We start from the raw sequence: 288,358 nt of genomic DNA on the forward strand, positions 1-288,358 counted from the left end.
GCCACCACCAGACCAAAGCCCTGGCTTAGTTTTTTTATTTTTTTTTTATTGTTAAATTCCAACATACATACACCAATTGTTGTTGAAAAATAAGACACGTAACCTAAAGCAACAAATACAAATTTCTCCATAACATTTTTAGTGTAAATAAAACAACAAAAACAATAAACCTTAACAAAAACAAAGTGACAACAACACACACAGAGTGGTTTGAGTTGTGTACATACTTTGAAGGAATCAGTTACTATATACAGTATCAGTCAAAAGTTTGTACACACCTACTCATTCAAGGGTTTCTCTTCATTGTTTTACTATTTTCTACACTGTAAAATAATAGTGAAGACATCACAACTATGAAACAACACATATGGAATCATGTAGTAACCAAAAAAGTGTTAGATTCTTCAAATTAGCCAACCTTTGCCTTGATGACAGCTTTGCACACTCTTGGCATTCTCACAACCAGCTTCATGAGGTAGTCACCTGGAATGCATTTCAATTAACAGGTGTGCCTTGTTAAAAGGTAATTTGTGGAATTTCTTTCCATCTTCATGCATTTGAGAAGATGGTCCTATTTGGTAAAACACCAAGTCCGTATTATGGCAAGAACAGCTCATATAAGCAAAGAGAAACGTCCATCATTACTTTAAGACATGAAGGTCAATGCGGAACATTTCAAGAACTTTGAAAGTTTCTTCAAGTGCAGTCGTAAAACCATCAAGCGCTATGATGAAACTGACTCTCATGAGGACCGCCACAGGAAAGGAAGACCCAGAGTTACCTCTGCTGCAGAGGATAAGTTCATTTAGAGTTAACTGCACCTCGTCACCGGCCTACTAGCCGCCACCGATCCCTTTTCCCTGTACTGTTAGCTTAGTCTTATGAGTTGCACCTGTTCTTATTTTGTGTTCACGTTTTGGATCGGAGGTGTTATTGTGCTCCGGACCGTGTTACCCTGTGTTTTGGGTTGGTCAGTGTTTTCAGCCCTGTGTTTTGGGTATGACCATTTTGTGCCGGAATAAAGTGTATTTTTCCGTGAACCCTCTGCTCTCTGCACCTGATTCCTACCTTCCACTCCTAGTCATCCGTGACAGTTGGAGGTTCTTTCTGGAGCAATCTTAATGTTATAGCTTTTTTAGCTGCATTGAAAAGTATTTGTAACAAATAATATTTTTTCCTTTCTAACACCATGTCCAACTTAGATCCAAAAATGGCTAACATTGGATCTCTGAGCATTTGAAAATCAAACACCTTATCAATCATATTGAAAACTGACACTCAAAAGCTATCTGATTTTTGACATTTCCCATGAATATGTAGATGGGTAGCCACCTCCTCTCCATACTCTCCCCAGCAACAACTTGATTGATTTGAACTCATTTTAGCTTAGAGTTCTGGAAAAAAAAAAAAATTCCACTGAAATTCCTTCCATTAATTTGCATTGTTAACTTTATGAACTTCAGAGAATATATCTAACCAGGTCTCTTCACTTATCTTGATTAACACCTCTGTCTAAGAATTAATGTGTTATCTTGTTTAATGGCTGATAAAGCCCTGAATAGGTTATTTGTTGGTTTCTCAGCGTATTGATTCCCCTGAGCTCTAGCTAAATATTGTTCTATGGCCGAGGGGATGCCTCGTGCACAAGATGATAAGGCAGTTTTGCCCAATACTGTAAATGTCCTGGGGACTTTAAGTAGCACCCACCTAGCAGACCGGGTATGGTAACTGCTGGTGGTGAAGGAGACCAGACTACAGAGGGAGTTTACCCAAAATGGCTTTGTAGATGAAGACATACAAATGTAGCTTTCTGCGCATATAAAGTGAGTTCCAACCCACCATTTGGTACAAGGTGCAATGGTGGGTGAGTGACTTGGCATTTGTAATAAAGCGCAATGATGCATGATAAACAGAGTCCAGTCTCTGTAAGACATAGGAGGCTGCATGCATATACAACAAGCCACCATAATAAATTACAGAGAGAGAAGTGGCCTGAACAAGCTTCTTTCTAGCCATAAGCGGGAAGCAAGCCTTATTACGAAAATAAAAACCCAATTTCAATTTAAGCTTCCTCACAAGATTATCCATATGAACAATTTGTGGATGGATAATCTACCAGATGTGACAATGCTAATGTTCTCTGGTCAGAGTTCTAGCTCTGGTAAAGGTCATGTATTTAGTTTTTGTACATTCTAGAACCGTTTGAGAACATAAAGGGAGACCTGCAGTGACTGAAAAGCAGTCTGGAGCTCTTCAACAGCCTGAACCAGAGAAGGAGTACATTAATATTTGACTGTATCATCTGCATATAGATGGAACTTTGCTGGTTGCATCCCATTTCCCAAATCATTAATACAATTTGAGAACAACACAGGAGGTAAAATGGAACCCTGGGGCACACCTCTATTAATCTCTAGAAAGCTAGACTTGTGATTGTCAGTATATACACATTGTGTTCTGTCAGAAAGATTGGTTTAGGAACTATGTACTGCTCCTTCACTGAGACCAATGTTACTGAGTCTCGCTAGCAACAATTCATGGTCAACTGAATCAAATGCCTTTGATAAATCGACAAACAGAGCAGCACAATGTTGCTATTTATCAAGTGCATTTATGATGTGATTTGCCACTGCTACAGCTGCAGTTATGGTGCTGTGCCTCGATCTAAAGCCAGACTTAACCCCGCTCAGTATGATATTTTGAATTAAGAGTTTTTTTTAACTGTGAGTTCACTAAGGATTCATAGACTTTGGCCAGGATATGGAGTTTAGAGATAGGACGATAGTTATTAGCATCAGAGGGATCTCCACCTTATAGCAGTGGGAGGACATAAGCTGATTTCCAAATTCTGGGTAAGTAGACTCAAGTTGAAAATGTGAGCCACAGGTTCAGTAATAACACCAGCTGCTATCTTTAAGAGGTTGTCTGGACCAGCAGACATTTTAGTGTCTATTGCCTCAGTGCTTTGTAGACATCAGCATAAGAAACAGGCTCAAAGTTCAAATGGTTCACATGAGGGCCGATATCATAGTTTACTCTAAAAGAGCTTACATTAGAGGCCTGGGCCCCACCATTATCTAAAACTGAACCAGCAGATATGAAGTGCTTGTTAAAAACCCTTACAATATCGGCTTTATCTTTCACTTCATTAGAATCCATCATTAATGGTCAGGAAGGCCAGGGGATACATTAGAACCTGACACTGATTTGATTAGCTTCCAGAACTTGGTAGGGTTGTTTAGGTTCTCTGTGACTGCATTTAAATAGTAATCTGATTTGGACTTCCTGATCAATCCTGTGCATTTGTTTCTTAGCACTCTGAAGGAGGCCCAGTCAACAGGAGCATTTGTATGTCTAGCTTGAGTCCAAGAGACATTTCTCTTTCCAATTAATTCTGTCAAGTTATCAGAAAACCAAGGATTGTCCCTTCCTCTGATTCTACATTTCTTCAAAAGGGGCATGCTTATCACAAATGGACACCAATTTCATACAAAAATAGTCACTGTCAACATCGGGAATCAAACTTACTCTGTCAATATTATGGTACAGATCATGTAAGAACGCTTGCTCATCAAACTGTCTAAAATGTATTTTAAAAATATAACGTGGTTTGGCTTTGATCATTTTTGTATTTCTAACACAAGCAATTGCACAGTGATCACTGACATCATTACAGAATATCCCAGTCGATGTGTATTTGTGAGGGGTATTCGTTCGAAGAACGCCCAATAGAGTTGATTTGTTAGGTGCTCTGGGATTCGGTCTTGTAGGCGCATGAATTAATTGTGCGAGATTCAGAGAGTCACACAGTTCTTTAAAAGAGTCCAATACAGATGTAAGCATCTCCCAGTTCAAATCTCCTAAAATAATACATTCAGAGTAATTTAGCTTGTGCAGGACATCAGAAAGAGAGTGAAGTGCATCTGTAGCAGCCGAGGGAAGTCTGTAGCAGCCGAGGGCGGTCTGTAGCAGCCGAGGGCGGTCTGTAGCAGCCGAGGGCGGTCTGTAGCAGCCGAGGGCGGTCTGTAGCAGCCGAGGGCGGTTCACTTTAACCGCAAGCAATTCAAAATGTTTGGCTTTGGTAATGGAGAGAATTGCAGAGGTGTTAAACTTGGATTTCACATACATTGCAACCCCTTCTCCTTTACTCATCTGATCTGTTCTAAAAACCGTGTACCCATCAATAGAAATCAAGTTATTTGACACATTTCTTTAGCCAAGTTTCTGAAAAAACCATTATGTCTTCATTTGTCGTATTGGCCCATATTCTCATCATGTCTATTTTTGGAAATAGACTTCTGACATTAACATGCAAAAGAGGCCAAAACCTGCTCTGTTTTTAAAATCATAGGGAGTCGGTAGAGATCGCATGGTATCTACCGGCCCAGGGCTTGGTCGCACATGACCAGAGATGAACAATAAAAGCATAACAATATATCTGTTGTCCAATGCGTGAGGACTTGGCGGAGCCAGCAACATTGTCAATGAAACGAGCTGAGTCTTTCGACACAGAAATAAAGTAATTCAAGAGTTTGAGATTTTGTAAGTATGCCGTAAAATGTACTGTAGGTCCACTTGCGTTTCAGAGTGGTACAAATGTACTGTAGGTCCACTTGCGTTTCAGAGTGGTACAAATGTACTGTAGGTCCACTTGCGTTTCAGAGTGGTACAAATGTACTGTAGGTCCACTTGCGTTTCAGAGTGGTACAAATGTACTGTAGGTCCACTTGCGTTTCAGAGTGGTACAAATGTACTGTAGGTCCACTTGCGTTTCAGAGTGGTACAAATGTACTGTAGGTCCACTTGCGTTTCAGAGTGGTACAAATGTACTGCAGGTCCACTTGCGTTTCAGAGTGGTACAAATGTACTGTAGGTCCACTTGCGTTTCAGAGTGGTACAAATGTACTGTAGGTCCACTTGCGTTTCAGAGTGGTACAAATGTACTGTAGGTCCACTTGCGTTTCAGAGTGGTACAAATGTACTATAGGTCCACTTGCGTTTCAGAGTGGTACAAATGTACTATAGGTCCACTTGCGTTTCAGAGTGGTACAAATGTACTGTAGGTCCACTTGCGTTTCAGAGTGGTACAAATGCAACTGCAGAGAGACCAAGTTCCTGGTGGTATTGACATGATGGTCTCGTCGGAATGATTGCAAATTGTAGGGCATTAAGGTTAAAATAATGTATTCACCGATTGAGCATTCAGCCTGTTTAATCCAGGATGGCATTGAGCAAGGACGCCACTAAAGAATCATGGATAAGGGGGCTAAGCCTCTTTTAGGTGGGTTTGGGCATTTAAAAAAAATCATCATGTAATTTTTGAGTAACAAAGGGTGTAAAATCTATCAAAATAAGGTCATTTTTGGAGAAGGTTGGCTAAAAGTATACCTGTCTCATAGTTTGTGGTAAGACACTGATCTAATATGACGGACTTAAATTCTATCCAAATAAAGAAGTCCACCCTGTCCCCATCCATCCAACACCAACAAAAGGCACAAAAATGGCTGTACTATGTAGCCAAAATTCTTTTGGGATTTTTATTTTGAGAGAGAAATGAGAATACATGCTGGTCATATACCATTAAAGTTTCACCCTTTTGTTAATTGTTGCTAAAAATTAACCCAATAATTCAGACACATGGAACAGTATAATCCACAATGGGGCAAAACTAAATTCAACTAATGAGCTAAATAAAAAAGGAAAAACAGAAAAATATTAGGAATAAAATCTGATAAAGTAAGATCCCAAACAAATATTACAGCCTATGTTACAGAACTGCTCCTCCTGCTTCTCTCTTGATGCTTAGTTTGTGGATGGACACATTAAAGTGTACCTCCTATTTTTGTTTGAACTGGTAAAATCTTAATTTTTCAGAGCTGCTGGCACTGCCTCTCTTGAAGAATTTCCATATATCCATCTAACGTTAGTCATTAGCTAGCCTACAGTTGTGGCCAAAAGTTTTGAGAACGACACAAATATTAATTTACCCAAAGTTTGCTGCTTTGGTGTCTTTAGATATTTTTGTCAGAAGTTACTATGGAATACTGAAGTATAATTACAAGCATTTCATAAGTGTCAAAGGCTTTTATTGACAACTACATGAAGTTGATGCAAAGAGTCAATATTTTCAGTGTTGACCCTTCTTTTTCAAGACCTCTGCAATCCGCCCTGGCATGCTGTCAATTAACTTCTGGGCCATTCTTGCTTAATAAATGCAGAATGTCAGAATTTGTGGGGTTTTGTTTGTCCACCCACCCCTCGAGGATTGACCACAAGTTCTCAATGGGATTAAGGTCTGGGGAGTTTCCTGGCCATCGACCCAAAATATCAATGTTTTATTCCCTGAGCCACTTAGTTATCACTCTTGCCTTATGGCAAGGTGATCCATCATGCTGGAAAAGGCATTGTTCGTCACCATACTGTTCCTGGATGGTTGGGAGAAGTTACTCTCGGAGGATGTGTTGGTACCATTCTTTATTCATGGCTGTGTTCTTAGACCAAAATTGTGAGTGAGCCCACTCCCTTAACTGAGTAACAACTCCACACATGAATGGCCTCAGGATGCTTTACTGTTGGCATGACACAGGACTGATGGTAGCACTCACCTTGTCTTCTCCGGACAAGCTTTTTTCTGGATGCCCCAAACAATTGGAAAGGGGATTTATCAGAGAAAATGACTTTACCCCAGTCCTCAGCAGTCCAATCCCTGTACCATTTGCAGAATATCAGTCTGTCCCTGATGTTTTTCCTGGAGAGAAGTGGCTTCTTTGCTGCCCTTCTTGACACCAAGCCATCTTCCAAAAGTCTTTGCCTCACTGTGCGTGCAGATGCACTCACACCTGCCTGCTGCCATTCCTGAGCAAGCTCTGTACTGGTGGTGCCCCAGTCCCGCAGCTGAATCAACTTAAGGAGACGGTCCTGGTGCTTGCTGGACTTTCTTGGGCGCCCTAAAGCCTTCTTCACAACAATTGAACCTCTCTCCTTGAAGTTCTTGATGGTCTGATAAATTGTTGATTTAGGTGCAATCTTACTGGCAGCAATATCCTTGCCTGTGACGCCCTTTTTGTCCAACACAATGATGACGGCACGTGTTTCCTTGCAGGTAACCATGTTTGACAGAGGAAGAACAATGATTCCAAGCACCACCCTCCTTTTGAAGGTTCCAGTCTGTTATTCAAACTCAATCAGCATGACAGAGTGATCTCCAGCCTTGTCCTCGTCAACACTCACACCTGTGTTAACGAGAGAATCACTGACATGATGTCAGCTGGTCCTTTTGTGGCAGGGCTGAAATGCAGTGTAAATGTTTTTGGGGGATTCAGTTAATTTGCATGGCAAAGAGGGACTTTGGGGGAATTAATTGCAATTCATCATACAAACTGAGGCATCAGACTTTGTGAAAATTAATATTTGTGTCATTCTCAAAACTTTTGGCCACGACTGTACAGTTGAGAAATTGAGGATAATACAATGACATTGTGATCAACACTATGTCCCCTTTTCTACAAATGACCTATGTGATTATTGTTTTGCAGGGACCTACTGAATGAAAGCATTTGAGTATGAAAAGATATGTGCATGATGTTACATCATCTGTCTCATTTATAGCCTGGCACAGATCGCAAAGCTACATTAAATACAATGTTAATTAGATATCATCGCCACATAACTTATGTCAAATTTAAAAGACGTTACGTTAGCTAGCTTGCAACGTCTGTTACACTGTAACTTTACAGGCAACCTCACATAAAAATGTATTGGTTAACAAAGCTTTGATTATGACCAAAGTCCATAGTAGTGAATATTCTCTCTCTGTTCTAACTTACCACAAATTCACATCGTAGCCTATCTGCATGAATCCGTCCTGTCAGAGCCTTTTCCTGTCTGTTTACTGTTAGCTAGCAGTCTCAAGCCACCGCAGTAGCTAACGTTAACCAAAATGTTAGCTACAGGTAGGCCTAATGGTCACTAGCGCATGCAGCAGCCTCCCCCAGGTTCTAGTGCCTGTCTGGTAAGAAGTTTAAGATGCGATGGAACGGTTGAGAGCAGAAGGTTGAGGGAAGAAATCACAGAGAAAATATATTGACTGATATATTGATTTATTTAGGGGGGGGGGGGGGCTAAGCGACGTCCCTGCTAACTGCTCCGCCCACAACCGTAAGGCTCTCCAGAGGGTAGTGAGGTCTGCACAACGCATCGCCGGGGGCAAACTACCTGCCCTCCAGGACACCCACACCACCCGATGTCACAGGAAGGCTTAAAATATCATCAAGAACAACAACCGAGCCAGTGCCTGTTCACCCTGCTATCATCCAGAAGGCAAGGTCAGTACAGGTGCATCAAAGCTGGGACCGAGAGACTGAAAAACATCTTCTATCTCAAGGCCATCAGACTGTTAAACAGCCATCACTAACATTGAGAGGCTGCTGCCAACATACTGACTCAAATCTCTTGCCACATTAATAATAAAAAATTGGATGTCATAAATGTATCACTAGTTACTTTAAACAATGCCACTTTATATAATGTTTACATACCCTAAATTACTCATCTCATATGTATATACTATACTCTATACCATCTGCTGCATCTTGCCTATGCCGTTCGGCCATCACTCATCCATATACTTATATGTACATATTCTTATTCATTCCTTTGTTGTTGTGAAATTGTTAGATTACTTGTTAGATATTACTGCTTGCATTTCGCTACACTTGCATTAACATATGCTAACCATCTGTATGTGACCAATACATTTTATTTTATTATATTTTGGGCATTGGGTAAAGAGCAGGCACAGTAACAGACACATAATGCTGATTTTTAGAGGTCTTTCAGCACAAGTGTGCAACGATCAGTAGATGTTGTGTAGAACGACTTAGATTTTCCCACGGCCCACTGTGCATCAGGTCTTCCAATCTGGCAACGGCTTCTCTGCTCCTAGCATTCAGTACTCAAAAATGATTGACATTTTTCTCTCTAAACAAGTGGATTATTTATTTATCCACCATATTTAAATTGGATTATATCTACACATTTTCAAGAATTTCAAAAAATGTGAATAACTTATCACAAAATCGTTTAGTTGAAATATTTCCAAAAGTTGTAATGACACAGAGGACATGTTTTTTGAGCAATAGCAGTGGCAGCCAGGGAAAGTGTTGGGGAAATAATTTGCTGACATCTTGTGGTCTTAATGTGAATTACGGGGGGTCCTCAGTGAATGTTAATACAGATTGAGGGACCGATGACAGTCGGACTTTTATATTTCCAGACACCTTGAACCTACAGCTTTAGACATCCATACTGTCATGGCCCTAAATTGCGATCCAAACCAGTAATGTCTCAGATTAGGTAGTCCCCACCCTCCGTGTTGTTTTGACATTTGTAGAACTTTATATCTGACCCTGGGACGTCTTCCATGCCAGATAAATCTGTAGATAAGTTTGTCTAATAGCACAAACATATTTTTATGGTGACATTGGAAGTGTTTGAAAGGGCAACAGGAATCTAGGTAATACGTTCATTCTTGTTGATTATACCCTTCCCGATAGGGTGAGTAGCAACACAGACCAGCAGTCCAGATCTCTTTTGATTCTATTTTTCAGCTTGGTGTAGTTGGCTTTGTATAAGTTATCCAGATCCGCAGGTATAGTATTTCCTAGATATGTGATACCTTCATTCGGCCACTTTTAGGAGAGCAATGTTTTTATATAGGGGGTGATATGTGCATTTCAAAATTGTTTGAGCTTTGGGACAGAATTCACAGGGTCAGACATGTGTACCACAACATCATCAGTGTACAATTATATTTTATGCGTATCAGACCCAACCGTTATCCTTTTGATATCAGTATTGTTCCTTATTATTTAAGCTAAGGGTTCAAAGCGTATGACAAACAGTAGTGGCAATAGAGGGCAACCTTGTCTACATCCTCGTTCCAGTTGGAAGGACCTAGAGAAGCGGCCATTTTCTCGGACTTTGCTTTGTGGGGCAGAGTATAATGACTGATTTAATTTAATGAAATTCAGACCAAATCCAAATTTTTCCAATGTTCTTAAGAGAAAAGGCCATGACACTCATTCGATTGCCTTTTCAGCATCCAGTGCCAATGCCATGCATGGCACTGGTTGGGGAATGGAGTGGGACATAATGTAAAGGAATTTACGTATGATGTCAGGTAGGTGACGACCAATAAATAAAACCTGTTTGATCTGGATGTATTATTGTTGTAATCACTGCCTCCAACTGTTTAGCCAATATGGAGGTCAGGAGTTTACAGTCCGTATTTAGAAGTACAGTTGACCTTTATGAGGCACATTTTGTGGGATCTTTATAGTCTTTGTAGAGGACAGATATAATCTCCTTCTTCCAGAATAGCGGGAGCTCCTCCTTCTGGACATTCTGGGCCTCCCGGGTGGCGCAGTGGTTAAGGGCGCTGTACTGCAGTGCCAGCTGTGCCACCAGAGACTCTGGGTTCGCACCCAGGCTCTGTCGTAACCGGCCGCGACCGGGAGGTTCCGTGGGGCTAGCCTAGCGTCGTCCAGGTTAGGGAGGTTTTGGCCGGTAGGGATATCCTTGTCTCATCGTGCACCAGCAACTCCTGTGGTGGGCCTGGCGCAGTGCGCGCTAACCAAGGTTGCCAGGTGCACGGTGTTTCCTCCGACACATTGGTGCGGCTGGCTTCCGGGATGGATGCGCGCTGTGTTAAAAAGCAGTGCTGGGTTGTGTATCGGAGGACGCATGACTTTCAACCTTCGTCTCTCCCGAGCCCGAACGGGAGTTGTAGCGATGAGACTAACAATTGGATACCACAAAATTGGGGAAAAAAAGGGGGTAAAATTCAACAAAAAAAAGAGCCATCTGATCCAGGACTCCTATTATTCCTCAATGGTTTTTGAGGCAGCTTGATCTATTTTGGGTAAATTTATGGAATCCAAAAAGGGATCCATTCTGTTGACATCCCCATGTCTGTGTTAGAGTGCAATGTCTTTGTGTTTTAGATATTTAGATAGTTCGTCTAAATGATTGCTTTTCATTTTCTGGGCAATTGTCAACCCAGACTGTTTCCTGAGTTGATATGCCAGAAGTCGACTGTCCCTACGCCCATTCTCATAGTATCTTTGTTTTAAAAATCGTAGGTTTCTTTCTACCTTCTCTGTCAGCAATCCATCTAGTGCTCGCTTCGCCTCCTTTAACTGTGTTAGATTTTCAGCTGTCGCCCTCTGTTTATGTTGATGTTCAATCCCTGGGTTATAACATCTGTCATGTTCTCCTGCTGCTAGCCATTCATCAATATACTAATCGAGGGGAGCGTGGGGTATCTTGAGCCATTTTTTACATTCACAAAGATATCTACATATATCGCAGGAGGTTGTGTATCCCTGGAAATAATCACAATTCATGTAAACATAACAACTTTGAAAACATAACTTGTCAAATAAAAAGTGGCCTCTTGGCGCAATTTACCCTGGGTATGGGATAATTTGAGCATAGGGACAAGGTAAATTGAGCCGCCTTGGGGATAGTGGGTGATGGTGTCCTGTGACAGTGGATGATGGTGCTGGTAGGTCAAAGTTTAATTCATGGAATGGGGGTGTGGTATATTATATATCTTAAATGTATGCCTGCATTCAGATTTAGATCTCTGTTCAATATCACATACCCTTCCATTTCTGACCAGTTGTCTGGGAGAGGGATGTTATTTCCATGTGCCATTTTGTAGGCAAGTTCTCTGCATTTGAGGCTACCAAGCCCATGAAACTGGTCCGTGAGATTCTTTATATTGTTTAGCAAGTTCAGACTCTGTCATCAGATTAAGAGAGTGTGTGCCTCTGCTACTATCATAGCCTCCATTTTGCGCAGGTACTGCACATATTCATTTTCTTTGAGTTCATATGTATGACACATTGCAAAGACACTATGAAAATGATCTATAAAACTGACAAAATATAATCATTTTTGTTGGGGTATGGTGGCCATTGGTTTAACTTACGCCATGGCCATTGGCTCCTAGAAACAACTCAATGTCAATTGGGCACAGGTGTCAATTCACCGTCCATCCCACGTTGGGTCAACGAAATGAGGTGGAAACAACGTTGATTGTGTGCCCAATGTGTGCCCAGTGGGAAGGGGTGGCTCTACTAACCCTTTGTGCTCAACTTACCCCGCTCTCCTCTAAAGGCCCCACTCTTCTCTAAAGGCCCCACTCTCCTCTAAAGGCCCCACTCTCCTCTAAAGGCCCCACTCTCCTCTAAAGTCTCCACTCTCCTCTAAAGTCTCCACTCTCCTCTAAAGGCCCCACTCTCCTCTAAAGTCTCCACTCTCCTCTAAAGTCTCCACTCTCCTCTAAAGGCCCCACTCTCCTCTAAAGGCCCCACTCTCCTCTAAAGTCTCCACTCTCCTCTAAAGTCTCCACTCTCCTCTAAAGGCCCCACTCTCCTCTAAAGGCCCCACTCTCCTCTAAAGTCTCCACTCTCCTCTAAAGTCTCCACTCTCCTCTAAAGGCCCCACTCTCCTCTAAAGGCCCCACTCTCCTCTAAAGTCTCCACTCTCCTCTAAAGTCTCCACTCTCCTCTAAAGTCTCCACTCTCCTCTAAAGTCCCCACTCTCCTCTAAAGGTCCCACTCTCCTCTAAAGGTCCCACTCTCCTCTAAAGTCTCCACTCTCCTCTAAAGGCCCCACTCTCCTCTAAAGGCCCCACTCTCCTCTAAAGTCCCCACTCTCCTCTAAAGTCTCCACTCTCCTCTAAAGTCTCCACTCTCCTCTAAAGGTCCCACTCTCCTCTAAAGGACCCACTCTCCTCTAAAGGTCCCACTCTCCTCTAAAGGCCCCACTCTCCTCTAAAGGCCCCACTCTCCTCTAAAGGCCCCACTCACCTCTAAAAGGCCCTACTCTCCTCTAAAGGAGGAGACTTCAACTCTTCTCACTTCTAATTCCTGGACAAGAAAATACTCCTACCCTTTTCACCTGGCAATGCTGCCCTTTAGTTATGCTAAATTTTTAGAACATTACTTTTATTTGGGGAACTGATAATATTTTTCCCTTTCACTTTAATGTCAGGAAGCTACTTGCTGGGCAATCCAGAAGTGACATACATCCCCAAGCCAAGCTGGAGGGTGGTGTTACAGCAGCACACATGCTGGAATTTATACTCCAAGAATAAAGGTGTAAAAGAGTTCGACATTCTCTGACAGCTGTTGCCTCACAACCTCACCAGTCTCACTGTCACTCTCTGTAACTAACTGCCCTCTGCCTCACCCTCACTCTCTGTAACTGCCATCTACCTCACCCTCACTTTCTTTAACTGAATACCTCACCCTCACTCTCTGTAACTGAACTCTACCTCACCCTCACTCTCTGTAACTGAACTCTACCTCACCCTCACTCTCTTTAACTGAACTCTACCTCACCCTCACTCTCTGTAACTGAACTCTACCTCACCCTCACTCTCTGTAACTGCTTAACCTCTACCTCACCCTCACTCTCTGTAACTGAACTCTACCTCACCCTCACTCTCTTTAACTGAACTCTACCTCACCCTCACTCTCTGTAACTGCCCACTATCATAACCTCACTCTCTTTAACTGAACTCTACCTCACCCTCACTCTCTGTAACTGAACTCTACCTCACCCTCACTCTCTGTAACTGCCCTCTACCTCACCCTCACTCTCTGTAACTGCCCTCTACCTCACCCTCACTCTCTGTAACTGCCCTCTACCTCACCCTCACTCTCTGTAACTGCCCTCTACCTCACCCTCACTCTCTGTAACTGAACTCTACCTCACCCTCACTCTCTGTAACTGCCCTCTACCTCACCCTCACTCTCTGTAACTGAACTCTATCTCACCCTCACTCTCTTTAACTGAACTCTACCTCACCCTCACTCTCTGTAACTGAACTCTACCTCACCCTCACTCTCTGTAACTGCTTAACCTCTACCTCACCCTCACTCTCTGTAACTGAACTCTACCTCACCCTCACTCTCTTTAACTGAACTCTACCTCACCCTCACTCTCTGTAACTGCCCACTATCTCACCCTCACTCTCTTTAACTGAACTCTACCTCACCCTCACTCTCTTTAACTGCCCTCTACCTCACCCTCACTCTCTGTAATTGCCCTCTACCTCACCCTCACTCTCTTTAACTGCCCTCTACCTCACCCTCACTCTCTTTAACTGCCCTCTACCTCACCCTCACTCTCTGTAACTGCCCTCTACCTCACCCTCACTCTCTGTAACTGCCCTCTACCTCACCCTCACTCTCTGTAACTGCCCTCTACCTCACCCTCACTCTCTGTAACTGCCCTCTACCTCACCCTCACTCTCTGTAACTGCCCTCTACCTCATCCTCACTCTCTTTAACTGATCTCTACCTCACCCTCACTCTCTGTAACTGCTTGCCCTCTACCTCACCCTCACTCTCTGTAACTGCCCTCTACCTCACCCTCACTCTCTGAAACTGCCCTCTACCTCACCCTCACTCTCTGAAACTGCCCTCTACCTCACCCTCACTCTCTGTAACTGCCACCCTTAAGCCTTATTATCACCATGCAGTCCCAGCCCCTCCATCTGAGATCCCAGCCTGTGTGTGTGGCATTACTACATTAACCATCATTCAGAGTGACTGGAGAATGTTGGTCCAGCACACACACAGGACCTCTGGAACAATTGTGGCAGAAGTCCATGGCTCAGACTGCACTGTATCACCCGTTTACTCTTTCCTGCCTCTCTGTCTGTGCATTGTGTAGCCTTTCCAATGGCCGGAAGAGCTCAGCTAGAGCTGATAACATCAGGGGTGATGACGGAAGAGAGTGCAGGATAGGGCTGTGGAAGAGCTTTATATGTGGGGGAAATAACCTATCGGGCATGATCACAATCATTATATAATGATTAAAACATGTGAGAATAAACACTAGTTTCAATACTCAGAGCAATACAAAACCTGTCTCCCTCTCTGGTTATACCCTAGCCTGTTGTAAGTAATGGTCAGAGAGCTGGAGAGAAGTGAGTGGAGGGGTGCCACACCCCATAGCTCCAGTGTACCAATCTGCAAACTTTGCTTCAGGGCCTGGAAAGAATGTGCTCCCTCTGTAAGCAATGTCAGTGCTATGCCATCATTAGGGTTTCATTGAGCTCATTCCCTCTAAAGTTGTACTATTAATTAAAGTTGCCAATGGCTATTTCCTTCCTCTCTGGTCTTCACATGCTGGGGGAACTGAGAGTTATATAGATGCAGGATCTTAATTTGAGCCAGTTTGCTACAGGACATTTTTTGTAAGGGTTGATACAGTTTTCGTTAGGTTAAATCAAGACTGACATTTTAAAGTGGAAATTACAAACTTTAGAAGCCTTTTTAAACCTCAAACACTACAAGTTTGCATTTCCTGCTGTGTCAGCCTGGTCTCATAGAAGACTTAACATACTAAATGTAAATATGGGACATTCAAAATAGTATGATATGTTATATTTGGTATGGTTACATAAGACAGATGGTTACTTAGGGTGGTTGGTCAGGGTGGATGGGTGGGCACACAACGTGAATGTCTAGCAACCCAAAGGTTGCAAGTTTGAGCCTCATCACAGACAACTTTACCTAATTAGCAACATTTCAACTACTTACTACTTTTTAGCTACTTTGCAACTACTTAGCATGTTAGCTAACCCTTTCCCTAACACTAACCTTAAACCCTTTAGCTAACCCTTTCCCTGACCCTAACCTTAACCTTTTAACCTAATTCCTAAACTTAACCTTAACCCTAACCCCTAGCCTAGCTAACCTTTGCCAGCTAGCTAACGTTAGCCACTTAGCTACAATTCGTAACATATCATACGTTTTGCAAATTCATAAGATATTGTATGTTTTGCAAATCGTAACATATTGTACGCTTTGCAAATTGTAATTCGTAACATATAATACAAAATGGGTGATGGCTACCCAAACTACAGCACCTGAAAAAACGAAGCACTGTAGAGAAAACATGCTTTATGTGTGTGTGTGTGTGTGTGTGTGTTGATGTTGGACACCATTCCATTTGTATGACAGCTGCTATTTCCTCTATGCCAAAAGGGAGTGAGCCAAAAGGCATAGACATACCATTCCATAAGTCCCTCAACCATACTCAAAAGAGAAAAATGTTCTGACTGGGCCCTAAATTTCACAATACAGTCCACTTTCAGTGATAGTCTGACTCAGAGTGCCATAAGTACATTATCTTGGGGACCAGTTTAATAGCACACACTTAACTTCAACTGAGGAGAACCCATTTTCCATAGCACACAAACTCTATTGAACAATAGCATTAAACTGTACGTGTGTGTGTGTATGCACGCACACACGCACACACACAAACACACAAATACACACACACTTATGTTTCACCACTCTTTCAGTTCATCTGAGTAATTTTTCCCCCAATCAAGGACCTTACAATTATAATCTGTGCATCTGAGATGACTGCTGTTCCATCCATAGCTCTTCTGTGACAGTTATCGGCTGCTATATGGGTACGACTGCGCTAAAACCAGATGATTTCGATTTTTAGCCCAGGGGCAAGGAACGATGATGCCAAAGCAAGCAAAAAGAAGGGAACTAAAGAAAGGCAAAAAGATGACCGCATTGCCAAGCTATGCCCTTGGGAGCAGGAAAAACAGCTGTGTCGGCTAAAAAATGGTTGGCAAACATTCCCTGTTCTGTCTCTACGGAGAACTTGGTCAACTTTTACTTCCAACTGCTCTAACAATGGGCTGCAGTCGCCATGCAGTCTGTGTCTGATACATACACAATTTAGAAAAACAGCTTGAACAGCAAATTTACTGTAGTTTTTTTATGTAATGTTTAATCATACACGTTGTTACTACTCAGTTCTTGTTTCTATCAAGTAAGTGGCTGCTGCTGCAATACAAGCATCCAGGCCATTAACAAGCAGTTGGCCCTGTTCCCAGCTCTCCCTAAGAGAGGCGGATGTTTGAATGTCTATAGGCTTACATAGTTTCTTTACAATAATCAGGGGACCACGTCATCTGAATACCTTATATCTTACACAAGACAAGTGACTTTACCACATATGTCTGGACAAAGTGGGAATGTGGCAATGGTCTATACTTTGGCTAGTCTTGGAAATCCCAGACCCAGGGCAACATCACTGGAACACGCTGGAGCATTTGTAATGTGGGAGGCAATCCGTCTGCCTAGGCTGAGTGTTTGGTCTAAAGTCATTCTGTGATTATGCATTTGATGCAAATAAGTACAATTTCACCTCTAATTGTCTGTGTATTAGATTTGGTTAAAATCAATCTGCAACTTTCTCTTTGGTGTGAAATTGCTTTAACAGTGTCTTTCCGGTGATTGGACACAGTGGAGTCAAGAACAGGGTTCCCCTGAGGGTCAAAGGTCTGAGATCAATTGTAGAGGATAATGTTAACTTAATCAGGGTCGTGGGGATGGTGGATACAGCACTGATGCTGACGAATGGCTAGGGAAATCATCTTATGTAATTGCATTATAATGATAATGAATCATGACCTCCTGACCTCATGACCTCAATCTTGATAATCATATCCAGCATTCAGGCATGAAATGGAAAGAACCCACAGTGAATTTGAGATGTACATGAAAAGCTCTTTAGATATCAAATGTATTATTACTGTATTTTCATAGTATGACTGAGAGTGATCTCCCACTCATTCAGCTTGTCTTTCTTCTTCTGTAGCTGAGGGGTGTGAATCCAGATGAGAAACAGACTCAAAACCAAAGAAGAAGTAGACTAATTCACATTTTAACAAACTTGCGCTCTCTCTCTCTCTCTCGAGTCAGTCACACTCATCAGATTAAGCAAAACCTTGAACTGGGGAACTGGTGAGAGAGAGACATGACTCATTGTGTAATAGGTTCTGTATCTCTGGGATGCACCCCTGCCTTCAGAAAGGACTGCTGTGATGCATGGAGGAGTTATCCCACTTTGCTATCTACCTGTTTTCTTTGGCCAGTTTCCATTGTGGTGAGTTCATCTTGAATAGCACATTCTTAGGAAGCCAGCTAATGAGAGGATATGAGAGGATGTTTCTCTTTCTGTCTCTCTCTCTGTGAGTGAGTGTGTGTGCGTGTGCGTGCGTGCTAGCATGTGTGTGCTTTCATGGGAAAGCTACCTCAGCTGGACTCCCTGGATGCAACGCAACAGCTTCTGAGTCCATCTGTCTGTCCATCGGCTCTGTTCAGGATGCTGTGGCTTGCTGCATCTCCTGTTGTGATGATTGCTGCTGGACACCACTGTGCTTTCCTTACTGCTTTACACTACCCTGTCTGATGCTCTTTTCTACCTTTGCATTTTGTGGCCACTTCTATTTGATAAAGCCATGACTGTTACTTGATGCTGTCGGTCCTCTTTTGAATCTGGCCAGTTGTATTCTGCCACTTTATCTCACAGCATTCCATACCCTGTGCTGCTGTTTCTCCCACTTCATATTGCTGCTGACCCTGCTCTGACCCTTGACCCTGGAGAGTCAAGTGACTCTTGAGAGCATGAGTGAGGAGGAGGTATAGGTTTACATTTAATCAAACAGTGGTGGGAATCAGAGGAGACATATGTGATTGTAAAGCTGAGAAAGGGTGGATGAACACTCTTATTCCATCAGATGAAAAAGTCCCTATTTATGGCTAATCTCAACGTTTGCAATGGCAGACCAGTTCACCTCACAAGTTAATTGAAACCATATACTGTTGCTAATGACTTTCTTTCTATTTCTGTCTTGCACGTTGGAAAGAAGTAATGCGACTCGTTCCCAGCAGGGGACCAACTGGACTGCTGTTTATGGAGGTTTAAGTTTCAGTAGAAGGCACATTTATTAATCCATGTTTTTAACTTTATAATGACCTGATTTCCTGTGACACAGTAGCACAAGAGAGACTACCTGTGAAAACAAAGCTTTGCCCTGTATGTCTCCTCCACTGGTAAGAGTTTCCACACACTGTGCTTGGCTTGGCTTTTTTCTCTGTTGGTGTCATGGAAATGTATATCTCGATGCAGGCCTTATGGCGTAGGAGGGTGGGTTCTTTCCACTAGTGGAATGATCTGGGAAGTGTAGAAGATGTTTGGAATTGATGAGATAATATAGACCAATGTTTCCCAACTCCAGGCCTCCGGGACCCCCAACATTACACATTTATATTTTAACCCTGGACAAACACACCTAATTCAACTTTTAAGCTAATCGTCAATATCTGGTTGAGTTTAATCAGGTGAGTTTGTCAACACTTGGACCAACATGCGTGGACCTTCTTTTGTTGTATTTTCAGTGGTATTGTTAACAAACAAGCCCCAATAAAGAAAATGAGAATTAAAAACAGGTTCAGCCGCTGGTTCGATCGTGATCTTGCAGAGTTACTCCACCTCAAGAATTGCATTTGGCGAAAGGCTCAGCACACGCATACTCAGGCTGACTGGGGATCCTTCAGGAAAATGAGAATTAAGCGCACTCAGGCTATCTGGAAGGCCAAAGTTAGCTACTTTAAGGAGAAGTTCTCTCTCTGTGGGTCTAACCCCACCAAGAAGTTCTGGAAAACGGTTAAAAACCTGGAGAATAAACCCTTATCCTCACAGCTGCCCATGTCCCTCAATTTTGATGATGTGGTTATTACAGACAAGAAGCACATGGCTGAACTCTTTAATCACCACTTCATTAAAGTCAGGATTCCTATTTGACTCAGCCATGCCTCCATGCCCATCCAACATTTCCTCATCTCCCACCCCTTCCAATGTGCCTATCCCTGATGCTTCTCCCTCTTTTTCCCCTGACCCTCTACAAAGTTTCTCCCTGCAGGCAGTCACTGAGTCTGAGGTGCCAAAGGAGCTCCTGAAACTTGACCCCCCAAAAACAACTGGGTCAGATGGTTTAGACTCTTTCCTCTTTAAGGTTGCTGCCCCTATCATCGCCAAGCCTATCTCCGACCTTTTTAACCTGTCATTCCTCTCCGGTAAGGTTCCCAGTGCTTGGAAGGCAGCCACGGTTTGTCATTTGTTTAAAGGGGAGATCAAGCTGATCCTAACTGTTATATTTTGCCCTGTTTATCAAAAGTGTTGGAAAAACTTGTCAATAATCATCTGACTGGCTTTCTTGATGTCGATAGTATTCTTGCGGGTATGCAATCTGGTTTCCACTCAGGTTATGGATGTGTCACTGCAACCTTAAAGGTCCTCAATGATGTCACCATTGCCCTTGATTCTAAGCAATATTGCGGTGCTATTTTTATTGACTTGGCCAAAGCTTTTGATACAGTAGACCATTCCATTCTTGTGGGCCAAGGAGTATTGGTGTCTCTGAGGGGTCATTGGGCTGGTATGCTAACTACCTCTCTCAAAGAGTGCAGTGTATAAAGTCAGAAAATCTGCTGTCTCAGCCACTGCCTGTCTCCCTTGTACCTCAAGGCTCGATCCTAAGGACCACGCGCTTCTCAATTTACATCAACAACCCCTTCCCGGATTTTGTGTTAGATGCTCTACAACAAAGCTTTCTTAGTGTCCAACAAGCTTTCTATACCCTTAATCTTGTTCTGAACATCTCCAAAACAAAGGTCATGTGGTTTGGTAAGAAGAATGCCCCTCTTCTCACATGTGTTATTACTACCTCTGAGGGTTTAGAGCTTGAGGTAGTCACCTCATACAAGTAGTTGGGAGTATGGCTAGACGGTACACTGCCCTTCTCTCAGCACATATCAAAGCTGAAGGCTAAAGTTAAATCTAGGCTTGGTTTCCTCTATTGTAATCACTCCTCTTTCACCCCAGCTGATAAACTACCCTGATTCAGATGACCATCCTACCCATGCCTGGTTATGGAGACATAATTTATAGATCAGCAGGTAAGGGTGCTCTCGAGCGGCTAGACGTTCTTTACCATTCAGCCATCAGATTTGCCACTGCACTCTATACTCCTCTGTAAACTGGTCATCTCTGTATACCCTCCGCAATACCCACTTGTTGATGCTTATTTATAAAACCCTCTTAGGTCTCACTACCCCTTATCTGAGATATCTACTGCAGCCCTCATCTTCCACATACAACACCCATTCTGCCAGTCACATTCTGTTAATGTTGCCCAAAGCATTCACATCCCTGGGTCTCTCCTCTTTTCAGTTCTCTGCACCTAGCGACTGGAACGAGCTGCAACAAACACTCAAACTGGACAGTTTTATCTCAATCTCTTCATTCAAAGACTCAATCATGGACACTCTTACTGACAGTTGTGGCTGCTTTGTGTGATATATCGTTGTCTCTACCTTCTTGCCCTTTGTACCATGTTTTGTGCTGCTACCATGTTGTGTTGCCACCATGCTGTGTTGTCGTCTTAGGTATCTCTTTAAGTACATCTAGAAGAAAAAGAAACGCACACCTATTAAGACGAGGTGCTGGCTAGCGGAGTAGAAAACTTGAAAATAAGAGAGGCTGCCTGGATCTTTAATTTAAAGACCCTTGCGCCCTTCGGTCTCAACGTAGACTTTGACCTGAAGCCATTATTGTGATTATTGTGACTTTGCCATTGTAATTGTTTGTAAGCTTGTGTAGTCAAATTAATCTATGATCGTATGCTATACATTTGTTGTTTGTATGCTGTTCTTTGTATGACATTTTAATATTTGATTATTAACCGATGATATTAGGCCACTCTTGGCCATGACTACAGACACCTGTGTCTTTCGACACTATATAAACGAGTCATCCCGCAGTGTTTGTGATTATACCCTGATGAAGACAGCTTGGCTGTCGAAACGTTGGTAATTACATTTTTGCATCTGAGCTCCTAGAGTGTGCGGCTCTCTTTTATTTTCAAGATCTCTTTATGTACAGTTGTGGACAAAAGTTTTGAGAATGACACAAATATTAATTTTCACGAAGTGTGCTGCCTCAGTTTGTATGATGGTAATTTGCATATACTCCAGAATGTTATGAAGAGTCCCTCTTTGCCATGCAAATGAACTGAATCCCCCAAAAACATTTCCACTGCATTTCAGCCCTGCCACAAAAGGACCAGCTGACATCATGTCAGTGATTCTCTCGTTAACACAGGTGTGAGTGTTGACAAGGACAAGGCTGGAGATCACTGTGTCATGCTGATTGAGTTTGAATAACAGACTGGAAGCTTTCAAAGGAGGGTGGTGCTTGGAATCATTGTTCTTCCTCTGTCAATCATGGTTACCTGCAAGGAAACACGTGCCGTCATCATTGCTTTGCACAAAAAGGGCTTCACAGGCAAGGATATTGCTGCCAGTAAGATTGCACCTAAATCAACCTAAATCATCTAAATCAACCAACTTTAGAACCGACTCCTAAAGTTGATTCAGCTGTGGGATCGGGGCACTACCAGTAGTACAGAGCTTGCTCAGAAATGGCAGCAGGCAGGTGTGAGTGCATCTGCACGCACAGTGAGGCGAAGAGTTTTGGAGGATGGCCTGGTGTCAAAAAGGGAAGCAAAGAAGCCACTTCTCTCCAGGAAAAACATCAGGGACAGACTGATATTCTGCAAAAGGTACAGGGATTGGACTGCTGAGGACTGAAGTAAAGTCATTTTCTCTGATGAATCCCCTTACCAATTGTTTGGGGGATCCGGAAAAAAGCTTGTCTGGAGAAGACAAGGTAAGCGCTACCATCAGTCCTGTGTCATGCCAACAGTAAAGGATCCTGAGACCATTCATGTGTGGGGTTACTTCTCAGCCAAGGGAGTGGGCTCACTCACAATTTTGCCCTAGAACACAGCCATGAATAAAGAATGGTACCAACACATCCTCGGAGAGCAACTTCTCCCAACCATCCAGGAACAGTATGGTGACGAACAATGCCTTTTCCAGCATGATGGATCACCTTGCCATAAGGCAAGAGTGATAACTAAGTGGCTTGGGGAACAAAATATTGATATTTTGGGTCCATTGCCGGGAAACTCCCCAGACCTTAATCCCATTGAGAGCTTGTGGTCAATCCTCAAGAGGCGGGTGGACAAACAAAACCCCACAAATTCTGACAAACTCCAAGCATTGATTACCATCAGGCCCATGTGGCCCAGAAGTTAATTGACAGCATGCCAGGGCGGATTGCAGAGGTCTTGAAAAATCGAGGGTCAAAAATGCAAATATTGACAATGTTATTGTCAATAAAAGCCTTTGACACTGTCACGATCGTCATAATAAGTGGCATGGTTCCATCCTCTTTATTTTGAAGTGAAACTCAAAGAAAACAATAAATGCACAAAACGAAACATGATGCTGCTTTAGTGCTCACAGGCAACTACTGTATACAAAGTCAAGATCCCACAAAACACAAAGGGGAAATGTCTGCCTAAATATGATCCCCAATCAGAGACAACGATAAACAACTACCTCTGATTGGGAACCATACCAGGCCAACATAGAAAAATAATTACCTAGATGACCCACCCTAGTCACACCCCGACCTAACCAACATAGAAAATAAAAAGCTCTCTATGGTCAGGGCGTGACAGACACTCATGAAATGCTTGTAATTATACTTCAGTATTCCATAGCATCTGATAAAAAAAATATGTAAAGACAACTGAAGCAGCAAACTTAACATTTGGCCACGACTGTAGTGGTGTCTCTCTTGTTGTGATGTGTGTTTTGTCCTATATTTATATTGTATTTATTTATTTATTTTATTTTTAATCCCAGGCCCCTGTCCCTGGTAGGTCATCATTGTAAATAAGAATTTGTTCTTAACTGACTTGCCTAATTAAATAAAGGTTAAATTAAAACATAAAAAAATGTTTGCTGTTTCGGTTTCACAAGGATTGAAGTTGGGAAACACTGATATACACTGAGTATACAAAACATTTCCATGACATAGCTTTCACCTAGATTCAGCCAGTCAGTCTATGATTCCTTATTGACGTCATTTGTTAAATCCACTTCAATCAGTGTAGATGAAGGCGAGGAGAGAGGTTAAAGAAGGATTTTTAAGCCTTGAGACAATTGAGACATGGATTGTATATGTGTACCATTCAGAGTGTGAATGAGCAAAATGAAAGATTGATGTGCCTTTTGAACAGGGTATGGTAGTAGGTGCCAGGCACACCGGTTTATGTCATGCACTGCAACGCTGTTGGGTTTTTCACACTCATCATTTTCCAGTGTGTATAAAGAATGATCCAACACCCAAAAGACATCCAGCCAACTTGACACAACTGTGGGAAGCATTAGAGTCAACATGGGCCAGCATCCCTGTGGAACCCTTTCGATTCCTTCTAGTCCATGCCCGACGAATTAAGGCTGTTCAGAGGGCAAAAGGGGGGGGGGGGGGGGGGGGGGGGGCAACTCAATATTAGGAATGTGTTCCTAATGTTTGGTATTCACAGTCTAGACTAATGTATATTATTGAGAAATATCATGTTGTTGTGTTTTGGTTATTCATTGGAAAGGTTCCACTAAATAACGCTCTAATGTACTATTTTAGGGGGGAGAGAGAGTTCCCCATGTCGTTGTTTTCTTGTGTAATTTCTCCCACTGTGAGCTCATACATATAGGATGTAAACAGTTTCAGAATGATCTGCCTTTATGGTGTCACCACAGGGGTCCGGTGTCACAAAGTTTGGTTCCTGTTTTGGAGTGATCTGCTTGGGTGGCGATATAGTTAATGATTTCTTTCCAAGGAACTTTGGCATAAAACAGGCATGTTAGAAGTGAATGAAAGTAAGACACCAGGAGAGAATAGAGAGAAGCCCGTGGAAGAGGTCCGGGATGCCTATTTCTTTTACTCTTCGATACACAGTTTTTTTCTGGAATCTCTCTTATTCCTAGCCACGCACACGACTCCCCTAAAATCCTATCTCAGATTGCTGTTGTGGAAACAGAACTAGCAAGAATCAAACAGGTGACAGACGGATGGAAGGAGAGTGCTGTCATAATGGGTGGCTGGCTGTCATAATACCCCAGGCTCCTCTTCACCAGGGAACTGTACTTACATTAATAACCATTTGTGATGACCTCACTGTGATATTTATAGGTCCTGCCAGGGTTCCAGGGGCTTTAAGAGGGAAAGGGATCTCAGTGAGAATTGAAGTATCCAGAACTGTCCTCCACTAAGAATGAACTGAGTAACAGTTCTGCTCCTAAACTGATATTCTGCTGCAAAGGGATATTGCTTCCTCTTGTGTGTCAGTGTGTGGGTCTACGTTTCAGAGTTGTTTTCCTTTATTATCACAAGAGGTCAATCCAGCCAATAAAAATAGAGATACTTTGGAATGTAGAATTGTAGAAGAATGCAGAGAATGTAGAATAAAACAAATCAGTCATAAAGATAAAAAGAAAACAACGATTTTTCACATAAGGAAACTATTACGGCTGTAAATAATATTTCTGGTGCCCAGTGGTTTGGGACTGAGTCTGGGGTTTGGGTGATTTACTGCTGTATTCTGGTGGAGATTTAGGGTGTCACGGTGCCCTATCTCCTTCTTCTTGACCTTCTTCTCTTCTTCTTTTAAAGGGCCAATCTGCAGTTTCTGCATCCATCGTTAAAACTATGATGTCATGTATTGTCAGTTCTTACATCCATTGCTCTGTCTATGAATTTGAGAGTGTTTACAATTCTCCAGCCCCATCCCTCAGCTTTTTACCCGAAACAGTGGCGGGGAGAACGCTTTGTTATTGCTTCTACTGCTGATTGCCCCTTTAACTGCATTCTAGAGCATTCCGGCTCAGCACTTCCCCTCCCGTGAGTTGCCGTGGTGCCCTGGGTTCCCAGCAAGACTCAAAGAGGGGAGAGGAGATCACATAGCACGGGGGCTACCAGGGTCTTCATTTATCTGGATTTTTTAAACTACATCTGACAAGGAAATTCAGAGAGGACAGAGCTCAAATCTCACTCGTTCTACATGAGTCCCTTGTTGGATTATTTCCAGGGCAGCTCCTGTCTCTGGGATCCAGCTCGGTGGGGGATCCAAAGTGCCATAAATTCTTGGGCAGTAATATAAACTAGAGGGCCAGCTAGGTTGGTTAATGATTATGACCTGCTCTGGATCAGTGTGTCCTCTTGTTCATAAAACCTTTCTCTCTCTTTCTCCCTCTCTTTCTCTCTCTCTGCTTCTCTCTCTCTCTCGCGCCTTTTTTTTTCTCTCCCACACCACGTCTGTTATGAAGTCCACACTGTAAACAAAACCTGATTCCCAGAGGCTGTACAAACTCAGTGATGAAAGCTATTGTTTCTTGTTGAGGTGCATGGGTTTAAAATGTATTGAATTAGCCGTCAGCATTGTCTTTGGTGCCTCCTGTTTCTATTTAGTGATGGGGGAATTTAGGAATTAAGACCTTTTAGGAGGAGTTAGGCAGCACAGACCTCTAGAGGATGTTTTGGCTATGAGAACGGATGCACTCTCGCCCCACTTCCACCCATTTCTCTCAAGAGTTGGGATGGCAGAAGGCCCAGTTAGTTGATGGGTAATCCTTGTATCCCCCATACCTCAGGTCTCTAATGGCCAGACACTTTTTCCATTATACCAGGCTTCAGTTGCCTCGCAATCCAAATTATGACATCATTCATGTGTGGTTTAAAAGGTCCCTCTAATAATCGCTTTGAAATAAGGCGGGTAAGAGCATGCTAGTAAGTTAATTGTAGTAGGATAAATCATGCTCTGTTATTAAAAGGAGAAGCATTCAGAAAGTGCGAACTGAAGCCTTCTGGTCTGAGAATCTCAAAGCGCATTCGTCTCAGATGGTATTTTTGCGCCACACCTGACTATATAAGGTCCCACAGTTGACAGTGCATGTCAGAGCAAAATAAATTGTCTGTAGAGCTCCGAGGCAGGATGGTATCGAGGCACAGACCTGGGAAAGGGTACCAAAAAATGTCTGCAGCATTGAAGATCCCCAAGAACACAGTGGCCTCCATCCTTCTTAAATGGAAGCAGGCCAAACTGAACAATCGGGGGAGAATGGTCTTAGTCAGGGAGGTGACCAAGAACCCGATGGTCACTCTGACAAAGCTCCAGAGTTCCTTTATGAAAATATGCGAGAACCTTCCAGAAAGACAATCATCTCTGCAGCACTCCACCAATCAGGCCTTTGTTGTACAGTGGCCAGACTTGGGCAAAGGTTCACCTTCCAACAGGACAAAGCCCATAAGCACACAGCCAAGACAACGCAGGAGTGGCTTCGGGACAAGTCTCTGAAGTCATTGAGTGGCCCAGCTAGAGCCTGGACTTGAACCCAATCAAACATCAAACATAACAAGAGCTTACTGGTGCTCTTCCATGCCGTCCCTTGAGTGGTTTGAGTTGCTGACGTGGTCTTCCTGTCTGGGTTGGCGCCGCCTTTTGGTTGTGCTGCGGCGGAGATCTTTGTGGGCTATACTCAGCCTTGTCTCAGGATGGTAAGTTGGTGGTTGAAGATATCCCTCCAGTGGTGTGGGGGCTGTGCTTTGGCAAAGTGGGTGGGGTTATATCCTGCCTGTTTGGCCCTGTCCGGGGGTATCATCGGATGGGGCCACAGTGTCTCCTGATCCCTCCTTACTCAGCCTCCAGTATTTATGCTGCAGTAGTTTATGTGTTGGGGGTTAGGGTCAGTCTGTTATATCTGAAGTATTTCTCCTGTCTTATCCGGTGTCCCGTGTGAAATAAGTATGCTCTCTCTAATTCTCTCTTTCTCTCTTTCGGAGGACCTGAGCCCTAGGACCATGCCTCAGGACTACCTGGTATGATGACTCCTTGCTGTCCCCAGTCCACCTGGCCATGCTGCTGCTCCAGTTTCAACTGTTCTACCTGCGGCTATGGAACCCTGACCTGTTCACCGGACGTGCTACCTGTCCCAGACACGCTGTTTTCAACTCTCTAGAGACAGCAGGAGCGGTAGAGATCCTCTCAATGATCGGCTATGTAAAGCCAACTGACATTTACTCCTGCGGTGCTGACTTGTTGCACCCTCGACCACTACTGTGATTATTATTATTTGACCATGCTGGTCATTTATGAACATTTGAACATCTTGGCCATGTTCTGTTATAATCTCCACCCAGCACAGCCAGAAGAGGACTGGCCACCCCTCATAGCCTGGTTCCTCTCTAGGTTTCTTCCTAGGTTTTGGCCTTTCTAGGGAGTTTTTCCTAGCCACCGTGCTTCTACACCTGCATTGCTTGCTGTTTGGGGTGTTAGGCTGGGTTTCTGTACAGCACTTTGAGATATCAGCTGATGTAAGAAGGGCTATATAAATACATTTGATTAATGATTCATCCCTGGAGAAACCTGAAAATAGCTGTGCGACGACGCTCCCCATCCAACCTGGCAGAGCTTGAGAGGATCTGCAGAAAAGAATGGGAGAAACTCCCCAAATACAAGTGTGCCAAGCTTCTAGCGTCACACCCAATAAGATTCGAAGCTGTAATCGCTGACAAAGGTGCTTCAACAAAGTACTGAGTAAAGAGCTGAATAATTATGTAAATGTTATATTTCCATAAAATGTTTACATTTTTTTTTCCTTTTCGCTTTGTCATTATGGGATATTGTGTGTAGATTGATGAGGTAATTTAAAAAATATAGATATTTTAGGATAAGACTGTAACGTAACAAAATTTGGAAAAGTCAAGGTGTTATATTAGTGTGTTAGTATCGTAGTGGTTGAAGTTTGGAGAGTTAGCGAAGTGTACAGGATTAATTTCATTTTTATAATTTTTGGAGACAATATTAATGCCTTACTTGTACATTTTCAGTGTGAAATCCCTAGAACCCGGCTTTGTGCTTTAGCTGTCATACATTGGTTGCAGTAGTAAAGTAGTGTAGTTAACTAGCATCCTCTCTGGCACCACTCAACATCCTGTCTCAGCTTGCATGTCTCAAAGTATCTGTGTCCTGAGGAGGTATATACTGGAGCCAGAACATATTGACCATATTGATTAATAGGGTGAAGAGGAAGTGTGTTGCATCTGTCTACTTTTTCAGATAATACACGTGTCCAGGCCCAGTGCACCTTGTGTAGGGTGTCACCGGATCACCAGATTAGAGGGCTCTTAGATACTTACATACTGATGTCTTTCCCTGAGGGTGTTGGGTGTTCTCCTTCTCCCGTGTGTCTGTTCCCTCATTAGGCCCGTGCTGAGCGTGCCCACTCACACAGGGAGGAGAGGTCATCTCCCTCCCTCCCTCTCTACCACCCTCCCCGCCCCACCTAACTAACCACCACAGGCAGGTGAATCAAAGCACTCTTTGTTGAGACACCTGAAAGTCTTTTCCCCCTGGATTCCTCATTTACTGATTAGTGGCTTGCTTTCTCAGTGGAGAGAGCAGGGAGTCAGAGTTGCTCTTTGTCGGGGTGGCAGACTGGAGGTAGCAGCTGCCTCTCATTCATTACCTCCCTGTTTTCTTTGTCATCATGAAGAGAAAACTATTTTTGATATGTGTTATTATGGTGGTTGGAGTGGCCGTGTGTGTGTGTGCTTGCGTGCGTGCGTGTTAAAGTAGTCACATATTGTAAGAACACTGAAAACACTTTGCCTTTTTGCTTGAGTCTATTACCTGGTTGTCTATAAGGACCAAAAATAATTTAAAAGTTAGCAAAAAGGAGGAATTAAGAGATCACATAGTGGTGAGGGAGTGGTGGCGGCGGTGGTGAAGGGCCCATGCTGTGTTAATGAGAGGGGCATATACAGTCTCTCCCAGTATGGGAGATGATAACAATGTACACATGATGCAGTTAGAGGTCACTCTTTTATTTCTTCTCAGCTCTGAGAGTCTGTGGTAGACGTGTCTATGTGTGTTTAGCATCAATCGCTGAAGTTCGGTTCTTTCTTTCATTTCTTACGTTTACAGAGAAGGGGACTCCATTCATCCAGAGGAGCCCATAACTCCTTATCGTAGTCTTTCTGCTTTCTCACAGCCCCCCTAACAAGATAAACATTGTCATAATGATAAGATAACAAAGATAAGATGTCAAGAGATCAACTGAGGTGTTTTACAGTTTAACCCAAACATGTTACTGTCTGAATAGGAGTCATTCATGCATAGTGGTGAACTTTTATCAAAACAACCATTGAAAATAGTGAGTGCTATGAACAATGCTTTTTTGGTTACTACCGTACATCCTCAAATGTTGTGGGGTTGCATCATTTTAGGAAAGGTGCTAGGACTAGCTTGTTCCTCAAAAATGTTTTTGTGTGTGAAAGTTTTGCAATTCAGTTTCTCTCTAGGCAACTCCAGCATGGCCTTTCCTGTCTTGTCTCACTACAGTGCTGTGTACGTAGAGTCTCTCCGCTTCCACGAGTCACTGCAGCTGGGCAGCTGTGAGGGGTGTAAATATGGTTTATCTGGCTGCTGATTACTGTGGACTCTTAAACATTCTCACTCACACTGGCAAGCACATGAAGACTACTACACGTTTATGTTTGTTTGGTCACTGTGTGTCCTCAAGGAGAGTTAAACAAGCAGCCATCACTCCCTTTCTGTCTGTTGACCTCAGCCCCTCTTCACACACATACCTACACACAGTCAGCTGTGAGTGGAGCTCGTATCACTGTCTGCTGTCTGGATGTACTCATGTGTGTGCTGGTCACTGGACAGCCCCATCAATATGCATCTGTTTCTTGTGACTGCAGCTACAGTATCTAACCTGACTGCAGCCTTTGCCTCTGGTCTCCGACAACTCCTGATTCTCTAGATACTCTCTATGAGTCAGTCAACCCTTTTGCAGTAACAATGAAACCAACACTTTTATTCATGATGGAATTCATGTGGTCTGCTTGCAAACAAAGACTTAGCTAAGAAATACTGTAAACCAGAGACCTCACCCGGCAGTACTTGTGTTCTCGGAGGTAGGCTTACCTCAGCTCCGTCGGCGATCAAACCCAGTCAACGAGGGCATTATAACTTTTGGGTTAAAGACTATGTAAATGATACAGGCTGTCAGTAGGTTTCGTTTCAAAAACTTTGCTTTTCAAAAACAAATTCTCCTCATGGTTTCCTTCTCCATGGACGTCCTTGTGTCACCTCTTCTCTGCCATATCAAAAAGAGGCAGGAACACCAGGCAGGAACACCAGGCAGGAACACCAGGCAGGAACACCAGGCAGGAACACCAGGCAGGCAGGAACACCAGGCAGGCAGGAACACCAGGCAGGAACACCAGGAAGGCAGGAACACCAGGCAAGAACACCAGGCAGGAACACCAGGCAGGAACACCAGGCAGGAACACCAGGCAGGCAGGAACACCAGGCAGGAACACCAGGAAGGCAGGAACACCAGGCAAGAACACCAGGCAGGAACACCAGGCAGGAACACCAGGCAGGAACACCAGGCAGGAACACCTGGTAGGAACACCAGGCAGGCAGGAACACCAGGCAGGCAGGAACACCAGGCAGGCAGGAACACCAGGCAGGAACACCAGGCAGGAACACCAGGCAGGAACACCAGGCAGGAACACCAGGCAGGCACACCAGGCAGGCACATCAGGCAGGAACACCAGGCAGGAACACCAGACAGGAACACCAGGCAGGCACACCAGGCAGGAACACCAGGCAGGAACACCAGAATGCAAACTTGTAGTGTACTCAAGGTTTTAAAATGATTCTAAAGTTTGTAATTTCCACTTTAAAATGTCAGACTTGATTTGCCCTAATGAAACATGTATCAACCTCTACAAAAAATGTCCATTAATAATAATCCACATAATAATTCACATTTCCTGTTGGCACAGGATTATTTTCATGCTGTAGCAAACTAGGTCAAATTAAGATCTGTCCTCTCTTTCTCGCTCTCCATGTCTGTCTGTCTGTCTGTCTGTCTGTCTGTCTGTCTGTCTGTCTGTCTGTCTGTCTGTCTGTCTGTCTGTCTGTCTGTCTGTCTGTCTGTCTGTCTGTCTGTCTGTCTGTCTGTCTCCGCTCCTTGCCATAGTTCTGACTTCTCATCATTTCATTACATCTAAGGCTTCAGCACTTACAAGTGTTAAAGAAGGAGTGCAAAATAAAATAAAATGTTCACAATTGGCACCGCAAAGTTTCACAGAATAATTCTGCAGATCAAAATACAGCAGAACCCCCGTTCCCATTTTATCGCTGAGAGCATGATTTACTAAATCCCCTGCAATATGTTTTGAATCAAATGCTCTTCCTTTCACATCTAAAGGCCTCTTATAGCAAATCAGAGGACTTGTCTTGCTTCTCTTCTCGCACATTTCATTTACTTCGTATATATATATTTTTTGCCAACCTCAGTATTTGGTGGTGGATTTCACTGCATTTAAAAAGGTTGTGGTATATACAGTCCTTGGGACATCCCTCAACTGCTGGTGTAGCCATGGAAATAGAGAAGAGTATTTCCTAAAGGGAAGGGAAAGCCTTACTCATTCTCACAGGCAGAGAGAGGGTGTGTTCTGTTCACGGCAAGAGGTCTCCTGCTACAGCAGTCTCATCCATGTGCTGTGTGAGACTCAGCTGAGAGAGAGAGGTATCCACAAAAAAGAGACAAGCAATCCCACCCTCTCCTCTCCTCTACTTACCCAGCCCTCTTTCTAAGTCTTCCCACTTTTCTCATTCCGACAAAGTCAGCGTGGCCTGCACCACAACTGAGAGAGATGGAAGTAATTACATTTGAGGCAAGAGAAGCACGGGAACGTTTAAGGAGACTAAAGTCAAATCAGAGCAGACCACGGGTTTCAAAGCTCTCTCTGTTTCTCTCTCTGCTCCCTCAGCCTGAATGCCAGGACATTGATCAGTGTTTTATTTGATCTGTGATTTAGGATTTATTCTCGAACATTGAGAGCAGGGGGATTTCTGTGGGTTAGGTAGGTAGCAATCCGTGAAAGTATCATGATGGAAGAAAACTGTTCTTGACTATATTTGGTGCTAGCTAGCAGAGGGGGAACTTTCAGACATGACAATGAGCATATAGCTATTGTACTTGGATGTGAGCCCACCATCTAAATCTAAGTCCATCTTCATTTCTCCATCCAGACAATTAGTTTTCTCATGACTCCTCACCTTCACTTTTCATCTTCCCAGATCTCTCTCTCTCTCTCTTACTCCCTCTCGCTGATCTTCCCTGGGCGGCCGCAGTCACATCATACAGTACATAGATCCCTCCATCTGGCCCTGGACTCAGCCAGGCTGAAGGAGACTCAGCAATGACAGCTCCTGTGGCCAGGCGAAACGCACGCAGAGGCCCGTGCCAAATTGCTAATAGAAGCCAGACGTGTAGCACATGAGGAGTGAGGTTTTCACAGCACAACCCAATTCCAGGGGGGATAGTTGGTGGAGAATATAGGAGGAGAAAGAGAAAAATTGTGGGGGACACAGGGAGAGAAAGGAGAGGAAAGAGAAAAAATATATCTTCTTCACAGGACGTTTCATGTGGCAGGGCCTCTCTCCCCAGCTCTATCAGATGTCACAGGCTCAGGGGTCAAGCAACCTTTAACTGCTTTTTGTTACTTTGCCTTATTCAGAGAGGCTGGATCACATCGCTCAGAACAGTTGTTGCCTCCCATAGAGGTGTCAGAGGAGAAAGACCTCTCCCCTGCCAAGATGAGTGGAAGCAGATCGGTAGAACGTCAGCCAACATAACACTTCAGTCAGGTATCTCTTTGGAAGTGGGCCCACTGTCTATGGTCCCACTGTTAGATGGTGTTAGATGGTGCTCTGTGAATATACAGATTGAGCTCTATTTATACCTTAATTTATCATGGGCTCATAAACAAACACGCACACACATGCACACACACAAACACACATAGACACACACTCCATAGTGACTATTAGGAAGGCAACATAAGGGATGTAAAAGGGAAAACAGGAGAAAAGTGAGCCAGAATGCTTGAGAGAGAGAGAGAGAGAGAGAGAGAGAGAGAGAGAGAGAGAGAGAGAGAATAGTTGGAGTCAGAGTATAACTTTGATCAGATGATTCATAATCATAATTATGTGACTCATGATGTCTCCAAGAGAACTCGGGGCTGTTCTTCCCATCCTCCTCTCCTCCCCCTCCTCCTCCCATCCTTCTCTACTCCTCCCCTCTTCTCTCCATCCTCCTCCCCTCCCCTCTTCTCCTGGATGAGTTGCATGGTGGTCATAAGTGAGGCATCCAGAGTGGGAACTGAGCGTCCTCTTTAGGCTCTGCATGCCCTTGTGCCAGAGTTCAGAGCATGCGATAGCAGCAGGAACAGTGAGTGCTACTGAGACTGAAAAACCCTTACAGAGAACCACAGACAGAAAAGAGAACATCAAATCAAATGTATTTATATAGCCCTTCGTACATCAGCTGATATCTCAAAGTGTTGTACAGAAACCCAGCCTAAAACCCCAAACAGCAAGCAATGCAGGTGTAGAAGCACGGTGGCTAGGAAAAACTCCCTAGAAAGGCCAAAACCTAGGAAGAAACCTAGAGAGGAACCAGGCTATGTGGGGTGGCCAGTCCTCTTCTGGCTGTGCCGGGTGGAGATTATAACAGAACATGGCCAAGATGTTCAAATGTTCATAAATGACCAGCATGGTCCAATAATAATAAGGCAGAACAGTTGAAACTGGAGCAGCAGCACGGCCAGGTGGACTGGGGACAGCAAGGAGTCATCATGTCAGGTAGTCCTGAGGCATGGTCGTAGGGCTCAGGTCCTCCGAGAGAGAGAAAGAAAGAGAGAAAGAGAGAATTAGAGAGAGCACACTTAAATTCACACAGGACACCTAATAGGACAGGAGAAGTACTCCAGATATAACAAACTGACCCCAGCCCCCCGACACATAAACTACTGCAGCATAAATACTGGAGGCTGAGACAGGAGGGGTCAGGAGACACTGGTGAGTCATACTGTAAGTCATCACTAAGACTCCATGTCTCTCTTAAGAGAAGGTTAATAGTAGTATGAATCAAGAGTTTAGTCCAAACAGTCTAATATTACTGTTTATCCTTGGGGACTTGTCATGATAGGCATCACCTTGAATGGTCAGTTGTGTTGATTTGGAGTGAAGATATTAAGATGATGGTAGACAGAGGTATAGTTCAGCCCTTACATGGAGAGCTGCATCACTCCCTGAAGGTCCACTCACCAACGCATGAGTCTGAGGAATAGTAATCAAGGTAGTAATAATTTACAACATTTGTCAAAACAAAAATGTATCTCATTTGAAAGAGCATTTGGAAAAACATTGTATTTCTAATTTAAACCACTAACCTCTGAATCATTGGCAAGCTGTACACAATCAAAATACATCTCAATTGTAAATCTACAAAGGAATGAGAGAACACCACCCTCTGGGCAGTGGGCACTGATTTCCAGATGTTCCATCTATCTTTACAGGGGATAAACTACAAAGGGATTTGGCCATTAGGATTCAGGATAAGGACAGGTGAACACACACAGCTCTTGGCTTCAGACATGAGAGGACCAACCTGTGTTCTTGTCTCCTTCACCATCTGTGGTGGTTTATGATGAGCTATTACAATTTTTCATCCTGGGTGTTCCACTATCACAAAATCATTAGAAGAAGAACAGATGCAGGATGGGTCCAACGTGTATATTTAGAACACCTGCTGGACAAACAGCTTCCTCTCTTTGGACAAACAAGGTCACTCTCCTTTCCCTGCTGTACCAGCGTACAGGTGGTCCTTCCTCAGCCCAGTTTGTACCCCCTATACTGGTGACGTGCACAAAGATTGGGGATAGGGTATAGCGTTCTGCTTTAGACTCTATCGCTGCATGTGATTGCCAAAATAAGTCATATCGTCATTCACAGATGTTTGATGCATTTGATTTCATCACAAATGGCATCAGTCACCCTGAAGCGACCTGAGAGGCTAAGTTAGCAAAGAGAAAAAAATATATAAATCTTGCTGGTATGACAAAGAACCAGAATGTGAGTATTGGGTGATAAAACCCCTTTTAGCCCACAAAGAGCAGCATGATGATTCTCTCTCTCTCTCTCGCTCTTTCGCTCTCTCGCTCTCTCTCTGAAGGCTGGGGATGCTTAAGCAGTAACACATGAACCAAAACACAACGGGACAAAGGCAGGAAAACTGGGATTGTTTGCCTGTCTCACGTGTTAACTTATAGTGTTTTGGCAGAGAAGACATGGCACACTCCCATTGATATTCTGTGTCAATCTACCCCTTTATCACATTCCATCTGTACAGAATGTTTTGATTCTGTGTTCTTCCTGTTCATAATAGAGAGTGTGATTGTTGTTTCCAATAAACTGGGATGTCATGTTCTTAAAGGCGACCACAACTGGGCTATCTGGTAATAATGGTGGTTTATGTATTTACTGTAGATGTTTGCAATATCACGTTTGTATTTTCTATGTGCGTGCGTCTGTCTATACAACATGCGTCTGTTCATATTTAAATCCACTTGCTTTTTGCATAATGTGTTTGTCACTTGAGAGTTGATACGTGAACCTGCCATTCCTGAGAAAAATGGACAGTTTAATAAAAAAAGAGTGAAAGAATATTTTTAGTTTGGAACAGGCTGTTTGAATTATGGCTTACTGAAAGCCAGCAGAGAAGCCTTACAAGCTGTCTCTGTTACAGCATTAAGTATTGTCCAAAAGCTACCAGGCCTAGCGAAACATTTTCCATAGACGTGTCTCAGAGCTGGTCCCAGAGCAAGTCAAAGCTCTTGTAAAAAGGCCCGACTGACATCTTTCTTTCTTTCTTTCTAACCATTGGCTGTTTGATTCTCACACAGGGCCAGTTGGAGTTGAATGAGCCCAGAAGTACTCCTCACCTCAGTCACATGTCCTCTTCTCCCCCGCTTCAACCTCTCTCTCGGTCTTCCCTTCCTTCTCTCAAATCTCCAAAACTGTGATTATATTGTAATCTCACGCCATTCTGACCAGAAGGCCCTGAGACTGAGAGCAGGTGGAGGTCTCTTTGTGGGCCTGGGATATGGGAGGCTGGATACCCTTTATAAGGACCAGGATGTGTCAGGTTTCAAATGGAGAGAGAAAAAAGAGAGAAAAAAAATTTGAAACATAATAGATCTGTCGACCCTTGCCCTCTTCATTAGAACAGACTCTCATCCTCTCCTCTGCTTGCTTGTGAAACAACACTCAGGTTTGTTTGAGATGTAACTCAACCCTTGGACAGGACATGGTGTGTAAAGTCTCCTGTCCTTTACCCTTGCACCAAACAAACTGATATTACAACTCCAATCATTCAGGCCCCCCTGTCGTGGCTCTATGGGAATTGAAAGACACTCACATTAAAGGATATCAGTTTTTAAACTTCTCAGACCCACTATGAGATATATCCCTCCAGTGACTCCAGCATTAGTCCCAGCCACTCTCTATATAAGCTCATGCAGCGAGCTAGCCTGTACCTCCTCAACGTTAGTGTTGGTTACCCTAATGCACTGATCACAGAGTTAGCATTTAATATGGCTTCTATATAAGGCTGTGTGGCTCGATGTGACACCTTGGTGGTCTGTACAGCATGAGCACCAACATGAGCTTATAAGGAGGAGCCTGTTGCTGGGATTAGATGGGGTGCATATAACCTTGTTTTAATGGGAAGTATCGTGACTCACCATCCTAAACATTGTTTTTCCACTTAGAGGGCTGGGACATAGTCATTGTGACGCGCGTGGACTCAGATGATGGAATACAGGCAGAACAAACCCCTGCATTCTTCATTCTGGGGCATTCTTCTAGCCACGCTGTCATCCACCAGCCAGGGCTAAACACAGTCTGGACAGGATGTAGAAAAACAATGCAGCAGGAAATGGTTAGGTGTGCGATAGGAGAGAAGTTCGAAAACAAGCAGAAAGGCTCAAACACATGGGGGGTCGTGTTCTGGTCATGAAACTAAAACTACAGTTTACAAAGGAGGACAGTCATTTGTATTTATGTATTGTAACAGTGTAAAAATGTCAGCAATTGTATATACAACCACTGTTCATCATTAACAGACAACCTTATAATACTTTAAACGTTTCAATACTTACTTCTTATACCTAAATCTAACTGTGTAAATCTGTGTTTGAAATCACACATTCAGTTGAACAGATAGATTTTGTTACTTTTATCTATTCAGGGGAGCCCAATTGAGACCGTGGTCTCATTCTCAATGGTGCCCTGAGAACAAACAATTCACAAATCAACATGATAATTCAATAGAACAGCGACAAAAAAAGAAACTGAAAGATACCTCCAGTCACATATACATTACATTTCGACTAAACAAATAAATTATTGCAATCAACCAAAGCACTCGCAAACCTCAGTGAATGTATTCCTCATCAGTGTTCTAAACTGCCCTATTGGCACCAAGGATTCAAGATGTAATTAGGATTGTAAATTATTCCAAACATTGGGGGCATTAATAAAACTAGACTGATTTGCCTAGGTTTGTAGAGACACGAGGGACCTACTTCTATAAAAGAAGCCTACTTTAAATCTCAGCTTCAGCTTCTAGCTCGTCTGTATGCTTTTTAAACACACATTTTTTGTCAATCCAGAAGACCAGTTATTTATAGGCGGGAACCTGCTCGATGAGAGAACCATCCAATGCATAAATGTGTAAACCATCTGAAATATTTCTAAGAGAATTAGAAAACAACATATTTCCTGTAGGTAACGCACTTAACACTCTGAATGATAAATTTAGCCCCAGAGCTGATGGAACAGCTTGATAAACAAACAGATGGCCTCATGAGCAGGAAGGAAGCACTAAGAGGCTTCAAACCTCTGTTAGAACCAAGTATGGCTGGATGCTGCAAGCTGATAAGATATGTCTAAAGTCCCCCATAAAATATTTACACTTCTCAGCACCACCAGTTTCTAATATGTGTCCCATTGTGAGGATGAGGTTAAGAGTTTTAATGTGAAGGCCTGTGCTTTTTTCCCCCTATTGATCTGAGGTGGGAGATCTTGTGAGATCATGTTGCTAAGATATTGTTCTTTCCCCATCTTTGTCTTGAAGGTTCACTGTCAGAGTAGGAAATATATGTAGCGGGTGTTGAGGAGGATATGTAGCGGGTGTTGAGGAGGATATGTAGCGGGCGTTGAGGGGGATATGTAGCGGGTGTTGAGGAGGATATGTAGCGGGTGTTGAGGAGGATATGTAGTGGGTGCTGAGGAAGATATGTAGCGGGTGTTGAGGAGGATATGCAGCGGGTGTTGAGGGGGATATGTAGTGGGTGCTGGGGAGGATATGTAGCGGGTGTTGAGGAGGATACGTAGCGGGTGTTGAGGAGGATATGTAGCGGGTGTTGAGGGATATATGTAGCGGGTGTTGAGGAAGATATGTAGCGGATGTTGAGGATGATATGTAGCGGGTGTTGAGGAGGATATGTAGCGGGTGTTGAGGAAGATATGTAGCGGGTGTTGAGGAAGATATGTAGCGGGTGTTGAGGGATATATGTAGCGGGTGTTGAGGAAGATATGTAGCGGGTGTTGAGGAAGATATGTAGCGGGTGTTGAGGGATATATGTAGCGGGTGTTGAGGGATATATGTAGCGGATGTTGAGGATGATATGTAGCTGGTGTTGAGGAGGATATGTAGCGGGTGTTGAGGAGGATATGTAGCGGGTTTTGAGGAGGTGATGATTGTCCAACTCCTCCCAACAATGTTTACTTACTGATATCATTAGCCATTTGTTAGAGGGAGACATGGCAATTAGCCTACACTGGAAAGAGGGCTAAACGATTTGTCAGGTTAGAAGAATAACAAACACATTTTAGTTTGATTGTGTGACTTAAACACCTTTCCATGTATTTTGTCATCTATAAACAGTAATGTTTCTATATTATTGTGTGAACCTTGTTTCAATGAAAAAAGTTTTTGTTGTGATGCCTCGTGTGACTGTGTGTTTTAGGTATGTTAGACCATGGGAGTGGGTGTGGGAAAACCAGCCATATCCTGTATGTATGTATGTGTGTGTGTGTGTGTGTGTGTGTGTGCTCGCGTTTGTGTCTCTATGTGTGTGTGTGTGTGTGTGTGTGTGTGTGTGTGTGTGTGTGTGTGTGTGTGTGTGTGTGTGTGTGTGTGTGTGTGTGTGTGTGTGTGTGTGTGTGTGTACGTGCAGGCATGCGTGCGTGTGTGCGTGTGCATGCCTTTGTGTGAGAAAGAAACAGTCCCCTCTGCTCTGCTCTCTCCCTGTACCCCACCACTCCCAGATCCATCCACTACTTTACAGCCACATTCCTACACTGCAGGCATGGCCTCATGCCAGCCCGGTCCCACAGCACGCCCGTCCCACAGCACGCCCGGCCCAATAAGATAACACAGGAGGGGGTCACAGGGCGTACATTGTTCTGAGATACAAATAGGCCAGGCAAATAAACATGACACCCAGAACAGAGTAACATAGGTTCTGAATGCTGCAGGAGGAGAACGGTGGTAGACAGGGCAGACTGTTGCTTCAGCGTCTTTTCTTTACTATCAATTTAAACATTCTACAAACATTCCTGCACATCAAATCAAATTGTATTAGTCACATGTGCCAAATACAACAGGTACCTTACAGTGAAATGCTTACTTACAAGCCCTTAACCAACATTGCAGTTTCAAAAATATACGGATAAGAATAAGAGATAAAAGTAACAAGTAATTAAAGAGCAGCAGTAAAATAACAATATTGAGACTATATACAGGGGGGTACCGATACAGAGTCAATGTGCGGGGGCACCGGTTAGTTGAGGTAGTATGTACATGTAGGTAGAGTTATTAAAGCGACTATGCATAGAGAGTAGCAGTGGTGTAACAGAGAGTAGCAGTGATGTAAAGCGGGGGCACTGCAAATAGTCTGGGGAACCATTTGACTAGATGTTCAGGAGTCTTATGGCTTGGGGGTAGAAGCTGTTTAAAAGCCTCTTGGACATAGACTCGGCACTCCGGTACCGCTTTCCATGCGGTAGAAGAGAGTCCTGGATGGCAGGAAGCTTGGCCCCAGTGATGTACTGGGCCGTTCGCACAACCCTCTGTAGTGCCTTGCGGTCGGAGGCCGAGCAGTTGTAACACGAGGCAGTGATGCAACCAGTCAAGATGCTCTCGATGGTGCAGCTGTAGAAACTTTTGAGGATCTGAGGACCCATGCAAAATCTTTTCAGTCTCCTGAGGGGGAATAGGTTTTGTCCTGGCCTCGTCACGACTGTCTTGGTGTGCTTGGACCATGAGAGTTTGTTGGTGATGTGGACACTAATAAACTTGAAGCTCTCAACCTGCTTCACTGCAGCTCGTAGATGAGAATTGGGGTGTGCTCGGTCCACTTTTTCCTGTAGTCCACAATCATCTCCTTTGTCTCGATCACATTGAGAGAGAGGTTGTTGTCCTGGCACCACATGGCCAGGTCTCTGACCTCCTCCCTATAGGCTGTCTCGTCGTTGTTGGTGATCAGGCCTAGCACTGTTGTGTCGTCGGCAAATTTAATGATGGTGTTGGAATCGTGCTTGGCCGTGCAGTCATGAGTGAACAGGGAGTGGACTGAGCACGCACCCCTGAGGGGACCCTGTGATCAGCATGGGGGAGGCCCGTCAGGAAGTCCAGGATCCAGTTGCAGAGGGAGGTGTTTAGTCACAGGGTCCTTAGCTTATTGATGAGCTTTGAGGGCACTATCGTGTTAGGGCTTTCTCCATTCTTATGGAATGGTCTGCCTATGCATGTGAGAGACGCAGACTCGGTCTCAACCTTTAAGTCTTCATTGAAGACTCATCTCTTCAGTAAGTCCTATGATTGAGTGTAGTCTGGCCCAGGAGTGTGAAGGTGAGGTGCACTGGAGCAATGAACCTCCCTTGCTGTCTCTGCTTGGCCGGTTCCCATCTCTCCACTGGGAAGCCTATTACAGGGGCTGAGTCACTGGTGCTCTTCCATGCTGTCTCTAGGAGTGGTGCGTCACCGACGTGATCTTCCTCTCCGGATTGGCGCCCCCACAACCCAACCAAGCCGCACTGCTTCTTAACACAGCGCGCATCCAACCCGGAAGCCAGCCGCACCAATGTGTCAGAGGAAACACCGTGCACCTGGCTACCACTGCGCCCGTCCTGCCACAGGAGTCGCTGGTGCGTGATGAGACAAGGACATCCCTACCGGCCAAGCCCTCCCTAACCCGGACGATGCTAGGCCAATTGTGCGTCGCCCCACGGCCCTCCCGGTCGCGGCCGGTTACGACATAGCCTGGGCGCGAACCCAGAGTCTCTGATGGCACAGCTGGCGCAGCAGTACAGCGTCCTTAACCACTGCGCCACCCGGGAGGCCCGGTTCCAGCCTTTCTAGGGAGTTTTTCATAGCCACTGTGCTTCTACACATGCATTTATTTTTTTTACCTGGTAAGTTGACTGAGAATACATCCTCATTTACAGCAACAACCTGGGGAATAGTTACAGGGGAGAGGGATGAATGAGCCAATTGTAAGCTACTCTTATGATAAGTGCCATGGAATCTTTAGTGACCACAGAGAGTCAGGACACCTGTTTAACATCCCATCCGAAAGACAGCACCCTACAAAGGGCATTGTCCCCAATCCCTGCCCTGGGGCATTTTTTTTAGACCTAAGGAAAGAGTGCCTCCTACTGGCCCTCCAACACCACTTCCAGCAGCATCTGGTCTACCTTCTCGGGACTGACCAGGACCAACCCTGTTTAGCTTCAGAAGCAAGCCAGCAGTGGGATGCAGGGTGGTATGCTGCTGGCTTGTTTACATTGCTTGCTTTTTGGGGTTTTAGGCTGGGTTTCTGTACAGCACTTTGTGACATCAGCTGATGTAAGAAGGGCTTTATAAATACATTTGATTGATTGATTGAACGCTGAGCTGTAGTCAATGAATAGCATTCTCACATCGGTCTTAATCACATCGGCTTACTCACATCGGCTGCGGAGAGCGTGCTCCTCTTTAGTCAAAGAGGGGGTCAGAGTTATATTTATCACAATTAGACCCATCTCGACCGGCAGATAAATTCTTTACCTCTATAATTTGGACACATACTCAGGAAATGAACATGATAGTTTGGGTAGAAACACAACTACTGGTACACAGTATTTTCCTAACCTGACTCCTTGCTAGTCTTTCAGTCTCACAGGTTTACACACAGTCTATGTCAACATGTTCACTGTACCACTAAGACCCCATCAAATTACATCATTCCTATAATGCAACCTTTGTGTTTTTACAGGCAAACATGCGTAACGTGAGGTAACAGAGGCTAAACTCTGTGTGAAGCAGCATTATGCTGATGAGAGCTTGTACATGGGCTGTAAATGGTAGCAGCACAGCGGGATCTGCTGGTGCAACGGGACACTTATGTGCATCATAGAGTGATCTCGCTGCCGGCAGGCAGGGCCACAGAGGCCTGGTGTCCTTAGTCATTACATGTGGCGCTGCTTTACTGCTTCTGTAACTGAGGCTGATTAGCGGATGTACATAAAAACACAAGTGCCCATTTTCAGACATTTTGTGGCTGTTTTAACTAGGTAAGCAAACAGTGCATGGACACTTTTGGATGGTCTTACCCCCACCACACATGTTGTCTCAGTTGGCATGGGCCCACAGTAAAAAACACACGCAGAGAAGAAGGTCAAAATAAAATAAGTCCAGGGCCTGTTGGAAGAAGAGGGGTAATGAGAATGACTGGAACTGTTTTGCAATGAGAACTACCCAGATGATCCCTTGTCTAAATCAATACTATGATTCACTGTTGCTAGGAGTCAGCGTGTACAACAATGGACAATTCCTTCCGACAACCCTGTCTGTCCAGCCAAGTTCCACTCCTTCATTACGAATCTGTCGACCAGTTGACAGTGTTAGACTGGCCTGGAGTAATCAGCAACACCTCCTCACCCTTCCTCTCCTCTAAATGGAAAGGTTGAAAGGAAAGAGAGGAGGAGTTCAAGTGTGTGTGTGTTTCTAGGTAGAACTATTTTGGATTCCATGTAGAACCCGTACCAGAGAGGGTTCTACATGGAACCTAAAACTTTTCTACCTGGAACCAAAAAGGGTTTTACTAGGAACCAAAAAGGGTTTCTTTAAAGGCTTCTCCTATTGGGAGACCCCAATAATCATTTTGGACCCCTTTTTTATATGAGTGTAGTAGAAACAGGAAGTGCAGGCAGGCCTTCACATAGGAAGAATTTAGATGTGTATTACTACAGTAGAGGAGAGAGAGAGGGGGTAAGGGGGAATACAGAGGAAGGGTTGAGCTGTGTGTGTGTGTGCGTGTGTGCGTGTGTGCGTGTGTGTGTGTGTGTGTGTGTGTGTGTGTGTGTGTGTGTGTGTGTGTGTGTGTGTGTGTGTTAAAGGTATTGTGAAACAGGTTAAAGGCTTACGGTATAGAAGGCCAGTGCTTTAGCATTTGGAGACTACAGTCTAACTCAGGAGTCGCTAAGTGCGAGCTCTCTTTTCCATTTGCAAATCAAGCCTTTATAAATACTGATTAACAATCAAATCTGTCACTATTGCCTCCAATTTTCTTCTTTGACAAGACAATTAAACTTAATTTAAACACACACAAAACAAGATGTCAAATAAAGAGCTTTGCCAACAAGCAAAGCAACAAACAGGTTACAGCTCCTGCTAGCTCTTGCTTGCGTTGGCTTTACTTACTGCATGCATGTATACATCCCATGTAGTCTGTTGTGTCCTTGTTTGCTCTCTGTTGCTGTGTGGTAAAGTGGCATTTGCATTGGGACTTAAAAGGGTCCGGGTTGCCTTATAACTACCATTGGAGTGGCACTCAACCCCAACCCCCACTGTGTCAGTGTTTGTCAAATGACTGTTTGTCTTGCAAAGAGAAATTAGGGTATGGAGGAAGGGGTGCCGGCCAGGGCAGGGTCTCAGTGAATAGTGGGGGATTGAATATCAGATGCACATGCAATTAGTTGCTGCATCAGCAGCGTTCATCTCTGAATGTAGGAGTTTTCTGGCATTTGGAGGGAAATAAAGTGTAAAATATTCAATACTGGTTTTAGTCTTGGTGAGTATTATTCTGGGTATGAAACAGAGAGTTGAATATTAACTGATATTTGGAGACCAAATAATTCATAGTATTGAGCTTGTTTCCCGCTCTGGCCCATTCCACTGTGCAGCATATCCAGTCTGTTTAACAGTCTAAAAGAATCACGTTACCAGTTCAGAGACAGTTGTAAGGCAGAGCAGAGTCTAACCTCAAAATTGTGTCAGGATCAAAAAGTTGACTGGCCTTGTGGTGTTGCTATTAAAACTTTTCCCTACTGTATGGAAAGACACGTGTCCAATTGCTTGTAATTGAAAGTGTGTGTTGTGCGTGTGTGCATGCCTGTGTGTGTGTCTGTGTGTGAGGTCTATATTTATAAGAGTGGCCAAGCTGTTTGGAGTACTGTGAGGTATTTTGTTGTGTTCCTAATCTGTTGCCACAACAACATGGTGATGATGTTACAGCTGAGGCATGGGGATAGCCGCACCCCTTTTTTGTGAGAAATCTCTTATGACCGGAGAATTCGAGGGTAAATAAATTGAGAAAAATATGGAAAACAAAACACTGTTCAGTTGCATACTCTCAAGTTGGCATGGAAAATAACAGAACAGGGCATTTTCAGTTCCATCTGGATGCGCTGACTCCCTCAGAGAGTCAGAATATAGATAAAGTATAGTGAATGGTCAATTCTCTCTCCCCTTTAAAAGATGTAGCATATTGAACATGACCCTTTAGTTGAAATGACAGCACTCCTGGAAAGTGACATGTGAGACAAAAAACCATGACCTAAATCCAACTGCATTACCTAATCTTGTTTTAGTTGTTTAGCTTCATATTAGCTATACAGTACCAAAGTTACATTCCCTCCCTGTTTGGAGAGATTTTGAAGTAGTACATGTATTTAAAAGATAAGAATCCCTGTACTAAAATGGCTGAGTTCTAAAATGAACTGCAAAATGTCAATAAAGTTGCGCTTATGCCTGTGTAGTAACACTGTAATTACTACAGGAATTATATAGGACCTGCTATACAATTACATGGTGTTAGCGTTGAGTGTTGTTTTTTTGTTATTACTTAATTAATAACATAATGAACAGTCTATATTCCAACATGTTAATACAATGTTTTTAATAGTGTAATTACAGAATTACTTCACAGGTTTTTGAGCAACTTAACGTTAGCCCAAACAGCCACCAGATGGCACTATTATGTATTTTACGTCATTTGTCATCTGCATCCGACTTTAATGTGCCCAGCCGGCTATACACTCGTGTCCCTTGGTGACCGGGTCTTACATAAAACATCTTTCATTCAAGCTGCAAAGGCATCTATTTCCCCCATAACTCAATTTAATGGCCCGCCGGCTAAAAAAAACTGAGAAAATATGCAAACTATCTTAATAAAACACAATTTCCCACCACCACGAGTGGCTAATGCTACTTCCTGATGTTGTGCGCCCCGTTCATCCAGACTGCTGCAACCTGATTGGCTGAAAGTGGTATACAACATCCGGAAAATTGTGTTTAATTAAGACAGTAAGCATTTTTTCCCAGGTCAGTGAGATATGCAACCAACGTGGTCCAAGAGCATTTCGTATTATTCTGTACGTAAATCCAAGACACTCCATTTAGTATGATATGTTAAATTTCACATGGTATGCATTAACTTGTGGAGGTCCATCATCGATTTCGTATGTATGTTACAAATTACAAAGAATTTGCAAAAAGTATGATCTGTTACAAATTCCAATTTGTTGTAGCAAATGTTAACGTTAGCTAGCTCTAGGGGTTAGGGGCTAAGGTTAGGGTTAAGATTTGGCGTTAGGTTAATGGGTTAAGGTTAGGGGAAGGGTTAACTAAAAGGGTTAAGGTTAGGGTTATGGGAAGGGTTATCTAACATGCCAAGTAGTTGAAAAGTAGCTAAAAAGTAGTAAGTAGTTTGCAAAGTTGCTAATTAGCGAAAATGCTAAAGTTGTCCATGATGAGATTTAAACACACAACCTTTGGGTTGCTAGACGATTGCGTTATACGCCCGCCCATCCACCCCGACCAACCATTCTCCTTTAGTTTTTGCTTTAAGTAACCTATCTTATTTAACCATACCAAACATGTAAACATATCATACTAATTTGAGTGTCCCGGATTTTCTTTTACTATGTTACATCTAGTCTATGAGACCAGCTGATGCAACCGGTCAACAATTCAGAGTGCTAGGTGGAACAATCAGCCATAATAATAACTGACTAGGAGCACACAGCTCTCTTATCAGTCCCTTACGTATTCCTTTACCTCTCTCGTCTGTCTGACCTCAAACTTTTGACCCTGCTTTGTCAGGGAGATAAGACTGGGTCTGTGCCTGCCTGTCTGTCTACCACAATAATCACAAATCAAGTCATCATGATGATGTGGCAAGTAACACTTTGTTTCTTGAAAGTCCAATATCTGCTGACATGCAAAACATTTTGGGACTGTATCAACCGTGGACTTATTTGTATTTATCGTTTAAGGCCTGTCCATACAAGCATATTGAGGTCACAAGACCCATCAGTGTTAACATGTCAGAAGATAATTTGCAATGGTTTAAAAATCAACAGACATACATATGAAGATGGGCAAAAACTGGTTGAATCAACATTGTTTCCTATCACGTTTCAGGAGAAGACCCAGATGCAGACAGTGTCGAAGTAACAAATATTTATTACTAGAACAGGGGGCAGACAAAATGACAGGTCAAGGGCAGGCAGAGTTCAGTAATCCAGATCAGAGTCCAAAAGGTACAGAACGGCAGGCAGAGGTCAATAATCCAGGCTGGTGTGACAAGGTACAGAATGCCAGGCAGGTTCAGGGGCAGGCAGAATGGTAAAAAATGGAAAAACTAGAAAACAGGAACTAGAAAAAGACAGGAGCAAGGGGAAAAACGCTAGTAGGCTTGACGAACAAAATGAACTGGCAACAGACAAACAGAGAACACAGGTATAAATACACAGGGGATAACGGGGAAGATAGGCAACACCTGGAGGGGGGGGGGGGGGGGGGGGGGGGGGGGGTGGAGACAAGCACAAAGACAGGGGAAACAGATCAGGGTGTGACAGTTTCCAAGTATTTTCAACCAAAGAATTCAATGTTATGATGTTGAATCAACATAGAATAGTGATTGGATTTTCAAAAATCTAAATCCAATGACAGTGTGAAATGTTTGGTTTATTTCACATTTGGTTGAGTTGTCAACGTTAGGGGGGTCAGAAGTGTATGGAAAATTGCTGTACCATTGGAAATTATACAATCTTGCGATCGGAAATAGAATTGCTAATCGTTAGATGGTGATATGATCTGGGTAGAAACTATAAACCCTTGTCATAAACAGACGGTTTCACTTTCATCCATCTGCAAGCTCATCATGTGGGTCTAAAAAGGGAGCGAGAGAGAGTGATGAATGGGAGCACTAGCTCCAGGATTATGACTGTGAACCGGCATGTTGCCCCCAACAGCTGTGAATCGCCCGCAGATGATCCCCATTATTATCCCAGCAGCTCTACGACTCTACGACCCCCCCCCCCCCCCCCCCCCCCCCCCTCGGCATGAAGACTATACTATAGAACTAAAAGTAAGGGTGCTTTGTGGTTCTATATTGAACCTTTTTGATGTTCAATATGAAGCCAGCCATTGAACCCATTTTGATTCTAAAGAGTTAGAATATTAAAACCATTACTTCTGGAAGTGTAGTTCTAAACATGAGTGAGCCTTGAGTGGACAGTCTTTAGTGCCACCCAGCTAAATGTGCCCCCTCAGTCCCAATCCCCTTTAGCTGTGTGAAACAGCTAAACCAACGGACACAATTCCAGCCAGGCGAGTGGCTTTATTGAACATCTCATTTCAGTGAGGTGGTTGCTTCTGACTTGCAACGTAACCACTTTCCAACTGTGTGGGTCTCTATTAGTGTGACTCAGAAACAGAAATAGGAAATGTTCTCAGTTAGTTCCCACACCCTGGGAGAAATAACCTCATGCTGTGAGAGATGAAGGACAGAATGCATCATCTACCTGAATCAGATCTTATGTTGCATTATTCCTCTAATAGTGAACACATACGCAGCCCAGACTTGTGTGATACTCATGCATACTGTAGCATATGGCTGCATATGGGCAAGATGGAGACAGTTGTTAAAATTCACAACATACATTGTATTTTCCAGAATGTCTGATTAATTATAATCGTTTGACCACTATATCACCCCAACCCTCTAAATCTACTGATTTTTATATTTTACCTTTATTTAACCAGGCAAGTCAGTTAAGAACAAATTCTTATTTTCAATGACGGCCTGGGAACAGTGGGTTAACTGCCTGTTCAGAGGCAGAACGACAGATTTGTACCTTGTCAGCTCGGGGGTTTGAACTCACAACCTTCCGGTTACTAGTCCAACGCTCTAACCACTAGGCTACCCTGCCGCCCCCGGCAAATTCAAATTCCTGTGTGACCATCTTCAAGAAAATAATGTTGGTAAATAACCACCCTCCTCACTCCATTCCAACCAGGAGGAATACTTAGTAACAACTCGAGGTAGAAAAGGTCATTGAGAGTATTTAACTGATAAATACCGATGATGTTACTCTGTATCAATTGACCAACAAGTTAATAATATACTGTATCTGGTTATCTTTGTTAAATCTCTGTTGGTCAGCATCACCCAGGTAGAAAAGGTTACAGAGAGACAACCATGTGATCTTTATTAGGCAGATAGACCAAAATCCCCTCCACATTCTAAAGGGTTGAACGCAAATGGTGGCTGCGCGCCAAGGAGAGAATAAAATGATCAGAATACCCAGATCGGGAAGATTTCTCCAGACAGTTCGGGAAGATTTCAGTGTCATACAGATGACTCCGTTCTGAGTGTAGCCCACTCTAGATTGACGATACACGTTGGTCTTCTGTCTGTCTTTTTCTGAATTAAGAGCTCCACCTCTTCAAAAGTTTGTCACGAGTCGAGGAACTCCCTCCTTTCAATATCCTTTCAATTAGGACAGAGGAGCGAGCGTAGTGAGGGAGAGCGAGTCGAGGGAAGAAGCTGACTGAGCATTTAGGAGAGATACAGCGAGTTTGAGTTTCAAGGCATGCAGTTTAGAGAAATAGAACAACCTCTCCACAAGCTCTACTGATCTAAAAACATAAGAGCAACGCAGGTGTTGATTAAAACAAATACAATTTTAGTGGATTAATTGAGAAATAGAATGGGTTCCAAAAGATACCATTCGAAGACACCGGGAAAACTGAACTACTCATTATTCTGCATTGGGGTTTGTCTAATAATTCTGCTACCGTTGTGTGATACATTCAACTTGGACGTGGAGAACCCTTCTGTCTACAGCGGACCTAATGGGAGCTACTTTGGATATTCCGTGGAATTTTACTTGACCAATTCTTCAAGGTGAGTATTTTTTCCATCCTGGAAGTCATTTAGAAAGTTACTGTGAACACGGTGGGGAATATGAGGTAATTGACAGTCATTTTCATTGTATGGTAAGTGGTAAACATCTCAGGAGGTTAGAGGGTTTATTCCCGAGTATCAACTGAATCTTTTGGTATAGCCTACATTTAATAAATCAGTTATTACATCAGGTAAATGCACATATGGAATTAGATTTTCTCTTTTGGTTTTGGTTACAAATCCATCCATCCGTGCACGTGCACGATGCACTGGAAAAAGGTTACCCTCATATGATGACGACCAGTGACCGCCCTATGGTACGATTGGGAATAAAAACGTAATCTTTCCTATTGGAAAACGTGTGGGAATGTGACCTCTGAGTCACAAACAAGCTGTGACTTTTATCTCAGCATCCTGGCATGCAGTGGCTCCATCACATCAGTCCTGTCATGTCATTTCCATGTAAAAGGGACGTGAAGTTCACAGAAGCGTGTCAAAGTGGGTGTAAAATGAAAACTAAGAGTCTATATTTGAGAAATTAAGGCATATATACATTTTTCAAACATTTTCCATCCTAAAAATGTGGAATTAACAAAGGCTTTGATTTCTGGTCAGACAGATGGAAAAGGGGTCTTAGAAAACATCTACCAGAAAAAGTCTTAAAACGTGTTAGAAATACATTAAAACACGATGTTGAAGTAAAGACCCCTGCCAACTAATTTCAGAGAAAATGTTCTGTCTTCTAAGTTTAAGAAATATTGCCTTGTGCCTTGAAATGCCCATATCCTCAAGATATCTTCTAAATTCTTTCCCTCATGAGGAAGGAGGATAATGAAAGTTCACAGAAGTAACAAGTAAAGGTAGACTTATCGCTTAGTTAGTTTTGACTGATCTTTAAAAAATATATCTATAAATTATTAAGTGATTGAAACACGAATTTCAGAAAAATCGGTAACAGAATTTCTGCAATTGAGTTGGCTACAATGGGAAATCATAGTAGTCACAAACCACAGTTGGGTTCCCAAGTTTGGAAAGCACAGTACTGCACAGTAGAGTAGAGTAAAGAAAAGTAGATTATAGTTCAGTACAGTAGAGTTCAGTGGAGCTCAGTACAGTAAAGAAACGTTGAGTTTAGTACAATAGAGCACACTACAGTCGAGTACACTATAATGCACTCTAGTGTACCGAACTACGCTTTACTGTACTGATCTCTAATGTCCAAACTTGTGAAGCATAGACGTCTATGGTTGGTTCAGACCAACCAAATGTGGTCTTGTTTGGCGGCAGAACTCATTAAAATAATAGCCAGTGTGTAGAATAATACCCAAATATGCAAAGGAGAATTTTGCATATGTATACCTTTGTATGCCCATTTAGGATACATCACTATCAGGAAAATGACATTGATATCCATAATTATTATGCATTTCTGTGTAGTACAGATCAGGGACCCATGTTGAAATTCCGTTCCCGCAATTCCGTTACCGGGTGTCAATGTGTCATGTCATAGTTAACACCCCATTCTTTCTGCAGACATCGTTGAATCTTAATTCGGAGCAGGTATTTTTGAGTTTTTAGAAAACTCTGTGTAAATTGTTGAAAGTAGTCCTTCTGCATAGAGTTGACTGCTTTGTTAAACGTTGAAATCAAAAATATGAATCTCAGCGTAATTCTGTTACTGTGAATTGCCAGTCTATAGTTCTGCTGAGATCATTCATCAAAGACATTCTCCGGAACTTTGGCGACTGCTAAGTATTTGTAAACCTCCCGCGTTGGACTGGATGTGTCAATGTGTAGTTCATACATATATCATCTATGAGCAGAATTACTGTCTTACCTCCATTTGCCCCGAAATCCCTAGTTTGAAAGCAACTGTTTTTCTGGAAGCTGTGCTTGCGCCATTTTCCCTACATTTCCCCCCATGTGGGCCAACCCTAAACAATTTGAGTTCTAACCAATGAGCTTCAGCCCCTCAAGATGCACACACAGCAGAGCGAGATAGCGAGCAATGACGTGGTACACATATCTGCACATATGTGATGTAGTACACAGTTTTCGGGGACCATATTTGACTCGTGAGTGCTACTCTCAGAACTACTGGCTAGAAAGTAAGTACCGGAGAAAGTACCGGAGAAACTCTTTAAGAAGGGTTTAAAACAGTCCATGTCACACTTATTACAGGTACTTACAGACTACTTGAGCAGCACAGCCAAAATGTGGTCAGGGTAGAACCCGGACTATTTGCATTGTGTGCCCACCCCAACCCCTCTTTTACGCTGCTGCTACTCTCTGTTTATCATATATGCATAGTCACTTTAACTATACATTCATGTACATACTACCTCAAATGGCCCCGACCAACCATGTACAGTAGACCTTTTTTTTCCCGCACTATTGGTTAGAGCCTGTAAGTAAGCATTTCACTGTAAGGTCTACCTACACCTGTTGTATTTGGAGCACGTGACAAATAAACTTTGATTTGATTTGATAGATAGTCTGAAGACAGACGTAGTTGATGATGGAAGGCACCCAGACGGTCACTGCTGTCCATGAGCTGTTTGCTGTGTGTGTCGACCACCACTCATCAGTAGGCCGTGTCAGCGACTCAGCCTGGACCTAGCTATCTGCCCTGTAATTTTAATAATTCATCATTAACCAAAGTGAAGCTTCGCTGGGGTGTCGGCGTCAGACGCAGTCAGATGTCCTGGCTGACCGTGTTTGTGTCTGTCTGGCCATAACGGTCTCACCTGCCAGAGCGTTCTAGGGGTTTAGGAGAGGGGCTTTGTGCAGAGTGGGTCGCCAGTGACTCCAGTTTCCCACTGTTTCTCCTCTCTAGTTCTCTTGACTACAGTTCAGACACAGGCAGGTCTAGCAAAGCTGTATGATTTAGGATGTGATGCTAGCAGACACTGAGTCAGAGGAGAGTCCGTTAAAGCCCATCTACCTCCTCTACCTCCCTTCTCCTCACCCCTTCCTCCCCCTCTGCTGGTCTGATGTCAATCTGCACGGTCTTTAACCCCCCTCCCCCTCTGTCTGCCCAGGCCCCGTCTGTCTCATATATGTAGTGTGAAGTCACAGCAACAGCATGAACAGCAGTCATCTCTCCCGCCGATGACTTCATCTTAACTTTTAACAACTGAGACATCGTGGTAAGGGGAGGAGAGAAGAGACAATGGGTTTAAGATTCAAGAACATGTGTACTGTGTTCTAGAAGATGGATACTGCATTTAGCATCTGCCACACACTTGATTTTGTACTTGTGTATATAGCCAAGTTATCGTTATTCATTGTGCATTTATTCCTTGCTATCTTTACATTTTTCAATTATTTAAAGGACCAGTCAAAAGTTTGGACACACCTACTCATTCCAGGGTTTTCTTAAGTTTTAAAAACTATTTTCTACATTTTCTACCAAAAATGTGTTAAACAAATCAAAATATATTTGAGATTTTAGATTCTTCAAAGTAGCCACCCTTTGCCTTGATAACGGTGTTGTGGCTTTACTTTCATGAATCTGATGACTGTTATTTATCGAGTCAACTAACTATGTTTAATTGTTACCCAATTAAATTAATATTGTAACAATGAACTCATTAGGAATTTGGGACACCACGAGAGCTGTTGTCTATCTATCACATCCATAAAACAGTCAACGTATTAATCATAACCTCATATCATATCATCATTCTGAACAGTCGTAACCTCCTGCATCTGCAAAAACTCCAGTCGTACTTATGATTCAGTACTGCACAAATTGGTTTTATTATTTATTTACTAGCTAACTAAATGATAAGACAGGATAACATATACACTTAATACATTAGGAAAAGGTCCCTAGCGGACTGACGTAACAAATGGCGGCTTGTTACACAGGGAGAGAGAGAGAAAAAGACACTTATCGTTGATACATTTTAGAAACTATTCTCACAGTAATCATATCCTTTGCACATGAACCGCCACCCATTTGGAGTAAGAAATCATGAGCGTATTTATGTTTAAATGCCTTCGTTCACCGTGGATCTCTGTCGGAACCCTCACTCCTTAGGAAGGGTGTTGGGCCTTTCAGCGGCACGCTTGTGAGGCTCTGATTGTCCAAAAGGGTTCTCCCCTCCCCCGTCTTCTACTGTTGTTCTCTCTGGAAGATGCTCCTTGGAAGATAGGCTAGCCAGCTGTTTTGACAGTTCCCGTTGGTGATGAAAGGTGTAGAATACGGTGATTTGAGAAGAGTAGTAGAATAGAATGGTTTGAAGAGTAGTAGAATGGTCTCTCCTAAAATCAAATTCCCATCTTAACAAAAATACTTTCATTGCTCATATTTCATGCACAATGTAAAGGATTGAGACTTCATACATGTAGTGCATATACTTTTCAAGTTACAGTATTTCCTTTATAACACTTTTTATGACATCACAAATAACATCCTATATGACATTATTATTTTTTAGATCACCTCTGACCATTTCCCACATTCTTATGTTAGAAATATCGTTCCAGTATTCGCTTTAGAATATGTTAGAGTTTTGTCGGGAAAAGTCTCTGAAGACAAAGGAACATTCCTAATTTACGACAGGGTGTGAGCTGTCAACCCCCCAACAGCTCTCTCCTCCCCCTTCTGTGAATGAGAGAGAGGGTCTGGTTACTGTCATCCATTGCCAAGCTGACCTGACACATTCGGACCCACATAGGACAGTCATGACAACAGTTTTGCACACTCTTGGCATTCTATCAACCAGCTTCAACTGGAATGTTTTTCCAATAGTCTTGAAGGAGTTCCCACATATGCTGAGCACTTGTTGGCTGCTTTTCCTTCACTCTGCGGTCCAACTCATCCCAAACCATCTGAATTGGATTGAGGTCGGGTGATTGTGGAGGACACGTCATCTGATAAAGCACTCATCACTCTCCTTCTTGGTCAAATAGCCCTTACACAGCCTGGAGGTGTGTTGGGTCATTGTCCTGTTGAAAAACAAATTATAGTCCCACTAAGTGAAAACCAGATGGGATGGGGTATCGCTGTAGAATGCTGTGGTAGCCATGCTGTTTAAGTGTGCCTTGAATTCTAAATGAATCACAGACAGTCACTAGCAAAGCACCCCCTCACCATCACACCTCCTCTTCCATGCTTCACGGTGGGAACCACACATGCAGAGATCATCCGTTCACCTACACTGCATCTCACAAAGACATGGCGGTTGGAACCAAAAATCTCCAATTTGGACGCATCAGACCAAAGGACAGATTTCCACCAGTCTAATGTCCAATGCTCGTGTTTCTTGGCCCAAGCAAGTCTCTTCTTCTTATTGGTGTCCTTTAGTAGTGGTTTCTTTGCAGCAATTCGACCATGAAGGCCTGATTCACGCAGTCTCCTCTGAACAGTTGATGTTCAGATGTGTCTGTTACCTGAACTCTGTGAGGTGTAGTTAATTGACCATTTCTGAGGCTGGTAACTCTAATGAACTTATTCTCTGCAACAGAGTTAACTCTGGGTCATAGTGCTGGATGGTTTTCCAGATTGACTGACCTTCATGTCGTTTCTCTGCTTATTTGAGCTGTGCTTGCCAAAATATGGACTTGGTCTTTTACCAAATAGGGCCATCTTCTGTAACTTTTCACAAGGCACATCTGTTAATTGAAATGCGTTCCAGGTGACTACCTCATGAATTTGGTTGAGAGAATACTAAGCATGTGCAAAGCTGTCATCAAGGCAACGGCTGGCTACTTTGAAGAATCTCAAATATAAAATATATTCTGATTTGTTTAACACTTTTTTTAGGTTACTAAATGATTCCATATGTGTTATTACAGGGTTCCTGAGTGGCACAGCAGTCTAAGGCAATGCATCTTAGTGCCAGAGTGGTCACTACAGACACCCTGGTTTGAATCCAGGCTGTATCACAACTAGCTGTGATTGGGAGTCCCAATTGGCTCAGCGTCATCCAGGTTTGGCTGCTGTAGGCCATCATTGTAAATAATAATTTGTTCTTAACTGACTTGCCTGGTTAAATAAAAAATAAATTCATAGTTTTGATGTCTTCACTATTATTCTATAATTTAGAAAATAGTAAAATGAAAGAAAAACCCTTGAGTGAGTAGGTGTGTTCAAACTTTTGACTGGTATTGTATATATTTTTCTCTGCATTGTTGGGAAGGGCCTGTAAGGAAGCATACACTTGTTGTTTATGAAGCATGTGACAAATACAATTTGATTTGAATGTGTATGCTAATGCTACTACCAAATGTGTAGCCAAACCAAACACAGAATGAGAGCCGAGTCAAATTTAGCAACCAGTGGTCCAAATCAGTCTAATACGTCCACATTTCACACTCGTTGTTTGTGACAGCTTCACAAGTCAATAACATAAACCAACAGGAAACGGACACATCAGAAACAGAAAAGTTTCCAGTTGTCACTCGTTTTCTTCTCAGTTATCAGACTATCGCCCACATTGTGGCGACACGGGGGAGTAGGGGAGTAGCTGGAATACAGGGGTGAGGTCAGTCTGGCCGGGATGGGGAGGGTGTTCTCTCTGTCTGTCTGTGTGTGTGTGTGTGTGTGTGTGTGTGTGTTTTATTTCCGAGCCTTAACAGCAGCATAGGCCCACAGAGACACACAAAAATGAGAAAAAGCAAGCTTGAACCTTCTCACACATTCATCTCCCTCACCCTACTTACTACACACTGACAGACTTTCACCCTCACTGATAGCATGTCTCCATGAGGGTGTACGTGTGTCTGATTCCTGTCAGGCCCCTGGCCTGGTCTAGGAGAGTGATGTTAGCTAGTAGACAGAGAGGACACTAGCCATGCGCTGACACCACCGTGGTAGACTGCCTGAAGGTCTATGAACTGTGTGTGTGTGTGTGTGTGTGTGTGGACTAGGGAGAAGTAGCATGTGTGTGTGTGTGTTAGTAGTCTAGAGAGGGAGAGGCAGCACAGTGTGGGGCCTTGTAAGGATAGGTCTGCTCCTCAACCTGATATATGAATCTCAGCGAGGCCCTGGTGCCGGCCAGATCCACCATGTTGAGAAGAAGACTGCCTAATACCTCTCCATCCATCCAGCAGCAGCATCACATTCCTCCTTCCCTGTCTCTGGTGCCAGACAGGGATCAGGGGATGGACTGCTAAGATGGCTGAGGTCAGAGGTCAGACTATAGATGACAGGCTGTCCGCGAGGGTCTTGTCTGTCTTGACTGATCGATGTCTGCTTCATAGATTTATCAAAGGGTCTTGTCTGTCTTGACTGATCGATGTCTGCTTCATAGATTTATCAAAGAAGTTTCCATGCTCCTGTCCCAATAACAGCAGGCTTTCCTATCTGTCTGTCAGAGGAAGAGAATAGAGGATATATCAAGAGACCTTTTGAACTATGATGAAGTTATATACTCAAGGAGTCTGTCAGATACTCAGTGCATCACAAATCCGGTGGGCTGACCTGAATTACTGAGGATAGTCTCTGTCTGTCTTTCGATGTGGTGTAGTTCTGTACAGATTACATTACAAGACAGTCATAAGGAGATGTTTGGTCATGGATGCCTCTGCTGCTGCTGATAATGTTTCCCAGCCTATCCCTGCCACATGTGGTCTAGATGGGGTGGTGTTCTGGATTAGATCATGGATGGTTTGGCTGTGACGTACCCAGATTGAGGTCACCGTGTTCATGTTGGTCACTTTCCTGGAGTTTACCCCCTTAAATAGAGTTTCTGCAAATACAATATTGACACTGGACCCACTGGGGGCTCTGTTAGCTACTAAAACATATGTTTTTCCTCTGTGTCTATACTGTCTCCCTCTCCATATATGATCAAACAGGTTTCTGGTATTGTTTTCATTGTTGGTATTCTTTTATTTTGTGAGATTCTTATAAATCAGTTTGTGTGTGGGGTAGTTGTTTAAATTGGGCATGTGTATTTGGGCTGCCAAGCTATTCTTCACCCAGGTTCTCTGCTCTGCGATTAGCTGCTTTTCATGGCCCTGTGTGTTGGACAATGGGGCTCTTTGTGGGATGTCAGAAAAGGTTTGCTGTTTTCCGTCTGAGAAGCTTTCCATGTGACTCCATTTTCTTTCTTTCTTCACTTTTTAAAAGGCCTTTGAGTCTTTTTCTATTCATGCTTCAGGCCTGTGAGGTTGGTCTGGTCTCTCTGTAACATTAGTGTGTTGTTTGAAAGGTTAATGGGGACATGCTTAGCCTGGTGACCGAGGTCATGAAACAACCCTGTCTCAAACATTGAAGGCCTGTCTAGATTTTACTGCCCTGTTCGGTAATAGGAGGCTTATATAAAGAAGTGTGTGTGTGTGTGTAGGTCAGTCAGTGGAAAAAGGTACGTGTGTTTTGTCATGATAAGCCTAATTGGCCCTGTGGACCCCTGTGTTAGGTCTGCTGTGCCTGTGTGGTGGGAAATGCCCTCAGGACGTCACATACTCAGCAGCTGACTCGTCGATTGAGTCGCCCTGACGACACACACTTAGGTAGATTTAATATTTACTGCCAGAAGTCCTAGCTTGTTTAACCCTATTAGGGTCAAAAAGGGACTCTATTCATTGTGCAGATTTGGTAACGGCATTCTTCTTTTAGGGAAAATGGACCTAGCCAGACCAAACATTGGAATCAAAATAGACTAGCTCTTTCCAGTTCAGATTCACATTTTCAATTAAATGGAATTGACCACATTTCTGCTACTCTGGCAGTCAGTTTGCACAAGAGGGTGCTTGGGAGATAACAGAGACCGTTTGTTTCCAGACAGCTGTGGTGAATGGGAGGTGATCAGAGGGATGGCTGAGTGACTCTTCTCCCATCGGCTTCACTGTTTTTCCGTATAGAGGTGGGAAGGACCCCCCTCTGTGGTCACTGTGGAAAGGTGTGAACGGCCTGTAGTTAAAACATCCCTCATGTTTATGAGGTCCATGGGGGTGTGTAAATTAGGGGTTTGGGGATTTTTCAGAGCTGGGGGTGGATTGCAATTTGGCATCAGAAATATATAGCGTCTGTAACGGCTCTCGTCGGTGGAAGGAAGAGTGGACCAAGAGGGAAAGTGTTCATAATATTTATTTTCAAGAAACACTCAAACAAAAATAACAAATCCCAAAAAAATGAAAGCGAACAGTTCCGTCAGGCACAGACACTAAACAGAAAGAACACCCCACATAACCCAAACGGAAAATCACAACTTATATATGATCCCCAATCAGAAACAACGATAGACAGCTGCCTCTGATTTGGAACCACACTCGGAAAAACAACAAAGAAATAGAAAACATAGATTTTCCCACCTGAGTCACACCCTGACCTAATCAAACATAGAGAATAAATAAGGGTCTCTAAGGTCAGGGCTTGACAGTACACCCCCAAATGTGTGGACTCCGGCCACTAACCTGAACCTATAGGGGAGGGTCCGGGTGGGCATCTACTCTCGGTGGGGGCTCCAGTGTGGGACGCAGACCCCGCTCCGCTTTAGGCTCCCCCCACTTCGGTGGCGCCTCCGGTGCAGGGATCGTCGCCGGGACTTCTGGACCGTAGATCGTTGCTGCAAGCTCTTAACTGGGGTCCGTCGCTGGAGGCTCCGGACTGGGGACCGTCGCTGGAGGCTTCGTACGTGGAGCTGGAACAGGTCTCACCGGACTGAGGAAACGTACTGGAAGCCTGATACGTGGAGCTGCCACAACGTGTCCTGGCTGGATACCCACATTAGCACGGTGAGTGTGGAGAACTGGCACAGGACGCACTGGGGTATGAAGGCGCACTGGAGGCGCAGGATATACTGAGCCGTGGAAGCGCACTGGAGGTCTGGAGCGTAGAGCTGGCACAACGCGTCCTGGCTGAATACCCCCTGTAGCACGGCACGTGCGGGGAGCAGGCACAGGCCGCACTGGGTTGTGCTGGCGAACTAGGGATACCGTGTGTAGAGCTGGCACAGGATATCCTGGGCCAAAGAGACGCACCGGAGACCAGGAGCGCTGAGCCGGCACAATCCGTCCTGGCTAAATGCCTACTCTAGCACAGCAACTGCGGGGAGCTTGCACAGAGCGTATCGGGCTGTGGATGCGCACTGAAGGCACGGTGCGCAGAACCGTAAAACGTGGCACAACTCATTGTATTTACAGGGAGTTGGTTCTCGTTCACCCCTTAGTTCCGCTCGCTCCGCTCGCCAACCCGTATGCCCCCCCTAAAAATTTGGGGGGCTGCCTCTCGTGCTTCGGTCGTTGAGCTAACCCTTCATATAGTCGCCGTTCTGCTCTCGCTGCCTCTCGTGCTTCCGTCGTTGAGCTAACCCTTCGTATAGTCGCCGTGCTGCTCTCGCTGCCTCCATCTGCTCCCTTGGAAGGCGATACTCCCCGACCGTGTCCAGGGTCCTTCCCCCTCCAGGGTTTCCTCCCATGTCCAGTCCTCCTGGCTACGCTGCTTGGTCCTTTTTTTGGTGGGGTGTTCTGTAACGGCTCTCGTCGGTGGAAGGAGGAGTGGACCAAAACGCAGCGTGGAAAGTGTTCATGATATTTATTTTCAAGAAACACTCAAACAAAAATAACCAATCAAAAAAATGAAAGCGAACAGTTCCGTCAGGCACAGACACTAAACAGAAAAAACACCCCACAAAACCCAAACGGAAAATCACAACTTATATATGATCCCCAATCAGAAACAACGATAGACAGCTGCCTCTGATTTGGAACCACACTCGGAAAAACAACAAAGAAATAGAAAACATAGATTTTCCCACCCGAGTCACACCCTGACCTAACCAAACATAGAGAATAAATAAGGATCTCTAAGGTCAGGGCGTGACAGCATCTCTAACCTCAGCTCCATGTTTATGAAGAAAGAGTATGGGGTTTTAAATGACCAACTTGCCACTTATGAAACCCTTGTTGCAGTGAAATGACACAGTTAGTGGGTTTGCTGAATGAAACACTCGTTGCAGTGAAATTACACGGTTGGTGGGTTTGCTGAATGAAACCCGTGTTGCAGTGAAATGACACAGTTTGTGGGTTTGCTGAATAAAACACTTGTTGCAGTGAAATGACACGGTTTGTGGGTTTGCTGAATGAAACCCATGTTGCAGTGAAATGACACGCTTGGTGGGTTTGCTGAATGAAACCCATGTTGCAGTGAAATTACACGGTTTGTGGGTTTGCTGAATGAAACACTTGTTGCAGTGAAATGACACGGTTGGTGAGTTTGCTGAATGAAACCCATGTTGCAGTGAAATGACACGGTTGGTGGGTTTGCTGAATGAAACCCGTGTTGCAGTGAAATGACACGGTTGGTGGGTTTGCTGAATGAAACCCATGTTGCAGTGAAATGACACGGTTGGTGGGTTTGCTGAATTGAAACCCATGTTGCAGTGAAATGACACGGTTGGTGGGTTTGCTGAATGAAACCCATGTTGCAGTGAAATGACACGGTTGGTGGGTTTGCTGAATGAAACCCATGTTGCAGTGAAATTACATGGTTGGTGGGTTTGCTGAATGAAACCCATGTTGCAGTGAAATGACACGGTTGGTGGGTTTGCTGAATGAAACCCATGTTGCAGTGAAATGACACGGTTGGTGGGTTTGCTGAATGAAACCCATGTTGCAGTGAAATTACATGGTTGGTGGGTTTGCTGAATGAAACCCATGTTGCAGTGAAATGACACGGTTGGTGGGTTTGCTGAATGAAACCCATGTTGCAGTGAAATGACACGGTTGGTGGGTTTGCTGAATGAAACCCATGTTGCAGTGAAATTACATGGTTGGTGGGTTTGCTGAATGAAACCCATGTTGCAGTGAAATGACACGGTTGGTGGGTTTGCTGAATGAGCTAAAGTACTTCTGTGCTTCTCATTTCACTCCATCACCATAGAAAGATGGCAAGATAAATGGCAAGATAAATTAAAACATTCAACTAGTATTCCCCCACATATTTGAATTGGGATTATTTGATTTAATTTTGAGCCCATAATCACAAATCAAGTAAAGTAAAACAAACCACAGATGTATTTATGTTTCACAGAGGAACTGAGGGTATCTGGAATGATGTTCATCATTCACTACTCTAGATTATAACCATGAAATACGTTAAAATGAATGGGAAACCCCATCACATAATATATCTCCCAAATCAAAACGTGCAATGTTAGAGTAGCGGTACTGTAGCCCATAGAAATAGAATTACTAGAAGTGACGTCCCCATTCAAGTCGATGAGGCCATAATGGAATGCAATTCTATTTCAATGCTGTAACCTGCACAGTAACCAGTGCTGCTTTATCCCTGTCCTGTTTAGCATTTGTGGCACAAATACAATGCAAGTCAATGGTTCCTATTTTAGCATTTTCACGCTTCATATCCAAATCATGTATACTTTAGGATGGTTTGGACATGACGTGTGAAAATACTAATATAGGTACCATTGACTTGCATTGGATTTGTGACACAAATTATAAAAAGTTAGCATTTGAAACAGTGGCCAGGTAAACAAAACCAAAGCATGGGTTGCTGTCATACCTGCTCTATAGACTATTTTTTTAAAGCAGTCTCCTAATAACAGGAACAGCACCATCTAGTGGTCAGAACTAGCCAGGGAGCCTAGTGGTTAGAGTGTTGGGCTAGTAACCGAAAGGTTGCTGGATCGAATCGCTCAGCTGACAAGGTAAAAATCTGTAATTCTGCCCCTGAACAAAGCAGTTAAACCACTTTTCCCCGGTAAGCTGTCATTGTAAATAAGAATTTGTTATTAACTGACTTGCCTAGTTAAATAAAGGTTAAATACATCCAATAAAAATATATAATAATATCAGGATGTATTCAATGACTAATTTCTCTTAATTGGGGGTGGGGGACGAAACATCTCCAAATTCACTGAGAATACATTACATGGGATAAATGAACAATAATCCGAGGCGCAGCTCCTTACTACTTGTTAAACATAGAGAACTGATACTAAACTAAGCAAAAAAAGAAATGTCCTCTCACTGTCAACTGTGTTTATTTTCAGCAAACTTAACATCTGTAAATGTTTGTATGAACATAAGATTCAACAACTGAGACAATCTGAACAAGTTCCACAGACGTGTGACTAACATAAGTGGAATAATGTGTCCCTGAACAAAGGGGGGGTCAAAATCAAAAGTATCAGTCAGTATCTGGTGTGGTCACCAGCTACATGAAGTACTGCAGTGCATCTGCTCCTCGTGGACTGCACCAGATTTGCCAGTTCTTGATGTGAGATGTTTCCCCACTCTTCCACCAAGGCACCTGCAAGTTCCCGGACATTTCTAGGGGGGAAGGGCCCTAGCCCTCAGCCTCCAGACGTGCTCAATAGGATTGAAATCTGGGCTCTTCGCTGGCCATGGCAGAACACTGACTTCCCTGTCTTGCAGGAAATCACGCACAGAATGAGCAGTATGGCTGGTGACATTGTCATGCTGGAGGGTCATGTCAGGATGAGCCTGCAGGAAGGGTACCACATGAGGGAGCATGATGTCTTCCCTGTCACGCACAGTGTTGAGATTACCTGCAATGACAACAAGCTCAGTCCGATGATGCTGTGACACACCGCCCCAGACCATGACGGACCCTCCACCTACAAATCGATCCCGCTCCAGAGTACAGGCCTCGGTGTACCGCTCATTCCTTCGAAGATAAACGTGAATCCGACCATCACCCCTGGCGAGACAAAACCTTGACCTGTCAGTGAAGAGCACTTTTTGCCAGTCAACGTTATCTGGTGACTTACAACAGACCTACAAGCCCTCAGTCCAGCCTCTCTCAGCCTATTGCGGACAGTCTGAGCACTGATGGAGGGATTGTGCATTCCTGGTGTAACTCGGGCAGTTGTTGTTGCCATCCTGTACCTGTCCCGCATTTGTGATGTTCGGATGTACCAATCCTGTGCAGGTGTTGTTACACGTGGTCTACCACTGCGAGGACGATCATTAAACAAAGGCACCAAAAGTGTAAACACTTTTTCTGCTTTGCACATTGTTTGCAGTTCTGCAACACACTACAGACTGTTTCTTACATTAGACACTTCGTTCAAGAATGATATCTCTTGCAATCATATGGAAAATTATTCAAAAAGAAAAACATACCTGAAATTGGCATCACCCACACACACACATGAAAACATTCTACAGTAATTGAACCCCAATTAGTCTGAGCTTCACCACTACAAATAGACCTCAGATAAGCTCCCCACTTTTGTGAGAACTTTGCAAACATGGAGGCAGTGAGAGCCAGAGGAAGAGGTAGAGGAAGAGAGAGAGGAGTAGGATGAGGACGAGGACAAGAACGAAGAAAGGGACCAGGCAATAGACGGAGACATATTTCCGACGGCATTAGGGCCACTTTGGTGGACCATGTCATAAGTCATGGCCTGACGATGAGGGAGGCTGGGCAGAGTCCAGCCCAACCTGACTCGCTACATGGTAGCATCCATAATATGGACATTTAGACTGGAGAACAGGTATGTTGTCAACTTTCTACACAAGACTGTACCTATGTAATTTTTGCACATCATTCTGCATCACAGTACAATACAATGTAGTCCTACAATATTAAGTCTATGCTCCTCAGTGAACAAAAAAATAGGCATAGTGCTGTGAAGTACATGTAATACTGTTTTGATGTTACTGTGAAAAGTATGTAAAAAAATAATAACCTAACCAATGATGACATTCTTGCATTTTCTACAGAACTTCCAGACGACCTCCTGAGGGTTGAAGGCAATGTCTGTTCACCATGAACAGGAACTGGCCATTGTCAATCTAGTGTTTACAAACAACACCATCCGCCTACATAAACTACGAGAGCAAATCATCGCAGATCACACAACATTCCATAATATCAACCGTGTCAGTATGTCGACACTCTGCCGCATCTTGCGTCAACACCAACTTACGCTGAAGCAGCTGTACAGGGTTCCATTTGAGAGAAACAGCGTTAGTCAAAGACCTCCTTGTCTGTGGGGGCACCTGCCTTGCCTGTAGCTTGTAGTTTTTGACTGAATGTGTCTGACCCAACCCACCCCCATCCTTGTGAAAATGTAAACATTGTAGTTCTGTATTTTTATTAAACACCATATTCACGGTACAGTGTATGCATTTTCTGTTAGAGAGTCCTGGACTTTGAAATATCACCTTGTGTGCCGCCATTAGTCTGCAAGGAGTTCTCCATCACCATGCCACCCTCGGTCCCTACAATACTGCACACATAATCATATTTCTGGATGCATTACATAATGCAGTTGTACAGGACGGACCAGAGCAGCCCAGGTTTGTTCTCATCTGGGATAATGTTAGTTTCCACCAGGCTGCTCTGGTCAGGGACTGGTTCACCAACCACAATAACTTCACAGTTGTATACTTACCCCCTTACTCCCCATTTCTCAAACCGATTGAGGAATTATTGTCGGCTTGGCATTGGAAAGTGTATGACCACCAACCACATGACTGCCTGCCTCTAATGCAAGCAATGGAAGAGGCATGTGGAGACATTGAGGTGGGCTCAGTCCAGGGTTGCATACAACAGTCAAGGCGATATTTTCCCTGTTGCTTAGCCAGGGATGACATTGTTTGTGATGTGGATGAGTGATGTGGCCAGACCCTAACAGAAGGCGGGATCCATAAACCATCCACCCCATCCCTTTTATTATTATTTTTTTTTAAATTTCACCTTTATTTAACCAGGTAGGCCAGTTGAGAACAAGTTCTCATTTACAACAGCGACCTGGCCAAGACAAAGCAAAGCAGTGTGACAAAAACAACACAGAGTTACACATAAACAAACGTACAGTCAATAACACAATAGAAAACAATAGAAAAATCTATGTACAGTGTGTGCAATCCCTTACAATACTATTATTTGTTTACCATCGCACTGCAATTTTACTAATTATTTTTGTTTACGTGAGTTTACAGTAACATATTGTATTGATTACTGTACTGTAATTCTACTTTTCTTTGTGTTTTTGTTGTTGTAAAAGCCTGCAATGTCAAAAAATAAGCCATTTATATTTTTTGCTGAAGCCTTTCTATTTGTGTGTTCATTGGAATGTGAGTAGATGTAAGTCTTTATGAGAAAATGTACTACAAAGTACTAAAGACATCAGTGTGTTGCTGCTTTGAAAGAGTAATTAAAATGGTGCATGTGTGTATAATTTTGTTGCAAATTTACAATTTTGAAAAAGGATTTTTAGGTTTTGATTGCAGAGTTTCATTTTGCCATAGAAGTGAGATGTTTATCTCTAAGCGTTGTCTTATTTGGCTTGTGTGTAGAGTTTTGACACAATGAGTCAAATTCCGCAACAAGTTTGTAAGCAATCGCAAAAAAATATCATTTCTCAAGAGATTCAATTATATATCAACAAAAGCAGAAATGCCAATCTTATTTCTTTCTAGCAACAGAAATGATTCCAGAACAATCAGAAATGGTGGGTGTCAATCCTCTTGTGCTGTTTGAGGTGGAACGACCCTGAAACGAAACAGCAGTGTAGTGTATGTGTGGCTCTCTGCACCTGGGCCAGTTCTGTTGATTTGCAAGCCTCCTGCTCCACTGCACAGGACCAATGTCCTTTGGGAGGACATTTTTTTGCAGTGACATTAAGATCCGGTTCTGGAGATGGGATAATGTTTATCAGATCAACATTGGTGGGTGTGTAGTTTTTGTTCTAACTCCTGCTTTTGAAGAACAGTACTCAAGATGGGAGTTTGACAAAGAATGTTTTAACCTGGATGCTGGGTAGTTTTGGTAAATTGTTAGGAAACCCTAATGAGATGGGAACTGTTCCATAATTCTCAAAATAATACTTTCCAGTGCAGGTTCCTACCTCATTTAGTCATTGGATACAGCCTACTGTAGCAGCTTACTGGTTGTATGAGTGAGCGTTCTGCACAGTGCTCTCTCTCATTCAGCTCTAACTGTCCCAGCAGGCCCTGGTACTCTCATCATCCTCTGCCTGTCCCATAAGAGTAAGGAGATCCTGGACAGCAGAACTACACAAATGCTGTGTTTGTGTGAGTGCGTGTGTCTGTGCACGTGTGCCTGTGTGTAGTGCTGAGTGGATGACCAGACAAAATAGCAGTTGGGAGTCAGACAGTCTGTTTCCCGGTTTGGCGTTGGCTCTGATCGAACCGTAGGCCGTGTGTCTGACTGAAGGCCGTGTGTCTGACTGAAGGCCGTGTGTGTGACTGAAGGCCGTGTGTCTGACTGAAGGCTGTGTGTCTGACTGAAGGCCGTGTGTCTGACTGAAGGCCATGTGTCATGGCTCCATGTGGTGCAAAATAAGTTGTTACATTACAGTACTATTCAACTGGCATTCCCCTCCACAGTGGAATAGTTAGTCTGAAATAGCTCCAGTGATTCAGTCCAGTAATAATGTGACGATGCCATACTTGGTGACGGTCCCATTTGACAGTTTGTTGGCTTTGCTGACTGAAGACCGTCCTCTTCTACAGCCATGCATTTTCTTTAGTTTATTGGCGTCAGTTCGTCAAGGCAGTGCGGCAGTCAGTTTCTCAAAGTGGAAGAGAGACCGTTGCTGCTGTAGCTGTTTACTCATTGGGTTTTGGGCTCAGGATAGATCTCAATATCTGCTAGGGAGAGGTAGGAAGGGAGGTCAAGAGTGCCACGGGCTCAGTCTGGGTCACTACACTTGAGCTAATTCAGTTTCTCCTTATGTGAGGATTTGATTTAGAAGTGTAAACTCTGTGGAGAGTTAGTTGAGTGACTGTTGTTCAGGCAGTCCCATCCCTAGCTGAGGTTTGGACCAACGTTTTTGAAGGCTCCTTTACTTTATTATTTTGAACTGTTTGTGGAGCGGAGGTCCTCACCAGTGCATTTTCAGCAAACTCTTCCCTTGGCAGTTTTCTGGACTTAATTCCAGGTGATTCCTGCCTTGTTCATTTAAAGGCTCCAGTCCTGCTGCCCTTTCTCAGGTCTTTCCCTCATACGTAGACCTACCAGTTCCCTGGGAATCTGTCTGTGCCATACCATTCCCATTGCAGCCAGGGTTTACGACTGCAGATGGTGACTGCAGCCGCCTGCAGTCACCATCTGGTAGTCCAACAAAATGTGATTGTGATTTCTTGCTATTTAGTCAAAGCTGCATCTGTTTTTTCCCTGGCTGGCTTAAAACAATTATAATAGTGTTCAAGTGCCATAAGCTTTGCAGCTGGGAGGAAGACCATTAACTGTGGAATGGGTAAAAAGCTGTGTTTGGGTGGGAAGGGGACGAGAGGAATTTGGCTTCTGACTGCCTCTCTCTCGAACGTCATCATAAACTCTATTGGGTTAAGCCTGGGAAAATCAGAGGTAGACCAACAGTTTCCACCATTATACAATGCCCCTTCATTTAAAAAAAAAACTTATAAATAGTGGCTGCAACCAGCGGCTTATATATTGCTGATTTCAGAAGCCTCAAATTAGACAACCCTCACCAGCAACAGTCATTATACTGAGGAGTCTGTGATTATACTGAGGAGGCTGTGATTGTACTCAGGAGTCTGTGATTGTACTGAGGAGTCTGTGTTTGTACTGAGGAGTCTGTGTTTGTACTAAGGAGTCTGTGTTTGTACTGAGGAGTGTGTGTTTGTACTAAGGAGTCTGTGTTTGTACTGAGGAGTTTCTGTGTTGTGTGCTTGACACTAGCAGCCTAAATCAATTAGTTTAATTACTGCTGAAACCATCAGACTGGGGTTGGTTGGGATCGTTAGTGGGCTGCTGATTGGGGAGGTGGGTCTCGCTTCGGGAGACGCAGGAAAGCCACTAATGTTTTTCTTCCACCCACACTGCCATTCCCAGCAGCAGATTGCTCAAAGTCTCCGTACTAAACTTTATGCTGTTACATTTCAACATGAAAATATGATGCCAAAATGAACACAATACATTTTTTGGGAAACTATGTCGAAATTAGGTCGTAATGAAAATAACCCTTCCTATGATTGCACCAGTGCAGGATTGTGGGTTTCTTGGCTTTGGTTTAGCTGACCCTAAACCAAACCTCTACCAGCATGTTTCTGAAGTATTGTGGCTGTCACCTCGATGCAGGCTATGACTACATAAGAGTTGTGGTGAATCTGCTGGCCAGTCTAGAACCACAGTGACCTCATTGCATCAGCCAATTGCTGCATGCCACGTCATCAACTGTGTCATTGACTGACAAATTGCTAAAACATATGATGTGGTTAGCTGATACGTAAAATACTTATCCAGGCGTTGTAAGATCTTACATGCATCCGCAACGCCTGGGCAGAGGATCGCGCCTTGTGACTTCACTAGTGAAAGTGGCCTATGTTGACCTTCTATAATTAGGACCTCCCTCTTCTGACTGACTCTCTCTGTGTCTGATGTAGATATTGCAGTGTTGACTTTCCCTTGAGTTCCTCATACACTCAATAACATTCTCTGTAGATTTGAAGAGCCTGGTGTTTACATTAAGCAACTGAAATGACTCCCTGTCCTCTATAGTATACCTCTCCTCTGTTCTGTCCTTATCCTCAGAGGGCCAGACGGTGTCCTCTATAGTATACCTCCCCTCTGCTCTGTCCTTATCCTCAGAGGCCCAGACGGTGTCCTCTATAGTAAAGTCCATGGAGAATAAGAGCAGCTCCTCCCAGCTGCTCACTGCACTGAGGCTAGGAAACACTGTCACCACCGATAAGTCTACGATAATCGCAAATTTCAATAAGCATTTTTCTACGGCTGGCCATGCTTTCCACCTGGCTACCGCTACCCCGGTCAATAGCTCTGCACCCCCCACAGCAACTTACCCAAGCTTCCCCAATTTCTCCTTCACCCAAATCCAGATAGCTGGGCTAGACAATCTGGACCCTCTCTTTCTAAAATTATCTGCCGCAATTGTTGCAACCCCTATTACTAGCCTGTTCAACCTCTCGTCTGAGATCCCTGCTGTGGTCATCCCCCTCTTCAAAGGGGGAGACACTCTAGACCCAAACTGTTACAGACCTATGTCTATCCTACCCTGCCTTTCTAAAGTCTTCGAAAGCCAAGTTAACAAATGGATCACCGATCATTTCAAATCCCACCGTGCCTCCTCCGCTATGCAATCTGGTTTCCGAGCGGGTCATGGCTGCACCTCAGCCACGCTCAAGGTCCTAAACAATATCATAACCGCCATTGATAAAAGACAATACTGTTCAGCCGTATTCATCAACCTGGCCAAGGCTTTCAACTCTGTTGAAAATTCAACAGCCTTGGTTTCTCAAATAACTGCCTTGCCTGGTTCACCACCTACTTCTCAGATAGAGTTCAGTGTGTCAAATTGAAGGGCCTGTTGTCCGGACCTTTGGCAGTCTCTATGGGGGTGCCGCAGGGTTCAATTCTCGGGCCGACTCTTTTCTCTGTATACATCAATGATGTCGCTCTTGCTGCTGGTGATTCTCTGATCCATCTCTACGCAGACGACACCATTCTGTATACTTCTGGCCCTTTGGACACGGTGTTAACAAACCTCCAGACGAGCTTCAATGCCGTACAACACTCCTTCCGTGGCCTCTAACTGCTCTTAAATGCAAGTAAAACTAAATTCATGCTCTTCAATCGCTGCCCGCACCTGCCCGCCCGTCTAGCATCACTACTCTGGATGGTTCTGACTACTCTGGATGGTTCTGAATATGTGGACAACTATAAATACATAGGTGTTTGGTTAGACTGTAAACTCTCCTTCCAGACTCACATTAAGCATCTTCCATCCAAAGTTAAATCTAGAATCAGCTTCCTATTTCGCAACAAAGCATCCTTCACTCATGCTGCCAAACATACCCTCGTAAAACTAACTCCCCTACCGATCCTTGACTTCGGCGATGTCATTTACGAAGTAGCCTCCAACACTCTACTCAACAAATTGGATGCAGTCTATCACAGTGCCATCCGTTTTGTCACCAAAGCCCCATATACTACCCACCACTGCGACCTGTATGCTCTCGTTGGCTGGCCCTCGCTTCATATTCGTTGACAAACACACTGGCTCCTGGTCATCTATAAGTCTTTGCTAGGTGAAGCCCAGCCTTATCTCAGCTCACTGGTCACCATAGCAGCACCCGCCCATAGCACGCTCTCCAGTAGTTATATTTCACTGGTCATCCCCAAAGCCAACTCCTCCTTTGGCCACCTTTCCTTCCAGTTCTCTGCTGCCAGTGACTGGAACGAATTACAAAAATCACTGAAGCTGGAGTCTTATATCTCCCTCACTAACTTGGACCTCTTTGGGCTAGGATGTTTGTTGACGTCTGGATGAGAAGCGTGCCCAAAGTAAACTGCCTGTTACACAGGCCCAGAAGCTAGGATATGCATATAATTGGTAGATGTCGATAGAAAACACTCTAAAGTTTCTAAAACTGCTAAAAATAATGACTGTGAGTATAACAGAACTGATATGGCAGGCGAAAACCCGAGGACAAACCATCCAGAAAAGAAAAAAGATTCAGCCCACCACTTATTCCAATGGCTGTCATTTTTTATATGAAGGGAAAACGTACCAGATTGCAGTTCCTAGGGCTTCCACTAGATGTCAACAGTATTTAGAAAGAGTGTCAGGAAAAATTAGCTAGAATTTGTAGTTTTTCTAAGTGGCTCCCATTTTGGCTGTAGTGTTTTCATGCATGTGGATGAGAGCGTGTACTTGGTTGTTTATCTCTGGTAAAGACAATAACGATTCTCCATCTTAAATTTGATAGTTTATTTACGTATTAGGGTACCTGAGGTTTGATTCTAAACGTTATTTGACTTGTTTGGAGAAGTTTGGTAGCATTTGAGATTCATTTTGTATGCATTTTGAAGGAGGGAAACCAGGGGATTATTGAATGAAGCGCGCCAGCTAAACTAAGTTTTTGGGGATATAAAGAAGGACTTTATCGAACAAAAGGACCATTTGTGATGTAGCTGGGACCTTTTGGAGTGCCAACAGAAGAAGATCTTCAAAGGTAAGGCATTTATTTTATCGCTATTTCTGACTTTCTTGGTGCACCTGCCTGGTTGGAAAATGTTTTTAATGCTTTTGTGTACTGGGCGCTGTCCTCAGATAATCACATGGTGTGCTTTCGCCGTAAAGCCTTTTTGAAATCTGAGACAGCGGCTAGATTAACAAGAAGTTAAGCTTTTTTCTGATGTATGACACTTGTATTTTCATGAATGTTAAATATGACTATTTCTGTCATTTGAATTTTGCGCTCTGCAATTTCACCGGAAGTTGTCGAAATGGGACACTAGCGTCCCACTGATCCGCAATAAGTTTTAAGCATCAGCTGTCAAAGCAGCTTACCAATCATTGCACCTGTACACAGGCCATCTGTAAATAGCCCACCCAACTACCTCATCCCCATATATTTTTTTCTCCTTTGCACCCCAGTGTCTATACTTGCACATTCATGTTCTGCACATCTATCACTCCAGTGTTTAATTTCTAAATTGTAATTATTTCACCACTATGGCCTATTTATTGCCTTACCTCCCTAATCTTACTACATTTGCACACACTGAATATAGATTTTCTATTCTGTTATTGACTGTACGTTTGTTTATCCCATGTGTAACTCTGTGTTGTTTGTGTCACACTGCTTTGCTTTGTCTTGGCCAGGCCGCAGTTGTAAATGAGAACTTGTTCTCAACTGGCCTACCTGGTTAAATAAAGGTGAAATATAAAAAATAGTATACCTCTCCTCTGCTCTGTCCTTATCCTCAGAGGGCCAGACAGTGTCCTCAGTCTCTGTATGCAAAGCCGTTTCTAAATCACAATTCAAACTCTAGCTAGACTGATCCCCTGCCAGATAAAGGCCCATTAAATACTAATTATTCCTTATTTAGAATACTTTCAGATCACTATCAATGTGTTATTGTGTGTGTGTGGGTGTGTGTGTGTGTGTGTGAGAGAGAGAGGTGAAAAAACACACCCCTGTTTCCAGTTTGCTGATTAAAGCACCTCCCCCTTGTTGACTTTTTTCCCTTTGAAATGATGCCACCACAGAATACTTTTAGCATGTATTCAGATCAGATTCGCAATAGATGTAGTAAGCCTACTTTCTTTGGCATTTGGGCTATTAAAGGGATAATCCACCCCTATAAATAAAAATCATAAAACTCCTGTCAATTTGGTGACAGTCTATGTTCTGTCAGTGGGTAAAAAAATGAAATCCCTATGATTTAACTTCTAAGTGGTCTGACTGTGAAAATCAGGAAATCGTGTAGGAACAGCGTCATAGCTACATCATTCTCGTCACTGGAGATGGGGGTATAACACACGATCACATTTCATGATGCTTTTAAAACAATGACATGCTCTTCAGATCACCACATCAGCCAATAGATGGTATGGGCATACTAGAACACATCCATCCACCTATATCGTCATGACAATGTATATATTTCGCTTAGATGTGCTCAATCTAAACAGTGTACCAAATTATTCAACTGTTTCTCCTTCAAGTACCATCTTGCAATGCGCCCTGTGTATCTGTGGGAGACAGAGATATTACAGAAAGGAGGAGATCGGTATCCCATTGGGCAATGAATGGAGAAATGTCCCACCCAACTGACTGACCCATCGCATTCACGTTGTAATGCTGCGTCACGTGGTTACTAAGCTAATCGTCACGTAATCCCATCTCAGTGTCAGGGTAGGAGTCGAGAAACCTGCCTATTTTCCTCAAGGTAGTCAGCCAGCACAGAAAGCGAGCGCATTGCATTGTAGTAGGCTTGAGCTGCAACAGATTTCCCAAAACAATGTCCACATGTTTCTACCAACCTTGTTATAATGACAAAATGAAACATTTGTTCATAACATTTGTTTTCACATATTAGTGTTATTTATAGGAATTAGTGGTTTGGGCTGGATTATCCCTTCAATGAACAAGTGATGAACCATAGAATATGCTATGAAGTGAACACTCTAGTGTCTAACTTCATATCTGCGTGAGTGTGAAGAGAGAGAGAGAGCCTGTCAGCTTTCTCATCTTGGGAATCCATGATGGCAAAGGTTCTCTGTGATCTACATTATTCTACAGCCAGAGCTCCATTGTCTACTCTTCTGGGAGCTACCCTCCTCAGTCTAAACCCAGGGCCAGAGCACTTGGACTCTCTCGCTCTCTCTCCCCCAAATTTTATTTTCCCTCTTCCAAAACAAACCAAGGATTTCTGCCAAAGCTTTGACTTGGGTTTGGCCTGCACTTTATCTCTTCTATACCCTCAGCTTTATGACCTGGCCCCCTGTTTGGCCTCAGTTTTGAACACCATAAGGCCTGGCTGACTCCAACTTCTTCTCTGTACTCCAATAGTCTCTTCTACCAAACCTTATTTCTATGTAAAAAGACCCATCTATAATTCCTAACCAAGATGGGAACGTGTCGTGGCTCTACCAAAGCAGTGCAGTCTGACTAGGATGAAAGTATGGTTTCACCAAGGCTGGTTTCTGAAATGACGGTGGATCGTCTTGAGTCTGGACTGGAAATTGTTGAGTAGTTGTCCCCCGAGGGAAGATATTTAAATTTAGCGATAACGTAAACTACCATGCATCATTGGGTGACTGACCTGGAGCAGGAAAGGGTGTGCTCTTCCTGTGTTTAGGAAGACCCCTCTAGGCTCTACTCTACACTCACTGCCCTCATCTCTTCTGTTTTCTGCCCACTTCACTGTCCAGCACCATACCAGTGATGATGATGGGATAATTGGAGCCTCGATGAGGTAATGACTACACTGTGCTGGTTCAGCCAGACTGTCTACTGGAAAAAATGTCTGTCAGTTGAGCCATGGCAATATGTCCTGGTTCAGTGGATTGTCTAAAAGTTCTCATTACCTGGCTGTTTTGGGTTTCCTCTGTCATTGAATATTCTGTCCCAGTGATTTTTAACCTGGTTAGCTGTTCCTCACACTCCCCTGTAAGACCACTCGTTGCTGGTAGATCTGCTGAAGGGGTTTCCGTGTTACAGCAGCTATATGTCTGTAACAGTCCTGGTTTTGCATTTAGCTCACTTCAGGGTTATAGCAGCTAGATATCTGTACCAGTCCTGGCTTTGCTATTAGTTTACTGCAGGGTTAAGTGGTTTAGCTAGATGTCTGTCTAAAGGGCCATACAGCTGTGGAAACAACAGAGTGACCCCACTTAGGCCTTCTGCTTTCTTGTTATCCCATCGAATTTGCCCCACAGAGATCGCATGTGTGTGTGTGACCGAGAGAGGGAGAGAATGTCTTGTGCACACATTACAGCAACAATTGCACATGGTTACAATGTTATGTGATATAGTACTGTACTAGAACCTGTTAGAATGTTGGAAGTAGGGGTATAGCTTTGTGAGCAGTGAGTTGTATATACAGTGCATTCGGAAAGTATTCAGACCCCTTGACTTTTTCCACATTTTGTTACATTACAACCTTATTCTAAATTGATTCAATTGTTCCCCCCCTCATCCATCTACACACAATACCCAAAAGTACAAGGCCAAAATAGTTTTTTAGAAATGTTTGCAAATGTATAAAAAAAATTAAACGGAAATATCACATTTACGTAAGTATTCAGACACTTTACTTAGTACTTTGTTGAAGCACTATTGGCAGCAATTACGGCCTTGAGTCTTCTTGCGCGTGACGCTACAAGCTTGGCACCCCTGTATTTTGGAAATTTCTCCCATTCTTCTCTGCAGATCCTCTCAAGCTCTGTCCGGTTGGATTGGGAGTGTCGCTGCACAGCTAATTTCAGGTCTCTTGAGAGATATTTGATCGGGTTCAAGTCCGGGATCTGGCTGGGCCACACAAGGACTTTTACATTCTTGTCCTGAAGCCACTCCTGCGTTTTCTTGGCTGTGTACTTGGGGTTGTTGTCCTCTTGATAGGTAAAACCTTAGCCCCAGTCTGAGGTACTGAGTACTCTGGAGCAGTTTTTCATCAAGGATCTCCTCTGTATTTTTCTTCATTCATCTTTCCCTCGATGCTGACTAGTCTTCCATGCGCTGTCGCTGAAAAACATTGCCACATAATGATGCTTCACAGTAGGAATGGTGCCAGGTTCCCTCCAGACGTGACACTTGGCATTCAGGCCAAATAGTTCAATCTTGGTTCCATCAGACCAGAGAATCTTGTTTCTCATGGTCTGAGAGTCTTTAGGTGCCTTTTGGCAAATTCCAAGCGGGCTGTCATGTGCCTTTTACTGAGGAGTGACTTCCGTCTGGCCACTCTACCATAAAGGCCTGATTTGGGTAGTGCTGCAGAGATGATTGTACTTCTGGAAGTTTCTCCCATCTCCACAGAGAAACTCTGGAGCTCTGTCAGAGTGACCATCGGGTTCTCGGTCACCTCCCTGACCAAGGCCCTTCTCCCCCGATTTCTCAGTTTGGCCAGGCAGCCAGCTCTAGGAAGAGTCTTGGTGGTTCCAAACTTCTTCCATTTAAGAATGATTGAGGCCACTGTGTTCTTGCGGACTTTCAATGCTGCAGAATTTTTTTTGGTACCCTTCTCCAGATCTGTGTCTCAACACAATCCTGCCTCGGAGCTCTACGGACAATTACTTCGACCTCATGACTTGGTTTTTGCTCTGACGTGCTCTGTCAACTGTGGGACCTTATATAGACAGGTGTTTGCCTTTACAAATCATGTCCAATCAATTGAATTTACCACAGGTGGACTCCAATCAAGTTGTAGAAACATCTCATGGATGATCAATGGAAACAGGATGCACCTGAGCTCAATTTCGAGTCTCATAGTAAAGGGTCTGAATACTTACAGTAACAATCAAAAGTTTGCACACACCTACTCATTCAAGGGTTTTTCTTTATTTGTACTATTTTCTAAATTGTAGGATAATAGTGAAGACATCAATACTATGAAATAACACATATGGAATCATGTAGTAACCATAAAGTGTTTATCAAATCTAAATATTTTATATTTATATTTCTCTTGGCATCCTCTCAACCAGCTTCATGAGGTGGACACTTGGAATGCATTTCAATTAACAGGTGTGTTTTGTTAAAAATTAATTTGTGGAATTTATTTCCTTAATGCATTTGAGCCGATCAGTTGTGTTTTGACAAGGTAAGGGTCGATTACAGAAGATAGCCCTATTTGGTAAAATACCAAGTCCATATTATGGCAAGAACAACTCATGTAAGCAAAGAGAAACGACAGTCCATAATTTCTTTAATACATGAAGGTCAGTCAATCTGGAAAATGCCAAGAACTTTGAAAGTTTCTTCAAGTGCAGTCGCAAAACCCATCAAGCGCTATGATGAAACTGGCTCACATGAGGACCGCCACAGGAAAGGAAGACCCAGAGTTACCTCTGCTGCAGAGGATAAGTTCATTAGAGTTAACTGCACCTCAGATTGCAGCCCAAATAAATGCTTCACTGAGTTCAATTAACAGACACATCTCAACATCACCTGTTCAAAGGAGACTGCGTGAATCAGGCCTTCATGGTCGAATCGCTGCAAAGAAAGCACTACTAAAGGACACCAATAAGAAGAAGAGACTTGCTTGGGCCAAGAACATGAGCAATGGACATTAAAAAGGTGGAAATCTGTCCTTTGGTCTGATGAGTCCAATTTTTAGATGTTTTATTTTTTTTGGTTCCAATGTCTTTGTGAGACACAGAGTAGGTGAACAGATGAAGTCCGCATGTGTGGTTCCCACCGTGAAGCATGGAGGAGGAGGTGTGATGGTGCTTTGCTAGTGACACTGTCAATGATTTATTTCGAATTCAAGGCACGCTTAACCAGCATGGCTACCACAGCATTCTGCAGCGATACACCATCCCATCTGGTTTGTGCTTAGTGGGACAATCCTTTGTTTTTCAACAGGACACTGACCCAACACACCTCCAAGATGTGTAAGGGCTATTTGGCCAAGAAGGAGAGTGATGGAGTGCTGCATCAGATGACCTGACCTCCACAATCACCTGACCTCAACCCAATTGAGATGGTTTGGGATGAGTTGAACCACAGAGTGAAGGAAAAGCAGCAAGCAAGTGCTCAGCATATGTGGGAATTCCTTCAAGACTGTAGGAAAAGCATTCCTCATGAAGTTGTTTGAGAGAATGCCAAGAGTGTGCAAAGCTGTCATCAATGCAAAGGGTGACTACTTTGAAGATTCTAAAATCGAAAATACTGTATATTTGGATTTGTTTAACACTTTTTTTAGTTACTACATGATTCCATATGTGTTATTTCATAGTTTTGATGTCTTCACTATTATTCTTCAATGTAGAAAATAGTAAAAATTAATAAATGCGTCGGTGTCTAAACTTTTGACTGGTACTGTATATAAAAAAGTTATTTCAGTTATTTTGTTATAAATTAGCAAACATGTCTAAAAACGTGTTTTGGCTTTGTCGTTATGGGGTACTATGTGTAGATTGATGAGGAAAAGAAACAAAATGAAATGAAATGAGGCTGTAACGTAACAAAATGTGAAAAAATGTAAGGGGTCTGAAGGCACTTTACCAGCTCTGCATCATGCTTAAACTTTTGAATAGAAGGAATGTATTTTCATTTGATACCAGACGAAGAGCAGATATTAACAAACTATAATGACAGAAAATAATACCAAACTCATTCAGTGGATCTAAGTTGCTATACTTCTACTGTTATGTTGCTGGGGGAGGAAGCATGTTAGGTAGAGGTGACATAATGACATTTGAATGACTGCATGTTTCTTCTCTCTTCTTACAGCGTCAGTGTAGTGATTGGCGCTCCCAAGGCCAATACCAGTCAGTTCAACATCACAGAGGGCGGGTCTGTGTACTTCTGCCCATGGAGTCTCGGCCAATCTGAGTGCCACAGCATTGAATTTGACAATCAAGGTAAGACCCAATATGACCTCATTGCTTTAGGTCTTGATCACGCCTTCTCGCTCTTGCAGTCTGAACATGTTCTGAATTACATTGACTTATCGACTCACAAGTGGTTTAAGCACTAACGTTTGAGTCAAACATCACAGCAGAATACCAGCTGTCCTTGTCGCTCCGTCCCGGCTCTCTGCTTCCTATAACATAAACCTCTCATCCACTCCTCTCTTTTTATTGTCTTGACTGGTGACTGGAGCGTGAGACTCTTGAGAACTAGAGATTGTAGAGGATGGTTAGCAACCGTTAAGCTGGTCAAGCCGTGGTCCTGTTCTAAGCAATTCTTAAAACCACTGGTCCATGGCCTCCAAGCTCCTGTGGCCGGCAGGTGATCATGTGTCTCTGTTCTACTTCACTGATCCTTTGTTTGACACGTTGGTTCCTGGAAACTCGATGCGCACACACAAACCCACACACTACATATACGCACACACACACGCACACGTGCACACCGACAACACAAACACATGCACGCACACGCACACACACCGATACAACACAAACACATGCGCACACATATACTTTTACTCTCATCATATGCTGCTGCATATATTATTATCTATCCTGATGCCTAGTCACTTTACCCTGCCTTCATGTACATATCTACCTCAAATACGTCTGCACATTGATCTGGTACTCCCTGTATATAGCCTCACATTGATCTGGTACTGGTACTCCCTGTAAAAAGCCTCACATTGATCTGGTACTGGTACTCCCTGTATATAGCCTCACATTGATCTGGTACTGGTACTTCATGTATATAGCCTCACATTGATCTAGTACTGGTACTTCCTGTATATAGCCTCACATTGATCTGGTACTGGTACTTCCTGTATATAGCCTCACATTGATCTGGTACTGGTACTCCCTGTATATAGCCTCACATTGATCTGGCACTGGTACTTCCTGTATATATCTCCACATTGATCTGGTACTGGTACTTCCTGAATATAGCCTCACATTGATCTGGCACTGGTACTTCCTGTATATAGCTCCACATTGATCTGGTACTGGTACTCCCTGTATATAGCTCCACATTGATCTGGCACTGGTACTTCCTGTATATAGCTCCACATTGATCTGGCACTGGTACTCCCTGTAAAAAGCCTCACATTGATCTGGTACTGGTACTCCCTGTATATAGCTCCACATTGATATGGTACTGGTACTCCCTGTATATAGCCTCACATTGATCTGGTACTGGTACTCCCTGTATATAGCCTCACATTGATCTGGTACTGGTACTCCCTGTATATAGCCTCACATTGATCTGGTACTGGTACTCCCTGTATATAGCCTCACATTGATCTGGTACTGGTACTCCCTGTATATAGCCTCACATTGATCTGGCACTGGTACTTCCTGTATATAGCTCCACATTGATCTGGCACTGGTACTTCCTGTATATAGCTCCACATTGATCTGGCACTGGTACTTCCTGTATATAGCTCCACATTGATCTGGTACTGGTACTTCCTGTATATAGCTCCACATTGATCTGGTACTGGTACTTCCTGAAATAGCCTCACATTGATCTGGTACTGGTACTCCCTGTATATAGCCTCACATTGATCTGGTACTGGTACTCCCTGTATATAGCCTCACATTGATCTGGTACTGGTACTTCCTGAAATAGCCTCACATTGATCTGGTACTGGTACTCCCTGTATATAGCCTCACATTGATCTGGTTATGGTACTTCCTGAATATAGCCTCACATTGATCTGGCACTGGTACTTCCTGTATATAGCTCCACATTGATCTGGCACTGGTACTTCCTGTATATAGCTCCACATTGATCTGGTACTGGTACTTCCTGTATATAGCTCCACATTGATCTGGTACTGGTACTCCCTGTATATAGCTCCACATTGATCTGGTACTGGTACTTCCTGAAATAGCCTCACATTGATCTGGCACTGGTACTTCCTGTATATAGCCTCACATTGATCTGGTACTGGTACTTCATGTATATAGCTCCACATTGATCTGATACTGGTACTCCCTGTATATAGCCTCACATTGATCTGGTACTGGTACTCCCTGTATATAGCCTCACATTGATCTGGCACTGGTACTTCCTGTATATAGCCTCACATTGATCTGGTACTGGTACTTCATGTATATAGCTCCACATTGATCTGATACTGGTACTCCCTGTATATAGCCTCACATTGATCTGGTACTGGTACTTCCTGTATATAGCTCCACATTGATCTGGTACTGGTACTTCCTGTATATAGCTCCACATTGATCTGGTACTGGTACTTCCTGTATATAGCCAGACATTGATCTGGTACTGGTACTTCCTGTATATAGCCTCACATTGATCTGGTACTGGTACTTCCTGTATATAGCTCCACATTGATCTGGTACTGGTACTCCCTGTATATAGCCTCACATTGATATGGTACTGGTACTTCCTGTATATAGCCTCACATTGATATGGTACTGGTACTTCCTGTATATAGCCAGACATTGATCTGGTACTGGTACTTCCTGTATATAGCCTCACATTGATATGGTACTGGTACTTCCTGTATATAGCCAGACATTGATCTGGTACTGGTACTTCCTGTATATAGCTCCACATTGATCTGGTACTGGTACTTCCTGTATATAGCTCCACATTGATCTGGTACTGGTACTTCCTGTATATAGCTCCACATTGATCTGGTACTGGTACTTCATGTATATAGCTCCAAATTGATCTGGTACTGGTACTTCCTGTATATAGCCTCACATTGATATGGTACTGGTACTTCCTGTATATAGCTCCACATTGATCTGATACTGGTACTTCCTGTATATAGCTCCACATTGATCTGGTACTGGTACTTCCTGTATATAGCCTCACATTGATATGGTACTGGTACTTCCTGTATATAGCTCCATTCTTGGGTATTTTATTCCTCTTGTGTTACTATTTTAATTTTGTAATAATATTTTTTAACTATTTGGGAAGGGCTCGTAAGCAAGTGTTTCACTGTTAAGTCTACGCCTGTTCTATTCGGAAAATGTGCTAATAGTTTTTATTTGATTTGATCCCTTTGAGCATGTCATTAGTGCCTTTCTTTTTGGGACAAAAACGTGTTTTTGGAGTGTTTTAGACAAGGGTATCTTCCCTTTAGGCTAGATACAGTATGTGTTCTGTCCAGGGCATATAGGGAGAACAAATATACAGTCAAAAGAAACGGCCACTACATACAATGACAATAAATACAATTATATATTTGTTCTCGACAAAGAGCTTCATTTGAACCTGAATGTAAAGGGTAGACATACAGTAAACCTTCCCGGGTTTATGGCTCACTATTGTGAGCTCTTCAGAGAAGTGGAGCAGTGTTCCAGTGACTGGACAGCTGAAGGCCCCATCAACCTTTACAGGAATGATGAAAGAGTAAGTTAAGGAGTGACAGAGTTGTAGGAGAGAAGAATTTGCTGTGTATTGTGTATATTAGATTGTTCTCTCCCTCTGGCACACACACACGCACGCACGCACGCACGCACACACACACACACACACACACACACACACACACACACACACACACACACACACACACACACAGTGGAGCCCCATTTTACAGCAGATCTCAAGGAATCAAATTGCTGGTTGCTCCTTTCTTCTGTTTTCATTCCCCTTCTCTTCCAACAGATTCATAAAATGTGTTGCACATCCTTGGATGCTGGCTGAGGGCCATGTTCGTCACAGTGATGTAATGTGCAGCAGGCAGCAGGGCGTTGGGGTGAAGGATAGTCTTTTGGGGATTTGGACAGTGGGCTTTGAAGGCGAACATTTGATTTGTGAGGAAGAGCCAATTCTGCCATCTGGGCCAGCATACAAGAGCCTAGCACCCCTGTCTGTAGGACAAAGGAAATATGTTTTCCTTATTTGCTTATGACATGACTAGAGCTCGGTAATATATTAGTGTTGACCCTTTATATGAGAGGTGTGTCTGTTTTTGTGACATTATTCAGGGTCTCCCCTGAATGTGGGTGAGGTCTCCCCTGAGTGTGGGTGAGGTCTCCCCTGACTGTGGGTGAGGTCTCCCCTGAGTGTGGGTGAGGTCTCCCCTGAGTGTGGGTGAAGTCTCCCCTGAGTGTGGGTGAGGTCTCCCCTGAGTGTTGGTGAGGTCTTCCCTGAGCCTGACCAAGAGGCCTCCCTCTCCACTTCCCCTTCCAATGAGATAAGACGAGACAGCCCAGTGATCTGAGGGAAGGAGAGAGGGACAGGGGGAAATCAGAGCCCTGTTTCCATCTATGAACCATCTTCCCCTACCACCAGTAACTCCCCCAGGGCCAGCTAATGTGATGAGTGAATTTGGCCACTTGTCTCTGACCGCATCCGCCCTGTACTCTAACCCAGGATACTCCTCTAATGGGTCTCCTCTCGCAAAGTTCAAAGGGGAGAGTCTGTGGACACACGCCAGACCCCACCCTACTCTGTGCTGTCCTGTCTCAGGAGAGAGAAGGGTCGAGGGGCACTAGTCACGTCAGCACAAAGTCTACCCAAGTTCACTGAAAGGACGTTACATGACCACATTGCCACAAGCGTCTACTGGATTTTTCTCTCTCGTATCAAAGCCGTGTTTGTCTGGCTTGTCCTGCCTCTTAACCTACTGATCTTTTCATCATTCCATCCATCACACTGTATGAACGCCAATATAGCACCTCTGACATGGATAATAAGAGCAGTGACAGACACGGAGCTCAGAGCACAGCAGCTCATTGAGAAGTGAAGTTAGAGAACACCCCAACGCCAGTTCTGTATGGAGTTGATAGTCTTGGGCTCTGAACGTAGCGATTATGTCATTGACATGACTGTAGAGATGTCATATTGAATATCATTTTCTGTTTCACCGTGACCAGGTGGTCAAGAAGAAACCCTCTACTACAGTTCTGAAACATGAATAATAGATTCATTTCCCTGCTGATACTCATGGTTGCCGGGGTAGTGTGTCCTATTTTGCTTGCATGTCTCCTCAGTGTCACCCTCTCACTTTATCAAAACAAAGGCCCCTGAGTTATGAAAATAGTAGTGCAGATTATTGCTGTGCAGTTAAAGGAACAAGCCTCTGAGATATTTTTAATGTTAGGCATGTTATTTGTGGTATCGCTAAAGTGTGTCTTTCCACACATGATGGAGGTGACCACATGTATTATGGTAGGGAACAGGGTGCTGTGAGCCCATGAGTAATGCTGAAGGGGAAGCCTGGTGACGTTATATCTACTGTGACGTTATTAAAGGACCCTAATCCCCACTGCTTTCCTTCCAGGCCAGGGGGAGACCAAACTCCCTGAGAGAAGGAGGAAGTAAAGCAGGAGAGGGGAAGAAAAAGGAACAGAGAGAACAAGAGAGAGAGTGATGTACAAAGGGATGGACAGAAAGTGGAGAGGGAGAGGGAACACTTGCGAGAGAGAGATGCATGCCTAAGAGGTTGCTAGGAAGAAGCAGAGCCAGAGCGTTTGTTTTCCTTGGACACAGTCCCCCCCTCTTTCTTTCTTTCCTTCCACCAAGACATGGAGCAGAGCAGGCCCTCACCCAGAGCTGACACACAGCCTGCAGAGGAGGCTGAAACACAGCCTGCTTTCCTCACATCCACAGGTCACAACCTCTGGCTCACACCACCAGGCCCCCTTCCCCGACAGATAGATATGGCTCTGTTGCAACACTTGTGGTTTAGCACTGGAGAATATTAGTGGGAAAAAAAGAAGTGGGCTGGGGTGCGGTTGCTGGGTACAAGTTCCACTGGATACGTCTTGTCCGAATTCCAAGCGTTTAGAATACTTGTTACAGGATGTTTCACGGTATGTACACTGTATAAACTGATTTGTTTGGATTTTGTTTCTCACCATGGCAACACAGATGTTGCATCAGTCTTGCCAATAAAACGTCCTGTTTGAACCTGTTTGAACCTGACTCCTGCAGCCATGTCTTGTCCTGTCACAGAGGCTGAATCCTAAATGGCACCCTATTCCCTACATAGTGCATGTCTCTGGTCAAGAGTAGTGCACTATATAGGGAGTATGGTGCCATTTGGGTCTCAGACAGCGATGGAGTAGAGCTCTGGGTTACAGGCCAGGTGGCCAAACAGAGTCAGGGTCAGTGTGGTCACCCAGTGCTGGACCAGTCAGAGAACTCAGGTTGACATCTGAACAGTGAGGACCAGAGCCATAATGAGGAATATAAGGATCTGGTGAGCACCAAATACATTCTAGTTTTCCTCTGTTTCTCCCTGGGAAGTTCTTCATGAGAAACTTGATGTGTGTTTGTGTTTAATGATGCAGTAAGTAAGTCCTGTAGTAGCAGATGTCTGGATGACGTTGTCTGGAGCCTCCAAGAGAAGATCTACAATGTTTCATTAGGGGCTTTTTTCAGTCATCACTCATACACTCAGTTTAGTTGTTGTTTTGTCTTCTTCCCAGGGGACCGCATAGTCACTGTCAGTGGCACAGACTACCAGGCTGAAGTCAAGTCCCACCAGTGGTTCGGCGCCACCATCCGTTCCCACGGAGACACCATTCTGGTAAGACGACACTCAGAGACTGAGACCAGGTTGAGAAAGTCAGTTTACTTTCAACGTTGGTCTCTATAGCCCAGAGTCCCTCAACTGTTATGATGTCTGGCGTTCATGTCAAGGGGTTGTATATATTCATTGTTCCAACTTCTTAAAGGTCTTTGTCTATCATGTTGTTGTGACTCTATTACAATTTTCACCTCCACTGGTCTCTCAGAGGAGAAGTGTTTTGTGCTCCTGTGACATTGAACTTGAGATGACTGTTGTTTTTCTTTTGATGATTGTGAGGGACGTGACCTGGATTTGGTTACATTTGTGACTTTTCTCCAGATGTAACATTAACCTCTCTCTGGGTCTCCATCGAGTTACACAGGGTGTTGTTGTACCTGAAAAAACAACTCCCTCCTCTGCCCCCCCCCCATATAGGCCTGTGCCCCCCTCTACTCCTGGAGAACCAAAGCAGAAAAGCCCCAGTCAGATACCACGGGAACCTGCTACCTCTCTGTCAAGAACTTCACCAAGTTTGTGGAATATGCTCCCTGTCGCACAGGTAATCCTTCTTGGTTTTTCACAAAGACGTCATCCATTTTCTAATGCTCTTCTCTGCCGACCGAATACCCCACTACCCAACTACAGGTTACTCCTGTGGCCTACCTCTGACACAGCAGCTGTCCACACAGCAGGCTATTAGACAGGGGTTAAGTGCTGCGCCTGAAGGCCACAACAAAAGGGATGTATATAGTCTCAAGTACCCCTACTGAGTAAACACTTCCAGCGACATCACACACTGGCTGTGGGGAAAGAATGTACCTTTATCAGATGCAGTCAACTGTTATCCCGTATTGACCAAGTGTATCCCTACTGCCGGTAATGGCTGGCTGGCTTGGTTCTGTTCAAAATACCCAGTTGAGTCATCACGTCAAGGTTAAAAATATTTCCAAAATATCTACATTCTGAAGTATTGGTTTAAAATGAAGCAATTTATGGATCTTTACATTTGCTTTTTCAAATCAGAAACATTCATGTATAAAACTGATTTATCAACCTTTGCCTCTGTTTATTTCAGAATTCATTAACCAGGGTGGTCAGGGCTACTGTCAGGGGGGATTCAGTGCTGATTTCACGAAGGTAACACTCCGAAACACTTCCTCTCAGTTCAGTACCAGAGGTTTATCAAATACTATGGATTGCAAACACATGATCTCTCTCATGATTCTGTCTCTCTCTATGTTGCTCTCGCTCTCTCGCTTTCAGGATGGGAAAGTGGTGCTTGGAGGACCAGGCAGCTTCTTCTGGCAAGGTACAGGGTCTGACAACCCCCCTGGACCACAAGCAAATAAGTTGTAGCAGTATTCTGAAGTTATTTGTGTGAAACCTGAGAGAAACTTTCCATTCACTCCCTGTTTCCTGCTTCATGTGTCTCCTCAGGTCAGGTGATCTCAGCAGCCAAAGAGGAGATAATCAAGGCCTACTATCCAGGGTACTTCATGCAGTCTGTGGAGGGACAGACCCAGACCAGACAGGCTCAGATCAAATATGACGACAGCTACCACGGTAAGACTTTCCTCTCTCGTAATTCTATCACTCTCGTGATCCCCTTGCTGGTTTCCTGTGTAGGCTACTCGAGTCTGAGAACTATGATTTGGAAACGTCACCACATTCCCTCTAACCCTCTGACCTCTGATAAAAGGCGAATAGATGCAAAGTTGGACAAAGTACATGTCTTTATCCATAGATTACACGTCAGGAGTAGTGGAGGTGTATAGGTTCTGAATGCTTGATATCATATGACTAATGTCTGCTCTCTCTTGCGGCCTTGCAGGTTACTCTGTTGCAGTTGGGGAATTCAGTGGAGATGACGTGGAAGGTAAAGACATCTGTACCGCAGACTTCCACAGGCCTGGCTGCACATCAGACAGCCATTAAAGGGTTCAGATTGTTTACTATACCTGAAGTGAACTCAAACTGAACTCACCTACACAATTCTGTCCCGCTACTAAGCTGGAAAGACTGCGATCGCTGGAATTCTCAGAGTTCCAGACGGCTGTGACCTTTGTGATATTTCCCCTCCTAAATCTTCAATTTTTTCTCTGTTTTCCCCCTGTCTGTGCACTTCTCAGATGTTGTGGCTGGGGTCCCAAAAGGGGTCATGCTCTATGGTTTGGTAAGAAAACCTCATCACCGCTCTCATTTTGAGTGGAATATCGTAACACAGGCCTAATACACTATACATATGTTGGACCTCAGAGATTTTGACCATGTGTTCTGTGTGTGTGTCTGCTCTCTGCAGGTGTCTGTTTTAAATGGCACTGATCTGAAGTCCATGCTCAACTACACTGGCGAACAGGTAAGCCACAAACCTCATCTCAAACTCAAAACAGTTTTTTTCAGACAGACTCTGTGGTTCCATAACTAGCTGTTTCTCGTGGCAACTCTTAATTTCCTGAGTCAGTATGTACTGGAACACTGATGATATAAGCAAAATAATTTCCTTTACAAGTCTCTGCTAACTGGATTTCAAGCCATCTGTGGTTTGCTGTGAAGCATAATTATTGAAGTTAAAGTGCAGAAGCAATTTTCTCCAAATGAGCAGCATGATCCTTTCTGCAAATGGAATGGAAATAGCGTGAGCCCCTTTTAATGGTGCTGATTGGTTCAGCTGAATAAATAAAATTATACATGTATTTGCTTACCCTGGGAGTCTGGGAATTAAGCGTTTTCTGTGTCTTTGCTACTTCAGATAAAAATGTATTATACAGACATGTCAAAAAATACTAACTTAACAGCTTAGACCAAGCAAGCACCATCATTTTCATTGACCATCTTGTCTCTGTTAGTAGTATCTTCTACAGGATCTCTCTTAATTCAAGTAGATTTACTTTAATTTATGTTAGAAGCCCCTTTGCTTAAAAGCAGCATTTCTATTTTGAGCCATTTTGACCCCAGATAGATAGTGATGTTGTAGGTATGTGACATGATGTCTTGATGTTTTCTCAGATGGGCTCCTATTTTGGGTATACTGTGTCCACAGCCGACATCAATAACGACGGGTGAGTTCTCGAGGAGTCGAACATCACATTCTAATGAAACATTGTCGAACAGTATATTCTTGCCCATGAGCAAGATTTAATTTATCCAATAATGTTATAGGAAAACTCAGTCAACATCAATAATGACGAATGAGTAGGAGTCGGTTCTCAGACAGCTGACATAGTGGCGTTCTCACCCTTTTTAATGATATGGGTGGTGGTGAGACTGGTTTTCTGAGCCAATGACTACTTTCATGGGAAATGTGTCTTTTGTGTCAGTACTAGGGTTGAGAAATTGTAAAAAAGAATCCAGAAATTCCCAGATTTCTCGAAAACCTGGGAATTTTAGGAAAGCTTCCTGAATTTGACACATTAGTCTGTACAATATATATGTCTGTGACCGTGTGTTTCTCTCTCCTCCCCTCAGCATGTCTGACCTGTTGGTGGGAGCTCCCATGTACATGACCCGAGGGTCAGACGGCCGTCTGGAGGAGGTGGGTCGTGTGTACCTCTATCTGCAGCGTGGACCACTGGACCTGGAGCCAACTCTCAACCTGACCGGGACCCAGGTGTTTGGGAGGTTTGGCAGCACCATCGCACCTCTGGGAGACCTCAACCTGGACGGATACAATGGTGAGAGGTGTGGTGGTAATACTGGGGCTTTAACCTCTAGCGTCGAGCAATCCCGTATCCGGGAGCGTAATCATAGCCTCAAGCTCATTAGCATAACGCAACGTTAACTATTCATGAAAATCGCAAATTAAATGAAATAAATATATTGGCTCACAAGCTTAGCTTTTTGTTAACAACACTGTCGTCTCAGATTTTCAAAATATGCTTTTCAACCATAGCTACACAAGCATTTGTGTAAGAGTATTGATAGCTAGCATAGCATTAAGCCTAGCATTCAGCAGGCAACATTTTCACAAAAACAAGAAAAGCATTCAAATAAAATAATTTACCTTTGAAGAACTTCGGATGTTTTCAATGAGGAGACTCTCAGTTAGATAGCAAATGTTCAGTTTTTCCAAAAATATTATTTGTGTAGGAGAAATCGCTCCGTTTTGTTCATCACGTTTGGCTAAGAAAAAAAAAATCTGTCATTACAACGCCAAACTTTTTTCCAAATTAACTCCATAATATCGACAGAAACATGGCACACGTTGTTTAGAATCAATCCTCAAGGTGTTTTTCACATATCTATTCGATGATAAGTCATTCGTGGCAGTTGGGTTTCTCCTCTGAAGCAAATGGAAAAATGCACGCAGCTGGAGATTACGCAATAATTGCAACGGAGGACACCAAGCGGGCACCTGGTAAATGTAGTATGGTGTTATGGTCAATCTTCCAATGATATGCCTACAAATACGTCACAATGCTGCAGACACCTTGGGGAAACGACAGAAAGGGTAGGCTCATTCCTTGCGCATTCACAGCCATATAAGGAGACATTGGAACACAGCGCCTTCAAAATCTGGGGCATTTCCTGTTTGAAATGTCATCTTGGTTTCGCCTGTAGCATTAGTTCTGTGGCACTCACAGATAATATCTTTGCAGTTTTGAAAACGTCAGAGTGTTTTCTTTCCAAAGCTGTCAATTATATGCATAGTCGAGCATCTTTTCGTGACAAAATATCTTGTTTAAAACGGGAACGTTTTTTTATCCAAAAATTAAAAGAGCGCCCCCTATATCGAAGAAGTTAAGGGACAGAAGCATTATTTGATTGAAAAGTGAAACCTTCCCTCTTATGGACCGTTTGTGTGTCAGGTTATTGCTTTTGAGACTACTACATGTCGCTTTTGTTGGTCTCATGTAGTTCATTCAAAGTCCTAGTAGTCTGGAAAGTTCTGAGTGATCTCACGGTCTTCTCCTGTTCTCTGATTGGTAGACTTGGCCATCAGCTGTCCTTTCGGTGGAGAGGACCAGCAGGGATTGGTTCTCATCTACAACGGATTCGCCGGTGGGCTCAGGAACACACCCTCTCAGGTCATAGCTGGCCAATGGGCTTCAGGCACAGTGCCGGCCAGCTTTGGATTCTCACTCCGAGGTGCTAAGGATCAGGACATGAATGGCTACCCAGGTGAGTGACAAGACCAGTGAATTAAAAAAAAACATCTCTCATAGTTCTGAGTGTGCTTATACTGTGTACTTATTGTTTACTTGTAGTCTATGAACTAGAAATGTATTTTCACAACAGATCTTATTGTTGGTGCTTTCGGAGTTGACAAGGCGATTTTGTACAGGTAATTTAATTTTACTCATAACCTTCTATCTGTCAAACTATTGAGGGATTGTTTTTTTTTAAATAAAGTGTTGAGTTAAGAGGTTTACCCAAAGTTTTGCCTCAATCATATGTAACTTCAGCCCAAAGTTCTGCCTCTATCATATGTAACTTTATCCCAAAGGTCTACCTCTATCATATGTAACTTTAGCCCAAAGGTCTGCCTCTATCATATGTAACTTCAGCCCAAAGGTCTGCCTCTATCATATGTAACTTCTGCCTCTGCTCCCATCTAATGTACCACAGGTCCCGGCCCATCGTCAACACCAGTGCCTCCCTGACCGTCTATCCCACAATGATCAACCCCGAGGAGAAGAGTTGTTCAGTCAACAACGGCAACACCACCATACCTGTCTCCTGGTAAGCACTACATCATACCTGTCTCCTGGTAAGAACTGCATCATACCTGTCTCCTGGTAAGCACTGCATCATACCTGTCTCCTGGTAAACACTACATCATACCTGTCTCCTGGTAAGCACTGCATCATACCTGTCTCCTGGTAAGCACTGCATCATACCTGTCTCCTGGTAAGAACTGCATCATACCTGTCTCCTGGTAAGAACTTAATCATACCTGTCTCCTGGTAAACACTGCATCATACCTGTCTCCTGGTAAGCACTGCATCATACCTGTCTCCTGGTAAGAACTGCATCATACCTGTCTCCTGGTAAGTTCTGCATCATACCTGTCTCCTGGTAAACACTACATCATACCTGTCTCCTGGTAAGAACTGCATCATACCTGTCTCCTGGTATGAACTGCATCATACCTGTCTCCTGGTAAGTTCTGCATCATACCTGTGTCATGTTGAGTACTGCATCATACCTGTCTCCTGGTAAGTACTGTATCATACCAGTCTCCTGGTAAGTTCTGCATCATACCTGTCTCCTGGTAAGAACTGCATCATACCTGTGTCATGTTGAGTACTTGTCTCCAGGTCCTGAGTGCTGATCAAGGATCAGGTCTCCCTGACCATGTTATCTTTTTCAGTATGTCTTAAAAGTGTGAATTGATCCTAGATCAGCAACCCCTACTCTAAGACAGTTTTTGAATACAGGTGCAGACTCCATTATCTAAGGGTGTTGTTGTCTAACTGCTGCTTGGTTGACATTTGGCACAACAGGAAGGAGTTCCTCAAAACTAGCTCTCATTTGTAATTGGACAGGAAGTCCCTTTGAGGACATACTGTATCACTCCACAAGACTAATCATGTTATTTATTTGGGAGACAGTCAGGCTTATCTGGTGGTGGTGACCTGTTGTTATAGCAACTTCATAACAGATTCTGTTTCTTCGAGAGGAGCAGTGAATGTGCAGCATGGTACTCATTACCATCCAATGGGAGCCGAAACAGAACAGAACAGCGTTTCTCTGATCTCTGGCTGTGCTGTCCAACATGCTTGACACTGTGTTGGTGTGTCTGCTGCTTCCCCCCCTGCATTGCCAGGTGATGGTGGGATGCAGGTGGGGGTGGAGGGAAGGAGGGATAGAGGGGGAGATGGAGGGAGGGAGGGAGGGGTCGGGAAGTTTGCCAGCTGCTTTTGAATGAGTTATTGTTTGGTGTTGGAACACAGCTGGGAAGCATCAGGATGTGGAGATGCTCCTGTGCAGGCACACACTCCTACACAGACACAAGCACAGGCACAGGCACAGGCACAGGCACAGGCACAGGCACACTCCTACACAGACACAGGCACACTCCTACACAGACACAGGCACAGGCACAGGCACAGGCACACACTCCTACACAGACACAGGCACAGGCACACACTCCTACACAGACACAGGCACAGGCACACACTCCTACACAGACACAGGCACAGGCACAGGCACAGGCACAGGCACAGGCACAGGCACACACTCCTACACAGACACAGGCACAGGCACAGGCACAGGCACAGGCACACACTCCTACACAAACACGGACACAGGCACAGGCACACACTCCTACACAGACACAGGCACAGGCACACACTCCTACACAAACACGGACACAGGCACAGGCACACACTCCTACACAGACACAGGCACAGGCACACACTCCTACACAAACACGGACACAGGCACAGGCACACACTCCTACACAGACACAGGCACAGGCACACACTCCTACACAGACACAGGCACAGGCACAGGCACAGGCACAGGCACAGGCACAGGCACACACTCCTACACAGACACAGGCACAGGCACAGGCACAGGCACACACTCCTACACAAACACGGACACAGGCACAGACACAGGCACAGGCACACACTCCTACACAGACACAGGCACAGGCACAGGCACAGGCACAGGCACAGGCACACACTCCTACACAAACACGGACACAGGCACAGGCACACACTCCTACACAAACACAGACACAGGCACAGGCACAGGCACACACTCCTACACAAACACAGACACAGACACAGGCACAGGCACACACTCCTACACAAACACGGACACAGGCACAGACACAGGCACAGGCACACATTCCTACACAAACACAGACACAGGCACAGGCACACACTCCTACACAAACACAGACACAGGCACAGGCACAGGCACAGGCACAGGCACAGGCACAGGCACACACTCCTACACAGACACAGGCACAGGCACAGGCACACACTCCTACACAGACACAGGCACAGGCACAGGCACAGGCACACACTCCTACACAGACACAGGCACAGGCACAGGCACAGGCACAGGCACAGGCACAGGCACAGGCACACAATCCTACACAGACACAGGCACAGGCACAGGCACAGGCACAGGCACACACTCCTACACAAACACGGACACAGGCACAGACACAGGCACAGGCACACACTCCTACACAAACACAGACACAGACACAGGCACAGGCACACACTCCTACACAAACACAGACACAGGCACAGGCACACACTCCTACACAAACACAGACACAAACACAGACACACACTCCTACACAAACACAGACACAGGAGCACAACAGAGGGGTTTCTCCTAGATAGATACAGAAAGAGGGTGTCTATTTCATTCTCCTTTATTTCTTCCTTCCCTTGTATTCTATCAACACTAACTCTGTTTCGCTCCCTTTTTTCCCTCATCGCCGCCTCGCTCTTTCTTTCCAGTCAGTGAGGGTTTGGTTGTAAAGGGCTTGGGTTTGCGTTGAGGACTGTTGGAATCTGTGACTGATGTCATGGGAGAGAGAGAGAGCTCTGAGCCTGTACACATGCAGACACTGACTGACTGTCCTGTCTGTGGGGATACATGAGATGATGTTCAATTTCACCCTCTTTAACTCAGCCATTCCAGGCTGGAGAGCTGAGGATGGGGGGACACGCCACGTTATTAACTTGGCTGGCTACACCATAGAGATGCCTTTCCTAACATTACCCATATGACTAGCCATTCCTTCATATCATACAGTGTTACCCATTATACCACTTGGCTTGTCTTGTTTGATATCTGAAGACGGATTTGAGAGGAAGAGAAAGTATGGGAGGAAGAGAATGAATGAGTGAGATGTCTGTGCGTTTCCATGTATGCTGTTTGCATGTTTGTGCCATGAATGCTTCCCTTATCGTGTCTCTGTTATGTCTCTCCTCTGTTCTAAACAGTGTCAACCTGAGTTTCTGCCTCTCTGCCAATGGGAAGTACCTACCAGACAACCTAGGTGAGCCGACTGTCCACATCTGGTCCAGATGACATGCAATACCATATTACAAACTCTCAATTGCACACGAATATCAGATGTGCACACAACGTTGTGTATGTTGAATGACTTTGCTGATGCTTTGTATTGTATTGTGACAAAGATGTGAGGAGCAGTGTCAGGCTTCCAGAATCCCCATATCTGCTCTGATCCTTTTAATGATTTCAAATCAAAGCACTAAGCTCCTCTTTGTTCACACACAACCCCAGCTATTATTCCACTAATCAGACCTCTATGCATATAGTTACTGTGCTAGGTGCCATATGGTAAACAAACTACATAGTCTGGATTCTCTATTCGCTTGAGATTATGCAAGTTAGTTTTAATGTGATGGTGTGTAAAACAATAGCACATTCATGGTTGTGTGTATGTGTGTGTGTTCCAGGCTTCCTGGTAGAGGTGCAGTTGGACCATCTGAAACACATGCAGAAGGGAGGGGTGAAGAGGGCTCTGTTTGTAGACTCCCAGCAGCCAATGCTTCAGAGGAGTGTAAGAGTGCGGAGCGGAGAGCGTGTGTGTCACGAGACCAAGATCTACCTGAGGGTAAGTGCTCTACCCAAAATTACAACCAAGTAATTGCACCATTACCACAAAAATGGAAGAGGAAAGTGGAAGGGGAAAAGGTAAGAACTGGTCTGTCAGCCCGGCATTAAAGACCATCATTGGTTAAAGAAAATTGTGATCAATACCACTTTCATTTAAGGACCAAATAATTGACAGCCGTGCCATATAGATTGCAAAATAGTTGGGAAGAGATTTTGACGTACTGATTCCATGGCACATGGGCTCCCGTGTGGTGCAGCGGTCTAAGACACTGCATCTCAGTGCTTGAGGTGTCACTACAGACCCCCTGGTTCGAATCAAGGCTGTATCACAATCGGCTGTGATTGGGAGTCCCGTAGGGCCGCGCACAATTGGCCCAGCGTCGTCCGGGTTTGGCCGGTGTAGGCCGCCATTGGCCCAGCGTCGTCCGGGTTTGGCCGGTGTAGGCCGTCATTGGCCCAGCGTCGTCCGGGTTTGGCCGGTGTAGGCCGTCATTGTAAATAAGAATGTGTTTTTACCGGACTTGCCTGGTTAAATAAAGGTTCAATAAAAAATACAAATAAACATGTTTTTTGAACTGATATGCAAAACGATGCTAGATTCAAAACTTTTTCAAAAATTCAAAAAAATGTTCAATGTAAATTATTATACAGAATTCTTGCAACCATGGAGAGATGGTTCCCAGACCTTCCCAGCTCTGTAGATTTGCTGCGAAGAGGCAGAATCATTAGATCACTTTTTTTGGTACTGTCCATATGTAGCTTGTTTTTGGTCACAGATAACACTACTGGGCGAACTGAAAAGTCATAGTCAATCGATCAATAATATAATAATACTTTTAGCAAAAATGTTTATTTTCAACATACAATCTGTAGAAACAATGAGAATAGGAAGGTTCAGAACTTTTGTGAAGCAAAAGTTGTGTTTACTTGATAGCTACCTACACAAATAGCTAGCTAGAACAAGGTGTTAATAAGATAAATTCATAAAAAATATTTGAATGCACCATTGAAAAATATATGGCAAATAGAAATCCAATATGGATGGTGTTAAGAGATAGATGGGAGGGGTTGAATGGAGGTGACGGTTGGGACTAATAACAACAAGATAACTCATGTAAAACATACTGTGTCCGCAAAACCTATATATGTAGGTTAAGAACATTTTGGAAAGAGCACAGTTTGAAATATATGGCAAATAGAAATCAAACTGGATGGACATCAGAAATATATGGTAAATAGAAATCAAACTGGATGGACATCAGAAATATATGGCAAATAGAAATCAAACTGGATGGACATCAGAAATATATGGCAAATAGAAATCAAACTGGTTGGACATCAGAAATATATGGCAAATAGAAATCAAACTGGTTGGACATCAGAAATATATGGGAGAGGTTGAGGGTAGAGGAAGGACAAGAGTTAAAAACAAACTAAATCAAACTATTGTAAAATAGACTGTGTCCATAAAATATATGTAGTATGTATGTAGTATGTATAAACTGGAAATACAGGCCTAAGCGTTGTTGTTCACTAGTTTGCTCCAATTGGGTGAGGGGTGGTAGGGTTAGAGGGTAATAAAGAAAATAAAAATAAAAGAAAATATGTATTTATATGTATGTATATGTATATACATATATATTTGCAAAAAGATATATGTGGGATTGGAAGTGATGCAGACAATTACATTGATGGAAGCTACAATCTATCTGCAATATTAAAGCTGATCTAACCCCTAAAAAACACACAGAAAATACAAAATAATAATAACAATGATTTAAAAAATGTTTTAAATAAAGTCTCAGCCCCACGGACACACACACAGACACACACACTCGCTCGCTCACTCGCTCACTCACTCACTCACTCACTCACTCACTCACTCACTCTGATAAACCCTCTCAATCTCTCTGTCTCTTTCTCTCTCTGTCTCTTTCTCTATCTGTCTCTCTGTCTCTGTCTTTCTGTCTCTCTCTCTCTCTCTCTATATATATATATATATGTCTTTCTCTCTGTCTCTGTACCTCTCTCTATCTCTCTCTGTCTCTCTCTCTGTCTCTCTCTCTATATGTCTATCTATCTGTCTCTGTCTCTCTCTCTCTGTCTCTGTCTCTCTCTCTGTGTCTCTCTCTTTCTTTCTCTCTCTCTGTCTCTATCCCTATCTGTCTCTATCCCTCTCTCTATCTGTCTCTCTCTCTCCCTGTCGCTCTCTCTGTCTATCTATCTATCTCTCTCTCTCTCTGTCTATCTCTCTATCTGTCTCTCTGTCTGTCTCTCTGTCTGTCTCTCTGTCATTCTCTCTCTCTATCTATCTGTCTCTATATCTGTCTCTCTGTCTCTGTATCTGTCTCTATCTGTCTCTCTATCTGTCTCTGTCTCTGTCTGTCTCTCTGTCTGTCTCTGTCTCTGTCTGTCTCTCTGTCTGTCTCTCTCTCTGTCTATCACTCTCTCTCTCTATCTGTCTCTCTCGATCTGTCTCTCTGTATCTGTCTCTCTGTATCTGTCTCTGTATCTGTCTGTCTCTCTCTGTCTATCTATCGCTCTCTCTCTCTGTCTATCTATCTATCGCTCTCTCTCTATCTGTCTATCTATCTATCTATCTGCCTCTGTCTCTCTATCTGACTGCAGGATGACAAGGAGTTCAGAGATAAGCTCTCCTCCATCTACATCTCCCTCAACTTCAGTTTGGATCCTCAGGCAGCGTTTGACTCCCACGGCCTCAGACCCATCCTTAACTACAAGACCACCGAGCTCATCGAGCAGAAGGTACTCCCCCCCCCCCCTCTGTCTAACTATGACTGCCCCAGCCCTTAGCACCCCCACAGCACTGCTGACTCCCCAGCACCACTGACCACCCAGCACAGCAACCCACAGCACCACTGACCCCCCCAGCACAACAACCCCACAGCATTACTGACCCCCCAGCACAACAACCCCACAGCACCACTGACCCCCCAACACAACAACCCCACAGCACTGCTGACCCCCCAGCACAACTGACCACCCAGCACAACAACCCCACAGCACCACTGACCCCCCAGCACAACAACCCCACAGCACCACTGACCCCCCAGCACAACAACCCCCCAGCACAACAACCCCGCAGCACCACTGACCCCCCAGCACAACAACCCCACAGCACTACTGACCCCCCAGCACAACAACCCCACGGCACCACTGACCCCCCCAGCACAACAACCCCACAGCACCACTGACCCCACAGCACAACAACCCCACAGCACCACTGACCCCCCAGCACAACAACCCACAGCACCACTGACCCCCCAGCACAACAACCCCACAGCACCACTGACCCCCCAGCACAACAACCCACAGCACCACTGACCCCCCAGCACAACAACCCCACAGCACCACTGACCCCCCCAGCACAACAACCCCACAGCACCACTGACCCCCCCAGCCATCACCCCCGCAGCACACCCTCCCGCCCTTCTGTCCGACCCCCAGCGCAGCACTCCAACCCTGGAGGACTCCTCTGAGTAAACAGCCCCTGTATCTCTGGTGGTGGAGCACTGCACATGTTTTAATGAACAAGACTTGGTGAAGACGTGGCTGGAAATCCATTCACTCACTCAGAGGTGATGGTAATGTTTTCACCTTGACCAGACCTCCCCCTTCCTTCCCTCTCCCCCACACACACCCTCAGAACGACTCAGGCTGCTCTCCTTGTTGATTTCCAAACCGCTCTGCTGGGAAGGGCTCCAGAGGGTCTGGAAAGCAGTTTTCAACAGAAGAAATTTGAGGCATGTGCACACTATGGTGGAGAGAGAGTTAGAGTTTGACTTCCCCTCCAGGAATAGCAGCTTTCAGCCCAGCTAGGCGGTGTAACGGTTGATACAGTAAGTCATGTTCCGACTGAGGGGTGCAGTCAGACACACAGGGTTAATAGATATAGATAATAGATAATAGATTCTGGGTAGGGCCAATGCAGTGCTTCGCTCGCAGCACACAGGCCATGTGCCATCTGGTGTAGATTTGTCTGAATTTTTCCAGTCTTCTCCTGGCAGGCAGAGAGAGGGAGAAAGACGTGAGCAGGGCTCAACGTGTGGGCTGCCTGCCTTCAGCTGTGGCATGCTGGACCATATGGCACAAATGTGGACACTGACTCAAGTAACACATTTGATGACTTGAGTCTCAGCTCAATATAAAATAAAATAACTTGAGACTTGAGAATGATGACTTGAAATGATCTGTCCGGGTTTTGAACGTTTTGTGGCACAGAGTCTCCGTTGAGATGACTTTCCACGCAGCCAGACACAGTAACCGCAGCCTCTCTCTCTCCCTCTGAGCAGGGCAGGACTGAGCCCTGTCATTGGTGTCTCCTTGTTGTATCAAAGCTGCCCGGGCCTCATCAGATCTGCTGTGTTGTACTTACACTACATCTAAATACTCAACTCTAAAAATTCTGTTGTAGTACTGAAACTGAACTTCAGAGTGGGGCTCGAATAACCCATGTGTGTCTATGATGTATGGGGGGGGTAGTAGTGTAAAGCTCCTGACATATTTCATTAATCATGGATACCCATTGTGAATGTAACACCATGTAGGGGGGTGATTACTGACTACCGTCTGGATTTAATCACATGCACCATACTTTATTATGGATTTCACTATATGGCATCGTATGTACTGGGCTGGCTGTTGTGGTTTACCCCGGTTCTCACACCCTCTGGTTGCCGAGTGAGAGCTCACTGATGCCTCTGTGTAGTTTCAGAGTTTCTCTGTAATGTGCTCCACATGTTGCCGTGATGCCGGGGCACTGTCAGTTGATATTTCTTAGCTTCAGCGAGGATAGGAATCTGTAACTTTTTCTCCGACTGTGGGCCATGCAGAACTCACTGAGGGAGGGGGCAGAGTGAGCTGGAGGTTACTATGGTTACCCTGCTTTCCCTTAATTCGAACCCCTGGCTGTGTAATGACAGGGGAGGCGCTGAGCTCTTTCTAATCTCCCTCAACTTATATTTATTATCCTCATTGTCAACTAAAGCATCATGATCATCACACAGGGAGACCATTACCTACGCTAAGCCTGCCACACACACACACACACACACACGTTCAGTGGTTATTGTACCCTTTCCTGCTTAGTTCATGTCTTTCTGGTCATTCTACCGTAGCGTCTAGGCCTCAAGATCACCCTGGCCTAAAGGCGTCGGCATGATTCCCAGCTGAAACAGTTCGGAAGAGTTTGTGCACATTTTATGTCAACGTTTTGTGACGTTTTGGACCTCAGTGAGTGTTTTTTCGGCTGTCGAGAACACAAACATTTTTCTAGAGGCAAGCCGAAGTTTGGAGCCGAATCAGACACGCACTGCAAACAAGGAAGAGGATAGACTACTGGACGTGTTGTGGTGAATAGTGTACAGTTGCTTTATTGTCAAAGATGCACTAATACTTCTTGGGAATGTCTAGAGGCAGGATTGTCCATGTAGAAGGTACAGAAATGAGTTGAGGTGGTGCAGAGTTCTTCTGACCTGTCTCTGCACCGCTGTGTCACAGACTTAAGCACAGACTGTGTTGGTGGTTTGAGATCCCCACCAGGTACAGCCTGTGACTGGCTGTCCAGGTCATATGACTCTAGCCAGGGGAGAGTGTTCTGGAAGGGCCCAACGTAGTAGCCAGGACCAGAGGTGTGAAACTGGGGGATGGTAGTCACTGCTGAGCTGGAGGGTTTCCCTCCAAATATTGTGCCTCTGTGTCCCAGGCCAGAGAGAGGGTTTAAAAGAGGGGTTTTGATCACACAGTCAGACGTGATCTTGAGCTTCTCCTGCCTCTTATTGAGCCATTTCCCTCAAAAGGGAAGTGAAGTCAGACATGGGGCTGAATTAGTGTTATTTGTGTCAACACACACAGTCATACAGTCTATAACCTTCCCCGGGAGAGAGGACTGTTAACAGGATTATTACAGGTGTCGGGTCTTTAGTGATGACTCTCTACTCGTGGGCGGTTGAGGGTTGGACTGGAATATATTCCTCCATTTTTGAATATATTCCTCCATGTCCCGTCCAGCTACAGTCACTCTATTGTATGTTTACCATCAAAGCAAAGTGTGGCTAATTCTCTGTGTGAATTCTAATTGAAAGAAGTGTAGGTTTAATTTTAAAGGGGCCTGTGTGATCATGTATCAGCTCTGTCACTGTTTAATGTGTTCGTCTCATCTTCTTCCCTCCTCTAGGCCCAGATTCTGCTGGACTGTGGAGAAGACAACATCTGTGTTCCCGACTTAAAGCTGGCGGTGCAGGGGTGAGTTAGTCCCTTCATTTCCTTCTCTATAAGTCCTAGACCATACACGGCCCAGGACATCCACTGGATCAGGAGAATATAGCTATGTATGGTCAACTGTGAGCCAGGTTGTAGTAAGTGAACTCTTCACCCCACTATGCAGATGAGTCGGCCTTGTTGTTGTTTTGATCTGATGGGTAAGTAAAGCTGTGTCGTGCTCCACCCGTTTCTTTAGTTTAGCCAGTCTGTTAATAGCCCTACAATGCTCCACTAGCAGAGGATACTACTTTGCTTTGAAAACAGGAAGGAGTGCTGGTCTACAGGGACAGGGATTGGCTGTCAAGCTGGTGGGGGGAAAAAGACAGGTGGGATGGAACAGATTTGTTGGAACGTATGGGGACTGGGGAGAGAGTTGTAGGTGTGCCAACCAGTACCAGCCTCCCTCTCGAATCGTTTGAAGTAGTATTCAGAGCATCAACACACTTTGATCTGTGGGCATTTTGCCCCCCCTCTCTCTCTTGCTCTCTTTCTGACCTATCATTTTTGTAACGGTTGTCTTCCTCTTCTGATGAGGAACAGGAAGGATCGGACCAATATGCAGCGTGGTAAGTGTTCGTAATTTTAATCAATAGCACTGAACACTAAAAATACAAAGAAACAAAAGAACAACCGAAACAGTTCCGTCTGGTAAACTACATACAAAGACACAAAACAACTACCCACCAATCATAGTGGGAAAACAGGCTGCCTAAGTATGGTTCTCAATCAGCGACAACGATTGACAGGTGCCTCTGATTGGGAACCATACCAGGCCAAAAGCAGAAATACAAAACATAGAACAAAAACATAGAATGCCCACCCCAACTCACGCCCTGACCAAACTTAAACAAAGACCTCGGTCCCAGCTTTGATGCACCTGTACTGACCTTGCCTTCTGGATGATAGCAGGGTGAACAGGCAATGGCTCGGGTGGTTGATGTCCTGTGACATCAGGTGATGTAGGTGTCCTGGAGGGCAGGCAGTGTGCCTCCGGTGATGTGTTGGGCAGATGACACCACCCACTGGAGAGCCCTGTGTTGGGCAGACGACACCACCCACTGGAGAGCCCTGTGTTGGTCAGATGACACCACCCACTGGAGAGCCCTGTGTTGGGCAGACGACACCACCCACTGGAGAGCCCTGCGTTGGGCAGACGACACCACCTACTGGAGAGCCCTGCGGTTGGGCAGATGACACCACCCACTGGAGAGCCCTGTGTTGGGCAGACGACACCACCCACTGGAGAGCCCTGCGGTTGCGGCAGTGCAGTTGCCGTACCAGGCGGTGATACAGCCCGACAGGATGCTCTCAATTGTGCATCTATAAAGGTTTGTGAGGGTTTTAGGGGCCAAGCCAAATTTCTTCAGCCTCCTGAGGTTGAAGAGGTGCTGTTGCACCTTCTTCACCACACTGTCTGTGTGGGGGGACCATTTCAGATCGTCAGTGATGTGTACGCAGAGGACCTTGAAGCTTTTCACCTTCTCCACTGCGGTCCCGCCAATGTGGATAGGGGCATGCTCCCTCTGGTGTTTCCTGAAGTCCATGATCAGCTCCGTTTTGTTGACGTTGATGGAGAGGTTATTTTCCTAGCACCAGTCCGCCAGGGCCCTCACCTCCTCCCTGTAGGCTGTCTTATCATTGTTGGTAATCAGGCCTACTGCTGTTGTGTCGTCTGCAAACTTGATGATTGAGTTGGAGACATGCATGGCCACGCAGTCATGGGTGAACAGGGAGTACAAGAGGGGGCTGAGCACACACCCTTGTGGGGCCCCTGTGTTGAGGATCAGTGAAGTGGAGGTGTTGTTTCCCACCTTCACCACCTGGGGGCAGCCTGTCAGGAAGTTGCATAGGGCGGGGTTCAGACCCAGAGCCCTGAGTTTGATGATGAGCTTGGAGGCCACTATGGTGTTGAAGGCTGAGCTATAGTCAATGAACAGCATTCTTACGTAGATATTCCCCTTGTCCAGATGGGATAGGGCAGTGTGCAGTCCAATGGCGATTGCATCGTCTGTGGTTCTATTGGGGCGGTAAGTAAATTGAAGTGGGTCTAGAGTGTCATGTAAGGTAGGGGTGATATGATCCTTAACTAGCCTCTCATTGCACTTCATGATGACAGAAGTGAGTGCTACAGGGCGATAGTGAGTTCAGTTGAGGAAAATCATAATGCATTAACTGTCTTTGGCAGTTAGATGATGATAGTGCTGCATTCATTTCAATACTTTGTATAATAGTAGCTTGGGGCAAAGGGTCAATTATGAAATTCCCAGCAATGTATCCGAGACATATCCTTCATTCCTGTAGTTGATATTTCTACTGTTTTCCTGCCAAGGCACACAACCTGTTCCACAAATGCCCCAGGGGAAAGGTTTTTGTTTTTTATGGGTTCTTTCAATGTTAGCCCTTTGTTTTCTTTAAAGGGAAAATCCACTCAAACTATTTCGGAATTTTTTTCATTAGTCCACTTGATACAGTCCCAAACTGTTTTGTATGTCAGCAGTCAAGTTTTCAAGATATTGGACTTTCAAGAAGTGTCCCTGGCTGTTGGAGTCTGACTAGGCTGGCTGGCTGTTTTAGTCTGACTTGGCTGGCTGTAGGAGGCTGGCTGTAGGAGGCTGGCTGGCTGGCTGTAGGAGGCTGTCTGGCTGTAGGAGGCTGGTTGGCTGGCAGTAGGAGGCTGACTAGGCTGGCTGTAGGAGGCTGACTAGGCTGGCTGTAGGAGGCTGACTAGGCTGGCTGTAGGAGGCTGACTAGGCTGGCTGACTGTAGGATCAAATCAAATTTATTTATATAGCCCTTCGTACATCAGCTGATATCTCAAAGTGCTGTACAGAAACCCAGCCTAAAACCCCAAACAGCAAGCAATGCAGGTGTAGAAGCACGGTGGCTAGGAAAAACTCCCTAGAAAGGCCAGAACCTAGGAAACCTAGAGAGGAACCAGGCTATGAGGGGTGGCCAGTCCTCTTCTGGCTGTGCTGGGTGGAGATTATAACAGAACATGGCCAATATGTTCAAATGTTCATAAATGACCAGCATGGTCAAATAATAATAATCACAGTAGTTGTCGAGGGTGCAACAGGTCAGCACCTCAGGAGTAAATGTCAGTTGGCTTTTCATAGCCGATCATTAAGAGTATCTCTACCGCTCCTGCTGTCTCTAGGGAGTTGAAAACAGCCGGTCTGGGACAGGTAGCACGTCCGGTGAACAGGTCAGGATTCCATAGCCGCAGGCAGAGCAGTTGAAACTGGAGCAGCAGCACGGAGTAGGAGGCTGACTAGGCTGGCTGTAGGAGGCTGACTAGGCTGTCTGGCTGTAGGAGGCTGACTAGGCTGGCTGTAGGAGGCTGACTATGCTGTCTGGCTATAGGAGGCTGACTAGGCTGTCTGGCTGTAGGAGGCTGACTAGGCTGTCTGGCTGTAGGAGGCTGACTAGGCTGTCTGGCTGTAGGAGGCTGACTAGGCTGTCTGGCTGTAGGAGGCTGACTAGGCTGGCTGTAGGAGGCTGACTAGGCTGGCTGGCTGTAGGAGGCTGACTAGACTGGCTGTAGGAGGCTGACTAGGCTGGCTGGCTGTAGGAGGCTGACTAGACTGGCTGTAGGAGGCTTACTAGGCTGTCTGGCTGTAGGATGCTGACTATGCTGTCTGGCTGTAGGAGGCTTACTCGGCTGTCTGGCTGTAGGAGGCTGACTAGACTGGCTGTAGGAGGCTGACTAGGCTGTCTGACTGTAGGAGGCTGACTAGGCTGTCTGACTGTAGGAGGCTGACTAGGCTGTCTGGCTGTAGGAGGCTGACTAGGCTGGCTGACTGTAGGAGGCTGACTAGGCTGTCTGGCTGTAGGAGGCTGACTAGGCTGGCTGACTGTAGGAGGCTGACTAGACTGGCTGTAGGAGGCTGACTAGGCTGTCTGACTGTAGGAGGCTGACTAGGCTGTCTGGCTGTAGGATGCTGACTAGGCTGGCTGGCTGTAGGAGGCTTACTAGGCTGTCTGGCTGTAGGAGGCTGACTATGCTGTCTGGCTGTAGGAGGCTGACTAGGCTGTCTGGCTGTAGGAGGCTGACTAGGCTGTCTGGCTGTAGGAGGCTGACTAGGCTGTCTGACTGTAGGAGGCTGACTAGGCTGTCTGGCTGTAGGAGGCTGACTAGGCTGGCTGACTGTAGGAGGCTGACTAGACTGGCTGTAGGAGGCTGACTAGGCTGTCTGGCTGTAGGAGGCTGACTATGCTGTCTGGCTGTAGGAGGCTGACTAGGCTGTCTGGCTGTAGGAGGCTGACTAGGCTGGCTGACTGTAGGTGGCTGACTAGGCTGTCTGGCTGTAGGAGGCTGACTAGACTGGCTGTAGGAGGCTTACTAGGCTGTCTGGTTGTAGGAGGCTGGCTATGCTGTCTGGCTGTAGGAGGCTTACTAGGCTGTCTGGCTGTAGGAGGCTGACTATGCTGTCTGGCTGTAGGAGGCTGACTATGCTGGCTGGCTGTAGGAGGCTGACTATGCTGTCTGGCTGTAGGAGGCTGACTAGGCTGTCTGGCTGTAGGAGGCTGACTAGGCTGTCTGGCTGTAGGAGGCTGACTAGGCTGTCTGGCTGTAGGAGGCTGACTAGGCTGTCTGGCTGTAGGAGGCTGACTAGGCTGTCGGAGGCTGACTAGGCTGGCTGACTGTAGGAGGCTGACTAGACTGGCTATAGGAGGCTGACTAGGCTGGCTGACTGTAGGAGGCTGACTAGACTGGCTATAGGAGGCTGACTAGGCTGGCTGACTGTAGGAGGCTGACTAGGCTGGCTGACTGTAGGAGGCTGACTAGGCTGGCTGACTGTAGGAGGCTGACTAGGCTGGCTGACTGTAGGAGGCTGACTAGACTGGCTGACTGTAGGAGGCTGACTAGACTGGCTATAGGAGGCTGACTAGGCTGGCTGGCTGACTGGCCAGCAGAAGATCAGTGTTTGAAATATGGTCCATGTTGCTTCCTCTCTGCCTGGTTTTATGAGTTCAGCTGTAATTAGAAGCGTCTGTGTGGCCCTTGTATGGTATTCCTCTCTCATTGTGTTCAGAGAGGGAGAGAGCTGGAGGGAGAGATCGAGGGGAAGGGGGAGATGTTTTAAAGTCCTAGTCTGTGCTCTATCGCATGTATGACTTTACTGCTACATTGGAAACGTTTTGTGTGAGGGGGATGCAAGGGGGGAGGAAAGAGGGGGAGGGGGAGGGAATTTCCTGAGATGAATCTATGTGCTTTGGGCTGTGTCCCGTTCTGAATCCCAGCTCTAAATCAGCCTGATATGTAGAGCAGAAAGCCTGAACAGGGAAGAGGAAGAGACAAAGCACAAAGTATCAGGCTGTAGCAACAAAACATGTTAGTGGCCAGACTGCTATTGCCAACTACTATCTGAACTGTACACAAAGCTTTAACAGTTCTCTCTCCCACCTCTCTGTGCTTATTTACCCTCAGAGACCTGACACCTCTTGACCTGACCTCTGACCCTATTAGTAATCCATTTCTGGTTTTGTTGGTCCATCAGGGACAGGAAGGAAGTGTACCTAGGTGATGACAACTTGCTGACCTTGACTTTCAACGCGCGGAACGAGGGTGAAGGTGGGGCCTATGAGGCTGAATTGTATGTGGTGTTACCTCCTGAAGCAGACTACAGCGGTATAGCTCGCAATAACGAGGTGAGAGCAAATACTAAACATTCAGCTCACCCCAGCATTTCTATTAGATATGGAGGCTCCCAGTCTATTGGCTTATAAGACTTACAATGATAGATTTATTGGGAGGACTGTTATGGAAGTTATGAAAACTTTAAGTGGAACCAAATGTTCTTGAGTTGTGAAACGTTTTATAATGTTGCTGACTGTTGCCATCTTTAACACGCCATCTTGCAAAATAGATTTGAGCTAATTGAGAGTAGCCTATTTACATAAGGATGAAATTATAAAATGAGTCTATAGATTGTAAATATATTTCTTCTCTATTGTGTTCTAATTTCAAAATATTTTCTCTTCTTTCTCACCCAGAGCCTGACCCAGCTGACCTGTAGCTACGAGGCTGAGAACCAGACCCGCTACCTCAGCTGTGACCTGGGCAATCCCATGAAGTCTGGCACCAGCGTAAGTCAAGGATTTAGGTTCTGCTCGCCCTTTCTGAAAGTGTTGTTTATGAGTAGGGTCAGGAGTATTTTTTGGTTAGGTCACATGGGTGGAAAACAGGAGCAGTTCTGGCTCTTGAAGTGAAAACATTGTTGACGTTTCAGCCATCTTGGTCTCAATCAGAATGAGGTCACATGGACCTAAAAAGAAACTCCCGCTCTGGTCCTACTCAAGACCTTTCTGAAGCGCATTGATTATGAATAGGGCGACCAGGTTTTCCTGATTATGTCACATGGTCCTGGCCCTACTCATAAGCAATATCCTTCATTGGTTCTGATGAGTGGTGATGACCAGTGGAATAGTGCGCTAGCCCTCTGAGATTTGTTTAGGGCGGAAAACAGTCATCGGAGCTATGCAGAGAATCCCTTTTTTCTCCTGTGTGAAGGAAGGGATTGTGTTATGCTATCGAGGGGTTGGTAGAGAACTGGACAGGAAAGACCTTGTCATGTTACATCAGTATTCAGAGAGGAAGTCCCTGTCCGGTTAGCAGGAAGCTGGTCTACTTCCCTGCTGAGCAGAGGTTCCCTCCTAATGACCTGCTGGTCGTGGGCAGGTTGTTGCTGTGGGTTTGTAGTGTGTCTGACTCCAGAGGAAGACTAAAGTGGACGTTGGTGGAGAGGTTTTTCTGATAAAATGGTTTTATTTCAAGTGTAAACTAAAGTTGAAAAACTTTAGTATGCAACAAATACATAGTGTATATATAGATCCTGCCATTGTAATACTCATTGTGTGCGCTGATTATACCTGGGCTAGTTTGTCCCTGGAGTGGATTAGTGATAATTCATAACAGATGATATGGATTAATATATTCATTGAGCCAGGGAGAAACCAGCCTTTTTATGAGCAGTATTTTCATTGCACACACACACACACACACACACACACACACACACACACACACACACACACACACACACACACACTTACTTAAATAGTAAAAGCTTTAACCTTGCTGGTCTCCTGATTGCAATTACTGTGCTGTATGTGCGTGTGGTTTGGATGGAAGATAAAAGTGGCATGACATTCCAATAGAGAGAAGGGCAGCAGAACAGAATGCTGTAACCAGGAACTCCCAGACCTGCAGGCCCAGGTGTATTACAGCTGTATACCACCCAGACAGACAGGCAGACAGACAGATAGACAGAGAGTACTGATTGATTGACATCTGAACAGAACAGAGAGGAGCGAAGAGGAGAGCCCTGTTAGCCTGATGGGAACTCTGCCCCCCCAGGATTTGCTGTAGTCTGCTCACTGTCTCTGCACTGTATGTGTAAAAAATAGTAACCAAACAGTGCACAGGTTCCCTCACAAGGTTGGCTTTGTTCTGTTGGTTGCAATATCCCTTAGCCATTAGTACCTGTCTCTCTTACATCATGTTGGGGCTGTAGTCCTTGACCACGTTGCTTCTCATCTGCAGCTGTGGGCAGGCCTGCGTTTCACTGTGCCACGACTGAAGGACACACACAAGACGGTTCAGTTTGAGCTGCAGATCCGCAGGTATGACTCACAGTTACCTCTCCTCTCTAAGCATATGTTTGAACTGGGACTATAACTGGACATGTGTTTGAACTGGGACTATAACTGGACATGTGTTTGTGTCATTGACAAAATAATTGAAGGCTAAACTTTCCAAGCCGCTCTTACCAGACAGTTGCTGATAGGTGTGTGTATTCTGTACTTCACCACCCTCTCTCTCTCCCTCTTTCCACAGTAAAAATGAGAATAATTCCCACAGTGAGGTGGTGCCCTACAAACTGGAGGTGGTTGTCCAGGCCAATGTTATTTTACAGGGGTGAGTTCAGAGGGAAGTCTGGCGGTTGGAAGAAACTCTGTCAGTGTTAGAAAACCTTTTGGAACTCCATAGAAGTGCTATTCTTTAACCCCCCAAACACACACACACGCAGTCACTCACTCTCTCGCTGCCATCTCCTTCTCTCTGCTCTCTCTCTTTTTGAAGTGTCTCCCGGCCAGACAAGGTCTTCTTCCCTCCCCTCAACTGGAAGGTCTCCAAGACCCCCCAGGAGGAGCAGGACATTGGGCCTGTAATCCAACACGTCTATGAAGTAAGGAGCCAGAGGGTTGGGGTTGGGGTCGGGCAGGTTAGGATTAGGATTATGGTGGGAAGATCCAATGGAACATTCAATGCATAGAAAAAGGGAAGTGCATCATGGACATTCTCTTTTTTCAATGTAAGCAGCCAGAGGCCCTCCAGGAGGCTAGCTGCTAGCCAGCTGGACAGGCAGAGTCATCGGGATGTAGCACAGGGTTCTATACAGAAGACACTGACCTTTAGCAGGTCTGTAGTAGCAGGTAGTACTTCCCAGACAGTGGCCTTTGTGTAGAAGCACACCAGACAGACACTACTTCCTGAAAAAACAGAGAAGCAAACCAGACTGACACTACTTCCTGGAGAAGCTGAGAAGCACACCAGACGGACACTACTTCCTGGGGAAGCAGAGAAGCACACCAGATGGACACTACTTCAAATGAAATTGTATTAGTCACATTCACCGTACAGTGAAATGCTTACTTACGAGCCCCTAACCAACAATGCAGTTTAAAAAAATACAGATAAGAATAAGAAATAAAAGTAACTAAATAAAAGTAATAAAATAAAAAAGTAACAATAAAAGTAATTAAAGAGCAGCAGTAAAACAACAATAGCGAGACTATATACAGGGGGTACCTGTACAAGAGTCAATGTGCGGGGGCACCAGTTAGTTGAGGTAGTATGTATATCTAGGTAGGATTATTAAAGTGACTATGCATAGATGACAACAACAGAGAGTAGCAGCTGTGTAAAAGAGGGGTGGGGGGGAGACTATGCAAATAGTCTATGTAGCCATTTGATTAGGTGTTGAGGCGTGGATTGGGGGTAGAAGATGGATTGGGGGTAGAATATGTTTAGAAGCCTCTTGGACCTAGACTTGGCGTTCAGGTACCGCTTGCCGTGCGGTAGCAGAGAGAACAGTCCGACTAGGGTGGCTGGAGTCTTTGACAATTTTTAGGGCCTTCCTCTGACACCGCCTAGTATAAAGGTCCTGGATGGCAGGAAGCTTGGCCCCAGTGATGTACTGGGTCATTCACACTACCCTCTGTAGTGCCTTGCTGTCGGAGGCTGAGCAGTTGCCATACAAGGTGGTGATGCAACCAGTCAGAGGTGGTGATGCAACCAGCTCTCGATGGTGCAGCTGTAGAACCTTTTGAGGATCTGAGGACCAATGCCAAGGGGGAATAGGTTTTGTCCTGGCCTCTTCACGACTGTCTTGGTGTGCTTGGACCATGTTAGTTTGTTGGTGATGTGGACACCAAGGAACTTGAAGCTCTCAACCTGCTCCACAACAGCCCGTCGATGAGAATGGGGGTGTGCTCGGTCCTCTTTTTCCTGTAGTCCACAATCATCTCCTTTGTCTTGATCACGTTGAGGGAGAGGTTGTTGCCCTGGCACCACATGGCCAGGTCTCTGACCTCCTCCCTATAGGCTGTCTCGTCATTGTCGGTGATCAAGCCTACCATTGTTGTGTCATTGGCAAGCTTAATGATGGTGTTGGAGTTGTGCCTGGCCATGCAGTCATGACTGAACAGGGAGTACAGGAGGGGACTGAGCACGCACCCCTGAGGGGCCCCTGTGTTGAGGAACAGCGTGGCGGATGTGTTGGTACCAACCCGTACCACTTGGGGGCGGCCCGTCAGGAAGTCCAGGATCCAGTTGCAGAGGGAGGTGTTTAGTCCCAGGGTCCTTAGCTTATTGATGAGACTAGAGTGCACTATGGTGTTGAACGCTGAGCTGTAGTCAATGAATAGCATTCTCACATAGGTGTTATTTTGTCAAGGTGGGAAAGGGCAGTGTGGAGTGCAATGGAGATTGCATCATCTGTGGATCTGTTGGGACGGTTTGTAAATTGGAGTGGGTCTAGGATTTTGGGGATAATGGTGTTGTGAGCCATGACCAGACTTTCAAAGCACTTCATGGCTACAGACGTGAGTGCTACGGGTCAGTAGTTGCCTTAGTGTTCTTGGGCACAGGTACTATGGTGGTCTGCTTACAACAGGTTTGTATTACAGACTCGGACAGGGAGAGGTTGAAAATGTCAGTGAAGACACTTGCCAGTTGGTCAGCTCATGCTCGCAGTACACATTCTGGTAACCCCTGCGGCCTTGTGAATGTTGTGAAAGAGAAAGAAGAAGAAATAAAGACATTCCAGGACGCACAGGGGTTTGTTTTGAGCCTTACATCATCACAAGTCTAACTCAATTTGTAAGGACAACCTAGACTTATGTTGTCAGACATCCCACCGGACAACCTTTCTTAGAACAGGAAGAAAAACAGTGCACAAGTTTAGATGACATCACATCAACATTACATTTCCTGGAGGTCTGGGTCAGCCTGAACAGATTCATTTTTTGAGAAGAAAGACTAGGTGGGGGATTATATTCTTGTAATATTCTACTTACTTTCTCTCTTCCTCCTCGTTCTCTCCCCTGTCCCTGTCAGCTGGTGAACAAAGGTCCCAGTGGGATCAGCCACACAGTGCTGCAGCTCAGCTGTCCTCTCAGTGTTCAGGGCCAGGGTCTCCTCTACCCTCTGGAGATGTCTACTGAGGGACCCCTCAACTGCACCACCAACCACTCCATCAACTACCTGCAGCTCAAGGTGAGCAGTCAATTACTGGCATGTCTTTGGATGTATGACAAGGAATGTAACACTTTTGTAAAGGTGGAGCAGGTCTCAAACACATCTTCTCTCACGGTCAACATATTCACACACACACACACACACACACACACGCACACATGCACACACGCACACATGCACACACACACACCCTTCTCAGGGTCACATGAGGCTCATCTGTGAGTCTAGAACACTTCAGAGAGACAGGCACTGTGAAGATATCCCAAAGGTTATAATTCAGTGTGTGATTAACAGTCTCAGCTCTCCACACCCAACTCCCTCCCAGCCTAACCAGCCCCACCCAGGACACCAGCCTTACGGTCACTTTGATCTCTCTGGTCTTCCCTCAGCCCAATACAGCTTGATGAACCACTTCTGTACCGATACTCACTCATCTTCTCCATTTAATGTTTGGCTAAAACCCAGCAGAAAGGGACCTCAGGGTTCACATGGGCTCGCTTGTTTGTGTCTAGAACTTCTAAAACAGATGCTGAGATGGGCCCGACGTGGTTGTCCATTTAGCGGTGATCTGTACAAAGCCATGTGGATAAGACCCCACATGCACTAGATTAATGATGAGGATAAGACCCCACATGCACTAGATTAATGATGAGGATAAGACCCCACATGCACTAGATTAATGATGAGGATAAGACCCCACATTAACTAGATTAATGATGAGGATAAGACCCCACATGCACTAGATTAATGATGAGGATAAGACCCCACATGCACTAGATTAATGATGAGGATAAGACCCCACATGCACTAGATTAATGATGAGGATAAGACCCCACATGCACTAGATTAATGATGAGGATAAGACCCCACATGCACTAGATTAATGATGAGGATAAGACCCCACATGCACTAGATTAATGATGAGGATAAGACCCAACATGCACTAGATTAATGATGAGGATAAGACCCCACATGCACTAGATTAATGATGAGGATGAGACCCAACATGCACTAGATTAATGATGAGGATAAGGATGGGTCACTAACGATCATTCAGGCGAGAAAAAACATCACCCAGATAGGCCAGTCGTGTGAGAAACTCGTCATCATGCAAGCAGCCAGACAAGTGAAAATGATGGTCAGTAAAGAAAACTTTAAGCTCGTCTCTCAATTTAAAAAAGTGTCAATACTTTGCCCCTTGATAACCAGCGCACTTCTTTCTGTATGTTGTAAAGCGTTACATGGTCACTGCCCATATCATTGCATAGTGCAGAAAGTAGGGGCCTTGCTTTAACAAAGTTAACCTTTTTCACTGTAGGTTCCAAAATGTATTTCAAGCTGTCAGGCATTCACTTGGCAGCAAGAGCCTCTCGTGGATGCTGCAGTGTCCCCAAGTGGCATCGGAAGAAACTGCTGGCACACCCGTGATCACTCCACTATGTCTCCCTGTCATGGCTTTTGCGCCATCAGTACAGATACCAATATGAGCAGAAGCTACGTTTGGCTACATACAGACCGTTAGTGGAATTCCCACGAGAGAGTAGCGGTTAATGTGATTGGATGTTAATTATTTGACTAGGCTACCTGTATTTGACATTGTGTTGTTATTTCGCTGAACACTAGATGGTTTAATTTTATTTTTGGCAGTGAAACGAGTCTACCCAAAACTCACCCAAATCTTTGCAAATCACATTTTTATTTTGCTTACCCCTGATAAGACCGCATATGCACTAGATTAATGATGAGGATGAGACCCACATGCACTAGATTAATGATGAAACCCCACATGCACTAAATTAATGATGAGACCCCACATGCACTAGATTAATGATGAGGATGAGACCCCACATGCAGTAGATTAATGATGAGGATGAGACCCCACATGCAGTAGATTAATGATGAGGATGAGACCCAACATGCACTAGATTAATGATGAGGATAAGGATGGGTGGTGTACTCTTCTGTCATGGGTGAGGTCAGTGTCTGTAATGTATTGACCTAATGGATGGTGTACTCTTCGGTCATGGGTGAGGTCAGTGTCTGTAATGCATTGACCTAATGGGTGGTGTACTCTTCTGTCATGGGTGAGGTCAGTGTCTGTAATGTATTGACCTAATGGATGGTGTACTCTTCGGTCATGGGTGAGGTCAGTGTCTGTAATGCATTGACCTAATGGGTGGTGTACTCTTCTGTCATGGGTGAGGTCAGTGTCTGTAATGCATTGACCTAATGGGTGGTGTACTCTTCTCTCATGGGTGAGGTCAGTGTCCGTAATGTGTTGACCTAATGGGTCAGAATCTTCTTTCCCTCTGTCTCCTCAGCTCCAGCAGACTTCCACAGAGCAGCCGCCCCTACTTGTGCCTGGTCAGGATCACCACATCGAGAGGAGAGAAGTCCAGAGAGACCAGCTGGCAGAGCACACTAACCTGGTGAGGTCATACACAATGCCAGACTGATGGACAGAGCGATGGAGAAAGCTAATGCTGAAATTAGTTATTAGGGCAATGACCCTAATTCAACAGGCTTTTAGAGTGATAAGCAGGGCTTGTTTTTAACCTCTGATTGTTAAGGACTGTTTCCTGTTGTCAAATAGTTACAATTAACAGCACAAGTGGATGGTAGAGACCAGGGGCATTTCTTTGGATATAGATCTGAGCTGGAGAGTTGAACCTTCTATGTTCCTCTGATTCACTTGGAGCCATGGCATGTTGTTAATCTGGGACGGTGGCTCTGGCCTGGTCCTGCTCTTAGATAAACCCCCTGGGATTGGCTAATGAGGTATGATGTAATTAAGGGGGAGGGGTCAGAGGGCGTGGGGTGGTGGTGCTCCCCGCTTTGGGGATTAACATTAAAGGGCTGCAGGGAGACGGGGTGGAGCTTGGGCAGTAAGGGCATGAGAGTAGGGGGATCTGTGGAACTAGGTGAACCACCTGGGCATGATGATCTGGTTACATGCTGACCACACCGCTCGCGTCGCGTGTGCGAGCATTGCAAAATAAATGTACACATACATGTCTGACCTGTCCCCAAATTAATATAATTGGTTTTGATAGTTTTGTATTTCAACCTGTGTGTCGTGATCACGTTTGTGGTGGGGGGACAAAATCCATTTGCGCACGTTGGGACTCACGCGTCCGGTTTGGTCATGGTGTTAGTTGACAGACCGTGGTGTTGTTAGTGCAGGCACCCTGCCCTGGCACACACTGGCCCAACTGATATAGCCTCACTGTTGTTATTTTACTACTGCTCTTTAATGATTTGTTATTTATTTATTTTTTACTCATCTATTTTTTACTTAAAACTTATTTTTTGTTTAAACTGCATTGTTGGTTAAGGGCTTGTAAGTAAGCATTTCACTGTAAGGTCTACCTACACCTGTTGTATTCAGCGCATGTGTCAAAAAAGATTTGATTTGATTTTGATTTGATCCAACCAGTTGCAGTACCAGCTATCTCTCCCTCTGTTTTCCCTCTCCCTCTGTCTGTCACTACCTGCAGCACTGAAAGAGATCTTTGTCCCCCCCATCTGTTGCTCTTTCCGACCCCTCGTTTATCAAGCCTGCCCGATGACACGTTTCTAGAAAGTCTTCCATTCTTTGTTTCACTCTTAGCGCTTTAGTTGTCATGCTAACTTGGAACGAAGGACAGACGTCTTTGTTGAAAAGGTCTTTGAATAGAAATACAAAGTGTGTTAGTTTTGTTCAGCCCCTTGATTGAATCTGGTTTCAGTAGGTTGTCTGATAAATGAGGGAGACCTTGCTGTATGGCTGGCCTCGTCCTAGAAGACCTGTAAATAGACACACTGTCAGCTGAGCTTGGTCTCTAAACTGCTATTGGTACAATCCAGAAAAATGAAGGTGTAATTATTATTTACATTCATATCACACAGTGGCTGTCATTGTACACTAAAACACAAACACACACACCTGCATTATATAGCCAGTCGCTGCTATTCTACTCATTGTGGGAACAGCAGCTATCCTCCCAGCCCCCATCTCCTGCCCTTGACCTAGGCCGCCCCATTAGGGAGGATAGGGGGACTAATGGCTGAAGCATCTTTGGCACTGGACCATATCCATATGGACCATTTCCCCAGGCCCACCAGGCTCCCTCAGCCCCCCCCCAGGCCCACCAGGCTCCCTCAGCCTCCCCCAGACCCCAGGCCCACCAGGCTCCCTCAGCCTCCCCCAGACCCCAGGCCCACCAGGCTCCCTCAGCCTCCCCCAGACCCCAGGCCCACCAGGCTCCCTCAGCCCCCCCCAGACCCACCAGGCTCCCTCAGCCTCCCCAGACCCCAGGCCCACCAGGCTCCCTCAGCCTCCCCCAGACCCCAGGCCCACCAGGCTCCCTCAGCCCCCCCCCAGACCCACCAGGCTCCCTCAGCCTCCCCAGACCCCAGGCCCACCAGGCTCCCTCAGCCCCCCCCAGACCCCAGGCCCACGAGGCTCCCTCAGCTTCGCCCAGGCCCGGGGGGTGGGTCCTGTCTACCACGAAAGCACTAAAAGTCCGTTTTTGGAGGTTTACAACGAAGGCACCCAGCTCCCATGATGAGGATTTCATTAAGATTGTGTATTCTAAAAAGTGGGCTGGTTTCAGTGGTTGGGCAATAATGTTGGATGGCGGTGAGCGTTGACTGCGTGCTGCATTTTTTGTTTCATGACATTCCCTCAATCTCTTTCTAATTGGAAGCAGCCCTGGATGGGGATCATAACATTGAGCTCTTTGTTATATTTGTTTGGCCTGCAGTATGGCCTGCAGAGTTAACGTTGCCTTTACTTATTTTACTTTTTGGGGTATTGAAAATCATACACTCTGCATTTCAAGATACCCCAGTATACCGCCCAAGCCTACTATCCACCTCCTCCCTCTCTACTGACCTCTGCACCAGTTTTTAAATCATGCATTTAGCTAACAATTGTTAAATTATGCCTGATAGAATGACAAATTACCTTTGTTTTGTAGCTGTTTGGTTTTTCTTGGTGAGGACAGCAATAATAGATTGAGCATGGCATATCTCAAATCATGGCAAATCTTATGTCATCTGTTTAGCATTAATACTCTCCCTCTCTTCCCTCCTCTTTCTCCCTCGCCCTATCTAGTCCTGCTCTAACGTGGAGTGCTGGACACTACAGTGTGACGTGGGTCTTCTGGAGAAGGGGACCAGCGCCATCCTCAAATTGCGCTCCCGCATCTGGGCTGAGACCTTCATCGAGGTACAGTATGTGTGGACTGGAGATCAAACCAACCACTCTGCATAGTCAAACACACATCACTTGTCTGAGTTACTGGGCCGAAGAAAACTATACAGATGATCTAGGACCTACACACACAATTGCTCCACAACACACCTTTAAAGTGGAACTGGCAACGTTTTAGCAACAGGGTTGCGTTCAGTACGTTTTTACGTTCTGGAATGTTCAATTGAATGGAAACGGTGCTGTTCTGAATGGCCAGTTGAAAAACGGGGAGGTTGTGGGTTGGGAAACTCTGTCAGCGTGGCCACTGCCCTTTAAAAACGTCACTCATTGCTTCAAGCCACACCCAACAATCGCACCTCAGTCTGTTCAAGAACGTACAATAATGTTTTTGGGAAACGTGCTGTTCAGTACAAACCGTTTCGCAACGTAGCAAACGTACAAGGGAATTGAACACACATCAGGACGGGACTCTACACAGACCGGTGCGCCATAGCCAATCAGAGCAGTTGGCCTATATGCAAATAAGCCATTTTCCACACGGGCCTGCCATCATTCACTTTGTACTGGATTATGTATTTACAGGTAGTAGCAACAGCGCTACTTTAGATCAGGAAGCATTTGCCAAAAGCCACCTGAATGGATTTCTGAAAATTACTACGGGAGTCCTCTTACATTTAGAAACTCTTATTGATCAAACAACCATGAACAGGTAGTCTCTCTCTCCCTCAGACAGTTGCCAATGATCAACAACTGTTAGCCAGAGTGAGATGCGTTAAAATCTAACAAGGGAACAGTAGATAAACCCTCAAACTTTTTTAGCTTGTAGAATAGTAGCCTGCTCGCCCTTCAGCAGCTTGCCTGCCAAAGCATGCCCGTCCCCACCAATGGCGTATAATAAACCCTGGGTTGCCGATACTATGTATTGGCCATTGAGAGGCTTTGAAGGCACTGGTCGGCCATATTGGCACTCCCTAGTCCTCCATATGGATTTTTTATTTATTTAACTAGGCAAGTCAGTTAAGAACAAATTCTTATTTACAATGACAGCCTACCAAAGGCAAAAGGCCTCCTGTGTGGAATGGGGCCTGGGATTAAAAATAAATACAACATAAATATAGGACAAAATACACATCACAACAAGAGAGACAACACAACACTACATAAAGAGAGACCTAAGACATCAACATAGAAAGGCATCAACACATGACAACATAGCATAGTAGCAGCACAAAACATGGTACAAACATTATTGGGCACAGACAACAGCACAACGGGCAAGAAGGTAGACAACAATACATCACACAAACAGCCACAACTGTCAGTAAGAGAGTCCATGATTGAGTCTTTGAATGAAAAGATTGAGATAAAACTGTCCAGTTTGAGTGTGTTGTTCCAGCTCGTTCCAGTCGCTAGCTGCAGTGCACTGAAAAGAGGAGCGACCCAGGGATGTATGTGCTTTGGGGACCTTTAACAGATTGTGACTGGCAGAACGGGTGTGGTACAGTGGGGCAAAAAAGTATTTAGTCAGCCACCAATTGTGCAAGTTCTCCCACTTAAAAAGATGAGAGAGGCCTGTAATTTTCATCATAGGTACACTTCAACTATGACAGACAAAATGAGAAACAAAAATCCAGAAAATCACATTGTATGATTTTTAATGAATTTATTTGCAAATTATGGTGGAAAATAAGTATTTTGTCAATAACAAAAGTTTATCTCAATACTTTTGTTGGCAATGACAGAGGTCAAACGTTTTCTGTAAGTCTTCACAAGTTTTTCACACACTGTTGCTGGTATTTTGGACCATTCCTCCATGCAGATCTCCTCTAGAGCAGTGATGTTTTGGGGCTGTTGCTGAGCAACACGGACTTTCAACTCCCTCCAAAGATTTTCTATGGGGTTGAGATCTGGAGACTGGCTAGGCCACTCCAGGACCTTGAAATGCTTCTTACGAAGCCACTCCTTCGTTGCACGGGTGGTGTGTTTGGGATCATTGTCATGCTGAAAGACCCAGCCACGTTTCATCTTCAATGCCCTTGCTGATGGAAGGAGGTTTTCACTCAAAATCTCACGGATACCTGGCCCCATTCATTCTTTCCTTTACAAGGATCAGTCGTCCTGGTCCCTTTGCAGAAAAACAGCCCCAAAGCATGATGTTTCCACCCCCATGCTTCACAGTAGGTATGCTGTTCTTTGGATGCAACTCAGCATTCTCACCCCACGGGTGAGATCTTGTGTGGAGCCCCAGATCGAGGGAGATTATCAGTGGTCTTGTATGTCTTCCATTTCCTAACAATTGCTCCCACAGTTGATTTCTTCAAACCAAGCTGCTTACCTATTGCAGATTCAGTCTTCCCAGCCTGGTGCAGGTCTACAATTTTGTTTCTGGTGTCCTTTGACAGCTCTTTGGTCTTGGCCATAGTGGAGTTTGGAGTGTGACTGTTTGAGGTTGTGGACAGGTGTCTTTTATACTGATAACAAGTTCAAACAGGTGCCATTAATACAAGTAACGAGTGGAGGACAGAGGAGCCTCTTAAAGAAGAAGTTACAGGTCTGTGAGAGCCAGAAGTCTTGCTTGTTTGTAGGTGACCAAATACTTATTTTCCACCATAATTTGCAAATAAATTAATTAAAAATCCTACAATGCGATTTTTGGGATTTTTTTCTCATTTTGTCTGTCATAGTACCTATGATGAAAATTACAGGCCTCTCATCTTTTTAAGTGGGAGAACTTGCACAATTGGTGGCTGACTAAATACTTTTTTGCCCCACTGTATGTGGAAGATGAGGGCTGCAGTAGATATCTGAGATAGGGGGTAGTGAGGCCTAAGAGGGTTTTCTAAATAAGCATCAACCAGTTTTGCGACAGGTATACAGAGATGACCAGTTTACAGAGGAGTATAGAGTGCAGTGATGTGTCCTATAAGGAGCATTGGTGGCAAATCTGATGGCCGAATGGTAAAGAACATCTAGCTGCTCGAGAGCACCCTTACCTGCTGATCTAGAAATGATGTCTCTGTAATCTAGCATGGGTAGGATGGTCATCTGAATCAAGGTTAGTTTGGCAGCTGGAGTGAAAGAGGATTGATTACAATAGAGGAAACCAAGTCTAGATTTAACTTTAGCCTGCAGCTTTAATATGTGCTGAGAGAAGGACAGTGTACCGCCTAGCTATACTCTCAAGTACTTGTATGAGGTGACTACCTCAATCTCTAAACCCTCAGAGGTAGTAATCACACCAGTGGGGAGAGGGGCATTCTTCTTACCAAACCACATGACCTTTGATTTGGAGGTGTTCAGAACAAGGTTAAGGGAAGGATGAATAGAATTCTACAGTATTTCAACAACAAATTACTTTGTTTTTATTTATTTAACTAAGTCAGTTAAGAACAAATTCTCAATGAAATGTTTCAAGGACAAAATGACATGTATTTAAGTATTGTCTGGTTGTAGTGGGGACAGTAACAGAACTCTAAAAAAAACTTTAACCTGTTGCGACGAGCAATCCCGTATCCGGGAGCGTAATTATAGCCTCAAGCTCATTACCATAACGCAACGTTAACTATTCATGAAAATCGCAAATGAAATGAAATAAATATATTGGCTCACAAGCTTAGCCTTTTGTTAACAACACTGTCATCTCAGATTTTCAAAAAATGCTTTTCAACCATAGCTACACAAGCATTTGTGTAAGAGTATTGATAGCTAGCATAGCATTAAGCCTAGCATTCAGCAGGCAACATTTTCACAAAAACAAGAAAAGCATTCAAATAAAATTATTTACCTTTGAAGAACTTTGGATGTTTTCAATGAGGAGACTCTCAGTTAGATAGCAAATGTTCAGTTTTTCCAAAAATATTATTTGTGTAGGAGAAATTGCTCTGTTTTGTTCATCACGTTTGGCTAAGAAAAAAACCTGAAAATTCAGTCATTACAATGCCAAACTTTTTTCCAAATTAACTCCATAATATCGACAGAAACATGGCAAACGTTGTTTAGAATCAATCCTCAAGGTGTTTTTCACATATCTATTCGATGATAAATCACTCGTGGCAGTTTGGTTTCTCCTCTGAACCAAATGGAAAAATGCACGCACCTGGAGATTACGCAATAGTTTCGACGGAAGACACCGAGCGGACACCTGGTAAATGTAGTCTCTTATGGTAAATTTTCCAATGATATGCCTACAAATACGTCACAATGCTGCAGACACCTTGGGGAAACGACAGAAAGTGTAGGCTCATTCCTGGCACATTCACAGCCATATAAGGAGACATTGGAACACAGCGCATTCAAAATCTGGCGCACTTCCTGTATGAAATGTCATCTTGGTTTCGCCTGTAGCATTAGTTCTGTGGCACTCACAGACAATATCTTTTCAGTTGTGGAAACGTCAGAGTGTTTTCTTTCCAAAGCTGTCAATTATATGCATAGTCGAGCATCTTTTCGTGACAAAATATCTTGTTTAAAACGGGAACGTTTTTCATCCAAAAATGAAATACTGCCCCCAGAGTTTCAAGAGATATTTTTTTTAACCTCTCTGATCTACCCATCCCGGATCCGGTATCGTGAATACAGACTCAAGCTCATTACCATTACGCAACGTTAACTATTCATGAAAATCGCAAATGAAATGAAATAAATATGCTAGCTCTCAAGCTTAGCCTTTTGTTAACAACACTGTCATCTCAGATTTTCAAAATATGCTTCTCAACCATAGGAAAACAATAATTTGTGTAACAGTAGCTAGCTAGCGTAGCATTTAGCGTTAGCATTATCGTTAGCATTTAGCATGCAACACTTTCACAAAAACCAGAAAAGCATTAAAATAAAATAATTTACCTTTGAAGAACTTCAGATGTTTTCAATGAGGAGACTCTGTTAGATAGCAAATGTTCAGTTTTTCCTGAAAGATTATTTGTTTAGGAGAAATCGCTCCGTTTGGTGCGTCACGTTTGGCTACCAAAAAAATCTGTATCCAGGAGTGTATTTATCCCGGCAAGCTCATTAGCATAACGCAATGTTAACTATTCATGAAAATCGCAAATGAAATGAAATAAATATGCTAGCTCTCAAGCTTAGCCTTTTGTTAACAACACTGTCATCTCAGATTTTCAAAATATGCTTCTCAACCATAGGAACACAATCATTTGTGTAACAGTAGCTAGCTAGCATAGCATTTAGCGTTAGCATTATCGTTAGCATTTAGCAGGCAACACTTTCACAAAAACCAGAAAAGCATTCAAATAATAATTTACCTTTGAAGAACTTCAGATGTTTTCAATGAGGAGACTGTTAGATAGCAAATGTTCAGTTTTTCCTGAAAGATTATTTGTTTAGGAGAAATCGCTCCGTTTGGTGTGTCACGTTTGGCTACCAAAAAAACCCGAAAATCCAGTCATCAATTACGCCGAACTTTTTTCCAAATTAACTCCATAATATCGACTGAAACATGGCAAACGTTGTTTAGAACCAATCCTCAAGGTGTTTTTCACATATCTCTTCGATGATATATCCTTTGTGGAAGTGTGCGTTTCGTTCTGAATCCCAGGACAAAATGACCGCAACTGGAGATTACGCACAAATTTAGATAAAGGCCACCGGGCGGACCCCTGGAAAATGTAGTCTCTTATGGCCAATCTTCCAATGATATGACTACAAATACGTCACAATGCTGCAGACATCTTGAAGAAACCACAGAAAGCCCATGGTCGTTCCTGCTGCATTCACAGCCATATAAGGAGACATTTGAAAACAGAGCTTCAGAGATTCTGCTCATTTCCTGTTAGACGTTTCATCTTGGTTTCGCCTGTAGAATGAGTTCTGTGGCACTCACAGATAACATCTTTGCAGTTTTGGAAACGTTAGACTGTGTTCTTTCCAAAGCTGTCAATTCTATGCATAGTCGAGCATCTTTTCGTGACAAAATATTGCGCTTAAAACGGGCCCATTTTTTTATCCAATAATGAAATAGCGCCCCTATAGGCTTAACAGGTTAATGTTTAGCTCACAATATAATTTCAAAGTATGCATTAAGGTGTCTAATACAATAAACGTGTCAAACTAATGTAGAGATTAATACATGCATTTCTATAGTTTCTAAAATATTCCAAGGGTTCCAAGATGGCTGGGCGGTGGCTTCAATACAGCGCCCCCTGTCAATCATCCAGGGTAATCCAACCCACGTTTTGACAACTGAATGGGAACTTGCCTGCCTGCCCTCCCATTCGATTGATGATGCCAAATACATTTGATTGACAACAAAGAGAGATGCCAACTGTGGATAACAGTCGTTCAAGTTCAGCATAGCTAGCTAGCAAAGTGATTAACAGTTCTTGCTAGCTAACCAAATGACACCTGCATCTCTAGTTGTAGCCACCCAAAAAAATTATATGGTAGGAAAAAGTTGGCCACTCACTGACTCGTCCAATGACATGATATCCTCCCAGAAGCTAGCTAGCTAACATTAGGTACCGTGCTTTTAGCTTGCTAAATAAATAGCTATTGTACATAAACAGACAAGCTAGCCTATTAGCCACGCTATGACTGACTTGTGGTCATTGCCCTTTTATAGTTTGATTGTGCTGACATTCCCAGCCTAAGTTACATTTGTGTTTTTTGTAAAAAATATTGAGTCAATGAAACTGATACAGTGCATCCTGAAGGGCTGGAGGCAGCAAACAATGTACCAGGCCAGCTGTGATTTACAACATGATAGCAATATTTGTTGGACTACCAAGAAATGTATTGGTGAATTAGTTATATTAATCATGCATTGAACTGCATCCCATCTATTCTGCCAACATATTTGTATTTTTATTTGACCTTTATTTAACTAGGCAAGTCAGTTAAGAACAATTTCTTATTTTCAATGACGGCCTAGGAACAGTGGGTTAACTGCCTGTTCAGGGGCAGAACGACAGATTTGTACCTTGTCAGCTTGGGGATTTGAACTTGCAACCTTTCAGTCCAATGCTCTAACCATTAGGCTACCCTGCCGCCCCAATGCTTTACTTGACATCATTACATTTTTTGTCAAATAGAAGCCATTATTAAAAGCTCTTTATAAAGTTGGTTTTGTAGCATAAAGTGATAATTTGATATTTGTGACTGATATTATGATTGTCTGTTTGTTTCATATCTGCAAAGTAGCTAAAACACTGTCAGTTCCACTTTAATTAGGTCATCAAAGAGTGGATCTTAGTCAGGTTCAGATGCGGAGATGAAAGCAACCGCCAGAACTACTGGTTTTGTCTCCTCTCAAACTCACTACACATGCAGACACATTTCTACCAGATGACAATGGCACTGACTGCATGAAACGGACTGTCTCAGTTTGTGTTCTGTCTGTAGGCCTATCTGTCTATTCACATTGCTGTCTGTGTATTTTCTCATGTCAAGATTTGGCGGAGTATAAGCAGAAATATTCCTTTAAGTAGCTATACAAAGAAAACACCAATACTTAAATCCTCAAATTAGACTGTAAAATATGAATGACCAGTCAGACTCACACATGTGATTGTATTGACTGTATTAATGCTAGCTCAGAGCTAAACTCTGCCAATGTGAACAGACTCAGATATTTGATGAAAATAAATGGAAAACAGTAGCTTACAGAGTGAATAATTAAATTCTAATTTCAATAGTTCTGTGAGCGGATCGTTTGTGTGTTGGTCTATAGTGTATTAGGTATAGAGGTATAGAGGGAGGGTATCAGTCCACAGAAGCCGTTGTGAGAACGACCTTACACCAAGGCTTATGTGTAAGTGCATTGGAAATTCATTAGTTGGCGGTCACGCCTTCTCATAGGATTGGAATGTCAGAGGGGTTTTGTGAGAAGAACCAGCCGGTCTGATGAGGTTCATCAGTCTCTGTAGCACATTACTGCCTCCTACTGGACATGAGTCAAACAGGACCCATCACTAGTCCACACATGGCCAGCACCCGTACAAGTTGCAGTTTGCCTTTCAAATACTCCTACAAAAATTATTTGAAAAATCACAATGGATATCCAATCTGATCCTGTTGTTTTGTTTCCGTTCTCAGAGGGCATACAAGGGGTACGTGCTGGAGTGCCTGGCAAGGTTCAGTGTGGTCAAGATGCCCTATGCCATCTTGCCCAAGGAGGTACCGAGTGGATCTAAAAAGGTATGGGTATGTGCAGTGCACTAATGTCAACAAACCTCTCTATTTTATATTGTATTGTTAGTCTTGCATTACCATACAGTTAGTAGTTAAATTGGGATTTGGGAGGTGGGGCTTCTAGTTTGGGGGCGTGCCCTGGAGGATTTAATATAGTAGCCTATAATCTATACTGACAAAAGCACATTACAGCATACTACAGGTCGTGGAGGGACCTTGTGAGGGGGATATTATTTTCGTGCACAGAATGTGATGATCTGAACAATTGAATAGATAGACAACCCTATAGTAAAATAGTTTAACTTTGCTGTTGCTTACTTGTGTTGGTAAAAAAAAAAAAGTCATTAGATCATTTGAAATTCGCATAACCAAAGTTACAGGGTCTCAGCTCTGCCTGGATCTCATAGGTGTTGGGTCTCGGACTCGGTTGGATCTGGCCTAACTTAACCCCTGTATATAGTGTGCCCATGTTTCGTTCAGCACTCAGCTGTTGGGAAAATGCAGGAAGCCTGGAATCGAGGCTATTATACAGTGCCTTCGGAAAGTGTTCAGACCCCTTGACCTTTTCCATGTTTTGTTATGTTACAGCTTTATTCTAAAATTGTATTAAATTGTTTTTTTCCTCAATCTACACACCACCCTATAATGACAAAGCAAAACTATAATATTTTATTTTATCTTTATTTTTGCTATTTTATTCACAATAAAATACTTATTTATATATTGTAAGTACTCAGACCCTTTACTCAGTACTTTGTTGAAGCACCTTTGGCAGTGATTACAGTCTTGATTCTTCCTGGGTATGACGCTAAAAGCTTGTCACACCTGTATTTTAGGAGTTTCTCCGATTCTTCTCTGCAGATCGTCTCAAGCTCTGTCAGGTTGGATGGGGAGCGTCGATGCACAGTTATTTTCAGGTCTCTCCAGAGATGTTAGATCGGGTTCAAGTCCGGGCTCTGGCTGGGCTACTCAAGGACATTCAGAGACTTATCCCGAAGCCACGCCTGCGTTGTCTTAGCTGTGTGCTTATGGTCATTGTCCTGTTTGAAGGTGAACTTTCGCCCCAGTCTGAGGTCCTAAGCTCTCTGGAGCAGGTTTTCATCATGGATCTCTCTGTACTTTGCTCCGTTCATCTTTCCCTCGATCCTGACTAGTCTCCCAGTCCATGTTGCTGAAAAACACCCCCACAACATGATGCTGTAACCACCATGCTTCACTGTAGGAATGGTGCCCGGTTTCCTGCAGACGTGACGCTTGGCATTCAGGCCAAAGAGTTCAATCTTGGTTTCATCAGACCAGAGAATCTTGTTTCTCATGGTCTGAGAGTCTTTAGGTGCCTTTTGGCAAACCCCAAGTGGGTTGTCATGTGCCTTTTATTGAAGACTGGCTTTCGTCTGGCCAATCTACCATAATGGCCTGATTGGTGGAGTGCTGCAGAGATGGTTGTAGTTCTGGAAGGTTCTCCCATCTCCACAGAGGAACTCTAGATCTCTGTCAAAGTGACCATTGAATTCTTGGTCACCTCCCTCACCAAGGCCCTTCTCCCCCGATTGCTCAGTTTGGCCGGGCGGCCAGCGCTAGGAAGAGTTGGTGGTTCCAAACGTCTTCCATTTTTAAGAATTATGGAGGCCACTGTTTTCTTGGGGCTTTCAATACTGAAGAAATCTTTTTGTACCCTTCCCCAGATCTTTGCCTTGACACAATCCTGTCTCGGACCTCTACGGACAATTCCTTCGACCTCATGGCTTAGTTTTTGCTCAACTGTGTGCCTTTCCAAATCATGTCCAATCAGATTGATTTGCCACAGGTGGACTCCAATCAAGTTATAGAAACTGCTCAAGGATGATCAATGGAAACAGAAGTCACCTGAGCTCAATTTCGAGTCTCATAGCAAAGGGTCTGAATACTTATGTAAATAAGGTATTTCTGTTTGACTTGTAATAAATTAGCAAAAATATATAACCTGTTTTTCTTTGTCATTATGGGGTATTGTGTGTAGATTGATGCAGATTTTTTATTTATTGAATCCATTTTAGAATAAGGCTGTAATGTGGAAAAATTTGGAAAAAGTCAATGGGTCTGAATACATTCAGACCCATTGAGTCACTGTAAGTGGAGGTCATGACTAAATGTGTTCCCCCTCTTCAGGTGGTGACCCCGTTGGTGTGGAACAAACAAGACAGCCAATACTCTGTGCCCTTGTGGATCATCATTCTGGCCATACTGGCTGGGCTTCTGCTGCTGGCACTGCTCATCTACGTCCTGTACAAAGTGAGTGGTCGGGATAGCGGTGATGTTAATGTCCGGCAGAGTGGGAAATTCCCATCTCTTAACTTCCCATATTTTCCTTTAGAACTTTATTTTTAGAATGTGAAATGTCAGAATAATAGTAGAGACAATAATATATTTCAGATTTTAATTCTTTCATCACATCCAGTGGGTCAGATGTTTACATACACTCAAGTATTTGGTAGCATTGCCTTTAAATTGTTTAACTTGGGTCAAATGTTTTGGGTAGCCTTCCACAAGCTTCCCACAATAAATTGGGTGAATTTTGGCCCATTCCCCCTGACAGAGCTGGTGTAACTGAGTCAGGTGTGTAGGCCTCCTTGCTCGCACACGCTTTTTCAGTTCTGCCCACACATTTTCTATAGGATTGAAGGCAGGGCTTTGTGATGGTCACTCCAATATCTTTACTTTGTCGTCCTTAAGCCATTTTGCCACAACTTAGGAAGTATGCTATGGGTCATTGTCCATTTGGATGACCCATTTGCGACCAAGCTTTAACCTTTCTAGGGCAGGCGTTCCACTAGCGGAACCCCTCCACAACATTCCGCTAGCGGAACCCCTCCACAACATTCCACTGAAAAGGCAGCGCGTGAAATTCAAAAATATTTTTTAGAAACAAGTAACTTTCACACATTAACAAGTCCAATACAGCAAATGAAAGATAAACATCTTGTTAATCTACCCATCATGTCCGATTTCAAATATTCTTTACAGCGAAAGCACAACATATGATTGATTATGTTAGGTCAGAGCCAAGTAAAAAAAACACAGCCATTTTTCCAGCCAAAGAGAGGAGTCACAAAAAGCTGAAATATAGATTAAATTAATCACTAACCTTTGATGATCTTCATCAGATGACACTCATAGGACATCATGTTACACAATACATGTATGTTTTGTTCGTTAATGTGCATATTTATATCCAAAAATATCAGTTTACATTGGCACGTTACGTGCAGTAATGTTTTGATTCGAAAACATCCGGTGATTTTGCAGAAATACTCATAATAAAACATTGATAAAAGATACAACTGTTATTCACAGAATTAAAGATAGACTGCTCCTTAATGCAACCTCTGTGTCAGATTTTTTTACCTTACGGAAAAAGCATAATCTGAGAAAGGTGCTCAGATCCCAAAACAGCCAGAGGAATATCCGCCATTTTGGAGTCAACAGAAGTTAGAAATAAATATTCACTTACCTTTGATGATCTTCATCAGAAGGCACTCCCAGGAATCCCAGTTCGACAATAAATGACTGATTTGTTCCATAAAGTCTATAATTTCTGTCCAAATAGCCACTTGTTGTTAGTGTGTTCAGCCCAGTAATCCATCTTCATGAGGCGCAGGCACTTCGACCAGACAAAAACTCGAAAGGTTCCGTTACAGTCCTTTAGAAACATGTCAAATGATGTATGGAATCAATCTTTAGGATGTTTTTAACATAAAACATCAATAATGTTCCAACCGGAGAATTCCTTTGTCTGAAGAAAAGCACTGGAACGAGAGGTAACTCTGTCGGGGGCGCGCGTCATGAGACCAAGGCACTCTGCCAGACCACTGACTCAAAGAGGTCTCATGAGCCCCTCCTTTATAGTAGAATCCTCATTCAAGTTTCTAAAGATGGTTGACATCTAGTGGAAGCCGTAGGAAGTGCAACTTTATCCATATCTCATTGTGTATTCGGTAGCCAAGCTTTGAAAAACTACAAACCTCAGATGTCCCACTTGCTGGTTGGATTTTTCTCAGATTTTGTTCTGTTATACGCAAAGACATAATTCAAACAGTTTTAGACACTTCAGAGTGTTTTCTATCTAATAACAATATGCATATATTAGCATCTGGGACAGAGTAGGAGGCAGTTCACTCTGGGAACGCTATTTATCCAAAAGTGAAAATGCTGCCCCCTATCCCAAAATAGTTAACTTCCTGATTGATGTCTTGAGATGTTGCTTCAATATATCCACATAATTATCCATCCTCATGATGCCATATATTTTGTGAAGCACCCCCACAACATGATGCTGCCAATCCCGTGCTTCACGGTTGCAAGCCTCCCCCCTTTTCCGCCAAATGGTCATTATGGCTGGTCATTATGGCCAAACAGTTCTATTTTTGTTTCATCAGACCAGAGGACATTTCTCCAAAAAGTATGATCTTTGTCCCCATGTGCAGTTGTAAACTGTAGTCTGGCTTTTTTTATGGCGGTTTTGGATCATTGGCTTCTTCCTTGCTGAGCAGCCTTTCAGGTTATGCCGATATAGGCCTTGTTTTACTGTGGATATAGATACTTTTGTACCTGTTTCCTCCAGCATCTTCACAAGGTCCTTTGCTGTTGTTCTGGGATTGATTTTCACTTTTCGCACCAAAGTACATTAATCTCTAGGAGACAGAATGAGTCTCCTTCCTGAGCGGTATGATGGCTCCGTGGTCCCATGGTGTTTATACTTGCGTACTATTGTTTGTACAGATGAATGTGGTACCTTCAGGCATTTGGAAATTGCTCCCAAGGATGAACCAGACTTGTGGAGGTCTCCAATGTTTTTTTCTGAGGTCTTGGCTGATTTCTTTTGATTTCCCCGTGAAGTCAAGTAAAGAGGCACTGAGTTTGAAGGTAGGCCTTGAAATACATCCACAGGTACACCTCCAATTGACTCAAATGATGTCAATTAGCCTATCAGAAGCTTCTAAAACCATGACATCATTGTCTGGAATTTTCTAAGCTGTTTAAAGGCACAGTCAATTTAGTGCATGTACACTTCTCACCCACTGGAATTGTGATACAGTGAATTATAAGTGAAATAATCTGTCCATTAACAATTGTTGGAAAAATGATGTGTCATGCACAAAGTAGATGTCCTAACCGACTTGCCCAAACTATAGTTTATTAACAAGAAATGTGTGGAGTGGTTGAAAAACAAGTTTTAATTACTTCTACCTAAGTGTATGTAAACTTCCAACTTTAACTGTACATCTGGCTGGAGAGACATATGAAGATTTGAGGTGTTGAAATATGATATTTTTAGTTCTAACTTTGATAACGTCGTCTTTCTTCCTCCCAGCTTGGCTTCTTCAAAAGGTCGCTACCCTACGGCACGGCTATGGAGAAGGCCCAACTCAAGCCCCAGGCTGCGTCTGAGGCCTAAACACCACATAGAAAGGATTAAAACAAACTATTTTGTTGTCACAGAACCAAAGAAACCTAGAAACCCACATGATTGCAATGGAGAAATGTGGTTAATTTAAACATCCAGAGAGGATTAGACTGCAGTTGAAGAGGGAGGAGGAGGAGGAGGAGGAAAGACCACTGGAACTCCACTGTACTGCACTAGAGGAAGAAATACCCAAAGAACTCCAAACCAAATGAATGTTTTTAATTTAATATATGTTTATGTTTGTTGTTGTTGGGTTGGGGTTGATCACCAAGCTGAACTTCAGTGTCACAGTCAGAAAAACTGGCTTTAGACTTACTGATCCTATTTGAGTTGAAGTCCAAGACTAGTGACTACAGAAGAAGAGGAGTAGCCTATGGAAAGCCTTGATACGATCAAGGAAGAAGCTTGGTTTCTCCCTGCACATCTTTTTAAACAGCTTTGTATTCCCTTGTGGATCCTTGTGAAAGATAATTGTTTTACTCTTTTTCAACTGCCTTCATTTTGGTGCTAAAAAAGTGTGATCACTGCTTTTAAAAGGTATATGATGGTGTTGAGGGGGACTGAATGCATCTCCCTTCCTTTTTGTAGCCATTAAAGAAATCTGATCTGATACTTTCCCAACCGAAGTTAGAAACATGCTTCCTGTTCAGGGCACCAGAAGAGCATGTTCACCAGAGGTGCATGTTCACCAGAGGAGCATGTTCACCAGAGGAGCATGTTCACCAGAGGAGCACAGACAGAGGATGTCTGTCTCATGTCTCCATAATCTACACCTGAGCTGTTTACCCATCCACATTTCTACCAAACATGTTTTTACAGCCAATCTTTTGTTTAATGTAAGTTCAGTTTGGCTCCAGTAATGTTCGGCACGTACAAACTCCTGTACTGCCAAAATAGCTTCTTCAGCCTCAGAATGGTGGACATACAGTGCTTGTTCCAGTTGTTTTGCACTCAAAAGAAATCTACTGATGTCTAACAAGATGCCAAAAACAGACAGGATACTGACGGACTGATCTTCCTTTGGGTTTGACTTGACCATTACTGATCACTTTGTTGATCCTGCATGTTTGTGTTCGTTGTGACAGATCAAAGCATTGCCTCAAAGTTGACTGGGACTTGACTGGATCCATCCACCATGGGCCTGTGAGATAGATCCTACTGAAAGCTTGATACACTCTGGTGCCAGTACTCTGTCTGGTGACTTGTAAACAAGTTTGTCCAGACTTTGCTTGTGCTGCAAGAGGCAGTATGGAAATTGAGTTGAAGCAAAGACCATCCAGGTGTATCCACAGCCTTGGTGTGTAATGATGTCTTGAAGTCAGTACATTACTATGTTGCCAACAGAGATCAAGGAAGCTGTAGTACATACAATCTGGGTGGGTTGCTTGCAGGTAAGGGCTCACTCCGGTGAGTGTCAGGGAAACGGCCAAATATCCAGTCCCTACACATTTCACCTTGATCTTGTAGTGTGCTAGGAGCATCTTTGCTCTGGTTTGTTTTAATTTTATTTTGATGTCCTTATGATAACAAAAACTGACTGAGTACCAGAAGCTCTCACACCACGATGCTGCAGCTTCATCCATGGACTGAATATGTGGGGCTCTTTTATTTGTCATGTAAATACGTTTTGTGTGTGTGTCAGACTGCCTGTGTCTTCATGTGTTGATGTTCCTGTCTGTTTTTTTGTGTGAATCGGAGATCAATCCCAATGCTAAGTCCTCTCTTTTCTCTCTTGCATCACGAGGGAAAGGTAGACTTGTCCAGCAGTAATGCTGATCATCGCATCACTTCAATCTGTACTCAGGATGGGTTGAGACTGCCTGATTAGAGTTTAGGACAGCTAGGACCAGAGTAGCTATTCATTTAGGGCCCAATTCAGACTTGAGATAAAGGGATAGCAACTGGGCATTGGGGGGGGGGGGGGGGGGGGGGGGTATGGTTTGTACGTGCAATATTATTATTCACTCTGGTTGATATTGGTTTTAGTTTTTGCAGTAGTTTTTGGATTTTCTTTCATTTTGTTCCGGAGGGGTTGTGTTAAACCAGGTGTGTCTAACATCTAATGATGAGTCTGTGTTAAAAACCATACCAAGTCTGCTCCCTATGGTCGGATGGGGGTATTGTCAAAAACAATTGGTCTGTTTTTTCCCCCCCTAGATTTTTCCACTGCACGTATTCACCACTTTTACATTTTGCTCCACTGCTATAACTAACCAATGTTTAGTATCACTATTTCAGATATCAGTGGTAAAAAAATACATCCATCCATCCACCTCCTGAGTTGAACTCGAGTGGGCATGTGTGATAATGTATGTTCAGTTCAATTGTATCACCTATCCAAACGCAGCCATAATGCTACACATCTGTTTTCACTATTTGTTTTGAATGCCCCCTAGCTCATATTGGTGATTTAATCCACAAGCTTTATCAACACTCATGGTGCAAAGACTGCTAACGCCACTCAGTGGATTCATTTAACATGTATCATATTATTTTTAACAGTATTTGTATGATATTGTTTTGAAAAGTATATGTCTGATCGTAGTGTCCAGACTGAAAATGTCAACCTAGTATTATTTATATTGAAAGAGGATGTTTTAAACAGAATCCTCTGTGGTTACAGTAGAAGACTACACTGGGTTTATCCTTGTTTTCTCAATGCTTTCTTGGCCCCCCTTTTAAAAATCTCCTTTTTTACAAAGTTGTAAATATTTCTGACGAGAATATTTTTTAGATCCAATTGGGAAAAAAAACATTTGTGAAATTTACTCTCCCCATATTGGGGAGACTTTCTGGGAAGAGGATTTAGTCTTTTAGTGATCATTTGTGTCTTATTATATGGTTTGCATTTCAATTAAAAAAATGACATGCTTTGATTGAATACACAGTTCTGAAAATAATTTATTTAAAAAAATAAACTTGCCCATGGCATGAAATGTTTTACATATTTGTTTATGCGGTTTGGCAACAACTGATTGCTCAACAATTTATTGTTCATTATAGTTGTATTACAAAGTGGAGAAAAATACCAAAACACCATAACTAGGAGCCATAGCATAGAACTATTGCATGTGCTTTTAGGGCACTCACTTGTAAAACCATAAGCTTATCTTACAAATAGTATACTACACAAATTATCGTATAAATAACAGATAATGCCAAATGTATATACTTCTTCCTCAGGTTGCAGTGCCGCACTGTCATATCAGTAACAGTGGTCGGTGAGGACAAACAACTTATCTGGTAAGACGTTAGAGGTCACTAAATACTGCCAGTCAGATCCCTCCTCAGGTCCTATTGATGAGTAGTCCAACGAGCTGCTTCTCTTCAATGCTCTCTGTGTGATATTGACCATCCCAGAAACATCCCCACAGTCCTCCATTCCTGACACCAGACATGTACATGAGTCTATAGAAGATCTTGAATGTGGATTAGTATGACAGTGGAGGTGTGTATTCCCCTGCCAACCTCTGATTCACGGGCTGTAATAAAACAGTCTTAATACACTGGTTTGGTTCAGCGCTCCATTGCTCTGGACAGTTGTGTCAGTTTGTGCTGGTTGTCGATCACTTCAAAGTTCTGAACATAGTGGCGGATGTTGCTAGGATTCCTGAGAGGGGGGGATTGCTCGGAATCTGGACACGAGACAGAAGACAAGATATGTGTTTTTTTTTTTTAAATGGAAGCGCTACATTTACTTAATATCATTTAAAGATCTCAGAATGGAAAATGAGTGTTGATTTTTGTAGATAAGGCATAGCTTACATGTGGACAGCCGAATGGAAGGCGCCTCCAGAAACATTCTGTCTGCAAGTCCCTTCTGAGGTGATGAGGGCACTGTAGGACAAAGAACCATAGAGAGTGAACACCCTGGCACAACATTGTCCTTCTTATCCCGTCCTTTTCTATAACTTTGTTGTATTTTGTTTTCTTACCGTAAGGCGTGCTTCTGCACCCTCGAACTATCTTCACTGTCTTAGCAATCAAGCGCTGCAACGGTGAAACAAGGTAGCTTATATAGCCAATAGTTTACAGACACAAAGAGAAGACAACTTAGGTAAGGGCTGAGGGATGGTAATCTCCAGCACATCTACAGGATGTGAAAGTATAAAAGTTAGGCTAGACAACTCACCATTTTCTCAAAATTGACCAGTTTGTCCGTGTAGTTATTGTTTCCCTCATGGATGAATGTCATGTCTAGAGGTAGGTACAGTTGGTGAACGGAATGACGTACTGGTTCAGTACAGGGTCATGTTGAATTAACTCAGGTATTGAATGTTACGTCTGTCACGAGGCTAAGAAAGCATTATTACCTTTGAGTAGCAGGGGCATGAAGGGGATGTAGGGAGGACTGAGCTTTGCCACAGCCAGTCTGTACGCTCTGTGATTACGTGATGGATCCTGACACATTTAACAGAAATAAAAACAATTTGCCATTAGTTGTAGATTAATATAATTTTATTGGTCAATTGCACACAAGGTCCATCCAAAATTAGCTTTAAACCCAACCCCTTCGTAAGACACACATGCATCTTTTGATGGGAGAGGTGCGGGGGGGCTGCCACACTGGTTGCTGGCTTGCCTCGCTAACCGCTAGGCTACCTGCCACTTATATGCAAGTTTACATTTATTGGGATAAATCTTGTCCTGGAGGCAGACCTGAGCGATTTCCACAAGATGGGCCAGCTGAAAAGTCAAAATTGGCTATACACAGAGTATACAAAATATTAAGAACACCATGACCGACTGATCAGGTGAAAGCTATGATCCCTTATCGATGCCACTTGTTAAATCCACTTCAATTAGTGTAGATGAACGAGAGGAGACAGGTTAAAGGATTTTGTTTGCCTTGAGACAGTTGAGACATGGATTGTATATGGCAAGACAAAATATTTAAGTGCCTTTGAACGGGGTATGGTAGTAGGTGCCAGGCACACTGGTTTGTGTCAGGAACTGCAACGCTGCTGGGTTTTTCACACTCAACAGTTTCCTGTGTATATCAAGAATGGTCCACCATCCAAAGGGCATCCAGACAACTTTGGGAAGCATTGGAGTTAACATGGGCCAGCATCAATGTTCCCTCTAAGCTGCGCACCACTCCCCCGGGACTGCTGCGCAGAAGAAATATCAGCCCGTGCAGAGAAGCACGAGATTTAACTTCACTCAACTTTCTAGAGTTTTCCCCGTTAGTTAACACTATCAACGTTTCCCTTCACTGGGAATTGTGATCAAATCAACGCAATATTAGCCACTTTCAATGTAACTTACCAAAACAAAATGAACTATGCTAGAATTAGTATGCAAAACTAACTATGCAAGCGATTTTGTTGTAGGCAGAACACATTGGAGTAGGATTCTATTGCATTGACAGGTACGACTCAGGCCCGTACTCTACACAGACCGGTGCGTCATAACCAATCAGAGCTGCCTGTAGGCCTATATGCAAATAGACCATTGCCGTATATGGATCTGTGTCATTCACTTTGAACTGGACTGTTTTTACAGCATTAGCAGTCGTAAATAGATGCACTTGTTTTGAGATACATGTAGTAACGTTGTACATTTTGTTCATATCCTTTGCTTGTTAGTGAGTTATTAGCCCATAGATCATTTGTAGTGAGCAATAGGGGAGTGATTGCTTCCTACAAGAGCACAAAATGTGCTCTTTTTTTTAAGGTTAGGGTTAGGCATAAGGTTAGCAGTGTGGTTAGGCTTAGGTTTAAAATCAGATTTTTGGACTTTGTGGCTGTGCCAGATAGTGACAACTCTGCAGAGCTGCCTCCAGTACATGAGTCAATAAATGCCAACCTGCTAATTATATAGGAAATATATCTATTGAAAACATGTTTACATATTACAATAGGAGGAAAACATGATTCATACACACAATGGAAATGAAGTGGAGGGATTGTCAAGTGGCCTGTGATGTCACCGGTCATTATCAATGATATACAATGGAACACTGCTATATAGCTAGCTTGCAAGTGCGCACACATTAACTCACTCACCATTAACCTCTCGTATGCACAATAGACCCTTTTCGTCTTACTCGGCACTCTCTGTCAACAACAACAACTGTTACAACGTCTCCTCTGATATCCATTTCACATCTGTTATAATCAAACCAATTGTTATAAGCGATAACCAAAATGTAGGTCATTGTCCCTAGCAGACCTCACCTCCCAGGTCTTGTAAAGTCTCTGTACAGCACTATTACTCAGACCAAACATCACCGCAAAGAACGAGTTTAGGTTCTTCTGCTCCTTCAATCTGAAACAGGAAACACAGTCAGTAACAGCTGTGGGCAGACTAAACATGTGCATTATCTAAGTGATTATTTTATCACTTACTGGCAAAATATCTGATCTGATTGGTCAAAAGACCAATTAATAGCAAAAGGTCAGAATAAGGCTGCCTGTGTAAACGAAGGCTTGGTGCATCAGTGACCACAGACAGAGTGACATCCTTTACCAATATTTTATAAATCAGTTTAGCTGGATATGAAAACATGATTTCTGCTGGTATGTTACATTTTTTGAATATAGTCTGTTATTGTACAAAATTATACTGAGTATACCAAACATTAGGTACACTTCCTAGTATTAAGTTGCGTACCCCCTACAGGGATGCTGGCCCATGTTAACCACAATGCTTCCCACAGTTGTGTCAAGTTGGCTGGGTGTCCTTTGGGTGGTGGACCACTCTTGATACACACAGGAAACTGTTAAGTGTCAGAACCCAGCAGTGTTTCAGCAGTAGTGTTATTGTCACAAACCAATGCACCTTGCACCTACTAACACACCCTTTTCAAAGGCACTTAAATCTTTTGTCTTTCAAATCGAAGTTTATTTGTCACGTGGCCAAATACAACAGGTATTTTACAGTGAAATGCTTAATTACAGGCTCTAACTAATGGTGTTGCAAAAATAAAAAAGGTTTGTGTGTGTGTGTAGGTAAGTAAAGAAATAAAACAACAGTTAAAAGACATTTGAAAAAAGAGTAGCAAGGCTATATACAGACACCTGTTATTCAGGCTTATTGAGGTAGTATGTACATGTAGGTATCGTTAAAGTGACTGTGCACAGAGAACAGAGAGTAGCAGAAGTGTAAAAAAAGGGGTTGGCGGGTGGTGGGACACATTGCAGATAACCCGGTTAGCCAATGTGCGGGAGCACTGGTTGATCGGGCCAATTTAGGTAGTATGTACATGAATGTATAGTTAAAGTGACTATGCATATAAGATAAACAGAGAGTCGCAGCAGCGTAAAAGAGGGGTTGGGGGGGCACACAATGCAAATAGTCCGGGTAACCATTTGGTTACCTGTTCAGGGGTCTTATGGCTTGGGGATAAAAACTGTTGAGAAGCCTTTTTGTCCTAGACTTGGTACTCCGGTACCGCTTTCCATGTGGTAGTAGAGAGAACAGTCTATGACTGGGGTGGCTGGGGTCTTTGACAATTTTTAGGGCCTTCCTCTGACATCACCTGGTGTAGAGTTCCTGGATGGCAGGCAGCTTTGCCCCAGTGATGTACTGGGCCGTATGCACTACCCTCTGAAGTGCCTTGCGGTCGGAGGCCGAGCAATTGCCGTAGCAGGCAGTGATGCAACCGGTCAGGATGCTCTCGATGTTGCAGCTGTAGAACCTTTTGAGGATCTCAGGACCCATGCCAAATCTTTTTAGTTTCCTGAGGGGGAAAAGGCTTTGTTGTGCCTTCTTCACGACTGCCTTGGTGTGTTTGGACCAATCTAGTTTGTTGTTGATGTGGACACCAAGGAACTTGAAGCTCTCAACCTGCTCCACTACAGCCCCGTCGATGAGAATGGGGATGTGCTCGGTGCTCCTTTTCCTGTAGTCCACAATCATCTTCTTAGTCTTGGAGAGATTGTTATTCTGGCACCACATGGCCAGGTCTCTGACCTCCTCCCTATAGGCTGTCTCGTTGTTGTCGTAGATCAGGTCTACCACTGTTGTGTCGTCAGCAAACTTAATGATGGTGTTGGAGTCGTGCCTGGCCATGCAGTCGTGGGTGTACACGAGGGGACTGAGCACGCACCCCTGGGGAGCTCCAGTGTTGAGGATCAGCATGGCAGATGTGTTGCTACCTACCCTCAACACCTGGGGCGGCCTGTCAGGTAGTCCAGGATTCAGTTGCAGAGGGAGGTGTTTAGTCCCAGGATCCTTAGCTTGGTGATAACCTTTGAGTGTACTATGGTGTTGAACGCTGAGCTGTAGTCAATGAACAGCATTCTCACATAGGTGTTCCTTTTGTCCAGGTGGGAAAGGGCAGTGTGGAGTGCAATAGAGATGGCATCATCTGTGGATCTGTTCCCATTCACCCTCTGAATGGCACACATACACAATCCATGTCTCAATTGTCTCAAGGCTTAAAAATCATTCTTTAACCTGCCTCCTCCCCTTCATCTACAGTCGTGGCCAAAAGTTTTGAGAATGACACAAATATACATTTTCACAAAGTCTGCTGCCTCAGTTTGAATGATGGCAATTTGCATATACTCCAGAATGTTATGAAGAGTGATCAGATTAATTACAATTAATTGCAAAGTCCCTCTTTGCCATGCAAAATGAACTGAATCCCAAAAAACATTTCCACTGCATTTCAGCCCTGCCACAAAAGGACCAGCTGTCATCATGTCAGTGATTCTCTTGTTAACACAGGTGTGAGTGTTGACGAGGACAAGGCTGGAGATCACTCTGTCATGCTGATTGAGTTTGAATAACAGACTGTAAGCTTCAAAAGGAGAGTGACGCTTGGAATCGTTCTTCTTCCTCTGTCAACCATGGTTACCTGCAAGGAAACACGTGCCGTCATCATTGCTTTGCACAAAAAGGGCTTCACAGGCAAGGATATTGCTGCCAGTAAGATTGCACCTAAATCAACCATTTATCAGATAATCAAGAACTTCAAGGAAAGTGGTTCAATTGTTGTGAAGAATGCTTCAAGGGCGCCCAAGAAAGTCCAGCAAGCGTCAGGACCGTCTCCTAAAGTTGATTCAGCTGCGGGATCGGGGCACCACCAGTACAGCGCTTGCTCAGGAATGGCAGCAGGCAGGTGTGAGTGCATCTGCACGCACAGTGAGGCGAAGAGTTTTGCAGGATGGCCTGGTGTCAAGAAGGGCAGCAAAAGGAGCCACTTCTCCCCAGTAAAAACATCAGGAACAGACTGATATTCTGCAAAAGGTACAGGAATTGGACTGCTGAGGACTGGGGTAAAGTCATTTTCTCTGATGAATCCCCTTTCCGATTGTTTGGGGCATCTGGAAAAAAGTTTTTCCGGAGAAGACAAGGTAAGCGCTACCATCAGTCCTGTGTCATGCCAACAGTAAAGCATCCTGAGACCATTCATGTGTGGGCTCACTTCTCAGCCAAGGGAGTGGGCTCACTCACAATTATGCCTACGAACACAGGCATGAATAAATAATGGTACCAACACATCCTCCGAGAGCAACTTCTCCCAACCATCCAGGAACAGTTTGGTGACGAACAATGCCTTTTCCAGCATGATGGAGCACCTTGCCATAAGGCAAAAGTGATAACTAAGTGGCTCGGGGAACAAAACATCTATATTTTGGGTCCATGGCCAGGAAACTCCCCAGACCTTAATCCCATTGAGAATTTGTGGTCAATCCTCAAGAGGCGGATGGACAAACAAAACCCCACAAATTCTAACGAACTCCAAGCATTGATTATGCAAGAATGGGCTGCCATCACCCTTCTTGAAAAAGAAGGGTCAATACTGCAAATATTGACTCTTTGCATCAACTTCATGTAGTTGTCAATAAAAGTCTTTGACACTTATGAAATGCATGTAATTATACTTCAGTATTCCATAGTAACATCTGACAAAAAATATCTAAAGACACTGAGGCACCAGACTGTGAAAATTGATATTTGTGTAATTCTAAAAACCTTTGGCCACGACTGTACGCTAATGGATGTGGATTTAACTAGTGACATCAATAAGGGATCAAAGCTTTCACCTGGATTCAGCCCATCAGTCTATCATAGAAAGACCAGGTGTTCTTAATGTTTTGTATACTCAGTGTAGTATACTGTTCTATGTAGATAGTTACCCCTAAGATAACCTAATAATGAATCTACAATTTACAAGGTAAGCTGTGTTTTAATTTGTCACTCACACGGCGGCTATCTTGATGAACTTCTTGAGCAGCATGGCTCTCTTGACCAGGTCAGTACACAGACACACCTCTGTCACCACCCAGTACTGCACCTCGTTGAAGCGATGCACGAAACGCTCCAGGTTAGCTGTGGTGGCACCCGGGAATTTATGTCGCCCAAATATATAGTAGACTAATTCCACCTGATGGGAGAGAGACATTTATTTACCATCCACATGTACTGTAGCGGACAAATCGAAAGCTACTTATATGGACCTGAATACTGTATATGAAGCAAACATCCAATGGACTAAGGGCTTGATTCAATACGTAGCACTGAATCGCTGCGCTACAGCGCGATAGAAATGTAAACTCAAGACTGCATTCACTTTAAACGCTGTATAGGTTGGCCCAATTGGAAATTACTTTCACATTTAAATAGTGCTATAGCGCTGAACTTCAGCAATACAGATTGAATCGAGCCCTAAACCTTCAATTTTGCATAACATTTGAACCGGACTTGAACTTGATTTCCTTGGCAAACAGCCCACTGGGCCCAGACGACAATTAAGCATCTATTCCATTTTGGGTGAACGTAATTTTATTGAAATTATGTGCAAACAACATCGATTCAACCAGTGTGTGCCCAGTGGGAAGCGTATTGACCTCAATGGGAAAACCTGGTTAAATCAACGTTACATAAAGAGGCGTGTGTGTCAGATGAAACATGTGGCTGATACATCAGTTGAGGAGATGTTCTGATGGCTGATATGATGCTGCAGTAGCAGTTATCAGATTGAAGATGTCAGAGAAAGGATAACTTAGACATGCCTGAGTGACAGACAGCAAATCCTTTAGCCCCGTTTATACTACATGCGTCCTGTAAAATGTCCACATTCTGATTGTCACTTTTTCAGACGATTAAAAGACACATTGGGAACTGACTGTGAATCGATCTTACAAGTGTAAATGGACAAGATCAATACAAGATCAGGACGAAGGATAGATGTTAGCACGAAGACAGCTCACATCTGGGTAACCTTGCCTCGTTGCACTAGCTACCTACCAGAGTGCATACACACGTGAGATAGATGTCATGCCCTTAAAGACCTTACATGCCCTTATCCAGGGATACTCAGTTTCTCCACTTTTAACTTTTGTCCTGCTGGTCCCAAATCCATAACTCCCACTTCACAATATTGGCACAGCTCTGGCATGGCCTCACCTCGTTTCCTTCCTTACCTCGTGCATGGCGGTGAACAGTTCCCAGTCGTAGTTGGTGAGCTGGCTGGCGATGTCCTTGGGACACATCTGCTCCCAAGTGTCCATGGTGCTCTGATCAGGACCCTGCTGCTCCTTCAGGGGTGTCTGTGAAGGTGCCAGAGAACAACCATCCAAAATAATGACATGACATCATGATACTGGACCTTAGGGGGGCATTCACACAAACATCTACAGTATGCTATGATGACTGTCTGGGTGTGTTGTTGTCTGATTCACCATGTAGTGTAGTTATAGATATAGATAACTTGTAGCTACAGTATGTTAATCTATGCACACATGAGCGGCTATAGATGCATTATCTAGACCAGGTATACCCAAACTGGGGTATGCGTACCTCCAGGGTTAAGCGCAATGCTGTCGGAGGTACGCCAAAAAACAACAACAATTTCTTCACATTTTCAAACAGTTCATTTATATTATCCAACAGGGCTATACATTTTGGTGAGTTTTTTTTCTCGTCTTGAGTAGCCTCGTTTCACTGACAAAAATAAAATTAAACCATCTAGTGTTCAGCGAAATAACAACACAATTTCAAATACAGGTAGCCTAGTCAAATAATGAACATCACATTAGCCATTACTCTCTCACAGGAATTCCACTAACGGTCCGTATGTAGCCAAACGTAGCTGCTGCTCATTCCGTTTGCTCTAAAATTGAAACATTGTTTTAAAAAAGTAAGCCGCATCCATAGAGACACATAGCAGCTATACTGGTAATACTGCTACTACCAGCAGTACTACACCTGCACCTATCGACGACACAAGTTGTTCTGCTTCCACGAGCACATCCAATGCTAGCATCAGTAATTTTACAGTTGTTGTTTGCCCAGCTAGCATGGACACTGACATGCTGACCAGACCAGACACGTCGCGTGGGTGAGCGTCGCAAAATAAATGTAGAAATCCATGTTATTCAATTATTGCACCCACACTGCTGGCGCGCGCCAACGAGCGTCTGTGTTGCCAAGGACTAAAATAGAAGTAATTCCTGTTTCTGACGCAGATCGCACTGAAAGTCCTGCCTCTCCCATCTCCTCATTGGTTTATAGAAGCTGGATACCCACGTGACATCTCCTCATTGGTTATTCCTACGTGGATGATTGAAAGACAAACTTTGTTCCAGGTTGTTGTGGTAATACTATCAAAGTTTAGATGCGATCACCATATAAGTTCAAAGCTGAAAAAGCCTGGAAGGAGGAGAGATGACTAGAAATGATTCGGTTGGCCGTTTTATGTGTGGATTAATTGTTGGAGTAGAGGTCCTTGTGCATTTCAGGTAAAATAACAACTCAATGTTTATATCCGAGGACAAATTAGCTAGCAACAACAAGCTAGCTAAATAGAACAAATTAGCTAGCAAGTGCAAGTTAACTAGCTAAATTGCCATACATGTTTAATGCTTTTCGACCTGTCCCCAAATTAATGTCATTGGTTCAGAGTTTGTTTTGATATTTTAACCTACGTGTCATGATCGCGTTTGGTGTAGGGGGACAAAATAAATGTATGCACGATAGCGCACGATGGCGGGGAAAGCACCAAGCTACTGCCCCCTTACCAGAGAAAGCACCGAACAACAGACAGGGACGTTGGACCATCGAAGAGGCGCAAATATGATGAGAACTACATTGATTTGAGGTTCACTTATATTGGGAGTAGTGCACCCAATATGTGAGACGCCACGTTGTGTTATACAGTGCCTTGCGAAAGTATTCGGCCCCCTTGAACTTTGCGACCTTTTGCCACATTTCAGGCTTCAAACATAAAAATATAAAACTGTATTTTTTTGTGAAGAATCAACAACAAGTGGGACACAATCATGAAGTGGAACAACATTTATTGGATATTTCAAACTTTTTTAACAAATCAAAAACTGAAAAATTGGGCGTGCAAAATTATTCAGCCCCTTTACTTTCAGTGTAGCAAACTCTCTCCAGAAGTTCAGTGAGGATCTCTGAATGATCCAATGTTGACCAAATGACTAATGATGATAAATACAATCCACCTGTGTGTAATCAAGTCTCCGTATAAATGCACCTGCACTGTGATTAGACACAGTCTAATCTTGCCAAGAAACTGAAGCTCTCGTACAACGCTGTGTACTACTCCCTTCACAGAACAGCACAAACTGGCTCTAACCAAAATGGAAAGACTGGGAGGTCCCAAGGCACAACTGAACAAGAGGACAAGTATATTAGAGTGTCTAGTTTGAGAAACAGATAAGTCCTCAACTGTCAGCTTCATTAAACAGTACCCGCAAAACAACAAAGTTAACCTTTTACACTGTAGTCTCAACGTCAACAGTAAAGAGGCGACTCTGGGATGCTGACCTTCTGGGCAGAGTTGCCAAGAAAAAAACATATCTCTGACTGGCCAATAAAAAGAAAATATGGGGAAAGAACACAACGCTGGACAGAGGAACTCTGCCTAGAAGGCCAGCATCCCGGTGTCGCCTCTTCACTGTTGACGTTGAGACTACAGTGTAAAAGGTTAACTTTGTTAAAGCAAATCCCCTGAACTCTCGTGCATTTTCTACACTATGCAATGATATGGGCAGCGACCATGTAACACTTTTACAACATACCGAAGTGCGCTGGTTATCAAGGGGCAAAGTATTGACACTTTTTTAAATTGAGAGACGAGCTTAACGTTTTCTTTACTGACCATAATTTTCACTCGTCTGACAGCGTGCATGATGACGAGTTTCTCACACGACTGGCCTATCTGGGTGATGTTTTTTCCTTGCCTGAACAATCTAAATCTAGGATTACAGGGACTCTCCGCAACTATATTCAATGTGCGGGACAAAATTGAGGCTAAGAAGTTGGAGCTCTTCTCTGTCTGCATTAACAAGGACAACACACAGGTCTTCCAGCATTGTATGATTTTTTGTATGTAAATGAACTCAAGCTTACGGACAATGTCAAACGTGATATAGTGAAGCACCTGAGTGAGTTGGTTGCGCAATTACGCAGGTACTTTCCCGAAATGGATGACACAAACAACAGGATTCGTTATCCCTTTCATGCCCTGCCTCCAGTCCACTTACCGATTTCTGAACAAGAGAGACTCATCAAAATTACAACAAGCGAATCTGTGAAAATTGAATTTAATCAGAAGCCACTGCCAGATTTCTGGATTGGGCTGCGCTCAGAGTATCCTGCCTTGGCAAATCGCGCTGTTAAGACACTGATGCCCTTTGCAACCTTGTACCTATGTGAGTGGATTCTCGGCCCTCACTAGCATGAAAACTAAATACAGGCACAGACTATGTGTATAAAATGATTTAAGACTGAGAGTCTCTCCATTAGTTATTCACAATTTTCGATGAACAAATATAGTTAGTTATATGCAAGATGGCTAAATAAAGAGTAAAATTATTATTTGTGCCCTGGTCCTATAAGAGTTCTTTGTCACTTCCCATGAGCCGGGTTGTGACAACACACTCTTAAGTTTTAATAAATGTATTGTATAGTGTGTGTGTGGCAGGCTTACAATAATGGCAAAAAAAACATTTGAGAGTGTGCTGACCGTGGTGCTAGAGGGGGTACGCAGCTGGAGGTTGAATGTTTGAAGGGGTACGGGACTATAAAAAGTTTGGGAACCACTGATCTAGACTATAGTCAAACCATTTCACCTTGGAGTTACACCGTTGTATAGTATTGGCTACGTTATCTTATATTGATAAGCAGTGGTGAGCTACTGATCTCTGACTGGGTGGCAGGTAGCCTAGTGGTTAGAGAGTTGGACAAGTGACCGAAAGGTTGCAAGATTGAATCCCTGAGCTGACAAGGTAAAAATATGTAGTTCTGCCCCTGAACAAGGCAGTTAAACCCACTGTCCTAGGCCGTCACTGAAAGTAAGAATTTGTTCATAACTGACTTGCCTAGTTAAATAATGGTATTTTTTAAATATATATATTTTTTTACAGCAGACAGAAATGGATAAGTAGGTGACGAGGGGAGGTTATGACTCACCAGTTGTTCCACCTGGCTGGCGGAGCAGAGGAACAGTCTCTCATTCAGCCCCAGGGAGGTGTAGACTGCTGTGGTATCTAGCTTCAGCTGAGTCCTGTCTATGATACAGCAAACACAAACCATTTAATACAGCTCACAGACATTCCCCAACGTATCAACACTCACTGAGCGCTACACATTATTTCAATAAAACATACCTCCATAAAATATCTGCCGTTTCCAGCTACAATAGTCATTTACAACATTAACAATGTCTACACTGTATTTCTGATCAATTTGATGTTATTTTAATAGACAAATAATGTGCTTTTCTTTCAAAAACAAGGACATTTCTAAGTGACTCCAACCTTTTGAACGGTAGTGTATATAAAATCGTAACGTTATGAATAGTGTTGTATCAAGTGTATTAACTGATAGGGATCTGAAAATGTGGGCTTCGTATGTGTGAGACAATAGCGAAGCCTCCGGAGGCCCAATCAAGCTCCGTACCGCATCGCTATGCGCCTCTCGAATTTTGTAACAATGTAGAGGGCAACGTATAGCTCCACATTGACATGATTGGGTGACAGTAGGTGAGGGCGGAAGGTTCTGTATAAACACAACATTCGTCACATCAGTTCTGCAATGCTCCGCGAAGAGCAAAAAGTATGAATGCCCTGACTTCTGCAGAGGCCGTATCACCGTAAATGCTGCACGGCCAATACAGACGATGGATTGACCATGCAATGCCTTTATTGCATATCCTGTACAGTTGTATCTTAGAAAAGTTATTCAAATTGCTTCCAGATGACATGAAGAGCCACCCACCTCCCTTGGAATTCATTTTGACCAGGACGTGGTCTCCTCCTGGGTTTACCAGCGATGACATCACTTCCTGAACAGAGGTGTTCACTGGCAGCATCAGCGTGACTGACGTATGGTCTGGCCGAAATATCTCATACAATACTAGGAAACACAGAGACATGGGAGAAGACATTTTGCATTAAAACAAAGCATAGAAACAATCATTAATACCGACCAATCTGTAAGTGCCTTTCATGGTTACAGTGGGTTGTGAATGTTTAACCAATAGCAATAAACAATAAAACATTTAGCATTTTGTGTCATTATAGAAAAGGCATAGTTCAGGACATTACCATACTATTCAAGACATAGTTATTATCATGCTATGGTTGACATAACTCGTAGTAGTCTCACTGACCTTTGTCCTGTGATCTGATTGGCAGGCACTTCCCTACTGGCTCCTCACAACTGGAGAACCAGTCAAACTGATGGTGACAAATAACACACAGAGTACGTCAGCCACAACTGTGGCTTTTCATTTCTCTATGTTTGTTATGCTTTTATATATTTTAGCTCAGGGAGGCGTTATGTGCTGTCTACTTTTCCAGAATTTCTGTTATCTCACAATCTGCTAAAGTAGTAAAGGGGGTATGTAATGTGGTAATAACCAGAGGAGCAGAAGTACACTACATGACCAGAAGTATGTGGACACCTGCTCGTCGAACATCTCATTCCAAAATCATGGGAATTAATATGAAGTTGGTCCCCCCTTTGCTCTAATAACAGCCTCCACTCTTCTGGGAAGACTTTCCACTAGACTTGCTTCCATTCAGCCACAACAGCATTAGTGAGGTCGGCACTGATGTTGGGCGATTAGGCCTGGCTCACAGTCGGAGTTACAATTCATCCCAAAAGTGTTTGATCGGGTTGAAGTCAGTGCTCTGTGCAGGCCAGTCAAGTTCTTACACACCAATCTCGACAAACCATTTCTGTATGGACATCGCTTCGTGCACGAGAGCATTGTCATGCTGAAACAGGAAAGGGCCTTCCCCAAACTTTTTGCACAGAATCGTCCAGAATGTCATTGTACATTGCTGTAGTGTTAAGATTTCCCTTCACTGGAACTAAGGGGCCTAGCCCAAACCATGAAAAACAGCCCCAGACCATTATTCCTCCTCCACCAAATTTTACAGTTGGCACAATGCATTGGGGCAGGTAGCGTTCTCCTGGCATCCACCAAACCCAGATTCGTCTGTCGAACGTTTCCACTGTTCCAGAGTCCAATGGTGGTGAGCTTTACACCACTCCAGCTGACGCTTGGCATTACGTGTAACAGTATAACTTTAGACCGTCCCTACGCCCATACCCAGGCGCGAACCAGGGACCCTCTGCACACATCAACAACAGTCACCCACAAAGCATCGTTACCCATCGCTCCACAAAAGCCGCGGCCCTTGCAGAGCAAGGGGAACCACTACTCCAAGGTCTCAGAGCAAGTGACGTCACCGATTGAAACGCTATTTAGCGCGCACCACCGCTGACTAGCTAGCCGTTTCACATCCGTTACACTCACCACCCTTTTGACCTTCCTCCTTTTCCGCAGCAACCAGTGATCCGGGTCAACAGCATCAATGTAACAGTATAACTTTAGACCGTCCCCTCGCCCATACCCGGGTGCGAACCAGGGACCCTCTGCACACATCAACAACAGTCACCCACGAAGCATCGTTACCCATCGCTCCACAAAAGCCGCGGCCCTTGCAGAGCAAGGGGAACCACTACTTCAAGGTCTCAGAGCAAGTGACGTCACCGATTGAAACGCTATTTAGCGCGCACCACCGCTGACTAGCTAGCCGTTTCACATCCGTTACATACGCATGGTGATTTTAGGTTTGTGTGAGGCTGCTTGGCCATGGAAACCAATTTCATGAAGCTCCTTGTGCAGTTCTTGTGCTGACGTTGCTTCCAGAGGCAGTTTGGAACCCGGTAGTGAGTGTTGCAACTGAGGACAGGCGATTTTTACGCACTACATGCTTCTGCACTCAGCTGTCCCGTTCTTTGAGCTTGTGTGGCCAACCACTTCACGGCTGAGCCATTATTGCTCCTCAAAGTTTCCACTTCACAATAACAGCATTTACAGTTGACCGGGGCAGCTCTAGCAGGGCAGAAATTTGACAAACATACTTTTTGGAAAGGTGGCATCCTATGACGGTGCCACATTGAAAGTCACTGAGCTCTTCAGTAAGGCCATTCTACTGGCAATGTTTGTCTATGGAGATTGCATGGCGGTGTGCTCGATTTTAAACACCTGTCAGCAATGGGTGTGGCTAAAATAGCCAAATCCACTCATTTGAAGGGGAGTCCACATACTTTTGTATATATAGTGTATGTGTGCGTGCGCAAGTGATCTTTATTGAGCATGTACTCTCGTGGACAGACTACTAAAACATAACTTGAGAATCTGACAAAATTACGCAAGATTTTAGTTCTGGGTTAACCAAGATGATTCATTATAAGCATATTATTATTATTATTATAATTATTATTATAAAGTAACTTACCCTTGCCAGTGACCCAAAACCATTTTCCAGCCTGTAAAGATATTGAAAAATACAAAAACGCTAAATTAATTAAATACTCCCATCATCCTGGTTACAATACTTCATAATGTTAACAACTTGGCTGCTTCAGCTTCTGTCGACTGAGCTTCTGTCGTCTGTCTCTTCAGCAGGGGGAGCTAGATGCCTTGTTAATTTGTTTTGGTAGACAGATGAAAAAATACACTGCCATAAATGTTGGCTATGTGAGCCTCTCAAAATGTGAGTACAGTACATAGAAATAGACATAACTTAAGTTTCACATTACTGAAGTCACACCATTAATATCCAATCCAACCCATGATATATAACAGGTATCTTGACCTCATTCATTCACCTGGTCGGTTATTCTATATGACAGACTGACTGGGTGATGTGTTCCTACTCACACTCTGGTTCTCCTCCTGTCTCTGAGCTGCTCTCTCAGCATACTGGACAGACGGGAGTCACCTGACACCTCTTTCCTCAGCGTCTGTCATGCATACAATATGTTCTATATTATCTACTTTTCAGAGCCTTATATTTGGATAAATAACATTAATATAAGACTGCTATTTTTGATCCTGTGTAGATCATCTACAGATGTAATTTGAACACTTAATTTGATCACTCATTTGTTGCTGAGAATTCTTCTGCACAGCAAGAAATGTAAACTTGTAATGTATTCAAGGTTTACAAAGACTTCTAATTTCCACTTTAAAATGTCAGTCTTGATTTGCCCTAGCAAAAAATGTATCAACCCCTGCAACAATTTTTTCAATAATTAATATCCACATAATAATTCACATTTTCTGTTGCTGAAGCAAACTGTGTCAAATTATGATCCTACATCTGTATATATCTGTACATACACATCATTTCTGTGTGTTCATACCAAACTCACTCACCTCCAGGAAGTCAACAGCGATGGGGTCGTCTTTGAGCATCTGGCTGAACAGCGCCACCCACTGGCCAATCAGCTTCACTATCTTTTGCTTGGTGTTGAGGGCGTAGGCTGCCTTCTCCAGCTCTGAGCCCTCAGACGGCTCGGCAAGGTAAGTGCACTCAAGGTTAAGGAAGGGAACCTACCCATCTGAACAACAACTTAACACAGCTATTCTAGACCTAGATCGCTGTCTGAGCTCCTGTCGACTGAAGAGACGCTAGTCTGTCTCTTCAGTTTGAGGAGCTGGATGCTTTGGTTAAATTATGTTAATTTGTTGAATTTATTTCATTTAATAACATTTCAAATGTTTCATTTGTTTTTGGTAGACCAATTAAAAATACTCCCAAAAATGGTGGGTATGTGATCCACTTAAATCAGAATGTATTGTTCCCGCACATATATATTATGCAGATGTTATCGCAGGTGCAGCAAAATGCTTATGTTTGTAGCTCCAAAACAATACACACAACCCCCCCCCCCCCCCTGAAAGTATTCAGACCCCTTGACTTAGGTCCACATTTTGATAATTTACAGCCTTATTCTAAAATCTTTTAACATTTTTTTTATTTTAAATATCCTCAATCTAAACACAATACCCCATAACGACAACGGGAAAACAGTTTTTTTGAAATGTTTGCAAATGTATTATAAATAAAAACAGAAATACCTTATTTACATAAGTATTCAGACCCTTTGCTATGAGAATGGAAATTGAGCTCAGGTGCATCCTGTTTCCATTGTTAATCCTTGAAATGTTTGATTGTGTCACGCCTGTTCCCGCTCTCCCTCCCTGGCATGCGAAGGCGCCAGGCTCCCCAGCATTACGCACTCCCGCCACCTTCAGTATGCACACCAGCCTTTCCCCGTCACGTGCGTCAGCGATTAATGGACTCACCTGGACTCAATCACCTCTGTCATTACCTCCCCTATATCTGTCTGGTTCCACACTTTATTCCCTGTTGCAGCATTAATTCCTGGTTTGTTGCCTGTCTGTTTTGTATTAAATATAAACTCCCCGTATCTGCTTCTCATCTCCAGCGTCGGTCCTTACAGAATGCTGCAGCCATCTAACGAAGCATCAGGGAGTGCTGGCGTTCCGGTTGGTGGTGATGTTGGTTCCGGCGGCCGACACCGATGGAACTGGGGGTGCTTAAGCCAGCTTGTCGAGCTGTCATGCCCTAGTTGGCTCGAGAGGTTCTTGCCCCGGTTGGCTCAGAAGGCGCCCATCCCACGTCGGGCCTCAGCCTGATTGTCAGGTTTTTACACCCAGACTGCTCATCAGGCTGCTACGCCTCAGCCGGATCATCGGGCTTCCACGCCGCAGCGGGATCGTCAAGCGTTCACGCCACAGCCGGATAGTCAGGCTGCTATGCCTCTGCCGGTTCGTCGGGAATTTACGCCCAGCCGGCATGCCCAGCGCCCGTGCCTCGGCGAGCCCGTCAGGCTTGCCCAGCTGGGACACCGGGTGGCGCCCCTAGAGGGAGGGGTACTGTCACGCCTGCTCCTGCTCTCCCTCCCTGGCGGGCGAAGGCGTCAGGCTCCCTGTTTACCATTGTGCTGATGCTTTTCCCCTGTGCTGATGCTTTTCCTGGTTTGTTGCCTGTCTGTTCCATATTAAATGTCAACTCCCAGTACCTGCTTCTCATATTTAGCGTCGGCCCTTACAGATTGGAGACTGTGGTAAATTCAATTGATTGGACATGATTTGGAAAGGCACACACCTGTCTATATAAGGTCCCACAGTTGACAGTACATGTCAGGGCAAAAACCAAGCCATGAGGTCGAAGGAATTGTCCGTAGAGCTCAGAGACAGGATTAAAAACATTTCTGCAGCACTGAAAGTCCCCAAGAACACAGTGGCCTCCATCATTCTTAAATGGAAGAAGTTTGGAACCACCAAGACTCTTCCTAGAGTTGGCCGCCCGGTCATACTGAGCAATCGGGGGAGAAGGGCCTTGGTCAGGGAGGTGACCAAGAACACGATGGTCACTCTGACAGAGCTCTGTGGAGATGGGAGAACATTCTAGAACTACAACCATCTCTGCAGCACTCCACCAATCAAGCCTTTATGGTAGAGTGGCCAGACAGAAGCCACACCTCAGTAAAAGGCACATGACAGCCCGCTTGGAGTTTGCCAAAAGGCCTCTCAGCCCATGAGAAACAAGATTCTCTAGTCTGATGAATCCAAAATTAAACTCTTTGGCCTGAATGCCAAGCGTTACAACGTCTGGAGGAAACCTGGCACCATCCCTACGGTGAAGCATGGTGGTGGCAGCATCATGCTGTGGGATGTTTTTCAGCAGCAGAAACTGGGAGACTAGTCAGGATCGAGGGAAAGATGAACGGAGCAAAGTACAGAGAAACCATTAATGAAAACCTGCCCCAAAGTGCTCAGTACCTCAGACTGGGGCCAAGGTTCACCTTCAAACAGCACAATGACCCTAAGCTGACAGCCAAGACAACGCAGGAGTGGCTTCGGGACAAGTCTCTGAATGTCCTTGAGTAGCCCAGCCAGAACCTGGACTTAAATCCAAACGAACATCTCTGGAGAGACCTGAAAATAGCTGTGCAGCAATGCTCCCCATCCAACCTGACAAAGCTTGAGAGGATCTGCAGAGAAGAAGGGGAGAAACTCCCCAAATACAGGTGTGCCAAGCTTGTAGCATCATACCCAAGAAGAATCAAGGCTGTAATCACTGCCAAAGGTGCTAAAAACAAAGTACTGAGTAAAGGCTCTGAATTCTTCTGTAAATGTGATATTTCCATTTCTTATTATGAGGTATTGCGTATAGATTGAAAAGAAAAAACAAACAATTGAATCAATTTTAAAACGAGGCTGTAACGTGGAAAAGTCAAGGGGTCTGAATACTATCCCGAATGCACTGTATGGCCAGTGTTCAATGACTATGTACATAGGGCAGCAGTCTCAAAGGTGCAGAATAGAGTACCGAGTGGTAGCCGGCTAATAACAGTGACTAAGTTCAGGGCAGGGCACTGGGCGGAGGCCGGTTAGTGGTGACTATTTAACAGTCCGATAGGAGCTGGAGATAGAAGCTGTTTTTCAGTCTCTCGGTCCCAGCTTTGATGCACCTGTACTGTCTCCGCCTTCTTGATGGTAGCCGAGTGGACAGGCCGTGGATCAGGGGGCCAAGACAAATTTCTGTTGCGCCTTCTTCACCTGTGTGGATGGACCATTTCAGGTTGTCAGTGATTTGCATGCCGAGGAACGTGAAACCTTTCACCCTTTCCATGCCGAGGAACGTGAAGCTTTTCACCCTCTCCACTGCAGCCCAGTTGATGTGGATGGGGGTGTGCTCTCTCTGCTGTCTCCTGAAGTCCACAATCAGAGCCTTCATTTTGTTGACGTTGAAGGAGAGGTTATTTTCCTGGCACCACTCCGCCATGGCTGTCTCGTCATTGTTGTTAATCAGGCCTACCACTGTTGTATCGTCAGCAAACTTGATGATTGAGTTGGAGAAGTGCGTGGCTACGCAGTCATGGGTGAACAGGGAGTACAGGAGTGGGCTGAGCACGCACCCTTGTGGGGCCCCCGTGTTGAGGAACAGCGTGGCGGAGGTGTTGCTACCTGGGGTTGGCCTGTCAGGAAGTCCAGGACCAAGTTTCACAGGTCGGGGTTCAGACCAATGGCTCCAAGCAAAGTGATGAGCTTGAAGGACACTATGGTGTTGAAGGCTGAGCTGTAGTCAATGAACAGCATTCTTACATAGGTATTCCTCATGTCCAGATGGGATAGGGCAGTGTGCACTGCGATGGTGATTGCGTCATCCATGGATCTGTTGGGGCGGTATGCAAATTGAGAGCTCACAGTCCTCATGAACGGCGCTGGCCCACATTGGCGGCTCTGTGTTTTCCTCAAATAAGGTGTTTAGTTCGTCCAGGAGCGAGTCGTCGGTTTCCACGACATGGCTGGCTTTCCCTTTATAAGGACAAATTGTTGTCTCTTTATCGAGACATAATGTAAATGCTAGATTCTAGTAGATTTCGGAGGTGGAACTGCGTTAGAGCTGTCAAAAGCGTCAAATCCACAAGTGGCTTATCTTATCAAGGACGCTACTATTGGATGCAACAAAACCACCAATTTTTTATAATCTAACAAATCCCATGCAGCCATGTTAGAAGTTCATGCATCTGTGTTACAAGTTCAAGCACTTAAATGCGTGATATTCTATGTTCTACACCTCGATTAGACTGAGAATCTATAAATCCCCCCCCATCCAAATTAACATGAAAACATGCCTACACTTTCTGCTACCGTTTGAGCTTCTAACGCGGTAGGTATAATAAGGAAAGGGATGGTTTGTGACACACAAGCTCAGCCCATAGGGGCAGCAGGTAGCCTAGTGGTTAGAGTGTTGGGCCAGTAACCGAAAGGTTGCTAAATCGAATCCACGAGCTGACAAATTAAAAATTGGTCGTTCTGCCCCTGAACAAGGCAGTTAACCCACTGTTCCTAGGCTGGCATTGTAAATAAGAATTTGTTCTTAACTGACTTGCCTAGTTAAATAAAGGTTAAATAACAACATTTCAAATACACTGCCAAAACATCTGCTATAAGGATGTCTGCCAATGCCGGTTAACACTTGATCTGATTGAATTGAGGCATAGTAAATCAAAATAACAACTTATGGCATTGTCATCATAAAGGATATTGCTGTTGTAGGGCCGGGCAGAGCTGGCTGGAGGGCATGAAGACCCTGTGGGTCAGTAGGAAGTCACTCACGCAGGGATCTGTAGGCACACAGACAGAACAACACATAACACACTAACAAGGCCTAATGGCATTATGTGTCCCTCCCGCAGTCCCCGTGGTTCCTACCTGAAAAACACAGGAACAATTTGAGTCATCTGATGTTGGCTTTTAGCGGAGATATAATATATAGCCAGGAATGTGACTGACCTGATTCTGCCTGTTTTTTTCTGTCGTTGTTGGCTGTTTCATGTGAATGACCCAAACAAACAGTTCCCATAAAACTATCTTTAAAGTTTGGGTGACGATTCAGAGGTAAAGCTACTGTATGTTCATCCTGGTCACCAGATTGTTCACTATAGTGTGTCTTAAAAGAGGTACTCCTGTTCTTTGAACATAAAACAGTGGGAATATGTCAGTGGTCTACTGACATAGAGGGGCCCAGCCACTATAGTAGAGAGATGTTTGGACTAAGGCAAGCCATATTGCATCCTACCTATAGCATAATACCTACAGTATCATACCTATAGCATCATACCTATAGCATCATTGCCATTAGTATCCAACTTCACTGTCTCAAGCAGGTGTTCTAGGATCTTCTCTGGTGTTCCAGACATCACCGTATACCTGTGTGTTTGTTGGAGAGGGAGACAGAGGGAGAGAGAGCAAGAGAGATAGAAAGGGAAGACAGGAAGAGGAAGAGAGTATAAGTATGTGTGTAGGTGTGTAGAGAGCAACAGGCAGACACTTTACTAAAGAGGCAGTCAGTCAGCATCACCAGCATCACATTCATTAAACCCAACGTTTGTTAAAACACTTGAGGTGAGATAAAGTGCAATCCATTCAACTGAACAGGGTTGAAATCCATTTATGTGTTGAATCAACAATAGGTGAGCAGGTAATTGTCACAGTTAACAACACTGTCCACAAAAATGGTACTGAAACGTACACTCTACAGCAAAGAAATGTGTTTACATGACATTGGATTAATAACGCCTTGGATGAGTGTGTTCATTAAGGTTGAATGATGAATCTAAAAGTGCTTGTTTAGCTGTTGTTATACAGTATGCTGTATGAGAGGTGTGCGTGCCTTACTTGCTGATGTTTCCTGTCCCTCCCTGATTGGTCGACTCAGCCTTCTCCAGCACCAGCACAGCTTTCCCATGTTCCTCCAGACGCACAGTGTTAGCCTCCACATCCTGAAACACAGTCATACAGACTGTATGTACTTACACACATACTGTATAAATGCACACAGGACAGTACTCATCAGTATGAATACCATATGTACACAACATCAGGTTGTGACCAAACCCACCTTGAGGATGCGTATGAAGTCCTGTTTGTCGACTCGTAGGAAGTGGCAGTTGTCCTCTCTCAGGATGATGGTGGCTGCTCTGGGAGCATCGTTCACCAGGGCCAGCTGCCCAAAGTCTTCTCCCTCATGTAACGTCGTCACCAGGCCCTGCATCACATACATGCACGTACACACACAAGGTATAACTATGTAACTGTAAGTACAGTGTGAATACAATTCAAATGTAGTATCCAAATATGTATCAAAAGTGTGTATACTAAAGAATTGTAAACAAATAAGAGACTTGGGGTAATGGCCTTACCTTTCCATGTGTGATGACATTGACTGAGCCCTTCCAGATGATGTACCAGGAAGTACCTTTGTCTCCCTGACTGAACACTGAGAAACACGGAGACACATAAACAGGGTTAATCACACCAGTCTCTCTCCCTCACACACCTGCATCTAAGTCAAACACCTTCACAGGTAATGATGTGCCAAAGGGCACTAAGTCAAACACCTTCACAGTGCCAAAGGGCACTAAGTCAAACACCTTCACAGGTAATGATGTGCCAAAGGGCACTAAGTCAAACACCTTCACAGGTAATGATGTGCCAAAGGGCACTAAGTCAAACACCTTCACAGGTAATGATGTGCCAAAGGGCACTAAGTCAAACACCTTCACAGGTAAATGATGTGCCAAAGGGCACTAAGTCAAACACCTTCACAGGTAATGATGTGCCAAAGGGCACTAAGTCAAACACCTTCACAGGTAAATGATGTGCCAAAGGGCACTAAGTCAAACACCTTCACAGGTAATGATGTGCCAAAGGGCACTAAGTCAAACCTTCACAGGTAAATGATGTGCCAAAGGGCACTAAAGTCCAGTGGTGGAAAAGGTACTCAATTGTCATACTTGAGTAAAAGTAATGAAACCTTAATAGAAAATTACTCAAGTGAAAGTCACCCAGTAAAATACTACTTCAGTAAAAGTCTAAAAGTATTTGGTTTTAAATATACTTAAGTATCAAAAGTAAATGGACTCACTAAAATGTCCTTAAGTATCAAAAGTAAATGGACTCACTAAAATGTCCTTAAGTATCAAAAGTAAAAGTAAAAGTATTAATAATTTCAACGTCCTTATATTAAGCAAACCAGACAGCACAATTTTCTTGTTTTTTATTTTATTTACGGACAGCCAGGGTCACACTCCAACACTCAGACTTCATTTACAAACAAAGCATGTGTATTTAGTGATTCTGCCAGATCAGAGGCAGTAGAGATGACCAGGGATGTTCTCTTGATAAGTGTGTGAATTGGACCATTTTCTTGTCAAAATGTAACGACTACTTTTGGGTATCAGGGAAAATGTATGGAGTAAAAATGACATACTTTCTTTAGGAATGTAGTGAAGAAAAAGTAAAAGCTGCCAAAAATATAAACAGTAAAGTACAGTACAAATACCTCAAAAAACGACTTAAGTAGTACTCTAAAGTATTTTTACTTATGTACTTTACACCACTGACTAAGTCCAATAAAAACAAATGGCTGGGAGGCAAAATACTGGTGGTCTGTATCTTCTTGTCCATGTTCACAAAGGTACACATGGCATTTAGGTTGGCGTTTCAGTCAGCTCTGCCGATACTCAGCTTTCTCTGACAATCTAATGGACTGATTGTCCAAGATAAAGACGTTGAAATATTCCAGTGGGTTTCAGTAGGTTTTACATCAGTGGCAGGAATAATTAGTTCTGCCTAAAGGACAGGTTAGTTGAATACTGCAGTGAGGGGGAGGATGGAAACAGAGACAGAGCATCTATAGCACTGTGGTAGTTATGTGGGCCCACCACAGTTCAAACAAACATCACAGACGACTATTACAGACTATCACACTCACATACTGTGCCTGCTTTGGCATGGGACTCAAACACCAACACTGCTGCCAACTCCTTACGCACCTACAGGAGGAAAAAGAAAAGGGAACAAGACAGGGTTGAACAGGGAGAGGTCAGAGGGAGGGGCAGTGTAAAGCTCTATGGGACAAACAGTAGGGTCACTTCCTCCTCTCGGACCCAGATTAAACGGATTCCTGGATTTAAAACCACTTTCAATCACTTTTGATACTCTATTGAGGATTGCTTTTGCATCCCAGGAGTAGACTTAATCTGGATCTGGGAAACCGTCATCATGTGCAGGTTTTCTAGTCCACAGGAGGCACAATCCACTTTCTAAGAACTGGATCCATATTTAATTCACAAAGTGTCTAAGAGTAGGAGTAGTGACCTAGAATCAGATCCCCCCCTCCCCCGTCCAAATAATCTTATTCATTATGATCTATGAGGCAAAACTGACGCTGTATCAGTACTCCTACCCTTGAGACTTTGAATACGGCCCATGGTGTAGCAGTTTCTTATTACTACAGAACGTTCTGAACATCTTCTGACTAGACTCAGGCTGTATGCATCCTAAATAGAACCATATTCCCTATGGAGTTTACTACTTTTGTGCCTTGTTCAAAAGTAGTGCACTACACAGGGAAGTGTGACATTTAGGACTCAGCCAGCCCAGGGACAGAACAGGATGCTGTCACTCACGGAGGTGGAGAGATGAGCAGCAGCCTTGACATGAAGCAGCTCCTCATAGATCACTTCCAGGTCCTCGGCACTTCGCTGGCTAGGGCTACAGATTGGAAGGGATATGGGCAGGTTACAATACTGTCACGGGCTATGATTTAGAATAGGATGGGTTATGATAGGATAGGATAGAATACAAGTTAATTGTCCCCTCGACTTCAAGGGTAAAACAAACTTGATTCAGACACACACTATAATAAAATGTAACTCACCATTTACGTAAAATCATGGTCAGAAGAGCATCTGGACCCATCTGGAGTAATAACGACAAACCCTCCTGCAGCTCTTCGTCTGATTGGTCCTTCTCATGGGTTGTGTGTTTCAGGTAGAGATTCTCATTGGCTGTGTGATTCAGTGCATTCTTCTCATTAGTCAAGTGGTTCAGTCCAAACTCCGAATCCAGGAAGCGGTAAAATTGAGTGTCTTTGTCATGGAAGTTTAACTCTTGCTTCACTACATTGTGATGATAGGAGACATTGAGTTTTGTTACACTCACAGAGCGGAGTTGATTCTCACTGATCATATTTGATAATAGATTATGATAATACTCTCACCCACTCTAATGACAGTGAGGACTTGTTAAAAACAAGGACTATAACTATCACAAAACTTACAATGACCAAAACTGCTATGGCTTGATTAAGAATTTTGAACATTGATGAAAGAAAGAATTGCAGTTACTCATTTACCATGAACAATGATTCCTTCATCCACCAGGACTTGCCACATTCCAACTGCCTGGCTCCTTGATTGGAGGCATTTGTTTAGCTTCATCAGCCAATCAACAAGATCTTTCCCCGAACAACATTGTCTGTAAGGAGAGAGTGAGACCTCTACAAGGGAACTATACAAAGCAATAGTTATTGCAGTCATTGATATAGGAGGCCCAATACATACCTGTAGCTCTTCAGGTGATGCTTTCTGTCTCTGATCAGGTCAGGGTTACGCTCTATCAAGGCACTGTACACCACCCTCGCTGCTTTCAGAATACGATCAGACAGAAACTTCAAGGGGTGAGAGTGAGAGAAAGAGAAAGAAATAGGGAGAGAGAGAGAGAAAGCTTAGAAAATACTTGATACAAGTGGAATGTAGGCTTTGTGCAAATCAAAAGATAATTGGACGACGGGTCTCTTTCTATGCTTATCATAGACACACAACCAACAATATGATGTGTTAAGATAGGAGATTCTAGGAATAAAGAAGAAATGGGAAACATCACAAAGGGTTTATCAATAGAATACGTGGCAGCAGTGACCTACTGCAGGCAGGAGTTAGAATGAAACGTGAAAAGCAAGTGTCAGAAAACATATCTTCTGAGAGGAGCATTATAGAAAGTAGACCATGTGTGATGTCACATACGTCACTAGTGTGAGTGGAGAGTTTTTCTTTGCGGGGGGCCCGAATTGTGTGTGTGGGAGGCAAGCACACAACTAAATTCCCTCCACATAAGAGTGAAGAGGTGGATGTCACTTGGCCATAGTGACAACTTTTCACTTTCCTTCCACTTTCTCACTATCCCCCCTGAGTGTAGCAATCAGTGATGCAGACCAGAGCTTACTTAACTCACAACACATTGTGACTGCTGCTATGCTGTCTCTGTCATACTTTTTCCTGTTTATGCGCAACGTCCGTGACAACAACCAATATTACAAACTACTACATAACAATTGACAAAACTAATATTACAAACTACTACATAACAATTGACAAAACCAATATTAAAAACTACTATATGACAATATTTACTGGATTTATTAATGAACTAGAACACTCTTTCACCTTCTTCTCCCTTTCTTATTTTCACTCCCTCCCACTCTGTATTTTCTTGCTCCTAAACTAGTCTTGTGATTCCACTAGTGACTCACACAGTTGCTTGTTTGTTCTTGGGCTTCTTTCAGGGCACTGTTTGTCCAAGGTGGTGGTCTTGAGATTCAGATTGAACTCAACAAACACCATTTCCTATGGCTTTTCTCTCCACTTGGCTTGGTGTTGTGGTGTTCCAGTCTCCCTGTGAGGACATTTTGCCTCTCTCTCCTCTCGCTAGCCTGCCCTGGCCAATGGCTCTGGCTCCACGCCACTCAGGATGAAATGATTGGCTCTTGACCCGTGACTGATCTGCCGACTCAGGCCTCTGCGATGACAACATAACCTGACAGAACCTGGGATTCTCATACAGCCAGACTCAAGTATTAAAGACCTCAGCAACATTTCAAATAAAGTGTTTTCAGAACCATGGACAAAGGAATGGAAGTTCATAGAGACACACCTGCTGTGTGAGAAGTTAACTGAGGGATCCTCAACCCTCCCTTCTCTTCCCCTTCATCCACCAGTTTTCTCATTGGCTGTTTTATTCAAAGACTGTAGACATCATTCTGAACCTCTCATTCTCTCCTCTGGCATCTGCTGTGCCCCCCGTTCCCAGGCCTGCAGACTGGCTCTACTGGTTGTGCTTGCTGGAGGTCACTACTATTCCCATGTGCCCTGACTGTCCCTGTGGGACCACTAGCTACCACCATGTTCTTAGGCAGGTTACCTCTGAAGGTTACCTCTGACCTCTGACACTGAGATAATAATCTCCAAATGCATAAACCCCCTATCTGTCACGTTCTGACCTGTATTTCCTTTGTTTTTTACACGTTATTTAGTATGGTCAGGGCGTGAGTTGCGGTGGGCAGTCTGTGTTTGTTTTTCTATGATTTTGGGATTTCTATGTTTCGGCATAGTATGGTTCTCAATCAGAGGCAGGTGTCGTTAGTTGTCTCTGATTGAGAATCATACTTAGGTAGCCTGGGTTTCACTGTTTGTTTGTGGGTGTTTGTTTCCGTGTCTGTGTTTGTCGCCACACGGTACTGTTTCGATTTGTTCACGTTTATTGTTTTGTATTCATAGTGTTCAGTTTATTTTTTTAAATAAACAACCATGGACACTTACCACGCTGCGCATTGGTCCTCCGATCCTTCTCGCTTCTCCTCCTCAGACGAAGAGGAGGAAAACCCTTACGCTATCATTATTGTAACCAGGCTGGCACTTCTACTGTGGCTGTCTTCCGTTTGCTATCTTAAACACGTTATTAATAAAACAGACCAAAACATAACCTTTCCTACAGTACATCCTGGGCACAGAATGTCACTTCCTAACCTTGATCATAGACAATAAAAAAAGAAAGGCAGTGTGTTAGTGATCCTGTATGTCTAGTTCTTCACTTGTTCTGACTGCATGTGTCAGGTTACAGAGTAAACACTTTTCACACAGGTGTGCCAGTGCCAGCGAATGACATACTGTATTTACTGTAGACGTGGCCCACTCTCTCACTGCTCTCTTTGACGTTTCAGCTCCGGAAGAGATTGACTATGTGCTTTAGATAAACATGAATAAAGAAATGTCTTATGGAGACCAAGTAAAGTCTGCCTTTGCTGGCTATGTCTGTGTTTGAATGGTGTAGCATCACAAAAGGGCTTTACCCTGAACATCTGGGCCTGTTCAAACGGTTTATGGGTTGGATGTCTCTGGCTGGTTGTCTCTGACAATAGCTAATGTGGTCTGCGGTAATGCCCCCCCCAAAAAACAATCACTGTTTGGTAACTTCATTCTTCAGGCTCAGTGAGAGTTACTGTTTTAATCAGTGAGTTACTGTTTAAAATACATTTTATAAGGCAATTCCTACAATTCTACACAGTTTCACATGACATATTATGCATCTGTAAGCTGTTAGTGTCTAAACGACCGTTCCACAGGTGAATGTTCATTAATTGTTTATGATTCATTGAACAAGCATGGGAAACGGTGTTTAAACGCTTTACAATGAAGATCTGTTATTTGAAGTTATTTGGATTTTTGCGAATTATCTTTGAAAGACAGGGTCCTGAAAGAGAGCTGTTTCTTTTTTTGCTGAGTTTATTTACCATATCAAATGGAGACAGAAACATAAACCTTTTACTTTATCACAAGTAGACATAATTGCAAATTATTAAATCCTTCCAATAGAAATAAAAACGAATATTTAGTTACGAATTGACTCTTCACATGGGATGATTTCGCTGAACAACAAAAGGGAATATTGAATGATCCCCAATGATCCATCGCATCTCCCAAAAACGTTTTCAACATACATCTGTAAAATGATAGTCTAGAAACTAAAGCTTTGGTTGTCTTCTCCCTGGACCTCCTCAATGTCCACCTCTTGAGCATCAGACTCTGAAGCCTCATCTTCACTGTCACATTCCAACCTTGTTGAGGATGGCTCAAGGTTCACTGTTATAAAGCTAACTTTTTTGATGAATGTAAGCAAAATTACCAAAATTACAGGGCTTAACTTCACATGGAAAAATTCCAGAAATTTACCGGAAAGTTTCCGACCCTTTGCAATCCTAGTTCTTATGCTGACATTGCTTCCAGGGGCAGTTTGGAACTGTGTTGCAACCGAGGACAGATGTTTTTTATGCGCTACACGCTTCAGTAGTTAGCAGTCCTGTTCTGTGAGCTTGTGTGGCCTACCAATTTGTGGCTGAGACGTTGTTTCTCCTAGAAGTTTCCACTTCGCAATAACAGCGCTTACAGTTGATCAGGGCAGCTCTAGCAGGGCAGAAACTTGACAAACTGACTTGTTGGAAAGGTGGCATCCTATGACGGTACCACATTGAAAGTTACTGAGCTCTTCAGTAGGACCATTCTACTGCTAATGTTTGTCTATGTAGATTGCATGGCTGTGTGCTCGATTTTATACACCTGTCAGCAATGGATGGGGCTGAAATCGCAGAAACCACTCAATTGAAGGGTTGTCCATATTGTCCACATATTGTAGCTACCTCAATTAACTCGTACCCCTGCACATCGACTCAGTACTGGTACTCCATGTATATAGCCATGTTATTGTTATTCACTGTGTATTTATTCCTCGATTCACTATCTATATTTAAAAATATATAAATATTTAGGCTGTGGCTACAGATAAGGAGTTTTCGCCCACGCCTCACCCACTCCTCCGGAAAACGCTTTCTTCTTTCTTAAAGCTAACGCTTTGATCACACCACCAGAATTACATTCATTTCCAATGAAACGCTGCGTTTGCTTGCAGCATTGCATTGCAGAGGCAGTTGCAGTACGTTCGGTGTGGTGCATATGTTGGATTTATCAAACTGTATGTGTAGACGGCTTGACAGAAATGGTAGCAGGGGGATGTTGAACTTTTGTTGCACACATGTCCAGATGATGCTGCATACCATTTTGCACCAGCACCACCACTACTCGATCGGTGTGATCGAGAAGTAATAAGGATCCGGATCACGCTGTGCGCATGTGTTATTTTACGCACACATTCACACTCCCTTTAAGTTTTGGTCTTTACGCAACCTCTTCTGAACAGCTGAAATACACACCCTGCGGATATTTGAAAGAACATTTCAAAACATATATATTAAAAAGGCTACAACCTTCTCTCTTTTGTTGTAACTTATATTCCAGTTGCACAAGCAGGACGTCGTCTCTATACTTTGGAGAAAAAACTATCAGCGGTTTGTGTGAGGATGTAGGCTAATCTTTATAGTTGCTGCCATATTGTAGTACCTGAAAAATGAACACTACTTTACTGTCTGCCTGCTCAGTCTAGACAATGTTTGTAACCGTGATGAAAAAAATAACATTCAAAACGCTAATTACACTGCGTGTCTGTTACTTGCTGCTTTCCACCTCTGAGCTGCCGAATGTTCTAGGCAGCGAGCGTGTATCCAGACCGGTAAACATAGTCTGACAATGAGCGAGTTCGGTTTGCATTACCCGGTGCCATAGTTATGCTGTATATGCATCGTTATTATGGCGAGAGTAAATAGGGGCATGTATCTCAGCAGTTTATAAGAACATGAAATCGCTAGACTGCCTGTTTGTGTCGTGCTTATGTTTGCAATACTGACAACAGCGTTTATACGAAAATGTCGATAATGTATTTTGTGGCATGTATTGTAGCCTACTCTCCTGAAAAAAAAAAAAACAGTAAATCGCGCTTATGCTTACTGGGGCATGGAATGCAATAGTTCGAACAGTGTTGTGTACAACATGCAGTTCGTAGGAAATCGTGCTTATGCTTTGTAGCCTACTGAGGGAATGAAATAGTTCGAACAGTGTTGTATACAACACGAAGTTTGTAGTCCACACCAGAGACGAGACAAAGACGATCAACGTGAGGTGGGGACAGCGGAGAACTCAGCACAGTAGCTATGTAGGTAGCGGAGTGGGCCCTCACAATAAAAAAATAAAAAAAATCCAGGGGGCCCACAAACAAATAAATGAGTCACTGAGTGTGGTGTGTGGGTTTACTGAACTACTTCCTCTTGTCTGTGTTAAAGTTTCCTCTGTGGGTGAATCTACAGTCTCCCTCTGTGCTGTGACCTTGGTGGGCTGTGTTGCCATGAGGTTCTCTCTGGAACATGACTGTATCTGGAGGGAGACGTGTAGCATCACCAAGGTGGGCAGAGAGAGGAGCTGTAGACAAGACCAAGTCAGACATTCTGAGGGGTTATAGTTCCCACCAGCATACTTCCTGCCCCACTTCAGAAATACCTCGCTACAGCGCTGGATTTTTATATATTTTTTTAAACTTCAAACAGGATGTGATAATTTAGGTCAAAAGCTCTTATACTTGCAAGAGACATGACGACATTGATAAGACGTTTTTTAACTGTGTGTCCTGTATGTGAATATACCTAGCACCAGACCCCAAACCACCAGACATCAATCCCCATCTCGATCATTATTAGATATTAGGTGCAGTGCTCTCCTGACTTGATGTGTTTCTATAGACTCCACTGCTCAAGCTGTAATGAAAGATATTAGGAACAAAAAAGTTGATATAGAATTGAGATGACTAAAATTGTTGTAGAATGTCATGCAGGGCTGTGCACAGACCTTTCAGGAGGTAGGTGCTCAAAATAAAAAAAAGGGGCACATTTTTTACATCGGGAAAAGAGGGTTGGCTACCAGTTGATCACTGATTTTTATTGATGTAAATCTGCTAGCTCGATAAAAAATTATCTTCAATGATCTTAAACACACTAAATGTATTGGGTAAAGTGTTATGAAATGTAATGTCATGTAATATTTTAAATTGTATATAACTGCCTTAATGCTGCTGGACCCCAGGAAAATAAGATGCTGCCTTGTCAAATACAAATAATAACTTCATAATATATTCTAATTTTCAGAATGTTCTAGCTCATGATATATGGCTAGCTTGCTGGCTAGTGGCTTGTGTGGATATTTTAGTATATGGTGGTTAGAGTCAATATTACCTGTGTTCAGTGTCAATCGGGAGCTACCTGAACTAAAGTGAGTGAGAGAGGAGCGTAACCTGGGGAGCTCTGAGGAACCAGAATGCATGAAAAGAAAAGAAAAACCTTGTGGCATAGAGCAGTAGAGTAGAGGTGCTTACAGAAGTTGCACATATGGGGACCAGCTAAGATAGTTTTTTGCCTTTATTAAATGCATTTCATGCAATTCTATGTCATTTTACATGCCTGGAGACTTTGACAGAATCTATTTTAAAACCCCACAAATGATCAAAATGACAGGCTACTTAGACACTGACAAATTGAGAATCTGACATCAATAAAAACTTCATTGTCTTGAATCCATCAATTGCCTAGGCCTAGGTGTGTGGAGACACACATATTGTACAATATGAGGAGGAAATTATAGTCCTAAAAAAGCTTTCCAGTTTCACTGACTCACCCAATGATGTGCAGCTCACTCACAGGCGAGTGCCAAAAGCCTACCTCTCCTCTGTGTTTTACTTTGTAAAACAATGTTCGCTCAATATGCCTACCATAAAACTTCAATTAATAGCCAGGGTGTTTATTTGCTTAAATCACTGAACAGAACATGTGCTTATTAGAGACAGGCTTCTATTTGAGCCAGCAATCTATTTCCTTAATGAGCACAGCTTTTGCTTATTTAGATATGTTATTGTTTAATAAATTATATTTAGAAAAAAATATAATTCTCCTCTTTGAATGTGCATTTCTGGGGGTCTGTACTCCCGAAGTTGTTGACTGTTTTTGTGCTTGCCAGTTAACTAGTGGTTCTCAGCTGTTAGCAGCCAATGGGTAGCAGTTTCTTACTTAAAAAAAAACTGATAATTGCCATAATTTTTTCAAGTCATTACTGAATTATTAATGTAGCAAATCAAACATTTAACCTCCTAAAAAATGTATGGTAACCTCATAAACAATGCATATAGACCAGTGGAGGCTGCTGAAGGGGAGGGCGGCTCATAATAATGTCTGGAACGGCGCTAATGGAATGGCATGAAAACCTGGAAACCATGTGTTGTATGTATTTGATACCATTCCACCTATTCCACTCCAGCCATTACCATGAGCCCGTCCTCCCCAATTAAGGTGCCACCAACCTCCTGTGATATAGACCTGGTGTTTATTTGAAGCAGGTGTTTGTTTGCTGAAATGTATGTCATTGCCTGGCTATTAAAAGTGACAGGCGGCTATTTGAGACCACATTTAATTGAAGTTTTACAGTATTTGAAAGTTGCATGCTGTTCACTGACAGATTTGATGCGCGTTCCCGACTGTAGGCTATGCCTTGTTATTTGGCTACACAACATCCACAGCAAGGCTGTGGCTAAATTATAGGACTACCCATGGCGTAGAAAGCTTTTCTGAATGATTTAATTTCTTCCTGAACAGACAGCAGTAATTTCAGAACGTTGGCAAATTTATTAACACGTTATAGCATCACCTCCAGCCCCCTTTCCGCAGCTATGATTCTGTAAGGAAATAAATTATGAAATGCTGCATACAACCAAACTGCATATTATTGATGATATAAATGATGAAGTGTTATCAAGTGTTAAAATGTTATGCTGCTGTGGCAGTACTGCTGATATTCTAAGTAGGTAGCTTGCTACACACACTCCACGAACCAGTGACCGCATTTCAAGCCCTGCATATTTGGATAACTGGAGTGCGCAACCTCCGTACAGGGCAGACCAGAAATTGTATACAAAAAATGTCATATATATACACAGTATATATACCACCACCCAAAAGGGAACTTGGCGAGTGAGAGGGCAAAGGGACAAGCGCTCGGGCACAGGTAGACCCCTATCTAGTAATGCCTGATGTCATGTTTGTTTTTGGATCATCATTTTGAGGCTTACTGTATGTTGGACATCTTACTGTATGTTGGAGATCTTACTGTATGTTGGAGATCTTACTGTATGTTGGAGATCTTACCGTATGTTGGAGATCTTACTGTATGTTGGAGATCTTACCATATGTTGGAGATCTTACTGTATGTTGGAGATCTTACTGTATGTTGGAGATCTTATGACATGACACAGTAACGTGGGACATCATTTGATGCAATATGACACAACATAGGCCACATAGTAAATGTTTAACCCTAAAGACCTAAAGATTCAAGAGGTTAACTACACTACATTCAATATTTAGTGTACTTTCATTCACCATTTCCACTATGCTTCTAATCTATGGTGTTTCTATGGTGTAACAGATTATTTAAGGGTGAGGTCAAAATGGCTGAAATGAATAACGTTCCTACTCAGTGACCTTGTTGTTTCTCTTCTCAGGAAGATTGTGATTCATCAGAATATTCATCAGAAGCCAGAGCAGATTTATGAAGGCTAGCTGTAGGGGGGTGATGCACATACACTCCAAAAAGGGTTCCAAAAGGGTCCTTCAGCTGTCCCCATAGGATAACCCTTTTTGGTTCCAGGTAGAATAATGTTTTTCCCCAGGTAGAACTATTTTCGGTTTCCATGTAGAACCCTCTTTGGAAAGGGTTTTACATGGAATCCAAAAGGGTTCTCCCTGGAACCAAAAAACTGTTCTTCAAAGGGTTCTCCTATGGGACAGCCGAATAACCATTTTATGTTCTAAATAGCACTTTTTTTTTTACAAGAGTGTATTATGGGCGGCAGGTAGCCTAGTGGTTAAGAGTGTTGGGTCAGTAACTGAAATGTTGCTGGTTTGAATCCCAGAGCCGATTAGGTGGAAAATCTGTTGATGTGCCCTTGAGCAAGGCACTTAACCCTAATTGTTTCTATACGTCAATCTGGATAAGAACATCTGCTAAAATGTAAATTCTCTCTCTCTCTCTCTCTCTGTAGCTCTCACTGTCTCTGGACTGGCATACTATGTACCTGTTTCATGGTGTCCTGTGTGTCAAGAGCCTCTGGCAGGGGGGTCTATGGGAAAGAAAGAAAGACACATGTACTATTAAATAATTTCACTCTCCATCATAGGTTCATATCCTGTTCAGAAGGCCTATAATATCAAGGCATTGCTGAAAAATAAGGCCTATAATATATTATGGCTTCCTCTCATAGGCATTCCAACAGAACTAGCTCAACTGATTGTTCTCAGAAAACACTGGGTTGGACCAGAAAGGTTGGATGAATCTGGAATATTCTTATGTTTAATGAGATACATATTTTTGTGTACATTGTTTGTTTTCAGGGAGGGTTTTCTGTATGTCAATTGGTTAAGCCAATATATGGATCTGGTGTAAACCAAATGACATATGGGTAAATCCTCCTCTCAAATCAAATGAACGTTTATTGGTCACGTACACAGTTTAGCGGGTGTTACAGCAGTTGCAGTGAAATGCTTATGTTACTAGCTACTAACAACCCAAATAGCACTGTAGCAATAATCATATGCAATCTATGCATATGTACACCGGGATTATTTACACAAGATCAGCTAAGATCACCTGATGTCATCAACACCATCCTGTAGACTAATTCCCACTTCCTCTTTTAAGGGTTTATAACTCTTATTTTATGATCCACTTACAGCCTCTCTACATGTGTTCCCAAGCCAGCTGCTAAATTACATGATATAGATGGGATCTGCTAGCTGAGGTGTCAGAGGAGTTACACAGTCACTTAACATTGGCCTTTGTTCAGGCCACTCTCTCCTGTATCTTTCCAGGTCTGGTTAACTGATGAGTGCTTAGTGCCTTGCCTTGAGGGCTACTCAGAAGAAAAGACAGACGACGTAACATACAGGTCCTATATTTTCACTGTGTCACAGTGTGAGATCGTCAGCTTAATCGATGAGAACAATAGAAATATGGAACGTGACGAGATATTATCATCTCTTCTCTTTTTGTGTGGGAGCTTGTGCTGTGCTTGGGTATCAAATGCAGCAAGATGAAAATAGTTTGGACCTATAATTTTCCCCTCAGCTCCATTATTGCAGTCAGAACACTATATGGACTGGGAAAGATAGAGACGGATAAGAAGGTGATAGTGGGTAAACAGCTGTCTGCTTCAACAGACACATTTCTGTAATCAATAAAGAATATAGACGATAAAATATTCTTCTTCCATTCCCTATACTTAGATATTGTTCTATTTTCTTTTCTTATTATTTTACTGGATAGTTTGTATCTTAAGTCAGGTGTACAATGCTCATTCTCCACGCTCCTAGCATGGAGAACTCTCCACCCTTTATTTCTGTTGACAGAGTGTGCCGGTTGTCTTCCAGCCAACTCTGTCACATGCTCCCAACCAGAGGGACTTACCATGCTCCATTGTTAACTCCTACAAAATAGACTTACTGGAAGTCTCTCTCATGTGTGCTGTCTTGTATGCTCTGTCAATCTCAGGGCAGCAAAACCAGGCCTGTAGAGGTGTCACTTCTTGGTTAATCTAGCATCACACAGACACACCTGTAGACTTTAGTGACTTTGATTATTTTCCTTCACTCACATCTTAGACAAAACTCAAGTCCTGTGAAGGCAGCAGTGGAAAATACCAGATGCCATGTCCTGTCCCTCTTATCAAGAAGTGCCCTTTTTGCTATGTACCTCTACGAATGTGAGGCATTTTGTCCTGCTCTATCTCCAGAAGTCACCACCACCACCCCAGCTGTAGTATGCAATAAGCAGGGCCATTTTCTTTAACCTTTATTTAACTAGGCAAGTCAGTTAAGAACAAATTATTATTTACAATGACAGCCTACCAGGGAACAGTGGGTTAACTGCCTTGTTCATGGGCAGAATGACAGATTTTTTTCCTTGTCAGCTCAGGGATTCAATCCAGCAACCTTTTGGTTACTGGCCCAATGCTTTAACACTAGGCTACCTATTGCCATTGGGGTAAGGACAGGTTCTTATTAACATCTAATTATAAACAACAACTCTCTCTGTCTTCAAATGCTACCAGTGGTGGTATCTTACCACACGTATCACACGTCTCAATTAACTACAGTTAGCTGGCTCCCAGTTTGTAGCCAGTTTAATTGGGTACAATATTTGTGCATGCAGCCCATGAATTCCAGACACATCATCAGAGACACACAAGGATAATGTGGAGCCACATATGCTTTAGTAATACTGTATTGATGTTTGTCTGAACATCTACGGTAAGGTTGGACTCGAAATACTGTAAACACACCAGCAAATCAGCTCCAATTGATTTTAATTATGGAAATCTGTTCCGAAGCCATCCCACACATAATATGTGATCATTTACAAATGTAAGTAAGGTTTGAAATTTGGGCTTCTTTCAGGTAATTTGCAGTTTACAAATTATTTGTAATTATGTTCCAGCCCCCTGACCACCTCAAGAAAAAACTGAATCTAGTTGATGATCCCTGATCCAAGGCAGGTTTTTCCAAACTTGGCATTGTATGTTTAGCTTTTAGTAGACCTTCTCACTAGCAACTTTCCTACAGCAATTGCAATGAATAATCTCAGGCGTTTGACAGCATTGCTCTATTGATCTATTATAGGGTTGTAGTTGTAGTTGAACCTCCAGCCAGGCACTAGTGCACCGTGGCTTTACAAACATTAAGCACATGGACTACATTAAGATATGATCATTGCCATAGGGTGTCCTATGTAATTAATCAACTATAGGCTTCTTAAAGACAAACAACATCCAAATAAACAAATAAATAAACACAAAAACTCCCTTTACAAGATGATATCTATAGCCGTTCCTAAACCATTATTCACTCATTCTTACTTGTGAAGTAATAATAAGTAATATCTCCATTGAAGTCCCAATAGCACCTGGAAATATATTGTGTATGTTAATATGACTTTTTAAAAAAGCACCTTGTTCATTTTATGTCATATAAAATGACATACATTAAGGTCATCACTGATGCAGCTAACCATACAGTCTTTAAACTAGTAACTCTAGATTAGTATAATCTTCCTGGCCTATTCAATAACAAAGTCAAAGTAAAATTTAGCTCCTCCTTGAGGAGCACTATTCTGAATCTTCCTGTGGCTGAGGGAAAATATACATTGTTGTATCCCCTGTAAACTGAGTTGGGGGATTGAGGTGAACAATAAACAATGCACTATTAATAACCAGAGTTGAATCAAACTTTGGCTTGGTCTTTGCTACCTTCCTCTCCATACTCAAGACAATAGCGAAGTCCACTGCTCAGTCTAACCATTCTCCACATGCTCACATGCAACGCAAGACGCTGCTTTTGTTTTGGGGACACATACAGACTGTGTCACAGTGGATGTGGTGAGCCTTCTTCCCCCCTCCACTTCCACCAACACAGTGTCTGACTCTTACTCCAGAGCCCCTCACTCTACACTCCTGCAGTGCACACCACCCTCCCACACATCTCACACAGACACCAATAGCACAATCACACACAGCCAGATACAATCATATAAGCTTTTATGCTGAAGAAGTGCTGCAGTGTTTTGAAGTGTGATCCAGATTCCCTCCTCTTGCAGTGTTTACAGTAACAGGGATGATCAGTGAAGTGTACATTGTGTGAGAAAGGTAGAGAGACAGTGCATTGCAAGTGCAGCCACTTGCAGCCATGACAGACTTTCTGTAGAGATCGCTTAACTTCCCACCACCTTCTTTTCATCAAGTAGGCTACTGTGGCGCAGCATTACTACCTATACCGTGAGCCTCACTCTCAAAACATATCCCCATAATACGCTATATTATTTATTGAAGGCCTATAGTTTACTGTGAAAACATTGTTGCCATGGGTTGGAATATTATGAACATATTTTCAGTCATAGTCATACTTTCAGAAGATGAAAATGTTTTTTTTTTTATGGAGAATTATATTATGACTCATGAGCAGTCACCATCCTCATCATCAATCATCAACCATCACAATCATCATTCATCATCATTATCATCAACATCATGCATTATCTTCATCATCATCAGACCATCTCAAAGCTAAATAATTCCACGTGGTAAAGACAAACAATGATGATGATGAGTAGTGATGATGATTATCATTATTAGGCTATAATATTATTAGCCTACTAGCCTAACGTTACTGTCTATTAACTACTGTTGGATTGTAATTCTACATATAGAATATCATTTCTAGGCAGTAATAACATACCCAACTGATGCCTCGAATGCTCGATGTTTCCACAGAATAACGATCCGGGAAAACTCGATAATTGTAACTCCGGAACAGATGCATATTTTTTTCCAATCAAACAGAACAACTTTCCCGATTAGTGGATCTGCGGTAATAACGCCTGACGAAGACGGCACCTCCAAGCATGTCTACCCGTTACAGACTCAGGACCATTACAACAACATTGCATACTGACTCATTGCATGACCAATTGAATCCACACATGTTGCCCTTCTGTCACCAAAGCCACAAGTCTACATTATCTGTATCCGACCGGACTGCTGGTTAGGCTACTGTGTCAAAATGAAAACTCAGCCCGGTTCCTTCCACCCCGCACGACGTTGCAGCCTCTGCTCTGTGGAGAGACGACAACCCACTTTCAATCAGCCTCAACTCTCTCAGCACAGACGCATGATTCTCACTTTCCGTGAGCACACTTGCTCTCAAATGATTCCCCGCTGCTCAATAAGGCATTATCATTAAAGTAATAAAAAATCGTATGCCTCTTCAGAATGATATGATTCTCTATTCACTGCAGCAAATTGACTTTTTTTTCCCACAACATTGCAGTTGCGATGGCATTTTGGGAGTCTTTCCAATAGCTGATCTAAACGTTTTGTATAGCCTGCTTCTGTATGGGTCTCCAATATATTGTTTTGCTATTAGGTCAGTCCTATCTGATTCCAAAACACACCACAATGTCGAGCCTGAGCCCTGCAGCTTCAGCACTCTGTTTGACCTGCCAGATGAGATGTATTTAAGGAGAAGTAGGGGGTCTATATCAAATACAAGTGTTCATAATGTTCCAGAACAGCTTCAATGCACCTTGGCATGTGATACCATTCTACCACAAGAAATTCCATCATTAGTTTTTTTGTTGATGGTGGTGGAAAACGCTGTCTCAGGTGCCACTCCAAAATCTCCCATAAGTGTTCATTTGGGTTGAGATCTGGTGACTGAGATGGTCATGGCGTAGGGTTTATATCATTTTCATGCTCATCAAACCATTCAGAAACCACACATGCACTGTGGATGGGGGCATGGTCATCCTATGGGGGCATAGCCATGGTAGCCAACATAATGGCCTTCCCAGCATTTTTATACATGACCCTTAGCATGATGGGATTTTTAATTGCTTAATTAACTCAGGAACCAAATCTGTATTATTTTGTCAGATACCTTCCACTGGGCACCCACTGGTTGAATCAACGTTGATTCCACGTCATTTCAACGAAACTACCTTGAACCAACATGGAATAGACGTTGAATTGACATATGTGCCCAGTGGGCTTTAGCTTCCCCCTGATATATAGGTGATTTTTGACATGGGCAGAATTAAGTCAGATAACACCATTCTGCTTTTAAAGATGCTCATTGGGACTTTAAGATATTAGTTTTGCTGTGGGGAATTTGGTGTTTGTGTTATGAAGAGGGAGAACTCTGGGTTGTCTTGGTGACCTGATGTATAAACATTATAAACTTACTTCCCCCTCCTCTGTTTTTATCCGTCTGGATGGAAACAGGATAGATTTGAAGGTATCCATGGAGAACATGGCTGAAGCCGTCACTAGGTAAAATAAGACAGAGGGAGAGGAAAGACAATTGGATTTAGTTTCCTCTAGCAATGTTCTGGGGGTCTATCTTGGCAACATCCTTCAGAGTTCACCTGGAGGGCAGAGTTAGGAGAAGTAAACCAGTAGAATGTCCGGCTGGACAGACCTTGTCCAAAATGGCACCCTATTTTCTAGTTTATAGTGCACTACTTCTGACACTAGTAGTGCACTATATAGGGAATAGGATGCCATTTGGGACACACACTAGGTCTCTCCCAGCCATTGTTCCAGCAGGGAGCAGCCCTTCCTGTGGCTGACCCTACTGAGGGTGTCACAGCCCACTCTCTGTTTATTTATCTCGATCCAGACACCAATTGTTTTTCTTCAAAGTATTTTGCAGTTTTGGATATCACCCTTCCTCACTCTATCACTGCCTCTAGAGACAGTAGGTGAGCAAATTAAGGGTGTTCACAAAACAGGTTGCCTAGTGGTTGGGCGGTAACCGAAACAGGTTGCCTAGAGGTTGAGCGGTAACCGAAACAGGTTGCCTAGTGGTTGGGCGGTAACCGAAACAGGTTGCCTAGAGGTTGGGCGGTAACCGAAACAGGTTGCCTAGAGGTTGGGCGGTAACCGAAACAGGTTGCCTAGTGGTTGGGCGGTAACTGAAACAGGTTGCCTAGTGGTTGGGCGGTAACCGAAACAGGTTGCCTAGAGGTTGGGCGGTAACCGAAACAGGTTGCCTAGTGGTTGGGCGGTAACCGAAACAGGTTGCCTAGTGGTTGGGCGGTAACCGAAACAGGTTGCCTAGTGGTTGGGCGGTAACCGAAACAGGTTGCCTAGTGGTTGGGCGGTAACCGAAACAGATTGCCTAGTGGTTGGGCGGTAACCGAAACAGGTTGCCTAGTGGTTGGGCGGTAACCGAAACAGATTGCCTAGTGGTTGGGCGGTAACCGAAACAGGTTGCCTAGTGGTTGGGCGGTAACCGAAACAGATTGCCTAGTGGTTGGGCGGTAACCGAAACAGATTGCCTAGTGGTTGGGCGGTAACCGAAACAGGTTGCCTAGAGGTTGGGCGGTAACCGAAACAGGTTGCCTAGAGGTTGGGCGGTAACCGAAACAGGTTGCCTAGTGGTTGGGCGGTAACTGAAACAGGTTGCCTAGTGGTTGGGCGGTAACCGAAACAGGTTGCCTAGAGGTTAGGCGGTAACCGAAACAGGTTGCCTAGTGGTTGGGCGGTAACAGGTTGCCTAGTGGTTGGGCGGTAACCGAAACAGGTTGCCTAGTGGTTGGGCGGTAACCGAAACAGGTTGCCTAGTGGTTGGGCGGTAACCGAAACAGATTGCCTAGTGGTTGGGCGGTAACCGAAACAGGTTGCCTAGTGGTTGGGCGGTAACCGAAACAGATTGCCTAGTGGTTGGGCGGTAACCGAAACAGGTTGCCTAGTGGTTGGGCGGTAACCGAAACAGATTGCCTAGTGGTTGGGCGGTAACCGAAACAGATTGCCTAGTGGTTGGGCGGTAACCGAAACAGGTTGCCTAGTGGTTGGGCGGTAACCGAAACAGATTGCCTAGTGGTTGGGCGGTAACCGAAACAGGTTGCCTAGTGGTTGGGCGGTAACCGAAACAGATTGCCTAGTGGTTGGGCGGTAACCGAAATAGGTTGCCTAGTGGTTGGGCGGTAACTGAAATAGGTTGCCTAGTGGTTGGGCGGTAACCGATACAGGTTGCAGTAACCAAAATGCAGTAACCGAAATGTCGCTGATTCAAATCCCCGTGCCGACTAGGTAAAAAAATCTGTTGATGTGCCTTTGAGCAATGCACTTAACCTTAATTGCGCCTGTGAGTCGCTCTGGATAAGAGCATCTGCTAAATGACTAAAATGTCAAATGTACAACAAACATCTAACCCCAAAATAGCACCCATTAAACACTTACAGCCTATGTGAAATGTCTCATCCCTTCAAAGCAAGCCAAAAAACCTCTCCCTGTACTTCTGAGGAAAACAATCCACCTGAAAAGCAGGCAACAACAATCTCTTACCAAATATGACTTCCTGAGGACTGCAAAGGATGTTTTGCCTATCTGCGATCCTGCTTAGACAAGACCAAAAATTCCCAAACAAACAAATAAACAAAAATGTACAGTCTGCGGTGAAGACGCACAGACAACACGGTAAGGAAGGCTGAGTGAGCTTCAGAGGCTCTAGTGTTTGTCTCTGTCTAGCTCTCTCTTTCTCTCCCTTTCTATCTCCTGAATGCCTTCCAGGGACTCCACGATGCTAGTTCAAGAATCCTCCCAGTGAAGAAGGAATCCAGTTTTCATTCTTATGACCTCCTCAGGGATTGTCAACATGTCCGTTTGTTTGATAAGGAATAACACATGCTGTAGCTAGCTGCTAGGCTCCATCAGATAGCATCTCACAGAGCAACCTCCATTGTCTAACTGCACGGCAGAGTGTCATGAGGGCTGCAAATGTTAATGTTTTATTTCAATTCTGTAGTTGAATGGTTTGGTTGAATGGGTTAGTCTCACTGAAAAGGCTCATATTAAGACACATCTGTTGAGGAAAACTATATCCAGTTTACATAATGACCAACAAATATTTTCTAATCATACTTTTGTTAGGACTGGTAGAATTAAAAATAATGAAATCCTTTCACACCTATGATTGCTTTATCACACAAGCCAGTAAACACTGTGTTTGAGCTCAGGAACAGCTGGACCTAGGGCTAGGCCCTAAGGCGGTGGTAACTACAATAGATTCAGCTGTGGGCCAATTTTTTTGCCAGAGCAGATAGACTGGGGGCCAGAACATAATTCTAATAACTGTTACACTGCAAATGGACCACAACTAAGTCTAAAAAGAGATTGTATTTTAAAATAAGAATAATTTTATACCTTGAATTACATTGAGACACGATCAATGTTTATTGGGAACAGATGTCCTAAATTTAACTCATTTTTAGGTGAATTCCTTGTGATTTTACAGTCTTATTTGTTTTGACCAAAAGCTTTGGGGGGCCAAAAAAGAATACTTGGAGCCTCTCTTGCATTTTGTGAATTGAATACCGCCACCTAGTGAATGCATCCTCACACTACAGTCTCAGTCACTGTTCTCAAGTAATCTACATTTGAGTGGACCTGTGGACTAACAGTGAGTCATTTTGACATATCAATTCCATTGAGTTTGAAGAGATATGATCCCCCTCCCCCTCATTTTTGATTTCATCTGTGCATTAATTTACATATTATATTCCTGTCAGTAAAAACCTGGGAATACTGAACTTGTTTGCTTGTTTAAGTGACATAGATTTACAGTTTGGATAAACAAGAAGAGGGGAGTCAATGTTTTTTTCCCATGAGAAGCTTGTCATCAACTCATCAGTGTAAGCGTTTGTGTCTGTCTCTATGACTGTGTGTGTGTTTTACTCATACAGGAGGTCCTCTGGGAAAGGGAGTGGGATTTCCTGCATCACATCTACGCCCATTTGGAATGTGCTCTTAGCCAGCTGTCTTTGCTGTGGCTCTTTGTTACAACTGCCTGTAAACACACACACACACACACACACACGCGCGCACACACACACACACACACACACACACACACACTGTACAAGACGGGGACAGCACCTCATGGGACTCCCTTTTCCATGTTCCTGGAAACATACCTAAATTACTGTACAATATGCACTATCCTCTTGCTGTACTTGGGCTTTTGTGATTCTTATGTAGTACATTTTCACAACTCAGAACAGATCATCAACAAGGCAGCTTAAAAACTCTAAGCACATTTTCAATTGATTAAGTACATAACATACATACAGTCACTTTTTTTTACCAAACTTAATCAGTGTTTCATCTAGAAATACATGTTCCACTTTGCAGTACATGGTAATATAAAGTAATTGCCTTTCACAAAGCAATGCTCATATTACTTTTGATGTGATTCTCTTCTCTTTTGATAAAATACATTTACTATGATATATGACATTTACGTAGCAGACACTTTTGTCCAAAGTAACAACAGTCCACACATTTTGGTATGTGGCCCCAGTGGGAATTGAACAGTGGTGTAAAGTACTTAAGTAAAAATACTTGAAAGTACTAGTTCAGTAGTTTTTTGGGGGGTATACTTTACTACTTCTATTTTTGGCAACTTTTACTTTTGTCCACTACATTCCTAAAGAAAATAATGTACTTTTTACACCATACATTTTCCCTGACACCCAAAAGTACTAGTTACATTTTCACCACCCTCCTTCAGGCCATGAATGAGGCATGCAATGGTTTCAATCCAGACCTACTCTATGTCAGGCTTGGATTTTCCATGCCAAAAGGTTTTTCCCTAGGTGCATGAACAATGGGGATATTTACTGCAATTTTGATAAAAACCTATTACCAAATGCTCAAGACAAGCTTGTTGAAAACTTGTGCCTGCTAAGCATTATGTTTCTGTCATTTCTTTCATTTGATTACATTGTGAAAAATGTCTTCAATGATCACACCTTGATCATACATGGGATGGAAGTGATGGAAATGTGATGTTCAGTCATTTTAAATGGGTACTGTAACTAAGTGTATTGCCTAATGTGAACACTACTTTCAAAGGGCGATTTTGAAACATGTACTGTATCTTAAATGTTTTTGCTATTGGATTAACAGGTTGTTAAAATAACTCAATTGAGATGATATCAATCAGTATGTTGTGTTTTGGTGATTAAACCAATATAGTCATTATATTTCACACTAAACTTATATTTTTATATCAATGGTTGTGTGGTGAAAGATGTATACAAACAAAATGAATGCACAATGGAAAGTTCTGAATGTAAGACAGGCGGCGTTACCAATATGGAGTTTTGTAATAAGATACAAAAAAGCCCATTTTACTTCTGTCCTGAAAGTCTGTACAGTACAGTACATACACTCTTAGAAAAAAGGGGTTCCAAAATTGTTCTGCGGTTGTCCTCATGGGAGAACCCTTTTTGGTTCCTGGTAGAACCCCTTTTGGTTCCAGTTGGAACTTTTTGGGGTTCTACATGAAAGGGTTCTACATGGAACCCAAACGGGTTCTACCTGGAATCAAAAGGGTCTACCTGGAAGCAAAATGGGTTGTTCAAAAGGTTCTCCTATGGGGACAGCCGAAGAAACCTTTTGGTTCTAGATAGCACCTTTTTTTCTAAGAGTGTACCCGGGAACTTTTCCCATCCTCCCACTCGCCTTTTCCTTCCTATCATCTCCCTTGGGCCTGGCCAGTTAGAAAGTAAAGAGAGGATGTCAGAGTATTTATTCACCTGACCCTATGTTAAATAGAGGAAGGGAGGACTGCTTATGCTGACAGACAAGCAGACAAGTAGACTCCCTCTCTTTATACCTCACTGAAATGCTTATTCCTGTTGTCCAACAGCACATTCAAAAACACAACTGATAATGTTAGAAAGTCCTGTGCCTGAATGGCAACATGTGGGGAGCTGAGGCAATCTGCTCCTGATAATCCAAACCAACTTGGTTTGGTATCACATACATTTACAAATTCCTTCTTACCTGTATTTTGAATGCACCCCCTCAAAAAAGTAACAAACTAACTTTATACTAAATTATTGCCACAATGAGTAAAAAATATGACTTGTTTTTCTTGAAGCTCATCAATTATATTTCTGTAATTTTGCACAGTCTGTCTGTCTATACATGTGTGGTAACAAGCTAAAGTCTTCATACCTGATACCTCCTCTGCCATGTTTCAGTCTCCGCGTTCTGTTTTGAGAGCACAAAGCTGTCTTCCTCTTTCACGCTCCTCTCCTTTTGATATGCCAGTACCTCACAGATACGGTTTGTGAGCTTTGTGAGCTTTGTGTGTGTGTGTGTGTGTGTGTGTATGTGTCAGCTTCCTATGGCTGTCTGATTGGATATGACTAGTGTGCCCATAGGAGCTTGGGATGGCAGCATGGTGGAGGTGGATAGGGGGAGGTAGTCACGGTGGGAGTTGTCCTAAAATGGCCCCTACTCTGCTACACCGTCACAGTGTTACAGTAGTACTCACCTGTACATGATGTGATGCTGACCATGACGGTGAGTGAGGGAGGGGAGTGAGGGCGAGAAACATCTGTGTATCATTGTCTCTGTGGAGTTTGGATGAATGCAACAAAATATTTTACACATATTAAATACTAACTCATTGTTAAAGCAAAGCAAGGATCTGGTTTACCTTTGTGAAAGACAGTCGAGTCCACACTATGATAACCACACCGGAAAGCTAAGCTGTCTCTGTCTATATCCTATTATTCATAAATGAATAATAATTTGTTGTGCTGTAGAATTAAGATACCTTTAGATATAGTACCTTTGTGCCAGCAGCCCACCACCCTCTATCACACTAGTGGCTTTCCTCTGAAACTAAGCAGGATTGGTCCTGTATTGGTCCTGTCCAGATGCTGCTGGAAGTGGTGTTAGAGGGCCAGTAGGAGGCACTCTTTTCTCTGGTTAAAAAAAGATCCCAATGTCCCAGGGCAGTGATGGGGGACATTGCCATGTGTAGGGAGCTGTCTTTAGGATGGGACGTTAGACGAGTGTCCTGACTCTCTGTGGTCACCAAAGATCCAAAGGCACTATCATAAGAGTAGGGGTGTTAACCCTGGTGTCCTGGATAAATTCCCAATCTGGCCACCATACCATCATGTTGTTGCTATAAAATGTGTTCTCAGTCAACTTACCTGGTAAAATAAGGGTTGCATATATTTTGGAGGGGGAGATACAGTGCGTTCGGAAAGTATACAGACCTCTTGACTTTTTACACATTTTGTTACCTTACAGCCGTATTCTAAAATTATTATTATTTTTAATGTTCCGCAATCTACACACAATACCCCATAAAATACCCCATAAAATGAATTGCACGCCCACCAGTTTCACCGGAAGTTGTCCAAGGTAGTGGGACACCTAGCCCAAAAAGGTTGCTTTAACAAAGTACTGAGTAAAGGGTCTGAATAATTATATAAATGTGATATTTCAGTTTTTTATTTTTAATACATTTGCAAAAATGTCTAAACCTGTTTTTGATTCATCATTATCAGGTATTATGTGTAGATTGATGAGGAATTTTGTAATGTAACAAAATTTGAAAAAGGTCCAGGGGTCTGAATACCTTTCGAAGGCACTGTATATAAATATATATATATATATATATACACAATATATTTAAAAAAATACAGTTGAAGTCGGAAGTTTACATACCTTAGCCAAATACATCCCAGTAAAAATTCCCTGTTTTAGGTCAGTTAGGATCACCACTTTATTATAAGAATGTGAAATGTCAGAATTATAGTAGAGAGAATTATTTATTTAAACTTTTATTTCTTTCATCACATTCCCAGTGGGTCAGAAGTTTACATACACTCAATTAGTATTTGGTAGCATTGCCTTTAAATTGTTTATCTTGGGTCAAACGTTTTAAGTAGCCTTCCACAAGCGTCACATAATAAGTGAATTTTGGCCCATTCCTGACAGAGCAGGAGTAACTGAGTCAGGTTTGTAAGGCCTCCTTGCTCGCACATGCTTTTATCAGTTCTGCCTACAAATATTCTAAGGGATTGAGGTCAGGACTTTGTGATGGTCACTCCAACACCTTGACTTTGTTGTCCTTAAGCCATTATGCCACAACGTTGGAAGTATGCTTGGAGTAATTGTCCATTTGGAAGACCCAATGCGACCAAGCTTTAGCTTCCTGACTGGTGTCTTGAGATGCTGCTTCAATATATCCACATAATTTCCCTTCCTCATGATGCCATCTATTTTGTGAAGTGCACCAGTCCCTCCTGCAGCAAAGCACCCCCACAACATGATGCTGCCCCCGTGCTTCACAGTTGGGATGGTGTTCTTCAGCTTGCAAGCATACCCCTTGTCCTCTAAACATTACGATGGTCATTATGACCAAACAGTTCTATTTTTGTTTCATCAGACCAGAGGACATTTCCCCAAAAAGTACAATCTTTGTCCCCATGTGCAGTTGCAAACCGTAGTATGGCTTTTTTATGGCGGTTTTGGAACCGTGCTGAGCAGCTGTTCAGGTTATGTCGATATAGGACTTGTTTCACTGTGGATATATCCCCCAGCATCTTCACAAGGTCCTTTGCTGTTGTTCTGGGATTGATTTTCACTTTTTGCACCAAAGTACATTCATCTATAGGAGACGTCTCCTTCCTGAGCGGTAATGAAGGCTGCGTTGTCCCATGGTGTTTATACTTGCGTACTATTGTTTGTACAGATGAATGTGGTACCTTCAGGCATTTGGAAATTGCTCCCAAGGATGAACCAGATTTGTTGAGGTCTCCAATTTGTTTTCTGAGGTCTTGGCTGATTTCTTCTGATTTTCCCATGATGTCAAGCAAAGAGGCACCGAGTTTGAAGGTAGGCCTTGATATACATCCACAGGTACACCTCCAAATGACTCAAATTATGTCAATTAGCCTATCAGAAGCTTCTAAAGCCAATTTTCCAAGCTGATTAAAAGCACAGTCAACTTAGTGTATGTAAACTTCTGACCCACTGGAATTGTGATACAGTGAATTATAAGTGAAATAATCTGTCTGTAAACAATTGTTGGAAAAATGACTTGTGTCATGCACAAAGTAGATGTCCTAACCGACTTGCCCAAACTATAGTTTATTAACAAGAAATTTGTGGAGTGGTTGAAAAACAAGTTTTAATGACTCCAACCTAAGTGTATGTAAACACCCAACTTCAACTGAATGTAGACACCCCTTCACGTTAGTTGAATCACTAATTTCAGCCACACCTGTTGCTGACAGGTGTATAAAATCGAGCACACGGACATTCAATCTTCATAGACAAACTTTGGCAGTAGAAATGCCTTACTGAAGAGCTCAGTGACTTTCAATGTGGCACCGTCATAGGATGCAACCTTTCCAACAAGTAAATTAGTCAAATTTCTGCCCTGCTATAGCTGCTGTTATTGTGAAGTGGAAATGTCTATGAGCAACAACGGCTCAGGAACCACCGAGTGTTGAAGCGCGTAACGCTTCAAAACCGTCTGCCTTCGGTTGCAGCACTCACTACAGCATTCAAAACTGCCCCTGGAAGCAATGTCAGCACAATAAATGTTTGTCAGAAGCTTCTTGAAATGGGTTTCCATAGCCGAGCAGCTGCACACAAGCCTAAGATCACCATATGCAATGCCAAGCGTCGCCTGCAGTGTTGTAAAGCTTGACGCCATTGGACTCTGGAACAGTGGAAATGCGTTCTCTGGAGTGATGAATTACACTTCACCATCTGGCAGTCCGATGGACAAATCTGGGTTTGGTGGATGCCAGGAGAACGCTACCTGCCCCAATGCATAGGGCAAACTTGTCACGCCCTGACCTTAGAGAGCTTTTTATGTCTCTATTTTCATTTGGTCAGGGTGTGATTAGGGTGGGCATTCTATGTTCTTTTTTCTATGTTTTTGTATTTTGTTTTGGCCAGGTATGGTTCTCAATCAGGGACAGCTGTCTATCGTTGTCTCTGATTGGGAACCATACTTAGGTAGCTTTTTCCCACATGGTTTTTGTGGGTAGTTGTTTTCTGTTTAGTGTTTTGCACCTGACGGGACTGTTTTGGTTTTGTTTATGCACTTTGTCAATTTTGTTTCAGTGTTCTGTTTAATAAAAAGTCATGAACACTTACCACGCTGCGCTTTGGTCCGATTCCTCCTCTTCAGAAGACGACATCTGTTACAAAACTGTACAGTTTGGTGGAGGAGGAATAATGGACTGGGGCTGTTTTTCATGGATCGGGCTCGGCCCCTTAGTTCCAATGAAGGGAAATCTTTATGCTACAGCAGACAGTGACATTCTAGATGATTCTGTGCTTACACCTTTGTGACCATTGTTCGGGGAAGGCCCTTTCCTGTTTCAGAATGACAATGCCCCTGTGCACAAAGCGAGTTCCATACAGAAATGGTTTGTCGAGATTGGTGTGGAAGAACTTGACTGGCCTGCACCGAGCACTGACCTCAACCCCATCAAACACCTTTGGGATTAATTGGAATGCAGACTGCGAGCCAGGCCTAATCGCTCCCAAGATCAGTGCCCAACCTCACTAATGCTCTTGTGGCTGAATGGAAGCAAGTCTCCACAGCAATGTTCCAACATCAAGTTAGTGGAAAGCCTTCCCAGAAGAGCGGAGACTGTTATAGCAGTAAATGAGGGACCAGTTCTATGTTAATGCCCATGATTTTGTACTAAGATGTATGAGCAGGTCCACATACTGGTACTGTCTACATACACCTACTCATTCAAGGGTTTTTCTTTATTTGTACTATTTTCTACATTGTAAAATAATAGCAAAGACATCAAAACTATGAAAGAACGCATATGGAATCATGTTGTAACCAAAAAAGGATTAAACAAATCAAATTATATGTTATATTTCAGATTCTTCAAAGTAGCCGCCTTGATGAAAGCTTTGCACATTATTGGCATTCTCTCAACCAGCTTCCTGGAATGGATTTAAATTAACAGGTGTGCCTTCTTAAAAGTTAATTTGTAGAATTGATTTCCTTCTTAATGCATTTGAGCCAATCAGTTGTGTTGTGACAAGGTAGGGGTGGTACACAGAAGACAGCCCTATTTGGTAAAAGTCAAGTCAATATTTTGTCAAGAACAGCTCAAATAAGCAAAGCGAAACGACAGTCCATCATTACTTTAAGACATTATCTCTGCTGCAGAGGATAAGTTCATTAGAGTTACCAACCTCAGAAATGCAACCCCAAAAAATGGCTTCACAGAGTTCTAGTAACAGACACATCTCAACATCAACTGCTCAGAAGGGAGACTGCGTGAATCAGGCCTTCATGGTCGAATTGCTGCCAAGAAACCACTAAGTACACCAATAAGAAGAAGAGACTTGCTTGGGCCAAGAAACCCAGGCAATGGACATTAGACCGGTGGAATTCTGTTCTTTGGTCTGATGAGTCCAAATGTGAGCTTTTTGGTTCCAACCGGATGATCTCTGCATGTGTTGTTCCCACCGTGAAGCATGGAGGAGGAGGTGGGATGGTGTGGGGGTGCTTTGCTGGTGACACTGTCTATGATTTATTTAGAATTCAAGGCACACTTAACCAGCATGGCTACCACAGCATTCTGCAGCGATACACCATCCCATCTGGTTTGCCATTAGTGGGATGATCACTTGTTTTTCAACAGGACAATGACCCAACACACCCCCAGGCTGTGTAAGGGCTATTTGATCAAGGAGAGTGGAGTGCTGCATCAGATGACCTTGCCTCCACAATCCTGTGACCTCAACCCAATTGAGATGGTTTGGAATGAGTTGGACCGCAGAGTGAAGGAAAAGCAGCCAACAAGTGCTCAACATATGTGGGAAGTCCTTCAAGATGGTTGGAAAAGCATTCCAGGTGAAGCTGGATGAGAGAATACCAAGAGTGTGAAAAGCTGTCAACAAGGCGGCAGGTTGCTTAGTGGTTAGAGTGTTGGGCCAGTAACCGAATGGTTGCTGGGTTGAATCCCCAACTAAAAAATGGTCCGCTCATGACTGTAACTACATACATTATTAACAGTTTATCTCTGAGCCGCAGGCGACACTGTTTAGGTCAGTCATGTGGGGTTTTCCTCAGTACGAAGATCTTCCAATTGCTTGCTAGATAGTTCACTTCTTATATTTATCCATTTATTTACTTCGCTTGTAGATATTTCAGTGACACAAACTTTGTCTAGTTACATCACATGATGGATGTTTCCCAATATCCAGGCATACAAGAATAATTTAATTCCTTCGCTTGTAGATACTTCAGTGACACAAATTTGATATCGTTAGCATTACATATGGATGTTTCCCAATATCCAGGCATACAAGACAGCTTGCTTGAGAAATCGCAGGGCACACTTAACCAGCAAATTAATTTGACTCCCCTCTTGGCTGAAGACGGAAAACTGTAGCGTTGGTTCTTGAACATAAAACACAATCTTGATCATTCTTGGGCGGGTGGGATAAACAGTCGTTATTTTGTTGACACTGTAAGCTGCTTTTTAATAACTTAAAAAAAAAATCGGTTGTTGGTGTTTGATACAATTGTAGGGAGTATTGTTTTCGTTCGATAATCAATTTGTTTGTATCGATCAGCGATGGTTCATCCGGGGTTGTTGAAATCATCGGTCGATCTGTAAACAAAAACTGTCAGGCTAACACGGTACATGGCATGTGTATGCCTTTTTATTGGCCGTCTACATAAGTTTGTTTTCAACCTATAGCTATTGTCATATCCGTGTTAATGGGGAAGAGTAGAACATACGTACGTATAGGATATGCTACCTTTGGTATGCTGGTTGGATTTTCAGCTTTTTTGGTCTGGAACATAACATACAAACAGCCATGGACAGCGGCAATGGGCGGATTGTCAGGTACAGTAGCGGCATAACACCAGCACAACAACATAAGAAGACGGACTTGTAGGCCTCTGCCTAGTTAAAATCTAATTTCACCACAATGTTGAATAGTATTGTCGATGTCCTCCACTACTATGTCAGTGCATATAAATCACTCAGCCTGTACTGATGATTGGCATGAGCCTGTTTGATATTTCTCATGGTTTCTGTAAAATATGTCATACTTTACTGTAGCAAAATAATTTGCTTAAAGATCTGCCCCGATGAACAAATACTTACGTACAACTTTTGAACTAGTGTGTGGAAGAAGTATGAATTGAATAGGCTGAATAGGCCAACTGTTTGCATCATATTTTACATCACAACCTTTATTAGAGCAAGGACCCCTCGCATCTGCTTTACCAATGGCTTTTTCTGTGATGAAACACTTTAACTTAGCACACTGACTATGTCCTAGTTCAGACATGATGAGGTCTCACAGTATGCCTGCCTTTCTGGAGAGTACGATGATGAGGTATTCCACGTTTCTTTCCCCCAACAGGAGTGCTGGCGCTCTGGGCCCTTGTCACCCACGTCATGTACTTGCAGGACTTCTGGCACACATGGCTGAAGGGACTCAAGTTCTTCATCTTCGTTGGGGCTCTCTTCTCCATACTGGCTGTGGTTGCCTTCACTACCTTCCTCACCCTTGCCATCACACAGAAGCAATGTGAGTCTTCCTCTATTTGGCTCATACTCTCTTATATCCCTAATTGGATCATGTCACACAATTTAAATGTGAAAGCTTTATTATATATGTATTATTTACCTTAATGTAAAGTGTTAGTGAATGAACCTTTTGGAATATTTCCTCACTGAAGTTTGATCATTTGTTCTGATGCAGAGCAGTTCATATATGTTGTTTATAATAGTAATCCAATCATTTACTACCTGCATCCTGATAATGTCTGACACTGGCTGTGACCCTGCTCCCTGAGGGTGTATCAGGGGGAGTTGCAAAAAACACATTTCCAATTCTCACATGGCTCTAATACACACTTGTACACGTGTGAAACAGAACAAATATGAGCACCCACCAAATGATGATTATTATTATTATTATTTAATACCTGCATCCTGAATATACAATACCAGTCAAAAGTTTGGGCACCTACTCATTCAAGGGTTTTTCTTTATCTTTTACCATTTTCTACATTGTAGAATAATAGTGAAGACATCAACAGTTTGAAATAACACATGTAATCATGTTGTATCCAAAAAAGTGTTAAACAAATCAAAACATATGTTAGATTTTAGATTCTTCAAAGTATCCACCCTTTGCCTTGATGACAACTTTGCACACTCTTGGCATTCTCTCAACCTGCTTCACCTGGAATTCTTTTCCAACAGTCTTGAAGGAATTCCCACTTCTTCGCTGCTTTTCCTTCACTCTTTGGTCCAACTCATCCCAAACCATCTCAATTGGGTTGAGGTTGGGTGATTGGAGGCCAGGTCATCTTTATTTATTTATTTATCTTTATTTAACTAGGCAAGTCAGTTAAGAACAAATTCTTATTTTCAATGACGGCCTCATTGATAGTCCCGCTAAGCGCAAACCAGATGGGATGGCATATTTCTGCAGAATGCTGTGGTAGCCATGCTGGTTAAGCGTGCCTTGAATTTAAAAAAAATCACTGACAGTGTCACCAGCAAAGCACCATCACACCTCCTCGTCAGGCTTCACGGTGGGAACCGCACATGCAGAGATTATCTGTTCACCTACTCTGCGTCTCACAAAGACACAGCGGTTGGAACCAAAAGTCTCAAATTTGGACTCATCAGACCAAAAGACAGATTTAACACCTGTTAATTGAAATGCATTCCAGGTGAATGCCAAGAGTGTGCAAAGCTGAATGAGTAGGTGTGTACAAACATTTGACTAGTACTGTAAATTACTACAGTCTTGAGTCTCTCTTCCTCATTTAGATGCATTATTTGCATGCCGGTGCTCTATTCTCAATGTGTGTATGGTTAGGAGAATTTATCCTGTGTAGAGAAATGTTTTGACAGGTTTTCTCCTGTCTTGTAGCTCCGACTGACCCTGGGAGCCTGTACCTGTCGTGTGTTTGGAGCTTCCTGACTCTCAAATGGGCATTCCTCTTGGCCCTGTACTCACACAGATACCGCCAGGAGTTTGCTGACATCAGCATCCTCAGTGACTTCTGATTATACACTCCATGTTACCCTTCATACACTTGGTAGAAGATTTTGGGAAAAGGGTTTTGGGAACCAACCGGTGGCAGAAGAGTTGGTGAAAAATAGTTTTGACAAAGAAGCTGGAGCACTGAGAAGCACTGAGGACTGAAAAGCTGGAGTTGCTGGATAAGACTTCTTTTAACTTTTATTCATTATAGTTACACACTCCGGACATGCTTTAATTTGTCCTCAAACCCCCGCTACTACACATACAGTAACAGCTCAGCCATTTTATTGGAGTGAGTAGCCATATTCACTTGGGAAAACTCATTTTGAGGGGAACTAGGCTACTGCTTATCTGTAATGGTAGACAGCAGAGGCTTGTGATTTCTAAGGAAAGATTTACTCAAGCCTATTTTTACAGCGGCTTAATTAGTTGATCATGACTGGAACATCTAGTCTGTGGAAGGTCTCTGAGGGTTTGGGTTGAAGCTTTCCGAAAGGCCACCATTTTTAAGTACTGTATTTGAAGCTCCAGATTGAAATGTATTGATGCAATGTCGCATCTAATGAGTAAGTGTCCAAATACGCCCATAGAAGAAATGCTGTGTCACTGTTGTTTATGTGATTTCTCTACTGTTTCTCCTTTCGCCACTTGGGGGAGCAGGATTATTTGCCCAGTCATTGCTATCTGTCTGGATAATGGATTGTCATATGCTTTTTAACATGTGTTATTCTCTTTTAGGAAACAACACACCAATACATGTTTGATGCACTTTACATTATGTTATTGATTCAATTGCGCTCCGCTGCCATCTGTTTTTAAAGATCACTTTTAATATAGGCTGAGGATGGATATGATGCAAACTAATACACTGGGGTATGGAACTCCTGATGAACTGACGGGGCTACCTTTTCGCTACGTTTCTATCTCCATATGTTGTCTTATATTCACGTTGCTTTGTTTTATCATATTAAAGATCTAATGTATTTACCTGTATGCTACGGAGTTGCTTTGACTATATATAACGCATTCATTACACATCTATAATCACTTCATTAACATGTTATAACAGGTCCCAACTGCATTTTTAAAGGTTATTGAAATATAGTCATAGCAGATCTGTAGCTCATTCATGTCATTCCATGCAAGAGCTCATATTTACCTTTAATAGAGGCATCATTACAAATACAGTGTACTGTCATCATTATACTGTGCTCAAAAGTGAGCTTCTCCCATACTAGTGTTAGTGAATATGCCAATGGACCAAACTATGTTTTGAAAATTATGTTGATTCATAGCCCAACAGACCTATAATGTTGGTGTTAGATCAGTGGCAAACTGCATATTAAATTACCAGGAAGTGCTTATTGTGAATGGGAAAATAGAAATGACTTCATATTGACAGCATATAATTCATATATAGACCCTTTGTGTGTGTTATAAACCGGTATGACCAACTTAATTGTGATTTGGAGGGCTGTTAATGAGATACGATCTGTGAAGTTTATCCTGAGGATTCAACCCTGTGGGGATCTTGGTGCACCACTGACCTCCGTGAGAATAAGGTCACTGGCAGATGGGGGAAATGGGGCTGGTAAAAGCAATATAACAGCATCATCAACAGGAATCATGTAGTAACCAAAAAAGTGTTAAACAAACCAAAATATATTTTAGATTTTAGATTCTTCGAAGTAGCCACTCTTTGCCTCGATGACAGCTTTGCACACTCTTGGCATTCTCTCAACCAGCTTCACCTGGAATGCTTTTCCAACAGTCGTGAAGGAGTTCCCACATATGCTTAGCACTTGTTGACTGCTTTTCCTTCACCATCTCAATTGGGTTGAGGTCGGGTGATTGTGGTTGTGTGTTGATCAAATAGCCACAGACAGTGTCACCAGAAAAACACCATCACACCTCCACCTCCATGCTTCACGGTGGGAACCACACATGTGGAGATCATCCGTTCACCTACTTTGCGTCTCACAAAAACACGGAGCTGGAACCAAAAATCTCAAAATGGGACTCATCAGACCCAAGGAAAGATTTCCACCGGTCTAATGTCCATTGCTCATGTTTCTTGGCACAAGCAAGTCTCTTCTTCTTATTGGTGTCCTTTAGTAGTGGTTTCTTTGCAGCAATTCAACCATGAAGGCCTGATTCACACAGTCTCTTTTGAACAGTTGATGTTTAGATGTCTGTTACTTGAACTCTGTGAAGCGTTTATTTGGGCTGCAATTTCGGAGGCTGGTAACTCTAATGAACTTATCCTCTGCAGCAGAGGTAACTTTTGCGACTGCACTTGACATTTTCCGGATTGACTGACCTTCATATCTTAAAGTAAAGATGGACTGTCATTTTTCATTGCTCATTTGAGCTGTTCATGCCATAATTTGGACTTGGTCTTTACCAAATAGGGCTATCTTCTGTATACCACCCTTACCATGACAAAACACAACTGATTGGCTCAAACGCATTAAGAAGAAAATAAATTCCACAAATTAACTTTTAAAATGGCACTCTTGTTAATTGAAATGCATTCCAGGTACCTAATGAAGCTGGTTGAGAGAATGCCAAGAGTGTGCAAAGCTGTCATCAAGGCAGAGGGTGGCTGCTTTGAAGAATCTCAAATGTAACATGTATTTTCATTTGTGTTATGGTTTCTACATGATTCCATATGTGTTATTTCCTAGTTTTGATGTATTCACTATTATTATAGAATGTAGAAAATAGTAAACACAAAGAAAAACCTTTGAATGAGTAGGTGTGTCCAAACTTTTGATTAGTACTGTATATATTTTATATGTCATTTAATAATGCAGTTGGGACTTGTTATAACATGTTCATGAAGTGATTATAGATGTGTAATGAATACTCAATGTATATATAGTCAAAGAAATTGTCACCGAAATGTATTCAGATGTGTGAATGGTGTGTGTTTTTGTTTGAGTGAAAGCGAGTTAAACTTTTGGTGAGAGGGAGGGGAATATTTGAAATAAGGAATGTGTTTGCTTTGTTTGGTATGAGTTTTTTGTATTTCAGATATACATTTTATTTTAATAAATGTTGATGTGATTATGCTGTGTCTTATTATTCAGACAGATCGTGAATTGCAGTTTGTATTGCCCTATTCAAATCATTCTTCCACAAATGAACTATTCCTTACCAAACGTGATGCCCATGACTTTCCCTCTAAAGCTAAGCTACATGTAAGCCATGGTTTGCCATGTATGGCTCCTCCCATGGAGAAGGTGTCAACAAAGCTCCAGTATAAAACCAATGGTTTACCGTCACATCATAGTTCATTCCAGCTGTAAGGTACAGTACATTATATTAGCTTTGTTTTTAAATTGTTTTTCACTTTACTCTGTTTAAATAAATTAGGTTGTTTCAGAGTTTGGAAAAATGGTTAGCATGATGTAAAGCATCTCATCTCCAAGAGTAAGACAGTTGCTCTTGGTCTTTTGTCTTATAAACTCTCTTTGAAAAAAAACTATTCTGACTCTGGTACACATGATTGTTTCTCCCTGTGGCCTCTGAGACTCATGAAATGTGAGCATTCACATCTCAAAATATTTGATGTTCTTTATCTCTATTTATTTACTTGCGTTATGGAAAAATGTTTTTTTGTTTAATTTTGAAATGTCAATGATGCCACTCATTCTCCCAGTGAACAGGTACAGTATTATTTCAGTTTTAATATAGTCATTGTAAGTTGAGAACGGCTAATGTTTGACACCAATTGCCTGTAGTTTGTGTGATTGGTTAGATTAGGAACCCAGCAGAACAGCAGAGGTTTACTCTCAGGAAATAACTGTGCTTAATTCAACCATACATGCAAATTACTACTATTTTTAGTGTTAGTAATTTGATTCATCTTCAGGTTACATGTTTCTACCCACTACCTCCAATGTATTCTAATTACTTGGAATTTTACAATATTTATAGACCTTAGTTTATGGATGCCAACAAGTAAGCCACGTGAAACAAGTTATTGCTGTGTGAGTGTCCTTTGAGTAGCCAGAGTACCAGTTTGTTTCACCTCTCTTACCAACTCCTTGTGGAATTGTCATTCTAAAGCTACTGTATGTTGTTTGGCTTGACAATAACAGTAATTGAGTTGGCAAGAGCAGAAACAGATCTGGGACCAGGCTAGCCTTTGAGTAATGTTGCCATGCAATGTTATCAAAGTAATATAATCTCTTATTCAAAGGCCTCAATGCAGATTTAATGACACCATATCATAGCATAATTTGACCTGTCTAACTGTCCTCTGATTGGCTGAAGCCATGCAACAAGACTGGCCACCCTATGTGATCAACAGGCCGGCCTACTCGCTCCCAGACTTCGATAGGAAGTTTGACATGAAGAAACGGACCTTCCCCATAGGACAGAAAGTAAAGAAATGCTTCAGGTACAGTATTTACATTCTGCTAACAATCAAAAGCCAGCAAATGTTTATCTCTTTCATGAGTCAATGCAGTTTATCCAACAAAACCTTAGTACTTTTGTTGACATTTACATTTTAAACCATTATGTTCCTGTCGAGAGATCTGTGATGTGATTCTTGGGCTAGTACTATACCAAAGGAAGAGGAGCCATGTTATGAGGCCATAGGGAGACTGATGTAATCAGACTTGCATGTTTATGCATATCTTTAGGTGCTCTGGGTCTCGACTCAAGTCCCTGCTGTTCAGACACCTGCCTATCCTAAGCTGGCTGCCCAAGTACAAGGTGAAGGAGAACCTCCTCTGTGATGTCATCAGTGGGGTCAGCGCAGGTACCATTCAGGTTCCTCAAGGTCTGTCATTCTACTCTGGTGTTCTTCCATTCAAGTTCTGTGCCTTTTGTCAGGTGCGTGAATGAGGACCCAAAAGCGAATTAACAAACAGAGTTTCTTTAATGATGAACACACGTGGGCTCAGATGGACAGGTAGATTCCGACAGGACAGGACAAGGTTGCAGCAAACACGATGATAGTCTGGTTCAGGCATGAGACACACAAACAAGAATCCGACAAAGACAGGAGCAGAAACAGAGAGAGATATAGGGACCTAATCAGAGGGAAAAAGGGAACAGGTGGGAAAAGGGGTGAATGAGGTAGTCAGAGAAGACAAGGAACAGCTGGGGGAAAGAGGGACAGAAACGGTAACCTAGTACGACCAGCAGAGGGAGACAGGGTGAAAGGAAAGGACAGAAAGACACAACATGACAATACATGACAGTACCCCCCCACTCACCGAGCGCCTCCTGGCGCACTCGAGGAGGAAACCTGGCGGCAACGGAGGAAATCCTCGATCAGCGCACGGTCCAGCACGTCCCGAGAGGGAACCCAACTCCTCTCCTCAGGACCGTACCCCTCCCAATCTACGAGGTACTGGTGACCACGGCCCCGAGGACGCATGTCCAAAATCCTACGGACCCTGTAGATGGGTGCGCCCTCGACAAGGATGGGGGGGGGGGGGGGGGGAGACGAGCGGGGGCGCGAAGAACGGGCTTGATACAGGAGACATGGAAGACCGGGTGGACGCGACGAAGGTATCGCGGAAGAAGAAGTCGAACTGCGACAGGATTAATGACCCGAGAAATACGGAACGGACCAATGAACCGCGGGGTCAACTTGCGAGAAGCCGTCTTAAGGGGAAGGTTCTGAGTGGAGAGCCAAACTCTCTGACCGCGACAATATCTAGGACTCTTAGTTCTACGCTTATTAGCAGCCCTCACAGTCTGCGTCCTATAACGGCAAAGTGCAGACCTGACCCTCTTCCAGGTGCGCTCGCAACGTTGGACAAAAGCCTGAGCGGAGGGGACGCTGGACTCGGCGAACTGAGATGAGAACAGCGGAGGCTGGTACCCGAGGCTACTCTGAAAAGGAGATAGCCCGGTCGCAGACGAAGGAAGCGAGTTGTGGGCGTATTCTGCCCAGGGGAGCTGTTCTGACCAAGACGCAGGGTTGCGAAAAGAAAGACTGCGTAAGATGCGACCAATAGTCTGATTGGCCCGTTCTGCTTGACCGTTAGACTGGGGGTGAAAGCCGGAAGAGAGACTGACGGAAGCCCCAATCAAACGGCAAAACTCCCTCCAAAATTGAGACGTGAATTGCGGACCTCTGTCCGAAACGACGTCTGACGGAAGGCCATGAATTCTGAAAACATTCTCGATGATGATTTGTGCCGTCTCTTTAGCAGAAGGAAGCTTAGCAAGGGGAATGAAATGAGCCGCCTTAGAGAACCTATCGACAACCGTAAGAATAACAGTCTTCCCCGCTGACGAAGGCAGTCCGGTGACAAAATCTAAGGCGATGTGAGACCACGGTCGAGAGGGAATGGGAAGCGGCCTGAGACGGCCGGCAGGAGGGGAGTTACCGGACTTAGTCTGCGCGCAGACCGAACAAGCAGCCACGAAACGACGCGTGTCATGCTCCCGGGTGGGCCACCAAAAACGCTGGCGAATGGAAGCAAGCGTACCCCGAACGCCAGGGTGGCCGGCTAACTTGGCAGAGTGAGCCCACTGAAGAACGGCCAGACGAGTAGGAACGGGAACGAAAAGAAGGTTCCTAGGACAAGCGCGCGGCGACGGAGTGTGAGTGAGCGCTTGCTTTACCTGCCTCTCAATTCCCCAGACAGTCAACCCGACAACACGCCCCTCAGGGAGAATCCCCTCGGGGTCAGTGGAGGCTACTGAAGAACTGAAGAGACGAGATAAAGCATCAGGCTTGGTGTTCTTAGAGCCCGGACGATAAGAAATCACGAACTCGAAACGAGCGAAAAACAGCGCCCAACGCGCCTGACGCGCATTAAGTCGTTTGGCAGAACGGATGTACTCAAGGTTCCTATGGTCAGTCCAAACGACAAAAGGAACGGTCGCCCCCTCCAACCACTGTCGCCATTCGCCTAGGGCTAACCGGATGGCGAGCAGTTCGCGGTTTCCCACATCATAGTTACGTTCCGACGGCGACAGGCGATGAGAAAAATATGCGCATGGGTGGACCTTGTCGTCAGAGAGGGAGCGCTGAGAAAGAATGGCTCCCACGCCCACCTCTGACGCGTCAACCTCGACAACGAACTGTCTAGAGACGTCAGGTGTAACAAGGATAGGAGCGGATGTAAAACGATTCTTGAGGAGATCAAAAGCTCCCTGGGCGGAAACGGACCACTTAAAGCACGTCTTGACAGAAGTAAGGGCTGTGAGAGGAGCTGCCACCTGACCGAAATTACGGATGAAACGACGATAGAAGTTCGCGAAGCCGAGAAAGCGCTGCAGCTCGACGCGTGACTTAGGGGCGGGCCAATCAATGACAGCTTGGACCTTAGCGGGATCCATCTTAATGCCTTCAGCGGAAATAACAGAACCGAGAAATGTGACGGAGGAGGCATGAAAAGTGCACTTCTCAGCCTTCACAAAAAGACAATTCTCTAAAAGGCGCTGGAGGACACGTCGAACGTGCTGAACATGAATCTGGAGTGACGGTGAAAAAATCAGGATATCGTCAAGGTAAACGAAAACAAAGATGTTCAGCATGTCTCTCAGGACATCATTGACTAATGCCTGAAAGACAGCTGGAGCGTTAGCGAGGCCGAAAGGAAGAACCCGGTATTCAAAGTGCCCTAACGGAGTGTTAAACGCCGTCTTCCACTCGTCCCCCTCCCTGATGCGCACGAGATGGTAAGCGTTACGAAGGTCCAACTTAGTGAAAAACCTGGCTCCCTGCAGGATCTCGAAGGCTGAAGACATAAGAGGAAGCGGATAACGATTCTTCACTGTTATGTCATTCAGCCCTCGATAATCTATGCAGGGGCGCAGAGACCCGTCCTTCTTCTTGACAAAAAAAAACCCCGCTCCGGCGGGAGAGGAGGAGGGGACTATGGTACCGGCGTCAAGAGCTACAGACAAATAATCCTCGAGAGCCTTACGTTCGGGAGCCGACAGAGAGTATAGTCTACCCCGGGGGGGAGTGGTTCCCGGAAGGAGATCAATACTACAATCATACGACCGGTGTGGAGGAATAGAGGTGGCCCTGGACCGACTGAACACCGTGCGCAGATCGTGATATTCCTCCGGCACCCCTGTCAAATCACCAGGCTCCTCCTGTGAAGAAGAGACAGAGGAAACAGGAGGGATAGCAGACATTAAACATTTCACATGACAAGAGACGTTCCAGGAGAGGATAGAATTACTAGACCAATTAATGGAAGGATTATGACAAACTAGCCAGGGATGGCCCAAAACAACAGGTGTAAAAGGTGAACGAAAAATTAAAAAAGAAATGGTTTCGCTATGATTACCAGAAACAGTGAGGGTTAAAGGTAGCGTCTCACGCTGAATCCTGGGGAGAGGACTACCATCCAGGGCGAACAAGGCCGTGGACTCCCTTAACTGTCTGAGAGGAATGTCATGTTCCCGAGCCCAGGTCTCGTCCATAAAACAGCCCTCCGCCCCAGAGTCTATTAAGGCACTGCAGGAAGCTGACGAACCGGCCCAGCGTAGATGGACCGACAAGGTAGTGCAGGATCTTGAAGGAGAGACAGGAGTAGTAGCGCTCACCAGTAGCCCTCCGCTTACTGATGAGCTCTGGCTTTTACTGGACATGAAGTGACAAAATGACCAGCAGAACCGCAATAGAGACAGAGGCGGTTGGTGATTCTCCGTTCCCTCTCCTTAGTCGAGATGCGGATACCTCCCAGCTGCATAGGCTCAGCTCCCGAGCCGGCAGAGGAAGATGGTAGTGATGCGGAGAGGGGGGCAACGGAGAACGCGAGCTCCTTTCCACAAGCTCGGTGACGAAGATCAACCCGTCGCTCAATGCGAATAGCGAGTTCAATCAAGGAATCCACGCTGGAAGGAACCTCCCGGGAGAGAATCTCATCCTTTACCTCTGCGCGGAGACCCTCCAGAAGACGAGCGAGCAAAGCCGGCTCGTTCCAGCCACTGGAGGCAGCAAGAGTGCGAAACTCAATAGAGTAGTCTATTATGGATCGATTGCCTTGACATAGGGAAGACAGGGCCCTGGAAGCCTCCTCCCCAAAAACAGATTGATCAAAAACCCGTATCATCTCCTCCTTAAAGTCCTGATACTGGTTAGTACACTCAGCCCTTGCCTCCCAGATTGCCGTGCCCCACTCACGAGCCCGTCCAGTAAGGAGAGATATGACGTAGGCGACACGAGCAGTGCTCCTGGCGTAAGTGTTGGGCTGGAGAGAAAACACAATATCACACTGGGTGAGGAACGAGCGGCATTCAGTGGGCTCCCCAGAGTAACACGGTGGGTTATTGATTCTGGGCTCCGGAGATTCGAAAGCCCTGGAAGTGGCCGGTGGATCGAGGCGGAGATGGTGAACCTGTTCTGTGAGGTTGGAGACTTGGGTGGCCAGGGTCTCAACGGCATGTCGAGCAGCAGACAATTCCTGCTCGTGTCTGCCTAGCATCGCTCCCTGGATCTCGACGGCTGAGTGGAGAGGATCCGAAGTCGCTGGGTCCATTCTTGGTCGGATTCTTCTGTCAGGTGCGTGAATGAGGACCCAAAAGCGAATTAACAAACAGAGTTTCTTTAATGATGAACACACGTGGGCTCAGATGGACAGGTAGATTCCGACAGGACAGGACAAGGTTGCAGCAAACACGATGATAGTCTGGTTCAGGCATGAGACACACAAACAAGAATCCGACAAAGACAGGAGCAGAAACAGAGAGAGATATAGGGACCTAATCAGAGGGAAAAAGGGAACAGGTGGGAAAAGGGGTGAATGAGGTAGTCAGAGAAGACAAGGAACAGCTGGGGGAAAGAGGGACAGAAACGGTAACCTAGTACGACCAGCAGAGGGAGACAGGGTGAAAGGAAAGGACAGAAAGACACAACATGACAATACATGACACCTTTAACATTAAAGAGAGACTGAACTTACCAATTCCACATTCGTTTTTTGGGTACTCATTGGGCTCATTTGAGTGGATCACTTTTGTCAAGTTGTGACAATCGTTGGATGTTTGAGTAGGAAAAAACCCAAACCCGTTTCTAAAAAACAACTCTTGTTCTTTCAACATTTGCGACAATGTCTTGTATATATTGCTGTCAAACAAGTCTGAAGCGCTGCGTGTCAATGGTTAGTTTGTCATTCTGTAAATGAATGGGCGGGTTGTAGGTTTATTCTGGTGAGCAATAGGATAGCATGAGCTGCAGCACGCTGGGCAGCTGTGCTCCTGATAATTTGATTACTGCCTCGCAGTGCCAGCCGTGATTAGACTGTGCCAGGCAGTAGTCCCATGTGGGCAGGCTTAAAATTTAAACCCAACCATCAGGTAAACTGTGGCAACCTCAGTTGTATGATGGTTCAAGACAACTCAGAACTAGGAAATCTTTGACCTCCGACTTCAGTGCGTTCCAGACAATTGGGAACTCTGAAAAAAACGAGCTCCGACTGGGAGAAATCATTTTGAAAGGTCATCCAAGTCGGAAACTCTGCCATCATTGTAGAGCTCCGACTTCTCCAATCTGAAGATTACTGACGTCATGATTTTTCCAAATCTTTTTTCCAAATCTTTTCTTTTTTTGAGTTCCCAGTTTTCTTGAACGCACCAACAAATCTAAATTTTGGACGATAATGACTATATGATCAAAATGATCCTATTTACACTACAGTCAATGTTGGCACTAGACTAAATGTTTTTGACTAATATTGATGCCACATAGGCCATTTTCAACCAGAGAAGTTGGTTTTTGAGTTCAGCCTCTCTTTAAGATAAATCTCTAAACATAACTATTTTCTAATACAGTTTCAAAGTGAATCATTGCATTTTTAACAACATTAATATTAATAGGTCTCAACATTAATATTCCAGTTAATTATCAGAAATAATATTTTCCTTGATTATCGGTGTTCAATTGATTTTCTATTCTTTACAGGCATGGCCTTTGCCCTGCTGGCTAATCTACCTCCTGTCAATGGCCTCCACTCCTCCTTCTTTCCTCTCATCCCCTACTTCTTCATGGGCACTGCTCACCAAATGGTCCCAGGTAAGTTTACCATAATCAAAAGCATATGTTATAGGATGTAATTGTCCCAGACACGCTGAAGCTTGAATAGTCACGAAGTGAAGTGTCCTTCGCTGGGTTGTTTTTTATGCATAGGACATAGGATATATCTTCTTAAAGTGTAATGGAATGTTCTCTGAGTCCAGGTACCTTTGCTGTGCTTAGTATCATGGTGGGCATGGAGTGCCTGAAGCTGGCCCCTGAGTCTGACTTCAGCCACTTCAATGCCACCATTAACGCCACAGTGATGGATGAGGACAGGATGAACGAGGTTCGACTGGGCATCTCTGGGACGCTGGCCTGCCTCACTGCTATCATACAGGTACTGCAGCCACAGAGAAGACTAGTTTACCATTGTACAGTATATGTGACAGAACGCAGGTTGACATTTATTGTCAACAATCCTGCCCTGGAAGCATAACTGACTGATTTCGGCTAGATGGGCCAGCTGAAAATTTGGGTTAGGCATTAGGGTTAGCAGTGTGGTTAAGGTTAGAGCTAGGTTTAGATCAGATTTTATGACTTTGTAGCTGTGCCAGCTAGTGACCACTCTGCAGAGCTGCCTCTGGTACATGAGTCATCCCAATAAATGTCAACCTGCGGTTTGAATCCCGGTGATTCTGTGTGCCACAACTGTGTCAGCGTTCTACGCTAAAGCCTAGGCATTGTCTCGGGAGGTAATGCAAGTATTAAGCTCTCATACTGTACCTTAAATGTGAATGAATTAACTGTTGCACAAAATCTGTCTGAGCAGATGAGCCTGGGCTTGATGCAGTTTGGCTTTGTGGCCATCTACCTGTCCGAGTCCTTCGTCAGAGGGTTTATGACAGCAGCTGGACTGCAGATCCTGATCTCTGTACTAAAGTACATCTTTGGCATCAAAGTGCCTTCCTACAGTGGACCACTAGCCACTATCAATGTAAGCCTCATTTGATGAAAAGTTACCTTTGCTCTTCATATCTGCATGCAGAACTACAGTGCTACTTACACTAACCATGCACATAATGTCCCTTTTTGTCACAGACTCTTAAAGATATAGTTTATGGCCTGCCTAACACCAACATAGCTTCGCTGGTCTTTGCTCTGATCAGCAGTGTGGTTATTATAACAGTGAAGGAGCTGGGTGCACGCTACCACCAGAAGCTACCCTTCCGCATCCCCATGGAGATCATCATTGTGAGTAAAAGGGGGACTCTAATTTGTTCCTCTTATTCTATGCTATATTATGCTATGCCATGTAATGCCAGCCTATGCTATGCTATTATTTGCTATGTTATGCTATGTTAGGTTATGCTATGCCATGTTATAACATCATGCTATGCTATGTGAGGTTATGCTATGGAGTTATAAGAACTATATAAATGGTTAAACCAGAACCTCCCTTTGCGCAGGTGGTGGTGGCCACAGCCATATCGGGCCCCCTGGACCTGCCTGATAAGTATCACATCGACATAGTGGGGAAGATTCCCCTAGGGTAAAGGACACAGAATATCACCAGAAAAGTTTACTGTTATTGTGTGCTATTATGACTGTTTAACAGTCTATCCTCACATTGACAAGGAGGTTCTGTAATCTCAACCTCTCCTCCTAGATTTCCTGCTCCAATCCTCCCAACAGTGAGTCAGTGGGAAGGGATGCTGAGCTCAGCCTTCTCCCTGGCTATCGTGGGCTATGTGATCAACCTGGCTATAGGCAGGACAATGGCAGCAAAGCATGGCTACGATGTGGATCCCAATCAGGTACGAATAGGGGACAAGCATGAGGGGAAGGTGTTATTGACTGTTCGTTGTGTTGTTGTGTTATTGACTGTATGTTTGTTTATCCCATGTGTAACTCTGTGTTGTTGTTTTTGTCGCACTGCTTTGCTTTATCTTGGCCAGGTCTCACTTGTAAATGAGAACTTGTTCTCAACTGGCCTACCTGGTTAAATAAAGGTGAAATACATTTAAAAAAAATAAAAAGGAAGAAAATGTCAAGTTTATTTTTCACCACATTATTGTCAAATGTGACTTGCCTAGTTAAATAAAGGTTACATTTTAAAAAAGGGGAAAAAAGTATTTTAATTTTTTATGTTATTTTTCCTGTTGTGACATGAGGATACCTGGATCACCTATAAGCCTTTTGTTAAGTAAATCAGGTGATAAATAAAATGAAAAGGAGTGTGTCTTTAACATATTCTATTTTTGTTTGTAATCTCATCAAATCCTTCTGCCTAAGCTTTCTGACTACAACTGACTACAATCTCCATTACTCATCATAGTGTACTATAAACACTGATGTGTGTTCTTGTGCAGGAGATGTTGGCTTTGGGCTGCAGTAACTTCGTGGGGTCTTTCTTCAAAATCCATGTGATCTGCTGTGCTCTCTCTGTCACCCTGGCTGTAGACAATGCTGGGGGAACATCACAGGTCAGACATAGGAAGCATTGAGACACAGGGAGCATTGAGAAACAGGGAGCATTGAGACCCCAGGAGCATTGAGACACAGGGAGCATTGAGACCAGGGAGCATTGAAGCAGGACAATGTAGAAACTTTGCATGGCACAAGACAACACAGAATTCATTGAACACACCTCTTACTTGTATGTTTAACAATTCACTTAATACTAATTCACTTGTTAATTCCCTTTGTGGTTGATTGACCGACATTTTTTTTTTGTGGGTAGAATCCCCCTTTTGCAGAAGCATCAGCTAGTCTTCCTGGGGGCCACAAAAAACACAAAACAACAATAACATCAGAGCTCTGTTCAGGACACAACAGTTAGTATGTAGTAGTATTGGCATCTTGTCTCAATAAAGACTCCATCCTATTCTTTCTTCTTCACAGTTTTCCAGTCTGTGTGTGATGCTGGTGGTCATGGTCACCATGCTGGCCTTGGGGCATTTCCTCAAACCACTACCAAAGGTGAGGACCTTTGTTTCGATGCATTCAAAAAAGATAGAAACAGTGATGTACAGCAGGTGTTCTCAACCATTTCTTTTCCGGGGGCCCACTGAAGCACTTTCAAATCGAGGAACCCCTGAAAGCTCTCTTAGACCCCTCAGGGGTTCTAGACCTCCTGGTTTAGAATCACTGATGTCCAGTAACACTGAGGGTTGAAAATCAAAATAAGTATTTGTTTTGACTTACATGATGTTTATGATGTAGAAATAACATAAAAGTAAAAAATGTACTGAGTGTTGATCACCATTTATTCCTGTAGTCTGTGCTGGGAGCCCTGATAGCGATCAACCTGAAGAACACTCTGCTGCAACTCTCTGACCCATATTACCTCTGGAAGAAGAGCAAACTGGACTGTGTGAGTCAAATCCATTACTCATTGTCTGACCAAGACATGCCTAGAAAACTCAGATTAAGTGTAAACTCTGATGTCGATACTCAAACACTGTCAAATCTACTGCTCTAATGATCTCGTATCTTGTCCAGTGTGTGTGGGTTGTCTCATTTTTAGCCACCTTCTTCCTGAGTTTGCCTTATGGAGTTGCCATTGGAGTCAGCTTCTCCATCCTCGTGGTTATTTTTCAGACCCAGTTGTAAGTAAAACAACGTTGATTGTGTCACAAAAGTCACAAACTGGTGTATTTGATATGCTCATGTTTTTAATTGTTAAGAAATATATTAGATGTAATTTATTTTGTTCTCCACAGCCGAAATGGTTCAGAGATGGCTCAGATCATGGACACAGATATATACAAAGATCCCAAGGTCTACAGCAAGGTAGTGAAACTGTGTTCACCATTAACTTTGGATTTATGTTCATGTCTTCTTTCACAGCAAGGTTGTATGTCTGTAAATATATGGTTCTATTTCTATAGGTGAAATGTATAGAAGGGGTGAAAATAATGAACTACTGCTCCCCTATCTATTTTGCCAATACAGAGATATTCCGACGAAAGGTCATCAAAAAGGTACCTTGATGACTATAGGATGGCCACATCTCTCTCTCAGCCATCAATTATGTTAAGAACCATTTACCATCTGCTGTGTGTTTGTGCGTAGACTGGATTGGACCCAGGTAAACTTCTCCTGGCTAGGAAGAAGCTTCTGAAGAAACAGCAGAAGGAGTTAGACAGGCAAAACAAGGAAACAAAGAAGAGGAAGCCCAGCTCTCTGGTAACCATGAGATCTCAGGTAAGAGGTCACAGGTCAGGGCTTTAGTGTATTTATTTTGGGTAGATACGTATAACTATACTGAACAAAAATATGAACTAATCATGTTTCATGAGTTGAAATAAAGGATCCCAGAAATGATTTCACTCCAATTTTGTACAGATTTTTTTTAAACATCCCTGTTAATAAGCATTTCTCCTTTGCCAAGATAATCCATCCACCTGACAGGTGTGGCATATCAAGAAACTGATTAAACGGCATGATCATTACACAGGCCACTCTAAAATGTACAGTTTTGTCACACAACACAATGCCACAGATGTCTAAAGTTTTGAGGGAGTGTGCAATTGGCATGCTGACTGCAGGAATGTCCACCAGAGCTGTTGCCAGAGAATTCAATGTTAATTTCTCTACCATAAGCCGCCTCCAACATCATTTTAGAGAATTTGGAGTATGTCCAACCGGCCTCACAACCGCAGACCATGTGTAACCACATCAGCCCAAGACCTCCATATCAGGCTTCTTCACCTGCGGGATCGTCTGAGACCAGCCACCCGGACAGCTGATGAAACTATTAAAGCCCTTTTGTGGGGAAAAGCTAATTCTGATTGGCTGGATCTATACTGGACAAAAATATAAACACAACATGCAACAATTTTACTGAGTTACAGTTCATAAGGAAATCAGTCAATTGCAACAAATTCATTAGGTCCTAATCTGGGTGTGCCCTGCCCAGTCATGTGAAATCCATAGATTAGGACCTAATGAATTTGTTGCAATTGACTGATTTCCTTATGAACTGTAACTCAGTAAAATCTTTGCATGTTGTGTTTATATTTTTGTCCAGTATAGATATAACCTTCGTAAAGACTTCTCACTGGGAGCACCCTGGTTGAATCAACGTTTTTTCCCATTTAATTTCAATGAAATTACGTTGAACCGATGTGGAATAGCCCAGTGTTTTCTGTGCGTTTAACATAATATATTAGTGAACAGCTGTATCCCGCGGATGCTATTGCAATTGCGTGCCACTGCTGGGGTAGCTGCGGTGAGAAAGCGCTGCAGGAAAGTGCGCTGTGGCAGAAGCGAATGCGCAAAAATCTCTTGTTTTATGGCACTGCTTCGCAGGTCAGGTCAAAGGCATCTGATCTGACCACAAATAGGCCGTATGACCAAGCTTTTTGGGTTTTGAAGGTGTTATGTGAAACATACTGTACATTTGAGATTAAATTATGTCAAAGCTAGAGATTTATCCCAGTGTAATTTTTGCCCTTGGATTAAGTTGACTGTTTTGTGGCTTTCCTTCTCCCACATCTAGACCTTATCACAGCTAGAGCTTCAGAACGACTTTGACATTGGTAACGGCAATCCTTACCCGCCACCATCACCCACCAGCTGTGTCAACTTCCACTGTAGTGATAATGATCTGGGTGAGCAGTCTCCTGACCCAGACCAGCCCAGTGCCTCCCCTGTCATCCTGGACTCTCAGCCCATCCCCTTCCACACCCTCATCCTGGACCTCTCAGGGGTCTGCTTCATAGACCTCATGGGAATCAAAGTACTCACCAAGGTCAGACAGCTAGCCATTTGGTTGTTGTTCTTTTTTCCTTTATTTCCTTTATTTGGTTCCCCGTGACACCTTGGTCATTTGTTATGTTAGCTACAGTATATGAATAGTGAGATGATGGGTGATAATACAACAGTGTCATCATATAGACCAGACATGCCCCGTTTTGATGGCCCTCGGATCAATTGTTGTTAGAATAGTAGAATGTTTCAACATTTGGTTGTGCATTAGCAGTTTTTGTCTTATGTCAGTCACTGAAAGTCAGTCAATTAGCCCATGTCTGTTAACATTTCTTAGATTGCTCATTTAGTTTAGCAGCCAGCTATCCAAACTTGTTATCATGGTCGAATTTCTGGCCGGGGAGCCATCACTGATTTTGTCAGTCAGTCTCACTCAGATATCATATTAAAAACTACAAACATTTCTCTCTGCCCCATGACAAAATGTGTAGAATTGCAGGAAATTTGTTATAAAATGGCAAAATCTTCTCTCCTCCCCAATGCAAAATGTGTAGAATTGCATGAAATTAACTAGAAATTGTAAAACATTTCTCTCCACTGTCAAGCACTTAAAATGTTTTGCTTGCAATGTCTCTGTGTGTGTGTGTGTGTGTGTGTGTGTGTGTGTGTGTGTGTGTGGGGGGGGGGGGGGGGGGGGGCCTCATGATGAGTTCAGATTTTTTGTGGCCCCCAATCCCATCAAAGTTGCCCATCCCTGATATAGTATATAGACAATAAGCACTGTATCCACATTTATTTAGTTTTTTAACAAGTCTGATAGTGCAGGATGCATTTGTACTTTTAGAGTGATATGCACTGGCGGCTGTCATAGAGTTTGTTGAGGCTTGATGTGGGCTGTTATGTACTTGTCATACAGATGTACTCGAGCTATGAGATGTTGGGGATCAAGCTATACTTGGCCAATGTTCAAGGTAAGATCTAGTTTTCATGACGCAGTTACCTATCAAACGGCCAGGTGTCTTTTAATAGTAGTCATGGGAACAGGATCTCATTTGCAGGAGCAAAAGCCGAGTCACTGTCTACAAACTAAGGACACATAGAAGATGGAAGAGAATAGAGTTAACGGTTAAAATCCCATCTCAGCATTACCATAATAGGATCTAGAATTGTACATTTCCTTCTCGCTTTTTCCTAGTGAGATAAAGAGGTGATCAATCAAAGGGAATAGTGCAGGTTGGCATTCAATTTACCATTCATTGATAAAGGGTTCCCTGTTTCTCTGTTGAATATGCAATGTCTTGAGCTTCCCGATGCAATGGAAGGTTTAAGGTCCTTTGAGGTCCATCACATTGGGTGAAAAATTCAGTCCATTAACTAAAGAGTCTGTTTATACAAAATAAAATAGTATCATAGTGGACATACAAGGTCCCTGAGCTCCCTTGTTTTGCTCCTTGTATTACTTTGTTAGTTCCTGGGGTGTGTTTGCAGCACAGGTGTACGAGGAGCTGGAGGGGGGAGAGATGTTTGAGGAGGGCAGTGTCCCCCGATGTCACCTCTTCCTAACTGTCCATGACGCCATCCTCTGTGCCCTGCAGAGGTCGAGGAAGACAGGAGGCTGTGAAAAGGCAGGTTGCACCTACTCCCACGCCTTAATCACTATGACCTTGAATCACTTCTCAAATCCTCATTGAGCAATGAGAAAGTAAATGATACAGCGACTACATCTGAACAACATCTTGTCTGCAATTTGGTCAAAGACATAACAATTCATAGATGTCTAATCTATGGGACAGGTCCAGTTAAAATAGTTTACAGACCTTTACACAACATTTTAAATAATATATGATTACTGTTTTCCAATCCTCCATGAACGCATCTGAGGCAGTGAGGGTAAACAGAACAAACATATAACAAAATGGCAATGATATTGTTTTTTGTTATTTTAGCTGCCTCTGAGGTAATAATGAAACTTCATTCACATAGATAGACATTTCGGAGAGCGAGAGAGTGTTTAGAGTCAGCAGTGGACCCCTGCAGTGGGTCGTTTGGCGTGGCTAACACCCTTCAAAGTCACTGCATACCGGGGTGAATCCCCACAGGCTCCTCCTCTGCAGAGCAGACAGGACATAAGCCCCTGGTTCTGCCTACATCAAGACTTTACCCCCATCATCTATTCTCTAAGCATGAGAGAACCTACAAAGGCCCTGTCCCAATCCTCCATTAACATATCTGGGACAGTAAGGGTTAACAGAACAAAATGCCAGAGAGCTTGTTACCACTGCTATACCATTTACTTCAGAACTTCACGTTGATACCTGATGTCGACACAGGTCATAAAAAATACAATTTAGTCTGTTTCTCCCCTCTTTTCTCTCCCATTACACACCCAGAGCCAGAATGCCCGGGGTTATATCACTGGTTCAGATCATGTTGCAGGCCGGCAGTTGAGTTCAAAACCAATAAATTGCTAGAGGAAATGTGTTAACGACAATTTACGTGTGTGTGGAGTTATGAATGACTGAAGTGTCTCTATAGGGTTGCATGGGGTTGCAGACAGAGCAAGACAAGAAGGAGCTGGTCCTCAATTTTCAGGAGGATGAGGAGAGGGACCTTGAGCAGGTACACTGACTAAATTAACCATTTATCATTGTTGTGTATAATCTATCTTGATGAAGCAACTTCTTGTAAAATAGATGGATCACATCTGATAATATTTTCCTATCAACCCAACACAGTAATTCACAATAGTATTTGTTTCATCCTTTTCTCTCCACAGGAACTGTTTTGAACATGGGATTTGTACTGCTGAATGTATGAAGAATGAAGATAAAGGAGTAATAGATATGGGTAGATGTTGAAGTTAACTTTAGGCTGATCATAACATTGAACATTTTTCTTTGATTTCTTTAATTCTTTGATTTCTTCAATTCTGTCACGACTTCCGCCGACGTCGGTCACTCTCCTTGTTCGGGTGGTGTTCGGCAGTCGACCTTCTAGCCATCATTGATCCATTTTTCATTTTCCATTGGTTTTGTCTTGTCTTCCTACACACCTGGTTCCAATCCCATCAATTACATGTTGTGTATTTAACCCTCTGTTTCCCCTCATGTCCTTGTCGGAGATTGTTTGTTGTATGTAGGTGTTTATTATTATTTCTGGTGGGCGACGGGTTTTGCACCCTCTATTTGTTATTTTGTATACTTTGGTTTTCAGAGGTTTTGATGTTTATTAAAACAGCTCCGTTTTCACCAAGTTCATTCTCCTGCGCCTGACTTCCCTGCCACCAGCACGCACCACATTACAAATTCTTTGATTATAAATTATTGTGTATTGTAAATATTGTTCTGGATGATCTCGAAATAATGATTATAAGCGTGATAGACTGTAAAAGATCTGTAGTGACTAATTAACTGGTCTCCTTGAGGACATGACCATCATTATCACATCTTTCCTATTATTATTTGTGTAAAATACCAGAGGTGGGACTAAGTCACTATTATTCGAGTCACAATCAAGTCTCAAGTCACAACGTCCAAGTCTCAAGTCGAGTGCCAACTAGAAAGGTCTAGCCCCGAGTCAAGTCCAAGTTGTGCATTCTAAGAGCAAGTCAAGTCGAGTAGAGTCACAAGTTTTCAAGTCAATTCTCAAGTCAAGTAAAAAATAAAAAATGTGCCATATCATACAAAATATACAAGTAGATTGACCAAAAATACACGGACAACAGCTCAAAACAAATACTGTATCAGAATTGACCTGTCCTATCTGAATGGACACAGGTAGAGGGCAAGATGTACAGCCTCCCCTTGAGAAACTCCCAGGACCATGCAAACCCCATTGGCAATTATAACCAATAAACTGGTTCTACAATGTAAAAGGCCATTTCCACATAAATTGTTACATTGGTACATTCGTCTTAATCAGACGTCATGATTATTTATGATATTTCATCACCATTAATACTTGTAACAATCATTTTATCTTATTCAACGTAAGGACTCCAAAGCGGGGCCCTCAAGCCTTGTAGCCTATTTCTATGCATACTGAGGCGCGCTCTCCTATTACTCACAACAAGAATGACAGAGACAGGCACAGACACATGGAACTACGGCATAACCCGGGAAATATGAACAGAGGAACCATACATTGAATTAAATAAACAGAACTTCTACCTCATGAGTCTTGTGAACGTTCATGTTCACAATAAACATCGGACCTACTCAGAGGGTAAGAAAACAACAGGCGTAGACTAACAGTGAAATGCTTACTTGTGGGCCCTTCCCAACAATACAGAGAGAAAGAAAATAGAGAAATAATAGAACAATAGTAACATGTTATAATAAAAGTAAATTCAGAAATGTTGTGAAATAGCACAGTTACAAATACAAGTCAAACTGGATGGACATCAGAAATAAAGGAAGGAGTATAAACAAACAAAATAGAACTATTGTAAAATAGATTGTGTCTATAAAATGTGTATAAGAAAAATAAACTGAAGGTAGAAGCCTAAGTGTTATTGTTTATTAGTTTACTCCAATTGGGGGAAGGGTGGTAGGGTTTGCAGGGAATAATAAAGGTATATTCTAAAAAAGTATGTCTATATAGGTATGTGTATGTATGTATGTATGCATATGTGTATGTACTGTATATGGATATATATATATATATATATATATATATATATTTAAAAATAAATAATACAAGTAATAATAAATATACAATGAGTAATGATAGCGTGGCTATATACACAGGGTGCCATACTCCATTGATAGCCGGGGGAGTTTTGTTAAGAGCCCCAACACTAGTCTTAACATTAACACGCATCACTTACGGTACATATTTGGAAACATAAGGAACGGATCTTTCATATCAGGAAGAAATAATAATAATAATAAACGTTAATTACGACACACCTTTATAAGTTTAGGGTTAGTCTTCCCACACGGCCATATCGCCATGTTACATCGCTTGTTTACGGAAGACCGAGGCAACCACTTAGCTATCTAGTGTGCTCTGAACACCTGTGTGTAAGCATAACTGGGGAGGAAGTGTAGTTCATCAACTGGAAGCACACACAGCTTGTGCATCTGTGCAAAACTGCTACAGTAAGTGTATATTTTTTATTTTAAATATTCTTTCTCGCTGGTATAAAAGACACGGGGCATATCAACATATAATTTGAAAATTGGTTTGAATGCGATGATTATTGATGTTTACAAACGTTAAAACACATCGTCGGAATTGTAGTTCACGTGGAGCTAAATGTGGGCAAATGTAACATCTGAAAACCCTACATACGGAGAAGTGTTTTCAAGAGCTAAGGGTACCAGTACTGAGTTGATGTTCAGGGGTATGATTTTTTATATCTTTATTTAATTAGGCAAGTCAGTTAAGAACAAATTCTTATTTTCAATGATGGCCTAGGAACAGTGGGTTAACTGCCTTGTTCAGAGGCAGAACGACAGATTTTTACCTTGTCAGCTCGGGGATTTGGTCTTGCAACCTTTCGGTTACTAGTCCAATGCTCTAACCACTAGGCCACCCTGCCGCCCCCGAGGTTATGGGGATGGAATGATGAAACGCTAGCAATTATTATAAGATGGAATATAGATTTCCATTGCTTGATAACCAATTGCTGTTGAGCTTGCAAAGTAAACAGTTAATATTATTGATCACCCCAAAAATGTGGATCCTCTCTCCCTACATTTTGACATTTGTCGCTGCCCCCAATCCAATAGCTGTACAGAAAACAGGGCTCTAGCCTTAGCCTGAGCCTGATGCTCTAGCCTGATGTGACATTTGGTTATAACAAAATAACTACTACATTTTCCATGGTCCAGAGAGAGTTTTACAGCTAATTTCCTCCAAATCTTTACATTTTGAGTTATGCAATGTAAATGGTATCTGAGTAACAAAATCAATGGTGGCCCCGTAGAGGTCAGGGTCCCTGGGCACGTGCCCTTTGTGCACGGTCAGTATTCGGCCATGATTACTACAAGTTTAGATAGCTGGCTTGACTAACTAGTGGGCACACTAAAATACTGCTTATGTCGCTTTTGTCTGGAGCTCATCAGACCTGTGTTGATTGACAGTTTAATGGTCCAATCAGAGGACAGAGTACGTGTTTCACTCTTGCATGGTTTTTTGTTGCGGTTACTGTCTCTTGCTGCATGGAGAGTAATCCACAGGCTTTGTGCCACAAAATGAGTGACAAAACGTTACAAAACCTTGCCAGATAATTTCAAGTCACCAGTCTCAAGTCAAAGGCGAGTCGCAAGTCTTTAGGTCCCAAGTCCAAGTTGAGTCTCAAGTCATCAAATTTCAAATCTCAAGTCATATAACTCTAGTCCAAGTCATGTTACCTGAGTTCACAACTGTGAAAAATACATCTGTATATTAGAGAACTACAAAAATGGATTACAGGCCAAAGGAATTTGATTGGATAAGATGCTAGCGTCATGACCTGTGCGACGGTTTGAAGAAGAGGTCAGACAGTGTTGTGATTAGCCTATTAGGCCAATTTTCTTCTTGAGCTGAATATATAGTTATTATTTTCTTAATTTGAAGTGAAACCTTCACAAATGTTTTATTAATTCGCTGGTGTAGAGAAACACAGGAGAACAGTTGTCTTAACTGGCTTACAGGCAGCAATACTGTCGGTATGTAGGCTAATTAGGCTACGTTTAGACAGGCAGCCAAATTCAGATTTTATTTTTTACTAATTGGTCTTTTGACCAATCAGATCAGCTCTGAAAAAGATCTGATGTGAAAAGATCTGATGTGACTATTGGGAAAAATATCAGAATTGGGCTGCCTGTCTAAATGCAGCCTCAGGCTACCTGTGGAATGTCAGTTTTTCTCTGAACAAATTATCACAATGTAGAGTTCTCAACATGAGCTTACTTACTACTGCCAGCATTAGTAAATATAAATATTTTATCACACCATTTAGTTATATTTCAGATAGCCTGCTGAAGCATGTTTGAATCCATATTTTAAAAATTGTATGCACAAAATCAAGTGGTTAATCAACACGGGGGGCATATTAGCTCATGTAACCCATTATTGCAAGTGAAATATAGACCTGTAAACACAGAGATACAATAGGTGGAAATATCAACTATATATTTAGGATGAATGTAAGCTTAACTTTTTGGTAGTGTAACGGTTTTCTGTATGAGAAGGAGAGTCGGACCAAAATGCAGCGTGTAGATTGCGATCCATGTTTTAATGAACAAACGTAAAACACGAATCAATGCAAACACTACAAAATAAAGAACGTGATGAACGTAACGAAAACCTAAAACAGCCTATCTGGTGAAAAACACATAGACAGGAACAATCACCCACAAACACACAGTGAAACCCAGGCTACCTAAATATGGTTCCCAATCAGAGACAATGACGAACACCTGCCTCTGATTGAGAACCATATCAGGCCGAACATAGAACTAGACAAACTAGACATGTAACATAGAATGCCCACTCAGATCACACCCTGACCAATCAAAACATAGAAAATACAAAGTAAACTATGGTCAGGGCGTGACAGGTAGCTGATTAACAGGCAACTTTCCAAGTCAAATGTGCTCTCATTCAGTGCTGTATGGTTCTGCCTGACAAAAATACATCCAGTAACACATGATTTAGGATGTTGTGGCTATTGTAATCTAATCGTCTTTAAGGAAAACAAGTGAGCTGAGAGTGAAAATGGTCATTTCTCTGTAGATTTGATATTTCCAGCCTCTTACAATTATGTTAGGGGGGCCCATCTAGATTTGACTCCAAATCCATTATGGCGTCCAAAATCCAATATGGCTGCCACAATACCAATAAATGATGGTTTAATCACCTGTACACACATGTTTTAAATTGGAGACCTCTTTCAGATTTGTGTACTGTACCTATGACCTGTACTCAATATCATTTTAATTTAATTCAATTAAGTTGGGTATCCAGTAGGCCTTCCATAATGACACTCAAACACCATTGTCTGGATATATAAAAGGCAGCAGACTGCTTGGCATGGCAACAACAAAGTATTCCAAGTCACTAGCCTCTTTGAGGATCAATGAAAGTAAAGAGAACCCTGTACACCCTCTCCCTAGCTCTACAACTTGCTGTATAAAAACTGTGGTATAACTTGCGCCTCCAGGACTGGGCTCTTAAGTCACCTCATTATTTAGATGTAAGCTTTGATTCATTGCTAGTCCAATACGGCTGCCTGAAATCTAACATGACCTTTCGCTTGCTCACTGCATTCGTGATGCGCATTGGGATGTTAAGTTGCACTCTTAGGCTGTTTGGGTTGAACTGCCACCATCCTGGCTGTCCTGGAGTTGCCATAGGTGGTGAAGTCATGGTGTATGGGGTGGATGCAACCACACATGATGATAAGCACATAAGGCAGGTTTTCACTACAATGAACCAATTCAACCTGACACTCATTGACAAGAAATGCCATCAACTTGGGCCTTAACATGTAATAGAAATTGTGCATATCCAATGTCAATCTCCCAGTCTACCCTGGAGTTGCTGTACATGTTGACTTGGTGACATTATGGTTTATGAGGAGGATGCAACCACCTATGATGACAAGCTTATACAGCAGGTGTTCACCACATTGAACCAACACACCTCTCCGATGTCAATGCCTACCTGAATCTCAGAACTGTCCTTGATAAGCCCACTCCACACTCAGTCCCCCCTCTGGCAGTATATTTACATTTACAGTACTCAGTGTTAAATGAAGGCCAAGAAGATTTATCAAGGACGTCAGCAGGTCCTTTATAAATCTTCACCATCTAACACACAGAGAGGATACAGGTGCATCAAAGCCGGGACAGAGAGACTGAGAAACATCTATCTCCAGGCCATCAGACTGTTGAACAGCCATCACTAGCCGGTCTACCTGCCCAGTACTCTCCCCTGCACCTTGAGACAAATGCCCCATGTATACAGAGTCATTGAACACTGGTCACCTGATATTCTGTTTATATACTGTGTATGTTCAGGTAACTGACAATATAAAGGAAACGGCAACATAAAGTGTCTTAATAAGGCATTGGGCCACCACAAGTCAGAACAGCTTCAATGCACCTTGGCATAGATTCTGGACCTCTATTGGAGGGACGCAACACCATTCTTCCTTGAGAAATGGTATCATTAGGTGTTTTGTTTATGGTGATGGACAATGCTGTCTCAGGCGCCGCTCCAGAATCTCCAAATAAGTGTTCAATTGGGTTGAGATCTGATCTGAGACGGCCATGACATGCAGTGTGTTTTACATGGTCATCAAACCATTCAGTGCCCTGTGGATGGGGTCATTGCCATTCTATGGGGGCATAACCATGGTACTGTAGCCAAAATAATGACCTGTCCAGCATTTTTATACATTACCCTAAGCATGATGGGATGGTAATTGTTTAATTAACTCACAACCACACCTGTGTGGAAGCACCTGCTTTCAATATAATTTGTATCCCTTATTTACTCAAGTAGTTCCATTATTTTGTCCGTTACCTGCATGTACTGTATTCTGGACATAGCTCATCATAATATACCTACTATTGTACATACCAGTTCCTTCCAAATGTATACTGTCAATACACACCACATATTTATATTCTGGATTCTGACACATGCTTTGGGTTGCACAATTCCGGGAAAATGCCCTGGTTTTCCCAAAATCCCAGTTGGAGGATCAGGAGAGAATAAGCAGGAAATCTGAAATCCTACAACCAGGATATATGGAAAACCAGGGGATTTACTGAAAACCATACACATGCTCAGTCTAATATATTAACTCTGGATTGTAATTTGGACTCGTTCTGTCATTTTTTAAATTTCTTGTTTAGATGTTATATTGTTTGTGTATTTGTATTGTATTGTTATTGCAGTGTTGGAGCTAGTAACATAAGCATTTCAATGCACTGTAACGTCTGCTTCCAACTCACACCCTCAAACACGTAGATTCCCTGAATGCAGCTCACTTCCCAGCCCACTTTCCAGCTCACACTCTCAAACACCTCGATCCCCTGAACACAGCTCACTCTCCAGATCCCAATCACCTGAATTCTAATCACCTGTTCACACACCTGTATGTCATTAACACACACAATTTAGTTCAGTTCTTTGCACCCCATCCCTGAGAGGTATTGTTTGTTTTGGGGCGCATGGCTTTCAGAGCGCTGGGGTTCCCGTGAGTTACGCCTCCTGTGTATGATAGTTTTTGCCTAATCCCTGCCTGTATTTTAGCTTAACGGATTTCCTGTTATCAACCTATTGCCTGATCTCCCGGACTACTTTACTAGCCTTTTCCCTGCCTGTACTGCTGCCCTTTTGGACCCCCTGTGTATGACCTTCTGCCTGCCCCTGGACCCAGCTACCTGCTTCCTCCTGTGTATGACCTTCTGCCTGCCCCTGGAACCAGCTACCTGCCTCCTCCTGTGTATGACCTTCTGCCTGCCCCTGGAACCAGCTACCTGCCTCCTCCTGTGTATGACCTTCTGCCTGCCCCTGGACCCAGCTACCTGCTTCCTCCTGTGTATGACCTTCTGCCTGCCCCTGGACCCAGCTACCTGCTTCCTCCTGCGTATGACCTTCTGCCTGCCCCTGGACCCAGCTACCTGCCTCCTCCTGTGTATGACCTTCTGCCTGCCCCTGGACCCAGCTACCTGCCTCCTCCTGTGTATGACCTTCTGCCTGCCCCTGGACCCAGTTACCTGCTTCCTCCTGTGTATGACCTTCTGCCTGCCCCTGGAACCAGTTACCTGCTTCCTCCTGTGTATGACCTTCTGCCTTCCCCTGGAACCAGTTACCTGCTTCCTCCTGTGTATGACCTTCTGCCTGCCCCTGGACCCAGCTACCTGCTTCCTCCTGTGTATGACCTTCTGCCTGCCCCTGGACCCAGCTACCTGCCTCCTCCTGTGTATGTCCTTCTGCCTGCCCCTGGAACCAACTACCTGCCTCCTCCTGTGTATGACCTTCTGCCTGCCCCTGGACCCAGCTACCTGCTTCCTCCTGTGTATGACCTTCTGCCTGCCCCTGGACCCAGCTACCTGCTTCCTCCTGTGTATGACCTTCTGCCTGCCCCTGGACCCAGCTACCTGCCTCCTCCTGTGTATGACCTTCTGCCTGCCCCTGGAACCAACTACCTGCCTCCTCCTGTGTATGACCTTCTGCCTGCCCCTGGACCCAGCTACCTGCCTCCTCCTGTGGTCCTTTGCAATAAACACCTGCTGCGCCCTGCACTTGAAACCAGCTCTCTGTCTCCCCTTGGGTTCATTACATGCACCTACTATAACCCCTGCAAATCTGTGTACACAGCCATGAACTTCGATTTGATTTTGATTTGTTTTAATAAAGACCGAGGCACCATGGAACTGGACTGGCAGCAGGCCATTCAACAACTAAAATGCCATCTGGAAAGTGCTGTTGTGCAATGCACTCATATGTACCTATTTTGCTACCACCCCATGGCTGGCTGGCCCATGTGACACCTGAACTGGACTTGCATTTAAAGAATGAGCTCTCATGCTGATGTGACTCGTGCATTGGTCTGGGAAACTGTTCAGTAAGCCCAACATCCCTATAAAACAAGGATGGTCAAACTTAAACAAATATGCTCTATGTGATCATGTATGGTGGCTGGGGATTGACTGTGAGATGGTGTTCTTTGTGCACCATGTTGATCAGATCCACCACCTCTACAACCCCCTTTTCCTGCCATCAAAGTCCAGGGATCATCTTCAAATGTATATGTGTGTGGAGCTGTGCTATGTCCCTCAAAACGGACACTTCATAGTCGTAGTCTATGACCTACACGCTAAGTAAACTCTAGGTAAACTGAGGTCACCCTCACAGATTCTGTCATCTCCTAATGGGTCTGCCCCAGACCATAATCACAGCCAACTACCCACTGTAAATATCAGCCGAATAATCATCCTACCCGACGTCCAAAAGAATATAAGGACTTTTTTTTTGCCACATTCAACATAAAAACTCCAATCACAGGTCAATCAGGTGTTGGAAAGATCTAAGGGCAGGTCTGTTTGTGACAGCCTTTCACAGATTATCCTTCACAACCAGACAACCAACCATTCCACTACTGGAGTATCCCCAGCTTCATTCAGGCTGAGATAACATTCCATTTAGTCAATGGGTCTAGTTGGCATGCAAGCTGCATCTGCCCAGTGCCTGCACCCAATTGTTGTAGAAATGGAAACTGATCACCACACAGCCCTGAATACCCTACCAGTTATGTATACTGAACAAAAATATAAATGCAGTGTTGATCCCATGTTTCATGAGCTGAAATAAAAGATCCCCGAAATGTTCCAGATGCACAAAAATCTGATTTCTCTCAAATTTTGTGCGCAAATTTGTTCACATCCCTGTTAGTGAGAATTTCTCCTTTGCCAAGATAATCCATCCACCTGACAGGTGTGGCATATCAAGAAGCTGATTAAACAGCATTATCATTACACCGGTGCACCTTGTGTTTTGTCACACAACACAATGCCACAGATGTCTAAAGTTTTGAGGGAGCTTGCAATTGGCATGCTGACTGGAGGAATGTCCACCAAACTGCAGACAACATGTAACCACGCCAGCCCAGGACCTCCACATCCAGCTTCCTCACCGGCGGGATCGTCTGAGACCAGCCACCAGGACAGCTGTTGAAACCTTTGTGGGGAAAAACTACTTCTGATTTGCTGGGCCTGGCTCCCAAGTGGGTGGGCCTATTGCCCTTCCAGTCCCACCCATGGCTGTGCCACTGCCCAGTCATGTGAAATCCATAGATTAGGGCCTAATGAATTTATTGCAATTGACTAATTTCATCATGTGAACTGTAACTCAGTAAAATCTCGAAATGGTTGCATGTTGCATTTATATTTTACTTCAGTATAGCAAGCTAAGGTGACATCAATGCCTGCAATCGAAGTTTCCCAGTTACTTTGAACGTTCAAAATCATAGGGTAAGAACACGTTTAAAGCCTCAAAGGAAATATTATCCAACTTTCAAAACTAGTCCTTTTTCACTATCTACAGCAGTCAACTAGCTAGCTAGGTAGCTGTTTAGCTTTCTAGAACATTCACTAATTTGTTTGTAAACAATTACCAAGCTAGTTATCTACCACATGTTCTTGTCAAACTGTCGACAGAGTAGCCAGCAAGCAACAAGATATACTGAATAACAGTCTAACCATTTGAGGGCAAATAAATCAAATTTGACCGTTCAGACACAAGTCACATGGCCAGGAATCAGATTTGTCTTTGACTTCAAACCACTTAGGAAGGTGGTATGAAATGTGGCTTGAAATATCTGATTCCATGTGCTTTTTGGCTGTTCAGACTGCAGGGAAAAGAACAGACTTGAACCGGATATGCAAATCAATGGGATTTGAGTCACTTCAAACTGCCAATGCGATCACAGCTTTAGTTTCAGTGGGGAAAAGAGGGGAGATGTTAGAGCTGCACATATACACTACTAGAGTGGCTGACTGTTGTATTACAGGTTGCTTTCCTGTAACTTGGTGACGCTACTATGTGCTTGTGTCTTGAAAAACATGAACAAACATTGAAAAGCTAGTTGGCTTCAGCTATTCAAACACAACAGAGGTATGTCAGTGCAACTCATAGTCCTAGTTATAACAAGAGCCACATGAAACCCTTTAGATGACAGAATAACACAATACTAAATAAACCATGGCAATTTATTTGCAGGAAAATATGTTTGAGTGTAATTATGTTGGCAATATTGGATTCGGAATAAAATTGATTCACACCAAAACAATCTTTATGGTCATGAGTGTTGTATACCATTCTGAAGAAATGCCTTTCATCTACATACACATATTTACTGAACATGTGATTTCAACTCCATCCAATAGTAGTATGGCAGCCATATTGGATTTTGGATGCCATATTGGATATGTGGCAAAATCCAGGGTGACCCCAAGATAATCTGTGGTGCCCCCCTGACTAAATTGCTAGCGTAGGGTCTAAAAAGATACAAAATCCTTCAAGGTACCTTGGACCCCAGAAACGGTCATTTCGATGTCCAAGCCCACTTGATTTCCTTAGAGACGATCACATTTAGCCACAACATCAAAAGACGTGTAACTGCATGCATTTTTGTCAGGCAGGACTATACGACACTGAATAAGAACACATTTGACTTGGAAAGCTATGAAAAAGTCAAGTTTATATTCATCATAAATATACATAGTCGATATTTACGCCTTTTGTATCTCTGTGTTTACAGGTCTATATTTCAGAGATGCATTAAGATATCCTAATGCTGTTTGTTTGTGTATGTAGGGAAGACAACTGACTACTTGTATTACACATTTTAGCAATATCAGAGCTTGCAATGTTGGGTTACATGACTTTGTGGCCCAATCCCCCTCCAGCCAGGCATTATTCTGCACTTTTTGAGTTTATGGTGTGTGTCACTATGTATAAATGTAACCACTTTTGCAGTGAAATCTTTTCATAAATGGGAGACATTAGAGATGTGAAAAACATGGTTGTGTTTTGTTTTACCTCGGGTAGGGGTATCTCAACATTATGGAGGCCTTGCAACTATCCTAATATGATATAACACAACACTGGAAGAGATTCAAATGCGTGATATTAATTATTATTTAAACGTAAACGTGTTGATAAAGCATACCATATATAATAAAATGACTCTTATCTTATTTCATTCAGGCTGAGATAACATTCCATTTAGTCAATGGGTCTAGTTGGCATGCAAGCTGCATCTTCTGAGTGCCTACACCCAACTGTTGTAGAAATGGAAACTGATCACCACACAGCCCTGAATACCCTACCAGTCATACAGGAAGGATGCATGGCCTCGTCACCGCAGCTTGCCCAGAATGACCAGTTAGCTGTGCAGCCTGGTCAGGTACCAAAACTATAACCACTACTGGCTACTTTGTCTCCTCACCCTGTTACGACACGCTCATGTCCTGGTCACCTCAAAGAATATGAATCAACCTTGCATACTTAGTTTCAGTGGAGAAAATAGGGGGGAGATGTTAGAGCTGCACATATACACTACTAGAGTGGCTGACTGTTGTATTACAGGTTGCTTTCCTGTAACTTGGTGACGCTACTATGTGCTTGTGTCTTGAAAAACATGAACACACATTGAAAAGCTAGTTGGCTTCAGCTATTCAAACACAACAGAGGTATGTCAGTGCCACTCATAGTCCTAGTTATAACAAGAGCCACATGAAACCCTTTAGAAGACAGAATAACACAATACTAAATAAACCATGGAAATGTATTTGCAGGAAAACATGTTTGAGTGTAATTATGTTGGCAATATGATTCGGAATAAAATATATTCATACCAAAACAGCCTTTATGGTCATGAGTGTTGTACACAATGCTGAAGAAATGCCTCTCATCTACATAAACATATTTTCTGTAATTTTGATGTCTGAGCCCACTTGTTCAACTCAGAGCAGAGTACAATAGCTACAACATCATAAAACATGTATAACTGTATGTATTGTTTATCATTTATCATTGTTTATTCTGCACATTTTTAGTTTAGGGTGTGTGTCACTACCTATAAATATGAATCACTTTTGCAGTAAAATAATTTTTACAACCATCCATTTCATAAATGGGAGACATTAGAGATGTGAAAAAACATTGCTGTGTTTTGTTTTTCCTCGGGTTGGGGTATGCCAAAAACGTTGAGGCCTTGCCACTAACCTAATATGATGTAATACAACACTGGAAGAGATTCAAATGTGTGAAATTAATTATTATTGAATTGATAATATTCTATTACTAAACGTGTTGACAAAGCATACCATATAAAATAAATTACCCTCATCTTATTTGACATAATAAATTCTACAAGTTCAGGTTCAGGTCAACTTTATTATCACATCAGGGGGAAATGAATTTGGTCATGTGCTGGTACATAAAACATGAACACACAGAAACTACACAATATAAGTAATTGAAAGTGCTATATCCTACACATTTACATTGATAGTACAATATGCTGTGTACTCGAGGGACCAACAGACTATCCATTGTACAGCCTGATGGCTGTTGAAGTAAGAGTCCCCATATCTATCTGTTTTGATCTTCTTTTGAAGAAGTCTCCTTCCCCTTGTCCGGCTGCTGCCGTGACTGAGTTTTGAGTGGAGGGGATGGGTACTGTCCTGTAAAATTCTTTAAAGTTTTAAGAGGATGAGTTTTGTGTACAGGTTGGTGGCTGATTCTAGATCTATACCAAAATCTACAATGGAATGGTTCAAAAATAAACACATCCAGGTGTTAGAATGGCCAAGTCAAAGTCCAGACCTGAATCCAATCGAGAATCTGTGGAAAGAACTGAAAACTGCTGTTCACAAATGCTCTCCATCCAACCTCACTGAGCTCGAGCTGTTTTGCAAAGAGGAATGGGAAAAAATGTCAGTCTCTCGATGTGCAAAACTGATAGAGACATACCCCAAGCGTAATCGCAGCAAAAGGTGGCGCTACAAAGTATTAACTTAAGGGGGCTGAATAATTTTGCATGCCCAATTTTTCAGTTTTTGATTTGTTAAAAAAGTTTGAAATATCCAATAAATGTCGTTCCACTTCATGATTGTGTCCCACTTGTTGTTGATTCTTCACAAAAAAATACAGTTTTATATCTTTATGTTTGAAGCCTGAAATGTGGCAAAAGGTCGCAAAGTTCAAGGGGGCCGAATACTTTCGCAAGGCACTGTAAGTGTCATGATGTTGGAAAAATTGCGCACTACATTGCACAGGTCTTATTTTCACGGTTTGGACAATAATTAACTTTCCAACGCTAATAAACCTGTGGCAATGTGAGCAGTATTTTGTATTCCTAGTTGAATTAGTTAAGGTACAAACTGTTTTTACATAAACATTTCAGTGGCTCCTTGGTCATGCAACCTACTTACCTCAAACAAGATTCTGAATGTTCACTGACTACCCTTCTATATTGCACACCATTTAGTTAGTCCATTTTCATCTCACAAGATTTTACATGAATTTACAATGTTTTTCAATGTTTCTAATTTCAATTACTCCTTGGTCATGTGACCTACTAGACTCAAACAAGGTTCAGAATGTACACTCAGTGGGCCTCCATATTGTACAACCTTTAGTTTGTCCATTTTCATTTCACACGTTATTACATACATTTTTCAAACTTTCTCATTTCAATAGCTCCTTGGTCATGTGACCTACTGACCTCAAACTACTTTCAGAATGTCTACAGACTGGTGGAGACTGGTGTCACTAGGCGTCCAGTGCAGTAATGCGACCGATTTGTGAAGGGCAGGGCGCCCTGGAATGGGTTCACCCCAAGAGAGGGACGCAAGATCTGGAAAGCGTCACGGTTCCGGCGGCATCTGGTGAGCTCTTGCTGGCATGGGGGAAGAGGGTATAAATCTTGCACCGGTCCGTACCCATATCCACAGCAGGTCTCCAAGGTGAACAGCCTCTGGCATGTTAGAACAATCCTTATGTATAAGGGAAGTCGGCAAGTCAGATCTGTAACTTCGGAATAAGATTTGGCCTAAGGGCTAGGTCGGTCGGGCTGGGGTGTGAAGCGGGGCTCGAGCCGCGGCTGGGGGAACAGTTGCTCCGTCGCCCTCCTCTCGCCACCGTTGGAAGTTTGTTGTGCGGCCCATCCCATGGTCTCTCGTGCGTAGTCTTGCAAGGGGCTGCGTGCGGGGTTCGTCGTGGTGTCCAAAGGCGGGCCAAAGGCGGACCGGTGGTTGGTGGCGGCGACTCTGGACGAGCACCGGGCCCTTCTCGCGGATATCCCCAGCTACGGCGCTCACCGGCCCCATTCGTGCTGGGTCCCCGGCGGGTCGCATCAGCTGACTTAGAACTAGTGCGGACCAGGAGAATGTTTAATTAAAACAAAGCATCGCAAAGGCTCGAGGTGGGTGTTGACGTGATGTGATTTCTGACCAGTGCTCTGAATGTCAAAGCGAATAAATTTGATGAAGTGCAGGTTAACGGCAGGAGTAACAATGACTCTCTGAACCTTGGGTGAGGTCAGTAGGTCACATGACCAAGGAGCTATCGAAATTAGAAAGTTTACAAAATTCATCTCAAAACGTGTGTGATGAAAATGGACAAACTAAGGTTGTGCAATGTGTAGGCCCACTGAGTGCACATTCTGAACCTTGTTTGAGGTCAGTAGGTCACATGACCAAGGAGCTATTGAAATTCTAAAGTTTACAAAATCCATCTAAAAACTTGGGAGATGAAAATGAACAAACTGAAAGGTGAGCAATGTGTAGGTCCACTGAGTGTACATTCTGAACCTTGTTTGAGGTTACCAGGTCACATGACCAAGGAGCTATTGAAATTCTAAAGTTTGAAAAATGAATGTAAAAACGTGTGAGATGAAAATGGACAAACCAAAGGGTATGCAACATAGAAGGGTAGTCAGTGGACATTCTGAACTTTGTTTGAGTCCAGTAGGTCACATGACCAAGGAGCTATTGAAATTAGAAACATTAAAAAACATTGAAATTGAAAGTAAAATTGTGTGAGATTAAAATGGACAAACAAAAGGTTGTGCTCCATATGAGGCTACTCAGTGGATATTCTGACAGCAGTTTGAGGGTTGTAGGTCACGTAAACAATGAGCTATTGAAATTTGAAAGTTTGAAAAATGTATGTAAAATCGTGTGAGATGCAAATGGATAAACAAAAGGGTGTGCTACATACAGTTGAAGTCGGAAGTTTACATACACCTTAGCCAAATACATTTAGACTTAGTTTTTCAAAACTCCTTACATTTAATCCTTGTAAAATTTCATGTTTCAGGTCAGGTAGGATCACCACTTTATTTTAAGAATGTGAAATGTCAGAATAATAGTAGAGAGAATTATTTATTTTGGCTATTATATCTTTCATCACATTCCCAATGGGTCAGAAGTTTACATACACTCAATAAGTATTTGGTAGCATTGCCTTTAAATTGTTTAACTTGGTTCAAACGTTTCAGTAGCCTTCCACAAGCTTCCCACAATATGTTGGGTGAATTGTGGCCCATTCCTCCTGAGAGAGCTGGTGTAACTGAGTCAGGTTTTTAGGCCTCCTTGCTTGCACACGCTTTTTCAGTTCTGCCCACACATTTTTTATGGGATTGAGGTCAGGGCTTTGTGATGGCCACTCCAATACATTGACTTTGTTGTCCTTAAGCCATTTTGTCACAACTTTGGAAGTATGCTTGGGGTCATTGTCACTTTGAAGACTGATTTTCATCCAAGCTTTAACTTCCTGACTGATGTCTTGAGATGTTGTTTCAATATATCCACATCATTTTCCTGCCTCATGATGCCATCTATTTTGTGAAGTGCACCAGTCCCTTCTGCAGCAAAGCACCCCCACAACATGATGCTGCCACCCCTGTGCTTCACGGTTGGGATGGTGTTCTTCGGCTTGCAAGCCTCCCCCTTTTCCTCCAAACATAACAATGGTCATAATGATGGTTTCATCAGACCAGAGGACATTTCTCCATGTGCAGTTGCAAACCGTAGTCTGGATCAGTGGCTTCCTGCTTGCTGAGCGGCCTTTCAGGTTATGTTGATATAGAACTTGTTTTACTGTGGATATAGATACTTTTGTACCTGCTTCCTCCAGCATCTTCACAAGGTTCTTTGCTGTTGTTCTGGGATTGATTTGCACTTTTCACACCAAAGTACCTTCATCTATAGGAGACAGAACACGTTTCCTTCCTGAGCGGTATGACAGCTGCGTGGTCCCATGGTGTTTATACTTGCGTACTATTGTTTGTACAGATGAACGTGGTTCCTTCAGGGGCTTGGAATTTGCTCCTAAGGATAAACCAGACTTGTGGAGGTCTACAAATTTTTCTCTGAGGTCTTGGCTGATTTCTTTTGATTTTCCCATGATGTCAAGCAAAGAGACACTGAATTTGAAGGTAGGCCTTGAAATACATCCACAGGTACACCTCCAATTAACTCAAATGATGTCAATTAGCCTATCAGAATCTTCTAAAGCCATGACATCATTTTCTGGAATTTTTAAAGTTTCATGAGTTTTTAAAGTTTCATGAGTAATGGTTAAGGGAGCCATTGAAATTTGAATAATTTAATTTGTCACTATGTTGATGGTCCCTAACTGCTGTTTGTGAACGTAAGGAAAACTACAGGCGAATATTTGTCGAATATCCTACCTGAATCTGTCTTTACCTCAGTTAGAGTTGACACCCAAATTCACTAGTTTATCCATCAGTAGGTGGATGGTGTTAAACCCGCAACTGAAGTCAATGAATACAATTTTCACTAGGCTATTTGCCTATTATAAGTGTTCATAGATATTGTAGAGTATGACCAGGAACCCATCATCAACACCGCTGAAGACACAGTAGGCAAATTGATTTGGATCTAATTGAGATGAGAGACTAGAGATCATTTGTTTTTTAGTTATTTTTTCACAACAGGGCGTAAATCGTTATTTTCTCTGGGCCTGTTGTTTTTGGGTATTGGAACAATCAGCAACTTTTTCCATAAATCTGGAAATATCCCACTGTCCAGTGACAGCTGGAAAAGCTTTTGGAATGGTAGTGCGAGCTGGTCTGCACAGGCCTGAAGTGCCTTGCTGCTGCCGGACCATTTGATTTCTGTGGGTTAACACTTGAAAGAATTGCTTGATGTCATTCACAGAGATCTGTATATAGTATCAATAGTATGCTGTCTATACTGTCCAGAACCACTCAAACCTACAATAGAAACTGCTCAAATAATTTGCAAAAACAAGGTCATTTTCAATGGTCATACAAAGTCTCTTTGGTTTGAAGTCTATAATGGTATGTAGCCCTTGCAAGGCTTCCCTAATGTCCTTTTGAAAGGTTTCCTCATTTTTCTTTGTATGCTCCCTTTCACTCCTTGATTTTACTTTTGAGTCCTGTCTGAATATCCCCCCCCCCCTCTTTACTGCCACCTGATTTAAAATAAAACAATTCTGGTTGAGGAGCTCTTTTAATTCCGGAGTTACCCCCAGGTTTATTACTGTGGAAGATGTTGGTAACACTGACAGTGTTACATTTAACACTGTTCCAGTGTCTATACAGGTCCACTCTTTTAAGTGCTGAATCAACACACTGCTTAGGGTAAAGCCTTATTTTTGTTTTTCCAAGAGTGCCTTGCCTTTCGAGTGAATTGTAGAGTTACCACCCGTGACTATTTGTTAGTGATAGAGAAATGGTTGTTGGATTCATCAATTTTCAGTCCTGTGGCCTTCCCAAAGTGAGATCCCAAGTGAATATGATATCATTAAAATGTAATTCTTTATTTAATAAGGCCTAATTTTGAGGGCCTAGTTCACCATAATACAGTGGCCTGAAACTCAGGGTTTTCTAGCTTGCAAATCAGATTATGATGGTTCGCAAAGTGATGTGTAATTGATATTGGAATCTAGCTGAATGCAAAATGACCTGTATCTCAACTGGATCAACCATTTCAGTAATGGATAGTTAGAAGTAACATTTTGGATTAGTTTAGAAAAATGTATGTTATTTATATTTGAGTAACATAAGATCGATTAATTATTTAATGTACATGCAAAAACATAGATATTGAAACAAACAATTCTAAAAATCAACCTGCAATAGAGTATACTGGGAAATATGATAATGATGGCTTGGTTTTGGGTTAACACTGGTTATTAACACCAACACGGAGGTTATTTTTCACCAATGGGTGTTATTTTAACACTTACAGTGTTAATTTAACACCTGACTCAACACTAGAAATATTACACTACAAAATCAACACTAGGTAACACTGGCCAATCTGCTGTGTAGAAGGTGTAAAATATAGATCAGTGTGACAAAACAGGATGTGGTCTTTCTGGGCTCTGTCTTTATGCACGTTCACATCATGTCAGAGTGATCGGAGGAACGGCTTGTCTACTTCGGAGTAACGACTTGGAGCATTCATGTACTCGGAGCTCAGAAGGGCCGCAAGAACCATTCTCACCATTGACAGCCGAAATCACGGCCATGTTTGTTGCTATTTTCAACGTCAGAGTTCAGTATGCGGGAAAGACTGGGGTCCAGAGATCATAGTTTCTTACAGGGAATCTCAATTGCATACTTCTCGTTTCCTCTCTCCTCTCTCCGTGCCTCCCTCTCAAAACCAATTGTAGGAGAAGGTCAGTGGGGCTGGAATATTCTGGAAACAATGTTTACTCTCTCTTACTCTCTCCCATCGAAATATTCTGCATGCATGCATGCTTAGGATTGGACAAAACATATCAAAATTAACTTTGTGTCCAATTAAATGTCCATTAGTATTATATGGAATTCTTCTCTCATCACATTGTTGTGGACTAAAATGAAAAGTAATTTGTAGTAGTTATTGTTTTTACCAGGTCATCTCGTCTCATTATCGTCATAATTCTAGTCAGGAAAAATTGGTTGTTGATGAGTATTTTCTGTCATAGTTATTGTTGACACTGCAGGGGGCAGTATACTACAGTATAAGACAAACACAAATTAGACAGTCTGGGCCCGGGGACTCACAAAGGACATTTAGCCTACAAATGTTGTTTAGAGAAGTTGCTGACTAAACCCATCTGCTGCATGGTAAGACAGTGGTCTTCCTGTAATTAACTCAGTGACAGTGAGTGTGCATCTATGAAAGCAGCTGTGGAGAGGAGAGATCCGGCTGGTCTCTGTGGAGTGTATAGAAGCAAGGGCAGGCTGTAGAGTGAGGGGAGGAACTTGGCATCAGCACTTTCATGTGACATTATTTTCCTCGCTGGTCTGTTTGATAGTACAGCATTATATCCCTATTGGGTTGACATATAGTCTAGTCTCAACGTAGCGTGGAGGCTTGTTCTGGAGTATCCATTAACATTACTGTAACCTGACAATGTCATGGCACAATTAAATCTAAGTTAAGGAAAACATAAATACATATAAAGCTTTTGTGTATACTCCTGCAGACTGGGAGAAAATACTATTTTACTTGTATTGTGGTATTTAACAAGAGCCATTTCATCTGTTTGACTGCAGTTTTAAAACATCCTTCCTTGCTCAGTTCTAAAGCCAAGAACACAGTCTTATGTGAAATGCATAAGAGATATATGATTACGTTACATTATGTATTCATATACTAGTATAGATGTATCCCACTCATATTTAGTATATGCCCAAGGGACAACAGTGCCACCAACCCTCTTACAGTTTTTCTCAATTGCTAAAACACAATTTCTGAAACCTTGCTCCATTTCCTGAAAACATTAAACACAAAACCTCATCTTTGATTTTGAACACAGGTAAAAACTGTTTTGAGGCGAATGTTTCATTTTGCAAGAGGAGTCAGAGGTTATGTAAATAGTGCTTGAAGATGAGGTTTTGTGTTTAATGTTTTCAGGAAATGGAGCAAGGTTTCAGTAATTGTGTTTTAGCAATTGAGAAAAACTGTAATAAATGGAAAGCACAATGTTCAGGGCCATACAATTCATCCATTGTACAGTATACAGCCTACAATGCACTGTACTACAGTATCCATTCTCAGACTTTCTCCTTCCCACCTTCAACACCCTGTTTGCTCTCTGAACTGGCTTATATTGGTTGTGTCGCATCATTTGAAACAGATTAAATCAATTTTGAGTGGTTGTGTTCAATCAATGACACATGTTCTCTATTTGTATTTGATTGTTGCCACTTGTGTTTACCAGTATGGATGACATGTGCATTAGAGTGCAGAATGTGTTTTGAGAATGAGAATGTGTTTTGAGTTTTGCTGAAAAGTCTAAGTGAGATCTGCAAATTGTGTTTTACCATGTGAAATGGTTTAAGGTATTGACAACAGACTGCATAATTAGCTAAATGAGTCCAGGCAACTGAGAACTTTGTTCAGCCAATGGGTTTTAGTGTTTTAGCAATTGAGAAAAACTGTAATGTTTAGCACATGGGGCCTAGCACCTGGGCCTGATGTGGAGCTACATGATTGAGTTTAAATGATGTTCGAAATTATGCAGATATGCATGTTTGTGTGCGTACACATCATTCCCCAGTCACATTATCCCAGCTAGTCTACTCTGAACCTTATCCCAACTAGTCTACTCTTACCCTCTGATTCCCAGTAGATGGTCACAGCTAATGAATGACATTGGAATATCAAACTAATTCATTTCCATTTGGCTTCATCATGGCGGAATCTTTTAAATGTTATTAAATGTAGAATTAAGTTGCAATTTAAGATGTATGAGCAGATGTGATGGGCTTAATGAACTCAAAGCTAACACCTCAATTGTTAAAAAATAGTTATGCTGATTGTATTGTAATGACACAGGGATACCTTCACAGTAATGACAGATACAACATAGCGAGTGCCAACTCACACAGCGAGGGTGGCAGTGAGCCTATAGCAGTTAGAGTGTTGGGCCAGTAACTGAAAGGTCGCTAGTTTCTAACCCTAATTGCTCCAGGGTCGCCGTTAACAATGGCAGACCCTGGCCGTGACCACACTCTCTGAGGGTGTCTCAGGGAGAGTGGGATATAAATATATTTAAAAAAAAATATATATATATATACAGTACCATTCAAAACTTTGGACACAGCTACTCGTAGCTACTCAAGGGGTTTTCTTAATTTTTTACAATTTTCTACATTTTAGAATAATAGTGAAGACATCAAAACTATGAAATTACACATATGGAATCATGTAGTAACCAAAAAGTGTTAAACAAATAAAAACATATTTTATATTTGACATTTTTCAGAGTAGCCCCCCTCTGCCTTGATGACAGCTTTTCACACTCTTGGCATTCTCTCAACCAGCTTCATTAGGTAGTCAATGCATTTCCATTAACAGATCTGCCTTGTTAAAAGTTAATTTGTGGACTTTCTTTCCTTCTTAATGCGTTTGAGTAGTTGTGTTGTGACAAGGTAGGGGAGGTATACAGAAGACAACCCTATTTGGTAAAAGATCAAGTCCATCATTACATCATGACAGTCCATCATGAAAGACATGTAGGTCAGTCAATCCGGAAAATGTTTCCTCAAGTGCAGTCGCAAAAACCATCAAGCGCTATGACTGGTTCTCATGAGGACCGCCACAGGAAAGGAAGACCCAGAGTTACTTCTGCTGCAGAGGATATGTTCATTAGAGTTACCAGCCTCGGAAATTGAAGCCCAAATAAATGCTTCACAGAGTTCAAGTCACAGACACATCTCAACATCAATTATTCAGAGGAGACTGTGTGATTCAGGCCTTCATGGTCGGATTGCTGCACAGAAAGCACTACTAAAGGACATCTTGCTTGGGACAAGAAACATGAGCAATGGACATTAGACCGGTGGAAATCTGTCCTTTGGTCTGAGTCCAAATTCGATTTTTTTTGGTTCCAACTGCCGTATCTTTGTGAGACGCAGAGTAGGTGAACGGATGATCTCAGTATGTGTGGTTCCCACCGTGAAGCATGGAGGAGGAAGTGTGATGGTGAGGGGGTGCTTTGCTGGTGACACTGTCTGTGATTTATTTACAATTGAAGACACACTTAACCAGCATGACTACCACTGCATTCTGCAGCGATACGCCATCCCATCTGGTTTGCGCTTAGTGGGACAATCATTTGATTTTCAACAGGACAATGACCCATCACACCTCCAGGCTGTGTAACGGCTAATTGACCAAGAAGGAGAGTGATGGAGTTCTGCATCAGATGACCTGCTCTCCAGTATCACCCGACCTCAACCTAATTGAGTTGGAACGCAGAGTGAAGGAAAAGCAACCGACAAGTGCCCAGCATATGTGGGAACTCCTTCAAGACGGTTGGAAAAGCATTCTAGGTGAAGCTGGTTGAGAGAATGCCAAGAGTGTGCAAAGCTGTTATCAAGGCAAAGTTTGGCTACTTTGAAGAATCTCAAATGTAAAATATATTTTGATTTGTGTCCAGACTTTTGAATGGTACTGTATTAATATGCATTAATACACATGTGTACATGTGTGAAATAGGACAAATATAAACACCCACCAAATTATTATTCAGAATTATTATAACTGAATCCCTGCATCATGTTGGTTGCAGGTGCATCTAATCCTTCTATCCCATTGGCAGTCAGTGGATGGAAGTCAGCGGATGTTGGTATGCTGTTGGTATGCTTGAGATGCATGAATAGATTTATGAAGCTATTAAGAAATCATCCTAAAATATACTGGCTCACCAGGTCCTGTGGCCTCCCTCCTCTCCGGAGCAAATTGGCACCATAAGTAATTACAGAGCTCCTAGGGCCATCAGCTTTAATCAGGATTCGTGGGAGAGCCACTACGAGCCACTCCACTTTTTAATGGCTTTCTCTCTATCACGCTGTTTTTTTCTTCTAGTAATAGCAGCCAAGCCTGGACCCAGCAGGTGTCACTGGTAAGCCACAGTGCAACCCTCTTAAGAAGAAATGTCTTCTTAATTTAACAATAGATTTATGAAGAAAGTTAAGCAAAGTTGCTATTCCTCAAACAGGTTATTGGAAATGTTCTTATGTTATTTCTTATGTTTTTCCTTAAGTAAAAAGTAAGAAAAAAATGTATTCTTGAAAAGAAAGTTATTGGATTTCTTCTTGGAAATGTTCTTAATTCCAAGATAGCTAAACCCTTTTAAATGGCAGTGAGAGAATAAACGAATGAAAGCAATCTGATTGTGAGTCATGGTGGGAGTGTGCTATACAGGGTTCTAGAGTTTAATGGAATGCCATTCCATTCCATTCACTTGTTCCATTAAAAGTGATGTACCGTGGTACTGTAGCTCCTCTCTGCACTTTACAATGAATTTCCATTTTATCATGTAATTACTTACTTATTACCTACTCGTATAGGTAACCAGAATAGAATCAGCACATAAAATAATGATTGAATTTCAATGTAAGGACACTGGGCATTTCATATTTTTAAGTCAGATGACCATTATAGTGTAATTTTACCCAATAATTAATGTCTCTTTTCTCATGCAATCACTGCTTAATCAACTACTTGTAGGCAACCTGAAGTAATATAGTTAGTGTTTAGTGTAATACCCCTCATACAGCTGTCCTGCCATGACTGATTCCTCCAGATGTTGTGCTCCCTGTGTGTAGCCTATATACATGACTCCATGAGGAATGTATACCCCTGGGCCACAGTCAACCACTGGATTAGATCAGCCACTGCATAACATCAGCCACTCGATTAGATCAGCCACTCAATTAAACCAGCCACTCAATTAGATCAACCACTGGATTAGATCAGCCACTGCATTACTTAAGCCACTCGATTAGATCAGCCACTCAATTAGATCAACCACTCGATTAGTTCAGCCACTCGGTTAGATCAGCCACTCGATTAGATCAGACTCGATTAAATCAGCCACTCGATTAGATCAGACTCTCGATTAGATCAGACTCTCGATTAAATCAGCCACTCGATTAGATCAGACTCTCGATTAGACCAGTCACTTCATTTGATCAGCCACTAGATTAGATCAGACTCTAAATTAGATCAGCCATTCAATTAGATCAGACTCTCGTTTAAATCAGCCAATCGATTAGATTAGCCACTCGATTAGATCAGACTCTCGATTAAATCAGCCACTCGATTAGATCAGACTTTCGATTAGATCAGCCATTCAATTAGATCAGACTCTCGTTTAAATCAGCCAATCGATTAGATTAGCCACTCGATTAGATCAGACTCTCGATTAAATCAGCCACTCGATTAGATCAGACTTTCGATTAGACCAGCCATTTGATTAGATCAGCCACTCGATTAGATCAACCACTGGATTAGATCAGCCACTTCATTTGATCAGCCACTAGATTAGACCAGACTCTAAATTAGATCAGCCATTCAATTAGATCAGACTCTGCATTAGATCAGCCACTCGATTAGATCAACCACTCGATTAGTTCAGCCACTCGATTAGATCAGCCACTTGATTAGATCAGACTCTCGATTAGATCAGCCACTCGATTAGGTCGAGTGTCTGATCTAATCTAGTGGCTGATCTAATCGAGTGGCTGGGCGGCCTAGTGGGGTAGCCTAGTGGTTAGAGCATTGGGCATTAACCGAAAGGTTGCTAGATCGAATACGCTAGCCGGCGAGGTCAAAATCTGTCATTCTGCCCCTGAACTAGGAAGTTAACCCACTGTTTGTCAGTTAAGAATTTGTTCTAAACCGACTTGCCTAGTTAAATACAAAAAGATCAATCACTGAATTAGATCAGCCGCTGGATTAGATCAACCACTGCATTAGATCAACAACTGGATTAGATCCGCCACTCGATTAGATCAACAACTGGATTAGATCCGCCACTGGATTAGATCAGCCACTCGATTAGACCAACAACTGGATTAGATCCAGCACTCGATTAGATCAGATTAGATCAACAACTGGATTAGATCTGCCACTGGATTAGATCAGCCACTCGATTAGATCAACAACTGGATTAGATCAGCCACTCGATTAGATCAACCACTGGATTAGATCAGCCACTCGATTTGATCAGCTACTCGATTAGACCAGCCACTCGATTTGATCAGCTACTCGATTAGGTCAGCCACTCGATTAGATCAACAACTGGATTAGATCAGCCACTGGATTAGATCAGCCACTCGATTAGATCAGACTCGATTAAATCAGCCACTCAATTAGATCAGACTCTCGATTAAATCAGCCACTCGATTAGATCAGACTCTCGATTAGACCAGTCACTTCATTTGATCAGCCACTAGATTAGATCAGACTCTAAATTAGATCAGCCATTCAATTAGATCAGACTCTCGATTAAATCAGCCAATCGATTAGATTAGCCACTCGATTAGATGAGACTCTCGATTAAATCAGCCACTCGATTAGATCAGACTCTCGATTAGACCAGCCATTTGATTAGATCAGCCACTCGATTAGATCAACCACTGGATTAGATCAGCCACTTCATTTGATCAGCCACTAGATTAGACCAGACTCTAAATTAGATCAGCCATTCAATTAGATCAGACTCTGCATTAGATCAGACTCTGCATTAGATCAGCCACTCGATTAGATCAACCACTCGATTAGATCAGCCACTTGATTAGATCAGACTCTCGATTAGATCAGCCACTCGATTAGGTCGAGTGTCTGATCTAATCTAGTGGCTGATCTAATCGAGTGGCTGGGCGGCCTAGTGGGGTAGCCTAGTGGTTAGAGCATTGGGCATTAACCAAAAGGTTGCTAGATCGAATACCCTAGCCGGCGAGATCAAAATCTGTCATTCTGCCCCACTCGATTAGATCAGATTAGATCAACAACTGGATTAGATCCGCCACTGGATTAGATCAGCCACTCGATTAGATCAACAACTGGATTAGATCCGCCACTCGATTAGATCAACAACTGGATTAGATCAGCCACTAGATTAGATCAACAACTGGATTAGATCCGCCACTCGATTAGATCAACAACTGTATTAGATCAGCCATTCGATTAAACCAGCCACACGATTAGATCAACCACTGGATTACATAAACCACTGGATTTGATCAACCACTGGATTAGTTCAACCACTGGATTATATCAGCCACTCGAATAGTTCAGCCACTCGATTAGATCAGCCAGTGCATTAGATCAGACACTCGATTAGATCAGACACTCGATTAGATCAGCCACTGCATTAGATCAACCACTGGACAAGATCAGTCACTCGATTAGATCAACAACTGGATTAGATCAACCACTAGATTAGATCAACCACTAGATTAGATCAGTCACAGCATTAGATCAGACATTAGTTTAGTTCAGCCACTTGATTAGATTAACCGCTGGACTAGATCAACCCCTCGATTAGATCAGCCACTCGATTAGATCAGCCACTTGATTAGATCAAACACGCGATTAGATCAGTCACTCGATTAGATCAGCTACTGGATTAGATCAGCCACTCGATTAGATCAGATACTGGATTAGATCAGCCACTCAATTAGATCAGCCCCTCGATTAGATCAGCCCCTCGATTAGATCAGCCACTCGATTAGATCAGCCATTTGATTAAATCAGCCACTCGATTAGATAATTATAGATCATCGATTGTTGTTGGTACGTGAGAGTAGACTGTTTCTGTAGACTGTTAGTCAGACTTCTTTTGGAGCTGCCTTCTTTAGCAAAATGTTACGTTTGACCTTTGAATTAGAAATAAGATTGAAACATGCAGCACTTGAATAACAAGCCAAGGACGGGGCTGGATCACATTCTGATCACATTCGATGCCACTGCTGCCAAAATGGAATATAGGCAATCTGGGTATCAGCCTGCCATTAAATACAACCAGAGTTATCCCAATTTCTACATCGCCTAAGGATGACAGAGCATCTTAAACAACTAGAAGTTTAAGTAACAGTCACTTGACATTGATCAACAGTCTACGGTTCGTCTTATGGATATGCGTGGGTCTGGGATAGAGGGCTTGTGGGTCTGAGGGAGATCTATGGAGCTTTGTTAACAGGAAAGTTTACAGCTACGGGGATCATTAATCTTGATTGTGCCATTTCAGGAAAATGCTGTGGCAGGCCGCGCCTTTTGGACAGGGTTTATTTACAGTCTTGGCTGGGGGCACATCTGACCACTGATATCTAATATTCATTAATGTTGCCTATTGTCTTCCTCCACTACTCCTTTGGTAATTAAATGGTTATAAGAATGGAGTGTTTCCCGGGTGATTAATTATGGTATAAAATTACAGATGCTGCTTCTGGTAAGAGGCCGGTTAATTATTTAACGTCCAATTATACGATCACGACATTGGCCCATGACTTGATGTAAAATACTGTACAATCTGTTTTCTATTTGGCCAGCAAAGCAAGTGAAGAAGATGGGCCTAGTAACTAGCCTGTTGTTCTCTGAGAGTATTTCAATGTTAGAGCCTGTCAAATCAAACTGGTTTACTCTAATAGTAAAGTCTACACTTGTATTCGGCGCATGTGACAAATAATGTTTGATTTGATTTAGTTTTGATTTGATAACTGATTCACGACTTATATTGTTGCTGATTCATTATGTGTTAGAATGTAATGCATTGGTCACGTCTGATCTTTTGACTTACTCACTTCTTGGGGTAAATTGATTCAGTAGTCTGATAATGAACTGGTGTAGAATAATTGTCCCATTTCCACAAATTACAGTATAGTATCACATTTTAGCTTGGAACAGTGAGTTGGAATCTCTGTAATGAGATTTTTATTATGGACACTTGCTGGTTATCTTGGGATTGGACACATTGTGCTATGAATACTTTTTCTGGACAAGGATTTAATGAATCCCTATCAAGAAACCAGAGAACAACTAAATTAATAAGACTAAATATGATTCTGGATAAAGAATAGGATTATCAATTAGTTAAGGTGTACTTTACACTTAAGCAATAAGGCCCAAGGGGGTTTGTGATATACAGCCAATATACCTTGACTAAGGGCTGTTCTTAGGCATAACGCATTGCGGAATGCTAGGATACAGCCCTTAGCCATGGTATATTGGCTCTATATCACAATCCCAGAGGTGCCTTATTGCTACTATAAACTGGCTAACAACGTAGCCTAAAGGTTTTTGAAGCCTCATACTGTCAATTTCATTGCCCTGTCAAGGCACTGTCACCTGTTGCAGTGACTAAACATCACCACAGGAGAGCACTGTGGCTTCATCTGTAAACTCAACCAGCTGGTCTGATCAGGAATAGAAACTTTGCTGAAGTGTCTCATTCCCCCAAAGGAAAGCAGAAAGAGAGAAAAAGAATGGAGCACAAAAGTGGAGGTCGAGGTGATTAAAACAGCATGTCTTAAAAGAAGATGCATGTAAATGTGATATTTTCTTCCTGTGATCCATATGTATTGAGCCAGGAGTGAGTTGGTGGGTGGGAGTCAGGACTCACCGAGAGGTAGCTGATGGCTGAGCGGGGGGATTGGGCCAGCAAGGGCTGCAGTACCTCAGTGGCCTGAGGATCACTGGAAATGCAAATGGAGGGAGGGGAAGGAAGTTAAAGCTTTTAATGACACTAAGCACACACCAGAGACCCGGCTATGCCCGGTGCTCTCCACACTCAGCATATCAAGGACACACCAGCCTCTTCTGTCTTAGCCCCAGCCTGAGCCCAAGCCTGAGAATCTCCTCGGCACGCCTCACATCCTGTCGATCTTTAGTTTTATCCCCGACAAGCATTTCTGACTCCTTTTGCTGAGCAGAGCCGATGACAGGAGACAGATGTGCTCTCTTCGGAGAATAGAGAATCCTGTTTGATGAGCCCTCTGCTCTGCAGGCTGGTAATAACCACAAGAAAACATCATAAAAGAAAGTCAATCTACATAAGAACGGATGGATGTACCTGAAAAGTGTCGTCTTTCTCATTTTCTGTGCTTCAGAGATAAATGTCAATTTGATGTCAGATTTTACTGTCTCTTTCCAACTGTGAGTTCTGTTATTGCTTCTTCGAATGAGAGAACTTGGAAATGAAGGTTAGGCATACTTCATCATGGTACAAGGCCTGAACTTGTAGAGAGGGAATGCATTCAAATGTTCAAACAATCACACAAACAATCAGACCATACTCCAATCTAAATATTTGAGGTTGCTGAAATTTTATAGTAAAATGAATTGAACAATCTTCACATCTCCATCTCTCAGGCAATGTTCCCTCTAAGCTCCGCATGTGCGTGGGCGCACAGCTCACCCGGACAGCCATGCAGAAGAAATATCAGCCCGTGCAGAGAAGCACGAGATTGAACTTCACTCAATTTACTAGTTTCCTTTACTGTGGGAATGTTGATCACATCAATGCAATACTAGCCACTTTCAATGCGACAAACAAAACCCCAATGCAAGAGATTTTGTTGTAGGCAGAACGCATCGCAGTAGGATTCCATTGCATTGAAACACAGGACTCAGTCATACTCTACACAGACCCAGACTGGTGCGGCATAACCAATCAGAGCTACAGTAGGCCTATATGCAAACAGACCATTGCAATATATGGATCTGTGCCATTCACTTTAACTGGACTGTGTTAACAGCATGAGCAGTCGTGAGTAGATGTGCTTGTTTTGAGATCAAAGCGAGAGCTGCATGTAGCCACTTGTGCACATTTGTTAATGTACTTTGCTAGTGAGTGAGTTATTAGCCCAGTTATAGATAATTTGTAGTCAGCAATGGGGGAGTGATTGTTTCCTAGAAATCTATGAAAAGCGAGTCGGTAAAGATATTTTTTTGTCCTAAAGGGGCAGTGTTGTATTTTGAGACAGGCTCGAAAAAGCTAAGTAGCCAATAAGCAGAGGTTAGTTTAATTTGTCTGACGCCCTGTAATAATGGTATGGGAAAAATAATGCATTTGAAAGTTTTTTGTTGTTGCATCAAACAACACAACAACATTTTAAGTCACCTCCTTGTCTAAAGGACACGTGGATAAACCGTTTAATGTGGTTTGCATTTTTCTTCCTAAAAGTCTCATGGAATGTAGGCCTACATTGAACACCACACATTGGCTGCTACTGTTGGCTGAATAACAGCTCTTTCCATTTTAAAATGTTATGGGATGCATTTTCTCCATTCTTTTTTTTTAATTGTAGGCCACTCTTGTAGGTCTACATTATACCCTGGTGTGACAACACACTGTGTCTGTACTGTCTGCGTGTCTACTGTGAGAGACGGGCCCCAGGTGGGATGTTGTCTTGTCTGTGGTTCATTCTGACATAGAGAACACCAGCTCTCCTCTCCCCTGGTTACTGCAACACAGGTGAGCCCACAGCGGTGGCTGAGCCTGTCATTGTCACTAGTATCACCAGGGTTTTACCATTCTTCAGGGTGAAATAATATTTTGTCAGGGAGGGCCAAAAGTTGACTTTTGTCAAAGGGTTTGCCTTCTTGGGTTCTAGGGTTCCATCAGTTCTTCATGATATCTTAGTAAAGTTATTGTATCAGAAAATATGATTCCTTTTTAATCAAATAAGCTTGATTTATTATTTAACTTCTTTTTCCAACACAGGAAAAAAGTGTTAAAATAACTATGTGGTAAAACCATCTGGAGTCTCCTCATGTAGACACCACATTTAAACTAGTTGTGATAACTGTTGTCAGAATTCAACACTCTCCCTTTGACTTCTGCAATGTGTTCTACATCCATGCCCTCTTGGGCACACACAGATCCAACTCTAGCTAACTATAATTTGTTTAGATGTTGATTTATGAACTAATTGCCTCTAATTGCTGCTTAGTAGTACTATTAATCTGAGCCGCCTGCTTCCTGAAGCACATTAGGACACATTTGTATAATTAAGTAATTAGTTAATTTACTGTATATACGAACTATAAAAAGTATGGATGCACTAAGCACTAAGCCCACTTCAGTGCTGCGAGGGTAGCCTTCTGTTGGGATATTCTGAAAGTGTTTGTCTCAGCAGTGTTCTATGTGTCAAAGGTTTTTTTGCAAGCAAAATGTTACATTGCATGTAATGAATTAGAATGGTTGCTTTAAGACAATGGCGTGCTGCCATGCAGTTTGAGTTTGCACCATCACTAATAGATATTTCTGTGAAATGTAATCCTTGTCATGTTCAGCTTTGCAACATCTAGGTCCCAGCTACTGTAGTCCTACAGTTTACTCACCTACACGATACGTTGTTCTTTCTGTGGGCCTTGTAGCTAGTTTCTTATTTTCCATTCGAACTCTGTCTCTCTGTCTCTCAGAGAGGCTGCCATGTCGTTGTCACTGCCAAGCTGTGTCTCATTGTCTGCTAGCGTTGTCATTGTTATTAGTGTTTGGGATAGGACTGTCTGTGGAGGTATGGATAGGCAGACATTCTCTAGGGAGAAGGCGGCAGGCTTTATAATGAGTTGCTCCTCAACGCAAGATGGGCACACCGCCGTCACCGCCACTGGGAGGTAAAGGTGGGCATAGTGCCGCCCGTCACCGGGAGGGAGATGGGAAGTGGCATGTTTGTCACAGGAACACTGGAACACCTTTGGCGTGAGGGCTGGGATCCAACGGTTCCAACGCATCTGTCATAGTCACACCACTCATCTCATCTAACCATTGGAAAGACGGTAATGCTTAGTACCTCACCAAACACAGAATGGATTATTAGTAGTTTATCGGAAAGTGCTTTATTATTATCGTCTTGTATCATAATTAGGAGAGGTGTAGTACAAAAGTAAATGTCCAGCTGCATTGGTTGGAGGACGAGGGGCTGGCTACTGGAGATAACAGTGCTTGGATTAATATTAGTATTATAGGACATTACTTATTGGCTACTGCTGACAGCAGTAATTGGATTAATATTAGTATTATAGGACATTACTTATTGTTAATGGTGTAATAAAATAATGCTGATTATTGCAGCTAATTATTAGAATCAGGTGCGCTAGATTATGGTTAGAGTGAAAACCTACAGGACAGGAGCTCTCCAGCCCTGATCTAGAGTGAGTGTATATTTCACGTGACCCACCACCTGGATATGTTTGATGGCGCCGAAGAGGATGGCTGACGTTTTACATGCTCCTAACCAACTGCGCTATTTTGTTAGGTTTTTTTTGATGACTCACCATGAACTGAAATAAGCTTTTTCCTTTGATGAGTTTGACGAGAAGGATATAATGCTCCCCCGGGAACAGGCCTAAATCCCTGTCATTTGCATGAAGAAAAGACGGAGGAAAAGAGGATGCAGATCGGGCTGCCTTCTGAGAATCTGTAGGCGAGCAAGTAAACTCCCACTGCCCTCCATTCTACTTGCTAACATGCAGTTATTGGAAAATAAAATTGATGACCTACGATTACGATTATCCTATCAATGGGACATTAAGAACTGTTATATCTTATGTTTCACTGAGTCGTGGCTGAACAATAACACAGATAATATAGAGCTGGCGAGATTTTCCATTCACCGGCAAAACAGAGAAGCTACGAGGGGTGGAGGTGTGTGTCTTTTTATCAATAACAACTGGTGCGTGATGTCTAATATTAAAGAAGGCTCGAAGTATTGCTCGACTGAGGTAGACTACCTTATGATAAGCTGTAGACCACACTATCTACCATGAGAGTTCTCATCTATATTATTAGTAGCCGTCTATTTACCACCACAGACCGATGTTGGCACTAAGACCGCACTCAACCAACTCTATAAGGTCATAAGCAAACAATGGCCTTTTGCTCACCCAGAAGTGGTGCCCCTAGTGGCTGGGGACTTTAATGCAGGCAAACTTAAATCAAATTTACCAAATTTTTACCAGGATGTCACACGTGCAACCAGAGGGAAAAAAAATCTATCCTCCTGATTCCTGCTTACAAGCAAAAACTAAAGCAGGAAGTACCTGTGACTTGCTCAATTTGGAAGTGGTCAGATGACACGGATGCTATGCTACAGGACTGTTTTGCTAGCACAAACTGGAATATGTTCCAGGATTCAGCCAATAGCATTGAGGAGTATACCACCTCCGTCATCGGCTTCATCAATAAGTGCATGATGAAGGTAGTCGCCACAGTGACCATACGTACATATCCCAACCAGAAGCCATGGATTATAGGCAACATCCGCATCAAGCTAAAGGCTAGAGCTGCCGCTTTCAAGGAGCAGGACACTAATCCGGACGCTTATAAGAAATCCCGCTATGCCCTCAGAAGAACCATGCAAACCAAGCAATAAGACTGCTGAAAAATGTATCAAATGGCCACCGGACTATTACATTGACACCCCCCCCCCCCCCCCCCCCCCCCATTTGTTTTGCTGCTACTCACTTTTTATTACTGTATCTATGCATAGTCACTTCACCCATACTTACATGTACAAATTACCTCAACTAACCTGTACCCCCGCACACTGACTCGGTACCAGTACCCCCTGCATAGCCTCATTATTGTTATGTTATTGTGTTATATTGTTATTGATTTTTTTTTACTTTAGTTTATTTGGTAATATTTTCTTAGTTCTTTTTTAACTGCACTGTTGGTTAAGGGCTTGTAAGTAAGCATTTCACGGTAAGGTTGTTGTATTTGGCGAATGCGACAAATAAAGTTTGACTTGATTTGGGTTTGGACCTATGCTAGAAAATGGTATATCATACCCTGCAGTTGAGGAACCATGGGAAAGTAATTCTGCATTGAAAGTTGATCCACTTGTTATCCCACCTTTGAGAAAATGGCCCGTGAATGTTTTGGTACACCTGCTGGAGAGCTCTTCTTTGTCTACACCCATTCAGCATCATTCACACCATCTTAAGCTTTAGCCCCACCCATCTCTTTAAGGATTCACATGTGAGGCCATGTGCTAAACAGAGTGAATAAGGTAGTGTAGTAAACAACCAAAGATTTCAAGACTAAAAGTGGTATTGTTCTTAACATTACTGTCTCTGGTAAACACACACTATATAAAATAAAATCTATATTTATTTGTCACATGCACAGGATACAGAAGGTGTAAATAGTACAGTGAAATGGTTACTTGCATAGTGTCTGTTGTTTAGACATGCATTGTAGCTAGCTAGCTAAACAATGAACCACAATCCCAACTCGATTGCCACATTAATAACAACTGGGAACTCGGATATCTCCCACCTCTGACTTCAGGGAGTTCAAAACAACTGGGAACTCAGAAAAAACTAGCTCAGACTGAGAAAAATCTATTTGAACGGTCATCTAACTCGAAGTTCCAAACTCGGGAACGTTGCCCTCTTTCTAGAGCTCCGACTTTCCTACCTGAAGATCACTGACTTCATGATTTATCCTCGTAAGTTCCCAGTTGTTTTGAACACGGCAACACTACCATGCACCATGCATTAATCTGTAGGTAGCTAAAGCTAACCAACTAGTTTAGCTAGTTAGCTAACATTAGGCTACAACTAGCAATGCAAATGGATTTCTGAGATACAAATAATATTACTACACAGATTATACACGTAACGTTAGCTAGCAAGCCAGCCAGCTAATCTTAGCCAGCTAGCTAACAGTACGCTTTAACTTGCAATGAAAACGATTTTAGATTAGAAATGTACAATACTTGAAAATGTAGCTAGACACTTATACATGTACACATGTATGAACCCTTCTCCCTTGTTACCCTTAGTTTGAAGATGTAATCCGGAGACAGGTGTTTTATACGACAGCGTTCTGTATTCTCTTTTTGACTCTCTACATATTTGGCAATCATATCTCTGCTTCCACCGAGCATTCCACTGATTTCAAAACCCGGTTACCTTCTTCCAGGACAACAACACTGTTGATCACCACTTCTTCCTCATCACTGTCATCAGAAGACTGTACAATGTCTGGTGCAATGAAAATGTTTTTGCCTAAGTCAGGGATTTCCTCATCGTCTGATCCATTTTGAGTCAGAGAAAGTCAGCATGACACGATCGTCCTCCAGAAACTGTTTCCCACTAATCTTTGTCTATAACACCGATTAACTTCAGGGCAAGTAATGTTGAAAGCAGTTGCAACACTTAAAAAAAACTCTCTTCAGTTCTTTATGCGTACCCCAGTGGATATTTGTCTTGACTTGGCAAGGGCACCAAGGCCCCTGGCTTGAATCCCTTAACCTTTCCAAGTTACTTTATCGGTGGACATTTTTGCTGATGTCACATCTCCAGCCATAGCCATGTGTTTCTGGCTTTATGTGGCTTTATGTGATGATGATGACGGTCCTCTGGTTTTGTTAGAGAGGTGTGAAGGAGGAGGAAGAGGAGGATGGGTACCCCCATGAAGAAGGCCCCTGCGAAGCCTAGCAGGACCTCGCACACCAGGAGCCATGCCCCGTCATTCAAGCGCCGCAGGTACGGCTGGACAGGAGCCCTCTCCACCACCAGCTCCAGCTCCAGATCACTCCACGTCATGTCCCTCACTGGAATATTTCTGACTGTCATATTTCTTAATGCCAACCAATTAACAACAGCAGAACAACCAATCCCTTTACTGCCAGCCAATCAACAACAGCACAACAACAGATCTCTTACTGCCTGCCAATCAACAAAAGCACAACAACAGATCCCTTTACTGACAGTGACAAACAACAAAAGCACAGGAGAATCAATCCAAATCAGAGGAGAATCAAACACCTGTTTTTGTTTTGTTTTAACTTGGCCTCCATGCCCGTGAGAACTTGGCCTTCGTGCCTGTGAGAATCTCCAGAATATTTTTTGACAGGTGTAATACCCTTGCTAGAACCAAGTATTTAGTTTATTTGTAAAAGTGAATAGGTTGGTTTACTTTTAAGTTTAAGTTTTGACCAATAATGTTGCTTGTTAAGCTGTGGCCAATGGGAGTTGACCTGGTTAACGGGAGGCCTGCGGGGAAAAGAGAGGGAGAGCGACGTCGAGAAAAGGATGGACATTACATTATGACCGTTGGTGAAGATTAATTATAAAGGAAGACGATAAAAATAGAACAAGACCCATACCTACTGAGTTTTGAAGGGAAATACCAATTTTATTTTATAAGAGAGTTGTTATAATTTTGTTAAGAAAGACTTTGTTAAGTAAAGACTGAAGCTACCGTCTCATCATGGAGGTATTTGACAGCCTTGAGGTCAGCCTAGCATCATGTGACACCGAGAGATAATTGCTTGGGAAAGATTAATGAGTTCATGTTCCCATGGGATATTGGTTACTGCTAAGGAGTACTGTCTGCATTGATAACAGTACTTGCTGTGGATCTTGTGAGGAAACCTGCACAGAACTGCCATACTTGGCTGAGATAATATCTACGAGTAGTGAGTAACCACAACGGTGGGGTGATTCGGGACTTTATGTGTGTAGTCGTTTTTTTAGCTCCAACGCGCGCCAATGGGTTAAGCAAGCTTTTAAATAATTGGGACAGGGGTTATGCATGACTAATTGGGGTTTATTATTTTTGTTATTTTGATGTGGTGCTTTGAAAATGTAATAATACACATCTTGAACCTTATGTATGTTGCCTTGATGGAGTCATTTACTATTTCAATTTAATTTAATGCATGGGAAAGCATATCCTTATACAATAACAAATATCTATAATCATTCCAACTGAAGTTAATACCCTAATTGTCATTACCCTAGATAGTTTACAATAGGGATTCTTATTGGAGATGTCCTTCTCACCTAACATCCCATGCTGTTGATATATTCTACGCAAGTTAATATCGTGAGATTCAAATTCGAGCCTGGTGAGAGGGTTACACATGTGATAATTGCATTTTTGAATTAGCAAGTGCCCTGGGAAAAGTAGTTAGTCAAAGTGAGGTGTCAGGGGAAACATCAGGTTGATGCTGATTATTAGTAATACACTGCATTCGGAAAGTATTCAGGACCCTTGAACTTTTCCACATTTTGGTTACATTAAAATTGATAAAATATTTATTTTTCCCTCATCAATCTACACACAATACCCCATAATAACAAAGACAAAACCCAGATTTTTAGAAATGTTGCGAATGTATTCAAAACAAAAAACAGCAATAACTTATTCAAATAGGTATTCAGACCCATTGTAATTAGACTTGAAATTGAGCTCAGGTGCATCCTGTTTTCATTTATCATCCTTGAGGTGTTTCTACAACTTTATTAGAGTCCACCTGTGGTAAATTCAATTGATTGGACATGATTTGGAAAGGCACACACCTGTCTATATAAGGTCCCACAGTTGACAGTGCATGTCAGAGCAAAAACCAAGCCATGAGGTCGAAGGAATTGTCCATAGAACACCGAGACAGGATTGTGTTGAGGCAAATATCTGGGGAAGGGTACCAAAACATTTCTGCAGCATTGAATATCCCCAAGGACACAGTGGACTCCATCATTCTTAAATGGAAGAAGTTTGGAACCACTAAAACTCTTCCTAGAGCTGGCCGCCCGGTCTAACTGAGCAATCGGAGGAGAAGAGCCTTGGTCAGGGAGATGACCAAGAATCTGAAGGTCACTCTAACAGAGCTCCAGAGTTCCTCTGTGGAGATGGGAGAATCTTCCAGAAGGAAAAAACATCTCTGCAGCACTCCACCAATCAGGCCTTTATTGTAGAGTGGCCAGACGGAAGCATCTCCTCATTAAACGACACATGACAGCCCGCTTGGAGTTTTCCAAAAGGCACTTAAAGGACTCTCAGACCATGAGAAACAAGATTCTCTGGTCTGATGAAACCAAAATTAAACGCTTTGGCCTGAATTCCAAGCGTCATGTCTGGAGGAAACCTGGCACCATCTCTACAATGAATCATGGTGGTGGCAGCATCATGCTGTGGGGATGTTTTTCAGCGGCAGGAACTGGAAGACTAGTCAGGATCGAGGGAAAGAAGAATCGAGCAAAGTACAGAGAGATCCTGGATGAAAACCTGCTCCAGAATGCCCAGGACCTCAGACTGGGGCTAAGGTTCACCTTCCAACAGCACAATGACACTAAGCACACAGCCAAGACAACGCAGGAGTGGCATCGGGACAGGTCTCTGAATGTCCTTGAGTAGCCCACCCAGAGCCCAGACTTGAACCCGATCGAACATCTCTGGAGAGACCTGAAAATAGCTGTGCATAGACGCTCCCCATCCAACCTGACAGAGCTGGAGAGGATTTGCAGAGAAGAATTCAGGTGTGCCAAGCTAAGAATTCAGGTGTGCCAACCTCATAAATGTTAAGTCCCCATATTTGGTCAAGGCTATAATTGCTGACAAAGATACTTCAACAAAGTACTGAGTAAAGGGTCAGAATACTTATATACAGTGGGGCAAAAAAGTATTTAGTCAGCCACCAATTGTGCAAGTTCTACCACTTAAAAAGATGAGAGAGGCCTGTAACTCTCTGATGGTACTCCACCACATACTTCTTCAGGTGTTTGTCCTGGTTGGTGTTCTTCCCCACGTCTGAAAGAACATCAGAGCATTGGTGCTTTGAATGATTAAACATTCCTGTCTGTAATATATGACGGAACTGATAACTGGAGTGCCTGTACAGATACACTACTGCCCTAAATGTTTACATTAAGAATCACAGAAAACATCCTATCAAAAAATGATTTTGCTGAAAATAATATACTTTTTGTATCTTAGATTTTTCTGGCAATTCTCACATAGAAACTTCATTGGGGGGGAAGGATGTTTGATTTTTTTTGAGAAAATCATGATTAAAGTGGCCATTGCAGGCCCTTTTTAGACCTATACACTTAGAAAAACAGGTTCCAAAAGGGTTCTACTTCTGTCCCCTTAGGATAACCATTTTTTTTGTTCCAGGTAGATCCTTATTTTTGTTTCAGTTAGAACCCTCAGTGGAATGGTTTTTACATATAACCCCAAAGGATTCTACCTGGAACCAACAAGGGTTTTTCAAAGCATTCTCCTATGGGGACAGCCAGTGCTATCTCGAACCCTTTTAGGTTCTAGATAGCACCTAGAGTGTTCGTGCCTTCTCTTACACCCAATGATCCGTGAACCGTATATGATAGGGACAACATCTTGGTGTCATTATACTCCTTATAGTGTGCTCTAAAATATGGAGTATCTTTACATTCGGAAATACAATCTACACATTAATTTATTCAACATTAAAATTATGAATATTCCTATCTCAAAATGACCTTTTTTTATTTAGTTTATTTTTAGAAATATTGTTTTAAACAATATACTCTACAAGTACATCACAATCCCAGAGTGGGTTCTCTGCTACTTTTAAAGGTCTGATACATTTTATGAGCACCACCAACACAGTACATAGGAAAATGGATTCAAAGGGAACTCCCTTTGCTGGTGATTTGCTGAATGTGCAATCCTACAGATTGGCTGTGATTGGTTAATGACCTATAATGTCAATTTCTAGGCATACAGTTTATAATTTAAATATGTCTGAAAAACAGTACTTTTGAGATATGAATAATATTTGTAATGTTGAATGAATTAATGTTAACATTATTTCAGAATATAGCTGTACTCCATATTTGAGAGTACACTATAAGCAGTATAATGACACACCAATGTGTTGTCTTTACCAAGCATGGTTCACGAAAACAGGGTCTTACAGGAGGCAGGTATAGGCCTAAAATGGCCACTTTCATCATGATTTTCCCAAAAATTGTTTGTGATAAAATGTACAAAGCATGGTAAACATCCTTCATCTCAATTAGGTTTGGATCTGTGATACCAAAAATATTTTTTAAATCGCTTAAAATCGCACCAACATGTCTCTCTCTCTCTCTCTGTCTCTCTCTCTCTCTGTCTCTCTCTGATGATGAAAGGAGCAGATGGTTCATAGTGAATGTGGTGTCACTCCACCGAGTTCTCTGTCAGATCATTTACACCACCTCGGATCCATCGGTATTCAACTGTGGAGTCTCTTCCAAACTGGACCCCACCACATGCCAGAGACAGGCATTGTGCAAAATATACAATTTTTAAAAATTATAATTAAAACGGATCTTGTTGTTATGAAGTAATTATGTAGACATTGTCATTGAAGCCTTGTTATGCGAAACCATGTCCAAATCAAATGTTCAACTTAACGTATTATGTTGTTCTACTCTGGCAACTGAATCCCATATCTTTGATGACTGCTTTCAATGAGACATCATCAGTGCTGTGTCTGTGTCATCTGAACGGCATGGCTGTCTGTCAATCTGTCAGTCTGTGTCTGACCTATGGCGATGTCCGTCCGCCCAACGTGTTGCAGGCCGCGAGACAGCCTGTCGTAGTACATCTGTTCTCCGTGCTTCAGCAGCCAGTCTGCCAGAGTTGTCCGGCACTGAGCCTCCCTGTCCCTCTCTGGTAAACACACAGCAAATGTCTGTCAGACAGCAGGCCGAGCCACACTGCTGCAGCTAACTAGGAACAGGCAAACAGAGCAGGACACAGGGGGAACAGACCGCTCACTCTCCTCTGAGTCCCCACAGACTGGGATAAACAACAACGTCATTGAGTGGCTCATTTTGTGATATACCCACATTAGTGTTGTGATAGAGCAGAGCATGCTGTGTATTCAGCTACATTTACATTTGAGTCATTTAGCAGATGTTCTTATCCAGAGTGACTTACTTAATTCATCTTAATTAAGATAGCTAGGTGAGACAACCACATATCACAGTCACCCTTTGATTTCTGCGTTGCTCTAAGACTCCTTTCAATACATAGAAATGTGTCAAAGTATGGTAAATGTATGGTGTAGACACAGTTGAGTTTGCAAAGTGTATCATCTGAGCTAATGGTTGTGATGTACTGTCAGCGTTGCAGTACCTGTGTCTGTCTTGTCTCTCTTCTGGAGGTCCAGCTGGTTGTTCTCCAGCGAGAGACGGTCCAGCTGCTGAAAGATGTTCTGGGTGGGACAGGGAAGGGAGGTGGTCCTCACACTCCCTGGAGTTCAGCAGCTCCACCAGACGACCCAGCTGGTGAACACCCTTGTCCTCTGCCACTGTGGAGGTGCGTTGGAGTGCATAGGGGGGGGCATGATGCATTAATACTATGCTATGATATAACCATTGTGACAATGCCTACAGGTATGTCATTACGGGAACAGATTTGACTAAATCTAGTGCTAATTATCATCATGTCAGGTAGGGGTATAACTTGCTACCAATTAGAAACTACTCTACGTGTGACAATAACTAATTTCCCTCGCCTTTACAATGACAATTAAATAGAGTCATTATAACTGAAGACGAGTTTTCCAAGAGATTTTCTCGTTAGCACGGTACCAGGCGTTTGGAACATTTTAGGTTCTAGCCTGTCTTCCCCTAGGCTCGGGCTGGGGCTCAGGAGGAGCAGGAAGAGAAGTGAAAGAGCTCCCCTGACTGGCATGATTATTCTAGCAGTACTAGTACTAGTCCACCTGACCGTGCTGCTGCTCCAGTTTCAACTGTTCTGCCTTATCATTATTCGACCATGCTGGTCATTTATGAACATTTGAACATCTTGGCCATGTTCTGTTATAATCTCCACCCGGTACAGCCAGAAGAGGACTGGCCACCCCACATAGCCTGGTTCCTCTCTAGGTTTCTTCCTAGGTTTTGGCCTTTCTAGGGAGTTTTTCCTAGCCACCGTGCTTCTACACCTGCATTGCTTGCTGTTTGGGGTTTTAGGCTGGGTTTCTGTACAGCACTTTGAGATATCAGCTGATGTACGAAGGGCTATTTAAATACATTTGATTTGATTTTATACTAGTGTCCAGTCCACTTACAGTGCAGGAGGTGCTCCCTGGCTACAGTAGAAGCTATTTTCAAACCATTGCAGTGATCCAGAAATCATAGTCACAAGACACTGGAACAAACCTTCTCTGTTTTATGTAGGAACTGTTCAATACAGTATGAGAGAACGAGTCTGTCAATGGTGATTGGCATTTTGTTCACAACACAGAACATTAAGCTATTCATGTTTTGTTGTTGTTTGGTGTCCACCTTCGCATTAGACAGGAAAACAGGCAGTTGATTACTTTATCAATCACATTCCTGCTTCAGCAAAGCCAGTACTCTCCTGTTATGTGTGTTTTTGTGTGTTTGACAGCCTAGCATTGCTGTCTCTGTGTAAAATAACATTGTACACGAAAGCCTGCCGTCGTTTAGTTGCTCAGACTCTGTTTGAGGCCTACAGAAAATGCTTCCATGCTAATGAGAGCAGGAGGGTGCATTTATTGTTATAATGAGAGGAGACACAGGGGTAACCCTGGGCTGAATATCTGTTTCTTTGCTTTTTGGATTCATTTTTTTGTTTTTTAATTTAGAAACTCTCCGAAGGGGAATTGATTAAACGGCAACAAAAAAAAAGAAATGCCACTGCTGTAGCAAAGGGTACAGGTTAAAACAGATGGAATGCTTTGCTTTATCCCAAATACTGTTGAACATAAAAGCTTTAGCCTGACCAGGTCTGGTGGAAAACCTACAGCTACTGAGTTTGAGCTCAGAGAACACATTACTCTGTGAAAGACCAACGATTACGTATGAGACTTGTTCCACTACAGTTCACTATATAAGGACACATTTTGATTGGGTTTGAAATATAATAATGAAAAGACAAATGACAACAGGGAGGGATGCTGCAACCCACAGCACACCAGTGGGTCAGAGGACATTAAATGGTTGTGTTCTACTTTCACTCTATGGCTGCGTTCCAAATGGCATCCTATTCCCCATAGGGGAGAGTGGGATAAGTTGAGCAAACAGGGTAAGTTTAGCCACCTTGCTTCTAGGAAACCATACACAAAATGAATAATTTGACCACAAATTTAGGAAGAGGTCATCATTTCATGGAGTCTGTGAAGGAAGAAACCACATGGAAAACGTGATAAGCAAGTTGCGTCCAAAAAACAGATTTTCACCAAGTCAAATGTATTTATTGTGTTAGAGGTTTCATGATGCTTGTATCTAAACCAAAGTAGATCAGATAACATTGTACATTTCATCAGTTGGGTCTCTATAACTTTCAATATGAGGTCTTAAACCTAGCATGAAAGTACATATTTGTAGCTATGTGGGCTAATGTAGTCAAAATGTTTGCCTTGGGGTAAGTGGAGCCAGGGGCCATAGGGTAAGTTGAGCCAGGGGCCATGGGGTAAGTTGAGCCAGGGGCCATGGGGTAAGTTGAGCCAGGGGCCATGGGGTAAGTTGAGCCAGGGGCCATGGGGTAAGTTGAGCTAGGGGCCATGGGGTAAGTTGAGCCAGGGGCCATGGGGTAAGTTGAGCCAAGGGCCATGGGGTAAGTTGAGCCAGGAGCCTTGGGGTAAGTTGAGCCAGGGGCCATGGGGTAAGTTGAGCCAGGGGCCATGGGGTAAGTTGAGCCAAGGGCCATGGGGTAAGTTGAGCCAGGGGCCATGGGGTAAGTTGAGCCAGGGGCCATGGGGTAAGTTGAGCCAGGGGCCATGGGGTAAGTTGAGCCAAGGGCCATGGGGTAAGTTGAGCCAGGGGCCATGGGGTAAGTTGAGCCAAGGGCCATGGGGTAAGTTGAGCCTGGGGCCATGGGGTAAGTTGAGCCAGGGGCCATGGGGTAAGTTGAGCCAGGGGCCATGGGGTAAGTTGAGCCAAGGGCCATGGGGTAAGTTGAGCCAGGGGCCATGGGGTAAGTTGGGCCATGGGGTAAGTTGAGCCAGGGGCCATGGGGTAAGTTGAGCCAGGGGCCATGGGGTAAGTTGAGCCAGGGGCCATGGGGTAAGTTGAGCCAGGGGCCATGGGGTAAGTTGAGCTAATGGTTGAGGGGAAAGGGGGATACCTAGCTAGTTGTACAACTGAATGCCTTCAACTGAAATGTCTCTTTCGCATATAACCTAACCCTTCTGAATCAGAGAGGTGCGGCGGGCTTCCTTAATTGACATCCATGTCTTCGGCACCCAGGGAACAGTGGGTTAACTGCCTTGCTCAAGGGCAGAATGACAGATTTTTACCTTGTCAGCTCAGGGATTCGATCCATCAACCTTTCCGTTAATGGCCCAATGCTGGTTAGAGCTCAACTTGCCAATGCAATTGTACAGTGGGGCAAAAAAGTATTTAGTCAGCCACCAATTGTGCAAGTTCTCCCACTTAAAAAGACGAGAGGCCTGTAATTTTCATCATAGGAACTATGACAGACAAAATGAGAAAAAAAATCCAGAAAATCACATTGTAGGATTTTTAATGAATTTATTTGCAAATTATGGTGGAAAATAAGTATTTGGTCACCTACAAACAAGCAAGACTTCTGGCTCTCACAGACCTGTAACTTCTTCTTTAAGAGGCTCCTCTGTCCTCCACTCGTTACTTGTATTTATGGCACCTGTTTGAACTTGTTATCAGTATAAAAGACACCTGTCCACAACCTCAAACAGTCACACTCCAAACTCCACTATGGCCAAGACCAAAGAGCTGTCAAAGGACACCAGAAACAAAATTGTAGACCTGCACCAGGCTGGGAAGACTGAATCTGCAATAGGTAAGCAGCTTGGTTTGAAGAAATCAACTGTGGGAGCAATTATTAGGAAATGGAAGACATACAAGACCACTGATAATCTCCCTCAATCTGGGGCTTCACACAAGATCTCACCCCGTGGGGTCAAAATGATCACAAGAACGGTGAGCAAAAATCCCAGAACCACACGGGGGGACCTAGTGAATGACCTGCAGAGAGCTGGGACCAAAATAACAAATCCTACCATCAGTAACACACTACGCCGCCAGGGACTCAAATCCTGCAGTGCCAGAAGTGTCCCCCTGCTTAAGCCAGTACATGTCCAGGCCCGTCTGAAGTTTGCTAGAGAACATTTGGATGATCCAGAAGAAGATTGGGAGAATGTCATATGGTCAGATGAAACCAAAATATAACTTTTTGGTAAAAACTCAACTCGTCGTGTTTGGAGGACAAAGAATGCTGAGTTGCATCCAAAGAACACCATATCTACTGTGAAGCATGGGGGTGGAAACATCATGCTTTGGGGCTGTTTTTCTGCAAAGGGACCAGGACGACTGATCCGTGTAAAGGAAAGAATGAATGGGGCCATGTATCGTGAGATTTTGAGTGAAAACCTCCTTCCATCAGCAAGGGCATTGAAGATGAAACGTGGCTGGGTCTTTCAGCATGACAATGATCCCAAACACACCGCCCGGTCAACGAAGGAGTGGCTTCGTAAGAAGCATTTCAAGGTCCTGGAGTGGCCTAGCCAGTCTCCAGATCTCAACCCCATAGAAAATCTTTGGAGGGAGTTTAAAGTCTGTGTTGCCCAGCAACAGCCCCAAAACATCACTGCTCTAGAGGAGATCTGCATGGAGGAATGGGCCAAAATACCAGCAACAGTGTGTGAAAACCTTGTGAAGACTTACAGAAAACGTTTGACCTCTGTCATTGCCAACAAAGGGTATATAACAAAGTATTGAGATAAACTTTTGTTATTGACCAAATACTTATTTTCCACCATAATTTGCAATTTGCATAAAAAATCCTACAATGTGATTTTCTGGATTTTTTTCTCTCATTTTGTCAGTCATAGTTGAAGTGTACCTATGATGAAAATGACAGGCCTCTCTCATCTTTTTAAGTGGGAGAACTTGCACAATTGGTGGCTGACTAAATACTTTTTTGCCCCACTGTAAGTGTTTTCTTTCCAGGCGTAATGCAAGGCATTATCCCTGGGATATTTGTATTTGTTTTATTTCACCTTTATTTAACCAGGTAGGCCAGTTGAGAGCAAGTTGCGACATGCAACCTGGCCAAGATAAAGCAAAGCAGTGCGACAAAAACAACAACACAGAGTTACATATAAACGTACAGTCAATAACACAATAGAAAAGAAAAAGGAACAAATCTGTGTGCAATTGAAGACAAGTATGGAGGTAGGCAATAACTAGGCCATAGAGGCGAAATAATTACAATTTAGCATTAATACTGGAGTGACAGATGTGCAGATGATGATGTGCATGTAGAAATACTGTGGTGCAAAAGAGCAAGAGGGTAAGTAATAATATGGGGATGAGGTGGTTGGGTGTGTTATTTACAGATTGGCTATGTACGGGTACAGTGGTAAGCTGCTCTGCTAGCTGATGCTTAAAGATAGAGAGGGAGATATAAGACTCCAGCTTCAGTGATTTTTGCAATTCTGGAACTGGAAGGAAACTGGGAACTGGGAAATAAAGATTGACATGGTTTTAACAAGGTAGTGGTAATATTATATTCAGTACAGACATTTTTAGGCGGCTTAACTCTGAACCTGTACCAGGGAAAGTTGTGCTAGGAGACCACTTTTTTGGACAAGCTATGTTTTCAAAACTGTAATGTTTGTTAGAAAGAATAATATATTTCCCTTGACAGAGTAAAACATTTCTCAACTTACCCCACTCTCCCTTATAGTGGACTACTTTTGACCAGGGCCCATAGGGCTACTGTCAAAAGTAGTGCACTATGCAGAAATCAGGGTGCCAGTTGGCATTTAACTGATGCATTCAGAGATGCATCTCAAGTAGTGTTACATTTGTAATCATTGTTTTGCGGGAAGGTTAGTCTGGGTAGCACATTCTGAATAGATAATAGAAATAGGCAGTTACTCTGAGGCCTCTCAGCTCAACTTCATTGGCTGAACTTTAGCATTGTGTGTTTGTGTGTGGGCTGGTCTCAGATGGTCCATATCAGCTGATGAAAAAACATGTTGTGGCATTGAGATCTGGTGTGTTACACCAAAGTGCGTGGGTGCTGTAAATCGCTGAATGTAAATTTGTGGAAATGTTTTTGTGTAGCTCTTGCAAAAAGGACAGGATCAGAGACAAAATACATTTAGGCCATTCAGCAAACAAAGAGATGGAATAAGAATTTGAATCAGATTGCAAAACATTTACATTTATGATGAAGATTAAATTAGCAATCAATCAACCAAATGCATTTATAAAGCCCCTTTTACATCAGCAGTTGTTGTAAAGTGCAATGACATTCCTCCCAGAGCACGATCAATGATACACAATCCATGTTTTCCATTGATATTGTTAGGTGTAAATGATTAGACTTATTACTTATTACTTTTCTTGCAGCAGCACTTTGGAAATGGACTCATTTGCTCAGTAAGGTTGTGAGGTTCGAGTTCCATGTCTCTTACACTTCACTTCACTGAAATCTGTTTAGATAAAGATACAGACTCCGGTGGAATGAAGGATAGAATGCACAGAATGTTCTTGCAGATACAGTAGGGCTCCAGCAGTCTGAAATAAAATAAACAAAAGTTGTGTCAAATGAACAATTGAGGTAACTTTGTTTAGGCTAGTTAACACATTTCATTATCCCTCCCTCTCTCCTATTATGGAGAACAAAACTGCAGAAACACACCCTTTCTCACTGCTTCTGGATTATGCACAAACGCTGAGATTAGAGGGTTGGAAAGCTTGGCCTGGCACCAGGGAGCTGCTGCATGTAGAGCCCTGAGTGATTTGTGACTCCAATCAGTAGGTGAAGGGGGGTTGGGGTGAAGGGGGTGAGGTTGTGGGGGTGGCAGGGACAGGGAATGGAGCAGAGCAGTGCAGGGAGTGTAATTTGGCCTCTCCCTATCAGCATGAGTCTGCTCTAGAGCGAGGCCAGACCTGTCCTGTAACTGCTCTAGGGCTCCAGGGCTCCAGGCATGCAAGGAGCAGAACCTGGCCTCTTTCTGGCACACAATCACAGGCCTGCCTGAGTGCTTGCTCTGGTTGGATCTGTCATCTCTCACAAAGCCCTGCCACCTCCAAGGCGCTCCCCACCACCGCTGCCCCTGAGCCCCCTCCTGAGGAAACCAAACACCCTCAACACCATCACCGTCCCTCTACTGCTTCGCACACCAGCTTAGGAGCTTCGATACTGATCCCCCTCCCTCCCTCCCTCCCACACACACATACGCACACAAACACACACACACCCATGCGCACACACACATACACCCATGCACACACCCATGCACACACACACACACACACACACACACACACACACACAAACACACACACACACACACACACACACACACACACACACACACACACACACACAAACAACTCCTCAGGTTATAATGTACCATTTGTGTTAATTATATGGAGATTGTTAGATTAGTATCACATTTTTATTATGTGTTTTCAGTCACCTCCTTTCTAATGAGCTGTTATTCCATAAAAATATGTCATTTCTCCACAGCATTGAATTGCATGAAATCCATGATTCTGCTATGATTATGAAGATATCTGCAAACAAATTATTTTCCAATTCTACACTACTTCCAGATAAAAACAAGATTGAAATAGCATGGAGGAGTTTTTAAGACTTTTCACACTTTCAACATTGCTAATTAATATAGATATTTCACTCACCTCACTCAGCTTGCTGGTGTTTTAGTCCACACCTTCAGTAGATGAACGCAGAAGCGAAAACCAAATGATGAAATTAGTTAGAGAACAGCCAAAAAATCTTCTCACACAAACAGATGCAAACAGAAACTGAATACAAAAGAGTGACGTTACCAATGGAACAAAATAGAATCTTTCTTCAGACTGACTTTACTTCTCTACCTGACTCAGGTAACGCTATTTTAGAGGCCCAGCATCGACCAATGGGATATCAGCCCCCCAAATAAGGCCTAACCCCCACCCTCCTCTCCGTTATAGAGGAGCCACACCCTTCTATGTGGTATTGTTTACCAGTCTATTCTCATTATGCTACACCTCTGGATTCCTGGAATCTTTAATTAAAAAATGGAAAATTGAGACATTGTATTGAATATTGAATGAATAGTACCCAGGGCTTAGGGCCATATATTTGATCGGTTCTGTTTGTGCATCGTAGTAATGTAGAGCTCTGCTCATTGTAGTAATGTAGAGCTCTGCTCATTGTAGTAATGTAGAGCACTGTTCATCGTAGTAATGTAGAGCTCTGCTCATCGTAGTAATGTAGAGCTCTGCTCATCATAGTAATGTAGAGCTTTGTTTATCGTAGTAATGTAGAGCTCTGCTCATCAAGGTAATTTAGAGCTTTGTTCATCGTAGTAATGTAGAGCTCTGCTCGTCGTAGTAATGTAGAGCACTGTTCATCATGGTAATGTAATCGTAGTATTGTAGAGATCTGCTCATTGTAGTAATGTAGTGCTCTGCTTATCGTAGTAATGTAGAGCTCTGTTCATCGAAGTAATGTAGAGCTTTACTCATCGTACAGTTGTAATGTAGAGCTCTACTCATCGTACAGTCGTAATGAGCTCTGCTCATCGTTGTAATGTAGAGCTCTGCTTATCGTACAGTTGTAATGTAGAGCTCTACTCATCGTACAGTTGTAATGTAGAGCTCTGCTCATCGTACAGTCGTAATGTTCATTGTAGTAATGTAGAGCTCTGCTCATTGTAGTAATGTAGAGCTCTGCTCATCGTAGTAATGTAGAGCTCTGCTCATCATAGTAATGTATAGCATTGTTCATTGTAGTAATGTAGAGAACTGTTCATCATGGTAATGTCATCGTAGTAATGTAGAGCTCTGCTCATCGTAGTAATGTAGAGCTCTGCTCATCGTAGTAATGTAGAGCTCTGCTTATCGTACAGTTGTAATGTAGAGCTCTACTCATCGTACAGTCGTAATGTAGAGCTCTGCTTATCGTAGTAATGCAGAGCTAAGCTCATCGTAGTAATGTAGAGCTCTGCTCATCATAGTAATGCAGTGCTCTGCTCATCGTAGTAATGTGCTGCTGAAACTCTGCTCATTCTGCTCCTTCCCATCAGAGTATATCACTCTCCTCATTAAACTGGTTCTTTTGTGTTGTAATCCACGGCTTCCCTGTACCCGCATGAATTCTCATAGCAAAATTGGAGAGATAATTGCATAGGGTTTGTTAAAAGGAATAATTTGTGTCATCGTAATTAACGACAACCATGACTGTTCAAACGCTTAGCGGCATTTATCCCCTAGAATTACTATAATCCACATATAAATGGGATATTAACATACTAATTCAACAATAGAGTTCTTTTTCATGCAGGCTTTGGTTTATTGTAATGTCCAGTTTAATAACTTTTCAATTTCAGCAGCAACTAACTTCATAGAAATATAGAACATTCTGGCAACTTCTTGGTAACATTACCAGCGAACTCTACAGCTCTAACTCCTCCTCTCAAACTTAGTGAAATGGGGCGACACCCGACAACATCCCTCACTCTTAAAGGGCTGTGGCTCCCTGAAAGGAATTCCACCCCCAGACAATGGTGGGAACAGGGGGAGCACAGGGGGATGGAAGAGGAAGCGATGGAGGAGGAGGGGGACAGTTCTAACACATTCCTGAGTTCTATATGCACCAAGCCTCAGCTGACAATATATTTCTCTTGAGAGAGCACATTCATTTGAGACCAATCTTCTTTTTATGTGATTTTATTGACAAGGACACCAATATCTTTGAGTTATGGGCTGTGTTGTTCTCCTCAGACAGGCACACTCTGGGGTAGTGTGGGCCTGCTAGGCCTGGACAGGGACAGCTTTAATGGTCCTGGTCAAAAGTAGTGCACTACATAGGTAATAGGGGCCATTTGGGATGCATACTGGTGCTTTTCAGGGTAATCTCGAGAAGTGACAGGTGAAAAAGGAGCCTGTAAAAGCTCTCCGATTAGAGATAACTCTGTCTCGCTTTTTACCACAAGAACAAATAGTTCACAGCACCACAGAACATAACTACATGGTGTAGAGAAGCAAGGCATTGGTCAGTGGACAGACACTGAGGTTGGGCCTTTGCTTTCCCCCTCTCTTGATGACCTCAGTGATGATTCTGTAACGTTGGGGAGTCGTCCCAGATCAAATGAGATAAAATAGCTCAGGTGTTACCATAGGGGATAGGGGGTGGAGGTATGCATAGGGAAAGTCAGCAGAACAGTGTTGCCTATAGAACGAAAAGCTTTGTAGAGCATTTTGAAAAGAAGGGTTACATTACATATAGGAGATACTTTCTCATGATGTGCATATCATGGGTAAGCTAGAAAAATATGAGTAAATCCTGCTTTCATATCAACCCCATGGCTGATAATACAGCTTGTGACAGCACACATTAAGTTGTGCTGCGTAGTCACCTAAATGTATTAATATTGTTTTTTTAATGTTTTATTTCACCTTTATTTAACCAGGTAGGCTAGTTGATATCTCATTAGAAGGTAGAGAAGGTAGAGTAGAAGTTAAAGTAAAGTGGAAGGTTAGTGTTTAGATTGAGATGGCGTGGCAATTTCACAGTCCTCCTATGGCTGTTTAAACGATCCCATTGGGTTGAACCCACTCATGTTTGTGAGTTGTTGGATGGCATTACTCCATGCTTAGGGCAACATCCTACCACAGACTGACGCTGTATAAAGGTCAGAAGTTAACCCCAAGGTGTCATCAGCTCTTTGTCCTTTTAGCAACCTTTGTTTTGGAGTACCACAGAATAGACCAAATAGAATATTGGTCAACTCCTACATCCATCAATGTTTCCAGAGAAAATCTGTTGTTTACTTGTCCAGAGGAAGCTTGACAGAGTTTAGGGATGACGGCAAGCCTGGTCAGTGGCAAGGGAACACAGCCATTGATAGCAGTGCCTGGTGAGGAGTGATGAGGAGGACACGTTGTTACTGTATAGTAATGATTCAGACCTAGTTGACATGTTGGTCCATAGAACATGATGTGTCTTAGCAACAGCGTTCAGTGTTTGGGTGGCTTATTTCTCTTCAAATAACAAGCAGGATTCATTGAAAGCCTGGAAGGAAGGTGTTTGTTATTCATTTGATTTAGGGAGAGCACTGACCCACAGACCCACAGAGAGTGAGCGAGAGAGATGACGAGAGAGACAGAGAGAGATGTGTGTGTGTTTGTGAGAAAGAAAGAAAGAGAGAGAACGAAAGAGAAGGAGATGTGAGGACTGAGGAGATGGTGGATTTCAGCACTGCCATGCCATGAAGGCAACTCCCTCCAAAGTAAAGGCTGTGTCTGAACATGCTACAGTCAGGAAAGAATGTGAGCAGAGCCCTTCAGGCAGTGAGTACTGAGAATGGCTTATGTAAAGCCTCTCTATCACTCTGAAGCCACACACTGATATGTAAAAGTGCACTGTGTCAAAAGTAGTGTCTAGATCTTTTAGATACTGTGTACTAAGAAAATCATACCAATTGAATAGTTATGTAATGAGTGATGTACTGCAGTTCTTTTAGATGAGGCTATCCTGTTAAAGGGGCCATGGCAAAAATATTTTCTTAAAAAAGGACAATGAAAGGACAATACATGGTATCTCTATCTGAATCTTCTAGTTCTTCCATTACAATAGGCTTGAATAGTGAAGACCTAATCCAAAACCACACCTCCAACATCATTAAACAAGTCCACTCAGGAATAATTAGTCAGATCACAGAGTGTCTAAGCATTAGTGGCTAGTTTGTATCAACTACCTTCACTAAAACCACTGCAAAGGTTTTGCCTGCAAACTGTGTAGTTCTGGCTTGTCTGCCACATGGTTTGTTGGGAGAGCTGTCTGTCTTCACTTATGGAAGTTGCCAAAATAATCCGTCATTGAAACCAGACCCTAATCACTGTTGCCTGGGTAGGGTTTTGAAGACGACTGGGCTTATGGGGGCTCGGCCCTGTCCATAGTCTTTAACCTGGACCCCTGCTGCTGCATTTGCCCCCTCTCTCCCCCCTCTCTCTCTCCTTTCTCTTTCATCTCTATCCTCTCTTTCCTCTGTCCTCTCTCTCCCCTCTTTCTCCCCTGTTTGTCTTCTTCTCTCTCCCCTCATTCTCCCCTTTCTCCCCTTTCTCCTCATCTCTCTATCCCAGCTACTGATGGAAATCTGATGCCTCGTTTAGTGAGTCTGTTCTGACTCGCCCGAGCAAGAATGCACCAGCCATCAAATGCACTTTTATGTCCCAGTAAATTGACAATGAAGTGTGCCATCATTTTGCAGCATAAATATTTCACTATCCATTTGGATGCAGATTTCAAGACGTGGCGGCTGAAATACAAATAAGCTATCTCTCACTAGGAAAATGAGGTGCACCCTCAGTGAATAGGTTTGTGTGTGTGTGTGTGTGTGTGTGTGTGTGTGTGTGTGTGTGTGTGTGTGTGTGTGTGTGTGTGTGTGTGTGAGGTAATCTTGTTATCAGTCCTCTTTAGATGCTGTTGGCAAGTTAGGACATTCATCCAAAAAGGTCCATTTGTATTTTGTAGAGTATATACCATCATTATAAACCAATTGCAAATTTACTCTAGAACATTCACAATCTCTATATGCACATTATGAGGTCTTACATTCAGAACTATCCTTTCTCATCTCTTTCCTTTTCTCACACTGATTTGGAAATTGACTACGACTGCAAGCGGTACCGATGTACCAAGTCTGGAACCAACAGGACCATGAACAGCTTCTACCTCCAAGCTATTAGACTGCTAAATAGTTAGTTCAATAATTAACCAATAGTTACATGGAATATCTCAATTTATCCTTTTTGCACTAACTCTTTCACATTTATATTTTACACTTTAGTCATTTAACAGATGCTCTTATCCAGAACAACTTACAGTAGTGAGTACATTTTGATATTTTTTTCTGTACTTTTGACTCATCACATATGCTGCTGTTACTGTTTATTATCTATCCCATCACTTTATTCACACCTACAGTTGAAGTCGGAAGTTTACATACACCTTAGCCAAATACATTTAAACTGAGTTTTTCACAATTCCTGACATTTAATTCTAGTAAAAATTGTCTTAGGTCAGTTTGGATCACCACTTTATTTTAAGAATGTGAAATGTCAGAATAATAGTAGAGAGAATGATTTATTTCAGCTTTTATTTATTTCATCACAATCCCAGTGGATCAGAAGTTTACATACACTAATTAGTATTTGGTAGCATTTCCTTTAAATTGTTTAACTTGGGTCAAACGTTTCAGGTAGCCTTCCACAAGCTTCCCACAATATGTTGGGTGAATTTTGGCCCATTCCTTCTGACGGAGCTGGTGTAACTGAGTCAGGTTTGTAGACCTCCTTGCTCGCACGCGCTTTCTCAGTTCTGCCCACACATTTTCCACAGGTTTGAGCTCAGGGCTTTGTGATGGACTTTGTTGTCCATAAGTCATTTTGCCACAACCTTGGAAGTATGCTTGGGGTCATTGTCCATTTGGAAGACTGATTTTCGACCAAGCTTTAACTTCCTGACTGATGTCTTGAGATGTTGCTTCAATATATCCAAATAATATTCCTGCCTCATGATGCCATCTTATTTGTGAAGTGCACCAGTCCCTCCTGCAGCAAGCACCCCCACAACATGATGCTGCCACCCCTGTGCTTCACGGTTGGGATGGTGTTCTTCGGTTTGCAAGCCTCCTGCTTTTTCCTCCAAACACAACAATGGTCATTATGGCCAAACAGTTGTATTTTTGTTTCATCAGACCAGAGGACATTTCTCCAAAAAGAACAATCTTTGTCCCAATGTGCAGTTGCAAACCGTAGTTTGGCTTTTTTTATGGCGGTTTTGGAGCATTCTTCTTTGCTGAGCAGCCTTTCAGGTTATGTCGATATAGGACTCGTTTTACTGTGGATATAGAATACTTTTGCAATTGTTTCCTCCAGCAAGGTCCTTTGCTGTTGTTCTGGGATTGATTTGCACTTTTCGCACCAAAGTACGTTCATCTCTAGGAGACAGAATGAGTCTCCTTCCTGAGCGGTATGATGGCTGTGTGGTCCCATGGTGTTTATACTTGTGGTACTATTGTTTGTACAGATGAATGTGGTACCTTCAGGCGTTTGGAAATTTCTCCAGACTTGTGGAGGTCTACAATTTTTTTCTCTGAGGTGTTGGCTGATTTATTTTGATTTTCACATGATGTCAAGCAAAGAGGGACTGAGTTTGATGCTAGGCCTTGAAATACATCCACAGGTACACCTCCAATTGACTCAAATGATGTCAATTAGCCTATCAGAAGCTTCAAAAGCCATGACATCATTTTCTGGAGTTTTCCAAGCTGTTTAAAGGCACAGTCAACTTAGTGAATGTAAACTTCTGACCCACTTTAATTGTGAAACAGTGAATTAAAAGTGAAATAAACTGTCTGTAAACAATTGTTGGAAAAATTACTTGTGTCATGCACAAAGTAGATGTCCTAACCGACGTGCCAAAACTATAGTGTGTTAACAAGACATTTGTGGAGTGGTTGAAAAACGAGTTTAATTGACTCCAACCTAAGTGTATGTTAACTTCCGACTTCAACTGTATATGCACATACAGTGCATTCGGAAAGTATTCCAACCCCTTGACTTTTTCCACATTTTGCTACATTACAGCCTTATTCTAAAATGGATGAAATCGTTTCCCACACCATACCCCATAATGACAATGCAAAAACTGTTTTTAGACATTTTTGCAAATGTATAAAAAATAAAAAACTGAAATATTTTATTTACATAAGTATTCAGAACCTTACTCAGTACTTTGTTGAAGCACCTTTGGCAGTGATCACAGCATCGGGTCTTCTTGGGAATGACGCTACAACCTTGGCACATATGTATTTGGGGAGTTTCTCCCATTCCTCTCTGCAGATCATCTCAAGCTCTGTCAGGTTGGATGGGGAGTGTCATTGCACAGGTATTATCAGGTCTCTCCAGAGATGTTCGATCGGGTTCAAGTCCGGGCTTTTAGAGAAAGGCACACTTGTCCCAAAGCCACACCTGCGTTGTCATGGCTGTGTACTTAGGGTCGTTGTCCTGTTGGAAGGGGAACGTTCACCCCAGTTTGAGGTGCTAAGCACTCTGGCGAAGGTTTTCATCAAGGATCTCTCTGTACTTTGCTCCCAGTCCCTGCCGCTGAAAAACATCCCCACAGCATGATGCTGCCACCACCATGATTCACCGTAGGGATGGTGCCAGGTTTCCTCCAGACGTGATGCTTGGCATTCAGGCCAAAGAGTTCAATCTTGGTATCATCAGACCAGAGAATCTTGTTTCTCATGGTCTGAGACCTTTAGGTGCCTGTTGACAAACTACAAGCGGGCTGTCATGTGCCTTTTACTGAGGAGTGGCTTCTGTCTGGCCTCTCTATCATAAAGGCCTGATTGGTTGAGTGCTGCAGAGATGTTTTTTCCTTCTGGAAGGTTCTCCCATCTCCACAGAGGAATTCTGGAGCTCTCCCTGACCCTTCTCCCCCGATTGGTCAATTTGGCTGGGTGGCCAGCTCTAGGAAGGGTCTTGGTGGCTCCAAACTTCTTCATTTAAGAATGATGGAGGCCACTGTGTTCCTGTTTTGTACCCTCCCCCAGATCTGTGCCTTGACATAATCCTGTCTCGGAGCTCTACGGACAATTCCTTTGACCTTATGGCTTGGTTGTTGCTCTGACATGCACTGTCAACTGTGGGACCTTATATAGACAGGTGTGTGCCTTTCCAAATCATGTCCAATCAATTTAATTTACCATAGGTGAAACTCCAATCAAGTTGTAGAAACATCTCAAAGATGATCAATGGAAACAGGATGCACCTCAGCTCAATTTCGAGTCTCATAGCAAAGGGCCTGAATACTTATGGAAATAAATAAAATTTGTAACATTTTGTAAAATTTAAATAAAACTGGTTTTGCTTTGTCATTATGGGGTATCATGTGTAGATTGATGAGGGAAAAAATTATGTAATCCATTTTAGAATAAGGCTGTAACGTAACAAAATGTGGAAAAAGGCAAAAGTTCTGAATACTTTCCGAATGCGCTGTATCTACCTCAATCACCTCGTACCCCTGCACATCGACTCAGTACTGTTACCCCGTGTATATAGCCAAGTTATCTTTACTCATTGTTTATTTATTCCTCATGTTCATATTTTTCTATTTTTCTATTGTTACTTATTTTTTTCTCTGCATTATTGGGAAGGACCCATTATTGGGAAGGACCCATTATTGGGAAGGACCCATTATTGGGAAGGACCCATTATTGGGAAGGACCCAGAAGTAAGTATTTCTTTGTTAGTATAGAAATGTTTTTTTACGAAGCACGTGATAAATACAATTTGAGTTCATTTGAGTATGTAACGCTTGTCTGTGGTGGAAGAAGGTGAGGACCAATGCGCAGAGTGGTAAGTGTTCATATATTCTTTAATAGAACTCAGAACACTAAAATACAAAACCAACAAGAGAACGAAATGAAAACCGAAACATTTCGGTCTGGTACAGATACGAAACAGAAAATAATCACCCACAACTCAAGGGTGTAAACAGGCTACCTAAGTATGGTTGTCAATCAGGGACAACGATTGACAGCTGCCTCTGATTGAGAACCATACCAGGCCAAACACAGAAATCCCAAATCATAGAAAAAAGGACATAGACTGCCCACCCAAACTCATGCCCTGACCATACTAAAACAAAGACAAAACAAAGGAACTAAGGTCAGAACGTGACAGAGTAGGTACCAAGATAGATATTGATGCCCTGATCTCTTGAGAAACTTTCAAACTAACACATGAATGGAATCCTAAAAGATATAAACTTTCATTCCAACATGATTCTCATAGAGTATCTGTCTGGTGAGTCTCATATTGGACTTTCTGGCAGGGGGGCTGTTAGAAACCTGTGTTATCTGTCTCCTCTCTCTGACATGGTGTAATGGAACATTCAGAAATAACAGAGGATGAATCGCATCACAGCAGATCCCTCAGGCACTCTGGGCCTAATCACAATATTAGTGAAGCTACTATAGAGATCTTATTAAATTACTAATTCTATGGGAAGCTACCAGGATATCAGCATTTTTGTGAAGCTACCAAATACATCCTATTAAATGACTAATTATATGGAAGCTACCAGGATATCAGAATATTAGTGAAGCTACCATTAAGATGATATTAAATGACTAATTATATGGAAGCTACCAGGAAATCAGAATATTAGGGAAGCTACCATTAAGATTATATTAAATGACTAATTATATGGAAGCTACCAGGATATCAGAATATTAGTGAAGCTACCAAGAGATTCTATAAAATTATTAATTATATGGAAGATACCAGGACTTGTCAGTGCGATCCTCGTTGAAGACACAGACAGAGATACCTGACCAAGTTTATTTAGATTTTTTGGGGAATTTGGCTTCCTAATATTTAATATACAGTTGAAGAGAAAACACATGACAACATATGAGCTAATTGATCTCTGTTGAATAATACTTGAACTCTACTCATTCTTTGTTTTATAAAAGTTAGCTTCCAGTCCACTGTAATTTGTTGTGTACACCGTAGGTGGGTCTATATGACAGAAAGAAGGCTACTGTGTGAATATGTGCCGTTCATAGATTAGTAGTTATTCTATATTTGTGAAAGAGCTTATAGCTCTACGTGTGTCTGCACAGTATCTGAGCACTTTGCTAAGCACTCCACTCCTCCCCCTCTCATCCCAGTGAGCACTGGCCTCTGTGAGTGAGTCTGGGCTTGCACTGTGTTGAAACCTGCTGTTTCACCGAGCCATCGTCACTGTTCTGTTTCTATAGAGACTGACAGAGTAGGACATTCCAATTGGCTATGAGGTGCTGATTAGTTGAGGTCTGCTTTGAGATGTTCTTTGTGCTCCTGAAAAGGACAGTGACACTGTGAACTCAGCACAGGTCAAAACCTCCCTCCTCTATTGACACAGGTCAAAATATCTCTCCTCTTATGACATAGGTGAAAGCCTATCCACCTCAGCATCTTTCCTACTCTCCACCTCTCCCAGGTTCCAGAAAGCAATCCTTTGACTTGATTCAGAACAGTGAGAAATAGGTTAAAGCACAGAGCAGCTTTGAGATGGAATGCCACACTTTTGAAGTCTGTTTACTGGAATATATCGGAGTGTTTTTTATTAACTATTTACAACATGCTTTACCCATTCAAATAACTCTGTCTATTGTTAAAAGTCTTAGAAAGTACTCCGTAAAACCACCTGATAGAGCAGGGGATTGGAAACCAGGCCCCAGCAGCACAAAGCATGTCTAGATTAAAAGGAAATCACTGTGCCTTGACTGAAAGGTTAACTGAGAGCCAATTTAGATTCCTGTGCTTCTGCAGTAGAAACGCAATTTAGATTCCTGTGCTTCTGCAGTAGAAAGGCAATTTAGATTCCTGTGCCTCTGCAGTAGAAAGGCAATTTAGATTCCTGTACCTCTGCAGTCAGGAGGTCATTTAGATTCCTGTACCTCTGTAGTCAGGAGGACATTTAGATTCCTGCAACCTCTGTAGTCAGGAGGTCATTTCGATTCCTGTACCTCTGCAGTCAGGAGGTCATTTCGATTCCTGTACCTCTGCAGTAGAAAGGCAATTTAGATTCCTGTACCTCTGCAGTCAGAAGGCAATTTAGATTCCTGTACCTCTGCAGTCAGGAGGTAATTTAGATTCCTGTACCTCTGCAGTCAGAAGGCAATTTAGATTCCTGTACCTCTGGAGTCAGAAGGCAATTTAGATTCCTGTACCTCTGCAGTAGAAAGGCAATTTAGATTCCTGTACCTCTGCAGTAGAAAGGCAATTTAGATTCCTGTACCTCTGCAGTCAGAAGGCAATTTAGATTCCTGTACCTCTGGAGTCAGAAGGCAATTTAGATTCCTGTACCTCTGCAGTAGAAAGGCAGTTTAGATTCCTGTACCTCTGCAGTCAGAAGGCAATTTAGATTCCTGTACCTCTGCAGTCAGAAGGCAATTTAGATTCCTGTACCTCTGCAGTCAGGTGTTTTAGATTCCTGTACCTCTGCAGTCTAAAGGCAGTTTAGATTCCTGTACCTCTGCAGTCAGAAGGCAATTTAGATTCCTGTACCTCTGCAGTCAGAAGGCAATTTAGATTCCTGTACCTCTGCAGTAGAAAGGCACTTTAGATTCCTGTACCTCTGCAGTAGAAAGGCAATTTAGATTCCTGTACCTCTGCAGTAGAAAGGCAGTTTAGATTCCTGTACCTCTGCAGTCAGAAGGCAATTTAGATTCCTGTACCTCTGCAGTCAGAAGGCAATTTAGATTCCTGTACCTCTGCAGTCAGAAGGCAATTTAGATTCCTGTACCTCTGCAGTCAGAAGGCAATTTAGATTCCTGTACCTCTGCAGTAGAAAGGCACTTTAGATTCCTGTACCTCTGCAGTAGAAAGGCAATTTAGATTCCTGTACCTCTGCAGTAGAAAGGCAGTTTAGATTCCTGTACCTCTGCAGTCAGAAGGCAATTTAGATTCCTGTACCTCTGCAGTCAGGAGGTGTTTTAGATTCCTGTACCTCTGCAGTAGAAAGGCAATTTAGATTCCCGTACCTCTGCAGTCAGAAGGCAATTTAGATTCCTGTACCTCTGCAGTAGAAAGGCAATTTAGATTCCTGTACCTCTGCAGTCAGAAGGCAATTTAGATTCCTGTACCTCTGCAGAAGAAAGGCAAATTAGATTCCTGTACCTCCGCAGTCAGAAGGCAATTTAGATTCCTGTACCTCTGCAGTCAGGAGGTAATTTAGATTCCTGTACCTCTGCAGTCAGAAGGCAATTTAGATTCCTGTACCTCTGGAGTCAGAAGGCAATTTAGATTCCTGTACCTCTGCAGTAGAAAGGCAATTTAGATTCCTGTACCTCTGCAGTAGAAAGGCAATTTAGATTCCTGTACCTCTGCAGTCAGAAGGCAATTTAGATTCCTGTACCTCTGGAGTCAGAAGGCAATTTAGATTCCTGTACCTCTGCAGTAGAAAGGCAGTTTAGATTCCTGTACCTCTGCAGTCAGAAGGCAATTTAGATTCCTGTACCTCTGCAGTCAGAAGTCAATTTAGATTCCTGTACCTCTGCAGTCAGGTGTTTTAGATTCCTGTACCTCTGCAGTCTAAAGGCAGTTTAGATTCCTGTACCTCTGCAGTCAGAAGGCAATTTAGATTCCTGTACCTCTGCAGTCAGAAGGCAATTTAGATTCCTGTACCTCTGCAGTAGAAAGGCACTTTAGATTCCTGTACCTCTGCAGTAGAAAGGCAATTTAGATTCCTGTACCTCTGCAGTAGAAAGGCAGTTTAGATTCCTCTACCTCTGCAGTCAGAAGGCAATTTAGATTCCTGTACCTCTGCAGTCAGAAGGCAATTTAGATTCCTGTACCTCTGCAGTCAGAAGGCAATTTAGATTCCTGTACCTCTGCAGTCAGAAGGCAATTTAGATTCCTGTACCTCTGCAGTAGAAAGGCACTTTAGATTCCTGTACCTCTGCAGTAGAAAGGCAATTTAGATTCCTGTACCTCTGCAGTAGAAAGGCAGTTTAGATTCCTGTACCTCTGCAGTCAGAAGGCAATTTAGATTCCTGTACCTCTGCAGTCAGGAGGTGTTTTAGATTCCTGTACCTCTGCAGTAGAAAGGCAATTTAGATTCCCGTACCTCTGCAGTCAGAAGGCAATTTAGATTCCTGTACCTCTGCAGTAGAAAGGCAATTTAGATTCCTGTACCTCTGCAGTCAGAAGGCAATTTAGATTCCTGTACCTCTGCAGAAGAAAGGCAAATTAGATTCCTGTACCTCCGCAGTCAGAAGGCAATTTAGATTCCTGTACCTCTGCAGTAGAAAGGCAATTTAGATTCCTGTATCTCTGCAGTAGAAAGGCAATTTAGATTCCGGTACCTCTGCAGTAGAAAGGCAATTTAGATTCCTGTACCTCTGCAGTAGAAAGTCAATTTAGATTCCTATACCTCTGCAGTCAGGAGGTCATTTAGATTCCTGTACCTCTGCAGTCAGAAGGCAATTTAGATTCCTGTACCTCTGCAGTCAGGAGGTCATTTAGATTCCTGTACCTCTGCAGTCAGAAGGCAATTTAGATTCCTGTACCTCTGGAGTCAGAAGGCAATTTAGATTCCTGTACCTCTGCAGTAGAAAGGCAATTTAGATTCCTGTACCTCTGCAGTAGAAAGGCAATTTAGATTCCTGTACCTCTGCAGTCAGAAGGCAATTTAGATTCCTGTACCTCTGCAGTAGAAAGGCAATTTAGATTCCTGTACCTCTGCAGTCAGAAGGCAATTTAGATTCCTGTACCTCTGCAGAAGAAAGGCAAATTAGATTCCTGTACCTCCGCAGTCAGAAGGCAATTTAGATTCCTGTACCTCTGCAGTCAGGAGGTAATTTAGATTCCTGTACCTCTGCAGTCAGAAGGCAATTTAGATTCCTGTACCTCTGGAGTCAGAAGGCAATTTAGATTCCTGTACCTCTGCAGTAGAAAGGCAATTTAGATTCCTGTACCTCTGCAGTAGAAAGGCAATTTAGATTCCTGTACCTCTGCAGTCAGAAGGCAATTTAGATTCCTGTACCTCTGGAGTCAGAAGGCAATTTAGATTCCTGTACCTCTGCAGTAGAAAGGCAGTTTAGATTCCTGTACCTCTGCAGTCAGAAGGCAATTTAGATTCCTGTACCTCTGCAGTCAGAAGGCAATTTAGATTCCTGTACCTCTGCAGTCAGGTGTTTTAGATTCCTGTACCTCTGCAGTCTAAAGGCAGTTTAGATTCCTGTACCTCTGCAGTCAGAAGGCAATTTAGATTCCTGTACCTCTGCAGTCAGAAGGCAATTTAGATTCCTGTACCTCTGCAGTAGAAAGGCACTTTAGATTCCTGTACCTCTGCAGTAGAAAGGCAATTTAGATTCCTGTACCTCTGCAGTAGAAAGGCAGTTTAGATTCCTCTACCTCTGCAGTCAGAAGGCAATTTAGATTCCTGTACCTCTGCAGTCAGAAGGCAATTTAGATTCCTGTACCTCTGCAGTCAGAAGGCAATTTAGATTCCTGTACCTCTGCAGTCAGAAGGCAATTTAGATTCCTGTACCTCTGCAGTAGAAAGGCACTTTAGATTCCTGTACCTCTGCAGTAGAAAGGCAATTTAGATTCCTGTACCTCTGCAGTAGAAAGGCAGTTTAGATTCCTGTACCTCTGCAGTCAGAAGGCAATTTAGATTCCTGTACCTCTGCAGTCAGGAGGTGTTTTAGATTCCTGTACCTCTGCAGTAGAAAGGCAATTTAGATTCCCGTACCTCTGCAGTCAGAAGGCAATTTAGATTCCTGTACCTCTGCAGTAGAAAGGCAATTTAGATTCCTGTACCTCTGCAGTCAGAAGGCAATTTAGATTCCTGTACCTCTGCAGAAGAAAGGCAAATTAGATTCCTGTACCTCCGCAGTCAGAAGGCAATTTAGATTCCTGTACCTCTGCAGTAGAAAGGCAATTTAGATTCCTGTATCTCTGCAGTAGAAAGGCAATTTAGATTCCGGTACCTCTGCAGTAGAAAGGCAATTTAGATTCCTGTACCTCTGCAGTAGAAAGTCAATTTAGATTCCTATACCTCTGCAGTCAGGAGGTCATTTAGATTCCTGTACCTCTGCAGTCAGAAGGCAATTTAGATTCCTGTACCTCTGCAGTCAGGAGGTCATTTAGATTCCTGTACCTCTGCAGTCAGAAGGCAATTTAGATTCCTGTACCTCTGGAGTCAGAAGGCAATTTAGATTCCTGTACCTCTGCAGTAGAAAGGCAATTTAGATTCCTGTACCTCTGCAGTAGAAAGGCAATTTAGATTCCTGTACCTCTGCAGTCAGAAGGCAATTTAGATTCCTGTACCTCTGCAGTCAGAAGGCAATTTAGATTCCTGTACCTCTGCAGTAGAAAGGCAATTTAGATTCCTGTACCTCTGCAGTCAGAAGGCAATTTAGATTCCTGTACCTCTGCAGTCAGAAGGCAATTTAGATTCCTGTACCTCTGCAGTAGAAAGGCACTTTAGATTCCTGTACCTCTGCAGTAGAAAGGCAATTTAGATTCCTGTACCTCTGCAGTAGAAAGGCAGTTTAGATTCCTGTACCTCTGCAGTCAGAAGGCAATTTAGATTCCTGTACCTCTGCAGTCAGGAGGTGTTTTAGATTCCTGTACCTCTGCAGTAGAAAGGCAATTTAGATTCCTGTACCTCTGCAGTCTAAAGGCAGTTTAGATTCCTGTACCTCTGCAGTCAGAAGGCAATTTAGATTCCTGTACCTCTGCAGTAGAAAGGCAATTTAGATTCCTGTACCTCTGCAGTCAGAAGGCAATTTAGATTCCTGTACCTCTGCAGTAGAAAGGCAATTTAGATTCCTGTATCTCTGCAGTAGAAAGGCAATTTAGATTCCAGTACCTCTGCAGTAGAAAGGCAATTTAGATTCCTGTACCTCTGCAGTAGAAAGTCAATTTAGATTCCTATACCTCTGCAGTCAGGAGGTCATTTAGATTCCTGTACCTCTGCAGTCAGGTGTTTTAGATTCCTGTACCTCTGCAGTCAGAAGGCAATTTAGATTCCTGTACCTCTGGAGTCAGAAGGCAATTTAGATTCCTGTACCTCTGCAGTAGAAAGGCAGTTTAGATTCCTGTACCTCTGCAGTCAGAAGGCAATTTAGATTCCTGTACCTCTGCAGTCAGAAGGCAATTTAGATTCCTGTATCTCTGCAGTAGAAAGGCAATTTAGATTCCAGTACCTCTGCAGTAGAAAGGCAATTTAGATTCCTGTACCTCTGCAGTAGAAAGTCAATTTAGATTCCTATACCTCTGCAGTCAGGAGGTCATTTAGATTCCTGTACCTCTGCAGTCAGGTGTTTTAGATTCCTGTACCTCTGCAGTCAGAAGGCAATTTAGATTCCTGTACCTCTGGAGTCAGAAGGCAATTTAGATTCCTGTACCTCTGCAGTAGAAAGGCAGTTTAGATTCCTGTACCTCTGCAGTCAGAAGGCAATTTAGATTCCTGTACCTCTGCAGTCAGAAGGCAATTTAGATTCCTGTACCTCTGCAGTCAGGTGTTTTAGATTCCTGTACCTCTGCAGTCTAAAGGCAGTTTAGATTCCTGTACCTCTGCAGTCAGAAGGCAATTTAGATTCCTGTACCTCTGCAGTCAGAAGGCAATTTAGATTCCTGTACCTCTGCAGTAGAAAGGCACTTTAGATTCCTGTACCTCTGCAGTAGAAAGGCAATTTAGATTCCTGTACCTCTGCAGTAGAAAGGCAGTTTAGATTCCTCTACCTCTGCAGTCAGAAGGCAATTTAGATTCCTGTACCTCTGCAGTCAGAAGGCAATTTAGATTCCTGTACCTCTGCAGTCAGAAGGCAATTTAGATTCCTGTACCTCTGCAGTCAGAAGGCAATTTAGATTCCTGTACCTCTGCAGTAGAAAGGCACTTTAGATTCCTGTACCTCTGCAGTAGAAAGGCAATTTAGATTCCTGTACCTCTGCAGTAGAAAGGCAGTTTAGATTCCTGTACCTCTGCAGTCAGAAGGCAATTTAGATTCCTGTACCTCTGCAGTCAGGAGGTGTTTTAGATTCCTGTACCTCTGCAGTAGAAAGGCAATTTAGATTCCCGTACCTCTGCAGTCAGAAGGCAATTTAGATTCCTGTACCTCTGCAGTAGAAAGGCAATTTAGATTCCTGTACCTCTGCAGTCAGAAGGCAATTTAGATTCCTGTACCTCTGCAGAAGAAAGGCAAATTAGATTCCTGTACCTCCGCAGTCAGAAGGCAATTTAGATTCCTGTACCTCTGCAGTAGAAAGGCAATTTAGATTCCTGTATCTCTGCAGTAGAAAGGCAATTTAGATTCCTGTACCTCTGCAGTAGAAAGTCAATTTAGATTCCTATACCTCTGCAGTCAGGAGGTCATTTAGATTCCTGTACCTCTGCAGTCAGAAGGCAATTTAGATTCCTGTACCTCTGCAGTCAGGAGGTCATTTAGATTCCTGTACCTCTGCAGTCAGAAGGCAATTTAGATTCCTGTACCTCTGGAGTCAGAAGGCAATTTAGATTCCTGTACCTCTGCAGTAGAAAGGCAATTTAGATTCCTGTACCTCTGCAGTAGAAAGGCAATTTAGATTCCTGTACCTCTGCAGTCAGAAGGCAATTTAGATTCCTGTACCTCTGCAGTCAGAAGGCAATTTAGATTCCTGTACCTCTGCAGTAGAAAGGCAATTTAGATTCCTGTACCTCTGCAGTCAGAAGGCAATTTAGATTCCTGTACCTCTGCAGTCAGAAGGCAATTTAGATTCCTGTACCTCTGCAGTAGAAAGGCACTTTAGATTCCTGTACCTCTGCAGTAGAAAGGCAATTTAGATTCCTGTACCTCTGCAGTAGAAAGGCAGTTTAGATTCCTGTACCTCTGCAGTCAGAAGGCAATTTAGATTCCTGTACCTCTGCAGTCAGGAGGTGTTTTAGATTCCTGTACCTCTGCAGTAGAAAGGCAATTTAGATTCCTGTACCTCTGCAGTCTAAAGGCAGTTTAGATTCCTGTACCTCTGCAGTCAGAAGGCAATTTAGATTCCTGTACCTCTGCAGTAGAAAGGCAATTTAGATTCCTGTACCTCTGCAGTCAGAAGGCAATTTAGATTCCTGTACCTCTGCAGTAGAAAGGCAATTTAGATTCCTGTATCTCTGCAGTAGAAAGGCAATTTAGATTCCAGTACCTCTGCAGTAGAAAGGCAATTTAGATTCCTGTACCTCTGCAGTAGAAAGTCAATTTAGATTCCTATACCTCTGCAGTCAGGAGGTCATTTAGATTCCTGTACCTCTGCAGTCAGAAGGCAATTTAGATTCCTGTACCTCTGCAGTCAGAAGGCAATTTAGATTCCTGTACCTCTGCAGTAGAAAGGCAATTTAGATTCCTGTACCTCTGCAGTCAGAAGGCAATTTAGATTCATGTACCTCTGCAGTCAGGAGGTGTTTTAGATTCCTGTACCTCTGCAGTCTAAAGGCAGTTTAGATTCCTGTACCTCTGCAGTCAGAAGGCAATTTAGATTCCTGTACCTCTGCAGTAGAAAGGCAATTTAGATTCCTGTACCTCTGCAGTAGAAAGGCACTTTAGATTCCTGTACCTCTACAGTAGAAAGGCAATTTAGATTCCTGTACCTCTGCAGTCAGAAGGCAGTTTAGATTCCTGTACCTCTGCAGTCAGAAGGCAATTTAGATTCCTGTACCTCTGGAGTCAGAAGGCAATTTAGATTCCTGTACCTCTGCAGTCAGAAGGCAATTTAGATTCCTGTACCTCTGCAGTCAGGAGGTGTTTTAGATTTCTGTACCTCTGCAGTCTAAAGGCAGTGTAGATTCCTGTACCTCTGCAGTCAGAAGGCAATTTAGATTCCTGTACCTCTGCAGTCAGAAGGCAATTTAGATTCCTGTACCTCTGCAGTAGAAAGGCACTTTAGATTCCTGTACCTCTGCAGTAGAAAGGCAATTTAGATTCCTGTACCTCTGCAGTAGAAAGGCAGTTTAGATTCCTGTACCTCTGCAGTCAGAAGGCAATTTAGATTCCTGTACCTCTGCAGTCAGGAGGTGTTTTAGATTCCTGTACCTCTGCAGTCTAAAGGCAATTTAGATTCCTGTACCTCTGCAGTCTAAAGGCAGTTTAGATTCCTGTACCTCTGCAGTCAGAAGGCAATTTAGATTCCTGTACCTCTGCAGTAGAAAGGCAGTGTAGATTCCTGTACCTCTGCAGTCAGAAGGCAATTTAGATTCCTGTACCTCTGCAGAAGAAAGGCAAATTAGATTCCTGTACCTCTGCAGTCAGAATGCAATTTAGATTCCTGTACCTCTGCAGTAGAAAGGCAATTTAGATTCCTGTATCTCTGCAGTAGAAAGGCAATTTAGATTCCGGTACCTCTGCAGTAGAAAGGCAATTTAGATTCCTGTACCTCTGCAGTAGAAAGTCAATTTAGATTCCTATACCTCTGCAGTCAGGAGGTCATTTAGATTCCTGTACCTCTGCAGTCAGAAGGCAATTTAGATTCCTGTACCTCTGGAGTCAGAAGGCAATTTAGATTCCTGTACCTCTGCAGTAGAAAGGCAATTTAGATTCCTGTACCTCTGCAGTAGAAAGGCAATTTAGATTCCTGTACCTCTGCAGTCAGAAGGCAATTTAGATTCCTGTACCTCTGCAGTCAGAAGGCAATTTAGATTCCTGTACCTCTGCAGTAGAAAGGCAGTTTAGATTCCTGTACCTCAACAGTCAGAAGGCGATTTAGATTCCTGTACCTCTGCAGTAGAAAGGCAATTTAGATTCCTGTATCTCTGCAGTAGAAAGGCAATTTAGATTCCGGTACCTCTGCAGTAGAAAGGCAATTTAGATTCCTGTACCTCTGCAGTAGAAAGTCAATTTAGATTCCTATACCTCTGCAGTCAGGAGGTCATTTAGATTCCTGTACCTCTGCAGTCAGAAGGCAATTTAGATTCCTGTACCTCTGGAGTCAGAAGGCAATTTAGATTCCTGTACCTCTGCAGTAGAAAGGCAATTTAGATTCCTGTACCTCTGCAGTCAGGAGGTAATTTAGATTCCTGTACCTCTGCAGTCAGAAGGCAATTTAGATTCCTGTACCTCTGCAGTAGAAAGGCAGTTTAGATTCCTGTACCTCTGCAGTCAGAAGGCAATTTAGATTCCTGTACCTCTGCAGTCAGAAGGCAATTTAGATTCCTGTACCTCTGCAGTCAGGAGGTGTTTTAGATTCCTGTACCTCTGCAGTCTAAAGGCAGTTTAGATTCCTGTACCTCTGCAGTCTAAAGGCAGTTTAGATTCCTGTACCTCTGCAGTCAGAAGATTCCTGTACCTCTGCAGTCAGAAGGCAATTTAGATTCCTGTACCTCTGCAGTCAGAAGGCAATTTAGATTCCTGTACCTCTGCAGTAGAAAGGCAATTTAGATTCCTGTACCTATGCAGTAGAAAGGCAATTTCGATTCCTGTACCTCTGCAGTAGAAAGGCAGTTTAGATTCCTGTACCTCTGCAGTCAGAAGGCAATTTAGATTCCTGTACCTCTGCAGTCAGGAGGTGTTTTAGATTCCTGTACCTCTGCAGTAGAAAGGCAATTTAGATTCCTGTACCTCTGCAGTCTAAAGGCAGTTTAGATTCCTGTACCTCTGCAGTCAGAAGGCAATTTAGATTCCTGTACCTCTGCAGTAGACAGGCAATTTAGATTCCTGTACCTCTGCAGTAGAAAGGCAATTTAGATTCCTGTACCTCTGCAGTCAGAAGGCAATTTAGATTCCTGTACCTCTGCAGTCAGAAGGCAATTTAGGTTCCTCTACCTCTGCAGTCAGGAGGTAATCCAGAGATAAAACAAGCTATAGAAAGCTGAGAAAGGGGTGTCTATGAGTGGTGAGTAAAGAACTATAGAAGGAGTTCTGGCACCTATGCTGTCATTAAAAGATAGAGAAGGTACCCTGCATCGTACATAGAACAACACTGTTCATACTTTAAACAAAAATGATGTATGTTATTGGAAGGCTACTATAGTATGTTAGTCCAACAATGGAAGGTTGACAGTTGGTCTGGTCTGTACCTATCATATTTAATGATTAAAAAAACATGAGATAAGTCCTGTAACCTTACAGGAGGCAGGGTAAGGTGTCATTGCCAGAACAAAAAGCCTGGTCTGGCATTTGACCATGTTTGGGAGAGAAAATGGCAAAATGCAGTTTATTATCTTCATCAGCAAACTCCTTTTTTTGCAAAGCATTCTATTCTAATATTTGTCAAATGATCAGATATCAGATACGTATTATTTGATGTATTTTTAGGGTTATGTGTTTGTTTCTGATGTTTCGGTACATGTTACTTTACAATACGGCTCTCGGTGTGAGAAAATAAGTGTTACCGTAATTCTGGTGGGAATCTCAAACCCACTCGTTTCATTTTTGGACACAAGCATAATAATACGTGTCATTCTCTTACTGTTCTCTTTGTTCCAAACGCAACATGGATCATGGCACATAGGCTATACTTATGTAAGCTTCACAGATTCTGTCAAATTAATCACACACCCCCTCGACACCAACATTGATGGCTGCATCAGTAAAAAATAGAACTCAATTGCCTCTTTTGGAGGTGTAAACGTTGTGTAGATGGATGGCGGCATCAACTGAAAATGAAACTGGCCTCGTTATTAAAAGAGCTCATAGAGAAGAAACGTTTGAAAATGTGTATGTGAGGGGCGCTAGCAATATGAGAAAGCTATCATTTCTCCTCCTGTGCATTGATTAATATCAGATTGAATTGCTGGAGGAGAGAGAAAGTGAGAGAGAGAGAGAGAGAGAGAGAGAGAGAGAGAGAGAGAGAGAGAGAGAGAGAAAGAACTCCATCGGATTACTGACTACCTCTCTCAACCCTGTCCAGCCCTCTCCTCTTCTCCTGTCACTCATTCAGCTGTGTGGAGACTGATGGATCTGGCCAGAGTCAAAGCTACAGTCTGCCATTTCAACTGACTGACCTTCCACTCTGTTTGCCATGACCATTGAACAGCAGTGAAATATCGCAGACTGTGCTGTTAATGTGTGGTCTGGGAACATTGGGGCCATCCATTTGGGACCTTTATTCCCTCCTCAGGACACAGATGGTGAAGAATGCTGGCACACCTATATTTCCCATAGAGATTTTCCTGAGAGGGAGTAATACACCACTGACAATATATCGTCACAATTCCCACATTGTGCCCAGAGAGAGGTTTTGATGTTGATAGTTTCCTTTTCTACTTCCATGAGGAAAATAGTATGTTGTTGAGGGCAGCCGAGTGACCTTAAATGAGAGACTTACTCCAGCAGTATAGACTTCAGCTATAGACAGAGCTATGGGATTATCTGAGCTAGCAGAAGCACATTAGTGACAGGACTACATTTTCAGTGGCAGGAGTGTCTAAGAGGAGATGATCCCAGATCAACCAACAAAGGGCACTGCTACTATACTTTATGGACTGTTATGGTATGGCTGATATAATATATCCCCCTTGGCATTGGGTTTAGACAGGAGAGCAATGTTCAAATAGGGAGGCATGCACTGTGTTTCTACCCAAAGGTCTTCTTTAGTCTTTGCAAAAAGACAAATAGTCAGAGACTGTCAAAATTGCTTATGGGTTTTTGTATGTATTCCCCTTTAATAAAAAGTGGAAGTATTTCAAAGAAAGTAATGTCTCCCGAGATACACCAGGAACTCATTGGCATTAAATTACAGTATGTAATCTGGTATTGGCTATTTTCTGGCTTCAGTGTGTTTGAATGAATAATGGGCTGTCCACTTTGAGAAACAGATACAGTATTTCTTTGGTGGCGAAGGTTGGATAAAGCAGGCTGGGAAACGAAATGATGTTTCTACCCCTGATGCTGATTTCTCTTTATAGGCCAAGCTCTTTATCTACCAAGAGGGTAACAAAGAAGGTATAACCTCACCACTGCTTATATATCACAGTGAAATACGGAGCACGGAGATCGGAATACAGTATGCATTCCTGTCTAATCTACAATATATTTTTGTTCTCTTTCCATTTTTTTGCTATAGTGATGGTGGGGAGCCCTGGAATAAATTACTATTTCAGGATCAAGCCAAAGATATACAGATTTATGACATTTTATATTTTTAGTATGGATTTGGCTCGTAACAATTGCATCATTTTATGGCTCATTGCATGATTCATACTGTGGAACAATATATAGTAGCCTGTTCAGTGGTATTGAAGTATTGATACATTCATATTTTTCCAGGAGCAAAGCTGTGGTGACATATTAATGGCTTAATTGCCTTGAGTCATGGACTCATCAACATTGTATGGGTACTGTGTGTCATACAGGGTGATATCTAGTTGACAGGCCTATTGATCATTTTGACTCTAATTCATTGATGTATACTGTAGATGGAATAGTGCATAATGTCTCTTCCACTGTGTATTATTGAATACCATACTATGCTACACTGTACTGTACTTCTATACTATACAGACATGGTGGTGGTGCCTTAATAGGGGAGGACAGGCTTTTATTAATGGCTGGAACAAAATTAATGGAATGGTGTTGAACACATCAAACACATGGTTTCCATGTCTTTGATCAAATCAAATCAAATGTATTTATATAGCCCTTCGTACATCAGCTGATATCTCAAAGTGCTGTACAGAAACCCAGTCTAAAACCCCAAACAGCAAGCAATGCAGGTGTAGAAGCACGGTGGCTAGGAAAAACTCCCTAGAAAGGCCAAAACCTAGGAAGAAACCTAGAGAGGAACCAGGCTATGTGGGGTGGCCAGTCCTCTTCTGGTTGTGCCGGGTGGAGATTATAACAGAACATGGCCAAGATGTTCAAATGTTCATAAATGACCAGCATGGTCAAATAATAATAATCACAGGCAGAACAGTTGAAACTGGAGCATCAGCACGGCCAGGTGGACTGGGGACAGCAAGGAGTCATCATGTCAGGTAGTCCTGAGGCATGGTTCTAGGGCTCAGGTCCTCCGAGAGAGAGAAAGAAAGAGAGAAAGAGAGAATTAGAGAGAGCATACTTAAATTCACACAGGACACCGGATAGGACAGGAGAAGTACTCCAGATATAACAAACTGACCCTAGCCCCCCGACACATAAACTACTGCAGCATAAATACTGGAGGCTGAGACAGGAGGGGTCAGGAGACACTGTGGCCCCATCCGATGACACCCCCGGACAGGGACAAATAGGAAGGATATAACCCCACCCACTTTGCCAAAGAACAGCCCCCACACCACTAGAGGGATGTCTTCAACCACCAACTTACCATCCTGAGACAAGGCCAAGTATAGCCCACAAAGATCTCCGCCACGGCACAACCCAAGGGGGGTGCCAACCCAGACAGGAAGATCACATCAGTGACTCAACCCACTCAAGTGACGCACCCCTCCTAGGGACGGTATGAAAGAGCCCTAGTAAGCCAGTGACTCAGCCCCTGTAATAGGGTTAGAGGCAGAGAATCCCAGTGGAAAGAGGGGAACCGCCCAGGCAGAGACAGCAAGGGCGGTTTGTTGCTCCAGAGCCTTTCCGTTCACCTTCACACTCCTGGGCCGGACTACACTCAATCATATGACCCACTGAAGAGATGAGTCTTCAGTAAAGACTTAAAGGTTGAGACCGAGTTCGCGTCTCTCACATGGGTAGGCAGACCATTCCATAAAAATGGAGCTCTATAGGAGAAAGCCCTGCCTCCAGCTGTTTGCTTAGAAATTCTAGGGACAATTAGGAGGCCTGCGTCTTGTGACCGTAGTGTACGTGTAGGTATGTACGGCAGGACCAAATCAGAGAGATAGGTAGGAGCAAGCCCATGTAATGCTTTGTAGGTTAGCAGTAAAACCTTTAAATCAGCACTTGCCTTGACAGGAAGCCAGTGTAGGGAGGCTAGCACTGGAGTAATATGATCAAATTTTCAGGATTCTAGCAGCCGTATTTAGCACTAACTGAAGTTTATTTAGTGCTTTATCCGGGTAGCCGGAAAGTAGAGCATTGCAGTAGTCTAACCTAGAAGTGACAAAAGCATGGATTAATTCCATTCACTCCATTCCAGCCATTATTATGAGCCGTCCTCCCTTAAGCAGCCTCCTGTGCTATACATGTACTATACGAAGTCTCACCTTTCAAAAATAGTCGAAGACTTGAGCAATTCCCCTGGGCACAAAGGTTGAATCAAGAATGTTTCCACATAATTTCAATGAAATTACTTTGAACCAATGTGGAATAGATGTTGAATTGACGTCTGTGCCCTAGTGGGATGTTTCTCCTTTCTATACCTCCCACATCTGCCCATCTCGACTCATGTTAGAATTTTCCAGCACCAGTGCTGCAGAGAGAGGGTTGTGGCATGGAATGCCAACAGGACAGGGCATGTTGCTGCAGAGAGAGGGTTGTGGCATGGAATGCCAACAGGACAGGGCATGTTGCTGCAGAGAGAGGGTTGTGGCATGGAATGCCAACAGGACAGGGCATGTTGCTGCAGAGAGAGGGTTGTGGCATGGAATGCAAACAGGACAGGGCATGTTGCTGCAGAGAGAGGGTTGTGGCATGGAATGCAAACAGGACAGGGCATGTTGCTGCAGCTGTACTGTGGGCAGATGTGGGATCTTCATTTGAGCCAGTTTGCTACTGCAGGAAAAGAACTCTGCAGCGACAGAAAATGTGAATTATTATGTGGATTATAAATAATGTAAATTGTTGTATGGGTTGTTATTTTTTTCGTAAGGGAAAATCAAGTCTGAACTTTCAAAGTGGAAATTACCAACTTCAGAAGCCTTTTAAAACCTCAAATACACTACAAGTTTGCAGGAAAGTTTGACCTAGATAGTTTGTGTGTATACATTGATATGTAGACTACGTGTGCCTTTTAAAAAATTGTATGTAGTTCTGTCCTTGAGCTGTTCTTGTCTGATGAAGTTCTGTATTATGTCACTCTGTATTATGTTTCATGTTCTGTGTGGACCCCAGGAAGAGTAGATGCTGCTTTTGCAACAGCTATTGGGTATCCTAATAAAATACCAAAAAATACCAAAATAACATTAGATCATTCAGCCTACAGTAGCAGCCAATGTGTGGTGTTCAATGTAGACCTACATTCCATGAGACTTTTGAAAAAAACATGTAGGGCTTGACATTAACCTGTTCATCCACCTGTCCTTCAGACAAGGAGGTGACTCAAAATGTTGTTGTGTTGTTTGCTGCAAGAAACCACTTTACAAAATAAAATGCATTATTATTCCCATACCATTATTACAGAGAATCAGACAAATTATGCTACCCTCTGCCTATTGGCTACTTAGCTTATTCAAGCCTGTCTCAAAACACAAGACAAGACTTGCTTTTCAAAGTCTAGAAATATACTTGTTTTGTGTTCTTGTAGGAAGCAATCACTCTCCTATTGCTGACTACAAGCCGGGCTAATAACTCATTAAATAGCAAAGGATATGAACAAATGTGCACACATGGCTACATGCAGCAATTTGCTTTGATCTGAAAAACAAGCGCATCTGCTCATGACCGCTCATGCTGTAAACACAGTTCAGTTCAAAGTGAATGACACTGATCCATATACGGCAATGGTCTATTTGCATACATACTGCAGTTCTGATTGGTTATGCTGCACCGGTCTGTGTAGAGTACGGGCTGAGTCATGCATGTTAATGCAATAGAGTCCTACTCCGATGCGTTCTGCCTACAACAAAATCTCTTGCATAGTTAGTTTTGCATACTAAGTCTTGCATGGTTAGTTTTGTTTTGGTATGGTATGTTGCATTAAAAGTGGCTAATATTGCGTTGATTCGATTACAATTCCCAGTGAAGGGAAACGTAGTTTTAACTAATGGGGAAAACTCTAGAAGGTTGAGTGAAGTTCAATCTTGTGCTTCAGCTCGGCAGTCCCGGGGAGTTGCGAGCCCATGTGTGCAGCCTAGATGGAACATTGATAGCTACTGTATTAGTTTTAAGAATTGTATATGAACAGTATATCAGATAGATTTCCAACCATTTTTATGCAAGTAAACTAGCTTACATATCAGATAAACAATGTAATGACAGACTTGATGGAAACTGAACATTTGTTGGTAAACTTTCCAAATGTCGACAAAACAAAATGCACTAGACAAGGTGGGATCTTATTGTGTCATTAAAATGTATTATGCGAGAAATGTTGGTGGTAATGCTTTTATGCGCAAATATTGATATAACCATCATATTGAAGTACGGAGTCATGTGATAACACGTTGCGTGGTCCTCCCACTACGACTCGTCGGGAACACATGCAGTTCATTAGGACAAACATGACACATGTTATAATGAACTTCAGAGTGGTGAAAGTGCAAGATGAGCTTGATGCTACTTTCCAATAAATATGGAGGGTCTTATCTGTATCTGTTGGCTAGATTTAAGAGTGGGGACATTTTGTGTGAGAAAACCATCAGTAGAGATGGAAACCAATTTAACTAGTATTTTGGGAATTTAACATGGGAATTTAACCTCAAATTGTATTTTTATGTGCACTACATCATCACACACACAACCTTCTATCGCAAACAAGTCAATTTGATGGAGACACATCTCTGGTGGGAAAATGCGCATATTGCTTCATATGCATGACAATCTGTTGCCAATTGGATTGAAACCTATCTACAGACATTTCTCACCTTATTCCATTGTTGGCAAAAACTTTCGAGCCTGCAATTTATATGAATGAGTAAACAATAAGTCCTTGTGGGTCTTCTGGTTTCTTTAGCTACTCATCATGAGTCTGATTGCAATCATTTTTAAGAGGGTTCATCATCTATAAATGCTATAATAATCAGGACACAATAGCTGCATCAGCCATTAGATTGGATGTATCATTGATAAATGCCATCATTACCCCTAACACAAATCATGGTGAACCACGTCGTCTACTGGCAGAGAGACAACAATGGCAGGATAATTAGTTTTTGCATTGATGACAAAACCCTTTTCCCCCTTTACAATCTCTATTTTGTTCATCTTTCCTTCCTTGGCAGAGTCCTTTAGTACAGTGGGATTGTCTCAGTCCCGCTGATTTAATCTCCTGTGTGTGTGTGTGTGTGTGTGTGTGTGTGTGTGTGTGTGTGCATGAGAGAGAGAGGGAGGGAGAGGGATAGTAAGGAATCACAGATGAGCCAGATATTTCACCAGATGTATAAATGTTAAGCATCCGGTTGGCAACTCACTACGAAATATGGTGGTGAGAAGAAGCCCAGTCGCCGGCAGTGGGATTAGATTGAGTGAGATTCATTTTGACCGACATTATGCACATTATCTCATTGATTAAACATTTGATGTCAGTACAGTTTTCTGTTTCCGAAAGTTGAATCTGTAATGAAAAGAGTGGACAAAGTTTCAGACTTTACCCTTTGCCAAAGTTTTAAAAAATGGTGTTGTTTTGAAGGAGTGCAAGGACGAATTGAGTTATTGCACACAAGCACTTCAGAGAGAATGCATTGCCTAACAGAAATATACACATTCAGACTAGAATGCGCCAATAGGCTCTCACTAGCTCGTGCTTGGCTCTGCCCACCTCCTTGCTTGTTCTGGCCACTATGATTAATTTAATCCCATTGGAAACGACAGGCTGTGGTCTCTCTTGGGTTAGTTATAAAAATCTTTGAGGGAACCAATTAGCGCAGCAGTGATTCGTTCTTATTGCTGATTAGGGTTGTTACTACAAATCTTACTACAGCTGTCCTCTTACTTTCCTGAGTGTGATGCTGACGTAACAGGGCAATATGAGATGCATGGTCTTTGTTATGACCTGGTTTGAGTCTCCGATCAGACCTGGTTAGGTCATGACTGGGCCAGACCTGCCTACAATCTGAAAGCTAATTTTGTTAGGTAGTTTAACTTGCACGGGGGCTTGGCTGTTATCACCGCGGCTAAAGATAATTTTTTAGAGAAGATTCACTGAAAGAGCCAAACGTTAATATCAAGAAAGAGCCAGAAACCTAGTGATGAGGCCAAATTAAACCTGGATCTTTAATCCTTTTAGGAAATTAACTTAGTTAGGCACAATAGATACACAATTGTACTTACAGTGCATTCGGAAAGTATTCAGACCCCTTGTCATTTCACGTTTTGTTACGTTACAGCCTTATTCTTAAATGTGTTGAATGATTAAAAGATCTACACACAACTCCATAATTACAAAGTGAAAAAAGGTTTATAGAAATTTTTGCAAATGTATTAAAAATAAAAACAGAAATACCTTATTTACATAAGTATTCAGACCCTTTGCTATGAGACTTGAAAATGAGCACAGGTGCATCCTGTTTCCATTGACCATCCTTAAGATGTTTGTAAAACTTGGAGTCCACCTGTGGTAAATTCAATTAATTGGACATGATTTGGAAAGGCACACACCTGTCTATATAAGGTCCCACAGTTGACAGTGCATGTCAGAGCAAAAACCAAGCCAAGAGGTCAAGGGAATTGCCCGTAGAGCTCCGAGAGAAGATTGTGTCAAGGCACAGATCTGGGGAAGGGTACCAAAACATTTCTGCAGCGTTGAAAGTCCCTAAGAACACAGCAGCCTTCATCATTCTTAAATGGAAGGAGTTTGGAACCACCAAGACACTTCCTAGAGACAGAAGCCACTCCTCAGTAAAAGGCACATGACAACAGTTTGTCAAAAGGCACCTAAAGGACTCAGACCATTAGAAACAAGATTCTCTGGTCTGATGAAACCAAGATTGAACTCTTTGGCCTGAATGCCAAGTGTCACGTCTGGAGGAAACCTGCCACCATCCCTACGTTGAAGCATTGTGGTGGCAGCATCATGCTATGTTCTTATGTTCTTCAGCGGCAGTCCGGGAGACTAGTCAGGATCAAGGGAAAGATGAACAGAGGAAAGTACAGAGAGATCCGTGATGAAAACCTGCTCCAGAGCACTCAGGACCTCAGACTGGGGCAAAAGTTCACCTTCCAACAGGACAACGACCCTAAGCACACAGCCAAGACAACGCAGGAGTGGCTTCGGGACAAGTCTCTGAATGTCCTTGAGTGACCCAGCCAGAACCCGGACTTGAACCTGATTGAACATCTCTGGAGAGATCTGAAAGTAGCTGTGCTGCCATGCTCCCCATCCAAACCTGATAGAGCTTGAGAAGGTCTACAGAGAAGAATTACGAGAAACTCCCCAAATACAGGTGTGCCAAGCTTGTAGCTTTACACCCAAGAAGTCTCACAGCTGTAATCGCTGCCAAAGGTGCTTCGACAAAGTACTGAGTAAAGGGTCTG

At 43.1% G+C, this 288,358-nt stretch overlaps 4 protein-coding genes and 1 long non-coding RNA gene across 12 annotated transcripts; 3 read left to right on the forward strand and 2 right to left on the reverse strand.

Annotated features, from left to right (window-relative positions):
- Positions 1-34,651: 34,651 nt before the first annotated feature.
- Positions 34,652-44,578, reverse strand: LOC118966189. Its single transcript, XR_005053455.1, has 4 exons — positions 44,487-44,578; positions 37,480-37,639; positions 36,679-36,856; positions 34,652-35,014 (listed from the first exon to the last, which is right to left on the reverse strand). It is a non-coding gene; the product is annotated as an uncharacterized LOC118966189 (long non-coding RNA).
- Positions 44,579-49,839: 5,261 nt separating this feature from the next.
- On the forward strand, positions 49,840-133,850 carry LOC110532566 (integrin alpha-5). Its single transcript, XM_036988561.1, has 30 exons — positions 49,840-50,259; positions 78,901-79,031; positions 85,503-85,603; positions 86,021-86,144; positions 86,661-86,722; positions 86,849-86,894; positions 87,023-87,148; positions 87,417-87,461; positions 87,715-87,758; positions 87,885-87,941; positions 88,592-88,644; positions 89,051-89,256; positions 90,512-90,703; positions 90,821-90,866; positions 91,151-91,264; positions 94,501-94,556; positions 94,981-95,138; positions 97,769-97,906; positions 101,337-101,404; positions 106,924-107,074; positions 107,420-107,512; positions 108,969-109,048; positions 109,263-109,343; positions 109,509-109,614; positions 112,047-112,205; positions 114,509-114,616; positions 117,286-117,399; positions 125,431-125,532; positions 127,675-127,797; positions 130,877-133,850. The coding sequence occupies exons 1-30, from the start codon at positions 50,063-50,065 to the stop codon at positions 130,958-130,960; spliced, it is 3,165 nt and encodes a 1,054-aa protein (XP_036844456.1). The 5' UTR covers positions 49,840-50,062; the 3' UTR covers positions 130,961-133,850.
- A 2-nt stretch (positions 133,851-133,852) lies between these two features.
- Positions 133,853-181,163, reverse strand: LOC110532567 (rap guanine nucleotide exchange factor 3). 8 transcript variants are annotated; one of them, XR_005053312.1, is made up of 28 exons: positions 180,972-181,163; positions 175,188-175,270; positions 169,473-169,517; positions 160,202-160,308; positions 159,994-160,115; positions 159,517-159,757; positions 159,266-159,350; positions 158,569-158,629; positions 156,995-157,071; positions 156,694-156,840; positions 156,471-156,574; positions 155,914-156,002; positions 155,338-155,416; positions 150,630-150,780; positions 150,132-150,214; positions 149,707-149,737; positions 147,564-147,630; positions 147,170-147,307; positions 146,363-146,460; positions 142,348-142,473; positions 141,127-141,308; positions 137,149-137,239; positions 136,978-137,028; positions 135,283-135,370; positions 135,102-135,166; positions 134,905-134,981; positions 134,735-134,806; positions 133,853-134,604 (listed from the first exon to the last, which is right to left on the reverse strand). XR_005053312.1 is itself a non-coding variant. In XM_021616568.2 (28 exons), exons 1-28 carry the CDS (start codon positions 180,988-180,990, stop codon positions 134,486-134,488), a joined length of 2,676 nt encoding a protein of 891 aa, XP_021472243.1. In that variant the 5' UTR covers positions 180,991-181,161; the 3' UTR covers positions 133,853-134,485. The 8 variants fall into 8 exon arrangements, 5 of the variants coding, with proteins under 5 accessions (XP_021472243.1, XP_021472245.1, XP_021472247.1 ...); XM_021616568.2 differs by having other exon boundaries at positions 134,905-134,959; positions 180,972-181,161; XM_021616570.2 differs by lacking the exon at positions 180,972-181,163 and adding an exon at positions 177,294-177,498 and having other exon boundaries at positions 134,905-134,959.
- Positions 181,164-187,171: 6,008 nt separating this feature from the next.
- Positions 187,172-191,469, forward strand: LOC110532568 (heme transporter hrg1-B). The gene is made up of 3 exons (XM_021616575.2): positions 187,172-187,666; positions 188,193-188,360; positions 189,720-191,469. The coding sequence occupies exons 1-3, from the start codon at positions 187,537-187,539 to the stop codon at positions 189,854-189,856; spliced, it is 435 nt and encodes a 144-aa protein (XP_021472250.1). The 5' UTR covers positions 187,172-187,536; the 3' UTR covers positions 189,857-191,469.
- Positions 191,470-194,081: 2,612 nt separating this feature from the next.
- On the forward strand, positions 194,082-208,813 carry LOC110531228 (solute carrier family 26 member 9-like). Its single transcript, XM_036986962.1, has 19 exons — positions 194,082-194,241; positions 194,489-194,628; positions 200,728-200,838; positions 201,003-201,178; positions 201,611-201,775; positions 201,880-202,032; positions 202,248-202,330; positions 202,448-202,595; positions 203,151-203,264; positions 203,683-203,760; positions 204,059-204,154; positions 204,283-204,389; positions 204,504-204,584; positions 204,631-204,634; positions 204,672-204,764; positions 204,856-204,987; positions 206,285-206,536; positions 207,410-207,464; positions 207,982-208,813. Exons 1-19 carry the CDS (start codon positions 194,117-194,119, stop codon positions 208,182-208,184), a joined length of 2,316 nt encoding a protein of 771 aa, XP_036842857.1. The 5' UTR covers positions 194,082-194,116; the 3' UTR covers positions 208,185-208,813.
- The last annotated feature ends 79,545 nt before the right edge of the window (positions 208,814-288,358 follow it).

The sequence above is a fragment of the Oncorhynchus mykiss genome, chromosome 9 (genome assembly GCF_013265735.2).
Source record: "Oncorhynchus mykiss isolate Arlee chromosome 9, USDA_OmykA_1.1, whole genome shotgun sequence".
In the NCBI taxonomy this organism is placed as follows: Eukaryota; Metazoa; Chordata; class Actinopteri; order Salmoniformes; family Salmonidae; genus Oncorhynchus; species Oncorhynchus mykiss.

Excerpts from the sequence above, each read along its gene's own strand:
- LOC110532566 (XM_036988561.1), top strand. The coding sequence starts at position 50,063 with ATGGGTTCCAAAAGATACCATTCGAAGACACCGGGAAAACTGAACTAC. Across the intron at positions 94,557-94,980 it reads GTACCTACCAGACAACCTAG|GCTTCCTGGTAGAGGTGCAG; the intron begins GTGAGCCGACTG and ends TGTGTGTTCCAG. Across the intron at positions 107,075-107,419 it reads GTATAGCTCGCAATAACGAG|AGCCTGACCCAGCTGACCTG; the intron begins GTGAGAGCAAAT and ends TTTCTCACCCAG.
- LOC110532567 (XM_021616568.2), bottom strand. Across the intron at positions 158,630-159,265 it reads CTGCTCATCTCTCCACCTCC|GTGCGTAAGGAGTTGGCAGC; the intron begins GTGAGTGACAGC and ends TTCCTCCTGTAG. Across the intron at positions 156,003-156,470 it reads GGGACAGGAAACATCAGCAA|GTATACGGTGATGTCTGGAA; the intron begins GTAAGGCACGCA and ends ACAAACACACAG.
- LOC110532568 (XM_021616575.2), top strand. The coding sequence starts at position 187,537 with ATGGGGAAGAGTAGAACATACGTACGTATAGGATATGCTACCTTTGGT. Across the intron at positions 187,667-188,192 it reads GGCAATGGGCGGATTGTCAG|GAGTGCTGGCGCTCTGGGCC; the intron begins GTACAGTAGCGG and ends TTCCCCCAACAG. Across the intron at positions 188,361-189,719 it reads TGCCATCACACAGAAGCAAT|CTCCGACTGACCCTGGGAGC; the intron begins GTGAGTCTTCCT and ends CCTGTCTTGTAG.
- LOC110531228 (XM_036986962.1), top strand. The coding sequence starts at position 194,117 with ATGCAACAAGACTGGCCACCCTATGTGATCAACAGGCCGGCCTACTCG. Across the intron at positions 194,242-194,488 it reads AAAGTAAAGAAATGCTTCAG|GTGCTCTGGGTCTCGACTCA; the intron begins GTACAGTATTTA and ends GCATATCTTTAG. Across the intron at positions 200,839-201,002 it reads TGCTCACCAAATGGTCCCAG|GTACCTTTGCTGTGCTTAGT; the intron begins GTAAGTTTACCA and ends CTCTGAGTCCAG.